General features: G+C 38.4%; 1 protein-coding gene and 1 long non-coding RNA gene across 2 annotated transcripts; both read left to right on the forward strand.

Moving 5' to 3' along the window:
• Positions 1-28019: 28019 nt before the first annotated feature.
• Positions 28020-168793, forward strand: LOC139724910 (sortilin-related receptor-like). The gene is made up of 45 exons (XM_071636033.1): positions 28020-28332; positions 29039-29275; positions 51656-51817; positions 53750-53817; positions 60724-60907; positions 95612-95692; positions 104883-105052; positions 107461-107674; positions 108861-109055; positions 109667-109755; positions 110408-110583; positions 111308-111497; positions 113753-113875; positions 116416-116498; positions 117851-118023; positions 118991-119217; positions 119880-120132; positions 121697-121835; positions 122395-122595; positions 123948-124067; positions 125259-125390; positions 127331-127456; positions 129303-129428; positions 131545-131667; positions 132394-132549; positions 133806-133943; positions 135325-135474; positions 137402-137554; positions 138552-138701; positions 140582-140699; positions 141988-142181; positions 143049-143170; positions 144493-144600; positions 146856-146922; positions 148606-148712; positions 149572-149659; positions 150072-150274; positions 151641-151815; positions 153146-153246; positions 154679-154865; positions 156053-156153; positions 158260-158425; positions 162665-162760; positions 164939-165163; positions 168433-168793. Exons 1-45 carry the CDS (start codon positions 28060-28062, stop codon positions 168495-168497), a joined length of 6735 nt encoding a protein of 2244 aa, XP_071492134.1. The 5' UTR covers positions 28020-28059; the 3' UTR covers positions 168498-168793.
• Positions 168794-235800: 67007 nt separating this feature from the next.
• Positions 235801-246377, forward strand: LOC139724920 (uncharacterized). Its single transcript, XR_011710494.1, has 3 exons — positions 235801-236270; positions 240580-240754; positions 246041-246377. It is a non-coding gene; the product is annotated as an uncharacterized lncRNA (long non-coding RNA).
• The last annotated feature ends 41981 nt before the right edge of the window (positions 246378-288358 follow it).

Raw genomic sequence — 288358 nt, forward strand, 5'->3', positions numbered from 1 at the left:
CAGTGATATCCGATTGGTCGATTGCCCATCACGTGACATTTAGTAAAAGTTCCATCGCAAGCTTTGGCTGTCAGCTGTGCAATTTTATTTGAGCAAAAATGGATAGCTCATGGCTGCCGTCATCCATTTCCACTGACTCCCGTGTTAAACTCACGATTAACTCAAAGTTTTTGTTCCATCGCATGACTCTGATGCCACAATAAACAAACATTTGCCGCACGCACTCAACAATTACAAGCACACTTACAAGTGCATACTTCTGTCACTCATTTTTGTAAACAACTTCAACCGATCGGCTTCGCGTACATAAATACAATGTACATGTACCGTGTACATGGTGACTGCGACTGTGCGGCTACTCATTCGTCTTTCACAGAAAATGGTTGCCATTTCTGTGCTGAATTCAAGAATCTGTGTGGACCACATCTGTTGACGTTCAAGGTGTTGTATAAAACAAATAATGTATGGTCTTTACTCGTGCAATGGAACAAGATTTCGCACTAAGTGAAAGATGAGGCACACTATTCAACTCGGCTTCCCCTCGTTGAATAGAGCGCCTCTATCTTTCACCTCGTGCGAAATCTTGTACCATCGCACTCGTGACCATTCACTATTTGTATATTATCGCTCGCGAGAATAAACTGCATGCAGTTTGTTCTACGTGCCATCCAACACTACTGCCAGGACATAATTCGATCATCACGTAGTGTACTAGCAGTGTTCTACAAACCAATGACTGAACAGGAGAGAGCGCTTCGGGAATAAAAGTCGGCATACTGGCTCTTATCATTTCACACTCTTTGATCTCAAAATACTACAAAACAACACGATATCCTGGAAAATCGCACCAGCCTGACAAGTTTCTTGATAGATCTTCCCGATATACACGTACACCTGTACAAGTATGTACATGCAGTTTACTGTACGAGCTGAAATCTTCGCATACAGATATTTTCGCGAATTGCTAAGTACTTGGAGGACATTTTCGGGTGTTGTTAATTTCGCGGTTGCGAGGGTCTAACTGAACTTACTTATTCACGCGTTATTTTCGCGGTTCAAAGGCGATTCGCGAAATTCGTGAAAATTAAACCACCGTGAAAATTTCAGCTCGTACAGTACTTGTAGCAAGTAAATTCTTAATGTTGGAAGAAGAATGTTATAAAGTTATGTTATGAATGTTATCCTGCCAAGTACCATGTTTTACATTATACAATTTGTAATTGTAGCTTTAATTACCCTGCAGCATTCAGAAAAGAGTTTCCAATGATCTTTTCCTCTTCCTTGTGCAGTGATCATGACCTACAAATAAAAACATTACGACAGTAGACCAAGAGTTGATGGTGTGTGATACTGCAATCACTTGTACTTTCTTTTTCGCTAGAAACATACAGAGTTTATCTATTTTCACCTCAATGTTGGAACCTTCTCTTTCATGCTCCTTTGGGGTTTCATGTTTTCTGTATTCACGACAGAGGGGCTGATGCAGATCACTGACACAGATACTGTTTTTGAATATCAAGTGCAACTGTGAACAATGTTTTGATGGTTTCATACTGCCACTTGATCAATGTCTGGGGCAAGGCGACTGAAACAAATACTGAATGAAAGCAATGATACAATGTACATTGCCACTGGCCTGCAATTTGATGTTGTGCATCTTCTCAATAATTGACTCAAAATGCACAAGCTGTATTTACATGTACACTTGTAAAATAAATAAATGTACAAAGCAACATGGACTATGTTTCCAATTTATTGTCTGAACAGATACTGTACAAATTCTAACACACAACAAAGGCATTTGACACATGTACAGTATACAGTAGATTGTATTATAAAATACAGTAAAACAATGCTTTACAAAGTTTGAAAGTATTGTTTAAAATTTTGTATTGTGCCGTGATATTAACAGCATTTCAGTGTTTGCATTTTTTTAATAATAGAAGTCATAAAAAAGCAGACAGGATTATGGCTAGAAATAATGACAACAAAGGTCTATACAACATTGTAGTGTACGATACCTACACCCTGATCAACTTTGGTATATTACATTACAAGTAATATTAAACTAAACCCTCACAGCATTTTGACAGCTGTTCTCCTACATGTATTTAGAGTTGCAGTTTGTAGACACAATACAACTTTTATAAATGTTGGGGGTTTTTTCCCCTCTTTCTTACTCCCCCCAACCCCCCCCCCCCCCCCCCCCCCCCCCCCCACCCCCACCCCCATTCGCAGTATTGCTCTACTGTACAATCTAGTATTCATTCTTTGGCACATTAATCCTAGACGCTATTATGCCATGCATCACTTAACTCTTTGTACACAAACGGTTCCTTATTTACAACATACAATGTTGTACTGAATACTGGCATTTTCCAGTCAGCCATCTTGATACCATCAAGCACTCGCAAGGCTAGACGTCTCCGAGATTATGGGAGGCACTTCGTTGGAACTCTGCAAAACCCTGGTGTCTTCCCAGGCAAAGTCCCACACAATGGATGTGCAGATAGTGTGCAGTTAATGTGGGTTAGCATCATCCCCTACCAACACTATTACCTGATGAACATAATGTGTCTTTGTATGTGTGTGTATTTACTTCTTGTCCTGTAGCTGTGTATACAATGGCATTTTTGTATTACACAGGAAAAAAATATAAAAGTACTTTGTAGAGCATGTAGGCCCTACACCTTCAAAGAAAGATGTGTATTACAAATGTACATGACACACCAGAGGGCTGGTTTCTGCATGATGTACATTGTATGTGTACAATACATTACATCTGTGCTTCAATTTCACTGCCACTTTTTGAAAGTTTGAGAACTTTTTTATACTTTTGCTGGCAGATGCTTGGAAGTTGAGCTTATAAAACAGTATTATGACAGTGTTGCCACTGTCATTTATTGGCAGGAAAAAAACAACATCTAAATTCTAGAATGAGGAGATTGTATAAAAAAAAGAAAAAAAATGCACTCATAAAATGCATCATAAGTAAACAACACACAATGGCACCATACTAAAACACCAATCAGGCATTACCTCTATAGGACTTTATACACGTACACTTTCACTTGTACAGTACAGTACACATGCACTGGTTTGCAATGCCTCCATAACACCAAAATTACAAATGTTTGTACTCTACACCTACGGACAGTACACACTGTACATGTAGTGGGTGTAGATCCTAATAAGGTTTGCACGATTTCTAGACATCCTACGCAAGGAGAAAGGAAACACAGAAGATTATCAAATTCCAATATTCAGTTCTGAGCAAAGTACAGTTTGTACAGCTGTATGTTGTCTTTGTAGACATGCTAGAAACTGATTTCTGTGACCCACAGAGTGCAGAAGAGAAAGCAGAGAACATCACACAACACAATAACTGCATTGGTTGTACAATGTGTATTAAATCTAACAAAAAAAGAACAAACTATGGTTGTAGTATGAACTACAGTGTATACTTTTTATGTTGTGTTTGTGTCAACTTCACACATTGCAATGCAGAAAGATACTTTACAAATTGTATGAATTCACTGATAACCAGTTCTTGCTATCATAATCACTTTGTCTTTTTTTTTAAAGTATTTTGTAATTTCACCTTAATGAAGACTATTAGGCAAATTAACATCTTTACACATGTGTGTACATCAACTCACAAGGAATTCTTTGAATATCCATTGGATATTGCAAAATGGTATGTAAACCATTGTAGCAAACATCCTAGAGGTACAAATTGTACGTACTTGTAAGAGGATGTATAAAGTTTGCACACACCTTCATGCAGTACAACAGACAGCAAACCTACAGTGTAGATCTACACTGTACCAACCGTTTGCATCAGTATTCCACACAATGTACAATGTTTATTTTCTTTGTCTACTTTACTCAAACAGGTTATTTCCATGGCAACCACAAAGCTTGCCCAAGGATTATTTGACCCAATAACTGATGTCCCAGTAGACCTGAGTTCTAGCCACAATGTACAGATGTGTACAGTACCTTCAAAGCATACGCTGTATACAATGTATGCCACGGCATTGCAAGAAGCATATTCAAATTTTTTTATTAATAAAAATAATAAAAAAATTTGAATAACAAAGCAGTACCCGCTGCATGCTATAAGGATTAGAACCAACACTTGCTGTCGGGCGAAAGCTCGGTGGTCTAGTGGAGATGACGCCTGTCCGGTGATCAGGAGGTCGTGGGTTCGAATCCTGCTCGAGTATGTACGCCCATGATTTTTTATCATGGCTACTACTAAAACACTGATCAATTCAGTGCTTATTCACGTCGATGTAGGGCAATTTGTCAATCAGTTGCAAAGAAGCATATTGTTCAGATGTGTACACACACTTTGTAAATGTATGAAATATCCTATTATTCAATGGACTACTAAAACTAAAGAAAGAGAAATTTAATGAATTAACTGCACCAATAAATGGATCTCCACATTCCTTTTAATAGCAGAATGCTACATACAGTAGTACATGTATAATTTACCAATAACTCGTCAAATACAAAAACGACTTGTTGATTGTTGTACTACTGTCTTCACATAAGAAACTGAATTCCAACATTAAAGCTCTTGCAAGTGAAGGAATTGATACTTGTAACTTTAACTTTAACAATCTGTTTCAAGGGATCCACAGCATTAAGTTTTTGATGATGTCCTCTCGACCATAACTCTGCTGAAGCTACAAATTTCACAAGGACTGACCTTTACCTCGATAAGAACTTACGCAAAGGCTTACATGATCAAATTATGAGTTGAGTACAATCTCAACAACCCCTTATCACAGTTGCAGTCTTACAAACAAGTTTGGTCTGCTAGACTCTGGCTACACAATGTACAGTAGGCCATGCACAATGTGCATTTGTACATAAGTTGTATGTACAGTACACACTGTCCATGTACAGTATTTGCCGATACTGGAATTGCTACTGAAATAATAGTAACCCCTCTCCATCATACAATGTACATGTACCCCGTTGGAATTAATTACATAAGAGGTACAGTATTGTAAATCAATCAGAGCTCAATAGCTCAGCTCCTCTAAACTGACATGGTTGGGTGAATGCATCACAAATATTTCAGTGATGCACTGTTACATACAGTCTGTACAGTACATATACGTTGCAGCTCTCCAATCTGTTTTTCCTTACACCATCTTTACATTATCACATACATTGTACATGTACATGTAAATTCCTGCAGTTGCATAATGAGCATCATAACTACCGGTACATGTAGCAGCAGCAGTATGTACACTAGTGTACTGTATGTCTAAAACTTCCTTTCATATAAAGTACAGAGACCTGGCAAACAAGCAGTATAAAGACAATATACCTTTATAATAAACATCTCGAAAATGATGGTGTTCATAAACACTGAATATATAATGTACAGGTAATGTACGTACACGTATATAGTAGCACAGCAACAGCCACACATCTGTAACTGATACAAATTCTACATGTATATTTCATACCGTTGTATGTATCATCATTCCTCTGTCCTCTACAGTCTGTACATGGTAATCATGGATATCTGGAGCACTAAACTCAAAAGAGTGCAGTCTGAGGGCATGAGTTCAGATGCAGTCACCAGCTGTCCAACTCATCTCACCCAGATAGAATGGACCCACACACCTTCTGCAGTGAGCGGCATATGACTATTCATGTTTAACTGCGTGCACAATGTGAGGGTAGTGCTGTCAAGAATCTGGGTCAATCAAAAAGAAAGGGGCCCACCTTATCAAATAGCAGGCTTATAGTCGTACACAGTACAATGTACATTATAATGCACTATCAGTAAAGGGAATGGTTATGATCTCATTCATGTTTAGGAGGACTCTTTTACGAGCACCTCATTCAACTTTGGGTCCAATGCAGCGATGGCACGGTGGAGTCAAGAAAATTTTTTGTTGTTTCGAAACTACTCGCACACTTACAGTAAATACAAGGACATCAATATCCTTCTGTACCATCAGCTTACAATGAGCAACATTCTCCACTTCTGTATGAGAGAGATATACTTCATGACATAGAATGTTACTTGTTACCTGCCAGTATACTACTCTGAATCTAATTTCAAAGAGGCAATCATCCAAATTTTTCACCACATAATACAAGTATTTTACTGAAAAAAAAAAATAGTGAGGTTACATGAGGATGATGCTACAAACCAATGTGTATAAAATTTCTAAGCAAGACAAGTAAGCATTCATAAAAAGAACAGAGGGTTGGTTTGTTTGTTGGTTTGTTTGTTTGTTTGTTTGTTTGTTTGTTTCACTTCCATCTCAGAAGATGGCTGTACATGTATAGCTAGTATTCAGCTGCAATAGCTGGTCTTCCATGGGGTCCTGTAACTTTAGATGTAAGGCAGGACCACTTTAATAACCGGGTTAAACACCCTGGTGACTAACAGATGTTGGGATTGCTCCAGAAGTAACTTCCAGCAAAGAATACAACCTGTGACAATTACTTTCTAATTAAATACTATCAACAATCATAAAAGTGGTCATCATGGCCACATGAGCCAAATACAATTGTATGTATGCATACAATGTATGCATTTGTGTAGATATATGTCACTGTTGTTTTTGTTATTGCCACTATAGTCAAACTGGGAGTAATCATGTGACTGTTTTTATATGGAAAAAGTTGTGTCTTGTGAGTTTCTAAACAGTGGTCCACAAAATAACTTGTACCACTCACTAGTGGAGGTGTAAAATGATGCTATGAAAACAAGAGCAACAAAACTTGTCATCTTCCACAATGAGTAGACATTTAGTTGTACTTCATACACTGTGAAAGTACAACTGTACATGTAGCTCACATGACTTTTCATACTGCGGTATTAAAAAACAGAAATTACAACTAGACACAGTATCATTCTTGTCAGAGTTCTGTCTATTAAAGGAAAGTTAACCTCAGGAGCAGCTATGTGGTTCACAAAGAGTCACTGCAGTATCCAAAGCAGTTTTCATTCTTCCTCGTCTTCTTCTTTGGTTGACTCTGTTTTCTCTTTTCTTTTGGAGTAAAAAGCATGTTTTTTTTTTGTTGTTGTTGTTGCTGTTGTTGTCTTGATTTACGGAACTACACTGTAGATGCTTCCTATAATTTGTATTCTAAAGACTTGTAATATTCAAACAAAGTACCAATTTTTATTTTTTTTTTTGACAGAAAATGATTGATTACTTCACAGTTGTGGTGAATCACCACCACGGCTGAAAGTCTTTTAAACTGTTCCCAAGACAATCACAACAAATTATGAAAAATTACTCATTATGCTGGAGGTGGGATAAGTGGGTAGGAGACAGACACAGTAAATCTTGTAAAGAGTCACAAGTTACACAGTCAAAGTCATGCACTGACTCACCACTGGAAGTCACAGTGCATGTAAACTGCTGAGTACAGTATGTACAGTTTGTATGCTTGCACACACAGCTTGCACAACAACACAAGGAAACTGATCCAATATCAAAATACAATCTGTATGACTACAATGTCATGGAGGCTAGAGGTGCTGTTACACACTTTATACTGTACACATGCATGGCTCAAAATACCACAGGTCTCCTGTTTTGGTTTGTTGTTGTTTTCTTGTTCTTCTTCTCCTTGTTTTGCTTGCTTGTTTGTTTCGAAATTTGACATAATAAATGTATGCATTATCAATCTTTCTGCAGACTACAAACTACAGCTTGTGTGTACTGTAATCCTCAATGGTAGAATACAATTTATGCAAATGAAGACTCTGCATGAATGAGGCAGTAAATCTCACTCTCAAGAAATCAGTATATTGGCTCATGTACTACTAGTATACAAGATCAATGTGAAATTTCACGCACAAATACACTGTACAAGTACAGCTACACACACACACACACACACACACACATACACACACATAAACACACTGTACACAAGTATGCACATAATTTGTTAGTTGTATGATATCCTAAAGTGAAAGAAGAAAAATAGTGTTACATGGATAACAAAAGGCTTTGTACAGGGTGCCTATTTGCATCATAGGCCGTTTCATTCATTGACGAAAAGGCCCAATCAGGTGTCACTTCCCGTAACACTTGCGAGTAACTCCTGCTTGTGTTCTAAAGTGGTAGTAGTACTACAGTTACAAGGTAACACACATGATGTTCATTAGCTGTTTTATTGATGAATGAAAGTGCCCCTGCCAGAAATATTTGTAGGCACCCTGCCACAAACTGGGTTGATTACTCTACTGCATGTTGTACCAGTATTAGCTACACGCAGCCGCTGTAGGGACAGCGGCTGCACCTCCATTCCTTTGCAGACGTTGTCATTTTTCAGTGTGGTTGTGCGACTCCTTCATGAATATCTTTATTAATCGTGGAAAACTAAAATACAAGGAATTATCGTAATCTATGATAGTCATTCAATAATCGGTATGTGATTTTTTGTTTAATTACGTCAAAAACTCACCGAAATCTGTGGCTGAAATCAGGTCTGTAAACGTCCTTATTGCTTCACTCCTCATCTGCGTGTTATTTGAATGGCATTCACTCTCGTATACTACAACGTACAACGTAGGTACGTAGTCGGAGAGGCGCCCTCTAGCTCTCCGACTACCTACGTTGTACGTTGTAGTACTAGTATACGAGAGAGTGAATGCCATTCAAATAACACGCAGATGAGGAGTGAAGCAATAAGGATGTTTACAGACCTGATTTCAGCCACAGATTTCGGTGAGTTTTTGACGTAATTAAACAAAAAATCGCGTACCGATTATTGAATGATTATCATAGATTACGATAATTCCTTGTATTTTAGTTTTCCACGATTAATAAAGATATTCATGAAGGAGTCGCACAACCACACTGGAAAATGACAACGTCTGCGAGGGAATGGAGGTGCAGCCGCGTCGCTTCGCGACAGCGGCTGCGTGTAGTTATACCAGTATGTGAATTTTAGAGACAATGTGTTTGGAAAATGCAACTGAACCTATTGCTAAAGAAGTACATGTACATATTGCATACTGGTGCCCATAAAGTATTTAAAACCACATCTACACTGGAAGACCCTACTGTAATAAACACAATTTGGTTCAGCTCTAATGTGGTAGTATGGATACAGCGTAAACTTCTAGTTTTACAATGTAGTGTAACAACCCATCACCATCCCAGTGCAGAGAGATATAACACAGGAGCAGAACTACATTAGACACACACACACACACACACACACACACACACACACACACACACAATTTCCAGCCACTCAACATACAGCACCACTGCCACTGCTAGACATCATACAATGTAGAATCAGAAACAGAGATCGTAAGCAAACCCAAGAGTATACTGTAAGATGTGATATTTTAGCAGCATGAAATTTTCACGAATTGGAGCGAACAGCCTTTTTCATGGCATGAAATTTTTGCGAAGTGCCTCTGGCATTCAACAATGCATAGGCCAATAATCGTGTAGACAAGAGCCTTCGCGTGCATTTTAATTTTGCATATCTTGGCTCTCGCGAAATTCGCAGTTAAAATGCACTTGAACATTTCTCGTTACTGGGTTGTGCATTCAAAACAAATTATCATAACCCTGTTATAGCCCTATTTAATGATAATGTGATAAGGATTCATACTAATACTATACAGTTACTGTCAGTACTCTGTTGTGAACTACTCCATTGTCCATATACTCTCCACATCACCACAGACACACACAAGTTCATTCATAATCTTGAATGTTGCAATGACAAATGAGGGTCTACCACCACTGCACCAGTCTCCACAACGTCTACGGACATGAACTAGCCCTGTTGATTTCATTCAGTTCCTTAATGTAGCGTCTTGCAATATTTCTATTGAAAGCATAATCACTAAACATTCCGCCTGAATCGACAATAATTTGGGGAGTAAAGCAAAAATATATCCACTATGTTGTGGTTCCATTGTAAATGCTCCTCGTGTGTGTTGTGTTAGAGAGTCTACGTTAAATTGCCATTCTACCCCTAGGGCCGACAGTGACGACGTACAGGCCATCAGAACTGCAACAACATTCCGCCCGCTTGCACTGGCCGTGCGTTCGCATCGGCCCCTGCCACTCGCTACCACACGACCTGATAGTGAACAGCTGCACGCTAGTCATGACAGGAAAAAACAATCTCTACCGGACCAAATATCGTCATTTTTACCTTCGTTCTGGTGGGTACATGGGTCGCCAATTTCACCACAGCAAAGTTCCCTTTCCCAATGGCTTTCTCGATTTCGTATTGTCCAACTCGTATTTGTCCTCGTGGTCGAGATATGCTTGATATTCCGTGTCCCCCACCGCCATTCGGCGGCTGTCGGACGGACGCCATTTTACTCCAAGTCCCAGCGATCCTAGTACTGAAGTGATCGCGATTGCATGTATCGGAACCAAGACATTGTATGAAAAATAAAATCACGAACTTATTCCCCGTCTCTCTCTCTCTCTCTCTCTCTCTCTCCTCTACTTCTCTTCTCTCTGTTTCTGAAAGCCTACATGTCAGCGACTTACAGCACTGTGAATCGTGCTTGCAGAAAATCAAAACAAAATAAAACATTAGGAAGCCACAATTTCCATGTGGAATAGACTTCACGTCACTTTTCTTCGAAGGCTCGAAAAGAAAAAAAAAAGTTACATCTAGGCCTATGCAACAATAATCAATATTGGAAAAACATTCATCTTTGGAGGTCACTGTATGACAATCAAATTGCTTCTTGACAGTTAACAAGTACACGTGTATCATACATCAAGTCAAATAGCGTAAAATTCTTGACTGATTTTCCTATTCTAGAAGTGGGCATCTCTTTGGCTTGGAGACTTGGTGTCGACTAGAGTCTCGCACTGGTTGCAGAGATATACTCCGCGACGTCTCTGCGACGTCACAAGAGACAGGAAGAGTTTGTTCGCAAAAACCGATAAGTCCATTTTTGAAGATTTTGAAGTACGGTCTCTGTCGTAAAGTACAAAATAATACCTTTTAAATGATGTATTGGTCACTACATAATCACATTATCAAGGTACATTTTTGAACTTATGGTCAAAAGAAGCAAAAGTTTTCTTATGGCATTCTCTTTATTTTTCTTGACCTTTAATCGCAAATATCTCCATTTGGCAAATAAGGACTTATCAGTTTTTGCGAACAAACTCTTCCACTTCTCTTTGACCTTGCGGATACCCCATGGCGACCTAAAATACTGGCGACGACGCAGAGACATCGCGGAGACATCTGCGCCACTGAGAAGACGTCGAAATTAGACACCAAGGAAACGACCTGAAGTTGATTCATTCAAGTACGGAGATGACCTTTTAGCACATTCTTATATAAAACATGATGGAAGCTGCATCCCTACCACAGCAGTTGTACATAAGATGATTCTACTGTAAATATAGTTTACATGCATGACAATATTGTGCATGTTATGAAATACTAACCATCAAAAAAAAAAAACCCTACAAAATACTCAATAGAAAGTCTCGAAAAGTCATTCGTGTTTTCTTGTAAGTATCTCTAAATCAACATGTTTTAGTGCAAACCTGAAATATGCAATAAGACCTTTTAGTGTGTGTTGATATTGCTTTCAGGTGGTTCTGCTGTATAGACTCCTTCCACATGTCCTAAATAAACAGCGGTTTCATCAACTATATTCCTTAATCTAAGCCAACTTTGAACTAATCAAGTCCGAGACATCTTAGGCCTAATTAATGTAGGGGGTAGGGAGGAGTGTCCAGCCTCCAAAATGAGGCGTATTTTGAAGAGGTACTCACCCTGTAACAAAATCCACAGCTACACAAATTACTTGCAAAACTAATATGGCTTATTGTTTGATAATTTTTTCCTGATTACTTTTGTTATTGTCTATTTTCCGCTTTCTTTCTCTCATTCTCTCTCTGCTTTTGGTCAATAATTCAGAGTGCGATGCCGCGATATTGTTTCAGTCAGGGCAAGCAGTGGCTGCCCAATTATTATTATTATCTTTTCTTTCTTTTTTGGTCATGATTGAATGAGATGATTTGTCATATCTAATATTTCATCAATATTTTGTATGCAAGTTCGTTTATAGTTAGTTTGGGTTTTTCATACGGGGGGGGGGGGGGGGGAGACAAAACTTGCACCGCCTGAAAATTTCACATCAGCTTGTACACAATCACGACACAACCAATATTATAGAAGTGTCATGATGGAGCAATATTGACTGTTTTCCCTGAGATTGCACTAAAACTTGTTATTTCTTGTTGATAGAACGATTGTGTCCAATAAACTTTGTGTTTTCCTCCGTCTGTTTGGTTATTTGCACATTGTAGTTGGGTGCAATTTGTCTACTACCTACTAGTATAGCGCCAATAACATGACACGTGTGGAAAGCAGTGTTGATAAATCACAAGAGCGCCATCTCTTGTCAGCATCCCACCCACCCCCTCCCACCCAGTGCCGTGTAAAATTTAGTCCAGCAGCAGAGGTAGAAATATTATTGTAGTACATTGTAATAGTACTACTGTTATAGCATGGGGTGTGCATTGCTAGAAACTTCGGCGAGGAGTTTCGAGTTTCAAATTCAAATTTCAAAATTTAGATATTCAGTAGCCGATAATTGTTAATAAAGCCCGTGATACTAGTAGTTCGGGAGTGTGCATCCTTTTTATCATTGAATAATTCAAGCTTTATACGGCAACAGCTTGGGAGTCTGCGCTATGCTGTTATTGAATTGCACTATATAGTAGTAGAAGAAGTAGTAGCTAGTAGTATAAGCCTAGGCCTCGCAGCATTTATGTACCCAGCCTGGTCTGCTGTCAACAGTTGGTCTTGTGCAGTGCGGCATTAACACTTTGCTTGTGTGGCGAATCCATCCATATACAGTAACTTTGAACCAATCAAAAACAACTACCACGGGGGGGGGGGGGGGGGGAATACAGCCAATCCGATCACGCCCACCTGTCCCACGCTTACTCGACCACGCCCACTTTATACGTCGCGCGCCTACCCGAAAAGTTCAGAATGTAGAGGTCCCTCGTTTGGCAATCCTCGAAGTCTTCATCAATGTTCTTCCTTGTTAAAGGGATGATACAGTATTGGTGGAGATGAGAATTTGGGCTTTTAACTTTTTGAGGGATACCAAGAAAACACTTATGAAACAGAACAGAGCATGCCATTTTAAGAGGAACTCAAAGTTTATTCGATGAAAATCGGGTTTGGAATGACTGAAACATCCAAAAACAAAGTAAAACAAAGCGATCGTAGTAAAGTGTGGGTCCCACACTTATTAGAATCGCTCTGTTTTGGATATCTCAGCCATTTCTAAGCCGATTTTCATCAAATAAACGTTGAATTCCACATGGAATTATATGCTCTTTCATATTTCATAAGAGGTTTCTCATTATCTCACCTAACAAGGTTAGAAACCTGAAATTAGGTTTCAACCAAAACTATACATTCCCTTTAATGGCATCAGTTCCCTGTTGCATAAAGATATGCAATCAAACAAATGAAGTCAGAAAATCAAACATATCAGCCAATCAGAATTGAGTATTCGGAGACTTATGTTTGATTTTCTGACTTATGTTTGATCTGAATTTTTATGCAACAGGGCCCTTATATCAGAAACGAATGAACCTCTAGATTACTGACAGCACCATCTGTACAATATAAGATGTTGTACTATGTATGGAAAACCTATTTGGATTCTTGTTATCTTCCCTTGTACAGCTGTATTCTCAAGCCCTTCTCAAACTAGGTCCAATAACGACGACTACCGAAATCCTAAACCTCAGTGTTGAGATGGTCAGGTATGGAAAAGCATGATCTGCTGACTTCTTGTATCTTAAAAAGTCAATGGATGTAAACAGTAACCTGGCAGAGACTGTCGCGATATGTTAGAAAAGATTCCATTCACATGCCCTCTCAAAAGTTCGAGTTCATGCGGTTGTGGAAGAATGGGCAGTTATGTATCAAAAGTAAAGTGCGTTACGAAACTAAAGAAGACGAAGTATATACGCGCATTGTGTGCACAGCAAACAACATAACAAAAACATGCAGTATTAGCTTACGTATAGGCGTACGTATATGAGGGTTATGATAAAACATGATATCTGTAGATAAGATATTGAACAACGGAGTGAGGTGAGTATAATGTCATTCACTAAGAGTCGTTGAGGAGAAAATGGAAAACAAAACTATAGGAAAGATTTCGAAAAGCACACATCTTCTGCCAGGAAGATCATTCCCATCCAAATCGTGATTTCAACTCAGTATTCATTCATTTGATTCATTCATTCATTTCATATTTTTCATTATTTTTTTCACAATTTCATTTTTATCTATTTCATTTTATTTAAGTCCTCCATTCATAATTATCATCTATACATTTGTAGATTCCTTGACCATCAAAACTTTCTCTTAGCATTTAGAATCGCATTGATATCTATCACAAGCACACACACACACACACACACACACACACACACACACACACACACACACACACACACACACACACACACACACACACAAACAACAACTAAGAACAAAACCAACCCCAAACCAAAACCTTTCAAAAACAAAACAACAATCAAACAAACAATTCTTGGATCCAGACTGATCCGGTCCTCAACCAAAATTAAATCATCCGTTTTTTGTGTCATTATCCGCTTTTCATCCAAATCCGTTCATGATTGAGTCATATTTCGAAAACAGCCAGGCAATCACCCCCTCCCCCCAAACACACACACACAGACACACACACACACACACACACACACACACACACACACACACTCACACACACACACACACACACACACACAAAAGACAAGCAAACTGAAAAACAAACCCCGACAAACTTATAACCTCCTTAGCGGAGGTATAAAAAGGCAGAGGAGTAGAGCAACGTCACTGACCAGTTTGCTCGAGCAAGAAGGGGCAGATGCGCGCAAGAAGAACTAAAGGCGTTTCTCTTTATACTTGAAGACATGAAGTAAACAAGAAGGCAGTGTCAATTTTGAGCGCGAAAACAATTCACCAGTCCTCAGCTCTGCAGCATCATCAGAAACAAAGCGGGACGGAATGGAATCGCGTGCGACAAACACGTTTGTCCCTATAGCCCATTCCAGCCGCATTCAGAGATGCAAACAAGAAGAACGTGATTAACCTTATACTCTCCAGACCGTTGAAATAAATTGAAGTTGATTTTTTTTTTGATTTGGTAAAGAAGTAATTTCTAAAACGGCATATCGTGCCAAAAAAATCAAGTGAAAATGCAAAAAAGGAAAGCGACTCCATGCACATGCATGCAGAATTACCTATTAATTCGCCATCCTCATGTATAGACCAAGTGGTAATTTAGCATGTTTCTTTTATTTGGACATTAATGTGTGTTTCTAAAAGAAATTACAAAGACAAAAATAATCAAATCAGCGAAGATGGATTTCTAAAAATGATAATTATTATTTAATCAATCAAATCATAAAGAAGGGAAGCTTTGCTCCTTCTCCAAGATGAACTATCCGAGATATGATATATGATAGAATATCACCATCATCGCCATCATGATCACCATCACCCAGGACCACCATCGTCATCATCACCATCATCATCATCATCATCATCATCACCTTCGTCATAATCATCATCATCACCATCATCACTACCACACCGTCGTCATCGTCACCATCGTCATTGTGACCATCGCCATCACCATCATTATTATCGTAATCATCATCACATCATCATTACCATCGCCATCACCGTCATTATTATCGTAATCATCATCACCATCCTCATCATCATCGACGTCATCATCATGGCCATCGTCATCTTCATTGAGGTCTTGACATTTCTCGTTGTTGCTTTCATCGCGTGCTGAAAACATTCCCTGTATAATTGCATTGTATTGCTTCCTTTTCTTTTTCGTCTTCTCCTTCTTGATCTTCAACACTTCACTCTCCTCTCCCGTTCAGCTGTCAGCTCAGTGACGTAACAACCAACGTCATTACGTGCAGGCTTCCCTCGTCGTCCGGTTCTTGGGGGAAGCCGGAGAGAGTGCGGAGCGATCGATCCTTGTTGCCATGGCAACGCGTATCGCCTGTCTTCCAGAGGCTGCCCTATTATAGCGCGCTGTCTTTCACACGGGTCGGTCGAGTGTGGTTCGGGTTTCCTTCACTGAGCTCAGTGAATGACAAGATGCAAATGAACTCGACTTGCCCAGTTCTTCCCCCCCCCCCCCTCACACACACACACACACACACACACACACACACACACACAAACACACACACACACCAGGTCCTTCTCCTCTCCCTCTTCCTCTATCCCTTCTCCTCTTCCTCATTCTCCTCCTCCTCCTCCTCTCCCTCCTCCTCTTCCTCCTCTTCTTCTTCTTCTTCTGGTCCTCTTTTTCTTCCTCTCCTCCTCCTCTTATATATACCTCTTTATTTTGTATCCTTTTCTCCTTCCTTTCCGTCTTCTTCATCTCCTTCTATCCCTTATCTTTTCCTATATCCTCCTTCGCTGTTATTTTATCTTCTCCTTATTCTACTCTTTCATATTCTTCTTCCGCTCTTATTGGCCCACCCTCCTCCTCCTCCTCTTCTTCTCCTCCTTCTCTTCCTCCTCTTCCTCCTCCTCCTCCCATCTTTTTATTTTGTATCCTTTCTCTTCCTTCCTTTCAGTCTTCTTCATCTCCTTCTATCCCTTATCTTTTCCGATCCTCCTTTGCTGTTAGTTTATCTTCTCCTTATTCTAATCTTTCATATTCTTCTTTCACTCTCATTGCCCATCCCTCCTCCTCCTCCTCATCTCATCTTTTTGATAATTTGTATCCTTTCTCTTCCTTCCTGTCCTTCTTCTTCATCTCCTTCTATCCCTTATCTTTTCCGATCCTCCTTCGCTGTTAGTTTATCTTCTCATTCTACTCTTTCACATTCTTCTTCCGCTCTTATTGACCACCCCTCCTCCTACTCCTCTTCTTCCTCCTGTTCCTCATCCTCTCACCTTTTTTTTGTATCTTTTTCCCTCCTTCCTTTCATTCTTCGTCATTCCCTTCTATAGCCCTTATCTTTTCCGATCCTCCTTCGCTGTTAGTTCATTGTCTCTACTCTTTCATATTCTTCTTCCTCTCTTAATGGCAGGCCGGGCCCTCTGGTAGAGCAGTGGCAACACTAAAGAGGCTACCCTGGATAAAGAAGACCTTGTTATAATAATGATGAAGAAGATGATGATGATGATGATGATGATGATGATGATGATGATGATGATGATGATGGTGATGAGGATGATCATGATCATGATTATGATTATGATTGATGATCATGATTATGATTATGATCATGGTTATGATTGATATGGGCATTTGTTTATTTTCTTGTCCTGTCTATTTCCTCGAAATGAAAAGCAGGAGGGAAGAGTATGCACGAGCAATGAACAATATTCCCTATATGAGTGCAGTTACAGTGCAAGACACAAAATTATTAAAACTGGTCAAACAAATTTTGTAATGAAGCTGAATTTATGACTGTGGGGCGAACTCGAGGTAAGATTACTGAGCACAGAATCATTAATGATGCGTAAATATTCGTTTGAGTGCTGATATTCATGTTAGATTACATTCATGCATTAGTCCTGTCTCTTCTTTTAATTAATCTACTATACGTAGTGTCTTTACCAGAAAAGAAAAAAAAAAAGAAAAAAGAAAGACGTAAATAATAGGTACCGGTAATCGGTCGTAATTTCATTCTGGATGTTCAAGTTGCGTCTGTGATATTTAAAAGAAAAAAAAAATGATAGAATAATGATATATAAAATGACAAGGAATAAAATAACTACAGCATCCTGAAAAGAGTAATATTGCCTAAGCTGTTGTCTGTATTTTTAGGCGGCAACAATGAGGCGACAATAAGGCGCCACTGCGCTATCATATTAATTTAGCAGCGTGGAAGTGATTACAGTATCATGTTTTTTTGTTTTGTTTTGTTTTTTTTTGATTTTTTGCTTTTTTGGTAGGTTCGTGTATCCATTTTGTTTTTCTGTCAAATGGCGCCTTCGATTAGTATACTGTTCTCACTGCATGTGTGTGCAGTTAAAGTCTAATGTGTAGAAACGGAATTCTTTTTTTTTTTTTTGTATAATAGTGGTTAGAGACCCAGTGAAAAGAAGCAGTATTTTGCTGCAGAATCGCGTGCTCTGAAGCAAAAAGGCAGCAAATTGGACGGCGAGGGTAGAAGAAGCCGTCTAAAGATTGAATAATGAATGACGTTCAAAGTGACCTTTCCCGTTTTCTGTATTTTCTCCACTCTCTCCGTCTGTCTCCCCTTCTCTCCTCTTCCCTCAATAGTATTATTCACCGAAAGTTGTCTCCTGTCGCGATGTACGCCTATCTGTCTCAAGATGGCGCTATTTAAATCGTATGCTCGACAGAATGATGTACACGAGTTTTGCCTTGGCCCCGTTTTATCAAGCTCGAGTTATGATTAATTTTATGGACTTATAATTGATTAAGGACAGTTGTGATTGACTTATGAACTTATTGATTTATGAGAGTTATAATTGATTTTACAGACTTATGATTAACTATGGTTTTTAAGAAAGCAGGGCCCCTGGATTCTGACTACTAGTAACTTAATTGTGCTGTATAAACTTTCTATACCATCGATTTTCAGCATTACTTTTTATTTTTTGTTTGTTTGTTTGTGCTTGCAACCCGTGGAGTTTGAAGAAGTGTTTCACTGATCACATTCAAAAGTAACCTGAAAAGCGACAGTGCATTGTAACATTTTCGCTTTAGATTTATTCTAAGCAGCTTGTTCTGAAAAAAAAAAGAAAACCCAAGAAGAAGAAGAAGAAGAAGAAGAAATGAAATAACACATTTTGTGCACAATGAGGTTTAAATAGGGACACGTTGTTGTTGTTACTGTTTTTGTTTAGATTTATTTGTCGTTTATCATCCCCCACAAAAAGATAATAATATATTCTACGTCAAATTTTTATCTATAAGTTGATTTTAATTCCACATTGACTTTAATTTTACCCACCACTTCAAAAAAAAAAAAAAAAAAAAGAATTTATCACAGGCAGTGCCCCGCTGTTTGGTAAAAATTAAAGCATCGAGAAACCAGCAGTTGAATAGGTCGTCCCGCGAGGCCGCACTATGAAGCCACCAAAGTTGCAGGCGAGCTGTAAGCAAACCTCTCCGACCGCGAACGCACTCAGCTTCAAAATCCTGGTTGGCTTTCTACGCTCACGGCACACCAGTCACTCCGTACAGTTATGCATCAATAACAGCGCGAGGGCCTCTGAAAAAGTCCAATTGAGAATACCAAAATAAGTCAAGTCTCTTTGCAATAATCGGGACAGATGTTGGTAATACAAATTTCTGCCGGCGTGAAATCCATCACTGTCATCATTACGCAGGTCATACATTAAAAAAGAAATGTAACTATAAAAAAGAATATATTCAAGATTGGCTGTATCGAATCAAATGAAATACAATAAACAGAACTGCATAACTAAATTATAATAATCAATGATTTAACGTAACAGAATTTCAGCATTTTGCTTGCTCATTAGAATGACATTACAGAGATCCGGTCCACGGGAGTGATAATAATTTAATCCACATTTTAGTTCCGTTGAGTTAACGTGATTGAATCAAATAAATAGCAAACATAACGAAGAAAAAGATTTTGATCGAAGAAGATATTGAACAGAAATATGCCCCAGTTTACGTGTTTTACGATTTTTTTTTTCAGTAAACAGTTAGGCCTATCACAGCTAACATATCATTTAAATGAGATAATGATCTCATAGTGTTATTTTTGATTTGTTTTCTAATCTTCGAAGAATATCATCATGAAAAATTACCAAAAGTATCCTTCACCGTAAAATAACACATTATCGTAAACTGGTGATACTATAGTTCAGCAAAGATTTCACACTTCACCCAATCAAATTGGCATAAATGAATAGGGTGTTTACTTTGTTTTTATTTCCGAAACAATAAAATCATATAAAAGATAAACAGTGTAGTGTTCAACATGACATAACTAAAACATGAATCAGGATTGAAGTATCAAAACACAATGAAAACAAGTTGACATGTGACAATGATGATAACATGTAACAGTGGATAGCCCATTTCAGATCTATCAACATGATAGATCTGTTCTTCCATGGAGTCCAAGATTTATGACCTACTCTCTAAAAAAAAATCAAGTGAAAATATTCACTCTTGAAGGAGTGAATACAAAAAAGAGTGAATTTAGAGTGAAATTGGAGTGAATTTCGAGTGAAAATGTTCATTTTCACTTATTTTGGAGTGACCTCAGGGATCACTCGAAGATTTTGGAATGATCCCTGATGTCACTCTAAAACGAGTGAAAATGAACATTTTCACTAAAAATTCACTCCAATTTCACTCTAAATTCATTCTTTTTTGTATTCACTCCTTAAAGAGTGAAAATTTTCACTCGATTTTTTTTAGAGAGTATATAATAACTAACATGTCTTTAATTCATATCAAACATAGTATCTAAAATCATTTCACAGAACAATCCCTCAAAACAACCCCTCCCTTCTCCCCCTCCCCTCCAATACTCATCTTAAATCTCTGATGATATAGGGTAATATTAATGGTATTTATATTCATCAGTTCCTTTTTGAATAATTCTACTATTTTACGGTTCAAAATTTACATATACAATCCGTTGATTTCTCTATCAAAATCAGTAAGGCTTCTGGACTGTCTAATAGACAAAGGCAGATCATTGTATAATTTACTGCCACGATATAAAAATGTACCTTTGCCATTTTGAGAATTAGGTTTCGGTAAAATCAATTTCTTATATTGTCTTAAAGAGTAACCGATTTCTTTGTAAATGAATTTATCACGTAAATAAGTAGGTGCCATTTCATGAAGAATTTTGTACATCATCAAGACATGCCTTGTGCTGCGACTTTCTAAAGTTTCCCACTTTAGATTATCATGAATTTCACTTATTGATTCATGTTCAGACGACTTTACTTTGAGAATTATCCTGCCTGCTCTGTTTTGTAGTTTCTGTAGCGTTTCTACATGACACGGATTGTGCCATACAGATCATTATTATCACCATAATAAAAATGTGGTAAAATTACGGAATTATACAATAATTTCATAGTTGATTCGTTGACGAATCCTCTCACTCTACCCCCCCAAAAAACACAACTTATCATCTTACTAATCTTTTTACGCAATTGCCCAATATGTAAGTCCCCATTTTAACTGCGAATCAATGATAATGCCTATAGTTACTTGAAGCTTCCAACTTCGTCAGGCACGTGTTACTGCAGGTGATTATTTCTTGAACACTGTCGATTTCCCATTCATATATACTTTCTTGTTTCATAAACTAATGTGCATGGAGTAATGCATGGTTTACTATCTTTTTTGTTTGTTGTTTGTTACATAATCTCATGATAGCCTTCGTGTATAATAAGCCACTGCGCAGTCTTCAAATCAAGATCTGACATTTCGACCAGACTTAATATTCAAAGACAAACTATATGGCTTCAAACTATTTATGTCATACCCGCGTTTAAATAGGGCAGAGTACACAGCGTAAATCACGTATCGTCCTTCCTATTATACTATACCCGATTTCCAACAAGATAAAACAAAAATAATGAATGAACATTGTAAACCTAATGTACTTGCTACAACGGCTTCTAGCACATCTTTCTTTGCTTAAGCTGTAGCACTAATCTATTCAATTTTGTTTAATGATCGTTATAATCAACTTACTATTCATAGCCCTGTTGCTATTAAAACGCGACAGGCCGTTTCAGCTGCTTGTGTATTCCGATCATTCTCACACAAAGAATATTGTTTTCTTTTTGATCACACATGATAACACAAAATACCATTATTATCATTCCAATGTTTTTATGCATATATGACTACGATAATACAGGGACCAATAAAGCAAATCAAATAAGATACGATCAAAATGTTTTATTCATAATTCTACCACACAATATGACTCGTTACCAATAATTTGAAATGTAGTGTTTGCAAACGCAACCAGTTTAATGATCTATTCTGCTAGAAACAATTTAGCAACAAACCCAACAACAACAACAACAACAACAACAAAAACATCAACAACAAAAACAACAACAACAAAAACAACAACAACAACAACAACAACAAAAACAACAACAACAACAACAACAACAACAAAAACAACAACAACAACAACAACAACAACAACGGCAAAAACGACGTAACAACTGACATGATTGACTTGGACAGCTCATAGGGATATTACTATAAATTGCTATAGCGCCATCTTTTGTTCGTTGACCGCTAAGGGGGGGTGACAACCTACTGTATCTGATCCATCAGGATACTAGTAATCGCAAATATTATCATCTGCGATCCATGTCTGCATCATTCGTGTAGTCGGTTGGTCTTTTGTGGTCCTGAAGTCTGAAGGGGCGTCGTAAAGCCTTCATCTCTATCAAAATTCAGGCGCACCAACTCCGAATAAAAAGGGAAAAAGAGAAATTAAGAAAAATATTTCTAGACTTATGACGTACCTCGTTTGCCCTCTTACGCCATAAGACAGACTTCAGCGTTTCTTCAAGCATGAATGCTCAGTTTTTTTTTGTTTTTTTTTTTAACACGTTGTCTAACTGCATTATAGCTGGGGTATAGCAGCTGTCATACCAATATGTTCTTCTATTAATGCAAGCACAGTTCACCTTTATTTCTGCATATATGTTTAGTTTTGAGTTAAAAACTCGTTATGTAGTTGATTACTGTTGCCATTTCCTGCTGCACAAGTGAATTACAACATTTGTAACTGTGATTAATGACAATATTTTGTAATGCAACTTGTAATGCAACTACCAAGCATTACATGCTGAAAGCGCAGGCTGAAATAAAGTACTTCCACAATTAAGAAAATACACACACACCAGGGGCGGATCCAGGGAGGACCGCAACCGGCGCACGCCCCCCCCCCCCCCTTTATTTTTTTGTTGAAACAAAAGAAATAAAAAGAAAAAAAAAATGGGGGAGGGGTGCGTGCGCCCCCCATTGTAAACGCGCCCCCTCTTTACGGAATTCCTGGATCCGCCCATGCACACACACACACACACACACACACACACACTTTTTTTTGTTTTTCAACGCAAAACAACACAAGAGAAAGAGAAAAAAAAGAAGAAGAAGAAGAAGAAGAGGAGGAGGAATGAAGGAAAGGAAAAAATGAAGAAAAGAAAAAGTGGAATACTATGGAAACATTACTATTTTCATAAAAGTCACAGACGTCGCACATAGCTTCAGACTGTGGTTTATTCAACGAAGTCTCAAAATATTCCCATTTTTGTAAATGTACATGTAACTTCCCAGCCTTGGTCGCAAGGATTTTTTCCTCATTTATTAATTCAACAATAATCTTTTGCATCTTTTCTCCAGTGGGTAACTTATTTCCCGTTCTAGATTTAAAAATGATGTATTTTGTTAAGATAATCAAAGTATTTACACATTTTGATCTATTTGAATAACCAGAGATTCCCCCAAATATATCTCTCCAATCCATATTCCTTAACTCATTTATATCAAAATAATTAATTATGAATTCCCATAACGGTTTCACTTTAACACAGTGTAAAAATAAATGCAGATAAGTTTCAGGCTCATGTTGGCAGAAGGAACAAAGGCTGTCTGTTACAAAACCAAACTTCATTAAACGCTCCTTAGTGTAAACTACGCCATGTAACATCATAAATTGAAATTCTCTATATTTTCTTATCAATGTACACTTACTCGGTTTAATAAAAAGATCTTTTATTTCTTTGTTTGTATAATCATAGCTACTGTGGTAATCTTTAATTTGTAAAACATAAGATGACTGTAAATCTTCCACCATAGCCTCATATATTTTTCTCGATTTTAAAACTTGCAAATTTACTCTCTGACCAGAAAAAAATCAATTTTAAGTCAAAGTTTGTGGAATCAACTTGCTGAAGTGTACCTGCTCTCATAGAGTCCTTCCATTTCTGGGGTATAGCATTAAATATATCATTCAGTTTAAGCAATTCTTCTACCTTAAAACCAAGACCCAAGCTTTGAAAATGTGACTGAGATCTCAAATGACCGTTATCTAATATATCTTGTATTGTAATTATTCCTGCATCAAATAAATCTCTATGAAAAAAAACATCCTACCTGCTATGCGTACACTCCTATTATTAAATATTATTGGATTTACAACCTCATTTTCCAATTGTATATTTATAGATATCGAGCCAAACCTTCAATATTTCCGAATAAAAAGGTGGTACATTATCTGTCATAATAGATGAATCAAAGTCACACATAAACAGGAATCTACCTCCTACAGTACTAAAACAGAAGTCAAAAAATAATTTCCACCCAACTTCTTTTTCTCCATATAGAAGGCGTTTTAGCCACATAATACGTTGTGCCTTAACAAATAACCGAAAGTTCGTCATTCTTAAACCCCCAAACTCATAATCTTGATACATAATATTTCTCTTTATACGGTCTTTGCCATGCCATAAGAAATCAAAGGTAATTTTTTTGACTTCTGAAAATACCCACTGAGGAACAACAATAAGTGATGCTACATAATTTAATTTTGACAAGGCGAATGTTTTCATAAGATGTATTTTTCCCATAAGTGTTAAATCTCTTTCTTTCCACCATCCTAAAAGACTTTTTATCTTACTTAATATTTCTTTAAAATTTAAATTCTCTTTTGCCTTAACATCTAAGGAAAAATAAATTCCTAATATTTTTATTTCTTGGACAAAATTCCCAAACAAATGAATATTTGGCCTATCTTTTTCCTCCCCAAGCCATAAGAAATTAGTCTTCCCTTTATTTATTTTGAGACCACTTATTTTCCCAAATTCACCAAATAAAAATTGTAACCTTTTAATTGAACCCTCATCTTTCACAAACAAAGAAATATCATCCGCGTATAAAATTTGTTTTATTTCATTTTGACCAAATTTAATTCCATTAATATCCTTATCTTTTCTAATAGCTCCAGCTAAAGTTTCCATAGGTAATAAAAATATATATGGAGACAGAGGATCACCCTGCCTCACATCCCGTTTGATATTAAAGTACCCCGTTGAGTTTCCACCGTTCATAACACAGCTACTGATATCCGTGTACAAGACTTTAACCCAAAATTGAAATGAATTCCCGAAACCAAATAATTGCAGAATTTTAAATAAAAAGATATGCGCTACCGAATCAAATGCTTTCTCAAAGTCCACCGCAACTAGATAACCGCAAGGATGTTCCAATGCATGAAAAAGAATGTAATCTATTATTCTTATAACAGCTTCTCCGATATTTCTGTTTTTCATATAGCCTACTTGATCATGATGAATAATTTCCGGTAACACCTTTTGAATCCTTTAAGCTAATATTTTTGATAAAATCTTATAGTCAACATTTAACAAAGTAATAGGTCTATAGTTTTGAACATACATACCATCTTTACCTTCCTTCTCTATAAGTGTAATTACTCCTTGCTTTTGAGATGTAGACAGTTCCCCCTATTATATGCCTCATTTAGCGTTTCAACTAAAATATCTCCTAAAACTGGCCAAAAAGTATTATAAAACTCCACAGTAAATCCATCATTTCCCGGAGACTTATTAACTTTCATTTCCTTCAAAACTTCATAACATTCATTTTTAGTTACTTCACCTTCACATAAATTCACCTTCACATAAATTCACCTTCACACACACACACACACACACACACACACACACACACACACGCACACACACACACACACACACCATAATTTTGAAGAGTTAGATGTCAGTCAGTCAAATCAGATGAAAATTAGGGAAGTTATGAAACTGTGAGGTTGCTCTAATTTTCAGTATACATACGCACACAAAGTCATGGAATTTCCACTTTCTTGATCAAACGCACAGTGACGGAATTTGCCCCACGGTTGGAAATAGATCTGATTGATCACTATAATTATTTTTAAGGTAGTAAGCCAGAAATAACGTTAAGTTTTGCATTGAAATACTAGAAAATTAAGATTTTAAAATGTTCGCCCCTATTTTTTTTTGTACAATGAAAAATTGTGAGGTGATGATCTTTGATAGACATTGAAAACTTAGACCATTTTGTGGTTACAATAATCGAAATCGACTAATCCCCATATAGACCTGCGTGCAGGTATACCTTTGGGGGTATGGATAGGGAGACCTAAAAAAGTCGCTTCCGAATAATCTATCCTATGACATGAATAATATGGCTCGTACTTATGGTTCCAAGGGACCAGTGTAAGCTCTTCGATATCTTCTAAATTTGAGTCAAGTATAGACTATTTTGATGAAAAAAAAAAATCGCTTCCGCATAATTTATCCTATCACGTGACATAATGACTAGTGCCTTCCGGGAGTTTGATTATTATCATTTTTTATTTTACACCACTGAATACACCAATTGACCTCGATAAAAAAGTGTAACTTCTGACGAACAGATGGAAGTTCCATCAAATTTGGACCAATGTGAATATGAAAAGGATAGAATCATAAATCATAAGTGTTTTTCATTCAGTTTCAGTTTGATTGTATTTCTGCATAACTTATATTTCCACGGAAATCATATGAAAATGACGACACGCGTATCTGACAACAACAACAACACATGCACATATAAAACATTACATTCATAGTATTACAATCACAACTGTAGAATAATCTTTTAAGTATTTTGAAATATGAAATTAAAGAAATGAACGATACATTTTGTTTCCAGGTAAAGAAGGGAAGATGTTAAGAGCCTGCCAACTGTTTGATAGCGTTGTCAAAAGTATAGGCCTAAAATGAATTTGAAGATAGCCATGAAAGCATATCCTCACAATTCGCAGGTTGTACACAACACCATAGATCCGTTTGTTAGCATGACATTTGTATACAATTACTTATATAGGATTAAGCTTTAGGTTGTGATTTAGGTTTTGTGTGATGTGAGGATTAGGATTAGGGTTAGCCAGAGTTATGTCCCGGGTAGAATTTAAGATAGTTTAGCTTAGCGCGCAGATATTTGGGAGTAATATAGGCCCTTATATTGTCTCAAGAGTAAATGTCATTCATCAGTTAACTATTGCTGGGTTATAGCTCTGTTCATCTGGTTAAGTTACTGGCTGTCGTCTATTTACTCAACGTCATTTTGACCAATGAACAGACAGTTTCCCACACCATCGTTCTGTAAAAGTAAAAAGTAAAAGTAAAAGTAAAAACTAAAGTAAGGCTTCGGCGCCTCCTCGACACGCGAACGCTCACAGTACCGAGTCGTTGAAGTTTGAAAAAGCAACAAACCGTACGATGGTTACCAAGAACAACCTCTCGACTCCTCGACAATTATATGACCACCGTTTCAGTAGGAGCATGTGGCAAAGGTTAGGGGGTGTGTCCTCGTCTGCTGGTATAAAAGCCGAAAACTGGAAAACCAGCAGAGAAGGTTCTCTGTCCACCTTTCCGAGAAAAGAAAATACCCCCTATTAACCATCTCTCTCCTGTTAGCCTAGATTTTCTTCTCTTTCTCTTTCTATCTAGCAAATCTCAAAAAAGGAAAATGAATATTTCCGTACAGTTTGAGCATGAACGAAGTTCGAAGGCGGATGTATGGCGATTGTTTATGGTGGCACACACAGTGAAAAGTTTTAGAGCAGTAACATGACATGACGTCATTATATCCTCTTCCATAACACCACCGTCCTATTTTTCGTGAGAGCATGCATGCAGCTCCGCTATCATCGGTTGCACAGATGTGTGTGGAGCTTGCTAGGGTTAGCATTTTGGTGCATTACGTCAAAGCTTGTACGTACGGTGTACGCACACCATGCTGGACTGGTCCATCGATGGTATACTAGTAGTAGCTCGCTCCCTACCAATACCTATACCATCATATACACAGCTTTATCGTGACAGTGTTGTAAGCTACATAGACAGTAAGCTGCCTGATGATACCACTGCACCGGGTCGGACGAGCAAAAGATGGCGACTGACCTTGCAAAGTGGACTCTGCTTGTGCACGTTCTTCTAATAACGTGTACCTTAGTGCATCCCATTCGGGTCGGATCCAGAGCAAAAACCTTACACTTCCCACCCCAGTCAGACGATGATGGAATAAGGAGAATAAGGCGAAGCGTCTCGGCCGATGATGACGCCTCCGTTGACAGTCCTCGATCTCGTGTTGCCCGGCAGGCCACGGGCTCCAGTGGCGCCGGGGGTTTGGGCGATGACAATAGCAATATTCGTGTCACAAAGGTTAGTCAACAAGTCACTGTAGTCGGAGAATCAGGAAGCAATTCGTAATAGAATCTAGACTAGGTCTATGTGATGGCTGATTGTGTAACAACATATTGCTCAGCTTTACCCCCCCCCCCCCCGAAGGTGTTTTCTTGCGAATCGTCATTTAATTAAGAAGTGCATCGTAACAATTAATGTTTAATAAAATTTAGTCAATACATTTTGATATTCGATTGAGAACCTCGGAACCTCTGCCAGCATTAACATTTAAAGTCATTTTTACACAAGGAAGTCTTAGGTTCCCACTAAATATGTTACAGGGCTAGGGGATTCTGTGCGAAGCCAAATGCAGCAGTCTCCGCTTCGTGGAGCATACCAAGTATCTCCGGCTTTAATAGCAAGATACAGACCGATCTTTTGCTTGGTCAACATTTTATTTCACCCAGTAGTGCCAGTCAGTGTATTGTGCATGATAGAGCGTGCTTGTAAATGGTGTACTATGTACTGTACCAGTACCTTCATTAATAATGAAGCTTTTAGATCTAGATAGAATCGTAATGTTTTTTTCCATAGACCCTAGACTACAAATAATTTTTGAGAAGACATGAAATTAATAAAAAGTGATGACATGAATAGTGCTAGTGGTGGATTTGTCCAACCTATCTAATATAAAATGCATCACATTGTGCTCTGTGTGTTTGTTTGTTTGTTTTTTGCATTGCAGGCCGATATCAATGACCCCCATCCTGAGCTAATAGTGCACTGGGCAGGGGAGAACAGCGATGTCATCCTGTGCCTAACACGCAGCATCACACAAACCGCAGCTTCGACGAGTAATGTGTACATTTCCACAGATTATGGTGCTTCTTTCGATGAAGTCACCACCCAGATGGCGAATTCCTACTCAGGAGTGGCGCCGATTTATGACCGCTTCTACAGCAGCAAGGCTGATATTGAAAGAGTAAGTCTGTGTGCTTTAAATTTATGTACTGTAGAGCATGATATTTTCGTGGCATGACATTTTCGTGAATTGGAACCGACAGCCATTTTCGCGGCATGAAATTTCCGCGAGTTACCTCATAACATTCAATGCATAGTGTAGACAAGAACTTTCATGTGCATTTTAATTTCACGAATCTTGGCCCTCGCAAAATTCACAAAATTAAATTGCACATGAATATTCTCTTTCAACATATTTTCCCATAACGGCCACTAAAAGAGAAGCACTCAAACAGCAATGTGTACTGACACATTGGAGAAGTTTCACAAAAATTATACAATCCGTTCAGAAGTAATACATTTTTAAAGATTTGGTGCAGCCATTGCTGGATGAGAAGCCTACAAGACTTTGTGACGTCAAATATGGAAAAACAAAGTAAAGAAAATATAAAGAACATTCAATATTTGTATTTACACATTTTTTTTTTTTTTGCATTTAAGGAAAGAGTACTTCACTGTACCTCTTTCAGACAGCAGTACAGTCGAGGGAATGTACGCCTTTCATTTTAAAAAAGAAGAAATTTTATGTTCTTTACATACGTATGTTGTTTCCATATGAAAATGACATCATGAATTGTACATTTAATCTTCTCTTCCAGGGATGGCAGCACCAAAAGTTTAAAAATTCATAACTTTTGAATGGATTGTTCAATTTTCCTAAAATTTTGCTGATGTGCTCTTCTGTACTTGATTGCTACTTTCACTCAATCCAAGTGTGTACATTCGGGTTGAGCAAAATACCAAGGATTGATACATGTAGTTTAATAGAGGTTGGCATAAAGTCCATCTGAAGGACTAGGAAATTATAACAACCAAGTTCCTCGCCGTATCAGTGTATGGCCTTGGACTTGAACCAGAGGCCCAATCTGCACTGTTATGTACGGTCATACAATGTATTTACACTGAACCACAATGCCCTTTCAGTACATGCTATGCGCATGTGAGGGAAACATAGATATCAAAGTTAACAAGAAATGATAGGAATAAACATTAATGATGATGACTTCGTTGTTTGTATCATACTGTATGTATCATATCTGCTATGCCTCTACCATGTTAGTACTTTGTGACACCTTTTCCGATGACTCACTTTACATACAGTATCATTCCAGTATGTAGCTTCCTGTGTAAACTCCCTTTTAAAGGCCCAGGGATTGCAACCTAATTTTCCTGGTGTTGCAGGGCAAGTCCAAGCTATTTTGCACCAGTAACGCGTGGGACATCACAAGAAGATTTAGCCCTATATTGCATTGTGAAGATTGAAACTTCATATGTTGGGTTGCTTTTGATAGCTAGTAGGTATCTTCATTCAAAACAATAGAAATAATGAGAATCACGTGTTCAATATTTAATTTATGCAAATTTATTCTCCAGTAACGCGTGGGACCACAAAAATTGTCCTTTTTTTCTTCTTTTACTTTTATCTCAATTATTGTGAAAATACTTGGTATACTATAAAATCATTACAAACATCTTTTCCTACAACAATTACTGTACCTGAAACAAAACATTTCAGAAAAAATCATGAAACTGTTTTCTCTCAAGGTCAATTATAGAAAGATAGGTATAGTAACGCGTGGGACAAGTAACGCATGGGACATTTTTGTCACTATGAATATTGTGATGTGAATTGCACATTTGCTCAGAGAAACTTTAATATGGGGTACTGATTATCTAAATAGATGTATTTCTAATAAATTCTTGCAAATTCAAATGATTTAGACCCACCAAAACAATAGATATAATAAAAAATATGAAATGCCTGTGTTATCCTTTATTTTTTGACATTTGACTTTGAATGTGACCTTGAAAATAGCATGTAATGATCTTTTGTGAATTATTTATCCAAAGTGGAGTTTTTCACCAAATTTCAAGTCAGAATTCAGAAAATTAAAAAAAATCCCTCAATAATGTACACATTTCCCATAGAAGACTAAGATTTAGTACACTTCCATTGACTTGTACACAAATCGTCCCACGCGTTACTAAAATGTCCCACGCGTTACTAAATCTAATTGAAAATTGTAAGTATGAGATTTATCAGACTAACTTTTTATCTCTTGGATATGATTAGGTCCATTGTGAATTTGGACTTTTGAAAGTTTCAGGTCAATTAAATCATTAACTTCTATGCAAATGAGAAATAATGACCTAAAAAAGTAACGCGTGGGACATGCTAATTTTGGCCCATCCCTCATTTGCATATTTAATCAGTTGAGAAACTGAAAATCACAGTCATGATAACTTGTTAGTCAGACTTAAGGTCACCATACTTATTTTCATAAAAACTTGTAAAAATTAAAAGATATATTTTAAAATGCAGAATTTTTGAATGTCCCACGCGTTACTCTAAATTTTAATTTATGCAGATTAATTAATTTATTGCTGGTTATGCGGAAGGATTTTTACTTTTTCTTTTTGAAATTCATGTATTTTAACTTCTTAGCTTTAAAATGATACCAAGTTTATGTAGATTGACCCATTTTGAATTTTCAGTCTTGTGTGATCAAATAGCTTGGACTTGCCCTGCATCGCAATTTACTGTGCATTTTTACATCCTTGCACAAAAAAAAATTAATTGTTGTGTAGCAGTTTTCTTCCATAGAAGTGTACAGGATACAATTTAAAATATTGTTCATCAGATGAAATTGCTTATCAAATTTAAGTTGGAAAATTATTCCCTGGATTGTAACCTCATCAAATATCAATTATGTATTACTAACTAGTGCTTAGTAAATTATTGCAATATTCATGTATAATTACGTACATTGTAAAATGATTTAATTCTTTTTCAGTTTTATGGTTGTTACTTGTGTGTGTGTGTGTGTGTTTTAATCTGTACTGCATACTGTAGATTCCTTGTTTCCTATTTCAACTCTGAGCGGTAAATTCACGTCATGAATCAAAAGTTTATTACCAGTATATACATGTAGTGTGATAAAACTTTTGGCCACAATGTGTTGATTCTCTTTTGAATCAAGTGTTTAGAGTAGTACATGTATACTCTTTTCCTACATGTAGGCCTGCAACTGTATGATGATATGAGAAGGTGTGCAGTTGTAAAGAAAGGGGAAGATACAATGAAGCAGGTTGGACAACAGTTTGCTATAATACAAATGTGATATTAAAATGTCAAACACACCTTTTAAAACAGAGACTGTTAAATGACCACAAAGCTTTCTTAGAGGCTTGCCTTAGGTACATATTTGTATACAATGTGCAAGTATTCCCAACAACCATGGTGTAATGCATGCGAACTACAAGGTTTATATTCTATTAAAAGTATTGATACATGTGCATTGATTACACTTGTGCATTATGTACAATACATTGTTTGTATGCTCCTCGTATAATACAGCCTCACATACACGTTGTACATGCCATATCACTACTGTATGTGCAGGTTGATAGAAAAGCTTAATGTACATTGTAGGTACATGTACATGGAAAAATGATTATGATATCTGCATACATGTCAAGAGTATTTTTTTTTTAATGACCTGTTGAGACTGTATGAGGCACACCAATACACGTACTGTGTACATGTACCTGTTCTCCTATATAATAGTGTTTTACAGACTATATCACACTGTACAGACTACAATACCATTGTGTGGAGTTCGAGTGCTTTATTATTTATTGAACTCATGCATACAGTATTTGTCTTTCATGCAAGAGTGAGCATTTTGCTATATTTTTTTTTACACAGAGTCTGCAATTCCTCGCTTGTCAGAATAGCATGATGTACAGTGCTCTCAATAGAAGTGCAAAATAATATCTCTATACAGTTCTACATTGTGAATAGTGATGCATGTCATGACTTTTTTTTTTTTAATCCACTCTGAAGGAGAACTCCCCTACAAGTTCATTTGAAAGCGTGTAGCTTCATTCTAGACAGCATAGAGACCTTTCAGAAGCAGTTTTGAATCTGAAAAAAACAGAGGAACACTCGTGTACAAACTGATCCCGTGCAATGTAGGAACATGACCTCCTAAAACAGTACACGGCCCTTGTATAAGTCTATCAAGGGGCAAGTCCAAGATAACACGCGCGTTACGTATGGGACATTCAGAGACTTTTATGACCTGAAAAATAGTGTTAATGGCTTTTGATCATATTAAACTTTATCATGGTGATTGATATCTAGGAGAAAAAACTTGTATAATCATGCAAAAAATAGAGAAAAACGACCCTCACAATTATATTCTAGAAGAGAAAATATGTGCTGTTACGTATGGGACCAGAAAAATTTTGTTTTTTTGAACATTTTTTTCAACCTCAAAATTCTCTAAAAGTATTTCATTCCACAACTTGTAACTCACTGTGATGAAAGTCACAACACTCAAAATTATCACAGGTAAGTTTTGTGTCATTAGGTAAAAAGCTCTAATTACAGGTTCTAATTAAAGACAGACGTGAGGTGTTACGTATGGGACAGTTACGTATGGGACAGTTTGTCCCCCATTCATTTAGTGTGTGAAAAACCATGTTTATGGGTATTTCGCATAATTATTGAAGTAAAATCAGTTGAAACTACTCAAATACTGATCCAGATTGTCAAGGAAACAATATTTCCCAAATATATACCATATTAATCATATTCAATCATATTTTTATATTTTTATGACCAACCTGAGTATGCATGCCCTTTGTTCCCCATTCGTTTAGTGTGTGGAGAGACATGTTTATGGGTATTTTGCAAAATAATTTTGCAAAATACCCATAAACAATTTTTTGCATAATTATTGAAATGGAATCAGTTGAAACTACTCAAATACTGATCCAGATTGACAAGGGAACAATATTCCCCAAATATTTACCATCATAATCATATTTAATCATATTCTATATTTTTATGACCAACCTGAGTATGTATGCCCTATTTTTATCAGGATAGTTACTACTGAAAAATTGAATAGTTTAAAGTCTTTACTTCCATTGATGAAGGGCAGTTTGCCATTTTGTTTCAATAAAAAACAACTTGACACAAGAAATATTAATTTTTATACAATGTAAATAAGCAATACCTGCTGCGTGGAACCCCAGTGATCGAGTAGATGTCTGTCTAGCAGTCAGGTCATTGATTCGAGTCACACCTCAGTATGTATACCCATGAATTTTGTTGTGGCTATTATTGAAACGTAAATAAGGACAATTTGTGTATCACTTGCAATTAAAAAAAAAATCATTTTACTTTATATTCTGTTTAAATATTTATATCACAACCATTTCAAATTGGATCTCCATCACTAAACTTTGAATTCCTCTAGTCTTAGGATTGTATGCTCTTTAGTAATTCATATAATTGGTTTCCAATCATCTCATTAAATGTTGGAAACTGAATCCCCATTTCTACAAAAAACTATACCATCCCTTTAATGCTGATTTTTCATTGTGTATTTTGCCATTTTCCCCTCCCCCTTTCTGAAAATTGTTCAATCAAGGACATGTATTGTTTAAAGTGTCTATAACTCAAAAAGTAGCGACAATGTTGGGATGCTTTCTTCAGGATGATTGACCATTTGTGTACTGAGAGACCTTCCCAGCTAGCTACTATGCATTTACATGCATTATGTATGAGGATGTCCCATACGTAACGCATTTGTCCCATACGTAACATTATTTCAATGCCTAATAAAAAATATTCCTTTTACTGTTTTTTCTTTTTTCTATGGTATTTAATTTCTCTAAACAATAAATTAGAACTTTCCAAAAGGGCATTAATATAACCTTAGCAATTTCAGAAAAAACCTAAAAAAATGACCTCAATTTGTTACGTATGGGACATCTCATGATAGGACACGAGCTAATTTGCATAATCATTTGCATAATCCCTAAATTTTCATACCAAGTTAAACTATTTGATGAACTTCTTATGTCCACATATTAATCAAATATCATTTGCTTTCCTTTGAATTAATATGAATTTTTATAAATGTCCCATACGTAACGCTGTGTTTCACATTTATGCAAATGAAGCCCTTGAAATTTGCATAAATTTACGTAATATAATTTTTTCCTCCATGGAAATCAAAACTTCAACTCATAAGCTTCAAAATGATACCAAACATATCAATATTGAGCAAAGATGAAATTTTGCCTTCTGAGGGGACCTTATCTTGGACTTGCCCCAAGGGATGGTATACATGTAGTTTTGGTTTTGGATGGTGAATTCAGATTTTAAGTTTTTATAGAGTAATTAGAAATCATTATGAAATACAATGTATAAAAGAGTTTTAATACAAAAAGAGGTACCGGTATTCAAAGTTTATTTGCTGAAAATCAGTTCTGAAATGGCCAAGACATCCAAAAACAGAATAAACAAAGTGTTTGCAATTAAAGGTGGGCCCCAGCTTTTATTAGGATCGCTTTGTTTTGGATACGGTGTGTATCTCAGCCATTTCAAAACCAATTTTAATCAAATGTTGAATCCCTCTTGGAATTACATGTTCTTAAAACACATTTTCTTAAAACACATTTCATACAAATGTATAGAGGTATCTCAGTATCTCACCAAAAATGTTAGAAACCTTAAAGTTAGGTCTCAACCAAAACTGTTGTATGATCCCTTTAATGTGCTGTGATTTATCATAGGTGGCATTCCCAGAAAATGACCAGGTTATTGTCAGAAACTTATCTGAGATCAGACTACTGGTATATAGTCTCCCTCATTTTGCTGTAGACTTCCTGATAGTCTCTCTCTCTTTCTCTCTTCATGTCTGGATTAGAGAATCTTACATTGTATATTCCACATACTAAGAATGTTGCAATAGGATTGGTCCAGAGCTGATCACGTGATGAAGCGTAGTTTTGCCCATCACATCACCTGAGAAGAAAAGTTTGTTACACTCTATGTTGATAGTCTCTTTTATTTCGCTGATCTCCACACAGTCCACACAGCCCTATAATGCAAGATGAGTACGCGTGAAATAAAAGTGCGTTGCACTGTGGACTATCATATGACCTACAATTAGGTCACTTGATAGTACACAGTGCAACGCACTTTCACTTCGGTGCTGCGCGGTGCGCGCAGCGCGCAGGAAATTCATTGTTTTGTCATCTACGCATACAGGTAGCCTTTAATAGCCCTAAGGATACCTAAAGACAGCTACATTGTAAAACGGTTTCAGATGTGGAATAAAATGGGAATTTGTAGGACCCTAGATGTGGAATATAAAGCAAACTAATCAACTTTTAGTTTCAGGCAATGAGACAAACTACAGTACGCGCAATAGAAAACGCCCGACGAAAGTGCGTCCAAATTTCGTACCAACGCTTTTTTCGTTGTTGATTTCGTCGGGGACGTTTTCAACGCTTTTTGCGTCCAGACTTCATGGACGGATTTTGGACGAATTCAACGAATTCAACGAAATCCCCGAACGCTTTTCCGAAGCTGTGGACGCATTCAACGCTTTCAGCGCTTTCAACGCTTTCAACCCTTTACACGCGATCACACACACACAGGAAAGTTAGCTCTAATCGCGAATTGCTAGCTCTTCTTTCGTCGAAGTTCTCTAGGTTTCCCGTCCATTTCTCTCATTTTCTCTCTTTTGCTTTCGTATCATTGTTTCCCTTTCTTTTCAGAGTACAATCATACTTTAGAGAGTATTTTTTCTCATTTTTATTAAGTGATTACCGTGTTTGCCACAATTTGGGGTGAGTTTTTGTTCGAGTGTTTGTTGAGTTTTTCGATTGAACGATGTGTCGATTATCTTCGTGTGTGCGAGAATATCGTACCCACTCGTTTGTTTCCGTGTAAGTATTTTTACCGTAAAGTGTCTTCATCGTTCGTCTTCACGCATCGGGTTTTCACCCTAGTTTTCCTCATCGTAGTTTTCCACATCCATTTTTTTTTCCGGTGCAAGATACTCTGTGTATTTTCTGCTACGGTAAAATGCCATCGTCGATATTTTTTGTGTATTCATCGTAGTTTTCCACCTCCATTTCATTTTTGTGTGCAAGATGTGTAGCTAGGTCTGCGATGTCTGTAGCCCCGGAGACCGCGCCGCCAGGCGCGGTCCTGGCGGCTTCCCCGCAGTTTCGCTTATGTTAGTTCAAGTATTCTGTGTGCGCTTGTGCAAGTGATTGTGAATTCTGTGAACATCGGTGAGCTGCTTATAAGACATCATTTTGTGCATCACAAGCAATGAAATGCATCAAACAGTCGCCGATGATAGTCATTTAGGTTTCATCGACCCATGTAAGTATTCCTAGTAGTTTCTGTTGAAAAATTAAGGAAATATAGCGCCGCAAAGGCACCCGTTTGTTCAACATGAAGATCTTTTATGGGAGCACGGCGCAGTAACGATGTCTGAATCGTTTACAGATGTGTTTTGTGAGAGTATTAACCACGATGATTTTGAGGATTTTGAGGGTTTCGCGGTGGATGAGATCGACTGGAATGATAGTGATAATGATAATGAATCTACACTATCTAGTGGTGTTGATATAAGAGCTCTTATGATGATGCAATTTATTTCGTGTGACCGACCATCATGACGTTGGCGATGACGAGTACGAAACGAGTAGCCTATACATGTACAATGTAGGCCTGTAATGATCTAAGACGAGAGTGACACTGACGACATGGCCTGGCCCTGGGGGCTGTTTTAGTGTTGCCTGCTGTGTAGGTGTTCCATTCTATCCTTTCAGTTTTCTTTCTATCACTTTCTTCTTTTGACCCTGGATGAAAAAAAAAAAACCCTATCTTGCCATGTAAAGACAGAACACATACCATCATGAAATATCATGACATTACTAAAGTAATAAAAGAAATAAGTAAGCGATGAAAATTCTTGTTTGTAAAATCATAAATCAAAGGTGATTTCATATGAACCAGCTCTTTGAAACGTATTTAATTTGCCTATTGATACTTGCTTTGCAAGTATACATTTTCTCTCCCATGGACTTTGTGTCCCCCCCCCTTTTTTTTATGTGCTTTAATGATTATTCTAATTTGTTTTGTCAATATCATCATTATTGCTGTATTAATATTACCATACTTTGATATGGTTAATTGCATTTGTTGATTGACTCTAACTTTCATTTTGTTGCCTCCTCTTGGTACTTGTACAGATCCTTTCTAGGGCTTGCTGTTTGCTCACCCCCCCCCCTTTGCTGTTGCTATTTCACTCTTTACCTTTCTTTGTCTCTCTGTTGTTCCTTATCTTGTTTGATGTTGCCTCCATATTCATCCTTTTCCTTCAATGGTTGCCCCCTGGCCCTCACGACCATTACTAACCTTCCCCTGCCTTTTGTCTGTCCATCCTCCTGCTCTAATCCCCCTCCCTTGCCCATGCTCCTTGCCCTTGACATCCTACCCTCTCCTTTTGTTTTCTTTGTTCCTTGTCCCTTGCCTGTTCCTGACTGTTCTTGTTGTGTGAAGTCGCTTTACATGTGTGTGGTTGCTTTTTCTGCCTATTTGCCATTTTGCTTCTGACGAAGATTCTGCTATATGATCGAAAACTTAGGTCCCTTTTGACTCTATCCTAAAAACATTCATGTACACTCCCAAAACTTGCTGGGCTAGTAATGAAAACTTCCATTATCTAGCAGGGGAGAGGGAATGCTTTCATTTTCTCAAGAGAGCTTTTGTGTGAGAGAATGCAAAACTTGATTGAGTGTTGCCAAGTTGTTTTCAAACTTCTTCATTTTATTTGATCTTAAGCATAATCACTTTCGTAAGTACATGTACAGTATTACGATTTCTTCTCCCCTGACTGTAATCGGAAAGTTTGCCATAAGGACGATCGCTAATGTGTTTGGATGTGCCGATATGCGAAACACGTGGTTCAAAAGAATGCACCATGTGCTACTTACAGTTGTACTGCCTTAAAGGTTACTGCAAGTTGAATGGATCGAATGCGCCATAGGCTTAGTTACGGTAAACAGTTTACGTTCGATGCGAATAATTATTACGTCTTTCAGGATCGAGGAATAATACACACAAAACATGCAAACAAACAAATCCACGAACGAGTGTTGATAACCAAAATTCATATGAAAAGTAATAGGCAGTTTTGATGAGCGTGAAATTTTATTGTCATGATTTTGCCGTTTAATCGGGTGGTGGCTGCATCACATAGGACATCTCAGTGAATTTGTCTAGGCATATGAGACTTTTCATATAAATCTGTGATTGCATTTTTGAGTGATTAATCAATTCCTTTTTACAGTTCGGGAACCAGAACATCAGAACATCTTTGCAATGATTCCTTTAACTCAACTCACCCGCGAGTTCTTCGATCGATATACTACACCAAATGCGCGCATTCTTTCGTCTGGCACCTGGGGTCTGGCACGCACCTGGTTTTGTGGAAATTTCCACAAAGGGAGAGGGTGGGGTTTTTCCAATCCCAAGAGACCGCATTATACACAAGAAGACAATCTCGTCGCTTCTATCATTTTCCGTCACTCGTGTTTTCCCCTTATTCTTTGCTAATAATGAACATTTCGATTGAACTTAACGATGGTTGTTCACACGTGGTTCCTTTTGTTGTGAGGTGTAGGTATTTTCTTTTTTTATCATTCTTGGGAGGGGAAAGAAGAGTAAAAGAGGGAAAACTTATTTAAATAAACGAAGGGCACGTACGCTCAGCATCCACAGCAAGCCGTCTTTTACATCAGCATCGTTGATTATCATCACTTGCACTATCATCAGGCATCACTCGGATAATTTTGTCCTTTTTTTTTTATAAACATTTAGAAACACGATCACCATCACTCGAGATAAACACGTAGCAGTGGCAGATCCAGAGGGGGCGCATGAGGCGCACGCCCCCTTTATTTATCGTGGAAAAAAAAAAATAGAAGTGAAACCCGGAAGTGGCACTAGAAATATTAGTTGCGCCCCTCCCCCCTCCTGTACAGAATTCCTGGATCCGCCCATGCCTGTACGAAAATAAATGTCAACAGACAAAGTATCAACAACCTCCCTGACAACCACATAAACATTACCACAGAGCACACCGAAGCGGCTGGCATCAAACACCCTTCGAAATACTGCAGCAAAGCGCGAAATCGCCGTTACGAAAATGCATGTATATATACACAGTGCGAGGCAATTGAAAGATTACCTTTAAATATTTCAGAATATGAAAGGAACAAATAAAGTGATATGAAACGAAAGAAATCGTACACCAAACGAAAGGTATAACGACCTCCAATAGGCCCTTAGCCGCAGCATATCAATAAACATGACGTATAAGCACACGGAATATGCGTGTTTCGGATTCCTCCCTTCTATATTTCTTTCCTGAACTATTCCCAATGCCCGAATAAAATAATGACTAGTTTGTTACACTGATTTCTTCTTCTGAGGTAAGGAAGTTCGTTCGTCCGAAAACAAAAGGATTGACACTCCGAAGGTTTGCTAATCGGGCAATGCCCCCCCCCCCCAAAAAAAAAAAAAAACAAAAAAACAAAACAAAACAAAAACAGCCCACAAAATGCTCGTTAATCAAAACATTGGTTAATACGTCGGCGTTTTCACGAACCGACGCTATTTCGTTTTTGAGCGAAAATGCAATTCTGAGAAAATAGCGTTTAAAGATCTCACAAGTTTTAGACAACGTTTTCAATGACTTTTCCTGTCTTGTGTGTGAAAATTTTGACAGGGTGATGAGAGTGGAAGTTGTTCTTCCTATCCATAGTGTAATTTTAGTGTGAATTCAAAAGATTTACGATATTTCTGTCTTCAAACTCACTGCGTCGGTTCGTAAATCCATCGTTTCTTGCGCGCACCATAGGTTATGTACTTAAGCGCGGGTCTCACGAACCGACGTAAGTTGTATTACGCCGGTTCGTGAGACCCGCGCTGTAGGGCCTGTACAATAGGTAACGTGCAATACGCGTGTATTTACGAACCGTCGCTATTTCATTTTCGTATGTGTTTACATACAAATACTATTAGGGCTATACCTGCTTATCAACAATAACCTTATTAATTGAAATTAATTGTCATGTAATGATTGTTGTGATGATTACAATACATTTAGTGATAAAAGATGATAATACAAGCCAGTTTCTCTTAATTGTTCTAAAAAGAGTGTTGTCATTGTTTTCATCTTCATTTAGTACACGCATGTATTGTTATTATAGCTGTGGTTGATCGTTCCAAAGATTTCTTTGCCCCCCCCCCTTTTTTGTGGATATATTATTATTTAACACTTTTGCATTTGGACATCTATCATTTGGTAATACATGTACTCGGTATACTGTGTTTCATATTTTTTACTTTTTACTGTTTTTTTTAACTTTATTAACTTACTTTTTCATTTTTTCACATTATTTTTAATTCAAATTCAGTTCACTTCTTTCATAATAGTTATGAATGTTTGTTCTAAGATGAAGGATACCGCTAAATCTTGGGAAAAAGACGTGCCAGTCAGTAATAATTACTTGTATTTACTCATCTTTCATACTCATGCATGCACTCTGTTATTTCTTTCTCTGAAATAATATATTAATTTCTTTATTTCTTATTATTCCACATATTTGTGACATTTACTTTGTCACAATTTTTATCAGTGTCATTATTGTCATTTGGCTCGCATGCGAATTCACTCATAATTCCTCATTTTCTATCTTTCTCTTTCCTGCTCAACAGATTCCATGATAGCTGCACCTGATCATATAAAAACATAAAACTCATCCTGCATGCACTCTTCGAAACTGATAAACTCCTAAAAATACATAAATATCAACACTATCAGAATTTCAAGCTTCATTTTAAATATATAATAATGGTCATGTTTTATTATGCCTTTTGCAGCAATATATTGAAGAGGTACATTATGTAATCGAAGAAACATAGGTCCTCAATAAAATATCAAATTTGAATTATTCAGAGATGAGTAATGACAATGGGAAGGATAACAACTGTGGAAGAGCTCCATAAATCAATACATATTTAATGGCAAATGGAGATGGAATCAAGATTCAAGAATATGTGTAATTCAAGTTCATTATTATATCAGTTCTTGTGTGTTCATAAAAAGAGGAACACAGTTCGAACATGCACACCAAATCTTACAGCGTACATTTACATCTATAGAGTGCGGACGGAACATATACAAGAGAAAGAATAACATTCTCAAATTAATATATCAAGCATAACTATGTATATGAACACCCAAAGATGTTGCTGCATATGCATGAAGCTTGAGAGTGCTGCAACACCCATATGCTCAGATAAAAACTTGATGTATATCATACAAAAGAGAAGAGGTACTGCATGTACATGTAGTTACACTATTCACAGGACAGTAGAGAAAAAGCACGAGAGAGAGAAGGAAATGGGTGTCTAAAATAGGTCGATGTAAGGAGTGCCAAGCCAATTAAGTCTCTAATAGAAGTCATACATATATAAGGAAACAAATTAATCACAACATAAATGATCATGCTCATGTTAACCAATTAGCATCTAAAAATGTGTGTAGAAAGCCCATAATATCAGCCTTTTGCCCCGTAGGCTTGTTACATATGAGAAAAGAGAAATTTTGGCCGACCCCCCCCCCCCTGTGAATCCTTAATCCACCAGTACTATAAACACATTCTGAAAATGTGTTTTAGTACATGTACTAGCAAATTCACAAGAGGGGTGGGGATATTCAGCCAAAATTGTGTGTGGCTAAAATAATTAAAAAGAAAGGTCATCAGCAAAACTACGGGGTGGATGCAGACGAATTTTCATGTGATGACTAAAAAAAATGCAGCTAAAGGAAAAAAAAAAGACGGCGGAGAGGGGCCAAGGCTAATTTGACTCCCCTCCCCCCCCCCCACCAAAAAACAAACAAACAAACAAACACCACTGTTTTACAGCACCTTTAAAGGACTCTTAATTTTTTGTTTGTTAAAAACAAACGTCTCGAAGTAAAGAATTCCATATTGTAGGCGAAATGTAGACCGATACAGTGTATAAAGTGTACATCCCAAGCTATTAAAGAAAAAAAAAACAGATTATGAATATCATTTAAAGTAAGAATTTCAGTGTGTTTAATCATCTTTAGTTGAGTTGCAAATGACATGTACATATTTAAAACTAGTAAGAGCAGTAAACTTTGAAGCACCCCCAAGCCCTTCTATACTTAATTATTCATGTGTAAAGGTAGCACCAGGGCACTCCGGTGGTCTAGTGGTTATGACGCTTGTCTAGTAATCCAGAGGTCGTGGGTTCGAATCCTGCTTGGGCTGCCTGTGATTTTTTTTTTTTCACAGCAGCCTACAAACTGCACACTGCAGTTGCGTGCGTTACTACGGATGGAGACAAATGAATAATCTATTATTTTAATATACAATGTTTGACATCCTTATTGCAATCACTTTCTTTAATTGTAAATTTAGAGACATAATGAATTATTATTAAAAGAAATCAAATTTCTGTATTTTGTTGTGAGTTTGCATGGGGACATACACGTATCATAATTTACAATTTTAGTTAGATAAAGAACATCTTATAACAGAACTGTCTAGTGATGGTTGAATAATTATGTCAATTTGTTATAAGTCCTATCAGTTACATGGAGTGCATGTTCCCATGTTTATAAGAATCATACGTGACACATTCAAAGTGGGTTGAAGACAACAAAATAATAAATAAAAGAATAAAGGAGAATAGAACTTAATCTGATTACAGCATCATCTAAATATTGCCAATGTGCACTTAGAAATCTATCAAGATTTATCACAAGGTTATGATTACCACACAAAACCTTCAAGATTTATTATCATGAAATACATACCAATGAACACTTAAAAAAATCTAACATTCCATATCCACATGAAGCTTTCCTTGATATAAATGTCTCTCTGTAGTGTTATTAAAGTGTAGCAAAATTGTAATTACGACATCACAGAATGGAATGCATTGTTTTCACCTTCAATCTTAGGATCTCCTTTCATGTTTCCTCTTTACAATCACATTTCACTGTAGATATACCGTCCTTATGTTGTCGCCCTTCATCCCAATTTTTCCCTTCTATCCTATCTGTAGATTGTCTTCTTTCCTAAGCCATTGTATTCACATTCCTTGATGATCAGCACGATGCTGTACTTTTTTCTTCTTCTCTGAAACAGTCCAGCTCTTCGCTACTGCATGGCATCAGTCATCTGAAAAAAAAAGACAGAAATTAAGAACTTTCGATTAAAATCAAACATCATGATACAAGATACAACTTTCATTTTGAGAAAAAGAAATCAGCCAACTAAACTGTAGTTGAAATTATTTTGCTCTATTTATATTAAACATAAAACAAAACGGTATACAGGATCAAAGAATGTCAAAAAAATACTGCTGTTCGTCTTTGATGCATATTCAAATTGTCTCGCCTTTTACATATTTTAATGATGCAAGATCTTATGTCTAGCACTTAGTAAGTCTCATGTAGAATTTAAATTATTATTCACATGAATAAATCTGCATGTCCTTGTAAACAAGGCATTGCTTTGAAAAAGCTGAATATTACTAATTGCATTTGGGAAACAGTCTACGACAATCAAACTTGTTTATCATCAGAGACTTTAACATCTTAATTAGACCTAGACTCTACATTACCATTGTATTCACATCCGTTGGTGATGTACACGACCCTGTACTTTTCCTTTTCTTTTCTGAGACAGTCCAGTTCTTCGCTACTACATGGCACCAGTCATCTGAAAGAAAAGAAAGAAATTAAGAACTTTTGATTAAAATCAAACATCATGGCACAAGATACAACTTTAATTTTGAGAAGAAAAAAAAAAATCAGCCAACAAAACTGAAGTTGAAATTATTTTGCTCTATTTATATTAAACATAAAACAAAATGGTAGGCCTATGCAGGATCAAAGAATGTCAAAAAATGCTGCTGTTCGTATTTGATGCATATTCAAATTGTCTCGTCATTTACACATTTTACTGATGCAAGATATTATGTTTAGCATTTAGTATGTCTCATGTAGAAATTGAATTATCATTCACATGAATACATACATTTGTATAAATCTACATGTATTTGTAAACATGGCATTGCATTGAAATAGCTGAATATTACTACATGTACCTGCATTTGGGAAACAGTCTATGACAATCAAACCTGTTTCTTATCAAAGACTGTAACATCTTAATTAGACCTAGACTCTACATTATCATTCAGCTTTTAAAGGTATTAACCATTCACCTATAAAACACTGGCATTGTCACGTGCATCATATTTCTTTGATACTGCACATATTTTCATGAAGTCTGCACAAGAATGCAAATGAAACACGTCTGCTGTTTGGTATTTATGAAAAAAAAATCACTAACCCGGAAGTCCTTGGCCTTAGGAATAACACGTGGCGAGTTAGTAGGAATTGACGTTAAAATAGAATAATAGATCTACTAAACAGGCCTTTGCCTCATGAATGTCTGGTCTAATTATAGACTAAGTGAAGTCTAGACCATTCACTTTTAAGTTACCAGTGGTTCACAAAATTTATATTATAGATCTAGACTACATCTAGATCTAGACATCTAATACTATTAGATCTTGGCAACTTTTGTCTTTGTGACACGAAATTAACACGTCACGAATGATATTGCGGCGATATCCAACAGGATGACAGTACCACTATTACTGAATCAGTAAGTTGACATAGATAACTAACATCAACTTGTTAACGTACGTTAGAGATGGCACCATACAATAACCGGTGACACTGACACTGACAGATCTAACGACTACGTTTAGACTAACGTTAAAGAGTTAGACTCGCCATCTCAGTAAGTCGGCCAAAGACAAAGTCAATACAGGGCTAAGTCAGTGTTACTGTTATGTTAGGCCTAACAAATGTTAACGGTTACTCGGTTAGGTTAGGTTTACCAGGACTCAAGAGTCCTGGTTAAATCAGTCGAGAGACATTTCTTAGAAGTCCTTCGATTCCAAGAATAAAAAGGGTGAAAGAACAAAGGGAAAAAAGGAAAGAAGAAAGGACAAAAGATTATGTATGGCTGCTGTGGAAATCGACAGCGCTACTGTATCACTATCAATCACGCGTAAATATGTAAACGCCATTTGGTTGGGCCGCATTCACAAGTTTTAGGGAAAAAAAGCCCCACCGCTGTGCTTCAAAGGTACTCCACTCGAACTAACGTTAGACATAATGTCACATATCTACACACAGTACGGTACTAGGGCTGAATTCACAAGTATACCATAACACTGCACTGTACAGGAAAGCCACCTAACCTGTAGAGTACTACTCGTAGTGTTTAGGTAGTATCACTAGACCACATAGACAGTCTACTGTCATAGATGACATCTACACCAACGCTGCACACTGGCACTGGTCCGACGGTCCCTGACCAGGAAAAATCACTGTTGGACACTGACCAGTAACTTTTTCAGGAATGGACCAGTAAAAATTGGGGGGGGGGGGGGGAAATGGGTGGACTCTACCTACTATTACCACTAGTCTAGATGTAGATCTAGAGCTAAACTATAGACTCTGTGTTAATTTGACTTGGTCTTAGACTTCAGCTGATCTTAGTTTTAGTAGCCTAACTGGCATTACAAGTAAAGTCTTAACTTAGACTTAATAGTTAAACTTGAAAGTTAAAGTCTAACATGTCTAACTTTATTATTTACTCTTCCTTTGAGTTTTACTTTTAGACTTTTTACTTTTTTTTTAGTTTAGTAGGCCTAATAATAGTTACTTTGTCAATCTCATGATTTCATTTTCAACTCAAGTCAAGGCATAGCCATGAGTGTCTTCGAGACTTTGACATCTTGCATGTCTTGCACACAGACGTTACGACTACAGTACTCAGTAGTCTCAGAAGTAACGACATAAGTTGAAAAGAAACTATAAATAATATGATTTGGGATCTAATTTGAAATTGGATGGCGTTTACAGACTAGGCTTCATAAGCATCACGCGATTGAATACATGGGACTACACTCTACCGCAATTAATGGTTATGGTAGTCCAACTGAAACTGTTATTTTGAGCATGATTTTGATAGGATTATAGCTTACCATTCACTTCACTCGTGGACAGTGGGCTGGCTTAGGTCGTCATTCATCTTTCAGAAGGTTTGGTTCTCACTCTGAGATCTGGATTAGGGCAAAAACCTAATTCTAGGCCAGTAAGTTGAACAAAGCTCAAAATATTACAACTGCGACGGTTCGTAAAACCCGCATTGCTCTTCACCCTAGCAATTCGGGTTTCACGAACCGGCGTATCTTTACTGCGTCGGTTCGTGAAACCCCTTTTTCTCAATTTCTCGATATTTCAAGTACCGTCGTTTTTTTCTTTCTTTGATAAAATTAAGAATGATTAATTTTGTGATCTAAAATTTTGGGATTTGGTAGAGTTTTGAAAGCACTTTCATTTGGTACCAATATCTCGATTTTGAAAATTTTGACCAAAATCGAAATAGCGTCGGTTCGTGAAAACACCGACGAATAATGTTAAAGACGATAATAATAATAATAATAAAAATAATGATAATAATAATAATAATAATAATAATAATAATAATAATGATAATAATGATAATAATAATATAACAATAGACAGAAATAAAACAATATATGGCCCCCTATAGCAATTACCCGCAGCATGATTACATTTTCGAATCAACAAACATGGATAGGCACAAGGAATATGCGTGTTTCGGATTCGAAATAACGCCGTAACCATCGGAATAGCGCACCCGTTTTCTTTTTTTCGGAATAATGAACACCACGGAAATGAATAAATGATTTCAAACTAAGAATCCATCGTAATTCTTGCCTTAAAGATTTTCCTCCCTTCTATATTTTATTCCTGAACTATTCCCAATGCCCGAATAAAATAATGACTAGTTTGTTACTCTGAAACATGGTGTTGTGAGTTAAGGAAGTTCGTTTATCCGAAAACGAAAGGATTGACACTCCGAAGGTTTGCTATACCCATCGAACAATGGGGGAAACAAAATAATAGTAATACATTTTATTTTCACACTAGGTACGAACATCTACAAGGTGTAAGGAATTTGCGTGTTACGGAACATTTTATCACTTTCGCATCAGCGAACTTTACGTACATTGGGTACTACAAAAATGCCTCCCCCCCCAAAAAAAAAAAAAAAAAAATGTATATATAATTACACCAACGCTTGAGCATAACAACAAACAAGCAATCAAACAAACAAATAAACAACTTAAGATTTAATCTCATAGCTGCTTTGAATATTTCACGTTCCGTCTGCATGACTGTATATATACTTCTTTTCAGAATTATCTCTCGCTTCCCGCTTCACAACTAGGAAATAAACGATGTCAAACTACAGGTATATAAGAATTAAACTTATTGTCTTACTCTGAATATAAAATTCATTATTTCAAAAGTTCGTTTATCCTTGAATACAACAGGCTCGATACTACAGTACTCCGAAGGTTTGCTAATCCGACAATAACGCACCTATCCAATCACAAACATTCGTGCATTTTCGAATTATGAATCATAATTTGACTATCACATTTACGAACATCTATTTTTCGTGTAGGGAAGTCGCGTGTATCTGAATGTTTCATTTTCGTCCTAATGAACCTTATGGGTGCATGGGTACAACGAACATGAACCTCAAACCCCCCCCCAAAAAAAAAATAAAATAAAAAAAGAAAGAAAGAAAGAGCCAAGTCAAACTAAGAATCAGTCTGAATTAGTCGCTTTGAAAATTCCACGTACCGTCTGAATTATCTCTCTGTCCAATAAAGAAATAAACGATATCAAACTAAGAATTAAACTTATTGTCTTGTTTTGAATATTACTTTTTTTTTTTGCTTTTCTGGGGCCCGTTGCATAAAACTTACCATTGAATTTCAATAGAAACTACCGTCAGCATCAATGATTATAAAATTTACCGCTGATTTAAGACTTACCGCATAGAAAGGAGCGGTAAGTCCAGCGGTAAGGGTTTTATGCAACAGGGCCCTGATTCAATAAAAAAACGGGCAATGTAACGCGCAATTGCTGAAGAAAGAAAATATATATAATGACCAAATAACGGCGAACAAATCCTTCTAATTTCTTTTTTTCTCTTTTTGGGGGTTAATTTTCTTTCTATACTCAAATGGATTTTACGTACACGCAATTTTAGTGAAACCATTTTCTTTTTGGTCGGCATTCTACGATAAGGTTCCTGTGGGTTCCTGTGGGTTCACCCTCGCCAAAATTGCGTGATTTCTCTTAAATACTATGAACCCGAATGATCTCTGATTGGTAATTTAGTCTATTTCATGATCAACAGTTGTTTATTTTCTGCTTGTAAAAAAACAAAAAACAACACGTGAACAATTAGTAGGCCTTATACTGGGTCTTGTCATGTATCGTACATCTCTGTTTCGTTCAGCCGAGCGAGCCATGCCATGGCAATTGCGACGCACATACGGCGCACTCGCCTTTCCCACACGTGCACATTCCCTGGTTACATGCAGCCCGCATACCAACATGTGATGTATCAGGTGACTTACAAATGCAGTGAATAATCTGCTAACGGTGCCGTACTTACAGCTAGGGTAAGGGAAACTAAAACTTTTACAAATTGCTTCAATGAAAACGGCATCGATGTATGTATACATGTTACCATTCTTAATAGTATTATGTGAATCAGGTGAATTCCACGCCTGTCTACTGTTCTCATTCCCGACCGCTGTGCTACTACTAGTACTTGTTGAGTCTAATCTTGCAGTGATTCTTGCCGGCTAGCGGCTGTGGATGTGGCCACTACACACACACACGTGTGTACTGTATTCCATGTGCGCCTTGGATCACGGACGCTTTTAACGAAATTTGGACGAAACTGCCGAGCTCCGAACACGCATTTTCCGAACGAGCAACGCATTTGCCGAACGAAATTGAGCGGGCGGTCGTGCGTGAAATGCGTCCACAAAGCGTCAGAATCGTTGCTACTGGATCGATAACGAAATTTCGTCCAAATTTCGTCCAAATTTCGTTGCTACTCGATCGATAACGAACTTTCGTTGGAAAACGAAATTGACGGAGGCGTTTCTTATTGCGCGTACTGTATTGTATCACTTCCTCGGTGATCTGAATGTGTACGCTATCTTTCCGAAGCGCAGCTGAGGAAAGATAGCTACATCCAGATTGCCTCGGAAGTGATAGTTTGTTCCATCACCTTCACCAACGTTGATTATTTGCTTATTATTGTAAAATATTCCTGATTTGGGAATTATATTCTTCACACTGGCTCTATCCTTGTATAGGGTTGTACATGTACAGTAGTTAGTGTTGATTGTGTTGTACATTACGACTTTAAACTGGTTCATAGCAGTACAGTATTTAAATGATCTACCATGTACAGTACAATGTACTACACATCCTTTGTAAATTGTTACCCATGGCAACTTGGTTACTAGTACTACTGTACCAAGTTGTCTAACCCACAGTGTACTTATATTGTATGATCAAATTGTTTAAGATAGAACTGACATACAATTTGAAGTACATACAGTACAACTTTGATATTTCCTTCTTGTCCTACAGTGTACATGTAGGTAAATTTCATCAGCATTTATAAAGCCTTGTATGATTTGTGTTTGTTTCTGATGCCAAACTCTGAAAGTGGTTAGTAAAAAAAAGAAGAGAGAAAAAGAAAAATCAATGTGCACTTTAGCTTGAATGTGTAAGATCAGTCAAGTACATCAGTAAAGATCTGATGATCAGGTACATGTACATGCATACAGTTATGCATATTGTACAGTTGTACCTTTAGATGGTTGCAATTGATTAACAGTTGCAACTATCATTGCAAGAATTTCATGAATTTGAATTTTTTTTTACATGTTCTATAGTAGTATTTTTTTTTTGTACCAAGTACAACTACACCGTGTAAGCCCTACACTAAGTCTTGATGCAGTATGGTATGTAAAGTGCTTTAGAAAATAGGATTTGTCAGTTTGTCATCTGTCAATGAAAGCTTTGTTTGACACCTGTTGCTAATGTCAAAATCACTTTGCTGCCCAACCCTTGAGCATTTGGTCTCATACAATAGGAGCTAGTTCTTTGTCTGCTGCATTTTTTTTACCATTTTGTTATTTTTCTGTATTTTATGGTAACATTCCAAGAACTGTTTGTGTGTTTTGTTCTGTTTCCATGTATACAATTGTATTATGACATTGATTACCATCATGTTTGGGCATTTTTAAGAGATGTGAAATCAGTTGAATTGAATTAAATTAAATTGAATTGAAAATTAAAGAAAATAAGAGAAATTACAAAGTGAATTGAATTGAATTGAAAATAAAAGAAATTACAGAGTGAATCAACATGCCAAACTGATATTCTTTTTCCCTCTCTCTTTCTTTTTTCCCTTCCAGTACATCTTCACCGATGTCATCAAATCTCTTGTCACAACAACAGAGGATTTTGGGCAGACGTTCCACACCTACTCCACACCATTCAAGCCCACCAATATCTACACCCATGCTGCAAATCCCGACATCGTCCTCGGCCTGGATGAAAATGATGAACGGAAACGGGTACGAGCTGAGGATTGATTATGTTTAAAGATAAAAATGACGAAGCAGATCCTAATCATGTGATTGGTTGAGAGCATTTACATGTGGCCAGTCATTTGTTTTGCCTATCAAACACATGATTTTGCTTTGTAATATGACCAGTCACTGCTACAGTTTGTGTACTTTCACATTGTGATGCATGGCACGTGAACGGGTGAGATTTCATCATCGTGTTTTAATACACGTTGTACTTTAGAAGAAAATGCCTGTGGCAGAATTTTCCATGTTAGAAAGCAACAAGGATCTGCTTTTGAACTCATTTTTAAAATTCATATCCTATATGCTGAACCCCTTGATGCCATTTTCAAATTATTACTATCATAATTTTTGTTATATTATTATTATTATCATTCATAATGTCATTGATATTACTATCAATAGCACCATTAATACTTAAGTCATTGTAATCATTATTATCATCATAGTTACAAGTGTATTATTGATTTATTTATTCTTTGAGGGGATTGAATCTCAGTAGTGAATACTTTATACATTGATGAATGGATTTCAGTCAAGAAAATTAGGTGCTAGATAGATCATCTTGTGCTTATAAGCTACGAAAACTCATGTCTACAGTAAAAATTAATTATGTTTCCCGGTGCTTCAGTAGAACAAAACAGTGCTGCCGTAAAGTTAGCTTTAATAAGCTTTAAGCTTTAACAGAACAAAACCAGTCATTTTGAGTGCAGTATAAACTGAATAAGCCCTAAATATTGTTGCAGATCTGAAAATAGCTCTTCACTGAGACACTTATAGGGAGGTCTTGAATGTTTCGCTTTCATTTCAAGCCATTTAATAACCAAGACTGTTGAAGCACCATATATCATGTTACAGAATCAGCCAGTTTTAAATTGTAATCATTGTTGCTTCTCTTTCTTGCTTTTGGTATTAATGCTGGCTTTCAAGTAAATCAATGTATGAAGAGTATGTACCTCACAAGTCATTGAGCAAGCCTGAAACTCCATAGCCAAAACAAAGCTACTGTAGTATTTAAAAATGAAAACCATAGATTCAGTTTAAATAGTCCATTGACTATATTCAAAGCTTGACATACTGTACATTGTAGAGCTCTGTAATAATGTGCACGTATGACATGCCAAGGCACACATTACAGTATTTGACATCTACACTGTGGCTATCAATGCAGTAGTTACATTTTAGATGTGTACATTGTATGTATACGTTCAGATGGTGATCCTTAGCCTTGAGGAGTGATACACCTGTAGCTATCCATGAGGTTAGGGATTCCACCGTTTGAACGTAACTGATGTGTCATAAATTATGCATTAAGCAAACATCCAGCAGAATTCATAGACTGCAGTACAACTGTAGATATTAAGTGCCCTAAAATGTGAATTCCAAATGTTTTGGCTGAATTGGTGGCATTCAGCATGCGTGGGTCGTGGTACATCGTACAGAGAAGGAGCTCATGTGATTGGCTGATATGATACATGTAGGAATGAAGGAATCAGTCATTTTTCCAAGGTGACTGTAATTTGCCCTTCTCCTGAGCAGAGTTTTTCAATAAAGATGCCATCTGCATTGGACATCATAACATGATATTATATTGCTGTTCAATTTCAAAGCACATTTTGCATAAAAAAAATCTACCTTTAACACTCACTGAATCATGTAAGTGGGGCTGATCTGAAATTAATGCATCAGACTTTGAGTATTGTGGGAACATAACTGATTGGTTCTGCTCATCAGTTGATTTTCAGAGGCTAGCCTTCATATCGATTTGGTGCTCTGATTTCCAACCTTAAAAAAAACGAAGAAAATCCATGTCCTTAGAATGCAATTGAAACTTGCAGCTTCCCTTATAAAATGTCTTTGCTCAGTACGAGGAAGAGATTTTCAAACAATATTGCTGTGCTATTCTTTTCTTTACAGTTGTACGTGTCAATGAACTTTGGAGCTACGTGGAGACTTGTGGAGGAGGATGTCAAGAGCTTCAACTGGTGAGGCAATGTGAACAAAGGCATATATATCAGGGAGGTTCAGGAGATGGAGTCCCAACCGTCTTAAAGGGGATGGCTAGTAACTGATCAGTGGGAATCGGTGGGAATGCTGGAGGATGATTGTTCCAATCCTTGTGGGATTCATTTAAGAGTACATTCTATATCTATTGTTGTGTGAAAATTATTTGCTTCAGAATGGTCTCATATTCACGTAATGTGCAGTGTAATGTTTCCAGGTTAGCGTGCCTGGTCAGTGACGGGGCATTAATCTGCACATTACTTGAATATGAGACCGTTCTGGAGCAAATAATTTTCACACAACAGTAAATATATAATGTACTCTTAAATGAATCCCACAAGGATTGGAAATATCATCCCTCAGCATTCCCACTGATTCCCACTGATCGGTTACTAGCCATCCCCTTTAATATTCTCTTTGATCCCATGTTCGATTCTGCCACTCAAAAATGTTTGAAGTATGAGCCAAACTGGAGATGCCTCACAAATATGTGAAGACAATGGATTCATGTCTTACTGCTCAAGTACCAGTCACTCTCAAAGGAAGATAAATGTCATTTATGATGGTATTATAACTTTCTGCCATCCCTTCATCGATATAGAATATGAGCAGTAGATTATGATAAAGACATGGGGATGCGAGAATAGAAAATTGTGCAAACAATCCTGAAGTAGAAATTGATTAATAACACTTGACTGTGACATGTCTGGACACTAATCTGACATATTACAAAGATTATACCATCATATAAGTTTCATTTGTCAGAACCAATTGGAAAGAAGTGATCATATTGCCTGTTGCAGGATGGTACAATTTCAGATACTTTCCCAATATACAACTCAGATTCACACATTTGCTTAGATATCTGGATGGGATTTACTTTTGTTTTTAATATGCTTTATCTGGAGGTAAAGTTTTGTTTGATGTACAATCAAGCAAAATATATGTGATATTACTTCAGCATCGAAAATTATTCTTCAGATTGCTCAGAAAGATGACAGCATCGAACCCCGATCATCAAAGGCACAACTCTGTGGAATTCTTTTGTACATTCTCAAAAAACTGACATTTGAATAGATATGGCCAGTTGAAACTCCGTCTCTGAACCTCTTTAGTCATATCATAACCTGGTTCTTGCGAAGAAGGCAGTCTTGTTACCATGGTAGCTCCCAAAGCAAGAGCCAATCAGCTTCCAGGATTTGGCTAGTTGCCAGAATTTATAGTTGTTTTGATTGGAAATGTTTATATTTTAACTGTCACAATTGATATGATCTCTGTGCAGCACGGCCCAAGTGTTGCTTCGTGTGAAAGAAGACTCCAACCTCTATTTAAAACTGTTATAACATGCTTGTCAAACATTTGTATTTACAATACATTGTATGTACATAAATTGTATACCAGGGCTTGACACTTTGCTTTTTTCTCAAGTGGCCAGTTTGGGCCAGTAGAATCTTTAGATCTGAAGTTTTGTGCGCCCCCAAAAAGAAATGTATTTACCCAGAATAAAATGAAGAATAACAATCCGTTTTGATCTTAAGTTGCCAGATCAGGCCAACCAATGATAACCTGTTTGGAAATTTGGTGACCCGACATAATTTTTTAGTGGTGGCATATTAAACAAGAAGGCAGTGCTGAATTTGAGAGCAGACTCGACAAACGATAGAACATTTTCTTGGCTATGGGAAAAATCAAGATCATTTTTTTTTTCAATAAAAGGGTCTTGAAATGGGGACCTTGTCATGAGCATTAATGTTACGTTTTCACCTACAGCATAATTCTTTCTCAATGCAAAATGTATAGTATAGGAGCCTGTATCGAAAAGATCGCTGTAGGTGTTTTGAGATTATGTGAAAAAGAAATGCAGTCTCTATCACAATGCACAATACATTTGAAGTTTGTGTGATCAGTACTATAGTCATTAATTGCTATCACACATTTTTACCTCCGCCAAGGGAGGAGATAAATGTTTTCGTTACCGTTGGTTTGTGTGTTTGTGTGTTTGTTTGTCCTACAGTCCTTGTGCAAAATAACTCAAAAAGTAGTTAACAGATTTGGACGAAACTTGCAGGAAAGGTTTAGAATGATACAAGTAATAGATGATTAAATTTTGGTAGTGATCCAAGAATTTTTAGGGAATTTATGAAGGATTTTTGATATTTTGGCAGGTAGGGTCAATGAACTTGGGAGTCTTAGCTGGCTGCGCGTATTTGAAGTTAGCATGCGCGTACTAACGTGCTCTAGTTTCTACTAGGGCGAGGCGCGCCGTGCAGCTGAGGGTTTATGACGTAACAAAGGCTTCTATATTGGGAAATCGGGCGACTTTCAGCACACAATGCTATAAGTACGTATGGGTAGAAATCACTGAAATCTCTATGAAAGAACAAGATCAGTGGTGGAAATGAGCTGCATGCTTGGCGGAGGTCTGCACTCTCAAAGTGCTTCTCTAGTTTAGTATCTTCTGCTGTTGACTCATCTGATGAGATGTGTCTTCAAATTTTGTGGGGGGTTTTCAGTCCTTTTTGTGACCACAGCTGAGTGGCAGAGGTACTGTAGTGGCCAGCTTGCGTAAAGAGTACTCAGTGCCAGTGTGGGTCGCATTACCATAAGAAGGTCATTGGAGATCCATTGTACAAATGTACATTGGTTTTTTTTGACTGAATGTGTAGGATACACAGGGATGCCAAGTTCAAAACTTTTTTTATGAGTGAGATTTTCATGACTCGATCGCTCGGCATCTTGGCGCGCGAATGCGAGCGAGGGTGTAGGAGGGGTTTTTCCCCCTGTGGCCTCCCACGGTAGGGAGCTTTTTCGATTTTTAGCCCTTATGGTGCGATCTTAAGTGACCATTTTTTACTTATTTTGAAAGACATAAGGGAAATATACCTTCAATTGCAACCATCACTTTAATCTTTTGAGCTATGCTCCTTATTATAGGCTCAAGTTGCAGACTTCGCCAAATGCGTGAGAAAAATGGGTGCCATGCGTGAGATCGTGAGACGGCCCCTAAATGCTTGAGTCTCACGCAGAATGCGTGAGACTTGGTAGCTCTGGATACAGAGAGTACATGCTGTGACTGTGTGCAGTCATTTAGGCCTTAGTCCCACCAGTACATATCTTTGTTTGACCAGTTTAATACTGTTATAGGTGTATCAGTAGGATACACTATGATATCACATGACATCATATGACATCACATAGCAAATTAAAATATGTTTTAAATAAAGACTTCCTCAAAGCTGTCATTTCCTTTTTCTGTGTGATCCAGAACACTAGACAACTCTAATCAGCGGATATGAAAATGAGGTTAGACCTTTTATAGTAAGTTTCCCTCCCCCTAGTGTACATGTAGTTTTAGTCTATGGCTCATTGCCATCTGCTGTTGGTGTGGTACAGGTGTGTATCTAGAATTAGAAAGGAAGTCAAGTGCAAAGTCCTGATGGGCAATTCCGCGGTTAGTAACGTTACATTTGAACAAATTTAGATATTTGTTTTTACTACTAAATTACCATTTATTCATTTCAAGCCAAAATTATGTCAAAAACATGTTCATCATTCCCAGGTTTATGATATAGAAAAGAATGAATACAATCCAAGAAATAATAGCATTGCTATGGCAACTTAAAGGGCTGGTTAGTAACGTTACGAAAAAAGGACATGACAAAAAAATCAAAGTCTTGTAACAAAAAGTGTGCAAAAATTCAAGTTACTTCAAACAAAGTGTTGCATTAATTTCAATTATTGCATCATGACAAATGTTCACACAATGCTTTTTAGCAGTTCGACCAATAATTTCTTAGCTAGACCCCCAAAAGCATGGTTAGTAACGTTACGGTTAGTAACGTTACATTTGTCCGGAGTAATTCCGCAGGTCATTTCACCCTTTTGTAATTGACAAAATGTCACATGACTTCCAGAGTATATAAATGTATTTATCTTTTACCCTTTAGCAAAACTTTGAGGAAAAAATTTCAAAGGAACCCACTGTAATTTGCATTTAAGTGAATTTCAGCATCCCCAGTCCCACATGTACATTTTAAATGATGGTTTTAGATCTCGCGAAATCAATAAATACGAAAGATAAAATCTACTGAATTTGAAAGAGTATAATGATTGGTGAACATCCATGGCATTAGTTGATACCTAGATTAAAGAGTAAGATAAAGAGGCACATTTCTTTTATCCATGTCATGTCCACCTAACTGCGGAATTGCCCTGATACATTGTACATGTTGTATAGTGTAAAACCCAAAATGTTGCATTGTTTACATGAAACTTTTGTGAATTTAGTGAAGAGCAAAGATATGAAATAGTTCTTAATTTATGTGAGTTAGCAATAGAAACAACTAATCAGTATTTCAATGTTAAGTATTGTTGAATATACAAAATGTGAACAATAACATTGTTTCTAGAATAATCCATCTACAGAACAGTTTATTGAGAAAAAATAGTAATATTTCCATTTACAGATTGTATTTTAGGCTTCATTATGAAATTTATATATGGTAGGATGTTTTGTGATACAACTGACCTACATACACATTGTGTGCATCTATTGAATGTGATAACATGGACATTTTTTAAATCACTGCTCCCAGTGGTAAACAATACCTTTAATGTGAGGAAAAAATGGGGGGGTTGAAAGTGAACGTCAAGAGCATTGATTTACATCATGTAATTCTTTGCTATCATGTGTGTCTGCTCATGTGTCCTTTGATTGTGTGCTTCAGGTATAATATCCTGGTTTGCATTGAAGCACACAAAAAGAGGATCAGGGGCCTGTTGCATAAAAGTTACTATTGTGGTAACTTTGCCATCCAGTGGTAACTACCATGGCAATGATACTCAACAGCCAATCACAATCAAGAATTCCATGGAGGTTACCATTGGATGGCAAAGTTACCATAATAGTAACTTTTATGCAACAGGCCCCAGGTCTAATCTCCCATCTACAGCTTCGTCATACCCTTTCGCAGAATGCTGTAGAAAAGGCAATTATATACAATATGTACACCAAGTTTGTGCATATTTCCTCTCGGTTTTCTCTGAAGGCTAAGAGCCAAACCTGTGATGGCCCTCAGATGGGTGTACAGTACTTCCTTCCAACAGGAAAAAGCAACTAAAAGAACAACAGCAACCCCCCCCCCAAAAAAAAAAAAAAAACGGAAAAGAAAACGAAAGGAGAAGAAAAAAAAATTCACAGACCCCCAAACCGCAAACCAAATGCCTTGCTCCGAGTTTCCTTTGAAGTGAGCGAATTCCGATGGCATTGTGAACTGCCCATTTCCATCCTGTTCTGTGACTGTTGCACATAGTACTGTCACATGTCTTCTCAATTGAAAAGAAAAAGACGGAAATGTACTTCTCAGAATACAAAATACTTCTCAGAATACAGGGAAACTTTCTGCTTTGAAAAACTGTTGCACTGATTGCATATCTTGCAGAGAAAAACACAACAAATTCAATGAAAATTCAATCAGTCATAAAATCTTGGAAGTGAATAGGGTTTTCAAAAAGAAAAGCTTTTCATCAAGGACAATATGCCCATATTGAAGTGTTAAATCTTTTAGCTAGATTAAAACTTTATTTGAAATACCTATTGTTAATGCCCCAAAATGTTTATGTGTTGGGGAATTGAGCTCTTGCTATACATTGTAGAAGTACATTATGTACAATACAAAAAAAAGCTCAGTGGTCATAAAGTTTTGTGGTTTTTAGGTTTTTATTTCAATAAGTTAATGAGGAAGCGTGGCTTTTAAAAAAAATGTATTTTAGATCTGTGAAAGTGTCTCTTTCTCCATTGCATATTTAGATAGTTGTCCATGTTAAATTTAGAGTTTCCTGTGAGTGTTCTTGGAATGCACATTATTTATAGTCTTCCCTATAAAAACACTCATAAAGTTGGAGGTGAAGTGGACACAAGCAATATTATCAGTTTGAAAGATAGTGAATACATCAGTACATTTTCTGGGCTTGTTGCTGACATATGTGTGTAGTTTGAAAATTATTCTCTATGCCATCTAGATGAGCTACTTGAAGTCAAATGCCCTTGTCGCTGTCTAATAGAAAAATTAATGTTTGTATAATTTTTGTTTTCTTGTTGAATTTCTGTGTATTCCGCTAAACTGCATGACATCGCAAATTGTTATCAAGTTCCCAGAGGGGGGGGGGGGGGGGGGGGGGGGTAACATGGAAGAAACCCACACCTGTAAAAAGTGACAAGTTTTGAACAAATCGTTTAATTTACCTCAAACTTTTTCAGAGCATCTCTTTAACCTTTCTGCATTCACTACATCCAATATGAAAACAATATTTCATGAAGTGTTTATCACAGCAAAGCTCCATTCTATCTTCTTTTGTTGTATGATGCAATACAACGGAGTGGGTGAGGGGTTATAGACAAAGTTGATATCTAAGCTGCGGATCCAGTTTTATAAAGGCAGCATCACCTGCTTGAGCAAGTTCTTCAAACCCGCCTGGGAACTTCCGCAAGTGGCAGTTTTCCATGCACTGTGACACAGGGTTTGGTCAGGATGGCCGCAGTCACATGCCGTGCTAGCCGAGAACCAACCCCCATTTGTGTAGACGGTGGCCTGTCCTTGCATGGAGGGTTCGGATGCGGTTCAGGGTGAGCCACTATTTCTGGGCTTCGCTGTCGGGTTCAGTGTTGGTGTTGCACATGACTTGAGTTGTGTTGGAAACACTACAGCATCAGACCAGCATCTGCGCCATTCACTAAATTGGAGTCAAAGTGTTCCATTGATGGAAGGGACATCCCGACTGGCTTGTAGGATTTCAGGCGCATTGATGGCTGGTTGTTCAGGTCGTTCTATAGAAACTGTTAATGTGAGTTCTTCATTAAAAAGTGATTCCATTCATTATCTCGACAGGGGAGTGGAGCCTAAGGATCCAGTGGACACTATCTACGTCGAGCGTCTTGAGACGGACGGGACGAGCTCAGTGCGGAAATCGGATGACTTCTTCCAGGACAACATTGAGATGGTTATAACTGAAGTGAAAGACTTTGAGGTTCGAGACGACTACCTCTTCGCAACGAGACTGCAGTCAGGAAAAGTGAGTATCATTAAGAAAAAATTATTATTTTTGTTTATAAATATGAAACATGGTTTATGTCATAAATGTATTTATTTGTGGATGCCCATTTAATTTTCTTTCAGTTACAATTTATTTTGGTTCTGAGTTTAGGAATATTAATAATATGCTAGATTACTTTTTTTCTTTTTTATGCCTCCGCCAGTGTCACCAGAGGCATTATGATTTTGGGTTGTTCGTCTGTCCTTCTGTCCTTCTGTCTGTGCATTCTTCTGTCTTTCCGTCCTTCCGTCTGTCCACCCATAATCATTTTTTTGGACAGCGTATCTTAAAAATCGTTTGAGATACGCAATGCTAATGAAACTTGGCATCGAAGTTGTGCCTATCAACTTTTGGTCAAAGGTCAAGGTCTACTTCTTAAAATTTCACTATTTCCCCATATCTCTGCAATGCCTGAAGGTATTTTCTTGTAAGGCTCAACAGTCTAATGAAAATTGTCCAATTGCCAAATATTTGCTCTCTTTTTGTGGAGAGCACTTTTTAACCATTAATCCGTATAAAATCAAGTTCAAAGAAAGTAAACACTCAACATATTTGTGACAAACATGCCATTAAAATTGTTTGCCAATTATGTGAAACTGTTGTCTCACATTGTCAAGACGTACTCTTGACCTATTGGGAGAACCATGTGATGGCGGAGGCATACCAGTCGCCATAGCGACATTTTTATTATTTTTTTTGTCTCATATTGTCTCATTTTGTCTCATAGATTATATTTCAGACTCATATCAGGCAGAGTAGACTATGTTTCATAGTAAATAGAGTATAATGCCATTTTCATTGGAAGTGTTTGTTTCATTACATCTGATTATCAATGTTAATTTCTGTTTTTACACAATATCTACTTTTAGTAATTCACAGGGTTTCTTTGGCTCAACAAGGAGAACTACACTGTATGTTACATTTTCAATATTATATGACATCAAATGCTTTATTAAAAACTACAAAAGCACTCCTGAGAGTGCAGACCTCTGCCAAGCAGCTCATGTCCACCCATACACACATGCTGAAAATTGCTCAAGGAAGAAGCCATTGTTTGACTCATCAGCTTCCTGCGTGTTGCGCAACGCCTTGAGCAGAGCACATGCTTTATAATGCGCGCATGCAAACCTCAAGTGCGCACAGCTTGAACTCATAAGTTTTTTGACCCTATTTTATAAATGATAAAAAAAAATCCTTCAAAAATTAATGAAAACTCCCAGATCACTACGAAAATTCAATCATTCGTTCATTGTGCCGTTATCAACTTTTCCTGTAAGTTTCATCCAAATCCATTCACAACTTTTTGAACATTTTGCAAACAGACAAACAAACAAACAAATGGCGATAAAAACATAACCTCCTTGATGGAGATAAAAGATATTACTTGTATTTGACATGAATCTGATGTTGGGACATGTATGGTCAGCCCTCAATTTTGGTTCTCCTGACCTTCACAGCTATTGAAAAATCCATGTATCAAAAACTCATATGAAAGTACCTTCTTTTTTTGTCATTCTGTCATTTATCAAGTGTTTCGTGCATTCGTTTTGATCTGCACAAAGCTTTTATACAATTTGTCTCGCAGCAATTGCGATTTCACTTTCATGCGCCGTGAAGGAAATAATTTCACAAATGTGTGTCTCCATTAGAAACACATGACAGATGAAGTGAAAATACTTCAGTCATGGAGCTGTTCTACATGATAAAAAAAAAGATGGTGTACATAATGTACTTACTGTAAAAGTTGTTGTTTAAATTGTGTACAGATATTTTGCAAATGAGAAGGTCACAGACATTTTTGTGAGCTGTTGTTTTCGAGATTTGACATAGAGGCATTCGTACATTAAGTGCATGCCGCTCTCTTGGGCGTGGCAATATTAGTTTTGAGAGTTATTAAATTTGTAGCCCTGCAGTGAATTGCAAAATTAGACCCTCAACGAAAATAACAGCTTTTACAGTAGATGCCTCTTTTGAGATTATTGTGTAGATACAGTAAATGGTATTATAATTGACGGTGTGCCACAGTGATGTCTTCACAGCCATTTAGATCACTTTGGTGTGGCAGAGCCGATCGCCATTGCTCAGTCTGCATTGCATAATTTACATCCATAAATATACTATGTGCAATTACAAATATGTGTAGAACTTGTGTGTCAAAAAGGCTGACTATTAGCTATAGTCAGTCATCTGTGAGTGTGACTCACTGACTCGCCTTGTTTCCATAATTCTGTACTAAGCTACTTAAAAAAAAAAAAAATCACCTTTGTGGTGTTCTTTCAAGTCTGAACTTGTATAAGACTTTTGTAGATTTCAAGAACCTCCGTGATAGTTACAATGTACATGTACATGAATTTGAAATGTGCATGCAAGAACTAGGCCCTACTTTATCACGTACACATCTACAACAGTTGATAACAAAATATTTTAATCTCCGACAAAACACCTTCGTTCTCGGTATTAGTATCTAAAAAAAAAAAATCATCTCGTCTTCTGTCTGTCATATCTGTCCGATCCCTTTATTTCTGTATTTTCTTCCCTTCAATGGGCATAGAGCCTTTAATTCATTTTTTTTTTTGTGTGTGTGTGATTTTTGCTAAATAGGTTTATCATTGTCATTAAAGTTGCCTGTATGTAGGATGCATACTATAAAAGACAAGCAGAAAAGAAGAATAAAAAAGAAGAAAGCCAGCTTTACTTGAAAACAATACAAGTTTACATAATCTAATGATCCTGACTTTTGATGTAATACTGAAAAACTGGAGGAAGCAGTTATGAAATGTAATAGTTAAACCACAAAGAAGAACACTCATATGATATGTTGCAGGGCTTGACTAGCAGGGGCCTGATGGTGGCCAGAGACCAGTGCTATAAATTGGTGTCTGGCCACCAACTTTATCTTTCTGTGGCCCGATTGGATCAGATTGACTGAGATTCAAAGTGGTTTGTTCCTTTTCTTTTGGGCCACCAAAATTTCCTATTGAAATGTTTTATTGGCCAGAGTGGGCCACTAGAGAGAGAGAAAAAAAAATGTTGGTTTGGAGCCCTGTATATAATGGATAAGGAAGGAAAGTAACAGTGAGGAGTTCTCTGTGGTTGCTGAAAAAGGAGTGCACATTGTAAACATATATTCAAACGAAATATATCATTGCCAAAAAAGACATTGAAATGATCCAGCTTTCAGAAGCTGCATATTTGCCCTATGTATTTCATCTTGTTTTATTTTTCATCATTCTTGCATTACAATTGTATGTACTTTATACCTCGTTTTGGTATCTTGTACAGTGTACATTTGTCTGCCTTTTATGTGAGCACAATGCGTGTGTGTCGTAATTCTTGTGGATGTGCTTGAGTGAATGAGTTTGGCACATCAACTGATTCTCCAATGAATGATGTCATACTCCAAAACAGATTAAAGGCAGTCATTATACAAATACTACAATGTACATGATTCAGGTCCGTTGCTATCTTTCATTTGCATTTTTGCAAGAGGAAGTTGATGAGAGGTTTAATAAAAGTAAAATTAACATTTATTACGAGATATGAAACTCGTCACGCTGACGAGTTAGGTGATACGCTTGGGGTCATCAGGTGTCGGTCATCTGTGATCGACAAAGAAAAGAATGTGATATAGGCACCTTGAAGTTATATTGAGCGTGCATGCAAAACCGTTTCTCTAACCACTCGGCCACGGGACATCCCCGGAAATGGTAAGGCAAAAAAGAAATGTATAGATATGACAGGGAGAAAAAGTCAATGCCCACTCAACAATCGTGGCCGCGTGAACATGTATTGCATTGCTAGACGGAAATGAGGCCTTGTAACGACTGATGTCGCTATGCCATTTCTGGCAACTTGGGAAAAATACGCGCCGTAGACATAAAGCCTATAATCGGCTGGTTTTGATACCTTGTCTTTAATCACAATTTTCAGTGTGATGACGTCATCAAAGTACAAAACAATGACATGGTCTTGAAAGACATTTTTTCAAAGTACAACACCTCAGTCGTCGTCATTACATACTATGATCGGTTTGACAAAGTCAGCCTGCAAAGTTTTGCAGCAGTCGAAGCAATGTGGTCTCCAACACAAAAAAGAGGGATATGGTGTGTGTCTGTGTGTCTGTGTGTGTGTATAGGTGCGTTTATATACGAACGTGATTTCTACATGGACGAATATGTAATACAAAATTGAAGAAAAAAAGTAAAATAGCTAAGTATTTTGTTTCGTGATCTTGCGGGGTTCGAACCCGCAACCTCACGTCTCTGAGACGTCGCCTTTAACCGCTCGGCCATACGTCTCGGCGAGAAAATATGAGGAACGTAAACTTATGTATGTGAAAGCTGAATCGGGAATCGTTTTGTCCACATTCCATTCTCATTTTCAGTTTTAAACTGCAAAATTGTCAACCTGATGATGAGATTTCAAAAAATAAAATGCATGATTACTGCAGCTTATTGTCTCAGCTACAACATACTAAAGTTTCAGAGGAAATGAAGCAAAATCAGCTGAGATAAAGGTGCTTAAACGTTGTCAAGTCAATGCATGGTTTTAAAAAAGATCCCCTCCCATAGACATAACACGTAAACTTGTCCGATTTTGCGTCTTTACCTTTAATCACAATTTAAAGTATGATGACGTCATTAAATTTCAAAACCATGACATGGACCTGAAAGGCAAATGTTCAAAGTACAACATATCTGAATTTGGGATAATATTGAGCTTAAACAACAGAGATACGAGCAAATGAATGTCAGAAACAGTACCTCAAAAAAATTAATTCCACTTTTTTGATTTCAGATGATGATATGATGACGTCATAATGTAATTATGGAAATATTAATACTTGAAACGTTATTTCCAATTCATATGTTTTTGTAATATGCAATAAAAACATAGGGTAACCAGACGTTTTAAAGAGCTATGGCGAAATAAACAAAGACATGTTTTTCGCTATATTTGCACAAAGACGCGCACACGAAATTTCAACTTTGACGCCAACGCATTCCTTTGTTATAGGTCAAAATTGATCGGAAATCAATGGATATTGTTACTTAATGTATCAGGAATCCAAATCTGTCAAAAAATGTGCATTTTCAGTTTGCTTACGCGCACTACGCGCGAAAATGTGCGGACGGACGCGAACGCGCGAAACGCTTAAAATTGTCTGAAACTTCGAGATTTCCCATTGGTAAGTTGTTTTGAGCCTTTTAAAAGTTTGACGCGCGCGTACGCGCGCGTAATAATGTCTTAGGTAATTAGCATTAAAATGTATGATAGAGCGTGACCTGAACTTAATGTCCGCCGAAAATGATACAGACATGACCTTTAGATATGAAGTTATGATCGATCATGTAACATGGTCCGAAAATCACAAAATGGCGCCTAGATGACGTCATAGATATGTTACTGTCATGAAAACCTTATTGTGGCTAGATTTTGTCATGAGACATGTTCCCTGAAAATGTCATGTTATTCCGTAATGTCATTCTTGAGATATTGATGACACAAAATTGTCCAGAAAGAAAGAAGAATAAAAAGAAATAAAGAGAGATTTTGACAATCACAATAGGTGATACGCTGATAGCGTATCACCTAAAAAGGGGATGGCTAGTAAGTGGGAATCAGTGGGAATGCCGGGGGATGATTGTTCCAATCCTTGTTGGATTCATTTAAGAGTACATTATATATCTATTGTTGTGTGAAAATTATTTGCTTCGGAATGGTCTCATATATTCAAGTAATGTGCAGTTCAATGTTTTCAGGTTAGCATGCCTGTACAGTGTCAGGGCAATCGTTAAACCTGGAAACATTGAACTGCACATTACTTGAATATGAGACCATTCTGAAGCAAATAATTTTCACACAATAGATAAATGTACTCATGATTATAAATGAATCCCACAAGGATTGGAACAATCAACCCCCAGCATTCCCACTGATTCCCACTAATCAGTAATAAAAAAAAGAGAGAGAGAAATCATAGCAATATTGAAATACAAAATTTTCCGTGAGAATGACAAGAAAAATTGTGACAAGTTCAGTATCAGATTTACAGTGGCCTGTACAATGTGTGTCTATTGCAATCATGTTTTTAATAGGCAACAGAAGAATTTTATATTAAAATGGAAGGTTTGCCATTAGTGCAAACATGATACAACTTCACTCTACAATGTACATTGTACATGTACATCACATCCTCTGCCCCTGATTCCATCTCATTAGTAAAATGCATTTTAATATTAAAGCATCTACAAGTATACAGCTATACAGCACATAGTGTGAAATATGCATTAACGACGATAGCGGCTCCATCCATCCGTGTTTGTGTGCCATTATGTTCTATTGGAGCAGACATTTTAAAAGTACTGTATTCAGGCTTCTATAATAAAGGTATTAACACCATACAGTATCTCTCAGAAGGGCTTTCAGTTTCATACAGTGTATTCTACCATTTGGAATTTGTTTGCATTATAATGGAAATAGTTTACCAAGAAACTTATCTGGCTGAAGCGATTTACCAGGATACTTACTGTAAAACATGCATTGTATATTCGCGGCATGAAATTTTCGCTAATTGGAGCCGATGGCCTATTTCGCGGCATGAAATTTCGCGATTTGCCAGTGGCATTCAATACATAATAGTTTAGACAAGAACTTTTGTGTGCATTTTAATTTCGTGAATATTGGCTCTTGCGAAATTTGCAATATTAAAATGGATGCGAACATTCCTCGTTTTACAGTAAGTTGTTTAAATGGAGTATTTTGAGATCAAAAGTGTACCATTATTATCTATACATGTAGGAGTAACCGACTTTTATTTTTGAAGTGCTCTTTCTTTGCAATAGTGGTTCAAAGGTCCAGTACACCGTGGAGAATTGTGTGATGATCAATCATGCCTTATCAGTAGTATTTCCCCAACAAGATGCATGTGATGCATTGTCAAGCTGGAGATCCACGGCCCGATTTGTTAAAAATATTAATAATTGATTATAAAATAACACATGGCAGTCTTGATTGGATGTGTTCTCAGATTAAAATACTGCTAATGTACCTTTTGGCTATAATATAAAATTTCTCAATTTTTGTTGTTTCCTGACAGAAATGGTAAACATTATCAAAGCATCATTTCACACATTTCTCATGCTTGTCCATTTTCAAAGAGCAAAAATTGACAAGCTTTTGGAGGCATAATGACATGGAAATTGTGTTTTTCCTTCATACCCATTTGATCTCTGACAGGAGCCATGTTTTTGAGGTTCGGTGCTGTATAATTCATACTTTTTTTTTTGTCTCAGTTTCTGCCTGTATTGTTGGTCACACAGAGTAATACAAATGAAAGGTTTCGTTTGTTTGAACTTTGTTTTGCATGTATGCACAAGTATAGGTTTGTTTGGTTGCAGAATACGTATGCAAAAACCTTGGGGATTAATGATCTGTATGATCTGTAAATTGGCTACATACACTTTATTTTTAAGAGGATTGTAGTTCTTGTTTCTGTTTCATATTGCCATTGTATTGTTTTTGCTTGATTTAAAAAAAAAAAAATTGTGCATATTGCACAGTTGCGGTGTCGACAGGATGAATAGGTAGTAAACTTTACAGGTTAATCATTCTAATGACAATTCCTTTTAAATACAGTACCAGTCACCACTAAGTATTACACGTTTACACGATTCGAACGTGTACCCACACAGACGCCAGTATCGTGTATTTGGCACGATCACACGTTTCAAAAGGTGTTCCGAGTCAGTGCGCTCGCGGGGAAACGTGTAGTCGTGCGAATTACACGCAAGTTCGGAAGCCTGCGCGAAGCGTGTAATCGTCGAAACGTGTAGTACTTACACGATATGTCCGCGCGCGCTCTTCGACTCGGTGTACCAGTACAGTATGTGTGTGGCGAGTACACCGGCAATCCGATCGTATGCCGTGTATATATGTATACAGTAACGGTTTTCTGTGCTGTGCCACATTACGTTAGCTTAGAGTGGCGTAAATTCTCAGGTTTCCAGTCCATTTTCTCTCATTTTTCTCTCTTTTGCTTTCGTATCATTATATCCCTTTATTTTCAGAGTACAATCGTACTTCTGAGAGTGTTTTGCTCATTTTTTGTTACGTGATTACCTCGTTAGCAACAATTATGGAGGTGAGTTTTTGATCGAGTGTTTGATTGAACGATGTTGCAACGTTGTTGATTATAAGCTGTACCGGTAGTATTCTTACCGTAAAGTGTCTTCGTCGTTCGTCTTCAAGCTTCATGTTTTCACCCTGGTTTTCCTCATCGTGGTTTTCCAATTCCATTTTGTTTTCCGGTGCAAGATGTTCTGTGTATTTTTTTCTGCGGTAAAATGCCATTATCGATCGTGTATCCATCATAGTTTTCCACCTCCATTTCATTTTTGTAAGATCTAACGTTAGCTAGTCGTAGGGTCTGCGATGTCTGAATCGTTTGCTGATGTGTTTTGTGACAGTGACTCTGATGGGAATGATTTTAAGTTGCGGTGGATAAGATTGGCTGTAATGATAGTAATGATAATGAGTGTGGTGGTATTGATGTACGAGCTCTGATGGTGATGCAATTTATTTCGAGTGACCGATATGATGACGTTGACGATGGCGAGTACGAGTAGCCTAGATCATAGATGGGCCTGTAAGTGTATATAGAGGCGGGCAGGCGCAAGGCGCAGGGTAGGGCAGTGGCTGACATGACGCCCGCTCGCTCGTGCGCCCGCGCAGGACAGGGTGGTCTAGAGACCTTCATTTTTTTTCTTTTCTTTTCGTCTGTTCACTCGGGTGTAGTGCTCCCAAAATTCATGTCTTTGAAGTCCTGTCTCTGGGTGTAGAAACTCACCCAAATTAATTTGTAGACAATAAGTTTGTTCAAGTCCAGTCTGTAATGCTAACTTAATTTCTATTTTAGAACTCGATGAAATCCCATTTTCTTTGCTCATTTTCCCACTATTAAATTATTTAGAACTCTACTAAATTTCTGATGTATTGCATTCACTATTGTGCTATATTATTAAAAGCGCCTGCTAAGCAGGTGTTTCATACTTTCTTTTTCATTTCCTTCCTGTCACTTTTTTCTTTGACCCTGGATGAAAAAAAAAAAACAATCTTGCTATGTAAAGACAGAAGAAATACCATCGTGAAAATATTATGACAGTAAGCTAATAAAAAGAAAAAAAATAGGCGAGTGATGAAAGTTCTTGCACATTTGTATAAAATCATAAATCAAAGGTGATTTCTTATGAAGCACCTCTTTCAAAGAAAATAATGTGCACTACAAATATTAGAACAACAGTACAAATGATGAAGTGAAATCTGAAAACTGTCGTGGCATCAAGTGATATTGGTAGGGAATTCTGACAACGACAAAAAAAAAAAAAAAAAACTGTCACGCCATTTCATAATGTATGATGATTTTTTTTTTCAATAATGGGGAAGGTTACGAAATCATAAACGCCACCGATAAAATCACAGTCCCTTATACAATTACCGTAACAGTTGATTACTTCTGCATCATATATCCTTTTAACTTTTAACTTTATTTCTTTTGAGATAAAAAGGGTATAAACTTTATGAAAAATATGAGCTTAACTTCTGTAGTATTACTTTAACAAACTTGGCAAGTTTAAACAGCACCTTCATATTTTAGTATTATTATAGTATTAAGTAACGCATTCATTTTCAAAATAGTATTTTGCCTAGTTATGTATTTCTTTGGAATACAAATTTTCCGTTCCTCGGAAAAGTACTCGCTCTGGAACATACACTGTATATGAAACTCATCACCAATCAAAAAACCACCATACAGAAGGTACGCAATCTGCTTGACCTTGGTAATCCTTACGCTCACTAACTGCAAGAAGGCGCATGAAATTCAGCTCTGCATATTATTATTACATTTTTAATTCAATATAAGAAAATTCCTTGGACTGAATTGGTATTTATGAACGGGAACTTGGTCATTACATGTTTGCTGCATCTGATTGTCAGTTTGCATCGACGTAAATGCGCACGGCGATGGAGGTAATTTGATTGGTTGTACAAGTAAAAAGCAAACCAAAATAAAATGACTGGACGCAAAATGAGTCAGTGTATCTTTGAACTATTTCATGCTCATGACGAAACGAGGATAATTACTATCTAGCGTTAAACAATATGAGTACATGTATATACATTGATATATGCATGTATGCAGACAGGTGTACAATTTGTATGTGATGTATGCAGGCACGTGTAATATTGTGTCAACATGTCTTAATTTCAACTGCCCATTCAAAGATAGTATACAAGAATAATATTTCATGAAATTGCACAAGGAGTTTAAGCCTGCCCGTCTTAGTTACAATTCCCGACCTCAGAAACATTGATCGACTAATTGCTGTTTGTATTTCAAAGCAACAGAAAGAAATACAGAATCATGACATTCAAAATCAGGTTTTGAATCATCATAATGATACGATGTCATGGTTATGTTAACGAAGTGAAGAAAGTACTCGGGCAGTTTTTAGATCTAGGCAAGACTATACGAATTCACAAATGAAGTGTATTTCTTACGTAAGACACTCTGTCAGTGCAACCTGACCTGACACATTTTCTTGAAAGAAAATTTGTAGAGGGAGACAAAGAGAAGAAACTGGCACCTGACACATTTTCTTTTCAGCGGGAAAATCATCAGCATTATATACCAAACCTCCGTGTAAAGCTGTGTTTAATTAATCCCAGTGCCTTCGGTTGGCACTGATCTCCAAGATCAGAGGCGGGTCCACTCTGTTCCGCTTGGGTGCTATTGTGCGGGACAGACACTAGCCGCTCACTCAATTAGCTGTCCTTCTGGAAGGATCGTCTTTCTTCACACCTTTACGACTGCTAGTACGCTGTCTTTTATCACCAACTCCAATCGTCGACCGTGTTGCCTTCCAATACTAGTAAATGAGAATATTTTCTTGGTTTTTTTTTTTTTTGTCCCTCATGCCGATTTTCGTATAGTTGATGCCGAGGAGCGAAACACGAGCTAGAAGACCGAGTTAATTGGGCTCATTCACGTTTTCCTCTTTAATGATAAAACCAGGGAGGACCCTGATAAAACTAGTGGTCTCTTTATAGAGCACTGAAGACTGTCAGAAATGATGCTCGTGACGTTGTTACATAACCGGCATGAGCAGTACGTATACTACAACCACCACATGCGATTATAATGATACGATATGTAAATTGGAACACATGAAATGCAAAAATAAAGGATGTGCTACTTGTGTATAGCGAATTAATGTCAGGACATGATCAGAAAAAAAAAAACAATCTTGTTGATGTGACGATACATCAATGCGTACAAAACAACATCAAATTATAATGTTCATATTTCATTCACAATCAAGAATTTAACATATATTTTCATGTTTATGTTCAGAAACATGTCATTGACATTTTCAGGATAAAACGGGCCAACGATTTTGCAAAATGTCTTCCAGCGAAAGGATGGACTCGACCAATCGAAACGAAACGATTAACGAGAGACGCGGTTTTCGTCATTACGTAACACAAGTTCAAATGGTTTATTACCACTTTTTAGTGATCCATGCACCATTCTTATCACGTTGTGTACACTTAATCGTTTACACATCACAGGACATTTCCCGCCGGGCCACCAAAAAAAGCCGGATGTTTGCCTTATAGTTTTGAAAATGAACAGCGGTAACTATCGGCTCCTTAAGCTGCTAGAATAAATGTTAGATGTTTGCTCTTAATTTTGGAAATGAATAACGGTAATATTCGACTCCGTATAATACAAAAATAAATGTCGGATGTTTGCTTATACTTTTGGAAATGAATAATGGTAAGATTCAGCTCCGTACGGTGCTGAAATCAATGTCAGATATTTGATTTTGCGTTCGGAAATGAATAAGGATAAAATACGGCTCCGGATGATGCTGAAATAAATGTCGAATGTTTGCTTTGACGGTCAGATATAAATGATAATGATATTCAACTCCGTATACGGTGATAAAATAAATGCCGGAAGTTTACTTTTACGTTCGAAAGTAAATAAAAATAATATTCAGCTCCGGAAGATGCTAAAGTAAAATGTCGAATTATCCCTTTGGCGTTCGGAAATTGAACAATAATAATCAACTTCGTACAACGATGAGAAAAATGTCGGATGTTTGCCTTAACTTTCGAAAGTAAATAGCAATAACATTCGGCTTCAGAAGATGCTGAAAGAATGTCACAAGATTGTTTTTACGTTCGGAAATGAATAACAGTTATATTTTGCTCCATGCGATGCTAAATAACTGTCGGATGTTTGCTTTTAAATTTCGAAATGAATAACAGTAACATTTAACTGCGTTTGATGGTGAAGTTAATGTTTGCTTTGACGTTCGGGAATGAATAACAATAGTATTCAACTCCGTCCGATGAAAAATACTAGCAAATGTCTGATGTTTGCTTTTATGTTCGAAAGTAAATAGCAATAACATTCAGCTCCGGAAGATGCTAAAATATAATGTCGAATGATCCCTTTGACGTTCGGAAATGCTAATAATAATGATATTCAGCTCCGTACAATGATGATATAAATGCCGAATGTTCGTTTTTACGTTCGAAAGTAAATAGTGCTCAATAACATTCGGCTTCGGAAGATGCCAAAATAAAGGTCAGATGATTGCTTGAACATTCGGAAGTGAATAGCAGTAACATTCTGCTCAATAATTAAGATGCTGAAATAAACATCAGACATTTGCTATTTCACATTTCGAAATGAATAACAATAACATTCAGATGCGTTTGATGGTAAAGTAAATGTCGGATGTCTGCCTTAACGTTTGAATGTGAAAAACAGTACATGTATAACACATTCGGCTCCGTACGATGCTGAAATGTGTCAGATGACTCATTTCACTTTCGGAAGTGGACAGCAGTAACATTCGGCTCCTTACGATCATAAAATAAATGTCAGGTGTTTGCTTTTGAATTTGGAGATGAATAACGGTAATATTCTGCTCCGTACGATGCTAAAATAAGTAACAAATTGTTGCTTTTACATTTGGAAATGATTAACGGTATCAATCGGCTCAGTTAGATGATAAAATAAAGAGCGGATGTTTGCTTTCACGTTCGGAAATGAATAAGGATGATATTCAGGTCCGTAACATGCTAGAATGAATGTCGGTTGCTTGGTTTTACATTTGAAAATGATTAACGGTAACATTCGGCTCCGGAAGGTGTTCAAATACTTGTAAAGCAAATGCTGGATGATTGCTTAAATTTCCATCAAAAATAAATAACGGTAATTTTTGGCTCTTGTATACGATGCTAAAACAAATGTCGGATGTTTACAATGTCTGCAAATGCTCCCACTTTCTCATTTCAAACCTAGATTTTGACCGTGGCATCAACTTTTAAATCTATAAGCCTATTATGTGTATATCAATATTTGCGAAATCTTAGAATTCAGAATAACGGTATAAGATGATTAAATTTTCTATTCATTTATTTTAGACGTGGGTACCTGTATCATTCAGTAATACTTGATATTTATTTTTCTATGTTTAGTAGGACCGATGGTTTTCTTCTTTTCTTTTTTTTTCTTTTCTTTTTTTTTTGGGGGGGGGGGCACCAAAAAATAAAAATCAATCATTTTGGTGGCCCGATCGGGCCACCAAAATAAAAGTTATAGTGTGGAGCCCTGGTCTTTTGTGGATAAAGTGTCTTGCTGAAGGGCAAATATCGGGCTTCGAGGGGATTGGAACCGCGAACCCGTACCACGGCTAATTGATTCGGATTTTACTTGTATTTGCAGGTCAACTTTAGATAGACCTTTTTTTCTTTTTTGCGATACAGCTTGGGCTTCATGCGCATTTATTTACAACAACAGTAAATCCGAAGACGAGCAGAAAGAATGTCAGCACCAGGAGTAATCGCACCGGGCCGAAAGGGGAAGAGGAAAAGTTGTATATCCTGAATCTACCCCCCACATCGACAAGAAGACAAATGGAAAAAAAAGAAAAAGAAAAATATGAATGGACCCACATGAAACATAATTCTGGAAAATCTGCGGGATATTCGTTATTTCATTTTGCTGTGTTCAAACTATACACCAGTATAGCTTTTCGAGTGTGATCTTAATGCGTATGAACGTTCTATGGACTTTAAGTTTATAATGCGAAAGAGGGTAACTATACAACAATTAACGACATTGATAACGCCAAACATTTGGAAATTTCAGAGTGCAAGAAAAATAAGACGTCCCGGAAGTACGCCAGACATCATAATTGCTTTTTTTTATTCCTTTATAGCTCCACAGCATCACCTAGGAAAATCAATTTGACCAAGAACAAAAGCGCGTCCCTCTTTTCTTCCTGGGCAATTACCCCGGACCCTTCCCCTGGCCCTAATCCTAACCATAACCCAAACTCCTTACCCTAAACCTAACCCTAATCTTTACTCTAACCTTACCATTAACCAGTATTTAGCGGGGGAGGGGGGGGGGGTTAATTGCTCCCTGGGGTTAATTGCCCGGATTAGGTTGCAACACACAACAAAAACCTCTTCCCTAGCCCTACACCTTCCCGATCTCCGTGTGTTGTCAGGTGAAACGACATGTTCAAATACAAGAATAAAACAACAGTAGGTATTGATTGAAACTCGACACCCATTCATGCCAGCCAGGCCAGGCTGAAATGTAACTTCAAAGCACATTCCGACAGCTGGCTGACAAAACCACATGGCAAAGGAATTTGCGCGCGCGTGTGGATTGCTCAATAAAATTGGAGGGCCTGGGAGCGGGAAAAACAAGGATGATTACTACTAGTCTGTGAGTTATCAAAAGCAGACCTTTCGAACAATTACAAACGTCATGATACTATTTTGTCTTCCTTTTGGACTGAAAGAAAAAAATCACAAAGACGAGTTGAGTACACGTTGTATCACAATTTTTTACATAGCCATGCAAAAAGATTACTACACTCATGTCATGACAAGAAATGAATATTCCAAGACAAATACAAAGCAGCCTCGGGTACTGACGGTGACAAGAGACGCCATGCATTCACGACGCACGTTGGGGAGCAACAGGGAGGTGGGAAGAGACTCTTCCCGCCTCCCTGGGAGCAACATGGAGTTGGCAGGGAGGGGTGATCCTGGAGTTTGTGAGAATTTCCAGATACTCCGTGACAACAGGGAGATGGAAAAGAGACACTCCACCTCCCTGGTGACAACACGATTGTGACGATCTCAAAGCATGGACCCTACCACGCCCAGCAAATCTGCGTGCTACTTCCTCAAAATTTGAAGGAACTTTGTCTCTGATCTCTTGAGTTGTTTTTGCTGAATATCAGGAGCTTTTCATGCCTGAAGTTCAAATGGATGGTTGCCAAAAATTTCATAATTTATAAATCTCTCAGTAATTTATTTTAGGCTGTTGACGCTGCCGTAAAAACATTAGAAATTTCATATAAACTAGTCAGGATAAATACAAAAAAATCTCCGCACAAAACAAATGCAAGTATTTTCTATTGTCATTGGTAGTCAAATTTGTGTTTTACAGATAATTAAGTTATGATTAAAGCAATAGGTATAGTATTAACTATTGTATTACACGTAGTAACACTTTCATGATAAGTTTGACGTTTTAAACGGCTACATTAACAAAAATCGCAGGAGAGTTTTTTTAAGGAGTTCAACCATTTCTAAACGTGAAGGCATGTTAAATGAAAGGGAAAAAAGAATCAACGTTTGTAATCCTGGGTCTTCGACTGGAGCTATCTTTAATTAAACATTCCTTCTCTGTTCATCTCCAAGACCCCAGACTGTTCATGACCTCCGAGAATGCGCCAGTACGCGCGGTTTCTTCTGGCGATTGGTCTCTCTCTCTCTCTACCCCTCCCCATTCCCCAGTCTGGCACCTTGGCATCGTGGGAACTTTCATGTGAAGCGTGCCAAGTTACTAGTTACCACTGACCTGCTGGCAGTGTAATAATGCGAGCAGCAAGTGGTAGACATTTTCTTCTGCTGCTGCTACTTTTACTGCCGAAATACTAGTACTCGGCTTTGTTCACCACACACTACCACCAGTTATTTGGCGAGACACACGTTGTGTATTGGAATATAAATGGACTTTTGCACCTTCCTGAATTGAGTAAGTGTCTGACAGTTGTTGAAATCGTGACATCGCTAACGTTAGACAGCCAGCGTTAGTTTTAGGTTTGCGTATGCGTGATTTCATGGGTTCAATGTTCGAGGAAAATGTTGGCTGTGGGGAAACAGGTGGCTTCGAAATTTTTGCTTGCCCGATTCCATTGACTGCGCCCACGAGTACAAATTTGACGACCATCGCGAGTCGACGATGATAGTGCTGTTTAGGCAGCTGTGCATGCTGTACTAGTGTATAACTTTGTATATTGTGCACGAAGAATTTTCCGGCACATGGCAGCAGGACGATATACTGTAGTCTCTTTCCACCTCCCTGATTAGTGGTATATCTAACGAACTACATTGTAGTATCTAACGAGCTACATTAGTATCTTTGCGGTGTGCCGGAGCATGCTGCTGCTATCCATCCATGCTCGAACGTCGTCTGCTCAACACAGCGCTGTCTGGATTCGATCAGCGCGCACAATGTGCACACGCATGCAACACGCCCGAAACGTGTAGAAGAAAAATACGCGTATCCCTCGCTCGGACATCGGCACTGAATCGTGACGTTCTGAACGCTACACGTTTCCCTCTGCGGGCGGGCCTGTGCGAGCGAATCGTGTAAAGTTCACTTCCACTCGATTCGCTCACGCGAAACGGGTGAGCGGACCCGAAACGTGTAAACGTGTAATACTTAGTGGTGACTGGTACTGTAGTAAAACAGCCTCAGTACTTTAACCTGTTGAGGACGAGTCCTGAGTATACTCAGGCAGGTGTCTAGGTAGATGGGAAATATGTGTTGTAGCAAAATCAGACCGTCCTCAACGGGTTAATGAGTTTTAGAAGCAAGAACCAGTCTAAACTTTGCCATTTCAGCATCCCTCCCCCCCCCCCCCCCCCGAATAATAGAGACGCCATTGACGCACATCACCTGCTTTTTTGCTCAGTTGACATTTTTGAGCATTCACAATAGATAAAAACGAAGTGAGCTGAGCTTTTCAACACTGGAATAAGGCTGAATGTATGATGCATGAGGTATCGAATGAGTGGTGCTGTATGAGACACATATATACCGCTGTATTATTCTCGTCCTGATTTGCCGTTAACTGTACCCTTTCAGCCTCAGTGTTTGGTGTGAAACACTTTGTGATCGCTCTTGAATATTAAGGGTGACCCCTTTGAAGGTGTTCAGTTGTGTACCTTTGTACCTTCTTTCTCGATATAAAACTTGCCAGACCCAATTTCAATGTTATCAACAACAATTCGTTAGCTTCCTGTTGAGCAGTTTGCCCATTTTATTCTTGATTTCATTAATTTCTGTTGGTTGACTGTCATGAAATGTATACAGTCTCAAGTCAGTGTAATAGTCTGAAGGGTAAAAAAGCTAACTACACGTATACAAGACTGAAATCTAAATGGGAACAATGTGGTTACATAAAAAACAAAAACAAGTGTAGTCATGTATACTCTACCATAAAAATGCAGATCAATGTGTACATGTTTACAGTTGTCTGCAAAAGTATCACATATATACCCCTAATCTTAAATTACAAAGTGCCAATTTCTCTTTAAATAGTATATTTGTGGTGCCAATCAGGCATTTGTTTGATACCTTTAACATTGTTATGCAAAAGTTCCAATTTTATCTCATTGATATTACAATTGTACAGAAAAAAAAGCAAGGATATTTATTTTCAAGGCTTTCCGGAACTTATCCCAACTTGGAAATTTGACGTATAGGACATCAGTATTTCTCACAAGCTATTTGTTTGTAACAACAGCATTCAGTGCACTAGATTCCACCATGTTCCCAGTGAGAATCCTCACATTCCTAGAAAATAATGAGTTAATGAAGGACAGCCAAAAAAACAAACAAATAAAGAATAAAAAATTGAAATAAAAAGATCAAACCAAAACTCAACTCAATGTTTCTATTGTTGTGCAAATGAAGTGTAACTCAAATTTACTTCAGTTGATAGATAACGACTGAATACGATATTACACATTGTGAAAGTCACAGTGAAATATAGCTTTATCATCATTCTAGCATTCACTTTAATATGGAAAACCCCCCACTAAAATAAATTTTATGTCAATTCTGTTTACAGTCGAAGACAATGTGTGCTTTGTCATTTGAAATCATGAGTTTCTTGGAAGCAGACCTTGTGGATAGGTTATCCCATGCAAATCTGTATATGTATGTATTAGGAAAGATGTGGGAGAAGGGTCTTTCTGCTGAAGCAGCTTGGAAAATGATTGCAGGCTGCAGTGTGATCCCTTATAAAAATCTTAGGTTGCGGCAAGCTTGCAGCAAGCTTGCGGTAAGCTTGCGGCAACCTTAATTAGCTTGTATTAAAGAGTGCAAGCTTGCGCATGCTTATTGCCATCTTACTGCAAGCATGATACAAACTTGGCATCCCCTGGTAAGCTTGCTGCAAGCTTGCGGTAAGCTTGCTGCAAGCTTGCGGTAAGCTTGCAGGAACTTACCATTAGCTTGTGGACGATTGCAAGGTCGCAGATATGATTGCAAAAATAATCGCAAGCTTGCAGATTGTGTCGCAAGCTTGCAGATAAGTTTGCAAGACCATATGAAAGCTGTGCAAGCTTATGACAAGCTTGCGGTGAGACAACTAACAGCTCTGCAAGCTGGCCGTAAGCTTGCAAGTAATGCAGAAATCTCCGCAAGCTTACCACAAGCTTGCAGGCCATTATCAGAATTTCTGTGAGCTTGTCGCAAGCTTGCAGGTTGTTAAAGAAAACTCCTCAAGCTTACTTAAGCTTGTGAACTGTGATCAAAATCTTTGCATGCTTGCTGCAAGCTTGCGGGTTAGAACTTCGCAAGAATGCAAAATGCAGTCAAAATCTTCGTGAGCTTGTCCCAAGCTAAAGCTTGTGGGTAAATTGTTAGAGCAAATTCTGCAACCTTACCGCAAGCTTACTGCAACTGTATGGCCACAATCAAAATCTTTGCAAGCTTGTCGCAAGCTTGTCGCAAGCTTGTCGCAAGCTTATAGGTTAATTGATAGAGAAAATTGCCTGGTGCCCTCTCAGTTACAAAAAAGAAAGTTACTTTGTTCACTCTGAAATTCAAAATGGCGGTTTGACTGTTTCTGTGTGCAGCTTAGATTTAAGGACAATAATTCTGTTAAAGGTATGAAATTGATTAATACTATTATAACTAACTGCATGCATTAACATGCTGAATAACTTCACCATATTTTCATTCCCCATAAACCTCAATAATCTACACATTTTAACAAAGTAATCATAGTAACTTCCCCTAAATGTGCAATACAGTCCCACCCATTGTAATTTGTGTGTGTATTAACAGGTATTTTTATTGTTACATATAACTCAATACCGGTACATTCTGCATACCTCTTTTTTTTTTTAATAGTAAAATAAATGAATGTATAACAGATTTGAGTGTATTATTTATACTTCATCCTTTTTTTTTTATGTTTCACTTTTGTGCAAATTTCAATTAAATTTCCTAATTGTATCCCCCGAACAGAGTTCGGAGGATACTATGGATTTGGCCTTGTTGCACCGCTGCGTCCGCTGCATCCGCGTCCGCCACAGAGATTTTCTTGTGAGAGCGCTCTACTGGCTGCAGTTCTTCGTAGATCATCTTCAAATTTGGCATGAAGGTGTATTATGGTACAACGAAGATGTCTGTTGTTTCTGGTGATGGCGCCCTCGCTTGTTCTGTCTTTATACATGAAAATAAGGTCAATTTAACAGGGTCTGCTTGTGTGTGCAACGTACGCTGGCCTTGTTTCTTGACCGATTTTTTTTTTCAAATTTGGTAGGCCTATGTATTAATGTATCATAGTCAAATCTATACACCTACGTGTATACCTATTGATAATGCTGCCCTCACTGTTCCACCTTTTACAGGGTCAAAGGTCACCCTGATCATGTCAAAATTTGCAAATGTGCTTATATATGCAATAACTTGATTGTTACTCAACGGATTTTATTCAGACTTGCTAAGGAGGTGTATGGGTGGTCATTCTACATGAAGGACACAACAGTTTGTGGTGATGGCGCCCTCAGTGTTCCGACTTGGATGCCATGTCACATTTCTTGTGTGTGCTCTATCAGCCACATTTCTTATTAGATTTTCTTCAAATTTGGCAAAAAGGTGCATCATAGTGAAATCATGGTGCCTATTGTTTTTGGTGGTGGTGCCCTCGCTTGTTCCGTCTTTATACATGAAAAGGTAAATTCAACAGGGTCTGCTTGTGTGTGTGATGCTGGCCTTGTTTCTCGACCGATTTTTTTCAAATTTGGTATGTAAAGGTATCATAGTCAAATCTATACACCTATACCTACAGTGTATTGATAATGCTGCCCTCACTGTTCTAGCTTTTACAGGTTCAAAGGTCACCCTGACCATGTCAAAATTTGCAAAAATGCTTAAATATTTATGCAATGACTTGATCGTTACTCACTGGATTTTACTCAGACTTGCTATTTTAAAGGAGGTGCGGGTGGTCAATCTACATTGTACATGAAGGACACATAACAGTTTGTGGTGACAGCGCCTTCAGTGTTCCGACTTGGAGGCCATGTCACATATCTTGTATATGCTCTATTCGTAAGCTATTTAGAAGCGACATTTCTTGTCAGATTTTATTCAGGCTTGCTATGGAGGTTTTGTGGGGGGTTATTCTAGGTACCGGTAACAAAAGTTTTCATTGACAGCGTCCTCATTGTTCCAACTTTTAAGGATATGTCATATTTCTTGTATGTGCTGTATGGTACTACATGTAACCTCAATTCTTATGGGATTTAATTATTCAGACTTGCTAAGGATCGGTAAACGAATGATCATTGTACATGTACATGTAGGACACAACAGCTTGTGGTGGTGGTGCCCTCAGTGCTCCAACTTAGATGCCAGTCACATTTCTTGTGCATGCTCTATCAGCCACATTTCTTGTTGAATTTTGTTCAAACTTGCTATTGAGGTTTATGGGGAGTTATTCTAGGTAACAAAAATGTTCATTGCCAGTGCTCTCATTGTTCAAACTTTTATAGGATGACATGTTATATTCCTTGTATGTGCTATATACCAGCCTCATTTCTCGTCAGATTTTATTGTATCCTGCGACAGTTGCCATATTATACAACATTCTGGCCTAAAGTAATCCAGATGGGGAATGGGAGATTGGTTCAGGGGATACAATGTATGTGAAGAGTTGTTCGCAAAAACCGATAAGTCCATATTTACCAAATGGAGATATTTGCGATTAAAGGTCAAGAAAAATAAAGAGAATAATAAGGAAATTTTTGCTTCTTTTGACCGTAACTTCAAAAATGTACCTTTATATGTAAGGACCAATATATCATTTTAAGGGTATAATTTGTACTTTATAACAGAAACCGTACTTCAAAATCTTCAAAAATGGACTTATCGGTTTTTGCGAACAAACTCTTCAAGTGCTCGAACAGGTCTCCTGTGCGAGCGCTCTATAGTAATCAAATTTCTTAATTTCTGTAAAAAACTAAGCTTGCAAAGGCTTGCGACATGCTTAGCAGCAGGCATTCCGCGAACTGGTGGCATAGCACACAAGGTTGCAAACTCCCTGCAAGCTTGCAGGTCAGCTAGCCCTGCAAGGTTGCCAGAAGTCAATACACAAGGCTGCAAATTTGCAGGTCAGCTACCAGTAGCCCTGCAAGGTTGCGGCAAGCTAATATGCAAGGTTTCAAACTTTGTGCCAGCTTGCAGGTCAGCTAGCCCTGGAAGGTTGCAGCAAGCTAGCATGTTAGGTTGCGGCTGCTCATTTGAATATTTGGAACCCTGCAAGCTTGCCGCAAGCTTGCCACAGACTGGCCCGCAAGCTTGCAGCGAGCTAGCCAGCAAGCTTGCGGCAAGCTAAAAACTTTGTGCAAGCTTGCAGGTATGTGAGCTAGCCCTGCAAGGTTGCAGCAAGCTAGTATGCAAATTTGCAGCAGCTCATTTAAATATTTGGAACCCTGCAAGCTTGCTGCAAGCTTGCTGCAAGCTTGCCACAGGCTGGCCCGCAAGCTTGCAGCGAGCTGGCCGGCAAGCTTGCGGCAAGCTAAAAACTTTGTGCAAGCTTGCAGGTATGTGAGCTAGCCCTGCAAGGTTGCAGCAAGCTAGTATGCAAATTTTCGGCAGCTCATTTAAATATTTGGAACCCTGCAAGCTTCCTGCAAGCTTGCCGCAAGCTTGCCGCAAGCTTGCCGCAAGCTTGCCAAGATCTGGCCTGCAAGCTTGTGGCAAGCTAATCCGCAAGCTTGCGGCAAGCTTGCGAGGCATGCTTTACAGATTTGTATAAGGGATCGCTTTGCGTCCGACAGTGCACATTAGGAAAGGTTAAGGGTTTCGTTAGTGTGATGGCAACAGCGCGATTCGTGATGTGAGCTTTACCCAAACCTGTCTTCACAGCAGTGCATTGTTTCACTTTGAGAGCAGAAGAGAGCGGAATAATGTACAAATGTATGATCTGCTTGCTGGTTGTAAATAGCCCTTAGCTTTAGAAATAGAAAAGAAGAAAAGCAAATGTGGTTTTAAGGGAAACCAAAGCCTGTTATTGAATTGCGGATTGGGTGAAAGCAGGAACATTAATAGTAGAACACATCAGTGAGAGTTTGAGGAAAATCAGACAATTGTTTCAAAAGTTATGATTTTTTTTAAACAGTTTTGGTGCTGTCATTGCTTCAGAATGAGACTACTACACCACATGATGTTATTTTAGGCTACAATTTAAAGAAAAATAATGAGTATTCCATAAAAATATCATTTTTTCAGGAGAAAAGAAAATACATTCCATTGACCTATAACACTGAGTTGACATTAAATGGTAATATTATTCCCCCTGCTTTCTGAAAGAGGTGAGTCAAGTGCCCTTTCCTTTTACTTTTATGCTAGAAAAGTGAAATTATGTTGAATTTCCTTTCTGAAAAAATATCAAATTCTTTATATTGTTGTCCAATAGGATGTCATGAAATGCAGTGATGTTCTTGTCAAGCTAAATAGCTGGTCCCAGAACATAGTGTAAAAACTATAACGTTTGCATAGATTGTCTGATTTTCGTCAAACTTTCACAAATGTCCTCTACTATGAAATATTGCTGCTTTCACTCAATCCACGTTGATATTTTAGGCTTTGGTTTTGTTGAAAGTGAAATGGGTTGGTTATACAGTACACTTTTGTAGATCAAAAGACTGAATACTGCGGGATTCCTTTGGTGTCAATGATGTTTGATGAGTGGGAATACCCTTCGTACACATTTACCTTGGTAAAGAGGAGAAGTTGACCATAACCACTGTGAATAGAGAGCTCCAATATTATGCAAATTATGCATTGAGTGTGCCATTGTATTTGACTTTGTGCTGTATGGATTTTGTGCCACTGGCTGTGGGGAAATATACATACAATATGAAAATCAGACCTCTCCCTTTGGAGATATCATCATTTATCACCCAAATCGCGCTGCTCCGGCCGGCCAAATTGTTATTGCTGTCTTGTTGACGTCAGGGAGGCGCGAGCCGTTGTGCCGCGAGGAGAACATTTTGGAGAATTTTTGTTGAAGGAAAAGAGCGCTCGATCAGAGACCTGCCACCCTACAATCCCTCACCCCACCCACAGAAAAAAGAAGAAGAACAAATTATGGAAAGAAACTACAGTGTAGATGCATACAATGCATGAATACATGTATGCATGCCTGTAGCGCTGGGGATAAGAGCATTGTGTTACGCATAATTTGCACACATTTAAACTACAATGTATGGACGCTACAGAAGACACAGAGTTATCTAAATACACACAATCTGTATGTTAATACAATACTGAGAGCTTTATAGTCTGGGTGACGCCCTGTAGTGTTTCCAACCAGCTATAAACATGTAGCCAGTTCACAGTTCCACTTTGCGAATGAGCAGAAAAAGCTCATTCATTCAATTGGCCGTTTTGGTTTTAGATTCACTGCGATAAACATCAATGATGTAGGTGTAATAATTCCTCATGTTGCCTGCATACATATGTAGTAAATGATGCTAATCTTACAGCAAGCCTGGTACATGTATGTGGAATTATTTGAAAAAAAAGTTTTTTGAAATGCATTCAATGCAAAGTTTATTAAACATGAAATGAATGCTTTCCCAAGTGTGATCATTGATGGACCATTGTCACCTGATCTACGCAAGTTCATCTATTGTTTGACATGACTGATATTCAAAGTTCCATGAATTGTTTCGTTGGGCAAACTCATGCATTTTGTGGCTTTGAAAACTAGTGGCGTGCCTGACCCACTGAAAAAAATAGTAAGGTCATTTGTACCAATGTGCACATGAGCTAATTGTGAATTGACTTTGATAGGATGCAATGTACACATGTACCTTTGTTCGATGCTCAACTGCAACTCGTTTCCAAGTGAGATCCCAAAATTGCATAGACCAAACACAAGACTTGCCAGGTTTCTGTAGAGAATGGATTAAAGGGACTGTACAGTACTGGTTGGAGTAGGGATTCATGTTTTGAACATTCCTAAGTGAGATAATGAAAGGCCTCTTATGAAATATGAAAGAGCATGTGATTCTAAGAAGAATTCAACATTTATTTGATGAAAATTGGTTTTCATATGGCTGAGATATCCAAAAAAGTGCTAATAATAAAAGGCGACATGCCACAACTTTATTAGGATCTCTTTGTTTCACCTTGTTTTTGGATATCTCAGCCATTTCAAAACCGAGTTTCATCGATAAACTTTTGATACCCCTTAGAATTGCATGCGTTTTGACATCTCATAGGGTGGTTTCTGAATACCTCGCAAAACGTTAAAAGCTAAATCTTCACCTCGACCAGAACTGTACACACCCTTTAAAGTTATAAAATTACTGTCAGGGAACTGAGAGTATTAAAAGGAAACTTGCCTCTCTATTTTGTGTAGAAAATGTATGCAACCTTTTATACTGTATGTCTGCCCTGTCAGGCCATCAGTCAATTAATTAATCTACAATGTTGTAGATCTAGTGGGGAAATTCCCAGGAGCACTCCTCTTAACCTTTTAAGATTGATGAATACATTTTAGAGTACTATCGACTGTACGTATTGTATGACTTCTTTATAGAGTCTTTGACAATGTTTTTTTTTTTTATTATTCATCTATTTATTTATTTATTTATTTATTTATTTTATTTTTTTTTTTTGGGGGGGGGGGAGGAATTGTTAAACTTGTTTTATATGAAAAAGAAAGAAATGGAGAGAAAGAAAAAAAAGGGAAAAAAACTATGACACACTTACATTTTAAAGGTACTGTACAGTTCTGGATGAGGTGAGGATTTAGCTTTTAACATTTGGGAGATATTCAGAAAACACTCTATGACATGTCAAAGAGCATGCAATTCTAAGGGGTATCTAAAGTTTATTTGATGAAAATCGGTTTTGAAATGGCTGAGATTTATCCAAAAACAAGGTGAAACAAAGAGATCCTAATAAAAGGCATGGCCTGTCACCTTTTATTATTATCACTTTTTTGGATATCTCAGCCATTTGAAAACCAATTTTCATCAAATAAATGCTGAATCCTTCTTAAAATTACATGCTCTTTTATATTTCATAAGAGGTTTCTTATTATCTCACTTAGGAATGTTATAAACCTGACTCCCCACCTCAACCAGTGCTGTACAGTCCCTTTAAGTCTCCCATGTTTTGTGGAAAAGGATCCAGGGTTAAAAGGAAAAGGGTTATGTTCTGACTTAAAAACAACAACAACAACAACAACAACAACAACAACAACAACAACAACAACAACAACAACAACAACAACAACAACAACAACAACAACAACAACAACAACAAAGCATCCGTTATTTGATGTGCATGGTTAACCTACAGTATACATGTAGCCCCCTATAGCTCTTTGCAACCTCCTTGATTTCTAATGTATGAATGCTGGCAGCTCCGGAGTGCTACTTGTAAACCTACTTTAACCCCTAAAGTTAGAATTGTATGCACTTGCAGGGGGCAAGTAAAACTGACTGTCTGGGCAAGTACAAGGGAGTGGCACTTGCCTGTAAAGGCCTGGTCACACTGCCCAAAAGTCGCGTAAACGCAGGAATCACATACAATGTAAGAAATTTGAGCCTTCACAATATATGCGCGATTTGCACATTTCATGAGTTTGTCTGACGTGGAACCGCTGTAGTTGTCCGCTGATGTGCGCCGGATCGGCGCTTTACGCGATTCCAGGTTTTGAGCAGCTCAAGGCTCGGCTTCGCGTAAAAGTTTACGCAGTATTGCGCCGTTTTACGTAATTTTTGTGATGTTTGCGTAGTTCTTATGCGAACAATGCACGAAATGTGCGTGGAATATCAGTGATCATTCGCAAAAGTGTTGCCGCTGTCGTGTTCATGCTCGAATCATGCGCGATTCATACGCAATTCATTAGTGATAATGCACAGATTATGCGTGGTTTTCCGTGGACCTCAGTCGTCACGCACAACCTCGAATTCGCCCTATTTGGGGCCGTTGCGTGCCTATGCACTGAAAGTGTGTGGTTTGTTAGTGATTTTTGCGTGACCTTTCCGTAGTTCTTGCGCAATTCATCGGTGATTTTCATTGCGTAAATCAGAAAAAATTCTTGACGGACAAGCACGCACATCCAAATTCTTTGCGTGATTCATGCATTTACGCGACTTTTGGGCAGTGAGACCAGGCCTTTAAAAAACGCATGGGGCCACATCAGAATGCCCATTCAGATAAGTAGGAGAAAAACACTATTTTTATTTCTTCTTTTTGGTTTATTATTGTCTTTTTATATCAGTATTATCATCGCTGTTACTGCGTAAACCCGTTGAGGATGCATCCTGAGAATACTCGGGCAGGTGTCTGTGGGAAATGCATGATGCATGTTGTAGCAAAATAAGCCCATCCTTGATAGGTATTCTTTAAAAAGGCAACAGGTTATATTGCCTTGTCCAGCAGCATGCAACAATACCTGTTGGATTTTTCACATGGAACAGAAATGACAACTGTTACGTACAAAGTGTATGTACCCTTTTGCAGTATTTTATGTCCTTTTTTTTTTTTTGGCCAAAAGTACTGCAGGCAAGGTTTCATGGAAAAGACTACTTTTTTCAAACTGTACTATACACATCTCTATGACAGGAAACATAAAAATACTGGAATTTTTTGAAAGCCAAAATATGCATACTTCAGCCCTCAGAAGACTTCAATATTTACACCTGTACAAGGTTTGCATCTCTGTACATTGTGCAATGTAACATGCACTATTTTCATAGTATGAAATACAATTTTGTACTGCGTACGTTTTATATTGGAGGTGTAGCAGCCCCCTAAAGTATTGCATCTGTGAGGGACACATTTTCCATAAGTGTATATTACAGTTTGAAGGTCAGAGGAAATTATGGATTTAGGGAGTTAATTATCTTTGTATCTTTGTAATCATAATTATCCACAAAACTTGAGAAAGATACCATGCCGTTCCAGCTATTACATGTAACTGCGAATGTTGTTTCTAGATAATTGCACCACTATCTAACATTTCAGTAGGTGATTTTTTATTTGTGTGACCTTTCATTACGTACTGTGGTACACTGTAATTTCAGACATGTTTATTTGAAATACAGATCTGTGTATTTCATGTACTTGCTTGGCAGTCTTCTTTAATCAAGTGTTAACATTAAAGGACAAAAGTCTACCTTCATCGTACATAAGGATTGAGAGAATGCAGCAATATTAGTAGAACACATCAGTGAAAGTTTGAGGAAAATCGGACAATCCGTTCAAAAGTTATGAATTTTTAAAGTGTCTGTGCAGTCACTGCTGGATGAAAAGACTACTACGGTGTGTGATGTCACATGCTACAACAATATAAGGAAAATAAAAAGAGAATTTCACATAACTTTACTTTTTGAATAAAGTGCGCATTTCTTTGACTTGGTACTGACGTATGTTAAGGGTAATATTATTCCCCCTGCCTTCTGAAAGAGAGAAGTCGAGTGTTCTTTTGTTATGCAAGAAAAGTGAAAATATATTGAATTTTTAGCTCACCTGAGCCAAAGGCTCAAGTGAGCTATTGCGATCGCCCTTCGTCCGGCGTCCGTCGTGCGTCGTGCGTCGTCCGTCGTCCGTCGTCCGTCGTCCGTCGTCCGTCGTGCGTCGTCCGTCGTGCGTCGTGCGTAAACTTTTTACATTTTCATCTTCTTCTTGAAAACCCCATGACCGATTTTCATCAAACTTGGCAGGTAGCATCCCTAGGGGGTTAGGAACTCAATTTGTTAAAATGGGCACCATGCCCCACCCAGGGGGCCCCCAGGGGGGCCCAAACCCCCCAAAATTAAGGAATCTGTAAAAATCTTCTTCTCTAGAACCAGAAGTGATAGAGCGAAGTTAATACTATGAGTTAGTACATTGATGACTGTAGTTTCAAGTTTGTTCATGGCAGAATCAGGGGTGCCCCCCTTGGGACCCAGGGGAGGGGGGTGGGGAAGGGTTCTAATGGGGCCTAAATTGTACATTTTCATCTTCTTCTTGAGAACTCCATGACCCATTTTCACCAAACTTGGCAGGTAGCATCCCTAGGGGGTTAGGAACTCCATTTGTTAAAATGGGCACCATGACCCACCCAGGGGGCCCCCAGGGGGCCCAAACCCCCCAAAATTAAGGAATCCGCAAAAACCTTCTTCTCTAGAACCAGAAGTGATAGAGCTAGGTTAATACTATGAGTTAGCACATTGATGACTGTAGTTTCAAGTTTGTTCATGGCAGAATCAGGGGTGCCCCCCTTGGGACCCAGGGGGGGGGGGGGGGTGAGGAGGGGTCCTAATGGGGCCTAAATTGTACATTTTTATCTTCTTCTTGAGAACCCCATGACCCATTTTCACCAAACTTGGCAGGTAGCATTCCTAGGGGGTTAGGATCTCAATTTGTTAAAATGGGCACCATGCCCCGCCCAGGGGGCCCCCAGGGGGCCCAAACCCCCCAAATGAAGGAATCTTTAAAAATCTTCTCTAGAATCAGAAGTTATAGAGCTGAGATAATACTATGAGTGAGTACAGTAATGACTGTAGTTTCAAGTTTGTTCATAGGAGATCCAGGGGTGCCCCTCTTGGGGGTAGGGGGAGGGGGGTGGTTGGAAGGGTCCAAATGGGGGCCTGAATTGTACATTTTCATCTTCTTCCTGAAAACCTCATGATGGATTTTTGTCAAACTTGGCAGGTAGCATCCCTAGGTGGTCAGGATCTCAATTTATCAAACTGGGCACCATGCCCCACCCAGAGGGCCCCAGGGGGCCCCAATTCCCCCAAATTAAGGAATCTTGAAAAAATTGGGCCCTTATTGTACATTTTCATCTTCCACTTGAGAATGCCTCGTCAAATTTTGGTAGAGCTGTGAATAATTTAGATTAGTGACTGCGTGAAAGGTGAACTTGCGATACTCAGGTGAGCGCTAGACCCGCGGGTCTCTTGTCTTTATTCTGTCTTTCGTATGATACATGTGACATCACAAGCTATAGTAGTCTTTTCATCCAGCCGTGACTGAGCAGAAATTTGAAAAATTCATAACTTTTGAATGGATTGTCCAATTTTCCTCAAACTCTCACTGATGTGTTCTACTAATATTGCTGCATTCACTCAACCCACATGTCTATGAAGGTGAACTTGTCCTTTTAAAGGTTTGCCTGCTGTGGTGTATATGATTGCAAACACTCTGCACCAGGTGTTGAATGTCTTCTGCAGACAGTATGATGTACATGTAACAGCTGTTGTATAAAAGATTTGTGCATTATGTGATATCCCTTTACAGTGCTCAATCTTTGTAGACTTGAGGTGTGTTTATGCTCAGTTTGCGAAGGCAGAATCAGCGTTTTGAAATGCTGATTCAAAACGCTGATTCAAAATGTCGTTCACGGGAGCACTGTTTATGCTCACTTTCTTCGAACCTTGGAAAGAGCGTTTGCGATTGCTTTGCTGACCTCAGCAGAGGCAGGTCAAATTGGGGTGCGCGCTGCGATCGGTGGCCTGGCCTGAGAGAGCAGCTGGGAAGGACATACGTATGCACAGTACATGGGTCACATGCCAGGGTAGCTGGCTGGCCAGGCACGCGCTTTTTCACGTGAACCGGAAAGGTGTTTAGATGACGTCACTCTAAACGCGTAGAGAAACGCTGTTGCATTCATGCTTCCCTGTCAAACGTGATTAGTCAGAAATGCCGATCGTAAACGCAGCTTTTTGTGCGTTTTGGATCGGCGTTTTGAATCAGCGTTTCTATCGAAGTGAGCATGAATGCAACAGCGTTTTGCACTAATCACGTTTCAAAAGCATGATTTTGGCCCTCAAAATGGAAGCATAAATGCACTCTTGGTTACAAATGTATCCATACCCTGTATAAAACTTTGCATTCAAATCAATGCATGCCTTTTGACAGACATTGTACCTAAACTACCAGAAAGCTTGTCTAAGGCTTGCCCTACATAGCAACAATGTGGGGTACTGCCAGTCTGCAAAGCACCAAGGTGTAGATCTTAGCTGTCACAGATGCACTGTGTGATAGCATTGTGGCATCGTAGCTTCCTCATTTGTCTCTACAACTTACATCTTTATCCACATACATTTTGATATACAATGTATGATGCAGCGCAATCACTGTATGCATTTCATTCATTGCTACTTTTTCTTTTCTTGGTTCGAATTTGGCAAAAAAAAAAAAAAAAAAAAAAAGAGTTTAGAGATTTTCAACTTGACTGAAGTGAGCCTCCACTGTCATGGGTTGACACCTGCAGTGCCACAGTGTGCTGAGCACACGATAAGCCAAGACATACCCCTGGATGAAAGACATGACCTGGGATGGTTGGTTGGCAAGCTCTACTCAGTGCGATGCTTCTTTTCAGACACATCCCTGTCACATATATTTGAACGATGTTTTTGCGCTGAACTGGCAAGCAAGATGCACCCCAGACTGGATCTTTATGTCATATATCATTTTTATTAGTACCAGTAATTGGTATTAAGTACAAATGAATGGAGTGTACCTTGCTACTACTGTACAAGAAGATCCTTCAAAAAATTAAAGTAAAGAGATTCAATGCACATAAATACACTTTTATACAAATTTTAAAGTTAACTGGCCTAGTCCTGGTGACCTGCATGTTTCAACATCCAGTACTGTATCTCCAGGAAACGAGACATTTCTTTTAAGAATTCATTTTGTAACTTTTTTTTTGGTTTATTTTTTATTTTTTAGTAAATAATATATTTCAAGCCAAGTACATGAGTTACGTGTTGTATTTTCCTAATTGATTGACATACATGTACAGACTACAGGCATGGCAATAGAGGGTACGCATGTATCAAGTGTGAATACATACATTTGTATTAACTGTATGTATTTGTGACAGAAATTGCATGAACAGGCTGCTGAATTTTTGATGCATTCATCGTACAAAATATCATGCTGATTTGTGTGTGAATAAGTCAAGTCAGCAGTGCTTTAGGCAGTACACTGGGTAACATGATGCTAGGAAAGTAGGCATATTGTAGAACAGGGTGAAATTTGTGTGTGAATAATTCAAGTCGGCAGTGCCTTCAAAAGGCAGTACACTGGGTACACTTGATGCTAGTAAAGTATGCATATATCATCGGACAGGGCGAACCAGAAGAAATAAAACAGCAACCAAGGCACAAATTCACAAGGATACTCATCATTAATGCGATGTTGAGGCTGTTCTATGATTTGTGTGCATAACATTTTCCCATAGCTATGGTGCATGAGAATATATGCATTCATCAGCATTTAGCTTTAGACATCAGTTCTTCAGACACTTCCAATCGTGTATGGTAAAAAAGAAAACGTGAGAAGAGACTATAAAGTTCTGAACTATCTATGCGCATTTCCCTGGATATGAAACTGATTACTAGGGTACTGTATATATGTGTGTGTGTGTGTGTGTGTGCTTTCGTGTTTTCATATGATTTTGGAATTTAAAGTACTAGTAACCACTCAAAGGAAGCACAACTCTGTATTCTATAAACCGTTCCTTATGGGAACCTGATGGCCTGCGTATTAAGTCTATGGACATTTCAGAATTCAGTATGGAATGGGTTTAAATGGAAGCTACAATAGGACGGATGGATTTACAGGTGTATCCTTCTTTATAGGATAAAGATGGTGAGGATTAAGTTCCTTGCTGAGGGGTACAGCCTCGACCTGCTACCAGCGGACGCAATCCAGGGACCACCCAGGATTATCTTTAGCCTGCGGTCTTTTCATAATCCCTCATTAATATATCATAAAATATTCTCTGTATAATGTACAATGGTGTATCTTTACTTTCTCATATTGTATTTCCCCCACTATTAACCCGTAAAGGACAAGCTAATTTTGCTACAACAGGCATTTCCCATAGACACTTGCCTGAGTATACTCTGCACTTGTCCTCAACGAGTCAAAAATGGTTGTTCATAATGGCAGTTTACTAAAAATGCATTGTGTTTGATAATTACCAAATCAACACAGCCTCGAACAATGAATATGAAACCTCTTCTACATGTACAGTGTGTCTCTAAAAAAAGTAAACCCAACTTCAACAGCAAATTTTCAGAAAACTATAAAATATTTGCACATTATTTTTTCATGGTTAGATAGTTCAATAAGTCCTCTATCCAATGATACCACATAGGTTATGTAACTCTCATGCATGACTGAGCATGATTCAACTCAGTGAATGGATGTGAAATCATCACTGTGGCAAGTTATTTCTTGCTATTGTCATGCATTCAGGGCATAATTTTTGTCAGCAAAGGTTGTTCCTGACACAGGCACACTTCACATGCTTTCCAAACATGGTACAGTTGACAATTGAGCAGAGAGTATTCCTGGTAACTCGATACCAGGAAACAAGAAGTTGCGTGGAAGATCAAGAGGCTTTTCGGGTGCAGTTCCCCGACAGGCAGCCTCCAACACAAAGAGCCATTTGGTACAATGTGAGAAAGTATGCTGATCACGGAACTTGCCACAGTGATGATTTCACACCCATTCACTAAGTTGAATCATGCTCAGTCATGCATGAGAGATACATAACCTACGTGGTATCATTGGATAGAGGACTTATTGGACTGTGTAACCATGAAAAAATAATGTGTAAATATTTTATAGTTTTCTAAAAATTTGCCATTGAAGTTGGGTTTACTTTTTTTAGAGACACCCTGTACATTGTATCCCTTCAACATTGTATGTTTTAAACATCATGGTTGTTCATAATGACCGTTTATTAAAAATACATTGTGTTTGATAATTACCACTTCAACACAGCCTCAAGAATATATGAAAATGAAACCTCTTCTACATTGTATCCATTCAAAATTGTATCAGTGCCACTGCATTCAAAGTATTGAAACTCTATTGTATGCTACTTTTTATTACACACACAGGCCTTCAGATTGTTCAGGGAATAGGGTGTATGATTTTGTTTGTTGATATGCACTGTACATTTATATAGTAACTATGCCCAGAATGGCTGTTCATCATCAGGATTTTGATGTCAACTCTGTATACATATATTTGCAGTGGGAAAGAAAAACAGGGCACCGTTTCATGAAAGTTGTCAGCCCTGACAAGTTGTCAGTCTCTGACAAGGTCAGTAAAATCCTTAGTTTTGATTGGCTGAGAAGCTCTGGTGTCTGACTGTTACCACGGTGATTGTCAGAAACTGACAATTTGTCAGGGCCGACAACTTTCATGAAACGGTGCCCAGAAGTGACATTTTATTTAAAAGAGAGGTGTCAAAATCTGCCTTCAGACTTCATTTGCTTTTCAAGCTATACTGCATTTCCTTGATTTTTTTTGTGGAGACATTCATGTGTGTACAAGCATTTCATTCTCCTCCCTTAATCAGTATTTCCATGAAATCATTCATGTTAAAGTAACAAAAATATCTGTAGTGTTCATGGCATACACGTACACTGTATTATTGTTATTTTTTGATGAAAACTCTTTAAAAAAAGGAATTGATATTGAAACTGATCTTGTATTGTGACTGTAAATCAACTCCGGATATCAGCATGAGCCATAGTCATAACAAGTACATTTGCAGAAATGTGTAGAAATGTATGAGAATTTGCAGTAATACAATGCTACACTACTGTATTCAATGAATGACCATGCAGGAAACGTCTAATTTTTCCAAGTGATACTAAATTTGTTTGTACAGATGATTAATGTCTTCCCCAATATTCTTTAACACTTCATTTTGACCACCCTCTACCTTTTCACCAATCTGTCTATCTATCTATCTATCTATCTATCTATCTATCTCTATCTCTCTCTCTCTCTCTCTATCTATCTATCTATCTATCTATCTATCTATCTATCTATCTATCTCTATCTATCTATCTATCTTTCTATCTATCTATCTATCTATCTATCTATCTATCTTTCTTTCTTTCTATCTATAAATGTGTTACTCTGTATATCTGACAATCAATGTGTCTTATCATCTGTCTTATTTCCATCTCTGTTTATATTATTAATTTATTAATTTATTTTTACAGACCGATGAGTATGAGCTGTGGGTGTCCCATAACAGAGGAGACTTTTCACTGGCTGAATTTCCCTTCGACTACCCAAATAAGGTATGTACGCCACCTTCTCAAAACTCTGTCACATTTTTGATGGCTTGACATTTAGCTGGTATTTACAAAGGTAGTTTGAATGAAATCAGTGGTTTGAATTCATTACAAATTAACTTTGAGACAACCGCATAATAGACACACCTTTATGGGTGTGTATTGGTTCGCATTCATTGTGTTGGTGTCTCACAGCATCAGCAATCTTTGACACACATTTACATCTATAGACCAAATTTACAGTGTACATAATCCACGGACTATTACATCATGCTATCTTTATGAATTAGGGCCTTTATGTTCTAGCATTATGCTGTATGATTGAATGAAAGTAGAAAAGAGATTCATTCTGAATGACTGACTGTGTTTCTCCCCAAACTGGCAAATAGACAGAAATACATTTTCGCTTAAACATTATATTATGTTGGTAATTTCACCTAAACAGTTATCCATCGTACAAATATATACTGTGTGAACTTTTTGTAATGTTTTGGTTTGTGAACATTAAATGAGTGCCAATCAAAAGTTGGTTATTGCACAACAAGATGGTACATGGTATGTTTGTGTGGTGCATAACCATAATATGCACAAATAATGCCCTATTCTTTGATCCTTGGTAAGACTTGAAGCATCGAAAGTCAAAACATTAACAACTTTTAAAAGATTATTTCATGTCATTATCTGCCAAAATAAGGAACTAGAAATCACAGCGATTAGCACAGTAAGTGTAAAGTAATTGACTGGAGTCAGCTTCATATGTGATGTACTTTTATTTCAAAACGTACTTAAGGGTGTAATGTTGAGAATACTTTATAGTTGTGAAAGCAAAATCTCTTCCGGGTAGAAGGAAGTGAGAAGAGAAATATAATAAGGAGAGAGAGAGAGATATATATATATATATATAATGAAAACACTGTGAAATACAGTAGTAGATGAAGGGAAAAAAATGAGTCAACAAACTATGCAATATGCTTTAAAAAGGGTTGTGATTTTGTTGTTGTCCTGAGGGATAAATTGAGCACTGTACAGAAGGAAGTCCCATGCATTTGTTTTGTTTGACTGCAGTCACCTATGATCGATTTCAGCCGGCGTCCATTGTGCATGTTGAACTGAATTTGTGAAGGTACACACATTACACATGAGTAGGCTTGCCTGCTGTTTAAGAATGTGTGTGTTTAAGTCTCCAACCTTCTAGTAACAGTGTATGACTTTTCCTCAGGACCCAAAAGGTAGCTATTAATATTTACAGACAATTTATTCCAACTTTGTGTGTCTATAAAAATGCTTGAAATACAACAGTATAGAAATAATAATATGTTTACACATGTATACACTTGTACATACCAGGTACATTGTACATACTATGTATGTACATTGGACTGTTATAGAACATAAAAAATAATGTAGGCCTACACATACACTTCTCCATACCAGGTATGTGCATCGTACACAAATGCTGTGGTTAATTGTCTAGTGTTTATTATATAGATCATGGAATAATCTGGAAACTTGTATAAATATTAACTATTTAAAGTTGATAAATGTCAAATTAATACAGTATGCATGTACATGGGAGTGGTATTTGCAGTCAGGGCAAGGTATTGATGAACACAAAATGTATAATTGTAGGATGATACATTGTAGGGCATTGATTGCTATTATATTGTGAACTCTTTATGACAGAGACCTGTGAACTATAGAAAAAAACATGTGTGTGTTTAAACAGATTTAGTGTGAATGCATTATAACCAAATAAACATTTGTACAGTGCATACACACAAAGTTCTAAACATAGTATTATGCATACATGTATGTATGTAAATGTATGTATGTACATATGTATGTACAATATGTAAAGATGTATGTACATGTACATGTATATGTACAGTGTATGTGTGTGTCTGTGTGTTTTTGTCTTGTGAATATGTGTGTTTGTTGGTCCTGACCTAATTGGGTAGCAGACAACCTCCACTCGTTTCTACAGTACGTATTTCAAATGAGTCCAAAGGGTTGTCGTTACGACATCTAGCCTGTCATGGACATTTCTGGGGCTTTATATTTCATTTTCGGTGATAAAGTGGTAAAAGCGGACATGTGTCACGTTTTCGAACCGTACGCTCGCTGGAGCAGTGATTTTATGATAGGATTTGGGGGGCCTACAACCGTACATTACAGCCATTTTGTTTTTCTCTATTTTCACTCGTCACGGACAGTCCAAAGTACATGTCTCCCTCGCTCTAGGGACAGACTGGTGCTTGTTTGCTCTGCTGAATGCTTTTGTTAGCCCAACGGCGTGCTCACAGCGCAGAGTCACATGACTCGTAGTGGATGGGGATGTAAATACAGGACTCACACACAAAAAAGGAAACAAAAGCAACAAAAGAGGAAAGAGAGAGATAGAGAGATAAAGATGGAGAGAGAGGGAGAGATGTGTAAAAAAGATCCGTATGCAACAGACTACACCAAACGGAGGGATAAGATGTATTAATGCATTCATTCCCTGAGCTGTGCATTTTTGATGTCGCCCCAGCTGTACCGGGAATAATTTTCGAATGGTTTTGTGCTCAATGCTCTTTGGGCACTGTGCGTGATCCGCATAGCATACTCTGTTGAATGGGTTGTGCAGCTTGAAGATAAACTTGCCATGTGCTTTTTGTCCTCTCCCCCCCCCCCCCCCCCCCTCCCCCACTTCATTTTTTTTTTCATGTGTGTTCTTTGTGGAATGATGATCTGTATAATTTGTAAAAGTATATGGAACCACTGGCATAAATTCTGATATTAAAAAGGGGAATTATTGTAGTGGCTAAATCACTCATATCATTATTTCGATGACAGTTTCGCACAAACAAGTAGGAAATTTTTTTTCAGTCTGTGACGTCTTCACATGAGCTTTAATATTTGCATAATATTGATGCAGTGGTGAGCAATGATCATAATAGGGAAAACATGTAAAATTTTAAGTTCACTTTTAACACATCCTTGCCTCAAGACCAATTTAAAAACAAGGCATCTACCATTTTGTTCTGGAGATAATTGTGCTATGTTTTAGAAATTCAACACGAATCTGAATTTCTACCCTAGATAGATACAGGAAGGATAAATTCAGTAGGTTGTAGTTTGTATATGCACTGTATATACTTTAAAATGTGAATGTCATAATTATTTGTGGATGTAGAATTAATTTTCTGTCAGTTTGGGGTGGGGAGGGAGAGGATGGCAACATCTATGCTCTTTACTGTTGAGAGAATGAAAGGTTCATAAAATAATGAATCTGATGAATGCATTGAAATGAAAGAATGATGTGATGTTTCAATCTGGCCGTCAGTTGCATTCCATTCAGTGAGATGGTAAGAGTGTGGGAAGGACAAATATTGAATGACAATCAATTTTATCTTTAAAAAAAAATCAATCTTTAGATGCATCAAATTAAAGAGATCAGACCATTTCAGTGCCAAAATGATGATATCCTTTACAAATGTTATTTCAGCAAGCTTTTTACCTCACAAAAATCAAAGAAAATCTATGTCACTTTGCATCATGGACAAATTGACAGAAAACACATTTTTAGTAATAGAATTTTGTGGACTCCTTCAACCCCCTCTAAGGGGTATACATGAGAGTACAAACAAACATAGAATATAGATAACAGGTGAGTATAACGGTTGCTGTTCGTTATTCCGAAGGTTCGTTATTCCGAAGGGTCGTTAATCCGAAAGACACAAATTCTCTATACCTAGAGGTTTGTTAATCCGAAAATGAAACGGGATTCGTTAATCTGAACATTTGTGGCGTTATTCCGAAGGTTCGTTATTCCGGAGATTCGTTAATCCGAAAATGTACTTCGGAATAACGTGCCTTCGGAATAACGAATCTTCGGACTATTAGCCTTCGGAATAACGAACCTTCAGAATAACGAATCTTCGGACTAAAGAGCCTTTGGAATTACGAACCTTTGGAATAACGAGCTGTAACCGAGTATAGCAGCCTTCTGAATACAATTCTTGCAGATTATGCATTTGACACAAAGATATGAAAGATAATACAGTGTATGAGAGTACAAACATGAGTGAAATGCAAAGAGAAAACAAACAACCAAACAAACAAACAAACAAACAAGGAAATATATATGATAATGCGTGTAATAATAAAACACCAAGTTGTAAACAACTAGGCCAAATACATGGACAATCTGCATGTAATAAATCACATATCCATGAATTGACAGGCGTACCAGGATATGATATGAAAACATCTGGAAATGTAAGTAGTCCTTGAGAAAATGATGGCTATAAATCAAGCATAGTCAAATGTACCCCATATTGTGGTATTCCCCCAGGCAATGCTCATGTTTTTTCGTGTGGAAGATTTCTGGAACCATTTTAGGAAAAAAGTAAGGGCAAAAATCCCTATCAAAACAGGAGAGTACAGAGACATTTGTTAAAATCACGACATGGAAGCCCATGGGGGTCTAGGGCAATTACCCTCTGGGCAATTACTGTAAAATGAGGAATTTTTGCGTGCATTTTAATTTTGCAAATTTCGCGAGCACCAAGATTTGTGAAATTAAAATGCACTCGAAAGTTCTTGTCTACACTATGTATTGAATGCCAGTGGCAATTTGTGCGAAAAGTGCATGCCGCGAAAAAGGCAGTCGGCTCCGATTAGCCAAAATTTCATGCCGCAAATATATCATGTTTTTGTGTAACAGACTTACCCTGGACCCTTCCTTGACCCTAACCCTAATCCTAATCCTGAACCTAACCTTAACCCTAACCCAAGCTGTAACCCCAACCCTATCTCTAACCCTAACCTAAGTAACCTAATCTTTACTCTAAGCGTATCACTATTAAACCAGTATTTAGCCGGGGGGGGGGGGGGGGGGGGGGGGGGGGTAGTTGCCCTGATACGCCCATGGATGATGTACAACGATAAAATTTGTAAAGAAAATCAGTGCATGAAAATTGTCTATGACCTGGTAAAGTGGCTAGGAATTTTATGTAGTCCCATATGCAGAAATATTTGTTAGCCCTTTTGTGTTTGTGTGTACCTATGTTATGTGTGTACCAGATAATGTGCATCCTATGATATGTGTACATTTCTGTACTTTGTGGACTGCAGAATATCAAGAGTACAAATGTATGAAAATGAGAATTAATGCTAATTACTTAATTTACTGCGTATACAGGCTGTAATTCAAACAGCTTCTTCCTTTTTTCTTTTTTTTTTCAAAATACTGTCTGCTTGCGCCATGAGGAAATAGTTACACCTGATTTGCCACATACAGATAAGATTGCCATTTTGACCATGAAGAGGATTTTGAGAAATATTTCCTGTATCAGTCTACTTGACTGTTTTCTGGGTAGGGTTGTCCACTCACTATTCTATAACTTATACCCCTTTCAGGTAATCGCGGTTCAATTATCCGCATCCAAATAATGCGGATGAAGTAATCAAAATCGCGTTCATATATCCCATGAAGTGCGCACTACTTTTACGAGCGCCCGTTCATATAACGGTGCGAAAGACGGGAGTATTTGTCATGGTTACTGCGCACGCCTCTATAATGACGTAATGTTTCCGGTGATATACTCACGTGTATGCACAGCTCTCGCTCAAGCTCAGCAATAAGCGGTTGTGCGGGAAATCGAGTGACCTTTGACCGAACTGTGGAATGTTAGTGCGCATAAGTAGTAAAACGCGTTCATATATTCTCAATCAACTCCTCATGCTGCAATAATGCGGATAATAGCAGCATCAAAATAATGCGCACTTTTTTACTCCTCTCCCGTTCATGTAATCAAAATTTTACGACTTAGTGCTCCTATGATCCCATAGATGCCAAGTTCAAACAATTTTTATGAGTGAGATTTTCATGACTCGGCATCTCGGCGCGCACGTATGTGCATGAGCGAGGGGAGGGTGTGGGAGGGGGGTGTCCGCCCTCCTACGGTTAGGAGCTTTTTCAATTTTTAGTGGAAGCTGGTGCATACTTAAGTGACTATTTTTTACTTATTTTGAAAGACAAAAGGGAAATATGCCTTCAAATCGCAACTCTTACTTTAATTCTTTAAGCTATGCTCCCAATGCGTGAGAAAAATGGGTGTCATGCATGAGATCGTGAGACAGACCCTAAATGCTTGAGTCTCACTCACAATGTGTGAGACTTGGTACAAACGTTTGTAGCTCTGTGATCCGCATCCACGATTACCTGAAAGGGGTATTAAAAGCAAGTCGAGACTGATTCCTGTGTCTTTACAGTTACACATGTAGTTTAAATGTATGTCAACATGTTTGTCTGTTTTCTGTGGGTATGTGTGCTTGTTGTATAAAGCAATTCTTGTTACAACATATTTTGAACAGATGCAAACAAACAAATAAACTGGTGTGCAAGCATTCTTTATGCCTTTCTTTTATGCTTCAGACCACTACCTCTGACAACTACAAGTCAGATAGCTTGCACTAATTGCCTGGCATAGCAATGGCCAATGCAGTCAAATGAGTTCCAATTAACTGAAATGTAATAATAGCCACTATAGATGAATTGACTGAATCATTATATGGTTTCACACAGAGAGGAATACATGTAGAAGAAAAGAATCATTAACAAAACATGTCCATCAATTTGAACACATCAGAATATAAAATGGCCAGATGCATTTTGAAGGCGGGTCTCATTAATCATTCTCCCAGCAAATGTCATATCATGCTACTCTAAAGAGTGTAATAATAGATATGAGCCACGTGTATGTACTTGTCCTAGACATGTATCATATCCTATTGCGTTATATTGCCGCATAGTGGCTCTGAATGATAGACGGGAACTTTTCAATAAAAGCTAGGCTCTGGGCAAAGAGTTTCTTTCCGACTGCTCTGCTGTGTTTATTGAGATCTTGACTTTCATGAACCACCATGGAAAATATGCAGTGAATTCCATATGATTGGCTGTGATTGCAGATGTTGTATACATATCAATCAGCAGTTGTAAAATGCTGTCATAGAGTGTGTGGTGTCTCGTCATAAAGTGACTCATTTTATTTGTTTAATGGTTGTATGCTCCCCTCTAGAGATAGGTACCTATTGCAATTTATGTAAGAGTTTGTGAATCAAAAAGACATTTATAAAGCTGAATGTCATTTTTTTTTGGTGCTCAAGATGAGGGAGTTTTGAACACATGCTGTTTAGTACATGGGACACTGACTCCATAATTGTGGGTGAAGTTTGCTCTGGAGTGTATTGTGTCATGAAAGCGGAAATTTATACCAGTGTAGTGCAATATTGGTGCATCACGCTATGCCACATGCCTTTTGAAGCATGTAAAACATTGGGCATAGAGATCTATGCATGTGTGGTACTTCACTGGATTTGAATTGGGCATGTGTGTGTGTTTGTGTGTGCATGTGTGTACACATGCATATACAGTATTAGTATACAAGCCTGTGTGTGTGGGGATGGGAGATGTATTATGTAGGGCAACAGAGGACTTTGAATTGGTTCCGTGCTTGGAGGGTGGGGTGTGCACATGAGAATGCACATGAATGATTGGAGTGTTGCCATGGCGACAAGTCTGCCTACCAGAGAATGGAAGTGGGCATCTTTTCATGCTGTGTTGAATAGGGAGGGCAGCAGCACACAGATGCTACGCTGCATGGATGGGATGAGCCGTTCGGTGTCTGATCACATGACCTTGCCACTTTGTATGCTGCAAGTTGTGGACGTTTATGCCGTGACAGCACAGCACAGCACAACACAGCACTTAAAGACATAATTTACAGTTTGCAGATGAAGCAAAAACCCAGCATTAGTGCCGTAAAATAATTGAGTGCTTTAGAATGTGAGTTAGAGATAGAAACGACCACTGTAAAAAATTGAATCAGTGTAATCGATGTGCAAAATGTAAACAATAGTTATAATAAAATGTTTTGAGACTAAACCGTCTTCAGTTATGTTTATTGAGAAAAATACTGATATCTCCTTATATTTCAGGCTTTATCGGAAAATGTTATGTATGGTAGGACGTTTTGGGATACAACAGAACTCTACATATACATCAAATGTGATATCTTGAACATTTTTTAAATCACTGCTCCCAAAGGTAAACAGGACTTTTCAACAATGTGTTTGCTTTCAGGTTATTTTTACAGTGTGTGATGAAAATGTCCATTATAAAACAGATATCATGTTGAAGTCCATAGTACTGCTCTTCAGCCTATTTTCTCTGGATAGAAATCTTAACAATAAAATGATACAGAGGAGACAATGTTATGTACAATTGTAGTGAGAGTCAACTAGACAAACTGAACACTAATTTGGGGATTACTGGACAAAATGTACAGTCCAAGTAGAAGAAAACACAGTAGGATAAAAGAAAACAAACCAAACAAAAGCAAACTTTGAACCATTTTTTTCCCTCAGCTCATGTACACAATACATCTCTACAAATAGTTGAATAATGTTTATCTTTCAATAAACTGAAGATATGCTTCATTATATGTCATTAAACGATATTGACATTCTATCAAATTGATAAAGTGTGATAAGGAAAGTAAACTGTGGTGAACCTCTTGAACCCTATGTATGTCAAGAGAACGGAACCTATGTACAACGTTGTGGGACTCCATTTCAGTGTTGGTCCTAAGAGCTGCAGAGCTGTGTTTATATGTGTCTGTGTGTGTGTGTGTGTGTAAAAATGTCCCCAAAATATCCATCCTACTAACAAACCAGGGGGGTGTTTCATAAAGCTGTTCTTAAAGTTACGAATGACTTAAGAACGACTGGAACATGTTCTGATATTCTATGCTTAATATCAAATTTCAATAATTCAGCACAAGAACTGATAACCAGTCGTTCTTTTTAAAGTCGCTCATAACTTTAAGAACAGCTTTATGAAACACCCCCCCTGGAATCCTACAAGATACAATAGTGCATGAATTTACCAGATACCTGAAACTATTGTAGTATACCTCCATCGTTGTCACCTTGAGACCTTCTGAGGGGCAGAATCTCTACGTGACTCATGGTCTCTGATTACCAGAAATCTTGTTTCCCAAGCTACGAAGAAAAAAAAAATCACATAAATGTTTTGTTTGTTTTGTCTGTTTTTTAGGGGGAGGTTTATTCAAAATCATGACAAACTTATATATTTAAACACCTTGCATTCACTCATACATGTATCATACAATCTTTCCCTAACGTGCAGGACTTCTACATCGCCGATGCGTCGGAGGAGCAGGTGTTTGTGTGTGTCCACCATGGCGACGTGTTCACCAACCTGTACATCTCGGAGGCCAAGGGGAGTGTCTTCTCTCTCTCCCTCACCAAGATCCTCTACTACAGCCCAGATGGTCCTGGTGGAGACTCCTTCCTCAGGTTAGGGAGCAACTGCAAGACCTCCAACACCATTGCAAGACCTCCAACACCATTGCAACACCTCCAACTCCATGACAAGACCTCCAACACAATTGCGACACCTCCAACACCATTGCAACACCTCCACCACCACTGCAACAGCTCCAACACCATTGCAACACCTCCACCACCACTGCAACACCCCCAACACCATTGCGACACCTCCAACACCACTGCAACACCTCCAACACCATTGCAACACCTCCACCACTACTGCAACACCCCCAACACCATTGCGACACCTCCAACACCATTGCAACACCTCCACCACCACTGCAACACCTCCAACACCATTGCAACACCTCCAACACCATTACAACATCTCCAACACCATTGCAACACCTCCATCACCATTGCGACACCTTTAACACCACTGCAACCCCTCCGACACCATTGCACCACCTCCAACACCATTGCTACACCCCCAACACCATTGCAACACCTCTACTACCAATCTAAATTACAGTCTGACCTTGATTTCCAACCCCCGCTCTTATCTGGACGCCTCCAAGCAGTGGAGAAAAGAAGAGAAAGAAAGTGATTAGAAACACAATTCTCACAATTTCACACAATTTACCTATGATATTCTCAACAGAAACATGTTGTGACTTTTACAGTAAAAACGTTTCAATTTCATAAGTATGAATTTAAGTAGGCTGGCATAAATTACACTGCTGTTGTGGTGTGTACTACATACCTGCTACCGGCTTGGCAGCCTACTTTGATATATAGGTACACATAAACATTGTTTCTTGCATATCTGACCAAATCGCTTATCTGGACGGGCACCAGTCCTGACATGATCGAATAACAGAGGTCGGACTGTACTGCAAATGCACTGACTCATGTAATTTCAAATGCACAAAGCGATGTTAACAATTTCTGCCCAGAAGGGCAACGTTTATGGTTATACACTGTATCTTGCCACGAATGCATGCACTCATGTTAAATGCCTGTCCATAGTGAGACTTTAATGTCCTCAAAAGCATCTACTGTTTAGGCCAAATACGTTGCGAGGTTTTTATTTTTGCAAATTTCACGAGTCGGGTACTACTCACAAATTTAAATACACATGAAAATGTTTAAACTGTGATCCCGACAAAGATGTGACATGCACGCATACAATCCTCTGTTCAGTACACTGTACTCTACAATTGCGAATTTATCCACTCACAAAATTGTTGGGAAGTCTCGATTCCCGAAAAGTTAGACTCGCTAAATACATGTAAATGGCGTATACGGTATCATGTAATACAACTTTTATTCTCAAATGGTGATACCATGACATGAAAATTCAACCATGACAAGATGATGGCATGGAGATGCAATTCAGTATGTTGCACTGGGGTTGGATGTGGCACTGGAGATTCATAGTTTTATTATTAACTGTAAATGTCAAGGAGCATTCCAAAGTTATCCCTGTCACCGGTCATTATGGTTACCATCACCTCCTCTTATGTTTTCTTCTTTCTCCCTTCTCGTCTTCTCTTTCTTCTCCTCTCCATCCATCTCTCTTCCTTCTCTTCTTCCCCTTTTCATTGTTCCTACCATCTCCATGATCTCCACCTTTCTTTCCTCATTTTCCTTTCCTTTTTCTTCCTTCCCCCTCTTTCTGTTTTCACCTTCTTCTTTCTCCCCTTCCCATTCACCTTTTTTCTTTGCCTATGCTTCTCTTCCTTTTCTTTCTTTCTCTCTCTCTCTCCCTTCTTTTCCTCCTCTTCTTCCCTTCCCCTTTTTTCTTTCCAGTTCTCATTTTCATTTTCTTCCCTTATCTCTTTTCCCCTCCCAAGTATTGTCTGCCCCATCCTCCTCCTCTTCCTCCTCTCTATGTTCCTTCTGTCTCTCCCCCTCTCTGTTCCTTCTTTATCTCCCTCATCATCTCCTTCATCTTCATTTGATGCAACCATTCACAACTAGAGCCCCCAATTATCATATGCATTCATTATCCCCTGTTTCCAACAGAAACATATAAAATAAACTTATATGTTTACAAATAAATGCATGAATTTGCATTACAATGTACAACTAGAAAAGCATTCTCTAGAGTGCACATCGCGGACCTCTGCCAAGCAGCTGATTCCACCCATACAAACATGCTGAAAATTATCCAATTTCCCAATATAGAAGCCTTTGTATACGTCATTTATAGTATATTGTATACTTTGTATACTTGTTGAGATATTTTGCACGCAGACAAAGGGGAAAACATAACCTCCTTCTTTGGCGGAGGTTGTAATTGAAATTTATCAAAATATTTTGAGTATATGAAAATGCTGGGAATGGGGATGAATTCTGAAAGAGCAATGTTTGTAGAGTGCATTTCCCCCAAACACAATCATACATAAATCACACATCATATTTCTTTGCAGGGAGTATGCTGACGAACCCTTCGCTGACCTGCACAAGGTGGACGGCCTGCGCGGCATCTACATCGCCACCATGCTCAACACGACGTCCGCCTTCCCCACGTCCCTGGACGACGCCAACATGATCTCGATGATGACCTACGACAAGGGGGGCGAGTGGTTCCGCATCCCCGCCCCGGAAGTGAACTCCACCGGCAGTCCATATAACTGCCAACAGGTGCGTACCGTACTCTGTTCTGTTCTGCCCCATCTATGATGGTCCATGATGTAACTTTCAGAGAAACAAAGTGTTGCAAATTTAAACTACTTTGATCTCGGAGAAAAAGAAAAAAGGAAGATTTCCTAGAAGATTAAAGGAGGAATTGAAAAAAGAAAAAGGTAAGTCACTGTTGCTATTACAGTCACTCAGTAATTTTCTCCATGTACATACATTGTATGTACTGCTCTCTGAAGAGAGGAGAGACTGCTAAAATGAAGTTACGTAATATATTAATGTCAAGTTTGGGATGAAGAAGGGTGAAGGGGTTTTAAAACAGACAATGGGACAATATAGTACCAAGTGTCAGAGCCATTCGTTGCCATGGAAACTGGTTCGAAACAACCTCACCTGGCCTGAGTGTGTATTGTGCTCCTGGTTTCAACCCAGGCTGTAACAAAAGACTGATATTGTCATCACTTTGGTACTCTATGCCCCTAATGAGCAAAATAGGAGAAATTGCTATTATCATTATTTTTTACCTCCGGCAAGGGAGGAGGTTATGTTTTCGTTACTGTTGGTTTGTTTGTTAGTTAGTTAGTTACTTACTTTGTTTGTCTGTGTGCAAAATAAGTCAAAAAAGTTGTGCACGGATTTGGATGAAACTTGCAGGAAAGGTTGAGAATGACACAAGGAACAGATGATTAAATTTTGGTAGTGATCCGGAAGTTTTTATGGGTTTTATGAAGGATTTTTGATATTTTGCCACGTAGGGTCAATGAACTTGGGAGTTCAAGCTGCGCATTTTTGAAGTTTTCATGCGCGCACTAAAGTGCGTGCTCTAGTTTCTGCTGGGGTAAGGCACGCCACACATCTGAGGGTTTATGACGTAACAAAGGCTTTATATTGGAAAATCGGGCGATTTTTCAGTGGATGGAAATCACTGATCTCTATGGAAGAACAAGATCATCGGTAGAAGGTAACTGCTTGGCGGAGGTCTGCGCTCTCGGAGTGCTTTTGTAGTTATTCAATTTTTTTTTGTTGGTTTTGTCTATGTCTACAGCTTTCATCGTTTGTAACATATTCAAGCAGTAAATAACCTCCCATTCAAAAATGTAAAAACAAGAAGAACAAACCCCAACTGAAATTCGTTCGTTTCCATATATTTAAACTGGAAAGAACTCTGTCATATTTCTTCTGTCCCCAGCCGTCCTGTTCCCTGCACATCTCCCAAAAGTTTGGCCAGGTCTTCCCCGCATCCCGCACCAACCCCATCCTCTCGAAGTCCTCCGCCCCAGGGCTCATCCTGGGCATGGGCGAGGTGGGCGCCAACATCTTCCGCAACGAGGAGGCCAGGTTCAACCTCTACGTCTCGGCCTCTGCCGGCGCCTCGTGGTATGAGGTGAGTATCCCCTCTTATCGTTATGGCATTGTAGGGTTGAAAACAGACTGTCACTACATGGGTCCCCAGTGTCAATAGTCTGTTCAAAATGGAACTATCATATTCATCTAATTTTATTATGCGAAGAATTGTCTTAAACCTGACTCTTGAGTGGCAAATGGCAGAATCTAGTTTTGATAAAGCTGTTCTGATTCTGCAATATATCATATTCTCATGGTTAATATTTAGTAAATATTGAGTGAGGTCTTTCTGCTATTTTCGTGTTTAGTTTGTCTTGTGTTCTTAACCCTTCCTGGGCTTCACTGATTCACTCTTCACTGATTGGCACAGATATCTGTATAAAGGAATTGCCAACGAACAGATAGATTACCTAGTCTCCTTTATCCCTATTTTCCCTATTGTGTTACCCATGGCCTTCTTGTTGGACTGAGACACATTATCACAACTAAGTGGGCTAGTTTAGAAACAACTTTGTCAAGTTCAGATTTAAAAGAAAAAAAATGATGCTGATGGAAAAAGCACCTAAAGTTCTAGTTGCAATGGCCTTGGTACAATTGTATGTAAAGGGGTAAGTCATTGAATGCCTGATTCAAACACTGTACATTCTCCAGGTACTGAGTGGTAACCATTTCTTCGCCTTTGGAGACCACGGGGGTGTGTTGACGGCGGTGGAGCAGAGAGGAGCAACGAACTTTGTCAAGTGAGTGGATGGCTTTATAACCATATATCAGTATTGGATGTCAGTGTAATGGGGTGATTGTGAGGGAGCATTAAGCAAGACTTTGTATTGTCTGAAATCTGGTAGTTTGTGACTTGTGCATTTAGTTTTGACTAGAACATATGAACTGCACCAGTCTTATGGACCTACGCACTTGCAGATTATACGGAGTAAAGATGTCAATCATCCACACCCTATGGTGTTTTAAAGGAATTATGGTGTTGCTTTGGTTGAGATGGGGCTTCAGATTCTTTCTTTTTTTGGGTGAGATAATGAGAAATTGCTTATGAAAAATGATAGAGCACACAGTTCTAAAAGGAAATCAAAGTTTATTTGATGAAAATCAGTTTTGAAATGGCTGAGATATCCTACAACAAAGTGATCCAAACTAATGGTGGGTCCTGCCTTTTATAAGGATCTTTTTTTTTGTGTGGATATCTCATGATCAGCCATTTCGAGACTGATTTTCCTCGTATAAGCTTTGAATTCTCGCGGATTTGGAAATAGAAAGTCTTCTGTAGCCCCATGAATGCTTTGTGAAGTTAGTTGTTGAAAGATACAAGTTCTGTTTTTGACGGCTGTGTAGTATGATAGTCTCATTTAATGCTGAGTGGTGTTTTGCTCTCCCAAACAGGTACAGCATCAACGAGGGCGAAACCTGGCACACGGAGAGCTTCTCGGACTCAAAAATCTACGTCTATGGCCTGATGACGGAGCCGGGGGAGAAGACGCTGACCTTTACCGTCTTCGGCTCCGAAACCAAATCCCATTCGTGGCTCATCGTCCAGATCAACTTTAGGGACGTCTTCTGTGAGTTCTTCCTCCAACCCCTGACCTCTCTTCTCGTCCCTCGAGGAAGAGCACTGGGATTTGTCTCTCATCAAATGATGTGTAGTGATGTTTGTTGAACTGAGAGGACAAATTTGTTGTCCGTTAGTGATGTCTTTATAAGCATAATGAACGACAGGCTAAAGGGATGGTATAGTTTTAGTCGAGATGGGGATTCAGATTTCAGCTTTTTATGAGATAATTATAAACCACTTAGCCCTAAGAAATATTAAAGAGCATACAATTCTAAGAGGAATTCAAAGTTCATTTGATGAAAGCGGTTTGAAGTGACTTAGATATCCAGAAACAAAGAGGTCATGATAAAAGGTGGGACCACAAAAGGGAAAGAAGATGAAAGAAGACAGGTAGAAGAGAGGAGAAGAGTAAAACAAGAGAAAGAAAGAAAGATAAATAAAAAGAAAGCTTTAAAAGCAACGTTTGTTATGAGGCAGAAAATATTTCACTTCTCTTACCACCAAAGACAGCAGTAAGATTTTAATAAGGTGTTGGTTTTGTTGCAAATAAAAAGTGACTTATTATCATTATTATGTCATCATTTTGATCATAAGTCCTCAATGTTTAAGACTCCAGTGGGATAGGATGAAAAGACTGTCTCCTATATTCCTCCTCACAGGTCACAGGTCATAGGTCATAGGTCATTGGTAATAATGATTAAACTCTGCTGTGCATCTGTCTTCCGTTGTAGCCACAACATGCCAGGATGATGACTACAAGCAGTGGTGGCCCGGGGAGGAATTCCCCGAGCATAACTGCCTCCTGGGGCGCAAGACCATCTACGAGAGACGCCGTGTCCACTCGGACTGCTTCAACGGCCGCGACTATGACCGCCCGATCTCGTCGGTCAACTGCTCCTGCGATCGGGACGACTTTGAGTGGTCAGTACAACCCCTAGTCAATCCCTGTGTGTGCTGTAGGATTCTATTCTATTTACACCAGCTCAGAGGTATTATCAAGGACGGTACTCTGTGGACATTTTGGGATATCATTTAGTCCAGGTTTAGCAAGTTAGGGCAGAACTGAATGGATTGTTTTTCAGGCGGTATACTGTGTAATACAATGGACACTGCTGAGAAAAAAAACCAAAAGAAACAACTCAGTTGACCGTTCCTCTGCAGTATTTTAAAAAGCTTGTCCGTCAGAGCTTGCATCAGTGTGTAGCAAAGTGAACGTTCCTGATACAGCTTACTGAGCAGAGATGTCCACATTTTGTGTGGGTTTTTTTTTTCATTATTTTCCCTATTAAACCAAAAGCAGTGAAAATATATGTTTGCCATACCATGGCAGTGCTTTGCAGATCAACTGGTCTTAAAGGACAAGTTCACTCTTCGTATACATGTGGATTGAGTGAATGTAGCAATATCATCAGAACACATCAGTGAAAGTTCGAGGAAAATCAGACAATCAGTTCAAAAGCTATGAATTTTTAAAGTAACTGCGCAGTCTCTGCTGGATGAAAAGACTACTACAGTATATGATGTCACATGCGTACAACGATATAAGGAAAATAAAAAGAGAATTTCACAAAACTTTACTTTTTGAATAAAACGCACATTTCTTTGACTTGTTACTGACGTATGTTAAGGGTAATATTATTCCCCTGCCTTCTGAAAGAGAGAAGTCAAGTATTTTGTTATGCGAGAAAATTGAAAATATGTTGATTTTTCTTTATTCTTTCTTTATATCGTTGTACACATGTGACATCACAAGCTATAGTAGTCTTCTCATCTAGCCGTGACTGAGCAGAAACTTTAAGAATTCATAACTTTTGAACGGATTGCTTGATTTTCCCCAAACTCTCACTGATGTGTTCTACGAATATTGCTGCATTCACTTAACCCACATGTCTATGAGGTGAACTTGTCCTTTAAAATTAAAAAATAGGTCATGTTGACAGCTTGTGTATGTTGGCACACATGAAAAATGTTTTGCCTCTGTTTTTCCATATCCCTGTAGCTTTACTTTGCTAACCTGACACACCTAGACAGCATCGTCTTTCAATATTTGGGTTGTTCCGTGCTCTTAAATACGTACATTGATGAGTACAGTGCGTCACACTTCTTTTATCCGTGTTTTTATGCCTCCGCAACGAAGTGGCCGGAGGCATTATGTTTTCGGGTCGTCCGTCCGTCCGTACGTCCGTACGTCCGTACGTCCGTCCCGTTTTGTTTTTGTCGATATCTCAAGAACCGTGAGATGGTTTTACATCAAACTTGGTATGAGGGTATATCCTTGGGGGATAATACTTTGTGTGGATTTTAGGGTCACAGGGTCAAAGGTCAAAGGTCACAGGTTATTTTGTGAAAAAAAAATTTGAAATTTCATGTTTTTCTCCATATCTCGCAAATGGTTCAAGGTATCTTCATGGAACTTAGTATATATGCTTGTACCGATGGGCAGTGATTATCTAGGGAAGTTGGGGGTCATGGGTCAAAGGTCAGGGGTCAAAGGTCAAGGTCAGCTCCTCAAAATATCACTACTTTCCTTATATTTATGCAATGAATGAAGGTGGTTTTTTTTTTAACTTGATGTATACATGTATTACCCCAATATATATTCTGTGGGAAGTTTCTTGCCAAAAGGTCAAAGGTCGAAAGGTCAAAGGTCAAGTGAAAGTGCTGAATTGCACTTTTTCCTCCATATCTCAAAAGTAACTCAAGGTATCATCATGAAACTTACATATTTATGCATGTTCAACCTAACAGTGATTCTCTTCGGAACTGTGAGGTCAAAGGTCAAAGGCCAGGTTTAGATAATGCTATTTTCCCATTTGATACTGAAATTATACTTTTTCTCAATACCTTGAAAAATTACTCAATGCATAAACTTATAAAAGGGTCAAAAGTCAAGTAAAAATCATCAGTTCCCCAAATACCTGCACTCTGACATTTTAATCATTCATCCAATTGAACCTAGTTCTAGGAAAGTGAACATTCAGCACATTTGTGTCAAACCTGTCATTTTAATATTTTGCCAATTGTTTGAAACTGTCATCACACATTGTCAAGACATTGTACTATAGACCTATTAGGAGAACCATGCATTATGGCGGAGGCATATCAGTCGCCGTAGCGATATATCTAGTTTTTTTTTTCCTCCTGTCATTTTGTGAAATGCAACTCTCGACCTACAGCGACTACGGCTTTGTGGAGAACTACTTCAACATGTGCGATAAGGACGCGAATGACGACCGCGTTGACCCGACCCAACAGCCAGACCCCTGCCCAGAGGGTACATTCTGGCGGCGCTCTAAGGGGTGAGTGGTGGTGATGTTGGTTCCATAGGCCCTGCACCCATTTTTTGCTGGGCCCTCATCAATGATCTCAATAAATAACACTTACACACGACAGATTTGTTGCTTACCTGTGACCGAGATTTCTAGTTCCCTGTACCACGGTATCCTCTTACTGTACACTGTGAATGCGTCGTCATGGAAATATAGTTTGATTACTGTAAAAGTGGTTTCTTTCGTGGTGGTTTTATTGTCGCGCTTTTCGCGCTTTGAGGTTGAACCGCGAATTTAACATCACGTGAAAATGTTTTGAACTCGCCGCTTGTTACAACGCTATTGCGCACATGCACACACGAAGATTCCACGCATTGAGTGTATTGATGGCCAACACACACACAGCGATACCGCGCAGTAGGTACAAGCATATTATAAAGTACTTGATAAACGGGATTTCAGGTAAGCCTGCATTTGATTTTAATTTTTATTTGATAAATAAAAGAATAATTGAATAATATTTTAGGGTTTCTTGTGGAAAATAAAACAGTTTTTTCCGACTGTGAATTCACAGATTTTGCCGACCGCGAATTCAAACACACGCGAAAAAGTCTGCACCGATGGAAACCGCGAAAGTTTCTGTATGCGAAAGAAACCACTTTTACAGTACAGTATTCATCGCATAATCGGGCATCTGATAATCGGGATCCTCGCTTAAATGATATACGCTTCCCAGAAACATTTCCAACGCACGTTATTTTCACTGGATAATCGGGCGGGGACCTCTGATAAACGGGACAATTTTTCTTCAAGCGATCTTTGATTTTGTGAATATTTTACACAGAAATCTACCAAAATACCTACAACAATATTTCAAAGATTCCGTATCAGTTGTCGTTTACAACAAACTTACAAAGCAAGCTTCGGATTGGTGTGTTTTGACCTCCGTCCATCCAGTACATGTACATGCATAGCCACGAAAGCGCCGTGTATAAGTATCCATGCCATTGCAAAGCACATGCCTTCGCGAACATTCTTCTCCCCTACATAAGCAAAGCCATGTGCTCGCTTGCAATTCCTACTCGACTCACATCCAATAAAAAACATGCCTCGCTCATACAGCCCAGGCTGTGTGCGTTGTTTAATCTCAGTCATACACTCTGAGGGCAAAGTCCATTGTTATCGCGCGCCTTCGTATCTTGTTATCTACTGTCTTTGGTTTCAACTTTCAATACAGCTGTACACTGTGATCTGTGTGTACGTCACAATCTTCCTCAGTTGTGACTGGGCAAAAGTTACGTGATTGAAATGAGGGCTATGAACAGTTACGTATTCAGTGAAATGGGGGAGAGAGTGGGAGGGAGAGCGTGAAAGATGAGAAGGGTTCAATGTATGTGCGAATACGTAACGTTTTATGAATCTAAACTATGAGCTGACATTGATTACGTGTACAATTGTACACTACACGCGTGTTTGACAGAAGAATCGAACCCGGTTGCGATTACTCTACATCATTGCGAGAATGCAGGGAGAGCTGGAGGGTCGCGCCGAGGGGTAGCGTGTTGTGTATTCATGTACATGTACAGTACGTCAGTATGCATGTGTGTGTGTGTGTGTGTGTGTGTGTGTGCACTACATGTACATGTCGTATGCCGTTAGTGTGTGGTGAGTACTCATCGCGAAATCGGGCACCTCGCTTAAAGGGGCCGTGTTTGCTACTCCCAACCTGTCCCGATTATGCGATGAATACTGTACTATGTGGTTTATGTAGATACTGATGGGTACAAACATTTAGGTGCTGACTGGAAAGTGAGTATACAGAGTATTGCCTTGTTTGGAAATGGTGGACATATCTTTGGCTTGCAGGATGCAAACACAATGCCCCCAACCCCCGCAAAAAGAAAAAAAAAAGAAAAAGAAAAAGAAGAAAGGTGTTAATAATCATTGGAGCCTATAAATGCAGGTGTACGTAGGGAAGGGAATGCAGGTGTAAAGGGAAATAAATAATTTACATGTATGTTTTCTTTTGTATTCCCAGAGTGTTACTTCAGCCCTTTGTGACAACAACTGTCTGGAGACAATTTTAACCCATTGAGGACAGACTGATTTTGCTACAACATGCATTTCCCACAGACACTTGCCCGAGTATACTCGGGACTCGTCCTCAACGGGTTAAGGATATGTTTCTTGCCTTCACGGACACAGGCATGGATGTCTTGTCTTATTTGGTTGCAAAGTAGAGACAGATGTCAAGAAATAATGATGATTTTGCAAAACAACAACAACAACAAACCACCAAACACAGCAAACAAATGAATGCACTGACCTATTTACATGTATATACTACATATCCTACTAGCCAAACTTACTTTTGTATAACCTGCCTAACTATTGACTTTCTCAAAAGCTTACATATCTGTTAGCCTGTTGAGGACGGACTGATTTTGCTACAACACGCATTTCCCATAGACACCTGCCCGAGTATTCTCAGGACTCATCATTAATGGGTTAACATACTCGTGCTTCAAGGTTTTCAAAAGAAAAAAAATGTGATTCCCGTCTGATTTCAGATATCGAAAGGTCGAAGGTGACACCTGTCATGGCGGACAGGAGAGATACTTTGAAGCTGACCAGGTATCCTGCCCCGTGGGAGGTCAGTCAAGTCTTTTTTTTATTTTTCTCCTCAATGTCCTTCATTTGTGGATTGAAATACAATGTGTATATATATAAAAACCCCTCAAAAAAAGTCCTGCAATTCCAATTTGATGTATCATATTTCTCTTAAAACTACATCATTTCATTCAAATGTGACATCATAAGAAAGCCAGAGTAATTTTCTTTACAACGACAACTCACTTGTTCACATTATGTATTCCTTGAATGCGCAGTACGACTGAGTATGAGGAAAGGTCAATTGTGAAATGTTGCAAAATAAAGCCGTGTTATATCAAACAGTATAATTCCCATTTGCTTTGTTGTTTCAGGGAAGGAATGTGCTTGAAAAGAATGCATTGTGAGATTATCATTAGATTCCAGGCTTCATCCATGAATTAAAACTGCAGTAGTATCTGCAGATTAAAATTAAATACAAAGGTTGACCAAACAGTCATCTAATGTCTAGGAAATGGGAGTTTTTGAAAGAGCTCTCATTTCATCATTGCTTATTCCAGTGGCCTTTTTTCGTCCAAACTGTACGTTATCAACAGAAATGTTGCGACTTTTCACTTTTGATCTGTCCCCATACTCAGCTGTTTTGCACATTCCTAGAACACCCTATCATGTTAAGTGAGGTGTCATTTTAAAGATAATTAATCGGGCTTTCTTATGATGTCATATTTAATGAAGATAATGCGGGTATAAGAGAAATATGATATATCAAACTTTAATTGCAGAACTTATTTTGAGGAGTTTATATAATGCATAGGATTGCTAACAACAAATGTTACCTGCTCGTTTTCAAAGTAAGTTTTTGCCTTCACGGAGTACATTTTACTCCTGTTCTGTTTACTACCTGTGTGATGATAAGCATATTTGGTTATTCTTGAATTTTCTTTGAGAAAGACTTCCTTCATGTCTCCCCCACAACTGATATTGTTGCATCACTCTGTACAACCTTACTCTTTAGCTTATGCATGGATGCACGCACACATAATTTGGCGAGTGGTTGGGTGTGAGTGGGGGGACAGCATGCATCTGTGTGTGAGCTAGCGAGGGCAGTGTTGTGTCAAGACGTACGGCAAAATTAGTGGGGCGGGTGACATGAGAAAGTCTTCAAGGTCTTCAAAACTAAATTATGTTTGTTGTGGTTGCTCATTAGTGTAGCAGTAGTGGTAGTTATTAAAAATGGTATCATTTAGGAGAATAATTAAGAAACTTTCCTGAAGCATTACGACGGTGATAAATTCAGGGCATGCTGTGACTGTGTATCCGGGTTCATGTAGAAGATGCTGTGACTGGATTTGATTAATATTTGGAAAAAAAAAATTAATTATCTTCCCGCCACAGAAAGGCCAGAATTCCTACTGTACGCCGAACGCACGGAAATACACCGCTACTTCCTAGTGGACGGACGCGATGAGCGACTACCCATTGAAGGGCTGAGCCTGGCCACGGCGGTGGACTACGACTCCCACGCCAATTGTTACTACTACGCTGAAGTCATGAGTGACGAAATCCACGTAAGAGCACAGCAATTGCACTGGGAACGCAGCTCCTGTTCTTACTTTGTGACGATGTCCGATTTCTTAAAGAGTCCTGTTGCTGGTTTGAGACCTATTGGATATCATCTTATGTATATATTTCATCAACATGCTGTTATCACACAAAAATTTTAACGAAGAACACAATTAAAAAAAGAATGTTTATGGTACACCTTAAAAAGGTAAATACCAAGCTTTAAATCTGCAGTGTGAATGCAAAGACGACGCTGATAAGGCAAAGATTTGTATTCTGCATGTGTGTGAAGCACTTGTTTCCATTGTCCGACCTGGGAGGCTGCATCGTCGTAGCGTTGCATTCTAGATTTAAGGCTCGCTTCTCCTGAACCTGTCATGTATTAAACTCATTGATTGTTTGCAGAAAGTCCATTAATTTTGGAGATATCCGCGCTAGTTATAGGAGTTTTTTTTTTTCAGATGATATTGCACATGATGTAGAAAACATTATAAATTAAGCCATGGTAGTCTTAAATAGTGCACTGTTATGAAAGACAGCAAAATGTTGATTAACCCGTTGAGGACGGACTGATTTTGCTACAACATGCATTTCCCATAGACACCTGCCCGAGTATACTCGGGACTCATCCTCAACGGGTTAAATGATGTCATTAAACCCACAGAGTGATCAAACAGAAACCCAAAGTTAAATGACTGTTTCATGATGCAGTGCATACTAATTTCATTTCAGCAACTTCAATGTGTGCTGTTCACTGAAATAGTGATGGACCGAGTGTCTTTCTGTATCGTTTTCTTACTTTTGGACTCTCTCTGTGGGCAATTAAAATTTGCGTTCTGGCAAGCGTCTAAACATGAATTTTGCAAATCTGCTTTCCTGGCTGGGCATGTGGCGAAAAAAAAAAGATTTGTTATGTAGCACCCTGTAGGTGGTAATCATAACAAACTTGTCAATATCTGCTCATGCGTGCAGCGCTTCTGTCCAGATGACATTGCCTACCAGAACCAGGCCATCATCAACGTCGGCATCGACATGGTGGAGGGGCTCGCCTTCGACTGGCTGGCACGGAACATCTACTGGGTGGACTCCAACACGGACAAGATTGAGGTGGCTCGCTACGACGGCCGGTTCAGGAGAACGCTCACTCTCAACATCCAGTTGGATCAGCCCAGGGCGCTGGCCCTGGATCCTAAACGAGGGTAAGAATGCTGGACTGCCGCGTATTTTGGAGTGCCATTTAAACATTGTATATGAATAATTCCATGACATTTGCTTCTGCGACAGTTGCTCCCATGAAATATTCAGACGCTAAGCCGAACATAGATTATACTCACAAATATAACCCTAACCCTAGATCAGCCCAGAGCACTGGCCCTGGATCCAAAAGAAGGGTGAGAGCACTGGATAAACGTTTTGTCATGCCATTTAAACATTGTACATGAATGGCTACGTGACATTGAGCTTCTCAGGCAATAGCTCCCATGAAATATCTGCACACCTCAATCAAACATAAATTTTACACACAAGTATAACCCTATCACTAATCCTAATCCTCACATCACACTAAACTTAAAACCCTATCACAACCCTAACCCTAACCGTACATGTAAGTCCTTGGAGAGAATAGGATCACAGCTATTGTTGCAGGAGCAAATGTTGTGTCACCACCCACAAATATAACCCTAACCCTAATCCTTATCCTCACATCAATTCATGAAAATGAAATAACTAAAAGTTTTAGCTCATACAGTATAAAGTGTTTTGATACATACAGGATTAAAAAAAACCAAAAAAATCTTCAGTAGTAAACCAAAAGTCATCAATGGATGTGGTTTGATGGTATGTCTGTCTCTGTATGTAGATACATGTACTGGACTGACTGGGGGGACAATCCATACATCGCCTCAGCCCACATGGATGGCGGCAACGGGACCAAGCTCATCACCACCGGCATTCACTGGCCCAACGGACTGACCATCGATGACCAGTCGGCCCACATGTTCTGGACCGACGCCCACTACGACCGCATCGAGACGGCCTGGCTGGACGGATCCCACCGGCAAGTCCTGATCGACGAGGGACTCCCCCACCCCTTCGCCATTGCTGTCTACAAGGTACACTATAAAAACTGTCACACACACACTCCAAACCCCCCCCCCCCCCCCCCAAAAAAAAAAAACAACAACAAACAACAACAACAACAACAACAAACAAACCCAAAACAAAACAAAACAAAAACAAAACAAAACAAAACAAAACAAAACAAAACACAGAAAACAAACAGAAAACAACAAAATACTAACAAAACAAAACAAAACTCAAAGAAACAGAAAATGGTGAATTTGACAAAATACATGCAGTTTTGGTGCTGAAAGAGAACAGATGTAATCAAACTGTAATCATTCGACCAGTCATTTTTCTGATCAGGAAAATGTAAAGAGACATGAATTTAGGCCATGAATGCACACACTCTTGTCTAAAGTTTTGGTAACCTGGTATACCAGGTTCCCATATATGAGTTGGTGCCATTGGAACGTGGTATACACGGTTCCCATAAGGAAAAGGTTCAGTTTATGTGGAAGAAATTCAAGTGTTAGTTTTCAAGTATTGTATGTAAAGGCATTGGTACCCAGTTGCACTTTTTTTACGGTCCTATGATTACTATCATTATTCATGTATCTATGTGTGTCCGTACATTGTACCTGTGTGTTCCTGTACTTGTTGCAATCTTCTCTAGAAACAATGCCAAATTTCTTGACCGTGGACCAGTTGGTACAAGTTTGTAAAGTCTTGCAGTGTGCCTTTAATGTGCCTGTTTCCGGGCTAGCAGTTGGGTAGCAACAAGCCAGCTTTACATTTCCGTTGCTACCTTTAATGGACGGGAAGAGGAAGGGATAAAACTGAAACTACATTATAACATCACATTATACTTCACTATTCACCCAGAACCATGCACGCAACTTCACCGTGAGAGACTGCAAAAATATGAATCCATAGACCCTCCTTTCTTGGTGTTTTTTTAACAATGTCAGTTATGACATTTCAAGTGGTGTTACTTAAGCCTCTCTTTTCTTTTTTTTCCCCCCAGAAATGATGCATACTTTTAATGAGGTGTCTGACATTGTGCATGTTGTGGCATTTTTGTAACATTATGGTTTAGCTTTAGTTAATGTTCTTTTTTATTTTATGATAATGATGATAATAATAATATACATGTACGTAACTTTTAATATACTGGACCAAATCGACCTTGTAGAGTGCTTAGGGCATGTATGTACTATCATAACCCCAGTCACTGGATACATTATTTCAAACCAGCACTGACAGTTCTCACTCTCCACTCATTGGGGAGCATTCCAGCCAGTCGGCATTTTCAGGCACTCACATTCTGATCAACCAACATTCTAATCCTACCTGGTACCTATTACAAGATTGTATACTCCTGGGTGGAGAGCAGCAATGTGGACAAAGTTCCTTGTTGGGCATCTTTGGGCTCTAACCCACAAACCCAAACCACAGCCATACTCATGATTTAGAGATGAGTGCTCTTTTCTACCCAGCCACTGATGACACCTCCACTATGTCAATTGTGTTGTCAGAACACCTCTGTGAAATGCCCCCCCCCCCCCATCTATCTATTGATTGTCTAATTGTGCTCCTTGTACCTTCTCCCTGCAGCAACAAATCTTCTGGGACGACTGGTCGCTCCTCAAGATCCAGTCAGCCAACAAGGTCACGGGCCTGGACGTCAAGGATGTCGTGAGGGACCTCCAGAGTGCAATGGACATGAAAATCTTCCACAATGCATCGCAGCAAGGTGAGCCACGGTGCCATCCCGACGGCCAGAAATTTCCTCTTCATGGCCAAGATCTGAGCCTCTGATCAATTACCTTACAGCGTGTAAACTCTCGTGCCATAGTCTCAGTAGACCTAAATTTCAGAGTGCAGCTCCAAAGAAAAAACTATTGATTCTTGATTCGCCTATTTTGAAAACCAAACATAAATTCTACCCACAAACATAACCCTAACCCTAATCCTCACATCAAACTAAACCTGAAACCCTATCACAACCCTAACCCTAACCCCAAGTCCTTGGAGAAAATAAGACTGGAGCAATTGTCGCTGGAGCAAATGTCATGTCACCAGAATGACCACACCCAAGCCCATAAACAACCGCTATCGTGAGCCAGCAATCTAACTGTCTTTGTGTATGCAACTTTGTGGTCATAGTTCAAATGTGTGATGTCACTGATGCTTTGTCTGATGTCAACTGGTTAACTCTATTCCAAAAGGCTAATCATAAAACTAGTTTCCTGTGAGATTCCATTTCAATTTTCTTTGCTTCCTTCTTGGTTTTTGTCTCCCCACACCATCAGGCATGAACCCGTGCTCTGGCCAGAACGGCAGGTGCTCCCATCTGTGCATCGTCAAACCTGGAGCCGGCGACACGGTGACGCGTGTCTGCCTCTGCCCGGATAACATGCAGAAGATTGTGCGGCCCGACGGCGGGGAGGAGTGCCAGTGCCCCCAGGGCGAGAAGTTGAACATAACCACGGGCGACTGCTACGCCTACTCAGGTACTCAACTGATGAGAGAAAGATTTAGAATTGTGGTGGTGGTGATGGAGAGGGTGGCACTCCCTCGTACTGCTACTGTTCCTCCTCCTCCTCCTCCTCCTCCACTTCCTCCACCTCCTCCTCCTCCTCCTCTTCCTCCTCTTCCTCCTCTCCTCCTCCTCCTCCTCCTCCTCCTCCTCCTCCTCTTCCTCCTCCTCCTCCTCTTCCTCCTCCTCCTCCTCCTCTTCTTCCTCCTCCCCCTCCTCCTCCTCCTCCTCCTCCTCTTCTCCTCCTCCTCTTCCTCCTCCTCCTCCTCTTCTCCTCCTCCTCCTCCTCTTCCTCCTCCTCCTCCTCCTCCTCATCTTCCTCCTCTCATTCACCTCCTCCTCCACCTCCTCCTCCTCCTCCTCTTCCTCCTCCTCCTCCACTCCCTCCTCCTCTTCCTCCTCTTCCTCCTCCACTCCCTCCTCCTCCTCTTCCTCTTCCTCCTCTTCCTCCTCCTCCTTCTTCTCCTCCTCCTCCTCTCCCTCTCCTCCTCCCCCTCCTCCTCCTCCTCCTCCTCCTCTCTGCTCCTCCTCTCTTCCTCCTCCTCTTCCTCCTCTTCCTCCTCCTCCTCTCATCGTCTCCTCTCCTCCTCCTCCTCCTCTCCTCCTCCTCCTCGCCACTCCTCCTCCTCCTCTTCCTCCTCCTCCTCCTCTTCCTCCTCCTCCTCTTCCTCCTCCTCCTCTTCCTCCTCCTCCTCCTCCGTCCTCCTCCTCCTCATCTTCTTCCACCTCCTCGCTCCTCCTCTTCCTCCTCCTCCTCCTCATCTTCTTCCTCCTCCTCTTTCTCCTCCTCCTCCTCCTCCTCCTCATCTTCCTCCTCTTCCTCCTCCTCCTCTTCCTCCTCCTCCTCTTCCTCCTCTCTTCCTCTTCCTCCTCCTCCTCTTCTCCTCTCCTCCTCTTCCTCCTCCTCCTCCTCCTCCACCTCCTCATCTTCTTCCACCTCCTCCTCCTCCTCTTCTCCTCCTCCTCATCTTCTTCCTCCTCCTCCTCCTCCTCCTCCTCTTTCTCCTCCTCCTCTTTCTCCTCCTCCTCCTCATCTTCCTCCTCCTCCTCTTCCTCTTCCTCTTCTTCTTCCTCTTCTTCCTCCTCCTCTTCCTCCTCCTCCTCCCCTCCTCCTCCCCCTCCTCCTCACCCTCCTCTCTACTTCCTCCCCTTCTCCTCCTCAATCCTCCTCCTCCTCCTCTTCCCCTTCGTCCTCCTCGTCTTCCTTCTCCTCTTCCTCCTCCTCCTCCTCCTCCTCCTCTTCCTCCTCCTCCTCCTCCTCCCACTATGTGTAATTCTTTGAATCACCTAACCTCACTCATTGGCATGTTATGTCTTCACTTACAGGTAGCACATGTGCCACCGATGAGTGGCTGTGCGGTGGGAACCAGTCACGCTGCCTACCTGGCACTTGGCGCTGCGACCATGAAAATGACTGCGAGGACGGCTCTGATGAATTGGACTGCCGTGAGTCATCCCCTTTATCCCCCCTCCCCCCCCCCATTTCACCTTAACCCGTTCCTTCCGCAATTCTAAGAGAACCTCCAATATTCCCCAAACAAGATCCTTTTTGCCCATTGACAAAGAATGGCGGGGGTGGTAATCCTCCTATGGGAAAGCAGTCCAGCGTAAATGTTTCCCTTTTCCATGGTCAACTACATGTGCCATTGAACAGATGTGACACGTTGGTAGGGCATGAGGTATGAATAGAGTGTGCGCTGATGGGCTTGTGAACTTGCTTGTTATACGCTATAAGGAAACTTGCATGGGGTCAGCAAAAGTCCAAATCTAGTGAGCTCAGCCTTGATGGCTACACTTATACGTACAATTGTACATCTTTATATAGGTTTTGTAGCAAAACAAGCCCATTACTTCTGTAGAAAAAGGTAGATTAGACAGAAATTACATAGTTTCGACACAAAGGAAGAATGGATATTGATAGAAGAAAGTCTACTCCTTCAGTCAAAGTCATCCTTCTGGTCAAGGGAGTAACATAAGTAACCCAGAAGTTAGGCTTCCAGTGAAGACACTTTTGTTTACTTCTTGGAAGCCTGGTACAACAGGTTATCATGAGAACAGGTGGAGTCCTTTTTTTTTGTCATAAAAAAATGGAAAAGTGTGCCTTATATTAAATGAACTACATTGTATGTATGTATACATGTATAATTAGATATATGTACATTTTTGTTTTTGTTTTTGTTTTTTTTTTGTCTTTACCCTGAATATAGAATGTAGCATGCTTAACATGAGTTATTTTCAGCCAAGGAGTGTTTTGTTTTGTTTTGTTTTGTTTTGTTTTTTCATTGAGCTGAGTTTTTTTTCCCTTCATCTACCGTATGTTGGAATATATGTTGCCATGATTTCTGGAATTGTTCAAGGTCTCTCCTCCTTTACAGCGATGGTACAGTTCATATGTGATGACAGAGTGTTACTCAGTCACTTTAAGACTTATTTACACTGTAGTTGTGCTTTAAGCTTTGATAAGGATGTAGATATACAATGTAGATCGAGATGTGTACATGTATAAAGATAAATTATATACATGTAGATTGTAGATGGATAAATGTTCAGATAGAGACAAGTGGTATGGGATGACGATGTTCTTTTTAAAAATTTATTTTGTTGGTTTGCGACTCTTTTGCCCTCTCGTCTCGACAGCATTCTACACTTGCAGCCCCGACGAATTCCACTGCAAGGATCCCGACACGTCCCGGTCCACCTGCATCCCGCTGTCGTGGAAATGCGATCACTACGACGACTGCGGCGACAACTCCGACGAGAAGGACTGCAGTGAGTGCTGAGTGACGTAGTGATTTTTATGTCGGTCCGCACGAAGGACTGACAGATGAGATTTACCTTCGATGTATATCTCTGATTGTGTATTTCTTCACGTATAGGGGAGCAAGTGTGTGACATGCTTGTTCATGGTCACATGACCAGTTATTGTAATCCTACGTCCAAACCATAGGCATGCACCCCCCCCCCCCCCCAAAAAAAAAGAAAATAAATAAATAGATAAAAATAAGAGCAAGATATGTTGAAAATGGCAGAGAAAGTTGTCTTAAAAAGTAGTCATGAAAGATGAATTTGAAAGCTGCGAGGCAGCGGAACAAAGTCTGGAAGGGGTTGCCCCTGCAGAGACCCCTCCCCCAGCTCATTTACGGTTGATTGTATGAAGTCTTTTAAAGGGTACCTGCAGAAGATTTTCAGATTTTGCAAATGGATGTTTATGAATTGGTTATACTGGGTGCATAGCTTCAGAATTTGTAGTTATTGGGATGAAGAATAAGAATGTTTTCACAAAATTATAACAAATCACAATGAACAAGGATGATGACATGGCAGCTTCACCATAAGAATGCATGGTGGGGGCTCAAGGAAGCAGAACAATAGAAGAAAGCATGCATAGATTCTACACAGGTGAATTTGCTATGAAGAAAGCAGTCTTGTTATGGAATCATTCATTGTTACATTTCTGAAATATGTGAGCCTCCTATGTCATCATCCTTGTTCAGTAGGCGTTTTCACATCAGCCCGTTAAAATTCCAAGCTCGAGAAATTTTTCGCGATTGCGAGTTAGCGCGCTATTTCATTTCTTATTCACCTCAGCCCAAAGAGAATCAGCCTCAATTTTTGTCGAGCTAATTCGACAGCTGAGTATGTGCAAACAGCATAAGTAATGTGTGTGCCCTCTCAAAAATTCCTTGTGATTTGTGTGCAGTTTGCCTCGATCGATTGGGTCACACACGCTAGGCATAATGGGATGCATCGCGCTAATTTCTCAAGTCGTTTTCACATTATCAAATAGCGCGCTACTATCCCGCTAATCCAGAAATTTCCCGAGTTGGACTTGAGAAATTTTCTTGATCAGAGCGATACAATTAGCGCGTTAATTTGTGTTCACATTTTTATCAAATAGCGCACTATTTCGCTATCGGGAAAATTTCCCATGTCAGAAAATAGCGCGCTATTTCGAAACATCGGGCTGATGTGAAAACGCCTAGTGTAATTTCTTTTGCGTCTCTCAGAGTTTTGGTATCTCTGTTCTAGGATCACAATAAATTCCACAAATCTAGGTATACATTGAGCTGTCAATTTATATACAACATGATGTGAAATCATGAAAATCACCTGGATCTCCCTTTGTACGAAAAAAATATTATAAGTTTGTATAATATGCTTTCTGTCCTTCCCTTTTTAAGCCTTTGTTGAAGATTTGATGTCAGATACACACTCTTTTGTTTTCGTTTCCCTGTAGAAAAAAATATTGTCTGTGACAAATATGTGTGTGATTTATACATGTACATTATTTTCTCTGAATTTCACGATACTGTCAAAAATCTGTGTAAAAGTGTTTTCCCGACTTATACTGATTTGCATATTGATCATTTCAGGAGATTGAAGTGGTCTATTCGTAGTTTAGATGGAATTGGTAGTCATCTTCTTTGCGTGAATTTCAGGTCACGCTTTGTATGCCATTGAACAAAGGTGTAAATTGTCATCACTGTGCTGACCACTGTATATTATTGAGTTATTTTCTCACAATAGATGCTACAATTAAGCAAGAACAAGGAATGTTGACATTTTATAAAAATATCTGTGTCATCAGCCTTGTTTACAAAATGATTAATGCTGAAATTTCTTTATGTGACATGCCAAAGTTTACATACACTTTGTAGTATGCATGCTTGCATGGATGAACCTCTCTATCTGGAATCTACTCTCTCCAGCATTCCCCACATGCGCTACGGACGAGTTCACGTGCAATAACAAACGCTGCATCCAGGCGTCTTACCGGTGCGACATGGATAATGATTGCTGGGACGGATCGGATGAAGAAGACTGCTACTCAACGAGTGAGCCATTTCTTTTTTTCTCTCTCTCTCGTTATTTTTGTTTTTGTTTTTACTTTCGCTTTGCCCCTCCTCTGTTCTTAAAGGTAACAAAAACAAAGAGAAATGTGGATTGAGTGAAAGCAGCAACATTAGTTGAATACATCAGTGAAAGTTTGAGGAAAATCGGACAATTGATGCAAAAGTTATGAATTGTTAAAGTTTTGGTGTGGGAACCGCTGGATGAGGAGACTACTAGAGGTTATGACATTATGTGTGGACAACAACGTAAAGAAAATATAAAGGGAATTCCACAAAAATTCACTTTTCTACCAAAATGAAAGAGCACTTGACTAACAGCTTTCAGAAGGGCGAATAATTGTTAGCCTTTATGTATGTCAGTATCAATATGATGGAATGTGTAATTTTCATGAAAAATGATTTTTGTGGAATTCCCTGTATATTTTCTTTTTATTGTTGTCCACACATGACGTCGTAACCTCTAGTAGTCTCCTCATCCAGCTGTTCCAACACCAAAGCTTTAAGCTCATCACTTTTGCATCGATTGTCATATTTTCTTCAAACTTTCACTGATGTGTCCTATGAATGTTACTGCTTTCACTCAATCCACATTTTTCTTTGGGTTTGGTTTCCTTTAACCTTTCCCCAGAGTGAATCACATGTGTCTAGACAAGGGAACAATTTAAAGGAGCGGCATACAGTATCGACAGCGAATTATTTCACTCGAACATTCAGGAATATTTCCGAATACTTGCGAATCGCACATTTACGAATATTCGGGAATATTTGGAAATAATTAGCGCTTGATATCAGAAGTGAAATATAGTACATAGCGCATTTGCAATGCGTGAATATTCGCAAATATTCGTGAATTTACTATGCGCGAATATGTGCGCAATGCGCAAACATTCGCGAATATGTGGAAAATAATTTGCTGTCGGTACTGTAGCATTGGTTGAGGTGAGGATTCAGCATTTGACTTTTTGCTAGATACTTAGAAACCACTCTACGAAGTGTTAAAGAGCATACAATTCTAAGAGGGGATCAAAGTTTATTTGACGGAAATCGGTTTTGAAATGGCTGAGAAATCCCAAAACAAATCAAAAACCAAGCGATCCTAATAAAAGGTGGGTCCTGCCTTTTATTTAGGATCTCTTTGTGTGATATCTAAGCCATTTCAAAGCCAATTTTCATCAAATAAATGTTGAATTCCTCTTGGAATTGTATGCTCTTTAGCATTCTACAACTGTATATTCTGTACTTACATTTTACAATGTATCTTAGTGTATTTGCATGATTATGGATTGTTTTCTCAATTTTTTTTCTTCAAATCAAAAGAAGTAAAACCTTTTCCTATATTATTTATGGAACTTGCTAATTGTACACTACATATTCAGTGCTTTTTGATTCCCCCGTGACTGCCCAAAGATTGACATGTCTCTTATGTTATGCATAATGTTTATGCATACTATGTGTGTACTCTTTGTGTATAGGATGTACACATAATATTCATGTACATGTACAGTTTGGTTTTAATATTTGACATTTGTTTCATGTACACTGTACATATTTGTATTTAGGTCTTTGCGTTATGTCAATATGCCTTTTCACTTGCTTGGACAAATGATGTTCCTTCGTAACAATTTTGTTTCATTTGGATGAGGAAAAATGAATGAAATAAAATGAAATTATGAATATGATTTCAATAATAAACAAACAAACAAAGAAACCACACATGTAAATGAAATGAAATGAAATTATGAATATCATTTTATAATAAACAAACGAACAAACCACACATACACACACACACAAAAACCCAACACTGTGCTGTTTGATATTTTTACAGTTGAGCCAACAACTGCCGGTGTCTGCCCTGCCAACTTCTCCACCTGCCCCAGCGGACACTGCATCCCCCAGAACTGGATCTGTGACGGGGACAACGACTGCGGTGACAATTGGGATGAGATGAACTGTAAGCCTTGGCCCTCCTCTTTACCTTTCTCTTTCTTTCTTGGCATCAAGTTTAAAGAGATACACCTCTCTAAGTTCAATTTGTTTGTTATGGCTCCATAGGCAGAAAGAATTCAGAGAAAAATGAATCTTTAAAGGGTATGGCTAGTAACTGGTCAGTGGGAATCAGTGGGAATGCTGGGGGACGATTGTTCCAATCCTTATGGGATTCATTTCAGAGTACATTGTAAATCTATTGTTGTGTGAAAATGATTTGCTTCAGAATGGTCTCATATTCAAGTAATGTGCAGTTCAATGTTTCCAGGGTAGCATGCCTGTTCAGTGACGGGGCGATCGTTAACGGGCCCAATTTAATTCTATTTAACGTGCAGTCAAAAACAATGAATTGCGCTGGTCAGCAAATACGTGCATACAGTTGAGATTCTTCGACAGTATGCATGCTTATACAGAGACCAGTGATATAATGTTACAAATTGTATACCCAATTTGTTATTTAGGATTCTCAAACATGTATTTGAGCCAGGCTACCCTTCGCAACCTATGGTATCACCATGATTACCAGGTCTTTTGATGTGTTAATTTGTTATAAAAGGTCATTATTAGATGTATTCAATTTTTCTGTGATGCAAATGTGTGTGCGTGTCTTTCAGTGTTCGGATTAATTTTTTGCGACCCCTTGGAAGGGCTCCTGATGAATGCTTATAGGCAAGCTGAGGGAGTGGGTGCTATGGGATTGATGGTTCTTTGACCCTTGTTTGGAACTACAGATGATGTAAATGTGCCTTGCTTGACTGCTGCAGCCAGTGGACTTGAACCAGGAACCCCACTATTTGAGTGTCTATGGTCTAAACCACTAAACCTTAGTGGCTCTCCACAAATACTACTCCACAAACAATAAGAAAAACAAACAAAACAAAACAAAACAAAAGGCAAACATAAATGCTGACTGGCGCTTGGTGAACATCGTAAAATTGTGAAATTTAAACTCTGTTGTTTGATACATGTACAGTAGTTGATGAAATATAAGAGAATGGCAATGAAAATGGATGGACCACACTTCTAGGAAATGAAATACCTCCTGCTCCATTTTGACATTCAGTGTTTGCAGTAAGAGTTCTAATATTCCAGCTCAATAAGCCAGTTTGTAATTAGCTCATGTACACCTTGGTACAAATGACCTTTATTTTTTTCTCAGTTGGTTAAGCACATCACTCATTTTCAAAGCGGTATGATGCATCAGCTGCCCAACATAACAATTTATGGAATTTGTGTTCAAACAAAGTATGAACTTGTGTTTAGACCAGGTGACCAGAATAGTCCGTCAGTTGACACTTTAGCAGGCATCTACTTCATTGTTTCGTATTGAATGCAATAACAACTTTTTTCTTTTGATATTGCCACATACCATTCTTGCTCTCAGGTGGATGTGCTGGCAAGCACTATTTGGATAAGGATCACATGAATAATCATCACATTACAGATGCTTATGTCAGTGAATTAATAAACCAAAATGCCTGTTGGTACAAATGACCTTTTTTCTGCTCATGCGCAAAGTGGAATTACGAACTGGTCTATACCTGTGTTCTCACCATGGCTGCCAAGTGTCTCCTATTCTGCAGAAGATAACTCAAATTTATCTTGCCATGTCCTGACGAGAGAAAATGAAAGCTTCCCTGTTTTAGAAATCATTAATTTTGCCCATTAGATTGAATGAAGCGCACAGGTACATGTACGTGTATTTCCCCAATTACACCACGGAATCGTCCTTATTTTGATGTGTGAATGCTCCTCTTCTTTTTCTGGTTCAGTTTGCCTCCTTTAAACTTGATGATCCTCGCAAACTTTGGATGTGTGAGTGTGTGTGTGAAGCACAGTGGTTCAGGTGCACGGTGCAGAGTATGCATGTGTTAGTATATGATGGTGAGAGTAAAAACAGTGCAGGGACTTATCCAATGCCTTCCGTCCGCTGATGGCAGAAGGCTTCCAGGGATGGTGCGGTTACAGTGCTCAGAGGGAAGATGTTAAACCGTATACTTTGGAGCTTCTTTTCTCAATTCACACTTTTCTAGAGTGTTCGCATATTGTGGGTTCAATCTGTGATTTGTCGTTACACACAGGTGACAGCCTGACCTGCTCCAGCAATCAGTTCCAGTGCGATAATAACCACTGCATCCCGGCCTACTGGGAGTGCGACGACTATGATGACTGCGGCGACAACAGCGACGAGAGGAACTGTCCTTGTAAGTTGTTGCCAAGGAGACAGAGCAAACCTAAAATGATGACTCGAGGGTTTAACTCATAGTAGGCCGTGTTGTGGACCCCCTGTGTGCCACATTACTTTAAAACCAGGAATGTTACATGTGCATTTTAATTTTGCAAGTTTTGTGAGAGCCAAGATCGCAAAAATTAAGATACACGCAAAAGTTCTAATAGACACCGTATTCATTGAATGAAAGTGACAATTTGTGAAAATTTCACGCCACGAAGAAATCTTGCTTCACAGTATTAATTAATAAAAGACATTGGAATGCACCTCCCCCTGAACTGAGCATACTGTAACTTTCATGTTTCGATGTTACTGACGTGATTAACTACAGATATTGTATAGAAATTTGTCAGTTATGCTCAGTCTAGGTGAAAATGCTTTTCAATGTCTTGTGTAAATCATTTAATACTAGAACTTTTAGTAATGATTAACAGATGATGTCAGTGAAAAAATTTTGGTTTAAAAGGCTGTTTGTTGGCATATCCAAACAATCTGAAGAAGGTTAGTAGAAACACCATTATTAAATATATGGGCACATAAAGATAATCATTTGGCCAGAAAAGTGATTTTGTGGTTATCACGGATCAACACAGGTCAATGCGCATTTGCATTTAGTTCCTGTAACCTCATACACTACATAACTTCTAGTATCCCTGTCTCTTTAATACAATTTTAAACTCTTTGTGCAAACCCTTTCTAGCTGGGACGACAGAATACCCGTCCTACACCACCGTCAACCCGTTCTCTTGCTCGGGCAGTGACTTCCGATGCCTGACTTCGGGCACGTGCGTCCCGTACTGGTGGAAGTGTGACGGCTACGACGACTGTGGCGATGGATCCGACGAATACGACTGCAGTAGGTGGACTCCGTCTTTTCTTTCTTTTCTTCTTCTTGCTGGCGGAGATTGATCAATTCTCCCTATTGCATATGAACGTAAAAGAATGGCAGTGCTGTTTGATTTCTGTTACAATATGTGGGCAACGAGGTGTCACGGCACAATTTGAGCTCTATTTTGTCGTACAAGAGAAACATGGTGCATTTCTATCTCAATCTCCAACTAATACAGTTTTACAGATTTTTGTACAGCAATTGTCACTTGTTGGGAAAAGAAATAGAAAGTTTCAACCTCTGAAGGTGGATTTCTATTGTAAAGTGAAAATATTTTTGTTAGAATGAAAGGGAAAAATGAAATGTGGATATACGGTGGACTCCTCTGGACTGGTAGTTTTCTTTCATTATATCCGAACAAATAAACAATAAAGATATACACTGTAGTAGATAATGTTGCGGCCTGAATTTTCATTTTGTTGCAACTGGAATTTCATTATAACTGTGTTTGTTAAAACAGGATTGCACTGCTCATGCCTTTTGTACAGTGTATTAGAGAAACTCTGTATCACCAATAGTGCAGAAATGAATCCTAAAACGATGACCCTGCCTGAACACGGAATGTTGGGTGCGTTAGATCACCTTATTCATTTGTGCATAGCGTACGGCCTTCGTACCGACTCCACTGCCAGTGGCCAGTGATTAGATATTTACAGTAATTGTGTTCTAGGCAGAGTTCTCCTGTTATTGAAAGATTTTGGTGGACCAGATGCAATGTGTAGAGCTCTAAATACGTAATATGATAGGACTTACTATTGATAATTCTGCACGCTGTGCTCACATGCTGAGTTCAGAATCTAATCTTGGTTAAAAGTTTTGATTCGTACAGTAGCTCCAAGTGCATCCTTTGTGCTTATGGCAGCTATTCTTTTAGCAGGTACTGGTTCTATTGCATTGTGCCAGACTATGACACAAAATGAACTGTAGTTAACTTCAAATTAAGCAGCAGGGTGGGAAATGCCTGCTTTAAGACAGATGGCAACGATAAACATGGCTTTTTTTTTGGGGGGGGGGGAGTTAGTGGCCATATATGGCACCACAAATGGTATGGTATATCATTAAAGTAGAAATTGTCACACGCCCGTGATGTGAAAAAAAAAAAAAAAACGAACGCACTTTTTTACTTGATTGTACCTTTCAGTGGATTATCCCATCCATCTTTATTGTTGTTGTTGTTGCTGCTCTTCGTCATCTGTAATCTTTTTCCGTTAACCTTTTGACAGTCGATTACACGACGATTGCACCGGGCTCCTGCGGCTCTGGCGAGTTCACGTGTGACAACGGGAGGTGCATCCCGTGGTACTGGGAGTGCGACGCATATGACGACTGCGGCGACAACAGCGACGAAATCACGTGCGGCAGTAAGTGAAACCGAGGAAAAGAAGAAAAAAAAAAGAGAAGAAAGTTCACACAAAGAAGACAAAAAGACGAGAATGAAAAAGAAGCTCTGGGATATCTGAATCCGTGACCTACTTCGTTTTGTAAATGTTTCGTGGATATTTTCGTCAGCTATTTGTTCGTTGAAACTTTTGTATGACTTCGCCATCAGCACTCTGTGCTACATGTCTGCAAAGTAGAAAGGATGCTTTTCAGTACTCCTATTAGCTTTTGTGTTGTTTGTTTGTTTTTAAGCTTTGTGGTCTTAAAGAAGTACTCAAATTCTCCCCAAACTACGGTTGTAGAATTGGAATCTTCAAAGGGGAGTTACATTGTGACATTATGTTGCTTAGTATGAAAACAGAAAATCAGAAGAAAAAAAAGTAGATCAGTGGAACTTTGGGCAGAAAATTAGCAACGAGATAAAAAGTTATGCACTGTCAAAGTGTGGAGGACAACACAAGCTTACAACTCTGTGTAACGTAGATGTTGAGTAGCTCTGCGAGTACCGAATGTACACAAAAAGTCACAAATCTTTCCATTTTTCTCATGAGGATAAGCTTATTCTTGGTATATATTAACAAAAGAAATCTATTTTTTTGTGTGATCTCCTCAGCAGATTGATAAGGTCTGCCTGTGCCAAAATAGTTGTGAAAAATGGAAATGAGTTAAATTTTGTGTACAAAACAAATGGAGAGGTGCTCGACACGTACATCGCACAGAGTTGCCAGTTTTGTCATGCTCTCTAAACTTTATCAGCTCTGCTCATAACATTTTTAATGTGTTTATTTTTTTTCTCCAAAATTTTCATCGATCTATTTCTTCGATTTTTCTGTTTTCATACAAAGCAGTATGATATCAGGATGAACTTAATTTGCTATTTGCAGATAAAACAAAAACCCAGCATTAGTGCTTCAAAATAGTTCTAAGATGTGAGTTACGGATAGATACAACTAATGTAAAAATTGGAATCAGTATAATCAATGTTAAGTACTGTTAAGTATACAGAATGTGAACGATAGTTATGATAGAAATGTTTCCAGATTAAACCGTCTGCAGTTATGGTTTATTCATATTGAGAAAAACAGAGATTTCTCCTTACGTTTTAGGCTTTATTTCGAAAATTTTATATGTCAGGATATTTTGTGATACAACACACATAGACATATCCATCAGATGTGATATCTTGATTTTTCGTTTCTTAAATCATTGCTCCCAAAGTTAGACTGGACCTTTAAACTTTGAGTGAACCAGTTTATTTCTCCTCATAAAGTACAAATTATGTACATGTAATCATGGGGGAAGGGTGAGATACATGCCCTCTCTACTAAAATCTGATATACATGTACGTGCTTGTTGCCGTAGCTACGACGGAAATGCCCGCAACGCCGCCATCCTGCGGGTTCTTCCATGTGCCCTGTGGCATTGGTGCGACGCCGCCCTGCATCTGGCGATGGTTCGAGTGCGATGGAGAGGCAGACTGCTCCGACGGCAGCGATGAGGACCACTGTGGAAGTGAGTATTGGAGAAAAGATGAATTCACGTGAGACTCTTTGTGAAATGTTGTCAGGCTGTCCCTGAATTGACAAGAGTATCAACCTTCACAAGATCTTCGGGCAATTTATTGGCTTGCCAAAGATTTTGCCACTGCTCACAAAGTGGCTGGCGGAGCCGGAGAAACTCCACCAGCGGTGATACGATGGCTTAACTCCTTATGTGCCATGGTGGAAACCCACTGTGTGCCACATTATTCTTAGACACCAACGTCTGTTATATCTACAATGTATGTTACTTCTATAGATTTCTGTTAAGGTGGACATAATAGTGATTAAAGTTGTGAGAAGATTCCGAGCTTTGCTCTGATGTAGAATTGTATGACAAATTCATGATTGTTTTTTTTATTCACTTGACTTGTAGCTAAAATTACTGTAAAGGCATGACTTTTGCACGCAAAACAGTGACAGAAACTTTACTCGTAAATCGAGTAGGGCACACTGGTTGTTAGTCAATCGCATAAAATGCAAGCTATATGTGAAAGGAACGGAAGCGTGAGAAACACTTTCATTGTACTGTGGCATTTGGCGATTAATCGATCGGTTTAGGCAGGTTTGTGTGTTTGAGCAGAATATGCGAAGTTGGCATGCCGTCGACTGAGTCGGACACGCGAACATGGCACGTAAAGTGTTTAAAGATGCCCTCATGAGTGACCTGGTGTTGATACGATCAGAGCCGAAACTGAATGTCTTCCTCTGTCGTGTGTCCATGCACGCTCGGTTTCTGGGCAGTGTGACGCCCGTGATAAGGAGCCTCTATTTGAACACAACAGTATTCTGTGTCTCAGTCCTGGTAATGTCTGAATTCAAACAATCTTTTGGACTAAATGAAAACTGCCTCTGTGAATTTAGGCTAAGGAGTCTTGGGGTAAAGCTGAACAAACACTTTAATATTGTGTTGTCGAAATTAATCATAAATGGTAAAATTGTGAAATATCAATTTCAAACTTTTTTTTTGTTGAAAACTTTGAAACCAGTTGTAATCACATATCCAAGTGTAAGGTGGAGCTATGATGTTTTATACATCTCACAAGTCTTTGCACACAAATTCTATGTTTTTGCATAAAATCAAAATGAACAAATTACATCCATTGCATCAAGTCATTTCTGATTTATGACTGATGTCATTGCTTTAGTGAAAACATTTGAAAAGAAGATTGTCAGAAACTTATAGTTTGTAATGTTTGTGTTTCATTCGAACTAAACTACAGATTTCTCCTATGTTCGCATAATTTTATGAGTGTGCCTTTAACATCGGCTCCATAAAATTTCACTGTACGAGAAGAGTCCCCTCTGGTGCAGCCTCCATGTTTGTTGGAGTACACCTCAATCTTATAATCACAGAAATCGCAAATATCATGAGTTGAATTCTTTTTGCAAATTTAGCAACAAGCAAAACTATTCTGATTCCTACAGTGATGAATGTGACATGGAAGCATGCTTTTCTTCCTTCATTACTTGTACTCCACAATTGCGAATTTACAATTTGTAACTACTCTGAAAATTGTTGTGAAGTCCTGATTCTTGAAAAAATTAGGCTTTGCTGAATGCATGGAGTATACAGCAGGGCTGCACACACGCCAAATTTTCTACTGGTTCAACCTGTCTGGCTCACCAGTAGGGACCTAGTGTTTCCACTATTTTCTGGCCAGTTTCTGAAAAAAGTTACTTGTCCAACAGTGATTTTGACTGGTCAGAGAGAGTCGGACCAGTGCCAGTGTGCAGCTTGCAGTGTGCCATTGTATGCAGTTATATCAACATGAACCTTGGTAGGTAGATAGAATTTTGCTCTAGAACTCATTTGATATAAAGATATGTTTACCCAATATCTGAGAGGAATGCCCCAAGGCTATCCTTAATGAATGATCTATTCATCCATTTTGTGACAGCGCGTGTCCCGACCACGCCATACGTGCCGACGACTGTGCGCACGTGCGGCGTCCGCGAGTTCAAGTGTGCGGACGGACAGAAGTGCATCCCCATCAGCGATGTGTGTGATGGCTACTACCAGTGCTCAGACACCAGCGACGAACTCAACTGTCGTGAGTTTCCCCTTGGTTTGACTCTTCAAAGATTTCTCATTCATTTTCATTGAAGTTAAGCCGTTGAGGATGGTCTGATTTTGCTACAACACATATTTCCCATAGACCCGTGCCCGAGTATACTCGGGACCTCGTCCTCAACGGGTTAAAATGCGCCTTTAAGAAGGTACAAGATAGCTTTATATTGAAGGCTCAAACAGTTTGGGGGAATTGTGCTTAATCTACTATGCTGTATGTTCATCTACATTGTACACTTATCTCTCTTTCTCTCTCTCTTTGGCTGTTTACATGTACATGCATTGATACAGTGCAATTTGCAAGTACAGGCCATAGGATTTCTTTTTCTTTTCATCTCAGTTCTGTACACATTTGGCTATCTCTATTATGTTAAAATCGCACAAAATTTCAGTTTGATTTGTGATTTCGTCAGACAACCTCAATATCATCACTAAATTTGAGAGAGGGAAAGAGAGATATGTTGTATATTGCAATCTCCTTGACAATGATAATGCATTTACTTTCAGAAATCATGATGACAATGTTCAATAATTTGGAATTTACAGAATTTACAATCATCCTAACTCAACAAATTGTGTTATGAATAATTTTAACCTGTCATCTGCGCGAACCTGGTGCTCTATGTATTAAGTCTATGGAGATAGGAAAAAGGATGAGTGGACATGCTTCAGCAAGAACTTTAAGGAATAATGGAAATGAGTTTGTAACCAGATATAGTGGTGGATCCAGGAATTCTGTGAAGGGGAGGCACTTTTACAAAATTAAAGGGAGGGTGCGTGTGCCACCCCCATTTTTCTTTTTATTTCTTCTGTTTTAACCAAAAATAGAGAGGGAGTGTGTGTCCGGTGCGCCCCCTCTGGATCTGCCACTGAGATACAACATGCTTTACCTACAGTTGTAATCAGCCGAGCAAAGCTAGGATGACTTGTTAATGAACTCGTTCACTTGATTGTTTTCACACCAATCTCATTTGTTGCAGCGACGGTGACAGCCCGCCCAACAACCAGCCTGTGTGGCAACAACCAGTTCCACTGCGCGGAGTCCGGAGCGTGCATCGACGACTTGAAGAAGTGCAACGGCTATGTCGACTGCGTGGCGCTGGAAGATGAGGCAGATCCCAGCTGTGATCGTGAGTGAAGACTGTCCTTTGTAGGGAGAATGATTGTAGTCAAAGGAACATTTCAGACAACATATCGTCGGTTGAGAATGATAAGGGCGTTAAGTGACCACAAAACCCATAGTATTCGAGACAACTTAACGCCCTTCTCATTCTCAACAGACGATATGTAAATACTGTATATGCCATATATTTAGCGAGGGTAAATTTTCGCAAATCGGAACTTCCTGATGATGTCGCGAGTGGTTGAATTTGTGATTATGGAGTCCTGTATCGAATGAAGAAATGTACACGCATACGTCACATTCACAGCTTGATTAGAGTCCATGTTTTTGCGTGTCTTTAATTTTGCGAATAGCACCTGACTCGTGAAATTCACGAAAATGAAAACCTCATGAAATATTCGGCGTATACAGTAACAGACCAGTATAATCATCATCCTAAGTCAATTTGATTTGTTGTGAATTTGTAAAACATTCTTATTCCTCATAGCAGTCACTACAAATTCTGAAACTACCCAGTATAACCGATTTATAGATGTTTGAATGCAGAAGGCTAAATATCATCTGGAGGTCTCCATTTAAAGTATTTGTGCAATTATACTGTAGAAAAGGATATTTTCGTTTGAGTAATTTTTCGTGCTCGGCCAGATGAGTTTCACATGTTTTTAATTCCATGGAATCAAGACGTATACAGCTGTAAAGTGCTGGAACATATAGCAAGCAAGAATATTTGGGTACTTTTATTTTGACGCTGGTTTATGGTTGTGTACGTAATTACAGGATAATTTTTCAGTGCAGTGTTAGGAGCTATGTTGCAGATCACACAAATTGCCTCAGGCATGAGAAACCTAATTTCAGCTCCTGAAGAAGTTTCGGAAGATTTAGGATTTTTTATTTGTTCTTTGAACAGGGCAATTGACATTAAGCAAAAAAGAAGAAGAAATACAAGCGACATTCCTTAAAGTTCAGGCTGTTTTCATAAATACTTGATAATATATACAATGTATCACAAAACCAACAAAAAGTTGCACGCACTGATTTTATGTGAGGACTGAAAACAGGCAAAATGGGTCAACCTACCCAATCTGTACATGTAGGTTTTCATATTCTCTGAAAGAGCAAGTCTTCTACATAATGCTGAAGTTTTGGATCATAAAACAAACAGGAAATTGCGTTTTTAGCAGTTTTTCTCCAACACTTTTTTTTTTTTTTTTTTTTGCAGAATAGTGTAATTATGTGTGTCTTATAGAATCCCCTTTTCATTTCTTAAAAACCCTGTACATGCTCTTCAATTTCAACTGTAATAACTTTAGAAAGGATGATGCTGCTACTTTGAAAGTTGGCATTACTCATTAACAGAATGTGTTAATAAAGCATGTTCAATTTCAGCTTAATCTGATAATCCCTTATTGTTGTTGCTCCAATGGTTTACATCCTGTTTTCTTGTCCCATTCATCGTACAGCTAGCACAGCTTGGTAAAGATCAAGCACTTGAATAGACCATGTACACTTCAGAGACTGTTTTCTCAGTTTACACTTTTTTAGAGTGTGCGCTTTATTCCAATATTCAGATAGGTAAGGGGAAGTTAAGTTGAGTAGAGTTATACACACATGCATCATATTAAAGCTTTGAGTCTGCTCGTTCAGAATCTGCCCTCGACTATTTAAAAATCCATGTCTGGCGACTTTTTGTTGGTTTAATGATATACGGTCACATGTGGAATATCATTTGACGGAAATATGCACAGCAAGAGATGGAGTAGTTCTTAAGGTACCTTGGCCAATTGCTTGGCCTCCTCCATCCGTGAACCCCTCAAATTTGAGGTTATTTGTTGCTGCTCTCAATATTTTCTTCCATCACAACTCCCTAAAATCTTGTCATTCATCCAGGAACATACGTTGTGCAGAATTTGCTGGTGGAAGAGGGCGACACTATCAGTTCGGCGAGGATGACGTTCTCTACCTCACAGATGGGAGGCCAGACCTATCAGATCCGGGTCTACAAGCGGTGAGTGAAAAAAACAGCAACAAAGATCAGAGATAATAAAGATAACATTAAATCAGTTCATCTGGACTTACTGTTTTTAGTTCTGAGGACGGTTTCACGTCCGATCCTGGACGCTTCATCAGCTCGTCTGATTTGATGGCGGGAAGGCGTCGTTGCCAATCGGCACAGACGCACAACCGACGTTATTGTTCGAAGTAAGTCGCCGAGGAATTCTCCGGATCACAGAGCTGTACACCCGGGAGAGGTTGTGTTCCCCACCCTTGTTAAGGAAGGGGTTTTCGGAGGTGATGTAGACGGCTTCCCGGACCCTCCTCTCAAACCACCGAGGCTCCTTGTCTATTGTCTCCTTGTCTCCTTGTTGATTGATCGTTACCTGGATGAATCAGAACTTACACCATTTGATTAAAGATCAGAGATGGCAGTCAGCTTGGAATATTTTTAGAAATTTGCACTTGACTATTCATAAAATCTGTTTCATGAGTGGTAACATATGAAGGTCTTGGAATATGTTTGAGTTTGTACCTCGATTCTCCCATCAAAGTTGTAGACAGGAGAAGTGTGGTTTACTGTGTGCGTCAAATATTTCGCAAGGTTTTTACTTATTGTGAATTTCATGAGTCAGGTGCTATTTGCAAAAGTAAAGACACTTGAAAATAGTGACTCTGATCCCAATGTGAATGTGACGCACATTTCTCTGTTCAGTGCTGTACTCCACTATCACGAATTTAACCACTCGCGAAATTGTCGGGAAGTCCCGATTTGTGAAAAACTTAGACTCGCTTGATATATTTTGTATATAGTATTTGATGGAAATTGTTTTTGAAATAGCTGAGATATCAATAAAACAAACTAAATCAGAGGGGTCCTCTTAAAAGGTGGGTCCCATCTTTTATTAGGACCTCTTTGTTGTTTTGCTTATCTCAGCCATTTCAAAATCAATTTCCATCACTTAGCACTGAATCCCACTTAGTATTTTGTGTGTTCTTTCATTTTCCATTAGAAGTTTCTCATTATCTCACAAAAGAAGTTGGTAACCTGGGCGGCGTTTCATGAAGCATTTTGTCAGATATTTTGTTTGACGAACTGTTATGAGCTACTGAAATCCTTGCTTCTGATTGGCTGAGAGCAAATCTGTCTGACAAATTTGTCGGACAAAATGCTTCATGAAATGCCCACCTGAAGCCCCATCTCGATCAAAACTATACCATCCCTTTAATTTTTCAACCGACTCTGTAATGTGCATCCTACCCCCCTCTCACCCCCTCCTCCTCCCCCCATCTACCCATAGAGAGGCAATCCCAAACGCCGATGAGCCTGGTCGTGACCTGCCCAATTCAGTGTACCAAGACGTAGCCGCTCAATCGAGGCACTACGTCTGGACATCGCTGAAGGCGAGTACCAAGTATGAGTTCACTGCATCTGTCGTGATCAACGGCAAGGAGTACAACAGGGCACCCCTTTTCTACTATACCACCCCAGGAGGTACGTACAAAGAACGCGTAGTCTACCAGTTTGGGGCCATAATCATTCAATTCAGTACAAGATTTTGTCTACACTACATGTTGAATGTTAGTCGCCAGTTTGTGAAAGTTTTAAAGTTGAATGGTTTTATTTAGGTAATTCTGACCTTCCCTCAGAAAAATAGAACAGGAAACTTCCTTATCATGGATGCTTAAGTGAAACTATAGATTTCTAGTGAATTCATTCCTATCCCCCCCCCCCCCCCCCCCCCCCCCCACACACACACTCAATTCCAACTGACATCAGTTGAAATGAGGAGGATTTTTCTTGAGTGAAATAAGGGTTAATTTTCATTTGTATTTTTGAAACTCTGTGATGCAATACCGTAAGATTTAGTAGATGATGTTTGGAGACATTATTCTGCAATCATGCAAAATCTTGTGATGTTTGCAAAAAGGGACATCCAATGTTAAAGGGATAGTACAGTATTGGTGGAGATGAGAATTGGGCTTTAAACTTTTTGCGAGATACCAAGAAAACACTTATGATATAGTACAGAGCATACCACTTTAAGAGGAATTCAAAGTTTATTTGATGAAAATCGGGTTTGGAATAGCTGTAACATCCAAAAACAAAGTAAAACAAAGCGATCGTAATAAAGTGTGGGTCCCACACTTTGTTAGAATCGCTCTTTTTTAGATATTTCAGCCATTTCAAAACCAATTTTCATCAAATTAACGTTGAATTCCTCATAGAATTACATGCTCTTTCATATTTCATAAGAGGTTTCTCATTATCTCACCAAAAAAATGTTAGAAACCTGAAATTAGGTCTCAACCAAAACTGTACGATCCCTTTAACCTCTCCTCCTTCGGCCTCTCTGCGCAGATGCGCTGCATCTGCCGGTACCCACCATCACGGGCCACCGCCTGATCCACGAGAACGACGACACCATCACGGTCAACCTCACCTGGACGCCGGTCACTTACAGCTCCGTCCCATTTTACCAGGTGAGGCGGTCAGGATGGCCGCAACCGCGTGACACTGTACACATATTTCTCGAGACCATCCTCTTGGCCCATTGTCGAAAAAGATTGCAATTTTCTTCACACATTATGTCAGATAATATGAATCCCTGACTATATGTTTGTAGCTCATGTGCAGTTGCATTTCCCCAAGCCACTAGGGTCAAGATGGAGTGATATTGCATGAGGACCTTTCATATATTTGCACATCATGAGCCAACATAAAGTGCTTCTTGTAGGCCGATAATATTAAATATTGCTATTTCCTTTACGCATCGTGTCAGATTATGTGCGAGTGCAATCGCATTTCCCCTAGTTACTATAAAGGTCGCAATGAAATATAATTGTGTGAGGACTTATTAAACATTTGTGCATTGTGAGCCAACATAAAGTGTTTTTTGCGGGCCAATGCACTGTGGTAAAGGATACGTTTTAGGCCAGTAGTGCAGTGGGCTTGAGTGGAAATTAAGGAAACAGAGATTTTTGAAACAGTCTCAGGGAAATGTCCCATGTCTTTGTCTTCATCTATCTATCCATCCATCCATCTCTCTCTATCTCTATCTATCTATCAATCTATCTATCTGTCTATCTAGCTAGCTATCTATCTAGCTATCTATCTATCTATCTATCTATCTATCTACGTATCTACCTACCTACACTAGCTATCATCTATCTATCTACATGTATCTATCTATCTATCTGTCTGTCTATCTATCTATCTATCTATCTGTCTGTCTATCTATCTATCTATCTGTCTATCTATCTATCTATCTATCTGTCTATCTGTCTGTCTATCTATCTATCTATCTGTCTATCTCTCTATATACCATAAATTGCCATTATAAAATGACAAAATTTGGTCCAATGAATGAGAAATTCAGGTCCCCAAATTATTATCTACATATCATTAGATGCAACTTTAGTTTAATTGTTCAGCTTTAACAAAATTTGGGTGTAACAAAAGAAAATTGCAGGTCCCTTAGACTTTGTTTTAAAGGGAGTTGTCTGTAGTAGTGTGTATACACTGTACAAATTATATGTGTTGTATATCAGGGCTTGACACTAATATTTTTTTTTTTTTTTTTCTGGTGGCTCATTTGGGCCACAAAATCTTTGAATATGACATTTTAATGGCTCAAAAAGGAAATGTACTTGCCAGAAATAAACAGAAATATATAAGTTTTGTTTTGCGTTTTAGCTGCCCGATCGGACCACCAAAAGATGAACCATTTTGGAAAATTTGCTGGCCTGCCATCAATTTGTTTGTTTTTATTGACTATATTGGTGTGGTACGTATCTCGTTACAGGTGCAATACCATGGTAACCAATCAACTGTCTGGGAGTCGACACAATACACCCTGAACCCCTACTACCCCATCTCTCGGCTCACCAAGGGCACCACCTACGGCTTCAAGGTACACCGATGTGCTTGAACTTGAACTTTATTCTGTTTCATCTAAAAGACATATCATTTGTACAACAAACTGAGGACAGTGAACGAGTACATGAACGTGCAATACATAACATATTATAAATGAAACATGGAAACTACGAAAGACCAGGGTCTTGTCAGAGTGATTCCAAACCAAAGGAATAAGAGGAAACAATATTGCTTTACGATCAAAACATTACAAAAACAGACGCACTCACACACACACACAAATACATTTATGTTATAAAATTAAGTAATCATGATTAGTCATATAAACCCCTAGAAAACAAGAACCACAAAAATTATTTATCATAATCATTGTGTATTTCATAATGGCAACTCTAACCATCTAGCAAATATCTTTTAAGATTCTTCTGAAAGATATTTGTAGTTGGAGGAATTTGTAACTGTATCTGGTAAAGAATTCCATAATGTGGGTCCAGTATGTCTGAGTGTGTGCTTGGACTTCAAAAAGGGGACTCCCTCCTTCCCACCCCAACATACCGTCGATAGAGAACCAGCGGGGCTATATTACAATTCTTTGGGGGTATTGAGTGATTGGTACAGTGTATCATGTTGTGGACCTCAATATCCTCTACACTTGTGGTGTCAATTTTAAATCATGTTTATTTTAGGTAAAATAGTCAAAGTTAAAGCCACAAGGGCGCTATTTTACCCCATATCTGAAACAGTGCTTATATTAATACACCCACTTTTGATTCTATATTACGCTTTTTTATTTCACGAAAATTGATTGTTTTGATTTGATATACGCTTAAATTGTAGAACGTGAAAGCCCCCTTATGGTGTTCAGCTGACGATATATTATGAGTCTAGCAAATGTAGAAAGATTGAGGGAAATTGGAAAATTCTTTCAGAAGTTTTGAAAGTATTTGAGTTCTAGGTGATTGTGTGGGCTACCATCTGTATACTTGAACTCTGCAACAGTTTGTTATGTCACAATAGTAGAATGACATCAAACAAATGGCAAAACAAATTTCTCAAATGTTATTTTGTGTGTGTGTGTGTGTGTGTGTGTGAAAGACATGCATCTTCCAGACCTCTCCCATTAAATTTTTGCGAATTGGAGCCGATGGCCTTTTTTGCGGCGTGAAGTTTTTCGCGAATTGACACTAGCACTCAATGCACATACGTTTGTAGTGTAGACAAGAATTTTCACATGCATTTGAATATCATGGATCTTACCTCTCGCAAAATCCATGAAATCAAAATGCATGTGAACGGTAATGGTTTTTACAGTATGTCAAAGCATGGACCTGCTGCACATGGACATTCATCATTTGTTGATTACTTCATGCACTTTTCCCTGTCAAAAGTGTCACGAGAACATGCTTTCCTGGTTTTATCTTATCCTCATCGCCGACAGCCAGCCTGGATAAAAGCAAGGCGGCACTTTGAGAAATTCAAAAACTAGTTGCGCAGAAGATAAATATCTCTCTTTAATCAAGAAAAATGCATGTGCAGTTGTAGTATAGATTTTAGCAGGTTGATTGTTGTCTGTTTCTCAATTTTTTCACATTTTTTCACAGATTACATGTATATCAGAGTAAACATTTACAGTAACTGGAGACGAAAAGTATGTCTTACCCCATATTAAAGTAATGTTACATGCATGTCCACAAGTGTCCACTTCAATAAGTACAAATTTTATGGCACAAAATTTGTCACGTTTTGAGGTTTGCTGCTCCCCGTCATTTGTGTTAATTCAAAGGCAGTTAAAGTCTGAAAAGGCACCTCAGCCAAATAAGACCAAAATGAGGAAAATGATTCTTTTTATCCGTGACGATATACGATTATACCGTGTTCATTGTCCAAACATGTGAATGTACCCCTTAACATTCTCCATACTGAATTCAGAAATGCCAATAGACTTTATAATACGCAGGCCACCTGGTTCCCATATGGAATGGGTTAAGATGCACATTTAAGCAGGTGGGGGCCGTGATAATGGGTACAAGGAAAGGCCTCTGTTCACCGTCTGTAAAGTGTAGTACGTCTGAGGTCAAGGCAGGGATTAATTCTCCACGCCTTGTGGAGAGAAGACGTCAAAGTTCACATTTGATGTCAGACAAACAGACAGACACTTGCAAAACACTGACGACTGAGATATGTACACCGTGTACAAGTGTAGTGGATACAATGTACCTAACTGTAACTTATGTGCATGTTTACATTGTTCTGTTTTTTTTTTTTTTTTTGTGTCTCTCTTGAATGCAGGTCAGAATTTTTGTCAATGAGCTCTATGGAAATTTCAGCAGCGTGTACACCATTTTTATTGGACAAGGTGAGAAGACGATTCCCTCCTTTGTTCACTTTTGTTTTATTAGTATTTTGTGTAATTTCCCTCTTCCCCTTTAAGTTTCATAGAGTGTGAGACACACGCACAGGTACAATGTACACGTAATTGCTGTGTGTACATTGTTGTGCATCTACATGATTTCGTTGCAAAGTGTTACAGAAGCAAACCTGACGTCCCCTTCTCTTTTTTCTTTTTTTTTTTTTTGGTGAGGTCATACAAGCTTTCTGTGCATTTCTGTACTGTATGTTGTCATTCTGTGTGGATTGAAAAGAACAATAAAAAAGGCCATTTTTAGAAGAATCATATGATATGAGAACTTGATCGCAAGATGTAAGGACCATTGTGAAACTTTTAAAGTAAGTCCATCGTCAGACAGGAAAGAGAAAACCTTTCCAGTGATTCCTCACTTTGAACATGCATGTAACAAGGAATATTCTTGAAGTTATGGTCATTAAAAGAATGTTTCATATTTTCTTATCATTTTCTGTGTTTTTAGCCTATTTGAGGGACTATGTCCTTCTAGATTTATGAAAGTTCGGGGGGTTCTCCGTCATCACAAACTGGCCCGTATTTTGATGATTTTTCAAATTAACATTGATTGTTTTTTTCGTTGGAGGAGCATTTTGCTCGGTCGCAGTCACACTGCACGATATGCGTGCTCAATGTCAATGCGTGTGCAAGGCCGCTGAAAATGCATCGCGCGCGCTCTACACTGTTGGTGCAAAATTGCACCGGGGACGTTGCGGCGCTCGTTGGTGGCCGAATACTGGTGCAGTAGATATTTGCATTCAACCCTTGCATTGAATAATTCCCGTAGACACTAATCATAGGGGTAATTGCCTAGGGGGTACGTAAATTTTGTTTTTCTTTTTTGCTTTTGTGGATACCATCAAAGATCGTACACTCATACGACCTTTGATATTTGATGATTTTTCAAATTAACATTGATTGTTTTTTTCGTTGGAGGAGCATTTTGCTCGGTCGCAGTCACACTGCACGATATGCGTGCTCAATGTCAATGCGTGTGCAAGGCCGCTGAAAATGCATCGCGCTCTACACTGTTGGTGCAAAATTGCACCGGGGACGTTGCGGCGCTCGTTGGTGGCCGAATACTGGTGCAGTAGACATTTGCAGTCAACCCTTGCATTGAATAATTCCCGTAGACACTAGATCTAATCATAGGGGTAATTGCCTAGGGGGTACGTAAATTTTGTTTTTCTTTTTTGCTTTTGTGGATACCATCAAAGATCGTACACTCATACGACCTTTGATATCATCACACTCTCGGCTTGCTATAATCAAAATATCCCGCAAGAAAACGGCGTATTTCTCGATTTTTAGCGCTTTTTCCGCGACCCGTCGCGTAGACAATACTCTTAAAACTGGACTTAATTCGCGCGCGCTTGGAAAAGTTCCGATTCTGCACTTTTGACGGTGGAATTTGGGATTTTCGATGGATTTTTGGAGTAGACTTAAGGACTTTCCTGTACGTGAATTGAACAGTTTAATCAGAAATATTGCAAATGAACAAGAATGGAGTTAAGTCATTTTGTAATCAAACTCTTCATATGCATATAATTATATAGAAAGATTTCTTGTTGTTATTGACGGTGTAACTTGATAAAAGCCTGATTCTGAAATGTGGGATCCTGATTGGCCTTCACACAGGAAACCTCATGTTTCCGCCCACCAATCTGAGGGCTAGTAATATCCAGACGGACAGCGTCACCCTCTCCTGGACCGCGCCCGTTCTCCAGGGTGGCGCAGACGTCAAGGTTTGTGTCATCCACCTTCATCACTCTTTAAAGGGGATGGCTAGTAACTGATCAGTGGGAATCAGTGGGATGTGCTGGGGGATGATTGTTCCGATCCTTATGGGATTCATTTGAGAGTACATTATATATCTATTGTAGTGTGAAAATTATTTGCTTCAGAATGATGGACAGCAAATTGTACCATCCCTTTGCACAGATAGACTTTTGTGACTTGACTAGGGAAGCATGGTAAATTGATGGTTTGTTCCAATCCACTTGTAGGTGAATTGGATTAACCATAAGACTTATAATGAATTTAAAAAGTTGTGATTGAGTTTTGAAATGTACAATGGATTCGGGAGGAAGTTATGATTGATTTCAATTATTGTAGGTCTCTTGATAAAACGTACTAATAATGGATTGAGAAGTTAACATTGATTAATGGACTTTATACTTGATTGTGGAGAGTTGTTATTGATTTCTGGGACTAATCAATTATAAGTTTCGATAAAGCAGGTAATGGAGTAAGAGGATATAATTGATTCATGGACTAATGATTGGGTATGCGGAGTTTATTGATTTTTGGAACTTTGAATCAATTTACAAGTTGTGATAAAATGGAGCCCTGAGACGCCATCTTATTTAGCATTTTAGTTTCAGCAGACTGACTCTATTCAACCAGAAATTTCCATACATGAATATGCAAAGATATGTACAATACCGTATGCAGCGTGCAAACATGCAATGACTTTTTCAAGGAAAGATAAATGCTCGTTATCAAAGGACCAAGGGAAGGGAGAGGGGGGAGGGAGTAACAGACAAATCTTGATACATTTTAGATCTAACCTGGAATTTTGGATTGCTTTCACATCCCGTATAGGGGTACATGATATTTTCGAGTGTCAGTGAAGAAGAAGGGCGCTCTCCAAGGAGGAATGTCCAGAACGCCACGACAACGAATGTCGTTGGTAAGTGAAAAATGTTGCTTAACCCTTTGAGGATGGGCTGATTTTGCTACAGCATGCATTTACCATTGATAGACACCTGCCCGAGTATACTCTGGACTCGTCCTCAACGGGTTAAAGATAATCGTTGCTTGCAGAGGCCGATGTGTAGCTTGTGCTGTAGGTTCAATGAAAGTTTCATACAGTGTGTTTTTTTTTTTGTGTTTTTTTTCTTTCTTTCGTTCTTTCCCTCATGGACAATTTTTTGTTTGTTTTTTACCCGGGGAATCTCTGCCCTGCTCTCTACACTTTCTGCATTTTTTCTTCCTTTCAAATTTCTTCTCTTCTATTGGATAGTGAAGCCTGGTCGATGATGTCATGACTGTTGATTATTAAAAATCTCCTATCCCTGATTTTCGCAATCCCAAACATGTAGTTCAGCGGCTGTGTCCGGGGGTCACCTATGAGTTCGACGTCGTCGCCTTCAACGAGCAGGGCGTGAGTCCCCCCTCGCAACCGGAGCAGGCAAGGACGACTGGGACAGGCTACTCGGCGCCCAAGAATTTCCGAGCCAAGGCTGTGAACACAACTGCTGTCCAACTCACCTGGTCTCCGCCGGATCACATGCCGCCTAGAGCAGTGAGAAATATATGAGTGTGTGTGTGTGTATGTGTGAGAGAGAGGGAGAGAGAGATATATAGAGACATATAAAAGATAAATAGAGAGAATGAGGGAGAGATAAGACCCCTGAGACATTCCGATTAATTTTGAAAATTAACCCAAGCACCTCCTAACCAACTACATCCAAGAAACCATGTCTCTTGTGATGCGCTATCATTAGATTATAATACTTTACTAATATTTGTGGTGTTTCTGTAAATGGGGAGGGTAAAATTTCTTTTTTGTTGGAGTAAAATATCAATATTTTTGCATGGATTTAGATTTTATCTTTTTTATGCCTCCGCCAACGAAGTGGCCGGAGGCATTATGTTTTCGGGTCGTCCGTCCGTCCGTACGTCCGTCCCGTTTTGTTTTTGTCGATATCTCAAGAACCGTGAGATGGTTTTGCATCAAACTTGGTGTGAGGGAATATCCTGGGGGGATAATACTTTGTTTGGATTTTAGGGTCACGGGGTCAAAGGTCAAAGGTCACAGGTTATTTTGTGAAAAAAAGGTTGAAGTTTCATGTTTTTCTCCATATCTCGCAAATGGTTCAAGGTATCTTCATGGAACTTAGTATATGTGCATGTACCAATGGGCAGTGATTATCTAGGGATGTTGGGGGTCATGGGTCAAAGGTCAAGGTCAACTCCTCAAAATATCACTACTTTCCTTATACACAGTATTTATGCAATGCCTGAAGGATTTTTTTTTAACTTGATGTATGCATGTATAACCCAATATATATTCTGTGGGAAGTTTCTTGCTAAAAGGTCAAAGGTCAAAAGGTCAAAGGTCAAGTGAAAGTGCTAAATTGCACTTCTTCCTCCATATCTCAAAAGTAACTCAAGGTATTATCATGAAACTTACATATTTATGCATGTTCTACCTAACAGTGATTCTCTTTGGAACTTTGAGGTCAAAGGTCAAAGGCCAGGTTTAGATAATACTATTTTACCATTTGATACTGAAATTATACTTTTTCTCAATACCTTGAAAATTACTCAATGCATAAACTTATAAAAGGGTCAAAAGTCAAGTAAAAATCATCAGTTCCCCCAAATACCTGCACTCTGACGTTTTAATCATTCATCCAATTGAACCTAGTTCTAGGAAAGTGAACATTCAGCACATTTGTGGCAAACCTGTCATTTTAATATTTTGCCATTTGTGTAAAACTGTCATCACACATTGTCAAGACATTGTACTATAGACCTATTAGGAGAACCATGCATTATGGCAGAGGCATACACCAGTCGCCGTAGCGACATTTCTAGTTTGAGTCTTTTTTTTGTGTGTGTGTGAAATGTGTGGTAATGTACTCCTCACTTCCTTTTTCTTCCAGAGTTATGAGATAGCGTATAGTGAGGGCACACCGGTGCGTTTTGACACACACACCAGCAACTCGCAGCTGACGATAGGGAAACTGCTCTCGGCCGTGACGTATCAGTTTGCTGTCAGACTCTCCCTCGACTGCGAGGACGCACCGAAGGCGCTGGCCAACGCCACAACGCAGTATGGTGAGTCTTCCCCCCCAAAGCAGGGGGCACTGTACAGACAAGCGACGCATCGCTGGGGTGACAAAACCTCGTATCTGAAATTTGGCAAAAAATCACTCTTTAGACGTTTAAAGGGTGTGTACAGTTCTGGTCGAGGTGAAGATTTAGCTTTTAACGTGTTGCGTGATATTCAGAAACCACTCTATGAGATGTCAAAGAGCATGCAGTTCTAAGGGGTATCAGAAGTTTATTCGATGAAAATTGGTGTTGAAATGGCTGAGATATCCAAAAACAAAGTGAAACAAAGAGATCATAATAAAGTTGTGGCATGTTGCCTTTTATTATTAGCACTTTTTGGGATATCTCAGCCATTTGAAAACCAATTTTCATCAAATAAATGTTGAATCCTTCTTAAAATTACATGGTCTTTAATATTTCATAAGAGGCTTTTCATCATCTCACTTAAGAATGTTCAAAACATGAATCCCTACCGCAACCAGTACTGTACAGTCCCTTTAACTGCCAGATAATCACTGCAGTGATGTCCTGTCCAAATCTTAGCTGTCTAGCCCCCGAAATGAAGCCACCATGGCATGGCAAAGATAGGATATGCCATTTCTTGGAGTGCTGTGCTGTTGGTATATAATGCTATTATATTTTTTTTGCTTTTGCTTTTGTGAACATTTTGAGTTGTTTGTCCCCCCCCCCCCCCCAAGTGTGTGGCTGATAATCAACAAACAACAACAATTTGAATAAAAATGTACCCCCTGCCGTAAGGGATCGGAACCGTCACTGGCTTTTTATGGCACGAGCTCGGTAGTTTAAGGGATATGACGCCTGTGTAACAATCAGGAGGTCATGGGTTCAAATCTCACCCAAGTGTATTATGCTTGGATTCTTTACCATGTTTTTTTTTCCACACAAGCTCTGAATGAATAATCTGTGTGTATTTGTGTGTAATTTGCCAATCATTTGCACAAAAACAATTGCAACAAAAACAACAAATTTACGCATTTTCATCATGTCCACCATCAGATAGGGCACAATGAGTCCTTTGCAATGATACCGCATGTGTTGCATAACAATTAATATTCTTGAGTTTATGATTAAAAGTATCCTGTATTTTCGTGATGATTTCCTTGTTTTTTCTTTTAGCAGGTTTGATTGCAAATATTTCATATCAAAAAGAATGGAGTACACATTGTACAATAAAACTATTCACATATACAAATGTACATGCAAGTATACTTACAATGTTTGTACATAAAAATGTAAACAAATGCATAGATCTTGTTTCCTATGTTTTAAATCAAAATCATCCCTTCTCTTTGCTGTCAAATCCCTTCTACAGACCAAAAACTGCCTCCTCAGTACCTCAAGCTGCCCAAGATAAACTTTCGGGATGTTGTGGTGGAGTGGAATTCCCCGAGACAGCTTATGCCCTATGCTGTGGTGAGTGATGATTAAATCCTGTTTGTATGCCCCAGTCACATAGACATCCTGGATCACTCTGGACTACCGCGGATCAGATCCGGGGTGATCCGGGGAGAGATCCGTGTTGACGCCTTGGACATCTTTGGACATCCGTGTATGTCTGTGTAGATCTGGGGACATCTGGGAGGCAAACGCGGCAACTTTTGGAGGTCAAAAACATCCACCGTCATCCGGGGATTGCTGTGTTGGCAGAGCAATCCGGGATGGTCTGTGTGGCTGCCGTGTAGCTGCCGTGTTGATCCGTGTAGATGCCGCACTCTTCCGGCCTTATCCGTGTAGCTGTCGTGTTGATACCGTGTGTACAGTCATATCAATGCTCGTCGACACTCCATCGAGGTCGAAACTATCCCGGATCTCCTCGGATCTCCCCTGATCACCATGTAGATCCTTGAGGATCCGTGTTTATATGTGACTGGGGCCTATCTGTGATATTTGATACCGAGTTTTCGGGGGGGGGGGGGGGTGGGGAAGGAGAGGGGGGTGTCAATCGGTGATATCGTACAAAAGAGAAAAATATAAGCAAAAACAGACAGACAAACAAAGAGACAAAAAAAACCCACATAAACAGAAGTGAAAGGAACAGAAATTGCACTATTTTCTGCTGGACTGTATTCCTCACAAGAGGGTGCTATTACTGCTACCCTGGTATCCATGATTTGAAGAAGAGCTTTCAGAGCATGGTGTATTTTTGAGTAGACCGGATCATGATTACACTTTGCGCATGGGCAGAAAAAGGTAATTTGTACCAACAGGCATTTTTGTTTGTTAATTCACTGAGATAGGCATCTGTGATGTAATAATTATTCATGTGGTCCTTATCCAAAATGGTGCTTGCCAGCATATCCATCCGACAGCAAGTCTGGTATTGGCAATATTAACAAACAAAGACAAAGGGTTGTTGTTGCATTCATTACAAAGCAATGAAATGGATGCCTGCTAAAATGTCAACTGATGGACTATTCTGGTCACCCAGTCTAAACGCAAGTTCGTTCTTTGTTTGAACATGAACTCCGTAAATTGTTACATCAGGCAAGCTTACAGTATGCATTCTGCTGCTTTGAAAACTAGTGAAGTGCCTAACCCGCTGGGAAAAAGAAAGGTCATAATGAGTATACAGGAGCAGATCCAGCAATTCTGTAAAAGGGAGGCTCCTTTACAAAATTAGAGGGGTGGGGGTGCATTGCCCCCACCCATTTTTCTTTCTATTTCTTTGTTTTAACCAAGAATAAAGAGGGGCCGCATTCCCAATGTGCTTCCCTCTGGATCCACCACTTGTACACGAGCTAATTCTGAACTACCTTATTGTTTTCCCCTTCATCATTCCTCAATGTTGATCTTTGATACTATTTCTGCCATTTTTGCGTCCCCCCCCTCCCCCATCCTCATCCAGCCTTACGTCCTCCACTATTGGAATAGCTCGGAGCCGGACGCGAGGTCCAACATCTCCATCGCTGCCACCAAAAACCGCACCGTCAATGCGACCGTGTCGGGTCTTGTCCCCGGGGGGACGTACTCCTTTGAGGTGCGGGCTGACTTCAAGGATTCCAAGACGACGGGTGTCATAAGTGGCACGACAAGTGAGTGCACCCAGTATTGCATACGCCATATTATTAGAATAGTGAATCTAAATTTTCTGAATGGGTACTTCCCGATGATTTCACGAGTGGTTAAATTAGCGATTGTGGAGTCCTGTACTGAAGGGAGAAATGTATACATGTGCTTCACATTCATATCAGGATCAGAGTCGTTATTTTCGTGTGTCTTTAACTTCGCAAATAGCACCTGACATGCGAAATTCACGAAAATAAAAACCTCGCAAAATATTCTGCGCATACAGTATTATGTCTGATACTTTGTCATGTAAAGCCATGTAATGTTGGGGAAAATAATTGCTTGGTTTTTGGGGCAGATATAAATTTTTCAGATGCTAACCTTTGAAGCGATGTATCATTATGCCCTATGTCATCATAGGGAAAATATTTGTAAACAGATATATTGCCAAAGTCAGCTTTATTGGCAGTTTCTTCCTTTCACAATCTCCAACTTTATATGGGTAACCTGATAACACACAACATATATGCTAGGTATTTCCAAAATGATTTATTTTTGCAGAGTTTGCAAGTTGAGGGATATGTACGAAATTAGCAGCTCACAAAGACATGACCACCTTCAATGTACACTGTATAAGACTAATGCAATGTCCCTCATCTCAAAAGTGGAGTATCACGATTTTGGTCAGCAAAGAATTTGATTCCCTGTGCCTTTGTGTGAAAGCAGAGGTCTTTTAATGTCAGGTAGTCTTATGGCTCTATGTCACATGAAGGGAAATTTACTTCTCTTTGGAATATTAAGTTTATGTTTTATTTTTTTAAAGCAAATTTCCAAAAAGACAATATATACTTTGTGTGCATCCTATACATATTGCTTGTTTCAGTTTTAATTTCAGTTTACTTTATGTTTCTCCTCCTTCAACATACCAAAGGCAAAATGAAAAGGAAGGATGCTACAAAAATGTATAGATGTTTGTGAAAGCATCAAAATGAGGAGTTAATGCTTTGTTATGGCATGAAATCATTGTAATAATTTAGTTGTTGTTGTTGTTGAGTCTGCGTGACTCTCGGTCATATATTTCCACCGGAAAAAATCTCTGACCGTCCTGTTGAATATCATTGCTGTAGAAAATGCATCACTTGTGATATCATGTACTTTGTGTATAAGCTCTAGTATTTACACACCTGTCGCTTATTCTCTTTCCTCATGGCAGGACGCCCGTCCATCCCCCAAGCATTCATACCCAAGACTCTTGACAGTGGGGATATCCAGCTCTACTGGGGGCCTCCTGCACACACGTGGAACAATACCTTGGTATAAAAGATTCACCCCTCGGTGCTAGTCTGGGTGCCAGAGGCTGAACCTTGTTTTGCTGTCTACCCAATGGTTTTTATGTTTTCGATGCATTATGTTTTCGGGTTGTCCGTCCGTCCATCCGTCCTTCCGTTGTGCCTATCCACTTTTGGGTACACATGCTCAATGTCAAGGGTCAAAAGGTCAAGGTCAAATGCTCAAAGTTTCAAAATTTCCCCCATATCTACACATATGCAATGGATGAAGATATTTTCTTGAAACTTAGTGTATACATGAACTACCAAATATAGATTATCCAGAGAGAGTTTTGGGTCATGAGATCAAAGATCAAAGGTCAAGTGAAAATGTTAGAATTTCTTTTTTTTCTCCATATCTCATAAATGGTTCAAGGTACATTGTATCTTCATGGAACTTAGTACATATGCATGTACTGACTGGCAGTGATTATCTAGGGAATTTAGGGGTCTTGGGTCAAAGGTCAGGGTGGTCAAAGGTCCGGGTCAACTCCTCAAAATTTCACTATTTCTCTCATATTTATGCAATGCCTGCAGGACTTTTAAATACATGTATTACCCACTTGACTCTCTGGGAAGTTTGTTTGTGTGTTTGTTTTTTTGCCAAAAAGTTCGAAGGTCAAATGATAGTGCAAATTTCATTTCTTCCTCTACAAACTTAGGGCCAAAAGTCAAGTAAAAAATCCTCAAATCCCCAAATGCCTACACTTGTAGACAATATAGCCAATCATCCAACTAAACCTATTTCAAGGAAAGTGAATGTTCAACACATTTGTGACAAACCTGTCATTTTAATATTTTGTTAATTATGTGAGACTGTCATCACACATTGTCAAGACACTGTACTATAGACCTATTAGGAGAACCATGCATTATGGTGAAGGCAATACCAGTCGCCGTAGCGGCATTTCTAGTTGAGATATTCAAGGTGGCGGCCAAAATGAATCTAAAAAATCTTTAGTGTCCAAAAAATCTCAAGGATTCAAGAGTTGCATGAACCAGATTCAAATTCACCACCCTGGAAATTGGGTAAAACCATAATTTTGTGTTGATTAAATTCACCATTTATAAGGAAATACAGTTTTGTACTTGTATATATATTGGAATTTTTGGCAGCCATTTTGGATGTGTAGAAATGCTCATTAATACAGGAGTTGCATCAACCAGATTCGGGTCCTCAAAGCAGAGTTGAATGATCAGTTTAATCTCAATTTTGTAAAATTTATACAGAAATAATTGATATTAAAATTTCAATTTTTGGGCAGGCATTTTGGATTTCTCAAAATTTTCAGGGACACAGAAGTAGTGTTATCCACATTCACTTTCAGCACCCTCGAAATAGGTTTAAACCATCAAAGCTTTTCAAACTTTCATCATCTAAAAAGAAAATATACAGGAATTTAAAATTTTGGTGGCCATCACGAATATCTCAGAATCCTCAAAATGCAAAATTTGCATCATACTGATTCGGATTTAGCACTCTGGAAATGCGGTAAAACCCCATTTTTTATGCCGAATTTTTTTCATCATGTATAAGGAAATATATAGGAATTTCAGATTTTGGCGGCCATTTTGGAGACCTTGATGAATATCTCAAAAACCCTCAAGGATGCAAGTGTTGCATCAAGTAGGTGATATAAAATCATAAGCAATATTATGTGATGGAGTTGTGGTAGACAAATAGCCATAATGGCCCGAATTCACGAAGGTGGTACAAATGAAACCATGGTTTAAACCGTGGACAAAAACCATGGAGCTCCAAGTGTCGCACGGAATATTTCATTGCGGAATATTTCCTTACGAAATTGGTCATTTCGTCGACAAAATGACCGTTTCGTTAACGAAATTATCATGTCGTGGACGAAATGCTCATTTAGTTACAAAATGTTGTTATTTCATTACAAAATAATCATTTCATCGACGAAATGACTGAATTCGTAACGAAATATTCCATGCGACACTTGGCTCTCCATGGTTTTTGTCCATGGTTTAATCCATGGTTTCATTTGTACCACCTTTATGAATTTGGGCCATAGTATCATAATATGGCAGAATTCCGCTTTACCAAATCTTCCGTTTGTTGCCTCTCCAGGGTTACGCTGTCTACATCGCCAAAGTGAGCGACCTGTTCCCCAACATCACCGACTACGACTCCATCCCGGACGCCGCTCGTGAACAGGCAAAGAGGAACCTGTCTGCGTGGCAAATAACCACAGGCTTACCTTTCACACACACGCATTATGAGTACTCCCACAAAAGTGAGTGTGATGCGTATTTAGAGACCGGTCCGACCTGGTGACAGAATCCACCACTATTGTGGCGTCCCAAGTGCGGATATGTAACAAAGCGAGTGCATGATTTAAATTGCGACCGACTTGTGCCCACAGCAATATGTACCATGCATTCAGCACATGCGTGCGTGCACGGGACACGGCAGTAATGGCGGATTTGCTGCTGGGTGGGAATTGGTCTGTTCCACTTTTTTTTTAAAGAGGTGTGTCTGTTTGTGTGTGTGTGTTTGTGTGTGTGTGTGTGTTTGCCTGTGAGTGTGAAAGCTAAGTTTTAGGTTTCATCCACTCTTAACAATTCACTCCCCTATTACTATGTTGATCCATTAAAGTGTGTTGTGGCTACATTGACAATCATATTGAAGGAACACCTTTGCTTTTTGGTATTATAATGCTTTCCCAGTGTGATTCTTTTTTAATAGTCTTGATTTTGCATTCAGTTTGTAATTACAGTCAAACTCGGATACCTCGAATTCGTCGGGACTGAAGAAAATGGTTCGAGGTACGCGAATTTCGAGGTACGCGTACGTCAAATTTTCTTCAACTTATCCGAAGTTTATCGTTGTTCAACATAGTATCTGTTGTAGTGCCTACTGATTGTTTGCATGCTTGTCAGTTGGAATTGAATCGACTTTCATATGAATGAATTGAATGAAAATTGGAATTGAAATTGAAATTTCAGAAATAAAGATATTTGTGGCCCGATCGTGCCACCAAAAAAATTCGGATGTTTGCCTTTACTTTTGAAAATGAATAGCGGTAACAATCGGCTACGTAAGATGCTAAAATAAATGTCAGATGTTTGCTTTTAATTTTGGAAATGAATAACGGTAATATTCGACTCGGTATGATACTAAAATAAATGTCAGATGTTTGCTAATACTTTTGGAAATGAATAACGATAAGACTCAGCTCCGTATGGTGCTAAAACTAATGTCAGATATTTGATTTTGCGTTCGAAAATGAACAAAGATATTCATTGGGCTCCGGAAGACGCTGGAATAAATGTCGAATATTTGCTTTGACGTTCGGAAATGAAAAACTAATATTCAACTCCACACGATGGTTTGATAAATGTCGGGTGTTTCCTTATACTTTCGAAAGGAAATAGCAATAGCATTCGGCTCCGGAAGATGCTAAAATAGATGTCAGATGATCGCTTTATGTTCGGAAGTGAATAGCAGTAATATTCTGCTCCATACGATGCTACAATAACTTTCTGATGTTTGCTTTTAAATTTCGAAATGAATAACAGCAACATTCAACTGCGTTCAATGGTAAAATTAATGTTTGATGTTTGCTTTGACGTTCGTAAATGAGTAATAATAATATTCAACTCCTAACAATGATAAAATAAATGCTGGATGTTTGTTTTTACATTCGAAAGTAAATTGCAATAACATTTAGCTCCGGAAGATGCTAAAATAAATGTCGAATGTTTGCTTTAATGTTCTGAAATGAATAACAATAACATCAAACTCCGTACGATGATAAGATAAATGCCGTATGTTTGCTTTTACGTTAGAAAGTAAATGGCAATACCATTCAGCTCCGGAAGTTATCAAAATACATGTCGAATGATTGCTTTTACATTTGGCATGTTTGGAAATGAATGGCGGTAACATTCTGCTCCATGCGTTGTTAAAAAAATATTGGATATTTGCTATTACATTTCGAAATGAATAACGGTAATTCAGCTACGTTTGATGGTAAAATAAATGTCTGTCTGCCTTGACGTTCAAAAATGAAAAACAGTAAAATTAGGCTCCGTACAATGATAAAATAATTGTCAAATGATTAATTTCACTCTCGGAAGTGGACAGCAGTACCTTTCGGCTCGGGATACGATAATGAAATAAATGTCGGATGTTTGAAATGAATAACCGTAATATTCTGCTCCCTACGATGCAAGAATGAATAACAGATTGTTGCTTTTACATTTGGAAATGATTAACGGTATTAACCCACTCAGTTAGATGCTAAAACATATAGCGGATGTTTGCTTTCACGTTTGGAAAGGGATAAGGATAGCATTCAGCTCCGCCAAGATGCTAAAATGAATGTCGGTTGTTTGCTTTTACATTTGAAAATGATTAACGGTTATATTCGGCTCCGTAAGGTGCTAACAATATACTAATATATGTTGGATGATTGCTTTTACAATAAGAAAATTAATAACGATAACTTTCGGATGCTAATGTATATGTTGGATGATTGCTTTTACAATAAGAAAATAATTAATAACGGTAACTTTCGGATGCTAACAAATGTCAGCAAATGCTTCCACTTTCTCATTTCAAACGTAAGTTTTAACCTCCTAGTATAAGCATCAACTTTTATAATAATCTTTACGAATAATTGCTTAATCTTAAAACACAGAATAAGATGATTGAATTTCCTATTCATTCATTTAAGACATGGACATCTGAATCACTTCAATAATGCTTAATATTAATTTTTCTATGTTTAGTAGGACCGATTTAGTTTTTCTAATGTTTTCCCCGTTTTTTTTTTTTTTTTTTTTTTTTTTTTGGCGCCAGCAGATTTTACTTTCGACTACCAAATAATAAAAATCAATGACATTGGTGACCCGATAAAGTCAGTGTGGAGCCCTGTCTATTCCATTCTTTATTATGCTCAGCCTATACTTCGAGATCATATACCACACTACATTTCATAATCGCATTGCTGGAAAAAAAAAAAATCCAGTGCTTGCGTTCTCGGGGAAATGAAACAAACTTCGTGAAAGGCCAAAAAAAGTCAAAATATAGGCACTACGCAGGAGATTGATGTTAGAACAGTGGACCGTGATTAATGCCAAAGATGTCAACACCTAAGCAGGTGCGCCACGACGGTTAAGAAATTATATCTACGCGCACGGTATGACTACTCGGTATCACGATCAAAGATCAGAACATAGTGGTTAAAGAAAAGAGCGTAGTGTTAACGTAAGCACTCCATTGGCACGGGTGCTATGTGCATAATCGTGTACGTGTGTAGTAGGTAGGTGTTGGGGGTTTTTCTTGTTAGCTGTGTAGGCCTACCGGGTATTTCTTTGGGCGCGCGATTGTTAAGAATATTTACAGTTGAGTGTGAAAAGATTTGTGACATGTCTCAGCTGTCCACGCGCGCTAAATCGGAGATGCTGAGTGATGTTCCAATTTCGATTCGAGCAACATGCTGGGAAAAACAATAAGTTAATTAAGAGCGGGACATTAGATTTCACGTCGAGGTAACCGAAATTCGAGTTATTTTCTTCGAGCTACGCGAATTTTAATACACGGAAACTCCATAGGAACAATCGGGACTTTCATTTTGCACCCGAGGTAAGTGATATTCGGCTTATGCGACGTCGAGGTATCCGAGGTTGACTGTATGTGTCATTATTTTCCTGTATATTTGTATGTAATTTTGTACGGTAATTGGTATGTAAATTGAGTTCTTATGCAGGGACCCTTTAAAATACAGTTCTTTAACGGCTACCTTGTGAAAATAAAAAATGAACGAAGAACGAATTAATGAAGGAATCAATCAGTCGATCAATCAACCATGAGTGAATGAATGAATGAATGAATGAATAGATCAATCAATCGATCAATCAACTGTGAGTGAATGAATGAATAAATCAATCAAACGATCAGTCAACTGTGAGTGAATGAACGAATGAATGAATGAATCAATCGATCAATCAACCGTGAGTGAATTAATGAATAAATCAATCAATCAATCAATCAGTCAACTGTGAGTGAATTAATGAATGAATCAATCAATCAATCGATCAACCATGAGTGAATGAATGAATAAATGAATGAATGAATCAATCAATCAACCAACCATGAGTGAATGAATGAATGAATGAATCACTGAATCAATCGATCAATCAGCCACGAGGGAATGAATGAATCAATTAATCAATCAATCAACCATGAGTGAGTGAATGAATGAATGAATGAATCAATCAATCAATCAATTGATCAATTGATCAATCAACCATGAGTGAATGAATGAATGAATGAATGAATCGATCAATCAACCATGGAATGAATGAATGAATTGATCAATTGATCAATCAACCATGAGTGAATGAATGAATGAATGAACCAGCCAATCAATCAATCAATCAATCACACATCATGGTCCTGCCCTATTAAGGTTTATTGTTTTCCTCTGCCTATTCTTGCTTTTTCTTTCTTTTTTCATTGTCCATAGATTACTCTAATGCTGTCTACGCGGTTATGGTCAGTACGGATAAATATGGAGGATTCTTTGGGGAACCTGCCCTCGAGATTGCTGACACATCTGGTGGTATGTTTCAATTTTTATGCCTCCGCCACGAAGTGGTGCCGGAGGCATTATGTTTTCGGGTTGTCCGTCCGTCCGTCCGTCCGTCCTTCCGTCCGTCCGTCCGTCCGTCCGTCCGTCCGTCCTTCCGTCTGTCCGTCCGTCCTTCCGTCCGTCCGTAATAAATTTTGTGGACAGGGTAACTATCAAAACCTTTTAAGGTATCCTAATGAAACTTGGCATGTATGTGTATTAGGGGGTGAAGTTGTGCCTATCAACTTTTGGGTGCACATGGTCAAGGTCAAAGGTCAAAAGGTCAGGGTCAAATACATAAAATTTCACTATTTCCTCCATATCTATGCAATGCCTGAAGATATTTTCTTGAAACTTAGTGTATACATGTATTACCCAATTAAGATTCTCTGGTGAAAGTTTTGGGTCATGAGGTCAAAGGTCAAAGGTCAAAAGGTCAAGTTAAAATATGAAAACTTTGCTTTTTTCTCTGTACCTTGGAAATTGTTCAAGGTATCTTCATGGAACATAGTATATATACATGTACTGACTGGCAGTTATTATCTAGAGAATCTAGGGTTCATAGGGTCAAAGGTCAGGGGTCAAAGGTCAAGTGCAACACTTCAAATTTTTACTATTTCCCTCATACATGTATTTATGTAATGCCAGCAATTTTTTTTTTCTTTGCACTTGGTGTATGCATGTATAACCTAGATTATGTGGAAATTTTCTTTTTCTCTTTTTTTTTTTTTTTTTGGGGGGGGGGGATTTACCTCAAAGGTCAAAAGGTCAAAGATCAAGGGAAAGTGCTGAACTAACTTTTTCCTCCATATCTCAGAAGTTGCTCAAGTTATCTTGAAACTTACTACATATTTATGCATGTTCTGCCTGACAGTGATTATCCTATGAATTTTAGGGTCAAAGGCCAAAAGAAAATGGTAACAGTGTACTTTTCAATACAGAAATTACACTTTTTCTCCATACCTTGAAAATTACAGTATGCATACACTTATGAATGGGTCAAAGTCAAGTTAAAGTCCTTGAATCCCCAAATACATGCTCTCCTATTCATCTAATTAAACCTAGGTAAAGGAAGGTGAACATTCAACACATTTGTGACAAACATGTAATTTCAATATTTTGCCAATATTGTGAAAATGTAATTATACATTGTCCACATGTACTATAGACCTATTAGGAGAATCATGCATTATGGCGGAGGCATAGCAGTCGTCTTAGCGACATTTCTAGTTTTTCTTTATTGCCTTGGCCAAGGAGGTTATGTTTTTATCGCCATATGTTTATGTGTTTGTCTGTATGTTTTCATAATAAAGCAAAAAGTTATGAACAGATTTAGATGAAACTAGCAGGAAATATTGATAATGAGATAAGGAAATTATTAAATTGTAGTAGTGATCCAATGTCTGAATTCTGGAATTTTTGAAAAAAAAAAGTTGTTGAAGGATTACTCATTGGCAAATAGGCAAACAAACAAGGATGTTGAAGCTGCAAGTGTTTGAGGTGTGCATAGGCATAGGCATACTGAGCACATGCTCAAGGCGTAGAGAGTGCAGTAAGCTACCGATGGGGTAGACTCTTAAAGACACAATAGGATGACTCCTTTATCATGGTGGAAATAGGGCAATTTTAAGCTTGTGTGTAGTATGGGTGGAAATGAACTGCTTGGTAGAGGTCTGTGCTCTGTGACTGCTTTGCTAGTTGCTAAAAAGGTTGTGATTGGATTGAGAGATTAGAAATCTAGGCAACATTCTGATCTCAAATTGAACTGAAGTGTATGAATCACAGTCAAGGTTTATCTTACAGTGACATAACTCCTTTTCTGGTGAATTGAATTTCACAATATGTAGTGGACAAACGCCTTTTGCAAATTATTGAGCCCTGTACCTCAGTGACAAGTAGGGCAAGTGGTAGTAGATAATGAATATCGTTGGCTGAGAGCCAGAAGGGCATTATCACTTTTTTCTCTTTTTTTTTTAGGGGGGGGGGGAGGTATTGAGCTATTGGTATCACATTGTAGAGCTTGGTCTCTACATCATGGTATCATATCATAATATTTTCATATTCAGTACAATGTTCAAAGTCAAAACCCCAAGAATGCTATTTCACCTAATAAAGTTGTAGTTCTGTTCCAAGTCTTTAATGAGGAAAGTATGTGTCTCTGTGATGCAGGTAAGGCCCCGGCCAAACCGTTTTCTGCCGACAACACGCCCCTGATGGCTGGCATCGGTGCCACCGTTCTCCTCGTCATCGTCCTCATCGTCGTCCTGGTCTACTTTGTCGTCCGCCACCGCCGACTTCAGCAGAGCTTCATGTCCTTTGCCAACAGCCACTATGACACGCGGTCGGGGACGGCGACGTTCTCGCCGAGCGAAGACGATGACGGTGGCGACCTCGGTAAGTGTTTGTTCAGCTAGGAGTATACAATGCCCACATCCCATGACCTGGGACTGGAATGGTTTCCTTTCTACGCAGAGAGATGCAAAGCGAGGGAGCTACATATTGTATCGTTTTTCAATTGGAAGTTCTTTTTGAATGCCACCGTGAATGTTGATTTGTAAGATGAAGGGACACAGAATGTTGTGATTGTTTTAAATTTTTTGAAAGATGCAAAGAAGAGAGAGAGAGAGATAAGGTTTTGGGTATGGCATTCTGTGACAGACAGGCTGTGTTTTTCCTGTGCTGAGTGTCAAACTTCAGCACAGATGAGTCATCATAAGCAATGTGATAGTGTGTGTTTAGTGATCAGAATGGCTGCTCCACCTCCTTCATCCACTTCCTCATCCTCCTCTCCATCCTCCTCCACCTGCTCCTCCTCCTCCTCTGTGTCCTTCTCCAACTCTTCCATCACCTCCTCCTCCATCAGAGATCCACAACCTCCTCTTCCTAAGCCTCCTCCTCCTCACTCTCTTTCTTCAATTCCTCCTCCTCCTCCTCTACTCCCTTCTTGTCCTCTTCCACTTACTCCTCCTCCAATTCCTCTTACTTTTCTTCCTCTACTTTCTCCTCCTCTTCCTCCTCTTTGTTCTTCTCCAACTCCTCCATTACCTTCTCCACCTCCTCCATCTCCTTCTCCTCCTCCATCTCCTTCTCCTCCTCCTTAGCATCCTCTTCCTCCTCCTCAACATCTTCCCCCTCCTCCTTCTCCTCCTCTCCACTCCCCCGCCACCTCCTCCCCGTATCCTCCATCTTTTCCTCCTCCTCTTCCTCCTTCTCCTCCACCTCCTTCTCGTCACCACCACCGTCCCTACCACCATATCCAGGGTTCTCCTCTTCCTCCACCTCCACCTCCACCACCTCCTCCTCCACCACCTCCTCCTCCACTTCCTCCTGCTTCTCCTCCTCTGTTTTCTCCTCCTCCTCCCAATCCTTCTCCTCCTCTCCATTCCCCCTTTACCTCCTCCTCCTCCTGTCCACCTTCCTCCACCTCCTCCTCCACCTCCTCCTCATCTTCATCACCACCACCTCCTGGGTTCTCCTCCTCCCCCTCTTCCTCCACCTCCTCTTCCTCCTCCATCTCCTCCTCTTCTCCCTCTATCCAATTGAATCACTCTCACTGATACACTTCTGTAAAGTCAAGTCTATCTTTCATCACTAACTCATCTCTATCTGTCCATCTCTCTCTCTTGTTTCTGATATGCAATCAGAATTATTAGCTGAGCTTCAAGGTAAGGATGTAGTCTTCCTCCTGTCATTTTTATCTTTTTTTCCCTCCAGGCACTGTTGAATGTTTCCTTGCTGTCACACTGTACACACATTGTTTCTTTGCATCCGTGTCTTGTGTTCTTGTCTTATGATTATCTTGTGATGTAATGAGTATGATATATTTCACTGAATGTTTTGTTGCTTGTGCACAAGTTTAATAATATATGACATGTATAAGTACATATATATGTTAGAATTGTATTGATATCTACCAGAAAATTGACTCTGTGTAAGTTCCTTTGTGGTTTTGTGATGCAAGGTCAAGTTTTAATATTAAGTCGTCAATCTACCCACCATAGCAAACATACAAATAACCTGAAATTATGTGTATGTATGTTGAATGAGCTTGTGCACCTGATTGCATGTGTGGAGTGTGTACACTGAATGCAAATCTAAAGACTTTTGATAATCCTCTCTGTATGCTTCCTAATTTGATAAGTGTTTGAAAACTTCCACAAATTAAGCAGTATAAAATGTACATTTAACATTGCAGTTGCATTTTAGATAATAGGGTGAATCTTGCAATGATGTGCAAAGCTACTTTCATCTGCATTGTGATTAAAGGTTTTCCCGATGTTAAAATTGCGGTTTTTCACAGCCAAGCCATATGTGCCTGACCCAAGTCATTATTTTGATGATTTGTCCTTGTTTTTTAAGTTTTGATTTCTGCTTTGTTGTGAATATGTGTTTCCCACTTGCACTATTGAAGTACACTGCTTGATCAATTATCTTGCATTTTCCCAGAAATTTTGAGCATACTTGTATGATTTGACCAGTGCAGTAGTGTAAGTCTCACACTTCACGTTTTCAAGGGTATGAGACCATTGAGAGAATGGTAGGAGCGTGCTTGATGTTCATACACAAGTTCATTCCATCACTGATGATGGAAAATCAACCACTGTGGAAGATCCCACAAACAGTTTATTTCTTTGTTATTTGAACTTAAGCAGGTTTGAGCTTGGAGCTATTATTTTCACATCACTTTGATAGAGAGTCAGTTTGATGAATGCTCTAGAATTGATGCTCTTTTATCTGTATAAAATATACTTGTACATAACATAAAGTCAGTTTTTATTTTCTGGCTGTCATGTACAGTGCACTCTCGTTATAATGAACACGGTTATAAAGAAGTTCCGTCACAACGAAGTAAAAATTCAGGCTGCAACATTATCCACGCTATGTATTTTTATTGTTTGATTTGTTTGGTTATAACGAAATTTGGGTATAACGAAAGAAAATTTGTTGTCCCGAGGACTTCATTTTATGGAGAGTCCACTGTATTAAAAATGGTTCCATGCAGTAATGTTCACTGATGACTTTTTTCCGTTCAGGATAGTATCTACATAGCTCATTGATGGAGTGCCTGTATGTCGTTCAATCTTATAATCATCATAATTCTATTTCTGAGGTTCCATAGACACTTGAAGTGAAGTTCCTCTTGCAGTAAAATACTCATTGTCATCAGGATGATATTGTTGCTTCCACTTAAAGGGGATGGCTAGTAACCGATCAGTGGGAATCAGTGGGAATGCTTGGGGATGATTGTTCCAATTCGTGTGGGATTCATTTAAGAGTACATTATGTATCTATTGTTGTGTGAAAATTATTTGCTTCAGAATGGTCTCATACTCAAGTAATGTGCAGTTTAATGTTTCCAGGCTAGCATGCCTGTACAGTGACAGGACATTAAACTGCACATTACTTGAATATGAGACCATTCTGAAGCAAATAATTTTCACACAACAATAGATATATAATGTACTCTATGATGAATCCCACAAGAATTGGAACAATCATCCCCCAGCACATCCCACTGGTTCCCACTGATCAGTTACCAGCCATCCCCTTTAATCCATACTGTATTTATATTCAGACTTTGGTTTCCTTTCAACAAGGGTGTCTGCTCCTTTTCAAAATATTGAGAGGTTTTTTTCCCCCTTTGCTTTTTTCCTCCCATGCAGGCTCGGATGAAGACCAGCCGATGATCCGAGGATTTTCTGATGACGTGCCTCTAGTGATTGCCTGAGATACTGGAATCCAAATCCATCTTTTTGATTGTTTGATTGAAATATTATGAACATTTGTAATGTGTATAGATAAAAAAAAAAGAAGAGAAAATAAAAAGAAAAAGTATACATTTTTTTTTTCAAAGAAAGATTATATATTTCCTCATCTTTTTATGACTACAAAATTAAAAAAAAAAAGAATCATATACATTCCTAGTCTGTGAAAAACTGTCAAGTACTGTAGAATCATAGATTTAGTTGCTTGAATTTGAGAGGGAAGTATGTGATGAAAAAAAAAAGTAATAGACGGAGCCCATGGAGTTATCGTCACTTGGGTGACAAGACCTTGTATCTGCATTTTTGGTGAAAATGACTTTTTTGAATTAACGGTCAAATAATGGGTTAAGTGATGTCCTGTCCAAATCCCAACTGTCTTACTCCAAAAATGAAGCAAGCATGGTATGTCAAAGGAAAGGCTATACCATTCGCTCTAGTGCTTTGGCCGCCATGTTTTCTGGCTCTCCTGAACATTTGACATTTTGTAGATACGAGGTCTTGTCGCCCCAGCGACGATATGTAGTTTCTGTGCACAAATGCTTTTCTACCTTTTCTTGCGAGGAGAAGAAGAAACAAAACTGTTTTCTGCAGTGATAGGTGATGGTTGCTTAGTCGGGATGCTGGAATGATAGTTCAGAGTAGATCATGCCCTGCCCAAACACTTTCAGAAAAAAAAAATGTGTGGCAGTTACTGGATGGTGTGTGAAATGACAGTCTAAAAGACTACCATTCTAAAATCCCAATGACATTGCATATAAATATGTTGTCCTTGGGACTGAAAGACTTTAAGCATGCAACACTCAGCCTCTTCATTGGTCATACAAAGATACATGGAAATATGATGTACTCTGAGTGCGTACAAATCACAATGCTCCTAAATTGCATAGTGTGAAAAAAATGGCAGCTGTCTGTTTTTCCCCTTTTGGTGTGTTCTTCAAAATGTGTTCAGTGTACGTTTACCTGAAAGCAAATTTCAGAATGTAATAAATACATTTTACAACCACTAAGAAAACTAATGTTCATGGCATGATGTAACCATAGGACATACTGTTAATGTGTTGGTTCCTACTTCTACCATTTAACAAGGAGCATCTCTGTCTGGGCATGTCGTGGTGATGAGTTTGGTGTGATCTCTGCCTGTTCATATTACTCTGAGCTGTGAAGAAATATCTGTCTTCTCAACTTTAAACTGTGTACCTCTAATACTTTGCATTCATTTAATTTTTCTACGCAAATGTTGGAGGGATCCATGTATATCCATCACTTTGTAAGCGTCCATCCAGCCATAGTTAAAAAAACATAACAAGATGAAATACACTGTATCAGGTTTTTGACAAAGACACCAAAAAAAAAAAAATGACAACAAACACCTTCAAGAGAGGATGTGGTAACAGTAGCTGTAAGGGACATTCAGATCACATAAGCTTGTGAAACTGCCTATTTGTGTATTATTCAAATTTACTGGACTGCTGTCCGTTGTAATATGCTTTAATCAGTTTCCAAAATCATTCTCAAACTGCCATTGACGGAGATATTTCGTACAGTCAGAGGTGTGTTAATTTTTAACATCAGAGCACCACTACATTGCTTCCTGGAGTTTTAAGTTGATAAATTATTATCCAAACATGTCTCTGATTGCTTCATTCGCGACAGCAACATCAAGAGCAGAAACCGTGTATAAATTCAAATTCTCAACATAGCTATCTCTCTGTGTATAGTGAGTGGGTGGAAGATGAATAAATAAAAAAGTACTTCAAAAATTGCGTAGCTTTCCGTAAAGTACTATGTGTTGATTGTGTTGTAGATGATTTGTACTGCGTAACTTTTATCTGTGTCATTTTCTCGTTTCCAAGGTTACCTGTAGCTTTGTTTCGTGCGTCATGTTTACTATAGACTTCTGGTGCATTGATTTTTATAACGCAAATAGTCTGTCGATATTTTGTAAAAGTTCAAGGTGTTGTAAATACATAAACACAGACTAAATGAGTAATTGTGCCATCTTGAATGTTATGAATTTCTTCTTTGGGTGTATTGATGTGTAACATGGGTTGATAAACAAAGTTTTCAGAATATGATGTGATGTTTAGGAGGAAATTAGTTTTGAACTAAAGGTAACACCATTAAGTTGAAGCAATAATTCTGAAATTAGTTTGTCATATCAGAGACATGTGATGAAGGTGAAGCAACCACTCAACAATTTTAGGTTTGGTATAAGATGGTTGTATTTAGTGAGTACTTAGGTTATACAATGTTAAAGCTATTTGACATTATCAAGTGCGATTATGTAATCTGTGTACAAATTATTTTCTTTCATCATAATGCAGTGCTTGGCACAGACCGACCCCAACTTATTCATGAACAATGATCCTGATTTCAATATTTGTGGATTAACTTGTTTTGGAGAAACAGAATGGAGCATGTTTTCTCCATGTAAAAGTGAATGATTAATGTAAAGTTGAAGCCAAACTGCTTATTGCCGGAGGTTTACAAAATGGAATGGTGGAGAAAGGTATACTTGAGGCTGATTTTGTTTGGATATTTTTCCCCTTTTGTAGTTTTTTTTCCATTAGTACCCTGCAAATGATTATCAAAAACGGCAAAGGATATAAGAGCCATGTATAGAATTTGTCATTACAACATTCTACGCGAGAGTCAAGTGTGGACAAAGTTTTGATCAACATTTTCAATTGAATGATTGCAGTGACAACCCGTACTGTGTCAGAGCTTTGGGAAAAAGCAACCATGACAACCAAAAACAAATCAAATAAAAAAAAATAAGAAAACAGAAAGGAGAGAAAAGACACACACGTAGCCCAGCATGATTCAGATTTAGAGCCAACAAAAGTTTTTCTTAAATTGAACTCAGATACTTTTGATGATCAGAAGAATCTTGTGTCATGACAAAACCAAATAGAAATTCAAGGAGCGCTTTATTTATTTATTTATTTTTTTGCCTCATTTAGTGATACTATTGGGTGAGGGTTTTCTAGACAAAGGACAGTTTGGATTGCCTATGACACAGGATTGCTGCTTTAACCGTGTTCTCTATGAAGATATGAGCTAGATAAAGTGAGATTGACCATCAACTTGTTGTGGGCATCATGGGCATCGTTTGTCATTACCTGGTCTTTGGTGGGTTTCATGTTCCTCGTCTCTAACAATGTCTGTATCCTTCAAATGCATTCTACTTTAAGGTACAATGTGGACACACATTTTATATGCACCTGTAAGATTGAAAGCTGCTGCAGCATTATAGAACTTAGACGAACAGCTGGAAGCCAGAGAAATTAATTGGGTTGCATAGGACGAAAATTCACACTTCTGTCCAAAATGGTCTTGTTGGACTTCTGAAGTGGGCAGAAGGTCTTTTGATATGTAGTTTGAAATTTCAGAGTGAGATAAGTGATCTTATGGCTCTAAGAGCGATGATTCCCTAATGTTCATTGTCTGTTTCCAAAGTGTCTGGTGAAAATTGATAGGGATAGAGAACCAGCTGTTCAAGCCAACCACCATTTCACATAGCTGTACATTACAAACTTCAACTAACTTATATAAAGGGTCAAATTGAAATAGTGATCTTGATCTTCTTTTCTAATCTTAATAATAATCTGCTCTATTTTTTGTTTTGTCATATGGTTCAAAAGTTGGGGTCTGTACTTGTTGCATGATATGTGTAACAAACATGTTTACTCCTGACATTGTTAACCATGAGCATACGGTAGGCCTATTGATGTAAGAATTTAATCACTTATGATAAGAAAATTGTTTTGAATTGAATAAAAGTACAAATGAAAAATGCATATCAACTATATTTTCTTAATGCGCTGTAAATTTTGTTCACTTGTAAAAAAAAGAAAAAAAAGTTATGAAGTACTATACTCAGACAGTCCTTTGGTTATTATGTAATACTCCATATGCTTGTGGTATCCTTGTGTGAACTGTACTCCTTTTTTAGAAATATATATTTTTCATGTGTTGTTTATCACACGTACATTGATCACGTATGTATACCAGATACACTTTTCTTTTCCATTGTGATTCATTATGCCTATGTTGCGTACATGTATACCAAAGCGTAAACCCATGAAGTTTATTATAAAAGAGCAAGCATTCAATAATCCTCTGAGTGTAATGGAAAAAGGTAGTAGGAGCTCTGAGGTTTAGGCTATATTTAGTACTTTCTTTCAGGCATGTGTCCTCAAATGTGTAACCAAACAGTGGTACTAAGAGTTTCTGACGCTGTTATGACATCATCAACATAGTTAGGAGCTTGCATGTTATTAAAAAATTTGCATAATCACTATACATATAACAAGGAGGTATAATTGCTTAATACCTCGTTAGGTGTATTAACAGATGCTTCTTTCTGCATTTCTCCCATTTTCATTCCTCCTTCCAGTTATAATTGTAATTGTTAATTGACTTGCATTCTATACCTTCAACCCTTTAGGGTACACATTTATGTCAGAACCCAGAGGATACACCGCGTGAAATGTGATTTAGGAAGTTCCATAACATTGCTGTGATGTATCTCTGACGATGTGTAAAGTGAGGTGGGACACTTGGTTGTTGATTCCCGACATACAGACTTGTATGGTTGGAAAAAAATCACTGGCATAAATAGTATGCCTTTGTCACGTGGTAACTCAGTACTTACTTCACAACTATGTTAAATTTTGAAGCCCAGCTGCGCCACTATGGATTATTATACACACGCTACACGAATCACTCTTGATTATTGCTGGTGTTGTAACATTAGGGTGGTGAGATACAATTAAACTTGTCTTTCGTAGTACTGTACAACAGGCTAGCAGCGCATTAAAGATGCTATGTTTGACTTTGTCTATAGAGTAATTCTCTTTTGATTCTATGCAGGGATTCATTTGCTGTGTAGTTTTGTTGGAGAAGCACAATGTATGAACTTGGAAGAGGAGTTTCATTTTTTTTCCCAGTTGAAATAAAGGAGTAATTTACAAGATATTTTGGCCTTCACAGATACCTTCCATCTTGGGGTGGTTCTGTCTGTTAAACTTTCAAACGTCTTACCTATGCATGTGTGCGTGTATATAAATAAATGAATAGATAGATATATAAATAAATATATAACTAGCGAATGATATAAAAAATTGAATATATATGTATATATAATGCTATTTGGGGGCATAGGGGAATTACACAATTTGTTAATTTTTTTTAGGATAATTCGCTTATTCTATAGGGGGAATTTTATTAAAAAAAGACAGAAACAAACATTTTAATGAAACAATTGATCCCATAATCATTGTTAAATGAAAACTAGGAGACTAAGCTTTACTGTATAACAAAATATCTTATTTCCTTTGTTTTATAGGATTAATATTGCATCATAGATTTCTTTACATTATACCATTGCCCTTAGTAAGGGGAATTATATGACAATCAATGTGGCGAAATATAGGGCGCATAGAACTCTCCTATAGCGCGATATTCTCTGGGGAGAGGGGAATCAAATACAGTTGTGTTTTGCCGTAAGTATGGATTCCCCTCAAGATACCTGGTTTTCACATGGAAATTCCCCCTATGCCCCAATAATATATATATATATATATATATATATATATATATATATATATACATTGTATATAACGGTGTGTATATATAATATACAGACAATATACATTTAATATATAATATAAATACACACGTATACATATACTTATCTTAAGTCATTTGCTTTCTGATTTACAGATCATCACTTACTATGTTTGTTATGATTGTATTTTTTTGTTTGTTTTTGAAAAAAAAAGTATGTATACATCAGGAATGTGTAGAAAAGTCTATCATAATGTACTGGAGATCTGCTCGTTTTGGGAGGAATTTGCTTGTGAAATAATTGTCAATGGAGCTTTTTACAATGCTGCTATAGTGTTTGAGGAGGGCAGTGATAAGCATGATTTTTTTTTTCTCAGCAAAAACAGTAGTCCTGTAATCGTTTTGCACGGTAGCGTCGCCGGATAAAGAGTTGGGTACTGAAAAACATAAAGTAAGAACTGCAGATGTTTAAGTATATCTTTGAGAAAATATTCACAGATTTATTTCTCCAATAGTTTCTTGCACAAAACATTATCACAAGGAGACAGACAAAGAGAGAGAAAGAGAGAGAGAGAGAGGGAGGGAATCGTGTAATGCGGAGAACGAGAACAACAATTTAAGCATGCCATTTATGCGAACTGGTAAAGCATATAAAACAGAGCACATCACAATAGTTTACATTCATCACGAGTTATTTAGTCTATCGCAACGGATGTTTCCCAAGTCTTGCTACCGTTCATGACACAGTATGATATTTTTGCAGTCAGCTATAAGCTAGACAGAGGATCTGTAATGGTTTGTGTTAAAATAAACTGTTCAGTTATAATTTACATCATTGTACATGCGCGCTATTAACGTAAATGTACACGTGAAAGGGTATTCACATAAAACTTAAATACAAAACAATACATTGTTAAAAATATTCCTTTTCAAGTTGATACTAAAAACTTTCATCGGCTGGGGATGATGAATAATTAAATGACTGAGCTTCAACCAACCTTGAATTGTAGAGGGCAAGCTTTCGTCCTCTCCTGAGGACTTTTTCAAGCCTTATGCAGTGGAGTGTTGTCTTGCTGCCTTTGCCTGTCTTTATTAATCACTGGACCATAGATTGGTGAAAGGGTATAGCCCGAGTCTCTGTTGAGAGCTGGATTGACCCTTCTGATCCAAAGTGCTTCCTTTATTTTTCTTTTCAACCAGTTGCTTTCAAAGAGTCCTCAGGAGAGGACGAAAGCTTGCCCTCTACAATTCAAGGTTGGTTGAAGCTCAGTCATTTAATTATTCCTTTTCAAGTTGTTTTGTAAAATTAACGGAAACTACGCTCTACAAACAACTTGAAAAAAAAAACCATTGAACTCCAATCAACAATGTCCAAGTTCAGTCTGTTCGTGATAGTCTTAAAACATACAATGTGAGTTGCAGGGGAAACACCTAATCATGCTATTGCGTAAATCAAACTTTGTATGGAAATTATGTCTCGCAATGCTAAGGACTGTAGCCTGACTTTTAAACATGGCTGAAGTTAATCCAACTCAGGTATATGGGCTACAGTGTTTATCCTAAGCGCGGGGGATTTAATATATGTTTTCTTTTCCCCGAGATAGACCTATTATATAAAGTACAGTGTATATGAGAAACAGGTGCTTTCGAATACTGTAACAATCTAATATACTTGTATCTTTCCACGACTTGTTTTACGAAAGTTGTTTCAGTCATTATCATAAGGTATTGCTGTCGAGTATATGGTCAATCTAGAAAATGGTTTCTGTGTGTGGAAGACCACGCACAATGCTTCCTAGAAGGAAACATTAAAAAGTCGTTACTTATCCAAGAGTTTGGACAGCTATTATTGAACTCTACATTATTTGGAACAAGCAGAAAAGCGGTGATTTCTACCGGAGCATATACCGAGACAAGATTTTGCAAGTATTGGGGAGCCCAATAATGTACGTGTAATGCTTTCCATGTGTCATCAAGTGTGGAGTGAATTATAAACTTTATTTTGATGACTCTGGTATACAGCCAGTGAAGACTTTAAGAACTGAGGGTTATGTTGGAAAAGCGCCATGTTTTAATGAGGACGCAAGCTGCAGAATTTTTAGCACATGGTAATTAGCAGCTCGGTAAGACGAAACATCGAGCAATAAAGCATTTCCGTCATAACACGAGACATAACACCATACATAATTAAGAGGGTTGTCAAGAACATTTGATAAGTTGCTGTTTGGCCAGTTTGTAGATACAGAGAAGTAGGCCTGTAGGGGCCTATAGTTTTATTGTAATATGACTCCTACACAAGGATAGTCTGTAAACTTTCATTCAGACAACAGCTCTCACAAGATTTTACACTTTAAATCCGGGAGGTCCATCTAAGCGAGCACAGTACCAGCTGTTTAGCTGAATTGCATGGAATAGAGAAATCAACGCAGGCAATCTCTTACCACACACGTCGATGAAATCGGATTATAGTACATTGATCTTCCTTTTGCTACATAACATAATTATGATACAAAATGACTTTCGACTAAAAGACCAAAGCATTGCTTTGCTTTACCATAATATTGACATTCAGACAAGGACAGCTGGCGTCTCAACATGAGCAGTTTTGCCGTTTCACCACTGCTGCCGTTTCTCTATCTGATTTCCTTGCAAGCGAAGGCTCCTTTCAGGGATTCTTCATCGAAAATGAAGTTTCTGCATGAATGATTGAAATAATTAAAGAATAGCATTGATTATTTTCTTTATGAATAACTGTCGGGGCTAAATAAATGACTACACATCGTTACCTTAATAAATGAATATATATATATATATATATATATATATATATATATATTATATCATGCACAACGAGGGAGTGTTCAAGCATAGACATAGTCTTGAAAACACCGTGTCTACCACTCATGCTCCTCCAATTGATGATCACTCTCATTTGATTAGTATTTTCTTGGACTTCTCTAAGGCTTTCGATACGATAGATTATTAATGATGACATTTTACTTTTAATACAAGTTATCGCTTTATGGAACAGATGGGAAAGCCTTGGAGTGGTTCAAGACTTATTTAGTTTATAGAAGACAGTTTGTTACGATTAAAGATGATAACTCATTGATTAGAGGAGTCAAATGGGGGGTTCGCCAGGGAAGTCTGTTATGATTTTTGTCAAGTATCTGAAGTACTTTCCTTTGTACATTTTGTCAACGACACAAAATAAGTGTATCTTTTGTTCATAATGATATTGATTTTCCTGTACAAAAAGTTAATATACGGCATAGCGAATTGAGAAAAAAAGCAACAAATTAGGTCAGAGCTAATAAGTTAATGTTGAATGTTAAAAAACCCAAATAAACAAACAAACCCGAATATCCTTTTTAGTAATACTGTCACGCTGGCACTTCAAGTACAGACATAATTTTGGATGACTCTCGTTTAGAAAGAGTTTCATATATTAAATTCCTTGGTGTGTTGTGGTGGATTAACTTTCTTGGGAATTACATATTGATGATATTTGTAATATAACTTCACGTAATATAAACGTTATAGATTAAAATTGTGTTTTCCTAGAAAAAACCTTTTCTTTGTTATACTCGTAATTGATATTGCCTTACCTTAATATGGAGCCTTACTTTGGGGCAACACTCACCAGAATTTGTTGGCTCGAGTGTGTCTTTTTGCAAAAGAAAGCCTTCCACGCCATTTGTTATACTCCCATACGTTCTCATACACATGTATTGTTTGCTTCTAATAAGCTGTTAAAAATCAGAGATTTTTAAAATTAAATTTAGGAAAATGTATGTACATGTATAGCAATAACTCTCTCCCTTCTATCTTTCATTCCATGTTCCTAAAAAATCAGTAATTTCATGAATGACCGACTCGACGTTCTAATGAATATCATTTACCTCTTCTTCAAATGATTTTATCCAAGAACACATTTGTTTATACTGGCACAAAATATTGGAAGTCCCTGAATCCCGATATATAAAGAAATGCCCCCTCTATATGTACTCATTCAAAAGAAAACTGAACATTTTTCTATTGCAATCCTATAGATAATTCTACTGATTTGAATTAGCCAGCTGTTATAATTCCCTATCGAGGAACCTGCGTTTTAATACTACCTATAGATGGCCATAGTTGCTTCTATTGTACTAATACACTCATTATGTAAAGGTTAGGATATTTCGGTGATCATATCCCTATGTCCCTTCTCGCGTCCCATTTTTTTTTCGACAGACTTTTAAATTCTTACGAGATCGCTATCTCTGCTGAACGTTGTCTGTTCTTTTCTCTTACTGTTATTTCAGTTTTGTCTCATCATTTGTCTTGTCTTATTTTAGTCAATTCTTAGTGTTACTCATATCTCAGTTCCATTTCATGTTCACTCGTGTGTGGATCTGTGTCTGTTTGTTGCTCTGTCTTTCTAATGGGCTTCCAGACGTTTTTTTTCCGTGCTTCAATATTGATATTTTTCTTCTGAGGCCTACATCCTACAAGCTTCGTCTTTTTTGAGTGGGTCCCTCCATTTTTCGGATTTTGCATATTGTTTACTTCCCTCCGATCACTGGAGTTTTATGATAATATATAATTATCGTAGTACTACAGTTATTGTACACTCTTTTCATCTCACATGGTTTTACGCACCTTTTTTTGTTACCCCCAAAATAATTTCTATCATGTTTTTGTATATCAAACCTTCTACCACTTTCCAATTTTTCCAATGTCAAAAATATTCTACGACTTGATAAATTTGGAAGGAAGTGGAATCTCTCTGCTGACAAAGCTGATACAATGTATATGATTTTACTGTTATAACATATCATGTTTTCTAAAAGCAGCGTATTACAATAGTGGAAGCCAATGTAGATTGCAGGGGTCACGGAACGTTTTTCATGAGGGGGCGGGGGGTAGTTGAGGAACTGGTGGAATATTGAAGGTGAATGGTAGCTACTCCCCCTGCCCCCGGTTCCGCAGACCCGGCATTATACATTGACATAACTGACAATAGATTTTCTCGGTAGTAGCATGTCCTAGGCATATCATCGTCATCTATTCACATTAAAATGATTTTGGTAAACAAAAAAGTTAATGCACTTAGCACTTGGTTTGAAGGCCTGTATACTCAGTTCTTGTATCAAGTGATAGTACTGTTGAGTCAGACAAACTGTAACTTACAAAGTATGAAGGGAAACATTTATCAACAAAATAACCCATAGGTCCGCAATTTCGTTCTAAGAAAATGTATACACTGATCTACACTTAACAGGAGCTTACACAATGTTACAAGTTTTAATTATCTGTGTGCATGACTTACCAAGGCGTTGTAAAATCTGTTCAAGTTGCAATGGAGGCTCAGATGCATCATATCCGGGCAGTATAAAGTCTTTTGTTGGGAAAAGAGAAGAAATAACCGAAAGAGTTTAAAATTGATACTGACAGTCTTCTGACCTATTTTTTTTTTTTAATGCAGAAAGAATCCATTTCCGATCGCTATCCAACTTTAATAAAATCCAGAAAAAACAAGGAACAAACATGATCATGAGATTACAAATAGTATTACAAAAAAGGGGCGCATGTGTAATACTATGGTGGAAGTTTTCAGTTTTGTACAAACGTTTAATCTTTGTCTGTTTGTTTGTTTTCAAGCTCAAAATATGCACAGTTGGCAATTTGGTTGGGTTTAAAAACGTCAGAGGTAAAAATGTCAGAGGTAAAAATGTCAGAAGTAAAAATGTCAGAAGTATTAATGTCAGAGGTAAAAATGTCAGAGGTAAAAATGTCAGAGGTAAAAATGTCAGAAGTAAAAATGTAAGAGGTAAAGTTGTCAGTGATCGAATGTCAGCGGTCGAAATGCCAGAGATAAAAATGTCATTGGTAAAAAATTTACAGCCTTAGATAAAAGGCACATGGTTGTACACCTTCCATCACCCGTCAAGTTTGCTAAATGCAGAAGGCTTGTTACTAGAAACAGCATCTTAACAACAATTAAAGTACATTCTCGAGACACAACTGAACGAGGCGTAGATCCAGGGGTGGGGAGGGGGTCGGCAGGGCAACTGCCTTTAAAGAAAATGTTGGGGGCTCAAATGTCTTTTTAAATATTCACCACTGACCTAAAAAAATAATGATAATAGTGACAATTTTTGAGGTTATAAGTCTCCTAAAAGAAATATGCAATAAGAAGAGATGGAAACGACTTTAATTCATTAATATTTACATCCATTTGTTAAAATAAGATATACTGCCAGCGCAAACGTATCGATTTAACCATAGGTATATCCTGGCCCTGGAAATTACTTTCATTCAAGTACTTAAAGGTCCAATAATCGCCAGTCATCATTCACATCATGTCATGAACCTTTTGTATTGTATTCATTTATCATGGAAATTGACCCATGATTCACATAAAAGCAAAAAGCATATTTTCGAACCAACGAAGAAAGTCATTACAACTTTCAAATATTCCATGTTCATATTTTCCTATCAAAATAAAGAAATTTTGTCGAACCGTTTGGTATGATTATGCAAGAACACTTGTAACATGAATTGATCATTGTTTATAAAATGCATGCTTTTGTTGTTTAAAACGCAACCTATTTCAGTATCAATCGATCACTGCATTGTGATTAGAGAAATTGGGATAATCTTCAAAATCTATTTTAAAGCTCGCCCATTCGGCACGCTCACATGACTTAATTTTTCTTGACGTTGGTGATTTAATCGCCAGAAGGTTTTTTTTTTTTTTGATTTGTTTGCTTGTTTCACAACGTCACGCCATAAGTTCTAGAAGGGAAACTACACCAAGTGTTAGGACGTAACAAAGTAACCTGTAAGAATATAGTTTAGAAGAAATCATTTATGTATAGTTTTAGGGGGAAAGTATTTGTTTAAAAATCTATTCTGGTGCGTTCGCTCGCGCACATTACCTTGGCCAGGACAAGCACCCCTAGGCTAATTATGCTTAAGACAATGATTTATTTCTTCCACTGACATTAAACATTAAGATACATTTTTGATTGTATACTTAAAAAAGCGCTGGCCGCTTCGCTCGCTGACACATAATCATTCATGATTCATATGCAAATGAAGTCGCAATGAACATTCGCTCTTATAATCCTGCAGTGTTGTACCGATCTGATGAATAATGGAAATTATGTAGTGGCAAAATTGCTGGGATTAGCTCAACCCCCCTCCCCCTTAAGCCGTTATAATCCGCATATATGATTATGGATTTCCGACGCGCTTCAAGTGACTATAGAAAAAAAAAACACGCCGAGCAACCAGCCGCCTATGTAACATGAAAGGAAAACCGCACAGTCACATTCCATAGCAGCGCGCGCCGTCCGTATGGCAAGCCTTTTTTACATTTAAAATTAATTTCTGATATCACGAATTCCATTTTGTGATATCAAAAATCAAATTGTTGATATCAAGAATTCAATTTGTGATATCATGAATTAAATTTGTGATATCACAAATTCCCGTAAGTGTAGCACATGAACTTAATTTGTGATATCAAGAAATCGAATTTGTGATATAAAAAATTCAATTTGTGATATCACTGAATGAATTTGTGATATCAGAAATTCGAATTCTTGATATTAAAAATAGGTTTCACGTGAAAAACCAATGGTAATTCGTGATATCACAAAATGAAATTTTGATATCTCAAATTCGAATTTGTGATATCACAAATTGAATTATTGATATCACAAATTCGAATTTGTGATATCAGTAATTCACAGGGAATTCGAGCGTTAGTTTTGCGCTGAAATTCAACTGTGAATTCGAGCGTTAGTTGAGCGCAGAAATACACAGGGAATTCGAGCGTTAGTTCAGTGCAGTAAATCCCTGTGAATTCGAGCGTTGAGCGCAGGAATACACAGGAATTTCGAGCGTTAGTTCAGTGCAGACAATCGCTGTGAATTCGAGCATTAGTTTAGCGCAGAAATACAAACTGAATTCGAGCGTTAGTTTTGCGCTGAAATTCACCTGTGAATTCGAGCGTTAGTTGAGCGCAGAAATACACAGGGATTTTGAGCGTTAGTTCAGTGCAGAAAATCGCTGTGAATTCGAGCATTAGTTAAGCGCAGAAATACAAAGTGAATTCGAGCGTTAGTTTTGCGCTGAAATACACAGGGAGTTCCATCGTCAGTTCAATGCAGAAAATCGTTGTGAATTCGAGCATTAGTTTAGCGCAGAAATGCAAAGTGAATTCGAGCGTCAGTTTTGCGCTGAAATTCACCTGTGAATTCGAGCGTTAGTTGAGCGCTGAAATACACAGGGAGTTCGACCGTCAGTTCAGCGCAGAAAATTGCTGTGAATTCGAGCATTAGTTTAGCGCAGAAATACAATGGGAATTGGAACATTACTTTTGAGCTGATATTATGGAATGTAGGCCTATACTACTGCTAACTTTTTTTAGAACAATGTTCAAAATACAAATAACTATATATGAGAGATTTACACATCCATCATTCCCCGAATGATCATCAAGGTATATTCGATGAATTATTGATACAAATCAATTGTTTTGCAACATACCATGAATTCAATGATAATATTTGTTATTATGTTCACTTAGGGCCTACATTTAATTCATCGTTTTGGTCCTCAAATTGTCCTCTATGGTACGTTATTGTTAATTATGATACATTTTTCATGTGGTAATCCCCCTTACGGTAAGACTCTTCCACCAAATCGATGATAATTATGTGTGGTTGTATGTGTATGTGTGTTATAAAAGCAGACAACGTGTTTGTATTGCGGGGGACCGACCGAGTGCAATCACCCCTCTGGTCTGTGTGACATGTCAGCAGCGGAGAGAGAGATAGGGAGACTTGACTCATGCAGGGTGCGGAGAGGGAGTCGTAAACCTGCCAAATGTTCACCACTGGTGTCGGCTGGTGGTTACATAAAGCAGCGTGTTTCTCCTAAAGACATTTTCTCACTCCTCAAAAATCACTCCTCCAGAACAAAGGGGTGTATCCATTAAGACCAATAGTGTTGGGTGTACAGTTTGCCTGCCCCAATATGTTTATGATCTTGTAAAATAATCTAAAGTGTAATCTATTATAGGCAAGTTTATTCAAAAACCAAAACCGGGGAGAACAAAACTGGAATGCACAAGCCTTTGCATGGCAAACAAACAGGTTGAATTTGCAGTAAGAAAAAAGCAGTGGTACGAAGGACTTCAATTTTGTCAATCTGCGCAATGAGAAATTTCTCTTATTAACTTGGAGGAGTAACAGGGGGAGGTCGGGAGAGAGTATCTTTCACGTGACAGAGTAAAAAGGAACGCAAACAAAAGTTGTAAGTCAACCAATCTCTGCCAAATCAGTGGCGAGAAATGGAGAAAAATAAGAATATAATAATATGTTACTTTGAAGTAATTGACAACATATCAATAATGGCATTTTAGATATGTTGCTAAACGATTTATTTTTATCGATTCTTTTAAAACCAATTCCTAATCACTTTAAATGAAGACGAGTTGCTAAAACTCTTCATTTAGGTTTTTTTTTTGTAACTATCGTTATATACTATGTAAATATAACACCTGAAATTCCATAGGTATTTCTGCGCTCAACTAACGCTCGAATTCACAGTTGAATTTCAGCGCAAAACTAATGCTTGAATTCCCTGTGCATTTCTGCGCTCAAGTGACGCTCGAATTCACAGTTAGATTTTAGCGCCAAACTAATGCTCGAATTCCCTGTGTATTTCTGCCCTCAACTAACGCTCGTATTCACAGTTAAATTTCCGCGCAAAACTAATGCTCGAATTCCCTGTGTATTTCTGCGCTCAACTAACGCTCGAATTCACAGCTGAATTTCAGCGCAAAACTAATGCTCGAATTCCCTGTGTATTTCTGCGCTCAACTAACGCTCGAATTCACAGTTGAATTTCAGCGCAAAACTAATGCTCGAATACCCTGTGTATTTCTGCGCTCAACTAACGCTCGAATTCACAGTTGAATTTCAGCGCAAAACTAATCCTCGAATTTCTTGTGTATTTCTGCGCTCAACTAACGCTCAAATTCTCTTTGGTTTTCTGCACTTAACTAAAGCTCGAATTTCTTGTGTATTTCTGCGCTCAACTAACGCTAGAATTCACTGTTGAATTTCAGCGCAAAACTAATGCTCGAAATCAAATGATTTCTTTGCGAAAGATGTGTGCTGAAATTCCATGTAAATCAATGATATCACAAATTGGAATTAGTGATATCACAAAATGTATTTCTTGATATCAAGAATGTGAATTCGTGATATCTCGAATTGAATTTGTGATATCACGAATTGAATTTGTGATATCACTAATTCGATTTCGTGATATCAAAAATTGGTTTTACGTGATAAACCAATGGGTATTTGTGATATCAAAAATTGAATTTGTGATATCAGAAATTCGAATTTTTGATTTTTTTTTGAAAATCTTTTTAAAAAGTAATTTGGCTTGCCATACGTCCGACGCTTCGAATGACTGTCATAACAAAACGGGTGCACGTCACGAGACCGACACCCACGAGTCATACAGCCCACACGTCATACAGCTCACAACTCATACAGCCCACGAGTCATACAGCTCACAAGTCATACAACCCATGAGTTCGACACTAGTAAAGCCAACAAGGCCCACGAGAACGACACATTATACGCGCCGTGTTGTATTCTGTCGAACTCGTGGGCTGTTTTTACCTATTGTCGAACTCATGGGCTTTATTTGCCTATAGTGTCGAACTCATGGGCTGTATGACTCGTGAGCTGTATGACTCGTGGACCTGTTTTCAATGTCGAACTCGTGGGCTGTAATGACTCGTGGGTGTCGGTCTAGTGGGATGACCCCATAATCTCTGTCATTATTACTGTAACACCTTTATTTTGTAGTGTTGATGTTATTCGATGGCGTAATCGGTGTTACATCGGTATTAAACGTTTTCTCGACGCTCCACTCGACAACACACAGAAGACCATGATGACAGTTTATATACCTCTACAATCCGGGTTCTTAGTCAATGGAATAATATTCCAGGCGAGGATACAAGATTCAATATTTGGTACAATAGGTGCTCCCTATCCGACGGCCATATATCGCCCCTAAAGAGGGATGGCAAGGGAGACCAACGCTTGTGTCTTTACCCGAAGAGGGTGAAAGAGAGAACTCCTTTCCTGAGCACATGGTCACTTTCATAATACATGTATACTAGAAGGAGGGGCTTAATCTACGATATTCAAATATTCAAAATAGAGGGATTCAAATTATAATAAAACAAAGGTGTAGGTTAATAGTGACCACTGTCAATCCATGGGTCATTGACAGCAGTGACTCACATATTACATGATGGGTATGATGCGGGAGAAACTTAGCACTGGTAGACAATGAGGAGACAGGTTATCCAGAAATGTTTATGGGAGAGTTTAGGCTCCTAGGGAGGTAGGGTGTGTGGACTGACCACATGATGTGATGACCAGTTGGGTTGGGCAAAATTCTGAGAAAAACAATGAAGGAGTTTTCCCTCATGTCTGTAGTGGTTGAAGCTTGGGTTTGTAGCAACAACTCTCCTGCATTTGATATAATTACATTACTTTCATCTTTCAAAATGAAACGTCCTCGTTTCAAGGAGGTTTATTACAGTGGGACAGGTGACCTAAGAAAAAACAATTGAGAGTATTCTCCAGTGAGAAAATGAGAGAGGGAACTGGATACAAAATGCGACTTATGTTTACCAAACACTGAAATACAACATACAGAATAATAAAGCATGACTACAGGAATGGAAGAAAGTGGAGAGAGGCAGAAGGAAATAAAAGAACATAGAAATATCAAATCCAACATGGTGTTAACATTACTACTAAAATATCAACAACAAAAAAATCATAGTTAAAAGGCAACGAGCACGTGGTTAAAAAATCATGAAACATGTTCCTGTTTCCGTGTTGCAATACTGAAAGTTGTAAAACGAGACAGAAATCAAAGAATCACATAAATACTGATTCAAACTATGAGGAAAAAATGTGTGCACAGTGAATTTAAACAACTATCAAACAAAAACCAACTTCATCTGAACAATATACGAAAACTACAATATTGACATTAATCCAAAACAACTAACTCCATGTGTAATAGGGTGTAACACACAAAAAGGAATAAAAAAATTCCACCAAAATGGAATAATAACCAAAGAGAAAGTGATTGCATTGATCACCAAAATTCAGCAAATAACTGGTCAATAAAATAAGCACATCTTGGTAATATAATTAGGTTCATGTTCCGTATCAGTGTCAAAAAATTCAGCCAAATTTAAGAAATAAGAATAACAATGCGATAATCTTGCATTTCAAGAATCATGGAATGAAAAACCTGAAACCAAGATATTGTTCGCGTAGCATAATTTAAAGACAAACACATTCAGGCGGAGATTTATAAAAGAAAAGCCAATCCGGGTATGGCAATAAGGTCATAGATACTTGTGTGATGTGGTATCCATGACTAAGCCATAAGGCTTTGGATATTCATTTATTATAATCATCTCATTAATATGCATGTTTCAGATTCTATGTCATTTGTTGTAATATTATTGAGTTATCCATATGCAATACCACTCTTTGTTCTCCATCACCATATTTGGTACCCTACCATCCCAATAGTGAAAGGTATCTTGGAAATGAGTGAGTACTTAGGAATGTCCACTGACCACAAAGCTTGCCCCGTGCAGGGTGAATAAACCTCACTTGAATTTTGGCTCTCAACCTCTCAAGTCATGTGTGCTGTGTCTCCTGTCTTATGAATGTGAGAGTGAGTGCAAAACTGGACCATGTGACTATTTGAACGTTTCTCCAGTACATTAAATGTGAACATTTGAAATTTCACTGAAATATGCAAAGGAAGTTTAATAATTGGTCCACATGAGGCTGTGGATAGGCAGAAATGTGTTGAAAGTATCATGTGAAATGAAATAGAGAGAGGAGATTCAAAAGCTGAGGAGTCAGAGAACAGGCAGAACATACGAAAAATCAAAGCAATAGAAAGGCAATTATTAAAACTTAAACTACATAACAAATATGAGCAAGACATCGATGGCTTAAAAGATAATCACGCATGAAATTATAATAAACAAAAACAAATGTCAAGGCAGTAGTCGGTGAGAACTACACTTGTCCAAAAAAGAAATCATGACCTGCTTTAACTGTTGATGGTCATGAAAACTTACATATAAAGGAATGGCATTAGGAAGCAATACCTCCTTACTTTGCATTCGGAAGTCAGACAACAGAAACGTAAGTGAACATAAAACAAATGACGCAATAAACTTCAAAATAGCAATAATCCTTAATTCAGGTTATCTGAAAATCAAGTTTACCAAGGCCTAACTAGGGAAAGAGGTGAAGTCGGAGAAGATGGGTTACCATAGTAATCAGGAGGGTGTACAATCCGGCCGCTTCGTGTGCGGTTCGGAGGATCATGGTTACGTGCATGGGCATCATGGGAGGGTGGAAGAGGAGGAGGAGGAGGAGGAGGAGGAGGAGGAGGAGGAGGAGGAGATGGAGCTTCAGCAGTTGGTTGAGAAGACGAGTAGGTAGGAAGTGGAAACACTAGTACGTGAAAAACAAGTTGTTCCTCAGGTGTAGGTGGAGAGGGCGGGTTGGGAGTAGAAGGGGGCGAGGGCTGTGATGTGGGCTCAAGATAGGGTTTGAGGCGGTTGTAATGAAGAACTTTAGGGGGGAGAGCTGGGATTAGACAAATCTGATAGGTGGTATAGATTGCCATTGTCATCTTTCCGCATTGTGCGATAGGGGCCTTTCCATTTCGCAGAGAGCTTGTCACGAGTTGGAACAGTTACAAGCACTTCGTCTCCTACTTCGTATGGGGTGAAACATGCGGTTCTGTCGTAATGCCTTTTCTGTGAGTGTCGCGCTCGTTCGGTCTTTGCGTCAGCATGCTCAAATGCTGAGTGCAAACGGTGGAGGAGGGTTGTTGCGTAATCATCTGGTGTGTGTGATGTTGCAACGGGGTCAGATGAGGTCAAGACTGAGAGAGGGGTGGAACTGTCCGAATCAGTCCCAGTGGAAGATGATGTAGGGGTGTCGGAGTCAGAGTCAAGGGGAAGAATGTCGCAGTCAATAGAAAGAGGGGAAAGTGGGCTATAGAGATGGGAAGAGTGCACTTCAGTGATCGGATTGGTGTTGGGGGAGATGGGGATGAGGGGTGGGAAATCACTGCACATGTTTGTGGTAGTGAGGGAGGCGGGAAAACTGAGGTGCGATATGAATTACAGGCCTCACTGTGAGAGCAGAGGTCTGCAATGTCTTTGCACATCCCATGCCAGTAGCAGAACCCTTCGATAAGCTCAATTGTCTTGGCTGTACCGAAGTGAAGAGCTGACATGGAAGTATGCATGACAGACAGGACAGTAGGGATCACAGAATAGGGAATGACAACCTGTTCTATCATTATCCCAGAGGGATGTCTCTTCCGCCGACACAACAATCCATCACGAATTACGAAACGCTCAAACTGATGCCGGAACTTGAACAAGCATTGCTCGTAACGAGGGATGGCCGATTTTGGGGGTACATATCCAGAACGGATCCAGGCAGTGACCTGCCAGATGATTGAATTCTGGTGCTGAGCCTGATGAAGGCGTACACCATGTTCTAACAGAACACTAAAAAAGGAGGGAACGTCAGTAGGAGGACCGGAAGAAGAGGGAGGAGATGAAATTGACGATAAATCGGCACATGCTGATGCCGATGACGTAAGTGAAGCTACTTCAATTGGTACAGCTGGTGATGGAGATGAGGGAGGGGATGGATTATGACCTCTGTCTAATATTGATGGGAAAGATGAAGGTACAAGTAAATAATCATGGCCACCTTTGTAATGACCACCAGGAGAAGGAGGCGGGGGTGGAGAAGAAAGGTTTCTCACACCAGGGGTATCATGTGGAGGTGGGGGTGGAGAATGAAGTCTGGTGGAGGTTGGTTGGGGTGACCAAGGAGGGGAGGAATCATCCCAAGAATATGATGTGTCAAGAAATGAAGGGGTACAAGGGTGATGGGAATGCTCACGATCTTGGAGATATGCATGAGACGGAGAACCAGTGGTTTGAGATGAAACCCCAGGAGAGAGTGTATGGGGCCATATCGATAATGACTTGAATCATCATAACAATGATCGCAACCATACCGACTGGTTGAAGAGATGGGACGGTTAGAGTAGTTAGAGTAACGATCAGGAAAAGGAGAACGCGAGTGATAGCGATGATGTCGGGAATAGGAAAAACTATAGCCAGGAGGAGGAGAACGATGGCGATAGTGTGAACGAGAATGGGAGTAGGATGAATGGCGCTCCGGGGAGGGAGAACGGGCGTGATAGCGGGAGCCATAAGAATGATAAGAGGGTGAATGGGGTCGAAAACTGTGAGATCGATCTCGAGAGTAAATATGATCCTGGGAAGAATACATTGTGTTGGAAAAAAGTATGGGGAAAAGAAGGAATATCAATGTACCGTGTAAACCTACTTAATTGGTTACACAGGAGAGAGAGAGAGAGAAGAAAAAGAGAGATGAAGAGAACAAAAATATGGAGATGTGAATAAATCACCCTATGCAAACATAAAAAGGAAAAAATCAGCAAACAAACTTGTGCTCAATCAAGCATAAACTGACATACAAAACTAGCAATATATCATGTACCGTAATCAATGTAAGAAAAACAAATAATGTCATCAACAAACAAACAAACGTCACACAATTACAATGAAATACGAAAATCAACATGCATATAAAATGAAAGCAAAAATAAATTGTTAAAACAACGGAGTACCAATACTCACAACATCAAAACAAATCTCATAAAAAGAGGACAGGATTAAGACAAAAGAAAAGACTATTTGTAAAAGAGTCTGTCCAAATTTAAGTAATTAATGTTCAGTGAAAAATGAAAAAATGATATGAATAAGAAGAACTCATCCAGATCCCTCGTAGATGACCGGTAGCTCTGTACAGTCCATGTATGACGTCACTGGTTGATGACGAGTGAACAGGAGGCACAGCCAGGTACAGCACAGGTAGACTCACGTTAACATTAAACAGCATTACACAGCACAAGTCAGCGATGAAAAAAAAAAAAAGATCCAGGATGAAGAACAGCTCAGCACTGTAAAACAGTAAAGGTTGGTTCTCCAGCAGTGGCGAACAGTTTACAACAAAACACGAAACATTCCAGCAGGTGATGATGCAGAGATGACAATATCGCAACAGGATACAATCGGCTGAGGAGCACAATATCACGTTGCTTGAAGCATAAAACTGGTATCAATCCACTGCTCCAAAATCCAAGAAAGTGATGATAAATATAGTTAACTCTGCAGAAGTGATGGTTCACTGTGTGAAACTGCAATCTCACAGTGGAAAATTTGTGTCAGCAGGAGCCTTATAATGTACAAAGGCTCGAATTCAGTTCCACAGAAGGCATAGGTCGCTGTCTCGCGATGATCCACATTCGAGAAACAAATGGTATAAAACAGTCCACAAACTGCAAAATCCAGCGCTGTATAATGTGTAGATGGGCTCGTTCAATCCCACCGCTGCCACCTGAATGTAACACCTTTATTTTAGTATGTTGATGTTATTCGATGGCGTAATCGGTGTTACATCGGTATTAAACGTTTTCTCGACGCTCCACTCGACAACACACAGAAGACCACGATGACAGTTTATATACCTCTACAATCCGGGTTCTTTATTTAGTCAATGGAATAATATTCCAGGCGAGGATACAAGATTCAATATTTGGTACAATAGGTGCTCCCTATCCGACGGCCATATATCGCCCCTAAAGAGGGATGGCAAGGGAGACCAACGCTTGTGTCTTTACCCGAAGAGGGTGAAAGAGAGAACTCCTTTCCTAAGCACATGGTCACTTTCATAATACATGTATACTAGAAGGAGGGGCTTAATCTACGATATTCAAATATTCAAAATAGAGGGATTCAAATTATAATAAAACAAAGGTGTAGGTTAATAGTGACCACTGTCAATCCATGGGTCATTGACAGCAGTGACTCACATATTACATGATGGGTATGATGCGGGAGGAACTTAGCACTGGTAGACAATGGGGAGACAGGTTATCCAGAAATGTTTATGGGAGAGTTTAGGCTCCTAGGGAGGTAGGGTGTGTGGACTGACCACATGATGTGATGACCAGTTGGGTTGGACAAAATTCTGAGAAAAACAATGGAGATTTTCCTCATGTCTGTAGTGGTTGAAGCTTGGGTTTGTAGCAACAACTCTCCTACATTTGATATATTACACTACTGACATTTTTACCTCTGACATTTTTACCTCTGACATTTTTACCTCAGACATTTTTACCTCTACATTTTTACCTGGCACCGGCAGTTTGGGGGTCCATCTGTCTTCTCTCGACTGTTATGATGTGACTTCACATCAACACTTTCTCAAAGGGGAAGCATTCATTTTTTTTTTTACATGAACATACATACCTAGGAGATCATAGCGGTTCTCTTTCATAGCCCGTTCACAGAGCTTCCATCTGATGTGGAAGTTACTTCCACGTTGCTGTGCAATCCAGTCTGTCAGAGTCGTGGTAATGTCCCATAAAGTCTCCCATTCCGTCTCTGTTACGCACCTTCCGTCCTGTTCTTGTCTCCCTCCAGCCGCCAGTGAAACGTTGCGCTGCCTCTTGCCCCGTCCATAAATAAGCTGGCAAGCGATCTTGTGTATCTCCCATGAGCTAATTGGCTCTTTCCATTTATCTTTAACTGAAATCATATTATACTTCTTTAGATACACTTATAGAAGGACACGTGAATGGTCGAGTGGAAAATATAAACATATATCATCCCAGAGGAGCACAACAAAGAACCCCCTAAAAAACAACAACAAACAACAACAACAACAACAAAATGTGCAGAATAAAATGGCGTTGCCAAATGGGGGGAAAATGCGGAATTATGAATGCCCAATGAATATGTTGCTCCCACATCAGGGGAGTGCAAAGTGATGAGCAATATCAAACTTTTTTGCTTGATTGCTTGGCAAACTGTATCATTTCATTTCATTTCATTTTTTATCAACTTCATGACACTGCTTGAATAATGAAGAATTGTCATGTTTTGATAGAAACACTGCCAACACGATATTTTGTATGGCATACTTCAGTGTAATATATCTTGAAGTGAAATGGCATACAGACTTCTTCAATCACTTGAACAAGTAAATTATTTCTTTTTAATATTATGACTGCTGTTTACTCTCAAAGAGATGAAAATACAGGCCTACTTTAAAGGTTGTTTTATGCTTGAGACGCAGTAGACACGAAAGGAATAACAAGACAGAGAAAGGGAGAAGTTTAGTATGAATGAGTATGTGTAAATTGCGTTAAATGATTGGGATTTTTTCCCATAAGTGAGAGATTATGTGCATATCTCTGTCCAATTGAATATCTAATTTTTCAATCTCACGCATCGAATTTTGAGAAGTAGATGCTATGTAAGTAACACAGAAAGTGACTTTCCAGAAGGAATATCGAGAATACAGGGCCCCATGGAAGACCAGAAGTGACTGTCATTGTCACTACTGAAAATGGGCTACCCTCCGTATGTATTTTTCTTTACTGGACCTTTATGTATGAAATATGTTGATTCTTAGTACGGAAATAAAATAAACAAACAAACAAACAATACAATAGTATTTCGAAAGTCAATGGGCAAATGTTCAAAGCGTTGGTTATCATAATATATCTTGCAGCATGTAGACAAAACAAAACACACACGCTCACACTCACACAGACAAATCGGAGATATCTACAGGAGATACAGGCAGTTTGGGTTACTTTTGTGTCCTGAAAGTACCAGTGTACTAATCTGGAAACATGTGATGTATACATAAGACTTGCATTTTCTCTCTTTATAGTTTTGGAACAAAGGCAGCTATTTGCCATATATATCTTTGTATATTTTGGCCTCCTCAAATGCGGCAAACTTTAGGTGGGAATAACATGGTTTAGCTTCGTTCTCTGGATCTTACCTTTAAAATTCTGTACGAAATTTGGGTTCGCATCGATGTTCTTTCTAAAAATGTGTAACAACATTTTCCCCAATTCTGCGTTATCTCTGCGTTCACATAGGGCGCCATACAGCTGACTGGCGTTATAAATACTCCTGTCCAAATAAATGATATGTGATTCACGCAGTTGGCTCACGAGTTTATTGAGTTCTCCTCGACTTTCGACGTAGCGCAATAATTCCAGCATTTCAATGTCAGACAATGTTTCTGTCAAAAACAGGAAAGAAAAGAAAGCAGAACAAAAGAGGTGTATAGCCATAGGAAATCGATAATCTTTTTCTTTGAAAAAAAGGGTATGTTAATACGCACTATAATTGCTTAAAAGTGATAAAGAAAATAATCTGATAATCAATAAATTTCTTATGCTGTCAACAAGGCTTCCATATTCAAAAACCATTTCCGATCCTGTCTTTTTTTTTTTCAGGAGAAATGGATGCCGGTGAATCAGAATCAACCGCGTACAAATGAAATGTCAAGGGAAACTGCATTCAAAGTTCAGACCTAGCAAAAAGTTAATGACGGAGGATTTACATTCATTGCTTGTTCAAAATGAAATTGATGATTTACATAAATAAACAGCTTCGCTGAACACTCATGAATTTAAAATTAGTTGCATCCTTTCGATGTACGAAATGGGCAAGATGTTAAATAACCAATCATGGTTTCCTCTTTCCTTATTTATGAAATTGGCGCGTTTGAACGCTTTATAACGCGCTCGATTTCTCCACAGCCTCGCCTTCTGTAAAGATGCAAAAGGGTAAATGTAGTTGTATTTAACTGGTTCCCCCGAGTTTATTGTTGAAACGATCAAAAAATAAAAACGTAGATCTTTCACCGCTTATATTTTGTTTGACAATTCTACTCAGGAGATGACCTCTAAATGCGAAATTATTGATCACGAAGAAACAAAGAGGATCAGCCACTGAACGGTACAAGTACATCATGTTTTCGTTTACACTGTCTATATTCCATTTATTTTTCTGATCGAATTCGATCCATATTGCAAGCGAAAGGCTCTATGTTGTTAGCTACTGCTCAGTTGGAAGTCTTATTTGATGAAAGCCACTTTAAGTATAATGATCTCGAACATAAAAGTAGAAAAAAACATTATTTTTGAGAAATTGGAATAAACAGAAGATTCAATTCAATTCATAATATAATAACAATGATAATAATAAAGATAATAATAATAATAATGATAATGATAACAATAATATCAATAATAGTACAATTATATGATAAATCATTAGACGGGAATCAAACAAAACTTGCTATTACCTACCTTTTCTTGCTTTCTGTTTCAGATGAATATAAAGCGGTATTGACAGGGGAATGGCAAAGATCAGTACTGCCACGAGCACGCCAAGAAATACTTGTCGAATAGAATGACAAACAGAAAACAAGTTAGGTCGACATATTGCAAAAAAAAAAGTTGATTTGCCAGTCCTTGTGCTAATTTTTAGCAAATGAAGTGTAGTGATTGTCTTTTCTGTTGGTCCGTCATGGCTATGCTAAAAGACACAATTCATTAACCTGACAGCCCGGACGGAGTGAAAAGGCTGTTGGTGTCAAATTTCAACTAAGTGTTGAAAGAACATCAAAAAAGGCATGAACATTAGACAAACTCAAACAGTGACAATTGGTTGAATACGACACCAAAGAAGAAGAAAAAATAAGATTATAATTTTGACTATTTTTTCAAAAACAGCAATATTGGTCATAGTCGGTTAAACTATCTGCTATAATGGTGATATTACCGCATCGACTCCCACACAAATAATCACTTTTGTAAAATGAAAAAAGAAGACGAAACGGAAAATTGTCTTTTTCATTTTAGGTTCACCAAGACTTACCAACTATTATCGTTATCATTTGTTGTTTTGTTGTTTTGTTTTTGTTTGTTGGGGGGGGGGATAGATGGTGGTAATAAATCATCATTCTAATCAACTTAGGCCTATTTGATTACGTCTGCTTAGTCACAAGTCCCCGAAAAAAAAAAAAACCACCCACCCACCTACCCCCCCCAAACAAATAGTGTTTATGGCATGTGTTTCTTACGAAAAAGCTGGTAATGTATCTATTACGTTTTATAGGGCCTATTTAAGACGATTTCATCATTTATGATAAAAAGATTGCAAAGTTGTCTTTTACGTGTATTTGTGAGTGTGCGAATTTGCAGGCTTGCGCAAAATTTGCAATTTATAAAGACAATACGTGAAGATTGCAACATTTCGATAATCCTCACTGGCACATTGAGACACTGGCACCATATTGCACTTTCCTACATTTCAGAATCTCAAGCAGTATTTATATGATTCATTACAGTTTTTTTTTTTTTCATATCACTGTATGTCAAAATAAGCCAGCCATTCCTTCAAGCTATACCCTTCATGTTGCCGTCATCTGCGAATTCAGAAAATGTTATTCTTTTTTCTTTTTTCGAATTCGACAAAAGTTTTCAATATGTTTCCCTGATGGCACGTTAAAACGATGGGAATACAATTTTGTAGAACCACAGCTCAGGTGTCTAATATGGGTAATGATAATAAAAATCTATAAGATAATATTGTGGGGTAGCTTAAATTCACCACTCATTATGGTATCTGATACTTGAGATGTAGTATATTTCCACTTGATATCAAGGCTACAAGTTACACAGTGTGACGTTTACCTTTAACAGTCGTGCTAAGTAACTTCCCTTCCGTTTTTGCAATCGTGACCACAGCTGTTTTCTCTCCATTCATTCCGGGTATTCCGTATGCCTTACATACATATGCTGCTCGCCTAGGGAAAGCATGTATCGTGATTTGCTTATTCTTCGTTCCATCGCTGTTTGACGTCTCCTTCAAAGCCACTTCCTCCACAATGTGTTGGTTGTGAAGGAAGACGAGAGATATGTTTGGATAGTAGTTATTGACAGAGCACGTTACGTACAGAGGTGTGGAAGATTCGTGGGTGCAGTTCTGGTTCACGGCTTCTGTCTTCCTCTCGCAAATATCAATAACGGGGAACACACTATCGGGTGTACCTGCATGTAGAAGGAAGAGGAAATATAAATTTGATAAAACTAGGTTGAACACAGGATTCTATGTAAGGGAAACACCGTTCGGCACATATTCTGACGACCAGCGCCACAAAGTTTATGCAAACTTTGGGTTGAATTAGGGATGTAAAATCAGTGCAGTCTTTCGGAAAACGTTTTCATACCTCGGAGTGTACAGTCAATGCTAACAATCAAAGTCAATCGCCAAATAAGTGTGTGTTTGTGTGTATCGTTGTTTTTGTCACTATATCTCCTGGTACACACGGCTACAGGAAAAGTGGCTGTGTAATATCATATTTTAATTTTGATTGGTTTTTTTTTTACATCAAGACAAGTACTGGGTACAATAGTTATGATTTTGAATTACCTGCATAGTATCACATACATTATAATTCAACATACGTTCAAACTGTAGTTAGATTAACGTCAAATAAACAATTATAATATTGGTCTTATGTTTTCCGAGTTATCCATGTTTTACAAGCCCTACTTTTCAGTAGATAATTCTTTTCCATCGCTATATTTAGCTTTGTCACCATTGCAAAGTAATCATTATATCTCTCATTTTCTATCATTTCAATTCGTATATAACTTATGATATGTACTTTTTACAAATTGTAACACGATTTGTCAACATGATCACGCTGTATTATATATAACTCTTCGTTGAGTGGAAATAAAATAACTCAAATTGAAGTGAATAGGGAAAACGACTGTCAGAGCAGACGAGTAAAACCAATATTCAATTGACTCCACTTCCACATGAAGTGGTAAACTTTGAAATATGAAGTAATGGAAGGAGACACTTAGCAATGTCTTCAAAGCCGTAAGATTTTGCTCAATTAATCACCCCATGTCCGAATTAGAAACGGCAGGCATGTTCTCGAAAAACAGAGTGTAACTTTTTTTTTCTCCAAAACATGAAGCTATTGTGTTTCAGTTGGCTTATTGTATTTGAATGTCTGACCGCCTGGACCAATCAAGCTGCATTAAAAAAAAAATCAGATATGTTTTTCTTAAAGTAGCAATTTGCTTGATGTCTTTGTGTGTTAAAGTTTCACCATTTCTGTGGTAGGTTTATGTAGGTTTACACAGCGCGCCCATGTGTTTCATTAAAAACCTATCTTTTGTGATAAGTAACCTGAGCCCCGTTTTATCAAAAGATACAATCGATTTTAAAGTTCCCTTAACACACAGCCTGCCATACATGTAGACTTACATTTGAAATCAACATTGCAATCAATTTTAACTCTTCATAAAACAGAACACTGATGGTTTTTTTTTAAAGAAATCCTCTGGTCGCTGTATGCATATGCGTGTATATGAGTGAGAGAGAGAAAAATAACAAAACAAGAGGAAACATACAGAAATATGGAAACACAAAAAGAGAAGTCTTCATCATGGAAGCTTTAAACAAAGATCAAGTAAACTCACCTATTATTTTTACGTGTGTAACTGCCTGATACACCATATTTTTTGTGGGTTCCGAGTATTCACACACATACATCCCATCATCCCAAATAGTCACGTGGCGAACAAATAGAGAGTGATCATCTGTGGAGATAAGGTAGCGCTCATCGTCACCTATTAGGACTCCATCTTTCTTCCAGCGCACATTCTTTGTTGTCGCCGTGAAGTGACACGGTATTGTGGCGCCTCTTTCTAGATGAAATGTGACCGAGGACTCGGCTACGACGACACGATCTATTGGTATCATGACAGTCACATGATTAAGGTGGAAAATGGTTTTCAGTTGACCACGTGATTACAGAAACTTTAAGTTATAGGCATGGCCGGCACCACTTTCGAGTTTCTTCTCCTGACACACCACATACAAACCAAAAAAACACCCCCCCGCAAAAAAAAAAATAACAACAAATAAAGAAACAACAAACAAACAAACAAACAAGCAAACCAAAAAAAAAAAACAACAACAACAAACCAAAAACACTTCGAGGTTTCCATCTATTTCTAGTGCCACTAACTCACTTTCGGGGTAAAAGAAAGTGTGTGTGTATGGGGGGGGGGGGGGGTGGGGTGCAAAGTAGTGACACCTTATGCATTCCTTTGTATGGGGCAAAAAGGGGGGAGGACAAAGCACCCTCTGGCCCCCACCCCGGTTCCGCCGATCCTGATAGTGTCTGAAATAACGAATGAAAGTAGCCACAATCTAAAGTATTTTTCATATGAATTTCCAAGGTATATCACTAGAAATGATATGAAAGTAAAAATTATGTGTTATGTCTTGCTTTTCTCATTATCCTATGGAACAAAAAATAAATCCAATTTGATTTGTAAATCCTATTTTGTTTGACAATGCTCACGAAAGTCGAATGAGATTATGAAGACGTTATTGAATTAATTTGTTCTTTGATACTATATTGTTTATTACATTTGCAGGATTTTTTTTTGGTTCAACTCAAGCATAAAGTTCGTGTAAAGGATCGTGTTTATCAATACAGAAAGGCTGAAGTTTGTTAGACAATTCGTTCGTGTCACCTTTTCAAAGTAGTGCTTGGCCTATATCATCTTTATCACTACTACTATGATTAGTTAGAAAGTATAATAACAAAGGTATTTACTATACACAAAAAATAACAAATCAATGAATAAACTTTACCAAGAAAGACCAAACAAGGAATGAATGATTGAATAAATAAATAAATGAATGAATAAATAAGAAAATAAACAGGGCTGAGGAGACTGACGTCAAACTCACATGTCTATGTTATCATACTGGATTTCAGTCATGTAAAAACTTCAATGATCAAGTGGCTTATGGTAGTATTTAGCATTTCGTTTTCTTTTATGCTAACACAGTCAGTGTGACTGATGCACATTGCTCCATACCAGAAAGCATATTAAGACGGCTTACTCAGTATTATACAAAGAGCATGCATGATGTGTCATCGGGTATTGACTATAAAATTTGAGGAAAAATAAAAGGAAACGCTGAACAGATATCTGAGAACACCCGATGGCAATCTATGGAACATCCAGTAGCAATTTAGTTAGATCAATATCAAATGATAAAATGCGGCATTTTTTCCTTGTTTGGTACATTGTCAGAATTTTCTTTGATTCAGTTGAATTTGTTACTTTAGCCATGTTAGCAGTAAACCTTTTCTAAAACACCTTAAAAACTCAGCTCAATGATGTATCATCGTAAAATAGCAGAAGCGAGGTCGGAATAGTGTATAAATCACAAAGATGTGAAATTCTGTTATCTTCTCCAGTTCAAAAAAACAAATTACATATTTGTTTTTCTAAAGAAAGCAAATGCATTGAGAACGTAGACATTCAAACAGTTAAACGTCAAGGAATGTGTCTTTTTCGTAACGGAAAGTAAGACTCAGCAACGGATGACTAAGCAGACCAATGTAAGAACTCTGCAGTTCTAAACAAAATCTTCAATATGACATCGTTTTTGATATTATATATTTCAATATCATAACATTGTTTTTGATATCGGAACAATCGAACATCTTTGATATTACGTGAGCCCACCTTAATGACTTCACTTAAATAAACGCTAAACAGCGTTCTCGTGACTCCTCGGAATATTGTCATCACGGTGAAGAAAACTTACTTTCCACCAGGACATCTGTGGCGCTGGTGATGAGATTCCTCGTGGCGTAGTCTGTAACTGTGCAGAAGTATCTTCCTTCATCTTGAAATTTGGCGGCCGTTACTGTAAGCGAGTAGTCATCGGTGACGTTGAAGCGGTTTATGTGATATATTCTCTTGTTTGGCTCATATCGTTCATCAAATGTGACTACATACTCCTGTGCTTCCCAAGAGCCCAGTTCGCCTCTCTGCCAGTCTACGCTTAACGATCTCCTATCGTACCCGCAAGGAATAGATGCTGATCTTCCAAGAACAAGTGTGATGCGTGGTTGTGCGACGAATATTTTTTGGGCGGCAGCTTTATCAGAAAATTGAAGAATAAAGAATTTATCAAAAACCAGTCAATAAGGGCTTACAAACCGACAGGTGTTAAGTACAGTTAGAGGACATCCTCCACTCAGGGATGAAACAGCCACTCTCCTCTTCCCTGTCTAAAGGGATGTCATCACCGGAAGATCTTTATTTGGTTTCGCAGTTTTTATCACAGTAACGTTGAATCCAAATGATTAGATTGATATTCACCACTTACACATTATAGCTTGCTTCTCTACTTTTCAGAGAGATTGAGTGATTGTATAATTTGTTTTTCTTATTCGTGTGATCTCGGCACAGTATACACACTATGTAAATTTTTAGTATAGGTTTTCCCGTCCATTTTTTGTTCTTTAAAATTCAATTTCAGAGATTTTTCATTCAAATTCTTCCCGAAAAACTCACAGATTGCAAATCCTAACTTCAATATAGTGAATCATCATTGTAATTCGTTTTTCGTCAACCGTTTTCAAAGACATCGCATTCAAAATCGTCTGTTACGGCACATATTGTCACCCCTGCACAAATTGTCGCCCCTGCACAATTTGTCGCCTGGTGACAAATTTTGCTGCTCGTGCAGTTTCCAATTTTTGACCTCAATGGCGACAATTTGTGCAGGTAAAATAAAACGTAGCTGCACAAATTGCCGTCGGTCGTTGTCTTCAAGCTGCAGAAGACAACGCTAATATAAGATACACTACGGATTGTTAGGTTGGATCAAGGAGGTTTTATACATGGAGTTCCAACTGGCTGTAATTATTCAAACAGTTGTCAGATTTCTATTGATGTACAAAGGAATTCCACAGGTGCACTTGTGCCTTTGATAATCGATGTTCGACCCCGCCGTCTTGCTGAGCAATCTGAAGATTTATTCTGAACGTTATCATAATGTTGGCCATATTTTGCCTATTTATTCATTAAATGAAATGAAATTTCACCTAATGATAAAGCATGTAAAACAAAAGTCAATTCCGTCTAGAAATTAGCACAAAAGTGTAAATCAGAGCTGTATCATGTGAAAATGTTTAAAACGGTACCATCCTGGGAAGCTGGTTTTTATCACTTTTCGGCTTAATTTCCCCAATTAAAAGTAATATGGAATAGTCTTCAAGTATAATCCTTTATTGATATATATATCAGATTAGTAACCACATATGTCCAGTCGAGTAATTTTCAGCTTTATTTCAGCATTTTTTTTTGCTAAATTTCTGTTCGCGCATCCTCGTGTCTGTACCACCTACCTTTTATGAAGGACCCGTCACACTACAGCGAATGCCCAACGAATGCCCAACGTATGTCCAATAAATTTGAAAATTTGAAGATATGTTAACATCCATTGGTAATACTAGAATAGTTCGTAACATGCTTGGCGTTCTTTGTATTCATTAGCTATTCGTCGGGATTCGTAATGTGTATTTAGGACATTTTAATAATGTCTACATTCAGTTCAGTTCAGTTCAGTTTTATACATTCTGTATAAAACTAGCTCAGTACTCCTGAGCCTATCCCACCTTTAAAGTCACCCTCTTTTTAATGACCATCTTGTATAATTTCTCCCAGTCTGCAAACCTTCCCTTCCCCAAACAGGTGCTCTCATTCAGACCAATTATGACCCACTCAGCTTCAAGGTTCATCCGGCTCCCCCACTGGCTCCAAACATCCAGGCCAGTACCATCTAAAACATGACCCCTCCCCCAAGCTAACTTTCCCTCCAAAAATGACTTCCCCCTCATATGATTGGTCCAAGTACCACACCCACTCCTCTTCCCAAATTGCTGATGTGTCAAGAAGCACGCTGACCGTAAGAGCAGACTGAACATTCATGTAGAGAGCTGGTCAGACGGTTATTGAGAAAAGACCGCTCTCTTGAGTTGCTCCCGTCTCTATACACCGGTCGGCTATGTACATTGTACCTTTTGCCTGTTCGTCGTTAACATTAGTTATATTTATTTTTTATTTTTATTTATTTATTCTCCACTCATGGGATGGATTGCCCTGGTCAGCTAAAAGCTGGTTTTCACAGGGGTCCAACCAAAATACAAAACATGCCATCAGTACAAACAACAAATCAATCAATAATATACAACTGAAATTACTTAAAAAAAGCCAGAATGCCATAAGCTATACAATTTAACTAAGGAAAAAAACAAACAAACCTACATACTAAGAAATTAGAAACCATATAATATAATCAACATCAAAAATCGAGGAATGGGGATGGGGGATGGGTGAGAAAAATCGTTCTTGTACAATCTCAAATAATCTACTAATTTCGTTGATTCATTATCCTGCAAAAATAGGTATGTCGGGGCTGTGATTTACGTAGCGTTTGAATGCTTCAATTGATACAATTGTTGAAGAGGGATAATTAAGATCATTCCAAAGTTTGGCCCCTCGATAAGATAGGGACCGTTTACCATAGTTGGTCTTCGGTTGAATGAGTTTCAATTTGGATGGGCCGGACCTTGTGCTACATGCAGTCTGTCGAAAACAAAACATTTGATTTAAATAGGGAGGGTATAATTCATGTAATGAACGGTACATTGTACACGCTAGTTGTTTAGCCCATCTCACATGTAGCTGATCTAATTTCAATGTATCATATAAATTATCAGAAGGATGCATATAATCAACATTCATAACAATACGAAGTGATCTATTTTGTAGTATTTGTAATTGCGAAAGGTAAGATTTGGAGGCATTTGCCCAAACCGGACTTCAATAATCAAAGTGACATTGCAAAACTGATTTATAGAATAACAAGGCAGTGTCATTACTAATATACGGCCGCAATCTCTTGAGAAGATACATACATTTAATAACTTTTTTCTTAACATGATCGACCTGATTATGCCATAAAAGGTTTTGGTCAATAACAACCCCTAAATACTTACAAGCTTCAACCTTTCTAATTTCACTGTCATCTATATAAACATGACAATCATTAAAGAGGTTATTAACTCTTTGTAGCATTTGGCGTGAACCAATAAACATCACTTCGCATTTCTTTGGATTAACCATAAGCTTATTATCTTTTCACCAATTTGACAGACTCAACAAATCTTCATTCAATTTTCTTGTAATGTCCCTTGGATGTTTGGATGAGGTGAATAAACAAGTATCGTCAGCGTATAAAGCTAGATCACAACAGTGTGCATTATTCGGCATATCATTAACAAAAATAGAGAAAAGTAGGGGGCCCAATAAAGAACCCTGGGGTACTCCGCATACTATATCTTCTTCATCAGAAATGTAGCCATTTACAGAAGTGAATTGTTTCCTATCAACAAAATAATTCTTAAACCACTCCAAAGTTATTTCACTGAAACCATACATTTCTAATTTTTCTAATAATGTTTTATGATCTACCGTATCGAACGCCTTTTTTAGATCAATCATTACCACCCCAACTATTTTACCGTTATGAATTGCAACCAACCATTTATCACAAACATTTAGAAGGGCACTCTGAGTCGAATACATTGGCCTAAAACCCGATTGACAATCAAATAAAATATTGTTCTCCGTTACATAATGAAATAATTGCTTATAAACAATCTTCTCCATTATCTTAATAGCTAGGATAGGAATGACAGAAATCGGACGATAATTCTCCATGCATGTCTTATCACCTCCTTTAAAAATTGGGGTTACACGTGCACATTTCCATTGACTGGGAATTATACCCGTACGTAAAGATTGATTAATGATGTGTGTTACTGGAGGGGAAATAATAAGAGCTACATGTCTAAGGAGCTTGGCTGGGAGATTATCCGGTCCAGTTGCTTTATTCAGCGGCAACGTCTTCATTATATTTTCAATCTCATCCACTGTAACATCATTAAAAACAAATTGAGCCTTATAAAAACTGGGGGATTCAGTGTGACGCCTCTTTACATTACCATCAAAATTATCATTATCATACAAAACTTTACCAATTGTTACGAAATATTCATTAAAGGCATTTGACACCTCTTGACCATGAATGTAATTATCATTCACCTTGATAGAAGAAGCACCGCTGTCAGCTTTCTTTTCAGGCGCTAAGTAGCGAAGAGTTTTCCATACCTTTTTAACATCTCCTACGGCAGATTCAATATTAGTGGAAATGAAATTACGTTTTGCGTGACGAATATGGCTTGTAACTATATTTCGAGCTTTTTTATATTTTTCCCAATCATCTATGCTTTTAGATTTTTTGTCTTTATATTTCAAACGATCTCTTTTGCGAATTAATTGTAATATGTCGATTGTCATCCAGGGAGATTCTTTTTGTTTAATTCATGTATTCCTGAGTGGGGCGTGTTTATCAACAATTGGCATTATTAATGAGAAGAAAGCTGAACAAGCTGCTTCTGGATCTTCAATTTGATAAAGTGAATCAAAATCAATATCTTTCATATCCTTCCTAAAGACCTCCTCATCGAATCTCTTTAAACTTGATACCTTTTTTGTATTTATGACTTACATTATCACTGCAACTTAGCTTTCCTAAGACACAATATATCATGTAATGATCACTCATCGATACTTCGACCACTCCGCTTTTGCTTATCTTTGATTTACTATTACCAAATATCAAATCAACTGTTGTCGACGAGTTGCTTGTGATTCGAGTATAATCATCAATATATACTGAGTGCAATTATAACACTCCATAATATCGACAAGCCTTTTAGTATGCCAAGCCATACACTTATTACTCACATCACAATTCATGTCCCCTAGTATATAATAAGGAAGTTGCATATCATCAATATTTTGCATTACATGTTCAAAAGTATTAAAAATCTCAAGTTTCGAGTTTGGTGGTCTATACCAACATATTACAAGAAAAGACTTTTGTTTTTGAAGTTTAATTTCAGTAACAATTATTTTCAAATCCATGTTTTAGAATTCATCCTTCCGTACAAATATGACATCATTCTTAATAAACATAGCAACTCCTCCCCAGTTCCTGTTTCGGTCGCGTCGTAAACATGTATAACCAGGAATAGACACCTCATTATCATCAATGCTTGAGCATAAGTGAGTTTCACTGAGAGTCATTATGTCTATATCACTTTAAGTAACTATAGATCTTAATTCATCAATATACTTTAAAAACGACAAACAATTTAAATGGGCAATTTTCAGTCCCTTATATGATTGCAGTCTATTTAACTCAATTTGAACAGGGTCATCAAACACGTGATCAGAATTAATTGACCGATTTAAAACAGGGTGGTTTACGTCATCAAATGATTCATTAGAAATGGATGTGTTTGAACAATCAACTAGTGGTAAACCCTTCCAAAGACAGGCATCACATGTCCAGTCATTATTTGATCGAAAGAACGATTCTGATTCACTTGAGCATTTCAGATGACCCCATTCATTACAAACAATACACAGCATAGCATTTTGGTTATTTCTCACCGTTTTTTTACAGAAGGTACAGGGATATTTGGGAGGCATTAACTAAGTTAAATTTACGTGTAGCTAAATTAATACAAAATGTACATGTTTAATATCTTTAAATATATATATATATACAATGTAAAACAGCTTAATTTGTATTGTGATTGTGAGGCACAAATGTCAGCAAATTGGCCAGCTGTGTAAGTTCATAGTCCATCTAAGTCACTCTCGTTCCGGATTACTTTGTTTATTGTTCTTCCATTTGTTGCCGTGACTTTCGCGATTATACGACCATCACTGGACCACGCGGATTGGACCTTGCTTTTTTTCTTAGCACTATTGAGAAGATGGAGATTTGCTTTTGTCAACATACCTTGGATGTGGGCGCGCGTAAAGTTAGACTTAACTTATTTGCCCCTTTGGCGTTTCAATAAAGGAGCAATAGCTCTCTTCAGAACGAAGAACTTTGATGTGTACGAGCTCATCTTTTACTGCGAGTTCTGCGAGTCTCTGGAAATAACACACAACTATACATTGCAGTATATGTGTAGTGTGTACGGTGTGTGTGTGTGTAGTGTGTGTGTGTGGCATAAGCATCGTGGTCTTTCTGTACGGGTGTATGTGTGGTGTGTATGTTTAGGGGTCTACATGACCTGTGGTGTGTATGTGTGCGTGTTTTGTGGAGTCAATGTATTGCTGCTGGTGGTTCTCTCTTTCTCTCTCTCTCTCTCTCTCTGCGTATGTGTGTAAGCGCGTGTATGTATGTTTTTAATTCACAACAGTAGTTCAATATGAAAACTCCGTGAGAGGCGTAGTTTTGACGAATTTTCGCCCATAGGGCTTTGTCAAGTCAAGTCAAGCTTGACTTGTCCCCCCCCCCCCCCATGGGCGAAAATTCGTCAAAACTACGTAGTGCACCTGTTGAATTCTTTTGTAGATTAATAAAAATCTGACAATTGTTTGAATAATTACAGCCAGTTGGAATTCCATGTATAAAACTTATTTGATTGAATGAAAAAAGGTTGAAAATGAACGGGAAAACATATATAACAGTAGAAACTCTCAAGAAGATTGACTTGCGAAAAAGAGCAAAATCTTGACATTTTCAAAGTCAAGGCTGTAGAGAGATCGCTAGAGTACAAGCAGAATTTACTTACAGTATCCTAGAGTAGGCAATAATGGAAAAAAAAGTTGTAAAGATGGGAAATTATCAGCCATGTTGCCTCGTGTCTCTTAAAATGATTTCGTTAGCTCTTATCATAGAAAATGACTGTAGATACTTGGCAGTGATAGACTTTATTGTTCATTCTTAGTGGTCTTTTTAATTTTTTTCTTTATACGCAACATTGTGAGCACGCATGTCAAATAAGAATGTACACATCAGTTAAACTTTGATCATATACACAGGCGGAAGGTAATGATCGAGCGCTTTGATAATTCTATATGTTATTCGCTGACGACTGTTTGTCTTTATAGCAGGTGTTGATTTACTGAAAAAAAAAAACCAACGTGAGCCTCACAACTAATTCTAGAATGTCTTTATAGCAGGTGTTGATTTACTCAAAAAACCGTCAGCCTCACAACTACCTCTAGAATCGATAAAAGACACGAGATTGATGAAATGTGTCCATGCATGATTAGTATTTCTTTCAGGTGTCACATCGATAGGGTCTCTGTACTTAAACTTAGCTATGCGATGAAGTCTTCTGAAATTGACAGGTATTTGTGACATTAAACAGATATAACAAAGGAAGAATTTGGTTACAAAATGAGTTTCATTCTCTTATTATTTCCCTCATTATGTAAATTATGATGTGCATGGTATTTGTTGCCAGAGAGTTTATCATCAATATACAAAAGGTTGTGGACCACAAGGTCAAGTGTTTAATGACAAGTTGAAAAAGTATAATTGTATTTTCTTTATATCATTATTCTCGGAAACGGTTCAAAATACTTTATGATGTTATGTTTCAGCGTTTTGGTGTTGTTTATTACGTGAGATCAAATTCTGGTATAAAAATGTGCAATAATATAATATATAGTGTGTGAATTAGTAGAATGAGAGTTAGAAGAGAGAGAGAGAGAGAGAGGGAGAGAGAGAGAGAGAGGGAGAGAGAGAGAGAGGGAGAGAGAGAGAGAGAGGGAGAGAGAGAGAGGGAGAGAGAGAGATGTGCAAATATCAGATGGTTTCAAAGCGGTTTCAAACGAAACGGTTTCAAAGTAGTGCCATTCCCTATCTCATACACTTATTAATGAATAGTACAGTTTTTTGTTTGTTTGTTTGTTTTAATTATGATGTGCATGGTATGTGTTGCCAGAGAGTTTATCATTAATATAAACAAGTTTGTGGACCACAAGATCAAGGGTTTAACGACAACTTGAAAAAGTATAATTGTATTTTTTTAAATATTATTATCCTCAGAAACGGTTCAATTTTTTTTTTTTTTTTTTTATAATGTTACGTTTCGGCGATGGTGTTGTTTATTTGTGAGATCGAAAATTTGGTGCAAAATGTTCAATAATATAACACAGAGTGTTGATTATAGAAACAATAGTGTATATTTGCTAGTTAGATATACGAGAGAGTGTGTGTATTAGTGGAATGAGAGTTAGAAAGAGAGAGAGGGAGAGAGAGAGGGAGAAAGAGAGAGAGAGAGATGTGCAATTATCAGACGCTTTTTTCGTATATACACGTATTATTATAATGCGAATATAGTATTTATTTATTGATTGATTGATTTGATGTAATGCGCAGTGTATAGATTAATGTGTTCTGATATTGAAATTTATGTTTAGGAAGAGAAGATTGTGTTAAAATATTTTTTGAATCAAATTGATTATTTTTGTTGTGTAAAATGTGTTGGTTTGAGCTGTATAACAACACAACATCTGTATTAATTAGCATAAAATCTTACCGGCATACATAATTGACATAAACTCAATTCATTTTTTGATAATCATTGAGAATAGTGACATATTGTATTTGTAATATCTGTTTTTGTTTTGTACTATAGGTGGATCTCATTGTGCAATGGTTAAGATGAATAAGATTGACCCTTTGTTGTTCTATGTATGTTTTTTTTTTTCATTGCTACACTGTATTTTGTGAGTATTTTTAATGTATTCATGGCCATCTGTTTAATAGCAATGTCTGTAATTCAGCCTCCGGGCTGCGATAGATATTGATGAATAAAACACCTTTTCAATTCGATTCAATTCAATATTGTTAATTTGACATATTTGCAAGTAAATCTGCTGCAATGCAAAAGATAAGAAAATACCAACTATTCCAAATTATACGTTCAAGAATATTCCTTATGTCACAAGTGACGTTTTATTTTGCTCTTAGCATATGATGATAAAAGTTTAAAAATGGTGCTTAACAAGTTTCGTGATCAAACTCTTCATGATTATACAAACATAGATAATATAGATATATAAATTACATGTATATATATATATATATATATATATATATGTGTGTGTGTGTGTGTGTGTGTGTGTGTGTGTGTAGTATTTACATATATTATCATGATGTGTGAATTCTAAACTACAGTTGACGTACTCTTTTTCTTCTTTCATCCTCTTTAAAACGTGTTGACAAAATAATTACCTTCATTCCTTCACATTTACTCTATAATAACCGCATCGTATATTATTTTAATTTCACAGTGTTACAGCATTCCCTGCAGTTTCAACAAGTCCATATGCTGAAACATAATGTTATATTTATTCTAACGATTTCTTTCCTGTTATCAGATGTATCGTGAAGTGTGATGCATATTCAAGTCCGTGTTGTTCGTGGGTCACAAAACATAAAAGTAATACTCACATATCGATTTCGCGGTAAAGACCGGTAAACAATATAATAATTCAGGTGTTCATATTTGAGAACAAATTTGATTTCTAATTTGGATGCCTTTTGAGAGAGTGATCATTGCTTTAAGCTTAGTCTGAACTTTGGAATCATGAAATTAAGTGTCAGTCCTCATTTTGAGTTATTTGTAGCCCCTGTTTCATCAACCTGACGTTTTCTTTACGGTATATATTCCGCTAAAGTTGCTAAATGGCTGAACCAAATAGTGCAAAGAAGTATTTAAGGACTCTCAAACCAAAATCGACAACATTAAGGTTTTTTTTTTTTTTTAATAATCATGAATAAAGTGTACTTGGGGAGTATGAAGATATTTCACCTAATCTGGTAATCACTTCACACCAGCAGCTTTTCGGTGATTCAATACCCTGTTTGTGTGCATAGTGTAGTGTCATTCAATAGCTTTTCATCTTAAGCCAATTTTCAAAACGGTAATAGAGTTTGATATACCGTCAAGAGTCTAAGGTGGCTTGTAGCATAACATGACGATTCATACGTCATAGCAAAATTTCTTAACACCCCAACACCCCCAAAAATTCACCCTGTACCTAATGTAGGTTTCAAGATGAAAAATCACAAAAGATTCGACCAGGATGTTAGTGTCATTAGATATTTCTTTGCAAGAAAACGAGATTCAGCAAATATTTGAATAAAGAGAAGTATCAGAAAAAACCCTGCACAAACTTGTGCATTATGTCAAGTCAAGTGCAAAATAACATCATATGATAATCAAATGGCTTCGTCATGGCTTACAAAACAACTGGTGAAATTACTATAAAAGAGACTTTCCTGAACTCAGATATCGAAGTGCCATTTTCCTTCCCTTAAAAGCAAAGACATCATTGAAAACGCTTAAAATTGATTTCTTAGTCTTAGCACACAGTAGCATTGAATAAGAATGATTTGATTCATTCAAACTTCTCGCAGATCTTTCTTTTCAATACGTTTCAGTGCAACCAAACAATGGAATAGAAATACATCCATTGTTCACGAAGTCTTAGCACACCACGCACAACCAAACCAGTAAGTAGAAAAAAAAACACAACTCTATTATATATTCAGTTGTGCTCAAACAAACGGGACGAATGCGTCACATTTCAGAGTCACGGCTTGAGAGAAGTTGCAAGATTGCAAAGCACAATCTACTTACAGTATCTTGGTGTCAGCAATGAAATTGAAAGAGTCAAAGAAATGAAACACAGATCAGCCATGTTGCCTCCAGTCTTGAAATGATGGATTTCGCCCTGATCACAGAATGTGACTGTAGCTATAGTGGGTGTGCCAGACTATAGTCTTCGTCTATTCTGAGACGCCTGTTTGTTTTCTGACGCGACAGTTTCAATACAAAAATATGATATTGTACACATTAATCAGTCAGTTGTCAGTTGGACTTTGGTTATGCAATCTATGACACTGTCGAGGTGACGAAGTAGATCGTTGATGATCATTTCAGTCGCTGACGACTCTAGTGTTTGTCTCAACAGAACTTTTATCCCAAACATTCTGATTGACTTTGAACATTGACCTCTCTTGAAAGATCTAGACTCGAAATGAGATAGCATACTGTTCCATCAGTAAATGTAAGTTAAGTATAAGCTGCTATCTTTAGATACATGTACCACAGTAATTGATGGGGTCTGTAGGTGAATGTTTAGTTGAGTGAAAAATTCTCGTGGAATCCAGATATGGAATCCACAATTTATTTCTCTCCATCTTTATCTCTCTCTTTCTCTCTTGCCTTTTTTCACTTTCTAACCAAGAGCTCGACGGCTGGCTCCTGAAGGCTCAGTGATTGTACATGGCGATTTTTCGTATTTATGCTTAATGCTTCTTACAGTTCCAATGCAACAACCGTCTTGTCTTTAAAAAAGTATATAATATATTATTACGTTTCATTCTGAAAGCAAAATGAAAACTCCGTCACAATATTGTGGTTCACATTTAGTTTAGTTTATATCACATAAGTATACCTTACTTCCTTATGCTAGGTGGTATTATTATTTGATCTGGTCTGTCTCTCCGTTTTTAATTCACAAACATTGATTATTTAAGGCTAACAGCCAAACAAGCTTGCTTTTATGTTCGAATCTCGTCATACTTCTCAATGTACAACCCGAAACCCAGTTTCGACCAATTATCATTATTAATACACACACACACACACACACACACACACATATATATAAATATATATATATATATATGCATATGATAGCTGTTTGTGTCTAAATATTCTTTGATTTGTTTATTATTGACAAAGTACAAGAGTTTGTGCTGTAATGTTTGATGTAATCTGGTAGAATAAAATAAACTGAAACCAAAACTGATATATGATGAAAACCCGTGAATTCCAAACGTTTCTCGAAATAGGGTTTTATTTCCATTCTTCCACCCTCTTTAATATGTATTGACAAATTAATATGTCCTTTCTTGTACATCTACTTAACCTCACTTTTTGATTTGATTTGATTTGATTTATTGCTTCCTGCATTATATCATTGCTCATGCAGATACATACACATGTATTATACATTGTTGGTGCCATATACAAAAACATATATAGTTAACAAAGTAAGTTTCTTCATTGCCTTTAAAATATGCAGCAATACAGTTTCTTCATTGCCTTTAGAATATACAGCAATACAGTTTCTTCATTGCCTTTACAATGTACAACAATACAAAACATATAGCATAACAAATAGGAAAATAGGAGGTAGGGATGACTTGCAAAGATATAGGATAGAAAAAATGAGAAAGGAAGGGAGAGGACTGTCTGCTTTAGCTAAAGGTCTACACAAAGTTAGATCACCTGGATCACTGATTAGTAAAGCATGGCAAAGTACGAGGTACAGGTGAACAGTTCCAGGTCATGGTAGGTTACATAACATTATACGCAATAAATTCAGAACGGTGATATTTCCACGAGGGAATTTCATATACAATACAATTACCTTGTTTTACAGCTTTCTCAAAAGAGTACATAGACTTTAAAGTTCTAATTTCAGAAGGAAGAGAGTGGGGTATTCCAAATATCGGGTCCGGTTTGTATGATAGATTTCAGAGCCATCACCGTTTTAGGATTTTGTAAATGAAATTTATCAGATTGCCTAGTGGGATAAGAATGTATGTCCTTGTGTAACTGAAATAATGAGAAAAAAAAAAAGAAGATGGCAACTGACCGTTATACAAACGAAACATAAAGAGTGAATTTTGCAAGAAATTAATATCATTTACCTTTAGTGTTTTAAATTCTACGAACAAAGGATCTGAATGGTTGCGATAACCTAAATTAGTGCATATATGTATAACTTTCTTTTGTAGAAGTAATATGCTGTCAATGTGACTTTTTGCGGTTGCCCAAACAATGTTACAGTATGAGATGTTCGATAATCTCAATGGATGATAAAGCATAAATAAAATTTTCTTTGGGACATAATACTTAAGCTTACAGAGTATACCAACATTACGAGACACTTTATCTGAGATGTATTGCATATTAGCATTCCATTTCAAATTTTCATTTATATATAATTTTATTCCAAGAAATTTGACACTTTTTATTTGTTCCAATAATATACCATCCACCATAATATATAGATTTAATCTTTTTTAACGTTAATAACATTTGTATTGTATTTCTGTGGTCAATTCACATTGCTTAGAAGACCTGGGGGTGTTCCATCAACGTAGTCAGTGCTGACAAGTTGTCACTTACTGACAATTTCAGCAAAATCCTTGTGTTGATTGGATGAGATTTTCTGGTCACTGACTGTTACCATGGTGATTGTCAGAGACTGACAACTTGTCAGTGCTGACTAACTTGATGAAACACCCCCCCTGAACTATCAACAGTTCTTCGTAATGAAACATCTCTTTCGCTCCCGTCAACAAATGTATCGTTAGGTATGACATTCTTGTCCGCATTTTCCATGCGTCACAAAAGACATAAAATATTCATATGTCAAAATATTCAAATGTCGATATCCCAGGTATCTGCCGGTAAAGAAAGTATTTACTTAAGCCTATATATTTGAAAATAATCTTGGTTTCCATGGCTTCATTTTGAACCCTTCTAAAAAGTTATTCTTTTGTTCAACCGAAGTTTGACCTTTGGTAACATGAAATTAAGTGACAGTGCTGATTTTGATTCATTCTACATCCTAATTTCATCACCTTGACATTTACTTTTCGATATTTCAATCTCAAAGCCCAAATAAAAGTAGAGAATTTTATAAGGAAGCCTTCAAGCCTATCAATCACACTAAAAAAATGCTTTGAAACATTCCTGAATATCATCCACTTGAAGAGCACGAAAAAGTTTTTATGTAATTTGTTAATCCTTTTATAGCACCCACAAAGAGATTCAATCCTCCATTTGCGGGCACATAGGCAGTAGCAGAATAAGGTATAGTGCCATGCAATAATGTGACTCTTAAGTCCCCTTTCACAGCAATAACAAACCTGGTATTGATGTAAACTGTTTTGTATGGGCAGAAATAAACTTTCGATAACTTTGATAGCGTAATAAATTGGGGAATTTGGTAACTTCAAAATTCGATAAAACCCAACAAATTCATCCTGCATAACTTCTTTAAGTTTGGTAGCGAAATGTTGCGTTAAACACGTAATGTACTTCGTCCATGATATCACTCCACGCATACATCAATGTATATTTCTTTGTCAGAAAAGGAAATTAAAAAAAAATCAAAATGAAAGAAATGTAGATAAGAATAACAAAAACTTGTTGGCTCTTTATAGTTACGAGCACTTAATTTACCGGTATTTTCTATAGGTATTATGGCGTTCCAAATCTAAAGCTCATACAAAATGAGGCAAAATTCAATATATCAATAACAACAGAAAAGATAGAATTGACTTGCCCTCATCATTGATAAAATAATCTTACGATATTTGGTAGACGCGCTGTATGTTCATATCATACAGTATCATTCTCCTAAGCACACTATGCAAGACAGGCGTTGAACTATATCGGTGACTGAAAATGGTGAACATGGACTTTAAGCCATGATATTGTTCATTGTTTCGTAATATTTGAAATCAAAGTCCTCTTCCCTAGCAGCTACAAATGAATACCTCATCTGTGCAGGTATTCATCCTAATGAGTTAACATCAGTTGCTGAGCCCCATTATGATTCTTCTTCTTTTTTGAACAGTCAAAAAATATGGGATACTTTATAGGGACCTCTACATCGCGCATGTTTGTTAATTTCTTTCAACATGGGATATTCCCAGTGTCATCAGCAAGCACACATTGTATATGGGCATTTCCGTGAGTTGTGCGACATGACCACCAAAATTTTACCCGCATATTTCAGGACAACTGATAATCTTACTTTGTTAGCCATAGTTTGAAGTGTGTGAAACCAACTTTACTTTCAGAAAAGTTCCCTTTTGTGCATTTTATACCTTTTGAAGCCAGAAAGCATTTTTCTGACCTAAAAATCCCTAAAAATGCATTTTTGTTGCTCTTTTTGATTATTTTTTATATTTGAAGCTCAAATCAAACTTTGTTTGGTTTTACAAATCAAAAATATATTAATCTAGCAGAAAATAAAGTGGAGACCTAGATATAAGATATGTACTTCGGACACCAGCGTGCTCTTACATAGCTCGAGAAGCTGCTGTAACGTGAGTTACCGAAACATGAACTTTTTAACCTAGCAATTTTACTATGCCCAACTGAGACATGGTATTTTGGATTATCAAATAACTATGCAGCACACATCCAAGAAATATGATGGGACTTATAGTCTTTGCTTCAAATTCTCATAACAGAGGTCTTAAAATTGTAACGTGAGTTACCATGTAACGTGAGTTACCACAATGTAACGTGAGTTACCGACATGATTTTTCTTTAATACCAAGAAATGATATGAAGGTTGTGATTGTAAGTAACCAATGAGTACATGATTACTGAACTCTTGTATTAAGATTCTATTTCCAGTAGATTGTTCTCCTCTTGGTCTCTCTCTATCACCAAACCAACTGGTCTACATGTACAATGTATTAATTACACATGTTCATCACATGTTAACTTCTGAAAGAAACTGTTCCATATTTACCATTTAATATTACAGTGCAGGTATACTGATCTGTTACGAAAGTTGTTAAAAGACATTTCTTCTAAAGCTGCATGGACCTTGTTCCAGCAAATTATCAAAATTTTGTGATAACTATTAATAGCCTCCTGATTGGGATAATCACTGCATGATTACTCTTGAAAAGTTCTTGTTTTTGTAATTCAAGTGATTACTCTTTGACATTTCATAGTTTATACAGGTCTACATTGTACCTGTATAGACCAAAGCCATTGTTTATGAGGCTGAAACATTTGTATGAACAGAATTTTAAGATTGGAGCTCGCTTCCTGCTGTTTTTTCTGAGATTTTTGAGAACTGAACATTGTGAATTTGACACGCTTATGTGTTTTATACTATTCTACTCTGAGGTTTTAGCTATATTGTTGCAAAATCCTACAATGAAACTTGTCCATGTTTACTATAATTTACTTTACATGCTGATCTATTACCAAAAACTTGTTGAATGTGAACCTCATTTTCAGACATTTTCTTTAAGAGCTGGACAGTCATGTACCTTAAAGCAAACTATCAACATTTTGTGATATTAATAGTTAGCCTCCTTATCACAAAATATTTACTATTCATGTTTTTCAGTGGGATTTACTGCTTCAGTCTGCTTGATTAGTCTAGAAAATACTGGTATATACTTTTTACATGTATGTACAATTCAAATAATGGCTACTTGACATTTCATAGACCAAAGCAATTGTTTTTTAAGGCTAAAACATTTATGAACATGTTTTATTAAACTGATCAATACTGGTAGCAGATAATTAAAATTTATGTGCAGTTTCTGTAATTCAAGTCTAATTTCTGTACCAGTTTTCGTATAGGAATTTGTAAACAAATCAAACATACCAAACAATTGATTATTGAGTAATTCAAACAATTATCAAATAATTGGAATATAAATTGCATTGTTTAAAAGTTAAAAGATTTATTGAAATATTTCATTTCTGAACCTTTAAACTCTCCACAGACTACATGTACAGGTCTCTAGTGACTCAGTGTATTAAATGGAATAGTTTATGGATGACTTGTTTTATCTAGATAGCCTGAAATCCATTTAAATCTAGTAAAATAAAACACAATCAAATCAAATTCTCAATTAAATCCTCAATTTCTGATGCATTTGTTAACTGGAAAAGAGTGTAATTAAATGAAATAGACTCTGTTTCATATCATTTTGTTGAATACAATTTTTGTCTCAGTATAAATGAAAGCTTGGAAAACGACTCAATTACAAATGAAATTTATCTTCAAGTTGGTATTCTAAATGTAAAGTTTCCTGCCTTTTGGTAATCTCTTGGATAAAATGAGATTAATTACTGTCAGATCAATGCTCAAATCAATTTAGATTCTTTATTCATGGAGTTTGTTTGTGAAAAAAAAAGTTGTCTTGGTAAGTTTTCTTTGGATTATTAAGACAAAAAATTGTCTTGTGATCATGTGGACAAACTGTAACGTGAGTTACCGTAACGTGAGTTACCGCTTCACATGACGATACCTGGAGAATGTAAGACAATTTGAATTTTTACCATACTCGGTGATGTATGTTGTTAGTCCATGACTTTGACACAATAGACTTTAAAGTCTCTCTGTTTCTTGTTTGAGGAAACTTTTGAATATAAGACATGCCAAATTTTTGCATGTCCAAATTATGTAACGTGAGTTACCGACATTTGTAGTATTTTTTCTCAAAGTTCTCATAAGAATCTGTGGATGTAATGTTGCTATGAGGTAGGATGGAGGTGCATGATACTCATTCACATATATTAACTCATATCACTAATTAGGTTTTAAGGATATTGATCTCAACAACCTAATTTTGAGTTCAAAATGTAACGTGAGTTACCGTGGAAATGCCCATATGATGCAATGTTTGCATATCATGCAATTTTGCATATGATGCAATGTTGCATGTTATGATGTAATGTTGCATATCAGTATTGATACAACGTTGCATAGAAGTATGATGCATTGGGGCATATAAGTATGATGCAATGTGGCATATAAGTATGATGCATTAATGTTGCATATCATGCAATGTTTGCTTGCTGATAACACTATATAGGAAAATAACTCCCCCACTATGTGTACGTGTGTGTGGAGATAAAATTTCACTCCACTGAGGTAGCCTTTTGCAAATTAAGGCAGCTCGCAATGGACTCGCACACAGCGAACTGTGCATGGACTCGCACGCATACAGCGAACAGTGGACCCGCACGAACACAGCGATCGGATCGGAGCTCTCGCAGCTCGCCGCAGCTCCCGCGCTGTGCATGTGCAAGTCCGCAGCTGCTCTCTGTGACACTGTGTGCGAGTCCTCAGCATAGCGAGCTGCCTTTGCAAAAGCTACACCAAATGAGAATGTTAAATGATCAGATGATGATAATTATTTTAAAAAATGCTTTCATTTTGTCTTTTAAATAAATACGTGCATAAAATGACAATCATAAAAATGAAATCAACACAGCGAAATTCTACCATAATTCTATCAATTAAAACCGAAATGAAAGTAGGGGCCAGGAGACTATGACAACAACTCCATAAATCATGAAAACCTAGGAAATGACGAGCAGGGAAATCAAGTATGGTAGCACTGTTGTATTGACGAAAAGACGTACAGCGCTTAAAAGGTCACCCTTGGTTCAAGTCCTATTCAAAGCCTGCATCTTTGGATATACTTTTTTAGACATCGCAAGGTCTTGGGGTAAAAACAACGCTTGTTGTAAAGCGCCACCTAAGGCCCCAGTCACACAATGCTCTGCGTCCGGCGTTACGTCCAAAAACTTGATAGACCAGGAGCTGGCTGCTGGTCAATTTACCCCATCAAGCCCAAAAGGTTTGACCCCTCAAAGTTACTGGGGCCACCCCCCCCCCCCCTCATTACAAAACTGGGCGTCAACCTGATACCTGAGGGCGGGGTCGTCCCCCAGGGACCCCCCCCCCCCCCCAAAAAAAAAAAAAAAAAAAAAAAAAAAAAAAAAAAAAAAAAAACAACAACAACAACAACAACAACAACAAAAAAAAAACGCCCTCCGGCGGGTGTAATTTACCCCATGGAGCCCATGGACCAAACCTGGTCTAAAAGAATGGCCTAGGGGTGTACATAATAAAAATATAAAAACTGACAAAATATCTGGTCGGGAAAGGGGTTGCCAGACCGTCCCCCCTGCCCCCCCCCCCCCCCCCCCCCCGGCGGGTGTAATTTACCCCATGCAGCCCATGCACCAAACTTGGTCCAATGAAAGTACTATGGGTGTACATAATGAAAATATAAAAGCTGACACAATATCTGGTCGGGAAAGGGGTTGCCAGACTGCCCCATCAGGCCCCACTGAGGCCCCCTACACACATAACACCCCTTATGGGTTGAGATTTCTTGGTGTAGTGTGCAGAGAGGTAGAAGTCTACATGTACCGGTACATAATAACATAAGAAAAGCTGACATTACATCTGGGCAGGAAAGGGGTTAAACTGCCTCTGGGACAACCACTCCCCCTATACCCCCCAAACACACATACATTTATTATACACACAAAGCAATACGCACCCACATGTGTACTGTAATGTACCAAGTCATTCCGAAGGAAGAGGTACGTTGTATGGTGATACAGCCTGTACATATCTTTTAAGTCCATACAGAAAGGGTTACCACGGTAAAGTATTGATACAATCTATCCATTCATTTTGTGTGACCTATCATCCATAAAGCACAACCTGTATATTAGATGTAGTAGTTATATGCCTATCTTGATCAATTTTGTATATAATTTTGGATATTGCGGTGTGTATATGCTGTAACAGTAGGCATGTGTGCGCGCGCACACACACACACACACACACACACACACATGCATAGGCCTACTGCTTACACATGACCATGGACATACATGTATTCTTATACTGTGTGTACATAGTGGTAAATAAAATGTCTCACAACCATGGTCAATTGCACTGGTCGGACTTAAGACTATTTCGGATTATAACACTGTAGCTTGCACATCAATCATAAATGCGGAGCGTCCAACAGAATCATAATGAAGAAAAAGTGATTAAATGGGGTATTGAATGACTCAGATGCATTGCTATGTCAGTGCATGAATTATCTGACATTAGGCATATTGAAGCTTCACAGTTGTGGCAGAAGTAAATATGAAAATAAAAGAACAACACCAAAACCAAATACAGTGTAGGTCTGTAAGATGTTCATACTGTTGCGACACGGATTGTCGCCCCTACACGGATTGTCGCCTCCTGCTCGGGGCGATAATCCGTGACGGGCGTTGGCGGCACGGATTGTCGCCCCTGTCACGGATTGTCGCCTGGCGACAATCCGTGACGAGGGCTGGCGGCACGGATTGTCGCCCGCCCTCGAAGCACATTTTGCTGGGTAATATCGTTCTGGACATAAGCATTGAAATACTAACACATAACTTACATGGCTACATCCATGCAAACATGCCATGTAAAAAGTCATGGTGAGGTTTCAAGGAAGTATGTGCGCGTGCACATGATAACTTAGTGTCCGTTTGTGCGTGTGTGTGTGATGGAAGAATGTGTTTATTATGTAAGTTTTTTTTGCGTATGTGTTTTTTAGCTGCGCGTGGGGAGGGATACCTTGTAAGCTGTTGTTGGCATAAACGTTGATATTGACTTTATCAGCAGCTTTGAATTTGATGGTGATACATCAATTAACCGATACATCAATTAACCGATACATCAATTAACCGATACGGTGATACGGTCAATTAACCGAAAAAATAATTTGTATTACGCTGATAAAATCAAACGTACTGAGGAATCTCGTCATAAATATATTTCATATAAGAATGTTCTTACTCAAATTTTGCGTTGTGCAAAGTGAAAATATTTCAGTGATCAGATACATTATTTTAAACATGATATCCAAAATACTTGGAAAGTTATTGATTCGGCCATTAATAGAAACAAAGAAACATCCCGTATTACTACAATCAAATATAATGATCTTACAATTGTTGATTCAAGGTTTATAGCTGATGTTTTTAATCAATATTTTTCACAAATAGGAAATAATTTTGCTAAAAAGATTCCTAAATCTGAAAAGTTATTTGTGGATTTTTTACAAACGCCTAATCCCAGTTCCTGTTTTTTTGCTCCCACTCACCGGAACGAACTAATTGATATAGTTCGGAATTTAAAGAGTAAAAAAAGTGTTGGTTATGATAATATTGATAACGTTCTTTTAAAAAATATCATAGAGTTTGTTGTTGACCCTTTGGTTCATGTGTTTAATTTGTCTTTAAGTAATGGCGTTGTCCCCGAGGCTATGAAAGTATCTAAGGTTATTCCTATTTTTAAGAAAGGGGATAGGGAAGACATCAGTAATTATAGACCAATATCTTTGTTATCCACTATCTCTAAATTACTGGAAAAAGTTGTACATTTTAGACTTTTGGATTTTCTTAATAAGCATAACATTATTTCTAATAATCAGTTTCGTTTTCGCATCTCATGTAGTCCTTACTTTCTTAGATAAAGTCTCCAAAGCCATCGATAAATTTCATCATATCTATAGGTGTGTTCCTGGACTTCTCCAAGGCCTTCGATACCATTGACCACAAAATACTCCTTTACAAGTTATCCCATTATGGTATTCGAGGCATGGCCTTGGAGTGGTTCAGGAGCTACCTTACTAATCGCAAACAATTTGTTTATATTAATGGTCATAAATCTGTTATGCATGATATCACTTGTGGTGTACCGCAAGGAAGTTTACTTGGTCCACTTTTATTTGTTCTTTACATCAATGATATTGAACATTCATCAAGTATTCTTTCCTTTCTATTATTTGCTGATGATACAAATGTGTTCTTTTCGAGTTCTGATCCTGTGTTATTGATTTGGTAATTTGGTATCATAAACGGGCAGGAAAGTGTGTTTTTTTAGCAGTTTATCTCAAACATTTTTGGTAGAATAGTGTGATTAGGTGTGTCCTTAGAATCCCTTTTTCATTTCTGAAAAACCTTGTCCACACTCTTCACTTTCAACTCTAATAACTTTTGAGAGGACAGTGCTACTGCTTTGAAAGTTGGCATTAATTATGGACAGAATGTGTTAATGAGGCATGCTTGATTTCAATTTTAATCTGATAATCCCTTCATTGTTGTTACTCCAGTGGTTTACTTCCTGTTTTTTGTCCCATTCATCGCACAGCCAGCACGGTTCGGTAAAGATCAAGCGCTTGAATAGACACTGTATTTTAGAGCCTCTTTTCTCAGTTCACACTTTTCCTGAGTTTGTGCTTTCTTTCCAATATTTAGATAGGTTAGGAGAGTCAATTTGATTTGAGTTATATATCATTTTAAAGCTTAAAGTCTGCTCTTTTAGAATATGGTCTTAACTAAAAATTCATGTCTGGCGACTTTTTGCTTGTTTTGAGGTGCAGGGTCACAATTGATAAATAATTCCCTTCCTTTTGCGTTTGATTCTATGTTTATTCAAAATAAAACTGTACATTCATACCCCACGAGACAAATCAATGAATTCCATTTACCACTCTCTAGGACGGTTTTGGCAAAGTCTATATTCTCCTTCGCTGGACCTAAATTTTGGAACTCCCTTGACAGCAGCATAAAAGAATCTCTAAGTTTTAACACTTTTACTTTGAAATTAAAGAAAATGTTTATCAATTCTTATATCACTGGGGATTTGCATTTCGAAGTTGCTAACTGACTTCTTTGCTGTTAATGTCTTTACTTTGTTTAATCTATTTCATAACTGTTATATATATTACTTATAGATAGTCCACTTCTTGGTAAGACCAAAGTCTCATGTGCCCTGGCATTGACCCTTGAACTCTTCCTCCTTTGCCTTTTTCTCTCTCTTCCTCTGTCTTCCTGTCCCCCTCTGGCCTTTGACCTCCTATTTATTCTTTCCTCGCGTATGTAAGAGAGCAGCTTTGTTTTTGTCTGTGTGTGCGTTTTGTGTGCGTATACTTGTTTTATTTTCTGTCTCCCGAGGACTATGTCAAATTGTCTTGTTACATTATTACTATAATTTTCACGACTCACGAGGGGACTGCATTCTACAAGCTTGGCTTTTTAGCAGTCCCCTCCATTTCCGACCTTTTCTTTCTTAAGATTCAGTCACATTTTGCCCATGTATTTTTTCAACTAGTATGTTTATTGAGTCATGTAAACAAATGACGTGCATCTAAATTTCATTTGGAAATGTAATAGTTATATTGTACTTAATTTGTTTATATGAAATTGTCATATTATATGTTTTGGCCGGAAATGAATTAAAAATGAAATGAAATGAAAATGAAATGAAATGATGAGTTTGTTTGGCAGATTTGTATATTTCGGAGTGGAGCTTGCGTGCGGGCGGATGCTGCTTTTCTGCATACGGTCCATTATGTCTTATTTATCAACATTGGGAAATCGTTTCATCAGGAAGGAATGTGGTATCGGTTCGGGTGTGCGTCGGTATGTGGGAAGGGGGTTACATTTCGTTATTGCAAAAGTTTGTTATTCTGAAGGCTCATTCGTCCGAAGGCTCATTCGTCCGAAGGCTCATTATTCCGAAGGTTCGTTATTCCGAATTTCATTTTTGGATCAACGAACCTGTAGATATAGGGAATTGTGTGTTTCGGATAAATGAAGCCTCGGAAAAAAAAAAACGAAACTTCGGAATAACGAACCTTCGTGTGTGTGTGTGTGTGTGTGTGTATGTATGTATTTGGGTTGGTGAATGTGGGTGTGGGATGATTTAGGTTTTGTTTAATCAGGGGTTGGTGGGTTGGGGATTGGATTTGAAGAAGGATAGTTATAAATGGTATGACAGATGTTGGTAGGATTTAATATTTAGGATAGATGTAGGCCCTAGATTTGTTTCGGTTGGGGAGGGGAGGGGGTGGTCGGGGTTTTTTAGGACTGATTTCATTCTAGATTTGTGTAATGTATTTGTGTTTTTTTTATGTATATGCCCTTGTAAGTAAGAAGGTGTTACATGATCCAAACCAATATATTCAAGGAATATAGGTTTGGTAGGGCCCTACATGTCAAAACTTTCTCGTGAAGAAATTATTAGTAGGGTTGGTCTATAATCGAGTTATCTATGATGAAGTGAGATTATTTGTGGTATAAATTGACAAATGGATTTGTTTGTGTTTCGAATTGCCATTTGTAACTTTTTTTGTTCATGTTACACCCAGAATGGGTCGATTTATGAATGATTTGAATGAAATCAATAAATATCAAGGAAAAAAGTGTTGAGTTGGTTTATTTGCATTATGAGGATTTGTTTGAGTGTTTGTTGGTGTTTGTTTGTATTACGTATGTATTAGCGGTGTGCAATGGCAGTTCGTTTGTGCTAAAATCAACTAACGATTGACAATTTTTTACGGCGTGTGGAAATATTCGCTCATGCATAAAGCATGCCAAACCTATTCTGGGACAAAGAATAGTTGTATGGACGTTCTAGTTTATAAGACTGATGGAAGAAAATGACTGCAGTGAAAAATGAACAAAGGCAAATAACATATGGGGAGGGTACCTCCCTCGTATGTATTTTCTCTCGGTCTCTCTCTCGCCTAGCCCGACTCACCGCTGATACTGGTTGACACACCCATACTATTTTTAGATCAACGCTGGTGTGAATTCTTTAAACACGTGCTCATACACTCTGAAGGCGTTTGTATTGCCACAGTAGCGCCACTATATTGCACATACACACGTAAGCATACAGGGACAGACAAACAAACCACTACCACTATGCAACCACCACACATGCACAGTTTCTACATATTGTATTATTATACTCCAAACACACACACTTACACACACACACACACACATACGCATAACTTACCAGTCATACCCATCCCACCAAAGCTTAACACCGAAGGAACCACCCCGATCCCGGGGCGACAATCCGTGACGGGGCGACAATCCGTGTCGCAACAAATTTTTTGCCAACACGGATTGTCGCCTTCGAGGTCAAAAACTGGGAACTGCACAAGCGTCACGGATTTTCGCCAGGCGACAATCCGTGACGGGGGCGACAATCCGTGCCGCCAGCGCCCGTCACGGATTGTCGCCCCGAGCAGGAGGCGACAATCCGTGTAGGGGCGACAATCCGTGTCGCAACACATACCTTTTGAATGTTATACTGTACAGGGATACTATCAGTGGACCTCCAAGCAGGAACACTTAACAGATTTTGAAAGCTATGTGTGTGAAGTTGCATCATGTTTTACTCTATATCCAGCCTACTGAGTAATGTATTCACCTTATAGGAAACAAGTAGCTATTAAAAAAATGCTTAAAGAAAGCCTTTGTTGAGAGTACACTACGGTGTCACACCAACCACACAAATACTTAAGGCCAGTTGTACACCAAATAAAAGTTTATCTTTTCATCAACATGCCTTTAATAACATGCAAATAACAACTATCAGTCCTTCACTCAGATTCTTTTTAAAACCTCATAATAACCTGTCATGTTTTTAGCTGACAAAAAACACCATTTCCTTATTTTGTATGAGGTAGTGCTAGGATCACATTACCTTTATGTGACTCTAGTAAATTCCAGTTGGAATAAGCTGCATTAGATTTACAAGGAGAAATGGTTTCAGATATGATATGCATCCATTGTTACACTCAGTAGTGCGTGTCATCTCATAGTTTTGGACATATAATTTGCATGCATATCTATAAAGTAATGAACAGGTACTTAAAATATTATCTTACTACCAATGGTTTTGATCTGCAATTTAAGCAATTTGAGGCTTCATTTTGTCACAGCTCTTCAATCGTAAGGCTCTCTGTCCATGTTTCTGGCATGGTAGACATGCTGCATGTATTGTAGCTTGTTAAGACATCAGTATCACAATTTTTGCAACTTTAATCAGACTGTTTGTTATTTCTTTTGCTATAATATTTAAAGAGAGTTTCAGATTATTTGCCTAATCTTCATACCCAATTCTCCAAGTATTCATTCATTGGAACATCTGCATCTTCAACACTTATGATGCATATTTATAAGGCTATTTCTAATCCTAAAGTCAAAGATGTCCTAGATAGAGAAATTGAAATGTAGTATAATTATGCCTTTTTTACTCTATGAATGATAAGTGCAGTGACTTTAACAAATTCAGGGTTTAAGTGTTCTATGCAAATTTAAAGCAATGCACACCTTTGACACTTAAACCTATATAGGCTGAGAACATTGATGTTCTATTTATTGGTTTTTCAGTTATGACTCATAATACACTACATCTCGCTGATAATCCATCCCCTGTTCCAGTTCATTTGGTTTCGCCAAATAGTACCAGGTACTCTGCAAGCTATAGCGTGTATAGGAAATAGGTTTAGATATCTAGCCATATCATAGCATATTTGAGACCTAGATCTAGTCCAAGATCTAGACTCTTGACCTTTCTTTGCTTGCTCTGTTACTGACACTAATTGTCATCCAGTGATGAAATACATGTACTACTGTCATAGGGGCCTACCACTACCAGTATTTTAGTACCTACAATAGGAAAGCCCAGTTCACTTACCAAGGTCAGGAAAGCACCGCTTTTTCAATGTTTGCAGACTAATGATACACATATTGCAGATCTTCGAAATGTAGAGATTAATTGCATGCAACGAATAAAATGTATATACAACATACAAATATATGCATGCAATTAACCACACTATGGCCTATGCACGCACTGCATAATTATGTACAATTTTGTATCAATACAGATTCTTGTACATGAGCTTGCTCCACATGCATGGTAACACATTTGAACTGTAGGATGTTGGATACAGTTGTAATATCTGCCTCTTGAGGAGTTTATGTTACTTATATCGTAGTATTGTCTGCATTTTTGTTTGCATGCAAAACAACTTGAAAGGTTGAGAACACATTTGGATGAAACTTGTATGAAAAGATGATAATAACACAATTACATTTTAAGAACAAATGATTAATATAAATTTTGGTAGTGATCCGGGAACTTTTATGAAATTTTGATGATTTTTATCTTATGGCAGATGAGATCAATGAAATTGGGAGTTCAAGCTGAATGAATTTGAGGTTTGCATACATGCACTGAAGGTAAAAGCATGTGCTCAAGGTATAAGGCGCTACCACACAGCTGGAAGTTGATGGCATTTAAAAGCAAAAGGCTTTTATATGGGAAATTTGGCAGTTTTTAGCATGTGTGGATGGGTGGAAATGAGCTGCTTGGCAAAGGTCTGCACTCTTTGAGTATGTTTCTAGTGTAGATATCGATAACTCCATTCTTTGGGGGGGGGGGGGAGGGAGTGGGGTGGGCATGTGGATATATAAATATATGCACACACACAATGCTTTTGATGTTATAACTCCATCTTACTTCAAGAAGTTCCATTTATTACTTTTTATGACATGCTCATTCATACCTCTCCAAACCATATAGGCCCTTCACACTCAGAAAGGGGGGGGGGGGAGAGTAGCAAAGGTAGGGGATATGTTTGATAACTCTTTCTAAGTGAGATATTTTGTCAGCTTTTATTTTTCTTTTTTGCACACCCATAGTGAGGCCTGCTTTCCTCGGCCAAATTCGATCCATGGGTGCTGTTGGTTAAATTAAACCCACCAAGGGGGTGTTATTGGCTTTTTTTTTTGGGGGGGGGGGGGGGGGGGGGGGTGAGGGGATCTGGCAACCCCTTTCCCGACCAGATATTGTGTCAGTTTTTATGTTTTTATTATGTACACACCTAGGCCATTCTTTTAGACCAGGTTTGGTCCATGGGCTCCATGGGGTAAATTACACCCGCCGGAGGGCGGCGTTTTGTTTTGTTTTGTTTTGTTTTGTTTTGTTTTGTTTTTTTTTTTTGGGGGGGGTCCCTTGGGGACGACCCCGCCCTCAGGTATCAGGCTGACGCCCAGTTTTGTAATGAGGGGGGTGGCCCCAGTAACTTTGAGGGGTCAAACCTTTTGGGCTTGATGGGGTAAATTGACCAGCAGCCAGCTCCTGGTCTATCAAGTTTTTGGACGTAACGCCGGACGCAGAGCATTGTGTGACTGGGGCCTTAGGTGGCGCTTTACAACAAGCGTTGTTTTTACCCCAAGACCTTGCGATGTCTAAAAAAAGTATATCCAAAGATGCAGGCTTTACAGTCATGGAATAGACAAACTTTGGTTACGTTTTAATTGTTCATCGATATTCATCACGTAATGGGTAATGTTAAGGAGACTGTAGTTATAAAGTGATGCTTAATAAATTTCCAGATTTAAAAAAGAAATGGACTTTCTTCTTCTTCTGATTAAGTCTGCCTCCTTCAATAGACTGAAGATTCTTGCAGACTGGTGCTATTTACATTATAATACAATTTATTTACAGATATTTACAAGCACATAGAAAATTTGACGAAAATACTAGCCACTGTGATCAACCGTTAGACGGTTTCGAAATGATCCCACAGATGGCGCTGAAACAATTTCTGACGACAGGGAATTCCAGTTCCTTACAGTTCTTGGGAAGAACGAATGGCGATGCGATTCAGTTCTCGAATATGGTACCTGATAGGAGTGTGGTTGCGAGGCTCTCGTTAACTGAGTAGCCTGTTTGATGATATAGTCCTGTGCTGAAAGAGGAGTGAGATTATTGTGTATTTTGTACATCATAATTAGCCTGTCATTTTCTCTGCGCTGTTCCAGAGTGGTCCAATTAAGTTCTTGTAGCATTTTGGTGACACTCGAGGTGTTATGGTAGCGATTTAAAGTAAATCGCGCAGCTCTTCTCTGGACCATTTCCACTTGGTGGATTAGCTTCTTGGTAGATGGGTCCCAAACTGTGGAAGCATACTCAACAATTGGTCGAACCAACGTTTTGTAAGCTGTGGCTTTAACATCAGAAGATTTTATGCGAAGATTGCGTTTTAGAAATGCAAGCACGTTATTGGCTTTATTAACAGTATTGTTGATGTGTTGGGTCCACTTCAAATCAGAAGTTATGGTTACACCCAAGTACTTCACGGATTCAACAGATTCAAGAGGGGCGTTATTTAGATGATACACGTGTTGCACCTTACTTCTTTTCCTGGATATCGTCAAAACCTTACACTTATCTGTGTTCAAATCCATCATCCATTTTTTCGCCCAGTCACCAATTTTGTTTAGGTCCTCTTGAAGATTTTGCGTATGATGTTGATTGTCGATGGTCATGTAAGAAATTGCATCATCGGCAAAAAGGCGAACCTTTGACGCGAGACCATCAGGCAAGTCATTGATGTAAAGTAGAAAGAGGCAAGGCCCAAGAACCGACCCCTGAGGCACTCCAGATCCTACCGCTACTGAAGAAGATTTAATACCATTCAAAACGACCCTCTGACTTCTTCCATTGAGAAAACTTTGAATCCATTTCAGATTTTTCCCCCTAATACCGTAGTAGTCCAGTTTACGTAAAAGCCGCTCATGCCCAACCTTGTCAAAAGCTTTTGAAAAATCCATGACTATAACATCCGTTTGACGTCCTGCATCCAAGTTCCTATGTAAATCGCTTGTGAAACCAAGTAATTGTTGTTCACATGACATGTTCTTACGGAAGCCATATTGCAGGGGAAAAATGATGTTATTTTCGTCCCCGTGCTTCATAATTTTGCTGGCTAAAACGTGCTCCATTAGTTTACAGCAAATACATGTCAGCGAAATGGGGCGGTAGTTTACAGGAGTAGATCGATTACCTTTCTTGTAGACTGGTACAACATTTGCTTCACGCCAATCATTTGGTATTTCTCTTAATTCATATGACAACCGGAATATATTGCAAAGAATTGGAGCCAGAATTTTTGCCAGCTGCTTCAAGACTCGTGGAGTTATACCATCCGGTCCAGGGGCCTTACATGTCTTCAAACCACAAAGCAACTTCTCTACACCCTTTGATGTAAACAAAATATCCTCCATTTCTTCAAAGTCTGAGGTTTCCGGTAGTAAGTCATTCGGTATGGGAGTTTCCTTGGTGAAAACACTTTTGAACTGTTGGTTCAATGCTTCAGCTTTTGCAATTGGATTAGTGATCGTAACACCATCACTTTTCAGTTCTCTTATTCCTGTATTATCAGTTCTGTTGTGTTTGATGAAGCCCCAAAATCTCTTCATACTCTCAAATTCTGTGGTATCTTCATCGATAGAGAAAAGAGATTCCACATAATTCCAATAAGCCCTCCTTAGCTCCTGTTGCAGTGATTTCTTAACTGCTTTCAACTCTTCCTCCAATTGAAAAGGGACTACCCCGTGGTTTCTCAATTTCATGTTCCGACTTTTTTTGTTCAACCTATCTCTCCTTTTGATCAACCTTTTAATCTTGTTTGAAATCCAAGGTATGTCATTCTTTTTGGATGTCATCTTATGTGGAACAAACTCTGTCATTCCCTTCTCTATTCCATTCTTGAACATAACCCAAGCCTCATTCACTGAGCAAAAGTCAAGCTTATCTTCAATTTCCTTGCCTACACCTTGCATGAAATCAGCAAATTTCTCCCAATCCGCTTTGCTGTAGATGTTAATTTTCCTTCTTACTAGCTTCTGGCGAGTTGGACAACCAGCAATCGTGAGAATTGGGCAATCATGATCTGAAATGCCTGGTACAACTGAGACATCAGTGACTAACGTTGGATTATTTACTAGGAATAGATCAAGGACGTTTTCTTTCCTGGTTGTTTCCGTAACTACCTGCGTTAACCCATGGTCATCAAGCATAGAACCAAAAGCATGATGAAGCGCTGCAATGGGTGATGACAGGCTTTCACCTGTCTTGTTTCCCAATCCCATCCAGGTAGGTTAAAATCACCTCCTATGACTACCATATGATTCAATTTACAAAGGGATCGTTGAAGCTCTGCAAGACTCTCTTCGTCATTTCCATGAGGCCTGTAGTACGCAGCTATATGTAGAGTCTTAGATCCCGCCATATTTAATTTACACCAGAGAATTTCACAATCTGTTTCAAGTTCAATTTCTCTTGTAGCTAAAAGTTCTCTCTTAGTAGCAATAAATACTCCACCATGAGGGTCATTAGGTCTATCTCTTCTCTCAATATGATACTGATCAGTTGGGAATACCTCATTATTATTGACTGATGACGATAACCATGATTCAGTACCAATGACAACTTCTGGATCATGTATTTGCGTCAGGAGATGGAAAGACTGTTTTTTGGCGCGAATACTTTGGCAGTTGACATTGAGGATCTTAATGGATCGGAAGTTAGATTTCCTAGGTCTTACAACTTTTCTACTGGGTGAAGACATATGAAGTGGTGAACCAATATCACTCTGTGTGAATGACGTATTATTGACATCATCTGCATTTTCTTCCTCCTCTTCTGAGCCCGAGTCGAGAGCATCAAAAGTGTTATCGTCAGACGAAAATCCCAAGATATCGCTACCAATCCCTGACGTCATACTCATTCCAATGTTATGCATTCCGCACTTATTGCAAATCCATATAACGGAGCTATTCCCTAAATCTATGGGCATTTCCACGGTAACTCACGTTACATTTTGAACTCAAAATTAGGTCGTTGAGATCAATATCCTTAAAACCTAATTAGTGATATGAGTTACTACATGTGAATGAGTATCATGCACCTCCATCCTACCTCACAGCAACATTACATCCACAGACTCTTATGAGAACTATGAGAAAAAACACTACAAATGTCGGTAACTCACGTTACATAATTTGGACATGCAAAAATTTGGCATGTCTTATATTCAAAAGTTTCCTCAAACAAGAAACAGAGAGACTTTAAAGTCTATTGTGCCAAAGTCATGGACTAACAACATACATCACCGAGTATGGTAAAAATTCAAATTGTCTTACATTCTCCAGGTATCATCATGTGAAGCGGTAACTCACGTTACGGTAACTCACGTTACAGTTTGTCCACATGATCACAAGACAATTTTTTGTCTTAATAATCCAAAGAAAACTTACCAAGACAACTTTTTTTCACAAACAAACTCCATGAATAAAGAATCTAAATTGATTTGAACATTGATCTGACAGTAATTAATCCCATTTTATCCATGAGATTACCAAAAGGCAGGAAACTTTACATTTAGAATACCAACTTGAAGATAAATTTCATTTTTAATTGAGTCGTTTTCCAAGCTTTCATTTGTACCGAGACAAAAATTGTATTCAACAAAATGATATGAAACAGATTTGATTTGATTGTTTTTTTATTTTACTAGATTTAAATGGATTTCAGGCTATCTAGATAAAACAAGTCATTCACAAACTATTCCATTTAATACACTGAGTCACGAAACTAGAGACCTGTACATGTAGTCTGTGGAGAGTTTAAAGGTTCAGAAATGAATATTTCAATAAATCCTAACTTTTAAACAATGCAATTTATATTCCAATTATTTGATAATTGTTTGAATTACTCAATAATCAATTGTTTGTATGTTTGATTTGTTTACAAATTTTTACACATATACTAAACTGGTACAGAAATTAGACTTGAATTACAGAAACTGCAGATAAATTTTAGTTATCTGCTACCAGTATTGATCAGTTTAATAAAATATGTTCATAAATGTTTAAGCCTTAAAAAACAATGGCTTTGGTCTATGAAATGTCAAGTAGCCATTATTTAAATTGTACATACATGTAAAAAGTATACCAGTATTTTCTAGAGTAATCAAGCAGACTGAAGCAGTAAATCCCAATGAAAAACATGAATAGTAAATATTTTTTGATCAGGAGGCTAACTATTAATATCACAAAATGTTGATAGTTTGCTTTAAGGTACATGACTGTCCAGCTCTTAAAGAAAATGTCTGATAATGAGGTTCACATTCAACAAGTTTTTGGTAATAGATCAGCATGTAAAGTAAATTATAGTAAACATGGAAAAGTTTCATTGTAGGATTTTACAACAATATTGCTAAAACCTCAGAGTAGAATAGTATAAAACACATAAGCGTGTCAAATTCACAATGTTCAGTTCTCAAAAATCTCAGAAAAAACAGCAGGAAGCGAGCTCCAATCGTAAAATTCTGTTCATACATGTAAATGTTTCAGCCTCATAAACAATGGCTTTGGTCTATACAGGTAGGTATAAACTATGAAATGTCAAATAGTAATCACTTGAATTACAAAAACAAGAACTTTTCAAGAGTAATCATGCAGTGATTATCCCAATCAGGGGGCTATTAATAGTTATCACAAAATTTTGATAATTTGCTTGAACAAGGTCCATGCAGCTTTAGAAGAAATGTCTTTTAACAACTTTCGTAACAGATCAGTATACATGCACTGTAATATTAATAGTAAATATGGAACCTGTTGGAGCACATGTAATGAACATGTGTAATTAATACATTGTACATGTAGACCAGTTGGTTTGTTGACAGAGAGAGACCAAGAGAATAACAATCTACTGGAAATAGAATCTTAATACAAGAGTTCAGTAATCATGTACTCATTGGTTACTTACAATCACAACCTTCATATCATTTCTTGGTATTAAAGAAAAATCATGTCGGTAACTCACGTTACATTGCGGTAACTCACGTTACATGGTAACTCACGTTACAATTTTAAGACCTCTGTTATGAGAATTTGAAGCAAAGACTATAAGTCCCATCATATTTCTTGGATGTGTGCTGCATAGTTATTTGATAATCCAAAATACCATGTCTCAGTTGGGCACAGTAAAATTGCTAGGTTAAAAAGTTCATGTTTCGGTAACTCACGTTACAGCAGCTTCTCGAGCTATGTAAGAGCACGCTGGTGTCCGAAGTACATATCTTATATCGAGGTCTCCACTTTATTTACTGCTAGATTAATATATTTTTGATTTGTAAAACCAAACAAAGTTTGATTTGAGAATCAAATATAAAAAATAATCACAAAGAGCAACAAAAATGCATTTTTAGGGATTTTTAGGTCAAAAAATGCTTTCTGGTTTCAAAAGGTATAAAAATCCACAAAAGGGAACTTTTCTTAAAGGTAAAGTTGGTTTCACACACTTCAAACTATGGCTAACAAAGTAAGATTATCAGTTGTCCTGAAATATGCGGGTAAAATTTTGGTGGTCATGTCGCACAACTCACGGAAATGCCCATATATATTCATGGTAGTTTAGATTAATGCAATGCGGATGAAACCATAACTGGCAATTTCCCTCACACTGGATACCTCCTGTTTTCCCTGTAACTCCTTTTCCACATACGCCACATACATCTTTAACTTTCCCCATAACTGCTAGTCTAGATATGATTAGGCCTATAGAATTCTACATGAAGAGAATATGGAAAGATCTTACTTGATGCATCCTGGCTTGACATGTGATGCAATGTTGCTATGAATCTACAAACCACAAATCCCTCGATCTAGTAAATACAACCGATGAAATCCAATCGTTGTTTCCTTCCTTTAACTCTGGTGACGTCACAATTCAGGATCGCGTTGACATCCACAACTCCAATGATGTCACAATGAGCGTGCGTCACTGGTAAAGTGCGTAGTTGTAAAAATGCGCGAAAAGTTGGATGCGTTTCCTGGGAGTCAGAGAGCGCACACGCCTGTTACCAAGACTTCTGTTGATCGAAGTTCGCTTTGGATTAAATTATTGAAAGACGGGATTGATGGAAAATTATTGCGTGTTATAGTCAAAATATACGACAACGCTAAATCTTGTATTTCATATGGTGGTAAGAAATCCGATTTTTTTCAGAGTAATGTAGGAGTAAGGCAAGGTGAAAATTTGTCTCCAATCTTATTTGCACTGTATCTGAATGATTTTGAATCTTTTTTACAAGAGAGATACAATGGTCTGAGCTCTCTATCTACATCAATTCACGATTGCTTTTATGAGAATGAAATGGATGTTTATATAAATTTATTCACTCTTTTGTACGCTGACGATACTATTGTACTTGCTGAAAGTGCGAATGATTTACAAGATGCTCTTAACGCTCTTTCTGATTATTGCCAATTGTGGCATCTTACTCTTAATACCACAAAGACGAAGGTTGTTATTTTTTCTAGAGGAAAAGTTAGAAATATTCCAAAGTTTTATTTTGCCAATGAACTTTTAAGTGTAATTGATGAGTATGTGTATTTAGGAACAATTTTCAACTATAACAATAGCTTCAAAAAAGCTATAAATAAACAAGTAACTCAAGCACAAAGAGCTATGTACTCCATGAAGAGCAAAATTGCATCTCTTTGTCTGCCTGTTGATATTCAACTTGAGCTATTTAATCAATTGATATTACCAATTCTGTTATATGGATGTGAGGTTTGGGGTTTTGAAAATGTAATTCAAATTGAAACGTTTTATTTGAAGTTCTGTAAAGAATTGCTTGGTCTGAACAAGAGAACTCCAAATTGCATGACTTACGGTGAACTTGGGCACTACAAATTGGAAAAAATTGTCACTAGTCGAATGCTAATGTTCTGGTACCGTCTTGTAAACGGGAAATCAGCTAAATTATCAAGCATCATTTATAGCTTTGAATTTTTCTCCTTTTTGAAGGGGAAAAATCAGATGGGTTGGATTTTCAAAGTAAAGAATACCCTTGATAGCTTAGGCCTTTCTGACGTGTGGAAGAGTCAAGCAAGTAATCTATCTTTATCTTCATTCAAAAGAATAATAAATACAAAAATTAAAGATATGAGTCAACAGGAGTGGCACAGTGATGTTGAGTTAAACAATCAATGCACTGTTTATAGAATTTTTAAGCAGCAATTATGCTTTGAAAAGTATCTGATTCGTCTTAATGAAAATGATAGGAAATCTTTAACACGTTTTCGTTGCCTTAATCATGCTTCCAATAGTGTCTGGGCGTTACAAAGACATTCCAAGAATTGAACGTTTGTGTACCTATTGTTCTCAAAATGATATTGGTGATGAATTTCATTATTTGTTTGTATGTCCCTTCTTTACGACAGAACGTAAAAGATTTCTCGAAAAATAGTATAGGAAGTATCCTAACACATTTAAATATGATCAATTGTTCAATTCCACTAAGAAAAAGACTTTGTCAAACATTTCGAGGTTTTGTAAGGTAATAATGTCCTATTTTAGATAGTTACTGCACTTTATTATTTCGTTTGATTTGGTTTATTTTATATACCCTTTGCATGATTATTTGCATCAGGCAGTGCCTGCATCGTTCGTAATTCATGTGATAGATTTACATTTGTATAGTATATTATTTATAACATACTGTAACACGAGAAGGGGGGGGGGGAAATAAATAGAGACTGAGCATCTGAGAATATCCACATCTCCTAATCCTGTAGTATGCTGCCACCAGGTAATTTTTGGGTGTACCACTCCCTGCTGAGAAGTCGAGAACTAACTTCCTCAGCTAACGTGTTTGGAGAGAGAGATCTGTAACTTGAGTGAGTCCCTATATGTAAACAATGTCTATGCTAAAGAATGTTGTGGCTGCATGTGTACATTACATACTGGTATTCCTCTTGCGTATAACCTTGACGCCTATAATTAATCATCACCAGTGTCAGTACAGAATGCGCACGCACACACTGCATCTCACATGCGCGCATACCTCATGTTCGCGCCACTCGAGCATGTGCACCACTCTCAGTTGAGTACTCCAGTCTAACACAGCCCACACAAACTAGCATCGGCAATCATTCGCTCATCTTATTCATCTATTATACGAGGAAATACCTCAAAGAATCGACCAAGCATTTAGGGTAAGCTAAGTCAGAATTCTTCTAACCTTCTCTGTATCCAAATTAACATAAATCATGTGTAAGTGAGCATTTAAAGTAGAGCCTCAGTCTCTAACTGTCATTGCTAGACTTCTACATGCGTGTACACACACAGATACCAAACATCTCGGGCACTCACTCTCCCTCCAATCACCAAGGCTATCCAATGAGTTCTAGGACCTCGCGTTTGTTGGTAACGTGTTTAAAAGGCTTCGATGTGCGGTTCGTTTGTTCAAAGTATATGAACGTGGTGCAAAGATTTGTCCAGTGTCTGTATTAATCTACATTACTTAATTAAATCTCATATCCACAACCTCAATCACTGATCACTGTTCACGTATCGTCTACAGGCATTCATTCCAGCATCCAGGCAGTACAACTACAAACTTGATGTCCGAACGTTTGAATTTAACTTGTAACTTTTAGACTTTAATAAGTCGAAATTCTGTTTGTACAGTTATATACAAATCATTTCATTTACAACATTTCAAACATCTCCTGTTGGAGACAAAAACCAACTTGAATATTTTCCCAGCTTAATCTGACCAAGGTTCATTAAAGCTGTAGACCGAGTACGATATCCCAGCTCAGAACGTACCACATATGACGTGGTACTGTAGTTAGACCACTCGTTACATTCAAAGTCACATGGAGTATTGTAAATATAATTCTCCATAATTAAGTATAATGACTGCCTCTTTATCATGGAGACTACTATGTAAGAAATACTACTCCACTACAATGTTATTTAAAGACATCTCATTTTGAGACCCAATTTGTTGTCAGAAAGTGAAATTTCTTCCGTGCTTTTGTTCCTGCTAACCTGTGCGAACCTCATCCTACTAGCGAACTCCTGTAGACAGTAGACCCACTTAGACTCCAAGTCTTCCTACCCGTCTCTTTCCGAATAACATCTCTAAGTAAGTGCACATTACTCTCTCCAATAGAATAAAGAATAAAGAAATAAAGAATAAATTCCTTTCATAACCACTCCGGTCACCCCTCTGGGATTTCAATCCTTAACATAAAACTGCTGCACCACACAAAAGAGCATTATGCGCCCCACACACGATGTCGGTGGCCACGCGTCGCTGTCTGTCTTCACCGGCAGAATTTGGCCTCAAGTCTCTAACGACTCCCAAATTACCCCTGCCACCAAAAAGCCTACAAAATTCTACAGTGTTTCCATTAAGCCTCTAAGCACGTCGACTTGCTCATGACTCGTCCCGCGACTTTCTTGAAACAAAAAGAAGAAATTTTGCTATCTCAACAAATTAGCTTACTTTCTTATATATTGACTATTATAAGTCTTTAATTACTAACAGGCCAAGTTGAAAGATAACCTTTACTCAAGTGTTTAGGAATGGAGCTTGCTACTAACTGAGGGTGGGGAAATTGAAAGAGATGGAAGGGGGGGGGGGGGAATGGTAAAGGATCTGGACTCAGTCTGGTAAACAGCTTCTTGTCGTTCCCCAGTAGACATCAGTGTCACCAGCTCAGTCCAGCAGCAAGTAGGCCTGCTAGTCTGTCACCATGAACCCTCAGATACAGATAAGTAAACACAGCTCCGGCACTGTTGCCCTCAGTGGGTGGTGTCAGCACTCCAAAGGGAAGGGGGGGGGGGGGGGGGGAAAGGGAAAGGGTAGGGGTAGGGGAAGGGAAGGAGTGGGAAAGGTAGTGGACACCAGCCCTCAGACACTGGCACAGTAGCACCCATCTGTTGACTTCGCGGCTTTCCCCAAGTGTAGACTGCATTACCAGACCAGAGAGACCCTCTCTATTGGCTGCAAACCCTGACATTGTCACTCTCTCCTAGGCCTCGCCTGGTCCGCCAGCTAGTCCATTCAGTTCCCAGCTCATCCACGTAGTGGCCACGGTTGCAGGGGATGAGGGGAGTGGGGAAGGGTGGGGAAGCAATTCCTATTCCCTCACTCGAGTATTACTTAATATTTTTCTCATATTAAATAATCAAACCAGTTATTGATATTTAAAATCTTATACATGTACTTCTTATTAGAACCTTGGTCATGTTTACTACCTATTACACAATAACTGTCACTTCGACATCAAGCTGGTATGATGCATTAAGCATCCATCTTGATATTTACACAAAAGGGTATACACATCATAAAAAGAACACGATGAGCATCTCTGTGCTCAATTTACTGTAGCGATCCATAACCACAACAGTGCACGTATTTACAAAATTATATAATGATTACCCTATAAATACATTGTATACCTATCGAGGGTACGCTTGGCTTATTTCAAAGACATACTATGTAATAGGTGGAGGGTACTCCCTCCACTCCACCTCCATGTTGTCAATTATCTGGTTCGACTGACAAATAAACATAAGAAAGACTAGAATAATTCTATTTGTTGTTATACTTCCATATTGCATATTTCAGTATAAAATCAACTAATAAGGTCACGGGAATACATCAAATATTTCTTCTCGAAAACATCCATCAAAAGGCATTTATATCTACCAAAGATCATAATTCTAGAAAAACATGGGAAAGAGCTCCAAAAATCCCTAACTGAAGTTAGCAATGGAGTTTCTAAACAAAATATACATCATAAAATTCAGTAAAGCCAGCTGTATCTTCCTATATATGAATTATAACTCTGTTTGAAATATTCTTGGAATTTGTATAGGACCTTGAAAGGTCACCCATCAATCACCAATTAATTCTCAAAACCTGGTAAAGAGCTTCAAAAATCAATAAATCCACTTCTACTCAGAGATAAGGGACAAACAATGTACGACCACAATGAGCATACTGTGTAGAACAATTTAAGCTCCAGTTCTACCCCCAATTTGTACTAATTAAAATTTTTATTCTTCAACTCCATATGCCACTGTGTAATACAATTTCCCAAAACATGGTAAAGAGAGCCAAAAATCATAATTTCTGCAATTTCATATAAAATTCCCCCAAACAACATATCATCTTAACCGGAATATTATTTCCTATCATAATAACCACAAATTATCTAACAATTCTATATTTTACCATTTATTTTTGTTCTCTAACCCCCTTTTTCAAATCTTCCCTCACTCTTCCTATGCAACCCACATTATAACATACAGCAATTATACAACAACAGCAAACCCAAAAGATGTTCACCCCAATAAATATTCCCGTTCTGCGTGAACTAAAATCCCTTACCATTCAGATATATTGTTTTAATACCTAAAGGGCCTTTAATTATCTCTTAGCTATCAGCACCAACTATAAATCCTAACATCTTCTTACTCACGTTGCTGGGATTCACCGAGTATAAAGAGGGAAAAACAAATCTGTAAGCTTCTGAAATGTAACAGATCAGCTGTGTCGAGTAAACAATCGTCTGCATATGCGCGTTTTTATACCCGTCGGCCCCTTTACTCTAGCGCGTACTCTACACTATTTACGCGTATTGTTTACTTCTTCATTGGTAGTGTAACGCGAATGCGCTACCACAGCGCTACTTCAGCGCAACTTCCTTCTCACAACTGCATATGGACTGATTCATTACACACATAGGGGTTCTTGCAACTATAAAAAAAAAATTATCGTAAGTTACGTTGACAATACAAAAAGGGACTGCAAATTATGACAACTATCACCAGAAAAGATGCCAAGAAAAGCAGGTAAGTACCTACAAATATAAATCTCTAATTCGTCCCTCCGTATATTAACTGTTATTACCACCCTATTTGTTAATAGACAAGGCAACCTAGATTCATGTGCTGTACGAGTGACAGCAGTGTATACAGTGTATCTGTGGACTCGCAGTGTAAGGGTTCGTATACACAGTACACACGTAAGTTCTATGTACCGTACACAATCTAACGAGTAGGTCAGTATAAATGAACTCGTACATAGTCTTTATCCATGTCTCGTTGTAGTGGCATGTACACATACAAGTTCAAAAAAAAATGAATTTCAGGGTGTTCTCGCCACATTACCCCCCTCTTACCAAGTCGCTGTCCAGCGACCAATAGGTTTAACTGTGCACTGTCGTGAAAATACTCATTCATAGTAGAATTACAACATATATACATGTACATGTTCAATTTGCTTCTGCTAATTATCATAAACCATTGTCTGCACTATCACAGAAGTGCTCCCACATATATACAATGCAATCAGAATTGTCCAATCCAAACTGTTCGTCAATTGTCTGCACTATCACAGAAGTGCTTCCACATATATACAATGCAATCAGAATTGTCCAAATCCAAACTGTTCGTCGATACGATAACATTGTCCACAATAACGTCACTCCTCACTATATGCAGGCATGGTCTCCGGAAAGGTGGTCTCCACTACTCGCTTCATCAAATGAACCTGGCCATACACTTCTGTGTACCATTCGGACTCAACCGTGACTTTCTTTACTACGCGAAACCCAATCCTCGGGCGCTTAACACTGATCACAAGTTCATCCTCCTCATCGTCGGCATTGTCAGAAAGGTAAGCCACTAACTTTCTCTTTCTTGGATTGTCCGACTCTCTCTCCTCTATCTCTACTCCTGTTGCTAGCTTGGCTTCCTCTCTTGCCTGTACTTCCCTTTCTTCTTCTCCTTTTCATCCTGTAGTCTGCTTACCTCCTCGCTTCCTCCTCGCCTTTTCTTCCTTTCTTTCTTCTCCTTTTCATCCTGTAGTCTGGCTTCCTCCCTTGCCTTTTCTTCCTTTCTTTCTTCTCCTTTTCATCCTGTAGTCTGGCTTCCTCCCTCGCCTTTTCTTCCCTTTCTTTCTTCTCCTTTTCAGCCTGGCGTATGGCCTCCTTCCATACCTCCTCTTCCATTTCTTTCTTCTCTTTCTCTGCCTTCTGCTTGGCCTCGTCCTTTCTCTTCTTTTCTTTCTCCTCCCTGTCTTTCTTCTCTTTCTCTGCCTTCTGCTTGGCCTCGTCCTTCTCTTCTTTTCTTTCTCCTCCCTGTCTTTCTTCTCCTTCTCTGCCTTCTGCTTGGCCTCGTCCTTTCTCTTCTTTTCTTTCTCCTCCCTGTCTTTCTTCTCCTTCTCTGCCTTCTGCTTGGCCTCGTCCTTTCTCTTCTTTTCTTTCTCCTCCCTGTCTTTCTTCTCCTTCTCTGCCTTCTGCTTGGCCTCGTCCTTTCTCTTCTTTTCTTTCTCCTCCCTGTCTTTCTTCTCCTTCTCTGCCTTCTGCTTGGCCTCGTCCTTTCTCTTCTTTTCTTTCTCCTCCCTGTCTTTCTTCTCCTTCTCTGCCTTCTGCTTGGCCTCGTCCTTTCTCTTCTTTTCTTTCTCCTCCCTGTCTTTCTTCTCCTTCTCTGCCTTCTGCTTGGCCTCGTCTTTTCTTTCTCCTCCCTGTCTTTCTTCTCCTTCTCTGCCCTGCCCTCGTCCTTGTCTTTCTTGTCCTTCTCTGCCTTCTGCTTGGCCTCGTCCTTTCTCTTCTTTCTTTCTCCTCCCTGTCTTTCTTCTCCTTCTCTGCCTTCTGCTCATCTTCGTCCTTCCTCTTCTTTTCTTTCTCCTTTTGTTCCTTCAGATCTCTCTCCATTTCGTCAATTAGTGCTGCTAGTCCCCCTCCCTTGGAACTCCACCGTCTGTCCTCTGCAGTGTGCCGGTCCCTCTCCCAACGAAGCTGGTATGCCCTCGTTGCCAATTGAAACCTCAAGTAGTTTCCCTCATCCCGTCTGTCAGGATGAGTGCGATTATAGTGGCGATTCATGTTCCAACGATCCTGCAACTCTGTATTACAGACCTCACACCTTATTGTCAGCGTCGTACTGTGAATAGCTTCCAGATGACGGACGTAGCCTACATGGCTTACCATGTCAAGATCACATATTTCGCACCTCATCTACAAAAGATTGAAGTTAATGTGGAAAGGACAAAGCTAAAAAGAAAATCGAAGAAGCGGCAATTTTGTAATCAACTGCTTGTCAAAACATTGTTATCGTACTAGAATCTAAATTCTACTGCTTCGACTAAAGTTTTGCTTTTGTTTTGTTGTTGTTACTGTTTTGTTCTTGTTGTAAACCAGAGATGATGACTGAGGCTGGGAAGCCCTCTTTTACAACTCGTCTCTGAACCGCCTGGGTGGTAATCTAACTCTAACAGGATTTCGCCGAACATTCTGACGCCAATCACGAAGTGGTGGTCCAGTGTAGCGCTTCAAACGATCTGAATGTACAACTCTAGGCTTGGTACGCAGTGAAGCTTGGATGCGATACACCACATCTGATAGTCTGTGTGTTACCATGAATGGACCATCCCACTTCACTTGAAGTTTAGGACACACACCTCTCCGTCTAGTTGGGTTGTGTAGCCAGACCCAGTCTCCAATTTCATATTTCACAAGTGTAGAATTGCGATCATATTGCTTGGCCTGGTGATTCTGAGCTAGGTGTAATTTATGTCTTGCTGCTTCATGTACGTCTTGCAATCTATCCCTCAGTTGTTGAACATAATCTCCAGTCTCTTCATTTTCTTCTTGCACTTCAGGTTGACTGATTGTGACATCTACTGGAAGCGTGATCTCTCTTCCGAGCATCATCATAACAGGAGACTCACCAGTTGATTCCTGAACGGAAGAACGATACGCCAGCATAGCATACGGAACCCGCTCATCCCAGTCTGCCTGATTTCTGTCAGCATCTAGTATAGACGCTACCATCGACAGCAGTGTGCGATTGAACCTCTCTATGAATCCGTCACTTTGGGGATGTAAGGGACATGTCCTTGTCTTCTTAATATGCAAAAGTTCACATACTTCCTGCATCAACTTTGACTCAAAATTTCTGCCCTGATCACTATGCAGTTCCTTAGGTAGCCCATATCTGCAAATGAATTCTTCCACTAAAGCTCGAGCGACAGTGTTTGCCTCTTGGTTTGGTAAGGGGTATGCTTCAATCCACTTCGTGAAATAGTCCCCCACTACTAGGATGTAGCGATTTCCACTGTCAGTCTCTGGTAAGGGACCCAAAATATCCATGGCCACTCTCTCAAGTGGTGCACCTACTTGATATCTCTGTAGAGGGGCCTTTGCTCTCTTAGGTGGGTTCTTTAAACGTGCACAGACTGTACACTCTCGCACTGTTGATCTAACATCCGCAGCTAGTCCAACCCAGTAGTATCTCTGTTGAACTTTGTGAAGTAACTTGTTTATCCCCAGGTGGCATGCTGTATTCGCAGCATGGAGTTCAGCCAACACAATTTTTCGCAGAGAGCGTGGTAGCACAGTTTTCCACCTAACTTCTTTACCGTCATTTGACTCCCACCTTCTCATGAGAACACCGTCCTTTACCTCTAGAAGACCCCAATTTATCCAATACGACTTCACTGCAGATGACAAGTTTGACACAGCACCCCATAATGGCCTTTCCCCACTTTCTTCCTTCCACTTCAATATGTGCTTGATATCTGCATCTTGCAGTTGAGCTCTCCTTATCTCCATAGGAGTAGTATTAGGTGAAACAGTTACTGCATTCAGTCTTCTTACGAGCTCAGCTTCGTCATCCATCTTTAGCCTGACACTTCTATTCTTCCTTCCGTCAGCTTACTACATAAAACAGTATAAAATTATGTACACATATAATTAAAATCAACATTCACACCATGCTTCCTAATGTCTTACACTTAAATCTACTAATTGTCTTCGCAGATATCCTCCAGTCTGCCGCACTGTGAGCAGGGCCTGCGAGACAGTCCATCAGCATTTGAGTGGATCCGTCCAGCTCTATGCTCGAGGGTGAGTTCATATTGACTTATCACTTCAATCCATCTTGCAATCTGTCCTTCCGGATTCTTGAAATTAAGCAGCCACCTCAGTGAACTGTGATCCGTTCTCACCCTGACTCGCTGACCATACAAGTAATGCCGGAAGTGTTTCAAGAAGTTCACCACGGCGAGTAGTTCACGTCTCGTGACACAGTAGTTTTGTTCAGCCCTGTTCAATGTCCTACTAGCATAAGCTATAACTCGTTCAAGCCCATCGCGTTCTTGACTCAATACTGCCCCAATAGCGAATTGACTTGCATCTGTGTCAAGTATATACTCGTCTCCTAGTCTTGGGTAGGCAAGGATAGGTGCAGAGGTCAACTTTTCCTTTAAGACTTCGAAAGCTTGCTCACACTCTGTGGTCCACAAGAAAATGGCATGCTTCTCAGTCAGAGCCGTCAGTGGCTTAGCAATGCGCGAAAAGTCCTCGATGTAACGCCTGTAGTACGACGCTAATCCTAAGAAGCTTCGCACATCGGTGGGATTGGTAGGTCGTGGCCATTTCTGCACAGCTTCAATCTTGGCAGGATCAGTACTCACGCCTTTTGCCGATACCTTATGTCCCAGATACAAGACCTCCTTCTGAAACAGAAAGCACTTCTTTGGCTTGAGTTTGAGTTTTGCTGCTTGCAGCCTCCGCAGCACAATCTCTAGTCTTCTCAGTACTTCTTCCACTGTGGGGCCAAAAACAATGATGTCATCCAAGTAGATTAATAAGATCTTCCATTGCAGGCCAGCCATTATAGTCTCCATTAAGCGCTCAAATGTAGATGGAGCGTTGCACAATCCAAACGGCATAACTTCAAACTGAAAGAGCCCCCCATCACTACAAATGCTGACTTTAGTTTCGCATCCTCATCAAGTGGAATCTGCCAATAGCCTGAGGCAAGGTCGAGTGTACAGAAGTATACAGCTCCGTCGAGTGCATCAATGGATTCGTCGATACGGGGAAGGGGAAAAGAATCCTTAATAGTGTGCTCATTCAGGAGACGATAGTCGACACAAAATCGCATAGTCCCATCCTTCTTTTTAACTAGTACAACTGGTGCTGACCATGGGCTGTTAGATGGTTTGATGATACCACGTTGAAGCATGTCATTCACGTGACGTTCTATTTCCTCTCGCTGCCCCATGGGAGGTCTACGAGGACGTTGTCTAATGGGTGCAGGGCAAGTAGTGTGAATAGAGTGGTGGGTAACATCCGTTCTGCCAATATCGTGGTCACCCCGTGAGAAAACATCTTGATAGTCTACCAGCAAAGCTGATATCTCTTCCTCATGACCTTGTACATTCTCCAATGTTCTGTTATAGATGTCTTGTAGATGATCAGGAACCATTTTCAGAGATGGTTGGATATTTGCTAGCTCATGCGCACCATATATGTCTGTACAGTAGATCCTCTCACCATTGATGTCAATAGTTCCCAACTCACAGTTGATTGATGCATTAGTACGCTGAAGAAAATCCATCCCCAGGATACCATCATGGTCGATGTCAGCTATCACAGCGTTGATGTCATATGATTTCACCCCAATTTGAATGCTCACATTAGACTCGCCATACACTTGAATTGGTGTACCGTCAGCTTGTAGCAGTCTGATATCACACTCCTCCATCGAGTCAGCTAATTTACATGTCATTCTACACAAAGCTCGATGTGATATGATAGTAATTGAAGATCCAGTATCGATTAGCAGGTCCAGTCTCTCATCATCAATTATCCCTTTTATGAAGAGTCCTTGTTTGATTTCCTTTACTGTACAAATTTGTGCTCTCCTCTTAGGTTGATGGTCCAGCGGCACGGGCCCTACTTGTACTGAGGCCTTGCCCTCGCCCACTGGGAAGACCTGTTCTCGTTTCCCATCTTCTCTCTGTAGGGACACTGCTTAGCGATGTGACCATTCCTATTACAGCAGTAGCAGACAACCGAATTTGACTGTGATGCCATGTTCTCTATCTTGGATGTGAGTTGTCGCAACGCCATTCTCAGCTCAGCAATTTCTTTCTTTGTTTCACCATCTGCAGGTTCTGGCTTGGGTGACGGCATATTATCAACGGCACGAACAAGTCGAGATGGCCTGATTCTCTCTCGAGCCCTCTCTGCTTTGAGGAACGATTCTGTCGCCAATCCAGCACTTATGGCATCGTCTAGCGTCATGGGATGAGCTCGAAAAATTCCAGCCCTTATCTCAGCCTCATCTATCGCCTCAGAAAAATGAGTTTTTGCAAGGCGCTCACGAGCAGAGGCACTCATCTCCGGGTACGCCAGACCGGTTAAGTCACGAATAGCTTGCCCAAGCTGCTGTAGTGATTCGTCCTTATGTCTACGCCGTGTACGGAGCTCCATCAGAAAGTTCTCCGCCTGTTCCCCGGGTCCGAATCTTCTCTCCAACTGTGACACTAACTCAGCATAAGAGATGCAGGTAGTAGATGAAAGATTATTCAACACCTTCAGTGCTGGACCATGTAGTCGTGTAGCCAAGTATTGACCAGCTTCCAAATCAGACCATCCATTAAGTTGCAAACAGGCTTCAAAGTGTCGCTTATAATCAGCCCAGGGCATCTTCCCTCCATATTTCTCTGGCACGACATCGCGACAGCTTCCAACTCTCATCACGCCACTGCCGGATTGAGTAGCTTGCCTGTTTGGAGTATATCGCAGTGATTGCCTGTAGCCTTGTGATGTGTACGTCTGACGTCGCTCAGCTGGAATCGCGTCTCCAAATTCTCCTCTAACTGCAATCTCCGGGTCGGATGAGTCAACAGCCCACCGAGTCTGTATTTTGTCGTCATGATGACCATCACCCGCGGCCATTTGCTCAGAAACTTTAGGACTCACTGCATCAATTTCTTCCATCTCTGGTCTACCATATTATGTGTATAATGATAGACAATAATGTCTTTCATCTCGTTTTGTTTTGTACCAAGCGTACCCTTTACAATGTTGTAAGAAGTACGACTTCATATAGATAGCTAAATATTAACTGCATATTACGTACAACATATGGATACTTCTCCATGGAAACTAAATCCATGGTGATAGCAATTTGCTAACACTTCTTTTGTACGTCTTACTATCTATTTTCGTTGAAATACTCATATTCAATAGAAAAATTCCTTATAGTACCTGCCTGGTTGCATAGAATACCATTTCAACAACATATGCTCATACAGTGTAAAAAAAAAAATGTGAAACACCATCCCACCAGACAAAACACCATCCCACCGCTGCCACCAAAAATGTAACACGAGAAGGGGGGGGGGGGGGGAAATAAATAGAGACTGAGCATCTGAGAATATCCACATCTCCTAATCCTGTAGTATGCTGCCACCAGGTAATTTTTGGGTGTACCACTCCCTGCTGAGAAGTCGAGAACTAACTTCCTCAGCTAACGTGTTTGGAGAGAGAGATCTGTAACTTGAGTGAGTCCCTATATGTAAACAATGTCTATGCTAAAGAATGTTGTGGCTGCATGTGTACATTACATACTGGTATTCCTCTTGCGTATAACCTTGACGCCTATAATTAATCATCACCAGTGTCAGTACAGAATGCGCACGCACACACTGCATCTCACATGCGCGCATACCTCATGTTCGCGCCACTCGAGCATGTGCACCACTCTCAGTTGAGTACTCCAGTCTAACACAGCCCACACAAACTAGCATCGGCAATCATTCGCTCATCTTATTCATCTATTATACGAGGAAATACCTCAAAGAATCGACCAAGCATTTAGGGTAAGCTAAGTCAGAATTCTTCTAACCTTCTCTGTATCCAAATTAACATAAATCATGTGTAAGTGAGCATTTAAAGTAGAGCCTCAGTCTCTAACTGTCATTGCTAGACTTCTACATGCGTGTACACACACAGATACCAAACATCTCGGGCACTCACTCTCCCTCCAATCACCAAGGCTATCCAATGAGTTCTAGGACCTCGCGTTTGTTGGTAACGTGTTTAAAAGGCTTCGATGTGCGGTTCGTTTGTTCAAAGTATATGAACGTGGTGCAAAGATTTGTCCAGTGTCTGTATTAATCTACATTACTTAATTAAATCTCATATCCACAACCTCAATCACTGATCACTGTTCACGTATCGTCTACAGGCATTCATTCCAGCATCCAGGCAGTACAACTACAAACTTGATGTCCGAACGTTTGAATTTAACTTGTAACTTTTAGACTTTAATAAGTCGAAATTCTGTTTGTACAGTTATATACAAATCATTTCATTTACAACATTTCAAACATCTCCTGTTGGAGACAAAAACCAACTTGAATATTTTCCCAGCTTAATCTGACCAAGGTTCATTAAAGCTGTAGACCGAGTACGATATCCCAGCTCAGAACGTACCACATATGACGTGGTACTGTAGTTAGACCACTCGTTACATTCAAAGTCACATGGAGTATTGTAAATATAATTCTCCATAATTAAGTATAATGACTGCCTCTTTATCATGGAGACTACTATGTAAGAAATACTACTCCACTACAATGTTATTTAAAGACATCTCATTTTGAGACCCAATTTGTTGTCAGAAAGTGAAATTTCTTCCGTGCTTTTGTTCCTGCTAACCTGTGCGAACCTCATCCTACTAGCGAACTCCTGTAGACAGTAGACCCACTTAGACTCCAAGTCTTCCTACCCGTCTCTTTCCGAATAACATCTCTAAGTAAGTGCACATTACTCTCTCCAATAGAATAAAGAATAAAGAAATAAAGAATAAATTCCTTTCATAACCACTCCGGTCACCCCTCTGGGATTTCAATCCTTAACATAAAACTGCTGCACCACACAAAAGAGCATTATGCGCCCCACACACGATGTCGGTGGCCACGCGTCGCTGTCTGTCTTCACCGGCAGAATTTGGCCTCAAGTCTCTAACGACTCCCAAATTACCCCTGCCACCAAAAAGCCTACAAAATTCTACAGTGTTTCCATTAAGCCTCTAAGCACGTCGACTTGCTCATGACTCGTCCCGCGACTTTCTTGAAACAAAAAGAAGAAATTTTGCTATCTCAACAAATTAGCTTACTTTCTTATATATTGACTATTATAAGTCTTTAATTACTAACAGGCCAAGTTGAAAGATAACCTTTACTCAAGTGTTTAGGAATGGAGCTTGCTACTAACTGAGGGTGGGGAAATTGAAAGAGATGGAGGGGGGGGGGGGAATGGTAAAGGATCTGGACTCAGTCTGGTAAACAGCTTCTTGTCGTTCCCCAGTAGACATCAGTGTCACCAGCTCAGTCCAGCAGCAAGTAGGCCTGCTAGTCTGTCACCATGAACCCTCAGATACAGATAAGTAAACACAGCTCCGGCACTGTTGCCCTCAGTGGGTGGTGTCAGCACTCCAAAGGGAAGGGGGGGGGGGGGGGGGGGGGGGAAAGGGAAAGGGTAGGGGTAGGGGAAGGGAAGGAGTGGGAAAGGTAGTGGACACCAGCCCTCAGACACTGGCACAGTAGCACCCATCTGTTGACTTCGCGGCTTTCCCCAAGTGTAGACTGCATTACCAGACCAGAGAGACCCTCTCTATTGGCTGCAAACCCTGACATTGTCACTCTCTCCTAGGCCTCGCCTGGTCCGCCAGCTAGTCCATTCAGTTCCCAGCTCATCCACGTAGTGGCCACGGTTGCAGGGGATGAGGGGAGTGGGGAAGGGTGGGGAAGCAATTCCTATTCCCTCACTCGAGTATTACTTAATATTTTTCTCATATTAAATAATCAAACCAGTTATTGATATTTAAAATCTTATACATGTACTTCTTATTAGAACCTTGGTCATGTTTACTACCTATTACACAATAACTGTCACTTCGACATCAAGCTGGTATGATGCATTAAGCATCCATCTTGATATTTACACAAAAGGGTATACACATCATAAAAAGAACACGATGAGCATCTCTGTGCTCAATTTACTGTAGCGATCCATAACCACAACAGTGCACGTATTTACAAAATTATATAATGATTACCCTATAAATACATTGTATACCTATCGAGGGTACGCTTGGCTTATTTCAAAGACATACTATGTAATAGGTGGAGGGTACTCCCTCCACTCCACCTCCATGTTGTCAATTATCTGGTTCGACTGACAAATAAACATAAGAAAGACTAGAATAATTCTATTTGTTGTTATACTTCCATATTGCATATTTCAGTATAAAATCAACTAATAAGGTCACGGGAATACATCAAATATTTCTTCTCGAAAACATCCATCAAAAGGCATTTATATCTACCAAAGATCATAATTCTAGAAAAACATGGGAAAGAGCTCCAAAAATCCCTAACTGAAGTTAGCAATGGAGTTTCTAAACAAAATATACATCATAAAATTCAGTAAAGCCAGCTGTATCTTCCTATATATGAATTATAACTCTGTTTGAAATATTCTTGGAATTTGTATAGGACCTTGAAAGGTCACCCATCAAATCACCAATTAATTCTCAAAACCTGGTAAAGAGCTTCAAAAATCAATAAATCCACTTCTACTCAGAGATAAGGGACAAACAATGTACGACCACAATGAGCATACTGTGTAGAACAATTTAAGCTCCAGTTCTACCCCCAATTTGTACTAATTAAAATTTTTATTCTTCAACTCCATATGCCACTGTGTAATACAATTTCCCAAAACATGGTAAAGAGAGCCAAAAATCATAATTTCTGCAATTTCATATAAAATTCCCCCAAACAACATATCATCTTAACCGGAATATTATTTCCTATCATAATAACCACAAATTATCTAACAATTCTATATTTTACCATTTATTTTTGTTCTCTAACCCCCTTTTTCAAATCTTCCCTCACTCTTCCTATGCAACCCACATTATAACATACAGCAATTATACAACAACAGCAAACCCAAAAGATGTTCACCCCAATAAATATTCCCGTTCTGCGTGAACTAAAATCCCTTACCATTCAGATATATTGTTTTAATACCTAAAGGGCCTTTAATTATCTCTTAGCTATCAGCACCAACTATAAATCCTAACATCTTCTTACTCACGTTGCTGGGATTCACCGAGTATAAAGAGGGAAAACAAATCTGTAAGCTTCTGAAATGTAACAGATCAGCTGTGTCGAGTAAACAATCGTCTGCATATGCGCGTTTTTATACCCGTCGGCCCCTTTACTCTAGCGCGTACTCTACACTATTTACGCGTATTGTTTACTTCTTCATTGGTAGTGTAACGCGAATGCGCTACCACAGCGCTACTTCAGCGCAACTTCCTTCTCACAACTGCATATGGACTGATTCATTACACACATAGGGGTTCTTGCAACTATAAAAAAAAAATTATCGTAAGTTACGTTGACAATACAAAAAGGGACTGCAAATTATGACAACTATCACCAGAAAAGATGCCAAGAAAAGCAGGTAAGTACCTACAAATATAAATCTCTAATTCGTCCCTCCGTATATTAACTGTTATTACCACCCTATTTGTTAATAGACAAGGCAACCTAGATTCATGTGCTGTACGAGTGACAGCAGTGTATACAGTGTATCTGTGGACTCGCAGTGTAAGGGTTCGTATACACAGTACACACGTAAGTTCTATGTACCGTACACAATCTAACGAGTAGGTCAGTATAAATGAACTCGTACATAGTCTTTATCCATGTCTCGTTGTAGTGGCATGTACACATACAAGTTCAAAAAAAAATGAATTTCAGGGTGTTCTCGCCACAATACTTTTATGCAAATTATATTTGAAAAGTATGTTGATATCTTGTATATATTTGTATTATACATGTATATATGTTAATTCTTATTTGAATTTTTCTATTTTGTGTATTTTCAATTGACATTGTACTCCCATACCCCATGAGGGTCGTTGAGTAATAAATCAAACTTCAAACTTCAAACTTGTGGAAAACAACGCTGTGATGACTTGAAAACCTGTCAAAAATTCTAAACTTAAATAGAGCAGGGAAAAGTTGAAAAAACGATGATAAAACGTCAAAATGATGATCCGAAACAAAAATTATCAAGCCCAGAAGATTCCTTGCACAAAACCCTTGAAGATGGTGTGTTTTGATAATCAGAAGCGTCCAGGAAAGTATGTGAAAGTTCCGATTTCCAGGAGCTCCACCAATACACGTCCGAACTCAACTCAACGACTTCTGACTTTAGAACACCCCCTCCCCTATCCACATACAATATAAAAAACAATCAGCGTGTTTCTACAGAACCCCAAATTCCGGGTCTATCGGATTGTATCCGATAGAGGGGGCTGTAGAAACACACCAGTAACGGTTTCTTTCCGATGCAGATTCCGATACCGATTCCGCTTAACTTAACCGTCTAATGAGGTAGTTCTTTCCGGGGCAGTTTCCAGTGTCAGCGCTGTAGAAACACGCCAGGTTCAATAATCCAATACTGACCCGGAAGACAATCACCAGTTTGACATACACGTGTACGGTAATGTGGCCATGACTTTTATGTGCATGCATGTTGCAGCTATTTTATCTAACGTTGAATAGATCTAGTTGGGTGTCTCCAAAACGTCCGAGTATCAGGTTCTAACGTTACTACTACTAGTCACAATTTGCCTCAGATTTGACAAACTTGTAAAGAAAATACTCTGAATTTTAACATAAAGAAAAGACACACGAACAGGGGTAGGGGTCTTATTTTTACACAGTTGCGCTGTAATTTTAAAACCAAGGCAACTAACACTAGATCTAGTTACGTGCTAGTATTAATAGTAACCGTTCTCATATAGTTAGGCCTAATACTTTTTAACGTTAGATTCGAGCTACTAGAACCTATAGTTCTACGAGTACGACTAACTTGTTACATTCTAATTGACAATACTATACTAACTTAACTAGCGCTAACAATACGTGTGAGATGCACATAGAATCTAGTAGGGGTCTATTAAAAATAGATATTCTCTAGGCCTAATACTTTTTAGTTCGGAAAAGACAAACTCTAAAGTCTAGCATTAGCAAATTAGTGTTAGGGTTTGTTTTACGAACTTTTTGTCGTTATTCTTAAGGTTCGTTACTAGGGTCTAGTTTGTTAATCCGACAAAGAATCAAATAGAAATATGGATCTTGGTAGGGCCTATAAAAATACGACGTTTCGTTAGTCCGAAAATGGAAAAGGAAATTCAAACATTCATTTACTGAGTATCGAAACATAATTGAAGCACATTTTGTCAATCCAAAAGTGGAAAAAGTGAGTCCACTTGGGGTGTAACGTTAGAATATGTCTAGACCTAGTTAACGTTAGATTTAGCATTAGAGCCCAATAGAGGCAAGGTGCCTACCTAACAAACTTTACCGTACGTTAGAATCAACGCTATCTAACGTTAGCCGTTAACTGTTTTGTTAGGCATCCTAACAACAGCTACTTCTGTTCTAAAATCTAACATTGACTTGGAATATAACTAACAGTTTTTTAATGTTCCATAAACCCGAGTTTGTACCCGAATTAAATCCTACCTGCCCGAAGAAAGAGGTCTAACACAGTTAACAGTAATAACACAAACAGTCAACGTTAGCCCTCACGTTTAATAGGCCTTTGTTCTAACGTTACTTATAAATCCAATGACACACAGTCGATCCTTTTAGTTGGAACGTTAGGCCGTTTGTGTTTAAGACTCTAACAGTTAGACTATACTGAACGTTTTAACTTGTTAAGTTAGAGTGGTTCTCTAGGTCTAGGGCCTAATTTAAAGGGGCCCTGAAATTCAAATGCATGTTGATTTGTGTTGATTTAAAATACTCTCAAGTTCTCAATACCACTTTTGTGGTGAAACCGATATCTAACGTTAGAAACATTCTAGATCTATTTATTTTTAACGACTTTTTCTTTTTATTCTCCAGATTAACGTTAGACTCTACTTGGGAACGCCCACAAAAAAAAAAGAAAACACCTTCCAAACTAGAAACACGTTACAAGTTCTAACGTTAGATCTACTTAAGACATTTCTAATCAATATTATTCCTCATCTGTCAGTCATTGGTAAAGACAGTATGTAATGCAGTAGTAAAGTACGTCTACTGAAATATTCAACAAAACTATTAAAAAAAAACACCTTCCACACTTAGTTCTAGATTGACTTTAAGCCATTTCTAATCAATATAATCAAAATAGAGCCTATAATATGGAATGTTTCTTAGAACTAGATCTACCCTTATATTCCCAAAAGTGATGTTTTCAAACAAAATTGGATTTCAGGGCCCCTTTAAGAAACGTTAGTAAAAGTAGGCCTAACGTTAGAATCTAACGTTAGGCCTAATGACAAGTAGAAATGTGGAAATCACTAACATGAATACTAGTAGTCTAAAAATTTAACTTGTAAGCTAGTAGAGTTCTAGTAACAGCTAGTAAGATAGTATCCAGTCGCAGTACGGTAGGCCCAACGACTCTTTACGCCTAAAACGTGTAGATCTAACTGCTAGTGCTAGGCCCTAATCTAATCATTTTTTATCTTAACTTGTTAGCGTTAAATGTCAGACTAGAAATATGCCTAACGTTGGGCGTAGCCCAACAGTTGAGTAGGAGGTTCTACTTCTACTCTAGAAACTAGTTAGAATTGATGATAGAACTTACAGAACTCAGTCAGACGCGACAGAAGCTGTGTCTCTGTGAACTGCTGTTGTCTCGTCACATGTGATAATCCAATTATAAAAATCCAACCTTAAGATCCGTGAAAAATTGACGAACCAAAGAATTGGTAGAAAACAAAACTAGTTTCTAATCCATATAAACGTTGGAGCTAGCGTTAGAGTAGGAGCCCTAACGTTAAGTTAGATGAAAACAAATTCGTCCAGCAGCCGGTCGTAACTTGTACCCACACTAGGCCGGGCCCGCCGGCCCAGGGCTAGGCTAGCTAGGCAGGCCCTGTGCTCAGTTTCGTTCAATCGGTGATCGCATCCGCATCATAAGTAGATGCTTGACCTTGACCCAGGCCCACAATGCACCAGCCAACTTTCCAGACATCCGGTCACACCTGCATTCAGGTGGAGAATCGGATTCAATCCGCTTATGCGCTTTCTGTAGAAACAACCCGGTTCTGCGTTAGCGCAGTGTTTGATTACGCGCTTGCAAATGCTAGGTCTATCGGATTCTGTGTAGAAACACGCTGAGTGTTAAATGGGTTGGTCAAATACCGGTTAGTGATTGGCTAAACACAGTCACGTGATGGAGGTACATTCGTTATGTTCGCCCATGGGCGAACATTCTTGTTATGTTCTCCCATGGGAAAACATTTTCACGTAACAAATACTCGCGCGCACAGTGAATTTGGCTCTGCGCGAGCTAGCGCGATCGAGTGCGTTGTGCGCGCGCGTGCTGGACCTTTACGCTAAGCGTACCATGATATCAATAGGGAGCTTTAGATTTTAGACCCGCGGACGTTCAAAGGAAAAAAAAACATGTTCTGAGCGTGCGCAATCTATTTTTAGCTTGCGTCGCCTGAGTTTTTCACTACGCGTACTGGGCTATTTTCACGTCCGCACAGTTTGCGACGTAGAGAGCTTCTTCATGCACTGATCATATGGGGGCGCGATTTATTTTTTATACGTTGCGTCCCAGCGTAATCTAAAGCTACTTTTCCACACGACGCGGGGAGAGGAGAACGTCCAGCGCAAGCGTCGGCTCAAACGTCCGCGCGTCAAAATCTAAAGCTCCCTATTAAGGTACGGTTGACGGTTTGATGCACCACTTTCAGAGCGTGAAATCAATTGATAATGATGGTATTTGACTAACCCATATAATATAACAGATGATGACTTTTGTTGTCGGGAACATACCAAACGTCCGACCCTCAGGGTTTGAAATGCTATTTCGGGAGGCTATAAGTCCCTCCACTTCGTCTCGGGACTTTAATATAACCTCCCTCAATAGCATTTCAAACCCTTCGGGTGGAACATTCGGCATGTTCTCTTCCCCGCCAGTCATCATCTATATAATGTAATCCACATTCAGGAGTGTAAAGTGGCTAAGACTGTAAGAGAAATACTAAATTCGTTCTCATTTTATATAGTTTACGGCTGTCCCACACCCTCCTCGGCCAGAAAAGTAAATAAAATGCTGTCACCCCACCCCCTACCCTATATATTTACTTTTTTTCGAATAATATACATTTAAAGAGTGTAAGAAAAAAGTTCAGCACCAACGGTCAACCGATGTCATCTGTATATGGGTGCCGCCTAAAATGACTATATATGGGAGAAATTTCATAACTCGTCCATGCGGTTTTACCACTCCACCGCTCCGACTATTTTGTAGTATACCTTCAGGTACATGCGTTGCCTCTTGGCAACACGGGTGGTGTCCCACCACTCTCTGTTCCCATGGGAGTGGAAACCGGAAAACGTCAAGGGACGCAATCGCCCGCAGAATCGGTAACTGTCGGTAATGCCCCAGTCACACAGTGCTTTACGATGGGTTACGTCCGCCGCGAATAGATACGAATGAGTGGACGCAGGGGGACGCAGCGTGGACGCACGCATCCGCAGGGACGTATGTAGACGTAACTGTCCGTAACTCATCCGTAAAGAAACGCAAAATGACGGCGGCAAGCCTGCGAAATTTTGAAATATGGAAAGTATATGGTTATATATATATATATACATATATATATAACCACAGTTTGTCTATTCTATGACTGCTTCTCTAATGTCTAACTTATCGATCTATATTGTATTTTGTTTGTGGTATAATTATGTTATGTATTCTTTACATTTATGACGCTTAATCATATATTATTTGAGTTGCACAAATAAAATTGCAACTTCAAGTTCAAAATTTCATATACCTTTTATTACTGTAAAGCAAATTATAGGATTGCGATCTTTTTCACAACTTGTATTATATGTCATTCAATTTCAGTTTTCCCCAGTGTACAATGCAAGACAGTCCAATATGTGATAGCCTTGCTGTCATAATACACTGACTTAGCAGGGATCGTCAGAGAAAACCATATTGTCCACAATTATAATCTGTAACTATCCGTAACTATCTGAAAATATCCGCAACTCTCCGCAAGTGTTCAAAACTATTATGTGCCAATCCGTAAGAATATCCGCAAGTGGACGCAAGTATTCGCATCTGGTCGTATCTGTTCGTATCGCCCGCGTTTTCCCCCCGTATGTTTTGTACAAATTTTCTGGTGACGGCAAAGGATCCGCGGGAGTCCGCAGAAAAAAAATTACTTTTTTGGACGTAACGCCGGACGCAGAGCATTATGTGACTGGGGCTTAAATGTTCGTAAGCGGACGTAAGTGTTGTGGTACGTTAACTTGCGGTTAATATTGGATACTTACGGTGGACGCAAATGAACGCAAATGGACGGGATGTAAACATTTTTACGGATGGTCTGCGTCCAAGCTACGGATAGTTACGTTCAGTTACGGATAGTTACGTTTTCGTACATTTACTTGCGTAAGGCGGCATCCGTGGAGTCCCTCTGCGAAATTTTGAACATTTCAAAATTTCGCAGGCTTGGCGCCGTCATTTTGCGTTTCTTTACGGATTAGTTACGGACAGTTACGTCTACATACGACCCTGCGGATGCGTGCGTCCACGCTTCGTCCCCCTGCGTCCACTCATCCGTATCTATCCGCGGCGGACGTAACCCATCGTAAGGCACTGTGTGACTGGGGCATAACATCCATTATTTTGTTTACCTGCGGCAGAGCATGTTTGGATTATAGAGCACTTTGCATTTTTTTTTTTTGGAGGCTGTGCTAAGTTTTCAGCAGATTGCAGGGAAATGGAAGGGGTATCATGGTCATCAAAGGAGCAATATATTCAATACTATACATCATCTTCATAACGTATTTTAAAATGCATTGGTGTTTTCCCGTTCAAAAAGAAGCGAAATAAGTGGATATTTGCAGAAATAGAAGTACACACGCAGTCATGTCTATCAAAGCATTTTTTTTTCAATGTCGGGTATTTTTTGTTCGGTAAGACAAGATCTGTAACAGTTAAAGAAGAAATTTATAGGAAATAATATCATATAAATTAACTGTTTTCGATCATTTAATGTTATTTTGATTAATTTCTGACATAAATCATGCAATGAGGTTGTCTCTGCTTTGAATCTAAGAATCTTTATTTTTATCAAATTTGAGCACTGGAAGAAGTTCGATGCGGCTACGAAAAGAGCCAAATCTGTGACGTCACCACGTGTGTATCCAACCCAGTGGGATTTACGTATCTATAGGCACACTGTGTGCATTTTTCAGGAAATTGGTGTGTAATTTGTTGTCAATCTAGAATAAATCGTCCGCCGAAACTATATATTCACGTCGTGAAATTGTTTGTTTGTTTGTTTGTGTTCATTGGAATCACATTTTACACCCATAAATTTACGGAAAAACAAAGTTTTAAAAGCACAAAACCTATCGTCAGGTCAAGATTCAGGATTGCCGTGATCACCTGTTCCTTCGTACAGCCACAATTTGCTGTTATTATTGACACAACAAATCGATCATTGTGGGGGAATTGCGTATAGCTGAGGTAATCTTACATACTCATGAAGGATGATAACTAAGTCAAAGAGCTGTAATTGATTGGAAATCATTTTTACACCCAAAAATTTACGGAAATACGACGTTTGAAAAGCACAAAACCTACCGTAATCAGCTGAAGATTCGCGATTGCCGTGATCAGGTGTACGCACAACAGTCGCTGACAGTACCAGCAGAATCGGCAGTGAAGAGGTATTCCTTGATGCCGTGATTTCAGCTTGATTCTTCTTCGAAATGGCACGATGAAGGTTTGTTAGATAAATGTGACCTTCTTTTTCTCTTGTGTGTTGGTTTAAATTCTATTTTCTACCTCAACTTGCTAAAAAAACAGTCTAACAAAGCGGGAAACTGCAACATTTTCGTGCTGAGCAGCAGTCACGATACACGTGTTGCATGCAAGCATGCACCGCTGCTGCAGCGATCCCCATATTATAACACATAGGTTGCTCGTAAACGAGGGTCCTCGGCGCAGTTGCCCAATCGCGAACACGTATTTCGATCACGTGTCTTGGTAAGCAACAAGGCTGTTTACGCGTCTGGGAGACGATTTGCATAAACTTACGCATGTTTCAGACGAATTTATGAATGAAAGTGAGTAGCATGACATCATGTCATGACCATATTTGAAATAAGCAGAGGTAGAGCATTCTGTAGGTACCAAATGTGTCAAGGATCAACGCAGAGTATCTAAGACCCGATCGCCAAAAGAACAATCATTTTCGCCGTAAGCGAAGGCGATTTGGTCTTTAGACGTAAGATTTTGGCCAACATTTGAGATTGACATCCCACTTTTCTCTTCAAAATTCCACATTTTTGTAGGTTGTATTTCGAAATGTTGTTGATATCAATCAGAAACTAGAAACTTTCCCCTACAACGTGATACCAAAATGTCAATTTGGTCCCTGAGGTATGTCATTTTTTGACCTTTTTCGGGCTGTAGCACGAAATCACATTTGCCGAGAAGTTTCGGGTTTTGCCAGAGCGGGTCTCATATAGCCGTACGGCAAATCAGCTCATACATATTAGGTGACGTCGCTCAAATCCAATGTTTCTTGTAGCTACGTGGTCATGGAAACTGGGTGTTTTTTTCAATCTCAAAAACAGTTTGGGGATAAAGCTACATCGTCTAAAAGATATCCACTTTTGTTAACTAGATTCTTAGCTTTCCGAAGATATCAAACTTGTCATATTTCTAGATTCTCTATAAATTTCTGCTTTAAGATGCTCGTATGGCAAAACATATCTTACAAGATAAGGTAATTTATATTTATTAAATGATTACGATTTAAGTCAAAGTCTCTGCAATGTCCTATATCATCAGGCTATTGGTTGAATTCTATAATTGCAAAATGGAGAAAAATTGAAATATAATGTCTATGAAGTTGTTTTCCCTTGCCTCATTCATTTCAAGCTTCCTTTCCGTAGGGCCTATTCAAAATCGTAATTTCCTCGAATATGGGATCTTGTTACTCCTGCTGCATGAGTGCCCATGATTTCCAGCCATTAAGTTGACCCCTGGCTTTACACTTTACCCCAAAGATCAATAGAAAATGGCGCTAAAACTGAAATACATTCTATTTACTTTGTAGATGAAAGGGAAAGTCCTCTGGAAGAGGAGAACTAACAGTAATGAGGCTAGCCTTTTCAGAGAATTGGCTGCTTAAATCTTATGGTAATAATTGCAATAGTGATAACAACAACAACAACAACAACAACTTTTATCATCATCATTATGATTATGACTATGATAACAGTAGTTACATAGTTTCCATTATCATTATTGCTATGTGATCAAAGTCAGTTTTTATCTATACTGAATTTATGAATGAGAGAGGGCTGCCAGTCTGTCTTCAGTTTGATTGGAGATGCAATACATTTTGTATCTTGTCATCTCCGTTTTCATTGTGTAACATTAAAGTCATTGTAGAATCAAAGTTCAGCCTGACTCTTACACCAGACAGCTTCTATAAAAGGTGAGATTTCCCCTCCAAACAGGAAAGAGAATACACTTGCGAAATCACAACAATATGAACAAAAAACCGAACAAATAAACAGTAAATTCAGGTCTATTATACTGTAAGGGAATGATGTGAAAGTATCTTCCTGTCATGTGCACGATATCCTATACCCATATTTTCCCACGAGCGATGTTGACCATGCTTTCACATGACCCTTGTGTACATCTTGCTTACTTTTATAGTGGAAAAATAACGTAAAAATCCCCAAATATTTATTGCTGTGTAGCATTGAAAAAGTTCCCATGATGATGGACGTTTGTTGCGACACGGATTGTCGCCCCTACACGGATTGTCGCCTCCTGCTCGGGGCGACAATCCGTGACGGGCGCTGGCGGCACGGATTGTCGCCCCCGTCACGGATTGTCGCCTGGCGACAATCCGTGACGCTTGTGCAGTTCCAAGTTTTTGACCTCGAAGGCGACAATCCGTGTTGGCAAAAAAATTGTTGCGACACGGATTGTCGCCCCGTCACGGGTTGTCGCCCCGGGCTCGGGGTGGTTCCTCCGGTGTTAAGCTTTGGTGGGATGGGTATGACTGGTAAGTTATGCATATATGTGTGTGTGTGTGTGTGTGTGTGTGTGTGTGTGTATTGTGAGCTGCATGATATGTGATGTGTATGATTTGTTGTGTGCGTGTGTGTGTGTGTGTTTGGAATGTAACAATACAATATGTAGGAACCAGGCGCGCCGGAAGCAGTTTTGGATTGGGGGGGGGGGGGGGGGGGGGGCAAACATTGGAGGGGGCTCAAGATTAGACCATGCATATGTTACACAATATACACATATATATACACACACACACACACACACGCACGCACACACATCTATTATATATATATATATATATATGTAAAGCGGCGTACGGTGGGTCGAAACATGGGGGAAACCATAAAGTAATTTTGACGGTCTGTATGCTTGTGCGTGTGTGCGAGAGCAATAATGGGACTACAATACATTACGGAATGTGATACATTCAACAACGCAGTCATTGAGGAACATTGTAAGTTTTCCTTACATGGATTATGGAATGACGGTGTGAAACGATCGACAAATTATATACTGTCAGCAACATAAGGTGAATGGCACAACATTCAATGCGAGCGAGCGAAGCGAGCAAGCTTGAAAATTTTGACATTCTACAGTCCCCAAACTGGGATTTGTAGCTATATCTTTCACTTTGGAAATTAATGGGGCGGCGCATCGGGCGCAACTGCTGGCAATTACTGGCAGCAACATTAGGAGAATGGCATAACGATTCAATGCGAGCGAGCAAAGCGAGCGAGCTTGAGAATTTTGACATTTTACAGTCCAAAAACTCCCGTTTGTAGCTATATCTTTCGCTTTGGAAATTAAGGGGGGCATCGGGCGCAACTGCTGGCAATTACTGGCAGCAACGTTAGGAGAGTGGCATAACGATTCAATGCGAGCGAAGCGAGCGAGCTTGAAAATTTTGACATGTTACAGTCCAAAAACTCCCGTTTGTAGCTATATCTTTCGCTTTGGAAATTAAGGGGGGGGGGCATCGGGCGCAACTGCTGGCAATTACTGGCAGCAACGTAAGAAGAGTGGCATATAACGATTCAATGCGAGCGAGCGAAGCGAGCGAGCTTGAAAATTTTGACATGTTACAGTCCAAAAACTCCCGTTTGTAGCTATATTTATCTTTCGCTTTGGAAATTATGGGGTGGGGGCATCGGGCGCAACTGCTGGCAATTACTGTCAGCAACATTAGGAGAATGGCATAACGATTCAATGCGAGCGAGCGAAGCGAGAGAGCTTGAAAATTTTGACATTCTAGAGTCCAACAACTGCCGTCGTAGCTATGTTTTTCGCTTTAGAAATTAAGGGGGAGGCGCACCGGGCTCAACTGCTGGATGCGAGCGAGCGAAGCGAGCGAGCTTGAAAATTTTGACATTTTACAGTCCAAAAGCTGCCGTTTGTAGCCATATTTTTTCCCTTTTATTCATATATATACATATTTATTTTATTTTCTTTGTTTATTCATTTATTCTTATTCTTATTCTTATCATTTTTTTTTTGGGGGGGGGGGGGCAAAAATGCGTTTTGCCCCCCCACTTTTTGGATTGGGGGGGGGGGGGGGCGGCCGCCCCTCCTGCCCCCCCACTTCCGGCGCCTAGGAACTGTGCATGTGTGGTGGTTGTATAGTGGTAGTGGTTTGTTTGTCTGTGTGTATACGTGTGCCTGTATGCTTGCGTGTGTATGTGGAATATAGTGGCGCTACTGTGGCAATTCAAACGCCTTCAGAGTGTATGAGCACGTGTTTAAAGAATTCACACCAGCGTTGATCTAAAAATAGTCAACCAATATCAGCGGTGAGGCGGGCTAGGCGAGAGAGAGACCGAGAGAAAATACATACGAGGGAGGTACCCTACCCAAATGTTATTTGTCTTTGTTCATTTTTCACTGCAGTCATTTTCTTCCATCAGTCTTATAAACTAGAACGTCCATACCACTATTCTTTGTCCCAGAATAGGTTTGGCATGCTCTATGCATGAGCGAATAATTTCCACAAGCCGTAAAAAATTTGTCAGTCGTTAGTTGATTTTAGCACAAACGAACTGCCATTGCACACCGCTGATACATACGTAATACAAACAAACACCAACAAACACTCAAACAAATCCTCATAATGCAAGTAAACCAACTCAACACTTTTTTCCTTGATATTTGAGATTTATTGATTTCATTCAAATCATTCATAAATCGACCCATTCTGGGAGTAACATGAACAAAAAAAAAAAGTTACAAATGGCAATTCGAAACACAAACAAATGCATTTGTCAATTTATACCACAAATAATCTCACTTCAACATAGATAACTCGATTGTAGACCAACGCTACTAATAATTTCTTCGCGAGAAAGTTTTGACATGTATGGCTCTACCAAACCTATATTCCTTGAATATATTGGTTTGGATCATGTAACACCTTCTTACTTATAAGGGCATATACATAAAAAACACAAATACATTACACAAATCTAGAATGAAATCAGTCATAAAAAAACCCGACCACCCCCTCCTGAGCGTTAGGACGAATGAACCTTCAGAACAACAAACTTTTGCAATAACGAAATGTAACTCCCTTCCCACATACCGACGCACACCCGAACCGATACCACATTCCTTTCTGATGAAACGATTTCCCAATGTTGATAAATAAGACATAATGGACCGTATGCAGAAAAGCAGCATCCGCCCGCACGCAAGCTCCACTCCGAATTCATATACAAATCTGCCAGACAAACTCATCAAATTCAAAGTTGCTGATAAAATCAATATCAACGTTTATGCCAGCAACAGCTTACTAGGTATCCCTCCCCACGCGCAGCTAAAAAACACATACGCAAAAAACTGACATGATAAACACATTCTTCCATCACACACACACACACACACACACACACACACACGCACACACACACACGCACAAACGGACACTAAGTTATCATGTGCACGCGCACATACACACTTCCTTGAAACCTCACCATGACTTCTTACATGGCATGTTTGCATGGATGTAGCCATGTAAGTTATGTGTTAGTATTTCAATGACTATGTCCAGAACGATATTACCCAGCAAAATGTGCTTCGAGGGCGGGCGACAATCCGTGCCGCCAGCCCTCGTCACGGATTGTCGCCAGGCGACAATCCGTGACGGGGGCGACAATCCGTGTAGGGGCGACAATCCGTGTCGCAACAGACGTTTATTACTGCACATGCCCAGTGTCCTGAGCATATAAAAAGAAATGATTAATCAGTGACAATATTCTTGTTTTCTATGAATTAACGTGGCTGAATATTACATACGGGCACACTTTTTAAGGCTTTCTCGTGGTATCCAACGGCTTTATTCGACAAGGGGAAAATTGTCGGGTCCAGCTGAAGTTGATCTGAGTGATTATCTGGTCTCTGTAAGGTGAGTTATGGCGACAGGTGAAGACAGAAAGTTAGCCTCATAACGCCGTTAGATAAGAGTTTACCGAGAGCCTGCTAATGTACTTCTTTCTGTTAACTTTCGACAGATATAATGAAAATGACAGGTAATAAAGTCTGATAAGGTTATCTTACACTGGCTTAGTCAGGGGGGGGGGGGGCGATGGGGGCGGTCGCCCCCCCCCCCCTAAGATTTGTACCGGGATTTGGGAGGCGGAAAAAAAAATGCGTGTATACTGTATGCATGCACATGAAGCGGGTCTCCTTTGCAACCTTTTGAGATCATATTTTTTGAATATTTCACTCAAAGTGTGCACCAGATCGTTGAATTTCAATTCAAAATATGCAAAATCTCTCGTGCTTGGGAGGGGGATACCCCCTCCCAAGCACCCTCCCCCTCTCTGCTTCTTTCCCTATATAGCTTAGTACACTTTTTAGATTTACACAAAATTATGAATAATTTTGAGTGCACAAGACTTATCACTTATATTCCGAAAACTCAAAGTTCCCTCATGTACAAGGGGAATTTCAACTTTTAATCGACCCTTTCCTCTCTCAGTCCCCCCAATCATTCCTTTTTTTTATGATTTCCCAAATATTTCATCAAATATGCGTAAACGAGATATCTCAATTTCAACCTTAAAAAGGCAAAAGCTCCATCGTACGGGAAGGGTGGAGATAACACTCGCCCATGCCCTCTCCCTGCTCGCCCGCCCCTCCCCCTCCCCTATGCATAGAAGTAGACTGTGGCTACACTTTGAACATAAACAGTTTTCCAAATATGACACAAAATGTGTGCACCAAAACAATTAACTGCAATCAGAAAATTATACAGAATCTCCTTCCACAGACTTGCTACACTTCTCTTCTGATTGACAAATTTCCAGATATTCCATCAAATCCCAACAATTAGCGCCAGATTGTTGAATTTCAGTTCTAAAAGCTTAAAACTGAAAAGAAGGCTCCCTTGAATATGGGAGAGGTATCTTGCCACCATTCCATTGCTTGTTACCCACTATAGACTTAGTACATTTTTGGGAATGACAATTTCCGAATTTTCCACAAAAAGTGTGCTCCAGATCGCTTTATTTCAATTCAAAAAACGCAAAATCTCTACGAGCGGGAGGGGGAATCCCCCTTTCCCTAAGCTCTACCTCACTAGACTTTGTACATACACACAGATGATGCACATTCAGAATAGGAGCTAAATTCCGTGATTTTAACACTTCGGTGAAAAAGTGTTGCACCAAAAATTTGCACTGAGGTCTGAAAATGCAAAATCACCTTCGTGTGGGAGGGGATATGCCTCTATCTACACCCTCGTCTTTATGCTTTTTCTGTTTGATTGCTGAACAGACAGCGTTCATGATATTCAGTGTAAGAATAAATTAATACAAGAAGATTATTTAAATGACACCATTTTATAGGCAAATTGTTCAATAATAATCTACACTAAAATAATACTGCAACCTTAAACAAGTGGGACTGTTTCAACTCGTTAAAACACACAAAAACATGCATCAAATTGCACCATTTGCAACATCAAAATGCAAAAAGTTCTCACCGTGGGTGGGGGGACACCCCCTCCCACACCCCCCCCCCCCTCCTCCCTCGCTCGCTCCACTCGCTCGGGTTCAGTCTCGTTCATGATACTCAGTGAAAAAGAATTAATACAAGAAGTGTATTTAAATTATACCATTTTATAGGCAAATTGTTCAATAATAATCTACACTAAAATATATTGCAACCTTAAACAAGTTGGACTGTTTCAACTCGTTAAAACACACAAAAACATGCTTAAAATTGCACCATTTGCAACATCAAAATGCAAAAAGTTCTCACCGTGGGAGGGGGAACACCCCCCTCCCACACCCTCCCCTCCTCCTTCGCTCGCTCCGCTCGCTCGGGTTCAGTCTCGTTCATGATATTCAGTGAAAAAAATTAAAACAAGAAGTGTATTTAAATTATACCATTTTATAGGCAAATTGTTCAATAATAATCTACATCAAAATATACTGCTATCTTAAACAAGTGGGACTGTTTCACGTCGATAAAACGCGCAAAAACATGCATCAAATTGCACCATTTACAACATCAAAATGCAAAAAGTTCTTACCGTGGGAGGGGGGACACCCCCCTCCCATTCCCCCCCCCCTCGCTCGCTCCGCTCGCTCGAGCTCGGTCGCTTCGCTCCCTAGCAGACTAACCGCCCCCACTAAGATCAAATCCTGGCTACGCCGTTGTAATCAAATCACTGTGTCATTATGTACTATATATACAACCGGCAAGAACAATTAATCATGACAACATTTTTCAGTGGTAACAAGTCTCTTGCGTACACTTATAAAATTGTCAGATTTGTCAGTATTTCGATATTATCTTCCCAAAAGAATGCCTTTGGAGAACGAAATAGCCTATGAAGTCATGTGAACTGGATTTATGAACAAAGAATAATGATTTCTTCTTTGTAAAGGCCATACAGACAGATTAGGCAGTTTGGGTTAAAGATAACTTTGCGTACGTTTGTTTGGGAGTGAAATAACAGTTACTTTTTTCATACTTCTTAAAAATCAATTTTCTTTTTAAAATACATCTTTGATTGTTTATAACGTGTTCACATGAAGACGCGAAATAGAAATTTTTTTAAGCGCAGCAGGCGTAATGGCGGTATATATTTAGATTGAGTTTGCTTGAATGTCATGCTTATATTATGATTTTTTTTTCTTTTTGTCATTCAGGTTTAATAATATCTGCTTTTCAGTGGATCAAGTCATTCCATCGCTTTATCTATATTTTCTTCTTTTTTTTTTTAAATCGCAAAGTGTGCATTGTTTTGCGGTAATATCATTATCCGTACATCAAGTCAAATTTTTTGTGTTATGGCAATACGATGACTTATGATGATATGAATTTAAAGCTGCACACTTTGAATTACCTTTTATTTGCATTTATGTATGCAACGGCGTAAATCCGTACTGAGGAGTGGGGGGGGGGGGGGATGATCGGCGATAGTCACCATCACCACGATTACAAGCCCATAACCGGACCTGCGCAGCCTTGGGGGGGGGGGGGGGGGGGAGAACTTGTGGGGGGGGGGAGCTGCCCCCCCCCCCCCCCCCCACACACACACACACTTTACACTTTACAGGGATCGAATGTTTGAATTCCCGACTCTTTTGCATTAAGACATTTTTGTTGTTTCTCTTGTCTTTTGATTTTCTTCCTTTTTGACTGACAGGCAATTTTGACCCCCCCCCCCTTTCAAAAACGTAGTGTCGCCCAAAATACTGCCCAAATAAAATCAATAAAATGGTAATATGGATCTCCATTTCTTTGTATGTAATAATGTAGTCATTTTCCTGTAGCTATTGTCATGATTGTATTTCTCAATTTTCTTGATGTACAGTTAAGTCAATAAAGCAATCATCCCCAGGGGTCCGTTTTAATGATGGTGGGTGGGGAGGGACTTGGAGTTGGCATATCTGTGCGAGGGAGCAGAGCGACCGAGCGGGGGGAGGGTGGGGTATCCTCCTTCAACAGGAAAAAGATTTTGCACTTTCAGACCTGAAATTCAGTGATCTGTTGAAAACTTTTGGTGAAATTTTGGATTTCGTATTGTGGATTTGAAACAGTTCCAATTCTTTAAGGTAGCAGTACATTTTGATGTAGATTACATTGAACAATTTGTCTATGAAATGGTATCATTTGAATAAACTTATTTTATTAATTCTTCCAATAAATGTCATGAAAGCTGTCTGTTCAGCAATCAAACAGAAAAAGCAAGTACACGAGGGTGTAGATAAGGGACATTTCTCCTCCCATACGAAGGTGATTTTGAATTTTCAGACCTGAAATTCAGCGATCTGGTGCAAACTTTTGGTGCGAACAAATATAATAATGGAATAAAATAGGGCTTTATCAGGAAAGTGTTAAAATTATGGAATTTAGCTCTTATTCCGAGTGTTCATCATCTGTGTGTATTTTTACAAAGTCTAGGGAGGTAGAGCTTAGGGGAAGGGTGTGGGAGGGGGATTCCCCGTCCAGCTCGACGGAGCTTTTGCGTTATTAGAATTGAAATAAAGCGATCTTAAGCACACTTTTTGTGGAAAATCCGGAAATTGTCATCTCCCACAGTGTACTAAGTCTATAGAGTGGACCAAGTAATGGGATGGTGGCAAGATACCTCTCCCATATTCGAGGGAGTTTTTTTTTTTCAATAGTTTTAGAACTGAATTTCTACAATCTGGTGCACACGTTTGTTGGAATATCTGGAAATTTGTCAATCAGAGAAGGTGGGAGGGGATAAGCCCTATCCCCCCTCCTACATGAGGGAGATTCGGTATTTTCTGATTGTATTTAAACGTTTTGGTGCACACATTTGGTGGCATATTTGGAGAACTATGTTCAAAGTGTAGCCACAGTCTACTTGTATGCATGGGACGGGGGGGGGGGGGGGGGGGGTTGGAGGGGGGCGGGCGAGCAAGGAGAAGGCTATCACCTTCCTTCCCGTACGAGGGAGCTTTTGCTTTTTTAAAGTTGAAATTGAGATATCTCGTATACGCATATTTGATGGAATATTTGGGAAATTCTAAAAAATGATCGGGGGGAATTGAGGGAGGAAAGGGTTGGTTAAAAGGGGATGTTCCCCTTGTACATATCAAGGAACATTCGAGTTTTCGGAACATAAGTCTTGTGCAGTCAGAATCATTCAGAATTTTCGCAAATCTGAAGTTTACTAAGGCTAGGGAAAGGGGGCACAGACGGGGAGGGTTTGGGAGGGGGTACCGTATCTTGCATTTTTTTAATTGAAATTCAACGATCTGGTGCACACTTTGAGTGAGATATTCAAAAAAGTATGATCTTGCTTGAGGAAAGTTTGAAAGGGAGACCCGCTTCATATACATGCATAATGTATGCACGCATTTTTTTCCGCTTCCTAATCCCTGGTCCAAATCTTGGGGGGGGGGGGGGGGCGGACTGACTCTATTCAACCAGGAATTTTCAAACAGGAATATGTGAAGATATGTGTTGGTTCCTACTTCAAACATTTAACAAAGAGCATTTCTCATTGGGCACGTCTTAGTGACGAGTTTGATATGATCTCTGCCTATTCATATTACTCTAAGCCGTGAAGAAATATCAGTCTTCTCAAGGAACTGTATACCTTTAATACTTTGCATTCATCTAATTTTTCTACGCAAATGTACACCGTTTAAGAGGGATCTATGTACACCAATCACTTTGTAAGTGTCCATCCGGTCGTAGTTAAAAAAATAGCAACATGAAATGTCAGGTTTTTGACAAGAAACACAACAAAAAGACAAACAAATAACACCTTCAAGCTGTAGCTGTAAAGCCCATTCTTGTCACACATGCTTGTGAAATTGCCTATTTGTGTATTATTCAGATGTGTGGGACTGCTCTCCATTTATGCTTTAATCAGTTTCCAAAATTATTCTCAAACTGCCAGTGGTAGAGATATTTCATCAAGTTAGAGATGTGTTAATTTCAACATCAGAGCACCACTATATTACTCACTGGATAGAATTATGTTCTTCTTTCACAATCACAAAAATTATTTCATACCTTAGTGAGTACTTTCGCCTCTTACTGGTGAGTTCTTTAGACTGCGTCGTAGATGGCGGTATGACACTGGACGTGAGAGAATGGGATCATATACACTAAGGTACAGAATAATTTTCGTGATTCTGAAAGAAGAACATATTTCTATGAAATCACCGATCAGATGAGCCGCATTCAGGATTACTCCCTGGAGTTGTGATTTGGTGAATTATCCAAACATGTCTTTGATTGCTTCCTTCGCGACAGCAACATCAACAGCAGAAACCGTGTATAAATTCAAATTCTCAACGTAGCTATCTCTCTGTGTATAGTGAGTGGCTGGAAGATGAATGAATAAAAAAGTACTCAAAAATTGCGTGGCTTTCCGTAAAGTACTAAGTGATTGTGTTGTAGATGATTTGTACTGCGTAACTGTTTTATCTGTGTCATTTTCTTGTTTCCGTGGTTACATGTAACTTTGTTTCGTGCGTCATGTTTACTGTAGACTTCTGGTGCATTGATTTTTATAACGCAAATAGTCTGTCGATATTTTGTAAAAGTTCAAGGTGTTGTAACTACATAAACACAGACTAAATGAGTAATTGTGCCATCTTAAATGTTATGAATTTCTTCTTTGGGTGTGGTATTGATGTGTAATATGGGTTGATAAACAAAGTTTTCAGATTATGATGTGATGTTAGAAGGAAATTAGTTTGGAACTAAAAGTAACACCATTAAGTTGAAGCAATAATTCTGAAATTAGTTTGTCATATCAGAGACATGTGTTGAAGATGAAGCAATCACTCAACAATTGAAGGTTTGGTAAGATCGTTGTATTTAGTGAGTACATAGATTATACAATGTTGAAGCTATTTGACATTATCAAGTGCGATTATGTAATCCGTGTACAAATTATATTCTTTTATCATAATGCAATGCCTGGTACAGACCGACCCAAACTTATTCATAAACAATGATCCTGATTTCAATATTTGTTGATTAACTTGTTTTTGAGAAACAGAATGGAGCATGTTTTCTCCATGTAAAAGTGAATGATTAATGTAAAGTTGAAGCCAAACTGCGTATTGCCAGAGGTTTACAAAATGGAATGGTGGAGAAAGGTATACTTGAGGCTGATTTTGTTTGGATATTTTTCTCATTTTGTAGTTTTTCCATGAGTACCCTTCAAAACATTATCAAAAATCGCAAAAGATATGATAGTCATGTATAGAGTTTGTCATCACAACATTCTACACGAGAGTCAAGTGTGGACAAAGTTTTCAATTGAATGAATGCAGCGACAACCTGTACTGTGTCAAAGCAATGGGGAAAAAAAAAATCAGAACAACCCAAAACAAGTCCATGAATGCAAAAAGCAAGAAAACAAAAGTCAATAAATAAACAAAAGGGAGAGAAAAGACATAGCCCCACATGATTAAGATTTGCAGGTAGATAAAGTTTTTCTTGTACTAAACTCAGAAAGTCTTGAGCAGGAAGAACTCCATGTCATAACAAACCTAAATAGAAATTCAAGGAACCCTCTCAGTTTTCTTGGCCATATTTAGGGACATTATTGGATTAGGCTTTCCAGAAAAAGGACAATTTGGATTGTTTGTCTCTGACACGGAGGTGCTGCTTTTACAGTGTTCTCTATGAAGATAGTGAGACTGACCTTCAACTTGCTTTTGGGCATCATTTGTCATTATTGCCTGTCCTTTGGTCGGTTTCATGCTTGTCTATTACATCTTCTGTATCCTTCAAATGCAGCATCTACAATGTGGACATATGCACCATTTAGATTAAAATCTGCAGCATAAGCAGAGCTGCGAAGTCTCCCTGATTCTGCAGGAGTCTCCATAGAAATGTCAAAATATGTTCATGTCCAAATACATGTAAGAGAATATTAAAATCTCCCTGGTTTGGGAAATATTTTTTTTTTCGCCCACTGAAATGCATGTAACACACAAATATCTCCCTGATTGCTGTGTGGAATCTCCCTGATTTGGATGTGGGAATGTTAGCAGACCTGCGTAAGAGCTTAGACTAACAGACGAAAGCCAGAGAAATTAATTCGGTTGCAGAGGAGGAAAATTCACACTTGTGTCCAAAATGGTCTTGTTGGGCTTCTGAAGTGCCCAGAAGGTGTTTTGATTTGTAGTTTGAAATTTCAGAGCATGATAAGTGATCTTATGGCTCTAAGAGCCATGATTCCCTAATGATATTCATTGTGCATTTCCATAGTGTCTTGTGAAACTTGATTGTTATAGAGAACCCACTAAAGCCAACCGCCATTGCACATAGCTGTACATTACAAACTTCAACTAACTTATATAAAGGGTCAAATTGAAATACAATAGTGATCTTGATCTTCTTTTTTAAACTCAATAATAATCTGCTCTATTCTTTTTTGTCATATGGTTTAAAGTTGATGGGCTATGTACTTGTTGCATGATATGTGTAACAAATATGTGTAAACTTAAAGGGATAGTACAGTATTGGTGGAGATGAGAATTGGGCTTTTAAGTTTTTGCAAGATACCAAGAAAACACTTATGAAATTGTACAGAGCATACCATTTTAAGAGGAATTCAAAGTTTATTTGATGAAAATCGGGTTTGGAATTACTGAAACATCCAAAGACAAAGTAAAAACAAAGCGATCATACTAAAGTGTGGGTCCCACACTTTATTAGAATCGCTCTGTTTTGGATATCTCAGCCATTTCAAAACCAATTTTCATCAAATAAAATTTAATGTTGAATTCCTCATGGAATCACGTACTCTTTCATATTTCATAAGAGGTTTCTCATTATCTCACCAGATAATGTCAGAAACTTGAAATTAGGTCTCAACCAAAACTATACGATCCCTGTAAAATTGTTAACCATGAACATACGGTAGGGCTATTGATGTAAGAATTTAATCACTTATGATAAGAAACATGTTTTGAATTGAATAAAAGTACAAATGACAAATGCATATCAATTATATTTTCTTAATGCGCTGTAAATTTTGTTCACTTGTAAAAAAAGAAAAGAAAAAAGTTATGAAGTACTATACTCAGACAGTCCTTTGTTTACGATGTAATACTCCATAAAAATACTTGTGGTATCCTCGTGTGAAATGTACTCCTTTTTTTAGAAATATATATTTTTCATGTGTTGTTTATCACACGTACAATGTATCACGTATGTATACCAGATATACTGTTTTTTTTTCCATTGTGATTCATTATGCCTGTGTTGCGTACATGTATACCAAAGCGTAAACCCATGAAGTTTATTATACAAGAGCAAACATTCAATAATCCTCAGAGTGTAATGGAAAAAGGTAGTAGGAGCTCTGCAGTTCAGGATACATTTAGTACTTTCTTTCAGGCATTTGCCCTCAAATGTGTAACCAAACAGTAGTACTAAGAGTTTCTGATGCTGTTATGACATCATCAACATAGTTGGGAGCTTGCATAATATTCAAAAATTTGCATAATCACAATACGTATGACAAGGATGTACTAGAATTGCTTAATACCTCGTTGGGTGTATTAACTGATGCTTCTTTCTGCATTTTTCCCATTTTCTTTCCTCCCAGTTACAATGATAATATTTTAATTGTTAATTGACTTGCATTCTTTACCTACAACCCTTTAGGGTGGACACATTTATGCCTGAACTCAGAGGATATACCGTGTGTAATGTGATTTAGGAAGTTCCATAATTAACATTGCAGTGATGTATCTCTGACGATGTGTAAAGTGAGGTGGGACACATGTGCGTTGATTCCCCGACATACAGACTTGTATGACTGGAAAATCACTGGCATAAATAGGATCCCTTTGTCACATGGTATATAACTCAGTACTTACTTTACAACTGTGTTAAATTTTGAAGCCCAGCTGCGCCACTATGGATTATTATACACACGCGAAACGAATCATTCTTGATTATTGCCGGTGTTGTAACATAAAGGTGGTGAGATACAATTTAACTTGTCTTTCGTAGTACTGTACAACACACTAGCAGCGCATTAAAGATGCTATGTTTGACTATGTCAGAGTAAATTGTTCTTTTGATTCTATGCGGGGATTCATTTGCTGTGTAGTTTTCTTGGAGAAGCATAATGTATGAACTTGGGAGACAAGTTTCATAATGTTTTTCTTCAGTTGAAATAAAGGAGTAATTTACTAGATTTTTTGCCTGTACAGATACTTCGCATCTTGGGATAGTTATGTGTTTGAAACTCTCAATCCACTAGTCTTTATTATATATATGAATATATATATATATATATATATATATATATATATATATATAATATATATATATATATATATATATATATGTATATATGTCTGTCATTATTATACAGTGCACTCCCGTTACAATGTATAACGAACACGGTTATAACAAAATTCTGGTTACACCGAAATACAATTCATGCCGCAATATTATCCGCTCCATGTTTTTTATGGTTTATTTGTTCGGTTTTAATGAAATTTTGATATAACGAAAGAAAAATCCCGGTCTAGCGGATATCGTTACAACGAGAGTCTATTGTATATACACATACATGATATATACATGTATAGTTATTCTGACATTATTATATACATACCCGAAGCTTTTTTTTTTTTTAATTGCTGCGTCTTTGCAGATTTTATTTATTCTATACCTTATACATTACGTAAATAAACTTACAAAATACTTCGACAAGTATAACATAATTATGTATTTGGGAAGCCTTTTTTTTTTGAATTTTTGTTTTATTTCACAAATTTGTAAAAAGGAGATGTGCTACCAAGTATTCAAACCCCCGTTTGTAAATATGACTCTATAATCAATGGTATAGTCTAAAATTGCCCTGGCATGTTTAAGACGTCACCCGTAGCTTATGTTCTAGGTTCTTAGATGTTTTCCAATGGGGTTTTGGCCAACTCTCTTTCATATTTCTCTCTAGGCCCCCCCCCCCAAAAAAAAAAGTGCTTGATTTTCTTGCACAGACCTTTTGCTTCAGTTCCCACCACATACATTTATTATCAATAGGATAGATGTCTCGGTTTTGGCTTGGCCATTTCAAAGCATTTGTGTGTGTGTGTGTGTGTGTTTGTCTTGAAACACTTTTTGTACTTTTTTTTTTTGGGGGGGGGGGCAAGTGATTGGAGTCGTTATCTTATTGGAACAGTCAATGTATCCCAACGGCAAGAATTTCTCATCAGACTGGAGAAAACATAGATTTATGTTGCATTAGTGTAATTATTTGAAAAACAAATTGAACCTTCGAAGAAATACACAGAAAAAAATCCAGGGGTATGAATATTACCAGCACAACTGATTATTATATAGGGCTACAGTTGTATAAACTAAGATTACATATTACGCCACGGAAAGAAATTAAACCGTATGCATAAAAAGTAGCAATTGCTTGTACCTGCCTTTTGCTTGTAATGAGTGCTTTGCGTAAAAATAAGCAATTGCAAGCAAAAGCTTTTGCTAGCAAGAGCAAGAAATTGCTTTGCCCGCTTTTACTTAACTGGGACGTTCGCTTTTAGACATCATGGTCATATTCGTAAAAAAAGACCAAAGGAATGGTATGAATCAAGAAATTTCTCCTGGGATGTCTCTGAAACTTTTGGTTTTGTTTCAACAAGGGGAATGTCCAGTGGTTCACTCACACACACAAGAACACACAAGCACACACATATACCACCACCACACTACCTATATAGAACCACCAAGGCACAGAGAAGATGCGGACAGGATCTGCAATCGCAATCGCATGTTATACGGGCCATCCAGCCGTTGTTTTTATACGGAAAATAAAATCAATCAATCAATCAAATGGTTAGCACACACACATACACACACACACACACACGCACACAATGATCAGAAACGGGTAGGCTGTATGACATCTTTTGAGAGAGCGTGGAGACCTTTCTCCACGTGGGACCTGGCAGGGCTTGGCAGATCCAGGGATCGGTCGGGGAAATCGGCCAGTCCCTTTTCTTGAAATCGCAAGCAATTGCTTGTGCAGGACAATCAAAAGGTTTGAGTATAAGCAAAAGGTTGTTACATGCATATATATTAGCAATTGCTTGAGCGTGACCTTACTGACAAGCTTGTGTTAATGCTAGGAAGCGATTGCTTGCAAGCAAATTTGCTACTTTTTTAAATGCCCATTGGCTTGATGATTTCTTGCGATTGCAGATCCTTTATCTGTCAGTCCGCATCTTCTCTGTGCCTTGGTGGTTCTATATAGGTAGTGTGGTGGTGGCACATGTGTGTGCTTGTGTGTTCTTGTGTGTGTGAGTGAATGTGTGTGTGTGTGTGTGTGTGTGTGAGAGAGAGAGAGAGAGAAAGAGAGAGAGAGAGAGAGAGAGGAAGGACTGTTCATGGTAGATGAGGAAATGAAGCAATCAACCAAAGTCTGCGATCTCGAAGCATAATGGCACAGGGCAGAATAGTTTTTTTTAAATATTCTCATAGCCATTTATTCATCCATTCAGTTGAAGATTATAAAACAATATACAAGTCATTACAAAAAAAAACCAACAACAAATACATGGCATGGCTTTTAAGAAGCAATTATGTGCTTGTAGCTGGAGCCCTGAAACAAAAAGGGTAAAATACATTTAACTAAACACTTTGTGACGTGGACCAAGCATACACATGGTCAGTGTAAACTCAAATAACATATATGTACATGATTCATCAGTTCACTGCCCCCCAAATATATTCCTTGCCTTAATTTATTGGCAGACACACACACTCGCTCACACATCCATCCTAAATGCACAGAGAATAAGAGATGAGAGGAAAAAAAAGGTAGAGGAAGAAATGAAGTCTAGTCAGTCATGGATACCATCAGTCTAAATACACTCTGTTTGTATAGAACTTTAAACCTGGAAAGGTTGGTACTATTTAAGATCACCATCAATAGAATTCCATTTTTTTGACACCAGTGAAACGAATAGATTGCAATGTATGAGTTTAGTAGGTCAAAAGTTAACGAAAATTACAGTGTTACCGGATGGAATATGAGTGGAATGTTGAGGAATTCATCTGGAACATGCTGTTGAATACTTCAGGCAGCATATTTTGATGGTTTTTGAATATAAACCACAAAACATTCAGTTTGATCAGATCAAAAATTGGAAGCACCCGAAATTGCACAAGGAGTGATGAACTTGAACAGGAATAATAAAATGACTCTTGCTTATTATACGTAAAGCTCGTTTTTGAAGCATGATCTGCGAGTGTGTACTCTGTATGTGTTCCCCATATTTCATTGCAATAATTTAGATGAGGTAGAATTATTGCATTATAAATATTTACCAAATTATTAGAAGGTATAGTGAATACACATTGTAATTTTGATAAAACACCTACACAGTCATTCACGAATGTAAAGAGTCCTTTAATTCGATGGCAAGATTACTTAATTGGTCAAATCAAAGAATTCAGTTCTTAGCAAGGTGGCTTGTGCTTGACGATTATATTTTCATATTTCACAACAAAAACAAATACAATACAGATCAAATTACAATTCAAAATATGAAAGGAAAACTTACTGCTACAAAACTAAATGCAATGATGTCGATGCTAATCGACAACACAATGCTATCTGTGATTAAATAACGGAACCCAAAGTCCGTTCTGAATAAAAGTTTGAATTATACAACCAACTAAAAGCTCACTTCGCATATTAGAAAAAAATATTATACACTCTAATATTTTTGAACATTCGTCACACAAGTATAGAACTGTGTGATGAAAGGTTTATAATTCTACGCTTCCCCCCTTCATACGGACAGGATTAACTGCACCTCGACATGATCAAATGCCAATAATATCTATTGCAACTGGTTATTGCCCTACATTGACGTATAAGAACAGAATTGATTAGCGGACAGGCGTTGATACTGTGTATGAATCTCTGACTGCGCTGTGGCATAGTGGATAAAACTCCCGACTCCTAATCGGAGGACCCTAGTTCGGTTCCTGCCCAGTGCTTAAATATCCTTGGACAAGATGTTTTTACCCACCATGTCCCTCTCGATCCAGGTGTATTATAAATGGAAACCTGGCAACGCTATATAGGGTAATGATAATGGCACGACCCTCTGGCTGGCAGAGCAGTGTCAACAGTGCAGAGGTTACCCTGGATAAAGAAGACCTGGTTATACATGTTGTAACAGTATTTCATGTGGTGTCATCTGGTCTGTCACATATCTTAATGGATGTTTGCTCACTTCTCTTGTTTCGGCAAGTGCTTAGGTTCTATATGTAGAAAATTACCTGGGTATAAAAGGGGATTGTTTATCAGACTATGCTTATAGTTAGATAGATATGAAGTGGATAACCGTACCCTCGTTAATTTCCACCGGTTATGCCACCATTGATTCTTTTTAGGTCACAATGAGTACAATAAATGGAAATAATGTATAATTAGTTCAAAATGTATAAGGACAAATAATTCATATGTTTGCAAGTAAATTTGTATAATAGGCATGTTGAGTAATCATTTGCAATACTTGCAACAGAATTAAAGGCTTGATTTACAATTTGCAGATGAAACATATATGCTTCAAAATAGTTCGAAAATGTGAGTTAGGGACAGACACAACCAATGTAAAAATATGAACCAGTATGATATTATTGATTTTAAGTATTATTAAATATACAAAATGTGAACAAAATATATAATAGAAACGTTTCCTGACCAAACAGTCTACGGTTATGGTTTAATGAGAAAAATAGTGATATCTCGTTATATTTTAGACTGTATTGCAAATATATGTACATGTATAATATATATGGTAGGATGTTTTGTGATAGAACTGACCTACACATATGCATCAAAAGTGATCTCTTGAACATGTTTTTTTTTTTAATGTCACTGCTCCCAAAGGTAAACAAGACCTTAGGCCTGTTATATTTATACAAACTTTTCGTAAGGTAAATGCTCTGACACAAGTTTATACCGTGTATTGAAAACCAGAACAAAATCCAACTGCTAACCGTTTGAGACAGTTCAGTCTGCTCACCTCTTGTGTTTTGGCAAGGGCTTCCATGACACCAAAATGTGAGGTGAACATCTAAATTTATATAGCAAGACAGTGGCATTGTCACTTGATTATGTTTATATATACAATGGTAAGCACCGTGCGTCGGACACAACAATAAACGCATAAAACATAGGACCTACTACTCAGTATGCGTTGCACACACACAAAAAAAGCTAACATAAAAAAAAAAAACATTCTCTGTAACATATACACACAGATAGCGTAGGTAATGAAAACATGAATATTTCAGTTGGTTAGGCCCTATATTTGTAGAAGATTGCTTACTACAGTACATATTTATTCCACAGGATTCAGTGGAATTAATTATCGTAAATTCCAGGTTATTCTGTTTGCTATTACATAATTAAACGATATAACTATGGTATACCCATTATAACGTGAGTTAGAAGACGCCTCATTACGCTATTTCTTTAACCAATTTGTTTACATGTTTTCTAATTAGAATGAATTGAAACTAAAATTGCTGGTATAAAGTGGAACCCTACTCTGGTATTCGAGACAAACTTGTTCATCGTAAGCGTAGTGCGTTCATTTTTTTAACGAATAGCTGAGAAACAAGTCTTCATGGAACAACAATGATCAGGTTTCCCTGTCACAATTTCCTGTGCATGGGATACCTTAATAACGACTCCTTCCTCATTGTTCCTGAAAAGAAGCTGGAAATAATGGTGTATTAAACAAAATCGGAATCCAATATATCAAATTTTGTAGTTGCATAGATCTTTTAGTGAAAACGTTGTCCCTGCGGAAGAGTAAAATCAAAAGTGGAAACAACACTGACCGAGGTTTCCCGAAATCTATCATACGTTCTTATGCTTTTACTCATCACAAAGCGGAATACTAATTGTCCATTGTACAATTTAATTGTGCAGCAGACATGTTGAGATATAAGTCTCACTTGCATCTATTGAACCAGAATTCAGTAAGGCCTGTATAACATTTTTTTTTTTCATGGCTATACACGTTGACACAAATTTACACCGTGTAACAACATCAGAACAAAATATGACATCTGAATATTTCGAACATTTCATTAAAGCAACGGTACCATTGGCTGTGGCTGGTATAGCCTTATCGCATGCAATAAAAAAGTTTTCCCAAAACAATACAATTGCTTACTTGAATGTCATTTTAATGATATCGGCTGACCTCCATGAAGTATTTCATTGTCACATGACATAATGAAGCACAGACTGAGCGGCACAAAAATGCATTCGGATGCAACATCATAAAAATGTCGTCTCCTCATCGACATAGCTGACCTCTATGTTGTTAATACTCTCGTTGCTTTGGTGTTGAGACGTACGTTTTCCCTTGGCATGCTTGGAAGGCTTCCCCCGAAGTAAAGAGTCTATAAATATACATATAAAAATGAAATACGCAAAGAACACGTATTTGATACAGGAAACTTCTGGACAAACTCCAGTTTGATAATTTTGTTGTTGTCGATGGGTAGTTCGTAGCGGGACAGCGTTTTATGCTACAGTAAAACACACCATGAATAATAAATAAATATGGTAATAAACTGTATATCTTCTATATCTACACTATATACTACTAATATTACTACTTCTATTACTACTACTACTACTACTACTGCTACTACTACTACTACTACTACATGTACCTGACGGACGCATCCGAGATCGAGCACACAACACCATGTCTTTATTATCTATGTTCGTCATTTAGTGTTTTCATGTCGGCCGATTTATGCCTGGTATCTCGCAAGTACGTGTATGCATGCATGTATAATGATATTATGTACGCAGAATTTACATGAACGTATATGTATCCATAATCATAATCATATATCATATATTCGCACGTGATATACGATGATTTGAGGGGAATCATATTGGAATAAATCCTTTTAAGATTCCCCTTTATTTTCCAAATTAGTAAATATCATGAAAATCAGCTTAACAAAATGTGTGATAACTTTATATTACGATATGTGAATAATGAATGCAAAAGTCACATTGTACTCTAGTTTTTTTTTTGTGTGTGTATGCAAATGTCATATTGTGCTCTACATTTTTATCGGGAATGAAATAGAATGAAATGAAATGAAAAATCTTGATATTTTTCATGGTTTGTCCTCTACACTTATATTTTTTGTTGAAAATAGAAATGAATAAATAAAATGAAATAATTATCAAATTACGTAAACTGTTCTGACCTGGGTATTTTGCAAGGTTGGAGATTGTTATTCCGAAAACTCGTTAGTGCGCACGTTCCCCCCCCCCCCCCCCATTTCCTGATTAACGAACCTTCGGAATAAAACAAACCTTATTTCATTTTTTGGACTAACGAACTTTCGGACGAACTAGTTTTCAAAATAAGCGCCACAAATTGGTGCTCTGAAAAACGAACCTTATTTTATATTTGTAGCAAGGAAAATTAGGAATAACGAAAATAGCCGATTTTTCATAATCTGTTGCATGTCAATTTAGTTTCCATTTTCCAGAAGCATCCATGAAAATTAATAAAGCAATACATGATTTCATGAAGGGCACGTCAGAAATGTAAGTTGATCATGTGTAGTCAGTGCATCAATTAGCAATGATCACAAACACAACGGAGCAATTAAAAAGCCTAAAGTTAAGAGTCATAAAACTTCGCATAGTAAAATTTCTTCTCTCTTATCCATCTTTCTGCAAATACAACTTATTCAATGTTTGTTTTCTTTCCCAACAGGAAAATGGAAGTTAGAATTTAACATATTTCACATTATTGAATTATATTTAATTCTAGTACTTATGTGCCATGCATTCATATTTGGAAAATGTGTGTACTTAACAAAAGATATAAGTTGCACTCACTTTTCAGCACTCTTTTTTTTGGGGGGGGGGGGGAGGGGGGTACAGTGTGACTTCAAAAAAGCAAAACGCAATGACGACAGACAACGTCATCAAAAATATCCCGAAACATAATGGTGATGTCGTAGCATTTTTTTTAATTTTTTTTTTTTGCAAGAAAGCTTCTCCTTCGTAGTCTACAAAAATTTCCCTTTGTAACTTACCACGTTTAATACGACTTGAAGTCTCATCGTTATATCCTGGCAGTATGTCATCTACAGAGGGAAAATTGTAACAGCCAGGTTGGATTACGTGTCAATTATAATTGCGTTTGTCAGCCTGCCTTAATGCACAACACTCATGCTTACAGACGGAGGTCATAACCTCTTGAGCAATATAAGTTACCTTAATAGAGGAACATCTCGGCAATATCAGAAAAACGCTTATCACATGACGTCTCAATACAATGTGTTTCCCAAAGTATTAACTATGCGTTGTGTTATCTATGAGAATTTATATCAGAAATCAACCAAAAATAAAGTCCGGCTGGGCTTATACGCAACAGATACTAGGTGTTTCAAAAAACATTTCCCACTTTTGATCATTAATAGCTCGAAAACTATTCGTCCGATAAAACTGTCATTGATATAAATAATAGCTGAATAGTGTACAATTTGATTGAAGGTAATTTAAATGTGAAAGCATAAATTAGTTTCATTAAATCTAAGATTGATTTTGAAGTAAGGTTTCAGATTTTGGTCAAATTTTAACCCTCTGTACAAAAATTGAACCTTGCACAGGAACCAATGATGTGTATGTGAGTGTGTGCTGACAATGGCCCTGAACAATGGACATGCCTGAACCGAACCGGTTGACTAGGCGTCAGTCTCGCGCTCCCAGGCACATGAATGCTTAATGAATAATTCATGTGGATTGCCCTGGGCACTGCTAGTCTGGATTCATGCACGGTAAAGGGTAAACTGCATGCACGTGGAAAAAGGAAGCACACGTTTCCATGTGCTTGCAAACACCACATTCCATTCCAGCTGGCAATCATTTTCAATTTTTGCTTCACATATCACTAAATTTTGGATATAAATAAACGTAAATGATCTAAAGTTCCTCATTTTAATACAACTGTCTACTAATTAAATAGTCTGACAAATTTTTCGCTTTTTGATAAAAAGAAATCATTTTTGGTAAAGAGTTCAGCAGAATTTATCATTGGGGCGATATGTTTCACAGTAGATTTATTTAAGGCTCCATTTACACAAGTGTATACTCTAAGTGATTTTCTTTGCTTCCTGTCACCATGTTTACGATAGAACAGAAGGTATTCATTGTAATTTTGTTTTTCAGAAGTAGGGAGAGCACTGTCGAGACCCAACGACAGTATCGGCAGGCGTTTGACTTTACACAGATACTGCCAGAGGCTGAATAAAGACTAGTTGTGATAGTGGAATTTCTCATGAATAAATAATGAAGCATTCAAACCCTAACCATTGTTTAGGACCATTGTCAGGGTGTTAACCACACACTCCCATACACACCCATTGACCCCTGTGCAAAGTGAAATTTTGTACAGAGGGTTGAAAATAGAGCAAAATCTGGAACCTAACTGTGAAATTAATCATGGATTTCATGAAACTGATTTATGTTTTCATATTCAAACCACCTTTAACCAAATTGTACACTATTCAGCTATTACTCATATCAATGACAGTGTTATCTGATATATAATTTATGAATTATTAAGAATCAAAAGTGGGAAATGTTTTTTTGAAACACCTAGTACATGTACTAGACACCATGTACTCAAGCTCGTTATGGTGGGGTTTTTAGTGAAGAACATCCCTGCAGTGGATGTAATAATGTGAAACGAATTTTCCCAAGGACTCAGGTGCAGTGAAAATTGTCAGATTGTAATTGCAACTCTCTAAACGATGATGATCATTCGATCGATGCACGAAGTGAATGATAATTGTGTGAGTGAACAAAATTCATCCACGCCATACACCGCATCGCATCACACCCGAAGAAAAAGAAGAGGAAGAAGATGAAGATGATGAAGAAAAAGAAGAAGAAGAAGAAAACGAAAGAGACGACGATGAAGAAGAAGAACAAGACAGGGAAAAAAATCTTTGTTTACAATGCGACACTGCGACAAAATACTAAAGTGTTACAATTTCGAGCCAGTCTGAAATCGTTAGTGTAATCGCACTGAGTGCGGGTCCACGTAGACCGCAACAGGGCTAGTCTCGGGCCGGCCCAGAAAGTGTAAATGGGGTCGAAGATATTAAGGTGATCCCTGTCAAAGCATGGATCACCTATCTCTTTCTCTCTCTCTCTCTATATATATATATTTTTTTTTTTTTTCGTACGAAGTTTGATTTTCTGTACACAAATTTCGAAATATTAACTCCAAAAGTTCAACTTGTTAGCTCCTGAAGCTTCATTCAGGTGTAAGTCTCATGATCTCAGAATGCTGTACTGAATGACTTATTATGTGATCACTCAACCGTGACGTCGTATGACGACACAATACTGTCTCTATCTTTATTTGTAAAAATAGTTTTGCTACTGTAAAAGCTGGTAAGTTCACATTTTTTTTTGTAATAATCTATAGGCCTATGTACAAGGCAGAAAAGAAAAATATCCTGCTACACCCGCCAATATTTCTTTTTGAAAAAGAAGTCATTTAGAAATCATTTTGCCTATGTTTCATGCCATTTTGACCATTTATAATTTGAAAATTTGCACCCAGATCCCCGTACGCAATGCAAAACTGATTTCTCTTTTTTTTTTGTCGTGGAATTGGTTTCTGATATCATTGAGAATTTTTCTCAATTTAAAAAAAAAAGTTTCAGTCTCAGGCTTGACATGACGTCAAACGAGCCCATCAAAGTTGAAATTCAGTGCGTGCGTTCATAAGTTCATAAGTATGCTGTGCAAAATGTGCGAAAATAACGCATATTTTAAATTCATTATCGCATGTTACAGTAGTCAGTGACCCAGATTTTTTGTCACATTTTCTGAAAGGTGATGGGCTGGAAAAGTCATCTGAGGGTTCATGAAGGCTGACAAAAATGATATGAATCATCAAATTTCTGTGAAAAAAAAGTGAAATTTCCAAATGATGTAAACTCATTTCAAATTCAATCGAGTTTGATAAATGTCACTCATTCTTGAACAATTTTCTTCAAGGTTTTAACTTGTTGCAGGTTATTTGATTTTCTATCGAATTTATACAACAATATTTCAATTTGATTACGTCATGGCTGTGGATAAGATATGCACATTACAGTAACCTCGGAGAATTTGACAATTTTACATGTCACCCTTATGGCAGAACCCACACTTTCGTCCACAGGAAGAAATTCTTGTTCTCTTATGAACATTTCAGAAATTGCATGTCAATCGCCCCAATTCCGAATTGAACGGATTACCTAATTTGTCAGATTTGATAAAAATCTAAGTATAGTAATCACCTCAGATCATTTCGTTTGTTCGAAAGATTCATTGATTATTTTGATTTATTCTGTTTTTTTTTTGTTGCAAGTAGGCATTTTCATCTATTCTCAGCAATTCCATGAAATGGGGTTAAGGAAACAGAAAGGGAGAGAGAAAGAAAAAATGGGGGAGGAGAGGGAGGTGATAGAAACCTCCTGATTCTGTAGTCTTGATCAACTTGTCAGACCATCCCCTAGACCATGATCCTGCTTAATCTGTTAAGCAGGATTGGTGCTTATAAATTTCTAATATAGAAGCAGCATTTAACCTTCTAATTACTCACTCGAAAGATCATGGCGATTGGCCTTCTTTCGAACAAATTTCCTGAGCTTCATTCTGAATTGATCGTGTTTTCCATGTCGTCGCGCAATCCCGTCAAGTGAAGTTAAGTATGTATCAAATGAAGCCTTCCAGTCAGTGTCAGTAATGCACAGCCTGCTTGTTTCGCCTTCTCCATGTGCCATTTCGCTCGATGAAGCACTGCCAGGTCTCCTGACTCTTCCGTGTGTAAGTTGAAAAGCGATATTCTGTATTTCCTCAGCGGTGATTGGCCGATTCCATTTCTCTTCAACTGAAAATGATGTTACACTCTGTCAGATTACCTCATAGAAATGTGAATCGTCGAGTGACAGGAACACTATGCAATGCAAGTGCATGCTGACGTTTAATGATTCATAATGCCCAGATCTATGTGACCAAAAGAATATCTAGATAATCCCCTCATGTACCATGCGTTTTATACGACTTTGATTGCATATTTTTTTTTCTTCAAATTGTGAATACGACCACACAAGGCCTTCCTAACCAAGATTCTGTGAATAATATCAGCTGTCAATCACTAGTAAAGAATATTACGTACAGGTACATTTAAATCCTAATTCCCCTATGGATTTAGCATAACTAGCACGTTTCCCTGCAATGTCTTTTCCTAATCATATTAGTAGAATGTAAAAAAAAAATGCAAGTTATGCCAAGTCCAGGGAAAGGAGGTGTGAGATTATCATCTGTCCACTTCCACTGTCCACTGTCTAGTACTTGTAGCAAACGCCTTAGTTTGTAAAAGAAGTGCATGATAGGTATTGTATATATATATATTTTTTTTTTGTTGTTGTTGTTGTTGTTGTGTTTTCGTTCTATGTTTGATATGTGTTATTGGAAAATCATTCTGTCTTCACTTCTCTCCCGAATTCTCTCCCCTCTTTCTACCTTTTGCTGACAGTGTTCTGGACAAATGAGTTCCCATTCTTCCTATTCATACTTACCTAATTCATAACATTTTGGTGTATTCCAATACACTATATGGATTTTGATCATAATATATGCGACCAAAATGTTACTAATCATTAGAGTGATTATCATATAGTAGAAGAATTCAATGATAAATCTTATTCTTTACATGATCAGAGATATTTTGGTATTTCAAACGATGCAAATAAAAATTATTTGAATTAATTGAGTTCAATCCACATAAATGCGAGAAGTTTAATAATGAAAATTTTGAATTATCATTCTCACTATCATGGATTTGCACTTTAGAAAGGGATCAACATGATACTGAACCAAGGATGTTGTTACGCCTTTTGATAAATACACGCACACACACATGTACGCGAGAACACACACGCACACACACACTCATCACACGCAGCACCTACGAACACCCAAGCCCAGCACCCACATCAACTGAAGCCCTGGCAGGTTCACCGAATATGGATCGAAAGCTCGTTAGCCTTTAAACCTGTTGGAACCCACAGCTACACTTACCGCTCCTTCCGGTTTCTCACTATATATAGGGCCTATAGCTTTTATTGAAGAAGCAACAGTGCGTCTATACATGGTATATACCCTTCATCGCACTTTATATAATGTGTAATATATATATATATATATATATATAATATAAAATATGAATATATAACTAAATGGTATATCAATATCTACCCGTGGTATTTCATCAACGGGAATCTCTTTTCTTTGCTAATATACTCCCCCCCCCCCCCCCAAAAAAAAAAAAGTAAAAAATGAAAATAAAAAAATGTCCCACCACCAATCGTTGCCTGGAGTATTGAATTGCCTAAAGGAAACAGAAATTCTCTCACAGTATATCTCAGCTGCTATAACTTACCGTTTGATGCTTGCATCTTATCGCCAGAAGTTTTACGTGCTAAATTGGAATGATGAGGAAAGAAGAGAACTATCCTCAGAAAACCAGAATTCTGTCATGTCTGCGAATACTAATACAACATTTATACCCGAACTTGTAACATTTACTTTCAAATGTCGAATAGATTATTGTATAATGTCCTTCCACGGGTATTTATGTAAACATAAGGGCCCGAATTCACGAAGGTGGTACAATTGAAACCATGGTTTAAATCATGGACAAAGACTGTAGTGCTTTATGGGGCGCCAGGTGTCGCATGGCCTATTTCGTTACGAAATCAGTCATTTCGTCGACGAAATTATAATTTCGTAACGAAATGACAACATTTCGTCGAAGAAATGACTGATTTCGAAACGAAATAGGCCATGCGACACTTGGCGCTCCACACAAATTGTCTATGGTTTCATTGGTTTCATTGTACCACCTTCGTGTATTCATTGTACCACCTGAATTCGGGCCAAGGAGTAGTCCTTTGCTTCAAAATTAAACAGTTATGAATTTCAGAATGGACAGGATAGTCGGGGTATAAATGATTTGTAGCAACTGGAATAAAATAGTGATATTTTCTCCATGTAAAGCATTTTTAAATAAAATAGGGGTTACCTCGTTAAACAAACAAACAAACAAACAAACAAAGAAACAAACAAACAAACAATGAAATTGAGAGTACAGCCCCTGACATTAACGTGAATAATGGACAAAGAATACTCATCCCAGCTTAGATTGAGT

This window comes from Diadema antillarum, unplaced genomic scaffold, assembly GCF_040938485.1.
Source record: "Diadema antillarum isolate AM-2024a unplaced genomic scaffold, OU_Dant_1.0 seq00000003_RagTag, whole genome shotgun sequence".
Lineage (NCBI taxonomy): Eukaryota > Metazoa > Echinodermata > Echinoidea > Diadematoida > Diadematidae > Diadema > Diadema antillarum.

What these genes read in the sequence shown, in the direction of transcription:
- LOC139724910 (XM_071636033.1), top strand. Translation starts at nt 28,060, where the DNA reads ATGGCGACTGACCTTGCAAAGTGGACTCTGCTTGTGCACGTTCTTCTA. An exon ending in GCAAGGCTGATATTGAAAGA is followed by an intron (nt 29,276 to 51,655) that starts GTAAGTCTGTGT and finishes TTTCCCTTCCAG; the next exon opens with TACATCTTCACCGATGTCAT. An exon ending in GGTGGAGACTCCTTCCTCAG is followed by an intron (nt 105,053 to 107,460) that starts GTTAGGGAGCAA and finishes ATTTCTTTGCAG; the next exon opens with GGAGTATGCTGACGAACCCT.